A 272,500-nucleotide genomic window follows, 5' to 3' on the forward strand; every position below is an offset into this window, starting at 1 on the left:
TTGCCCAAGGACACAACGGCAGTGACTAGAATGGCGTAAGCGGGAATCGAACCTGGAACCCTCAAGCTGCTGGCACGGCCACTCTACCAACCGAGCTATACCGCCCCAATCATCCAATGACCCTCCCTAGTGTACCTCTGATTGGCTCGCCAGTGTCTAACCATGTCTATGACCGAGACTGCTCTGGCTGCAGTGCCCTCTGCTGGTTGTTCAGGGCAGTGTGTAGGTCACATTTATTTGTGCATCTGGTTTGTGGGAGGAATGTCTCATGGACACAAAAGCAAAAAAGCGACCCACATATGCAAAATCAATACAAATACAAATACAAAATCAATCATATTTATATCAAATCTCAAAAATATATTGACAAATACACGTTTATTCATACAAATTATTGATTTATTTGTATGTCACATTTTTATATTTATAAATTGTATTTGTATATATTTTAAAATTTCTAAAATATATTTACAAATACGCGTTTGTTTATACAAATTATGTATTTATTTGTATATCAAATTTGTATTTACAGTATTAATATATGCATATGTATTAATATCATATTGTTATATATAAGTTGATGTGAGACAATTCTACTTCCATATGGCTTCACCTTGGCAAGTGCCACTTTCATGTCATTTTCACAGCAAAGTCTGTTCCTTTTCTTCGTTTTCCCACCCAGACATACAATACTAGTACACAGTTCATGGAAAACAATATTTTTTTGTTATTGTCACTCTAAGTGGGCCAAAACACTTTTATTATAAAATTATCTCATGGAAATGACTGCTGTCATTTGATTATAATAATACAACATTGAACTTGTTATTTAGTCAGGTTTGGGACAGGTTTGTTTGGGGGGTATCCATAATACGCCGATAGGGAGAAGTTTTTATTTATACGATGAGTCGGGTGTGTCTTGACCTCCGCGCCGAACCCCTAGGGTTCGATCGAACCCAGGTTAAGAACCACTGCTCTAAAGATAATAATGCTCACAACTCGTTGTCACAGTCAGATATACAATATCCATTTAGTTTTTTTTATTGTGGTTGTTATTTGTCTAGATTTGTACTGAATCATGCTGAAATGTGTTAGTTAGAATTTGGTCAAAATCGGAAATAGAATGATTGTATTCTCTTGAACCTGTTGTGTGTACTTTGTGTTATAGATGCACTGGTGTGTGCTTGTTTGTATACACAAACTCTCTCTCTCTCTCTTTCTCTCTCTGTGTGTGTGTGTGTGTGTGTGTGTGTGTGTGTGTGTGTGTGTGTGTGTGTGTGTGTGTGTGTGTCTGGGACAAAATAAATGTTTATCAGTTTGAACATCAAATATGTTGTCTTTGTAGCATATTCAACTGAATATGGGTTGAAAATGATTTGCAAATCATTGTATTCCGTTTATATTTACATCTAACACAATTTCCCAACTCATATGGAAACGGGGTTTGTACATACAATATATATATATAAATAAATGAAGTGTGACCCAACCCAAATATGTGTATGGTGTGCGACTATGTGTGGGAATTAAATGTTGAGTGTTACCTGTAGTGTTGAGTGAGAAGCGGAAGTCCAAAGAGGGGCAAGGCTGGCTCAGAGGTCCATGAGCAGGCAAAAAGTCGGGGGCAATAGAGAGGCGTCAAAGTCGGTGTCCAGGCGGGAGGTCGAAATCCAAAAAGGGGCAGCCAGAGAACCAGAGGGGAACACAGGGAGACGAGACACACACTCGTAACGCGGGAAAGGAGGTAGGCTGCTGGAAGATGACAAAAGGGACACGGAGGGGGGGAAACACAGAGAGAGAGTATGCATATAGCTTGTAGAATTTCGGCTTACTGTACATGAACAGGTAGCTATGTTCTGGCACAGGATAGCAGGTTGCTCTGGCTTCAGAAGGCAGGTCCTCTCATCAGCGACAAGTGTGTTGATTGCTGATGATTGAATGCAGCTGCTTGCTGCACATAAAGCTCTCGGCGGCTAATAATTTGGACCATGTCACTTTTCGCCCAATGTTTCATAAGGACATTTTGAAAGTTCATTTTATATTTAAAAATGTACCAAAATGAGACCATGTCTTTTAAGAATGGCTTCCTAAAGACAATGTTATGAATCTTGCAAAAATTGGGCAGAATGTTTGAGAAATGCTCAAAAGTTCCTTGGGGGCTAATCATTTTGACTGTAACCGTAGATCGATTGATACTGTAGTTTGATTTGAAAACAAAACAAAAAACAACAGCAACATTTTTCTCTTCCCATTTTCCTCTCCGAAGAGTTGTCTCAAAATGTTCTCATTATAATTTATCAGTGCAAAGACATAAAACAAAACGTTGAGCACATCGGATCTCTCTTTCCCGCAGGCGTTTACATTAAAAACAGTGTTCATTCAAAGTAAAGTCAGTTCTCACCGTTGCAGTATTTTCTTTCCCAGCTAAGACGGTTTTAATTGATTGCAACCATACCGAAGTCTCTGCATGGGGATTACAACTGCTGACACCCTGCATTACAATACAAAAACAACTCAGTGGCTATTCTATTAACATGCATGTCTTAGTAGCCAACTAAACGTCTCTTCTGTCTGCGGTGTTGTGACTCTGTTAGTGTGCGAGTTCATTCGGTAGATTGTCAGCAGCGAGGAAATATTAAATGTCATATTTCTAAAAATCACACTGCAAAATCCTAAGTGCATGTCATGTTCTCTGTTTCATTTGTTGTGTTTTGAACCAGGGGGATTAAGAAGTATGGAAAAGGAAAGTTTGTACAGTTTCCCTTTTTTTCTTTTTTTAAATCAACAGTCTTTAGTCTCACTGACTGATTATTCCACTGTCAAACCTGTCATTTGTGTTCAAACAGACTCTCAAACAGCTCGATGCACGCTCCGTCTCCTGCACACGTACAAACACAAACAAGAGTGTTAGAATGTTACCATAGTTGAGCCTTGTAATTGACAAACCTCTGCTCCGCCACATTTACTTCTGCTTTGCTCATTTGCAAGGGCTCTGTTCATAACTCTCCGAAAAAACATGAACTTTGCTTGAACTCCCTTCTCAGGGATACACACCAAGCAAGGTTGGGACTTCTGCACTTAAACACGATGTTTAAACACAATGTCACTGCACCGCCACCACGGAACGGCTCCACAGTCCGGCAATCCCTACCGCTGTTTTGTTGCAGCTCGGCCAGCTAAATAGCGGAAACTTTTACGAAATGCATGGTTTGATGGATGGTTTATTGTCATTGCACTGGTACAAATAAAGTACATTTTCAGTACAAACTGCTCATCACCTGCCCGTGATGAGCGAGCTGCCTTCATAAGCCGGCACAACCTGCCATGCCGGGCCGGAATATAACCTTCTGTTGGCGTACCTTCCCTGTGTGCATCCCCGAGTCAAGCTGTGCGTCTTGTGCTCCTGGATCTTCCCTGCCTCCCTCCTGCTTCCTGGTTCTCGACTCCTCGCTTGCCCCCGGACTACGACGACTCGCTTCCGCCCCTGGACAACCCTGCCTGCCTTGCCCTTGTCGGACAGCTCCTCTAAACCTTGAGACCTCCGATTTCGGGAGGTGGGGGGTGGGTGGTGGGGGTGGGGGGCGTGTTCGGGGTGGGGCGGGGGCGTGGTTGGGGCGGGGCTAAGAGGCGAGGAGTATATTTACAGCTAGAATTCACCAAGTCAAGTATTTCATATATATATATATAAGAAATACTTGACTTTCAGTGAATTCTAGCTATATATATATTTATTTTATTATATGTATATATATATATATATATATATAAAATAAATACTTGAATTTCAGTGTTCATTTATTTACACATATACACACACACATAACACTCATCTACTCATTGTTGAGTTAAGGGTTGCATTGTCCATCCTTGTTCTATTCTCTGTCACTATTTTTCCAACCATGCTGAACACCCTTTCGCAGGTACCCAGAAAAGTTTCGAGTACCACCAAAAAAACTGAATCTCTGAAGACAGTATAAAAATCTGTGTTAAACGTGTACAAATACTGTTTGTATAATAAGCATGTTATTTTTTACAAATGAGGGTTAAGAGTTCAGTACTAAAAAAAAAGAAAAGAATGTGGCTTAAGTACAGTTTTTTAATTGAGCTGCTGAATTTTTGGTTGGGTTGTTTATTTATTTTGAGTAACTTCTATACATTTCTAAAAGGGGAGGAATGTAATAGTGATCTATGTTTGTCTGTTGCCATCTCCTGGTGAATGTTGGCTATAGGCACTGGGGTTACTTTTTGGTTGGCCAACGATTTACGTGGTGTTGCGCACCTGACGTCACTCAGGTCCACATGTAGCTGGAGGGGGCGTGGCTTCCAGCTCCGCCTGAATTTCGGGAGATTTTCGGTAGAACATTTGTCCCGGGAGGTTTTCGGGAGAGGCGCTGAATTTCGGGAGTCTCCCGGAAAATCCGGAAGGGTTGGCAAGTATGCTCTAAACACGCACCTCCAACATTTACGGTAAAACCCTCTAGTTAAATACTACACATAGTCTGTCACCCATTTCCTTTTGGATTTTGTCACACATTCCATTTTCCTTAGTATATTAGTATCGTGTTCATTATTATATATATGATATTGTGTGTATATATATGTATATATATATATATAATAAAATATATAGAACTATGCCGCCCTCTTGTGGAACTGTGTCGTCATCTCCCCTTAGAAAACACAACACAAACCCGTTCAAGATCATACAGGTTAGACACAACATGAAGACATAATTTTGTATTACATTATTGTTTCAATTGTTAATATCAGAGTCCGTTCTGCAAAAAGGTAATCCACAGCTTATGGACAAGGACCCACAGTTAAAATATACATCATCATATAATATACAAAATACAGTACAATACAATACATTTCGAAATCTACCCACCAAATACCCATTTACAATTTTGTTTATGAATTAAAAAAAAGGAATCTTTAAATCCACCAAATCAGTCTCAGAATCCTAATATTCAAATTTGATTAAAAAGTTGCATCTTGAAGATCTGCGATAATCTCATCATACATACAGAGGTCCAGGTAAAACATGGGTAAAACATGGGGTGAGGAGGAGGAGTGAAACAAGCAAGTCTCAAACTAACCTCCAGGAGAGGAAGGGGGCTCAGTTTGGAACCAAGAAAAAAAACAAAATATGGAGATATTAAGACGTAAAACTTGAGACTGGCAGAGATAATGGAGCAGGGACAGTGCTCCATTATCCTTCATACCACGGAGGATGAAACGACAAAAGCATGGGCTGTAGGGCGTCAGCTATGTGTGTGTGGCGTGTATTTTCTGAGGATGTATTTTGCGTGTGTATTAATCAATCATTCCATTAAAAATTTGTTATACATCCCTTAATCACAGGTGCTTTAAAGGGCTGAAAAAGTGTGTATAAACCTGAAGAATCGCTTTGTTCCTTGACCTCAGTGTTCGCCGGGAGTTACCGCAATAACACAGCCAGTCAGTCCCAACAAAAGTCAACAACCAACAAGTGTGTCCATGAAAGACAGGGGAATAATTTGTCCTCTTGTCTCGAATCAACGACCTTGCCACATCATATCAACCATGAAAAACAATCCAGATGAGAATGTATGTGTGCGAAAAGTAATTCAAACATTTCACCCCAGTTGTCTATTACTCATTCTCACATTCATCACACTTTGCAAAGCAGACAGCTTCTCCAAGATGTTATCCAGTTTGCAATTTCGTCCAAAATCACAAAAGTCAGAGTGCTCACAGCTCTGCACATCTTTCAATCATTTGTGGCTAGTTTTGGGTACCCTGAATGGCTCCCAGTCATTTTTCGTAACACAACCTGTTACTTCTATCGGCAGATGTCCCGTTACCATGATTCCGAAAAGGTAGATGTCTTCGATGTCCTCGACTGAAATAATCACCAGAGACGTGGTACTACCCCGAACTTCAGCTTCTCGTCGAAAAGATCTTGTCAATTTTATTGAGAGGCAAGTTGATCAATTCCATTGTTAAGATTTTGGAGTGCAGTGCAAAAAAGGCTCTAAGAAAGTTAAGACAAGTCAAGACAAAAGGAGCAAAAACCCGGGGAGGGCAAAGGTAAAGCGTCCACCTTCGTTGAGAGTCAGAGAGATCTTGCGAATCCGCATGTAGTCATGGGATAAGAGGGTTGTAGTAAAGCGAACCACAAAGAGTTTACTCGGTCCTTGCCGAGGAGCAGAAGCAAGTAGCTATATGAGCTACTCAACGGTAACACTGCGTAACATCTCTATCTTGGCGTCCATCAATACTCACTGGCACTGACTTGACTTGACTCGTGGACAAGAGAAGCTTCGCCAGAACGACAACTTTATTTTTATTTTTTGTAGCAAGCAACAGCACAACAGTAACATCATCCATGGCGAGCGTTCATTCAAATCCCGCTAACCACTCCCCTGCTTCCCCGGCCCCTGAATCAGCTGGTATTTGACTCAGGCCCACTTGTCCCTACATAGCTGCCCAGGGTATGCCTGTTATTTGACTATTTAATTTTGGACCTTCAGAATCAACATGTCCTCATCCATTTGTGTCAAAGAGGTGAAATTACGTCTTAAAACCTTTGACAAGTTGACTTTATGTCCGTCCCGTTCCATTAGGATGGTTCAAAGTGTAAAATATGATCTGCCTTCAAAACACTATTTTATTTTCAAACTTAACCCTATAATTTGTTTCATGTTTATGTATGTTTTCCTGTCCTACTTGTAGCACAAGTAGATTTTAGCTAAATTGATCCGCCGTGTTGTGGCTAGGGATGATGTTTGATAAGAAATTATCGAGTTCGAACCTATTATCGAATCCTATTATCGAATCCTCTTATCAAACCGATTCCTTATCGATTCTCTTATCGAGTCCAGATAGGTTGTTGTATATGGAAAAAAAAAACACAATATTTGGTTTACAAAAGCTCACTTTTATTATATGAGAAAAAAAATAACATTTAATAAATAAATAAATATTGACTGTTGTTACCCCCCTAAAAAAATAAAATAAAATAAATGAATATTGACTGTTGTTACCCAAAATATATTAAATGGGATTTTTCAGAAAAACAAATATATACAGTAACACAAAAACAACCTGTCTCTGTGATCACTATAGATGTATAAATAATAATACAGTGTTAAACAAAATCAGTCCCTTGGGCACAAAACTTAAAATAATACAGCTCTCCAAAAAGTGCACTTCTGCTGCTATTTGACATAACTGTTTGTTACGATGCTTTTACATTTTTGCACTTTATTTCTTTATTGAAAGAAAATTCAATGGAGAGAAAAGTTGTTTGCAAATGTGGTGACAATGCTAAAAAATGAAAAGTTAAAGCTAAAAAAGGAAATACACTTTATTGAGTTAACATTATTTCTTTATAGGGGGAAAGATGTGATGTTATGAGCTAGGGAATATAACAACTACACTACCCACCAGGCAACGGGAGTGACGAGCATGCGCGGTAGCCCCGAAAAGTGTTGTTGCATGTCGCCACGCCGGCAGCTAAGAATGAGGTTATGAGCACGCTGTGAAAGTAAACGTCAAGAACTCAGCCAACACGCCTCGTCGGCATTATTTATAATTAGACAGACAACACATATACAGTGTGATTTTGTTTTGTTTACAAGGAAAGAAAAACAAAAGTTAAAAAAGGGAAATCTTGTCATATATGTTGTATATATGTATGTTCTGCGGTTGCTTTAAGAACGTTGCGACAGCTGCCGTAAAGGAGGTGCGTTGCTAGCCTGGTTGCTATGTTTCCGGTTGGTCGTAAAAGTGTTCATCATGTGTTTGTACCCTGCTCAAATCTCTCAGTAAAGTTATTCATTGGATTATACCTTTTGTTTTGAACTTTATTACACCTTGGAGCGCTTTTTTCCGGTCCATTGTTTTTCCTGCTTTCCCTATCTGCGCCTAATGACTGAGCTATGTGATGTCATTTCTTGTGATGTCTCAAGGGGCATTTCTGGTTGGGACGGGATTAGTTCCCAGGGATTCGAATAAAGAACCCACTCTTTTTCTTTACTATAGTGGTCTCGATAACGGGTACCGGTTCTCAAAAAGGGATTCGAGTCCGAGGACTCGGTTCTTTTCTTATCGAACAACCGGGAAAACCGGTTTCGAGTATCATCCCTAGTTGCGGCGACTATGCTAAATATACGCAGAGCTTTTATATTTGCCAGAGATATGGAATGGTACTGTCATGGCGGTGCCGTTCGGCAGGCAGTGGAAACTGACACGTTGACTTGAAAAAAATCTAAAAGAGTCCGCCATAGTGGCGGTGCCGTTATGTTAAGGCCGAGACTCCCAAAGTCTTAGTGCATTTCCAAAAGTACAAAACAGTATGCTCTTGTACATCTATCCATCCATCCATTTTCTACCCATTGTCCTTCAATTTTGGTTGTGTGCATTACATTGCAAAAAGTCAGTGTTCAAAAACAAGAAAAAGAAATACAAAAATGAGGGGTATTTTATTTGAACTAAGCAAAATTATCTGCCAATAGAACAAGAAAATTTAGCTTGTCAAGACTTTCCAAAACAAGTAAAATTAGCTAACCTCAATGAACCCCAAAAAATACTTTAAAATAAGTATATTTTCACTAATAACAAGTGCACTTTTCTTGGTAGAAAAAAAAGAGACCTTTTTGCTCAATATGTTAAAAAATATTCTGAAATTAAGTAAATGCTAGTGCCATTATCTTGACATAATGATATGCGCTCGGCATCATGATTTTTTTTTTCATGCTTGAAGTAAGAAATTATTACTTTAAAAAAGTAGTTTTATACTTGTGAGTGTTGATGACACAGCTTTGCAACAGTTGATATTCTAGTTTCAAGCATGTTTTACTCTATATAGGTCATAAAATCTCAGCAACATGCTGTAATACCTTACTGAGATAATTTAGGACCAAAACCCTTAAAACAAGTAAAACACTCTAACATAAAATCTGCTTAGTGAGAAGAATTATCTTATCACACAGAAAATAAGCAAATATCACCTTTATTTGAGATATATAATCTTACTTAGATTTAAATTTTTGCAGTGTAGGTAGATGGCGCCATGGTATACATTGCTTTTTCAGCAACAATGAAGTTAATCTTATGAAAGTCTACAGTGGTCTACTGTTCATCCATCCATCCATTTTCTACCGCTTGTCCCTTTCAGGGTAACGGGGGGTGCTGGAGCCTATCTCAGCTGCATTCAGGTACACCCTGGACAAGTCGCTATTTCATCACAGGGCCAACACAAATAGACAGACAACATTCACACTCACGTTCACACATTAGGGCCAATTTAGTGGTTAAATGGGACCAATTATGCAAAACTGAATAGTAGACAGGGTTAGTGCGTGTGCCTCACAATACGAAGGTCCTGGGTTCAATCCTGGGCTCGGGATCTTTCTGTGTGGAGTTTGCATGTGCGTGGATCTTTCTGTGTGGAGTTTGCATGTGCGTGGGTTCCCTCCGGGTACTCCGGCTTCCTACCACCTCCAAAGACATGCACCTGGGGATAGGTTGATGGTTAAGGTGACATGGGCAAGATAGGTGATGATGTATAGGGACTCCAGTGACCTCAAGGTGGCCCAGGAAGGAGTTATGGTAAAAATCGGGAAAAGTGGGGAGCTGACAAAGCTGATACAAGCAGAGCCGGGGATCCTGGTTGGAGCAGTGATCCGAAATAGAGCGGATCCAGGGACCTTTGCAACGCCACAGTACGATGAGGCCAAAAGGAAGGAGCGATGCAGACTTGTCCAGGTGGAAGTGAGGGCAGAGGTGGAGGAGCGGAGGACCAGCAGAGCTGTCGGCCTAAGGAAGCAGGTTTCCTGGACAAGGTGGTAGCAGGCCATTGACCAGAAAGTCACATGAACTGATCCCTAAAACACAACACTCAAAGTTATTTGTTTTGTCGAGGCAATGTTTGACATTCTGCCCAAATAACCGTTTCAATCTGGGACAAAACAGAGTCTCCTAATTTCCCTCAATGCCCAGACCGGGCCACGCTGGGGCACATCTTGAGCTGCTGTCCAGGAGCTCTTAGGCATGGTCGATATAACCTGGCGACACAACCAGGTTCGTTTGAGGGATCATGTCTCGCATCTGGCCTGGGAAAGTCTCGCTGATCCCCAGAGTAACTGAGAGAGGGGGCTGAGACCAGGAAGTCGGTCTTTCCTACTGAGACTGCTACTACTGTGACCCATTAGTGGAAGAAAATATTTGGATATTTTGTTTTTTTTTCTTTCCAAACTCTTGGTTTTGTTTTTGTGTCTGCACGGCATTTTAGTTGTATGTTTACATGTACTGTAGTTTAGGAAGGACTAAAATAATAGTTACATTTAAAAAAAGCAGGCAGCACCGTAAATATGACAGAGTTACAGACTTATTGGAGCTTTATTTCTCATCTAATGCTCTTTTTGGAATTTACATTTTTCTACGAGGCATTAAGGCTGTCAAGACTTGGTCCTTGGGTTTGGTTTTTCCGGAAGGCAACGGAAAGTTGGCTCAGGCAAGACGGGAATGTAAGTACATAATTCTTTATTACTATCGAAAAAGTACAAACGAAAAGCGTGCACAGTGGCGGAGAACAAACTATGAAACCAAAAAGACTATAGCACAAAGGCAGAAACTGTGAACAATGAAACAAAAACTTACTTGGCATGGGACTGTGAACATGGCATTATGCAGAGTGACGATAAAGAGTGTGTCAGGGGTATGATGTCGCCAGGGAGACTTCCTGGCAACAATCGGTTTAAATAATAGTGACATGATTAAAGGCAGGTGCGTGAGTCGTGAGGGCAGGTGAAAACTAATGGGTTGCTATGGTGACAAACAAAAGTGCACAAAAAGTCCAAAAACAAAACTGAACATGACTAAAACAAAACATGATCACACAGACATGACAAAGGCAATCCAATATACATCTAACACCAGCTGACTGTGGGAATTAAGGTCAAAAGTCAAATCATTACATGCTCACCTCTCTACTAGTCACATTTTTCAACTGATCATGGACTATTAATTTTTGTCAGAACAAGAGCCCCCTTCGTTTGAATGAAATCTGATCCGAGACACTCCATGTAGCTGGTGTTGGAGCATGTCTTTTTGCAACCCTAGCGGTTGTTGTTTTTTAAAGGAATTTCCACACTTTACAGCAAGCCTATTCAACTGGCAGCTCAGGGGCCAAATCCAGTTCAGGAATGACACCATACCGGCCCCCGAGTTCAGTTTAAAACTTTGGAGACAAACATTCTTGCAGAAAATTTCTAGAAATAGTATTGTGTTCCTGTTGTACAGAGGAATTTGGACCACTGTATTGTACACATTGGCAGATCGTTGTGGCAAACATAAAACACTTTGGTCCAAACATGTACATTTTCATTTCCCCAACATCCCTTTAAGTCCTCTTCTATTGGGAAGTTACTTTTTTTCATAATGTGTTTTATGTTCAAGTTCTTTGGTTATACTCATCATCGGCGGTCACTCGAAGCGAGTATGACGATCCTCCTGGTAGGGGGGTATGCCTTTATAGAGGATGCCTGTGGGTGACTTTGTTTAACGTGGAGAGACTGGTGCACAGACAGTCACCACACGATCCTTGACAGATCCGGGACAGGGTCCAGTGGCATGGAGTCCAAGATGACTGGGGACCCTTTTCTGCTGCAGCCTTCATCCGCCATCCCAGCCGTTGTGACGCTCCATAGGGTTAGCAGTCATCCTCCGCCTGTTCCACCGTTGAGGTCTTGGGTTGTAATTTCCCCATAACTGGGCCCACATGGATGTGGGGGTGCCTTCTTCCGCCATTGCAGCCGTTGTGGTGGTTCATACATTTACCGTCTTCCGCCTGCTCCACCGTTGAGGTCTTCACCGTATCCCTGGCTAGGGAGCAGTCAGGTACTAGGCCTTTGCCAAGAGCCACCTGGGGTAACAGTAGTAAAGGGGCTAACCTCCTAGTGCCCCAAGACCCCTTAGAGGAGCCTCCACTGCCAGATGCACTTTAACGTCATGCCCAGGACTCAAATACTAGTGGAATTCCTCAATGTTCCATTTTAGATCCTCTCTTTTTCATCATTTGCGCTATTCAACTGGTTACCCGTGAGTTCAGTTTAAATACTTTGTGAGAGACTTACATTTTTGTCGAAGAGAGCTGTCATAGAAATTACTTTTTGACTAGCTTTATGCAGAAGGCCCTTAAAAAAAAGCAAAGCGTTCCTTTAACTCCGACTAAATAAATAGACCACTATCTAATGTATACTGTAGAGGGCGCTGGTTCTCCGTAATATACACAATAAGACTAATAATAAGAAGTCCGGTCTCCCGGTCCTTAGCTTTCTGGAAATGTGGCTCCCAAAACAATTTAGTTGTTGTTGAGTTTTCTGCTTTAAACTGCCTTTTTAAAAGCTTTACTACCAAGCACAAGACACACAAACAAAAACATAGGCTGTTACTTTGAGAAAGGCAGTGTATCCGAGCTTTTTCACAAAAATAAGCAGTATAAGTACACTCCATGTGTAAGTCACTCACTGCATCACTATTTACAATCAAACACAATGTTCACACTCTGTTTGAACAGGACTATAAACTGTATGTTCATGAATACTCTATGATCTAAACCAGGGGTCGGGAACCTTTTTGGCTGAGAGAGCCATGAAAGCCAAATATTTTCAAATGTATTTCCGTGTGAGCCATATAATATTTTTTTTAACACTGAATACAACTAAATGCGTGCATTTTTAAGTAAGACCAACATTTTTAGAGTATAATAAGTCTCTCATTCTTTTTAATAACATTGTTATTCTGAAGCTAACCAATAATAAATAAAATACTTCTTACCATTAATGCGACTTCTTGAACAGGTGCGGTAGAAAACGGATGGATGGATTAAAATGCATAAGAATGTTTTATATTTTGAACGTTATTTTTAACACTGTGATTACCAGCGGAATTATTCAGTACTTATTGTGTTAAGTAATGTCAGCTAAGATTTATCTGAGAGCCAGATGCAGTCATCAAAAGAGCCACATCTGGCTCTAGAGCCATAGGTTCCCTACCCCTGATCTAAACTGTTTACATGGCACTTGTCACCAGACTGTGAAAACTTAGCTTGGGAAATATGTCTCTTCGACAGGATAATTAGATTTCAATTGAACCAAGTTGTTTAAGTAGTCGTGGGACAACTCTTGTGTTTGTGTTTATTATTAAATTAAACGTTCAGTTTGTCCTTGCTTCACATACTGTAACAGACCGAGTGATAATATATGTTTTTAATGGCAACAGGACAAAAAATGGTAAAGCAAAGTCTTTCTGACCCAAAATACAAATTATGATAACAGATTATAACCTTTTATATCTCTAGACCAGTGTTTTTCAACTTTTTCGGAGCCAAGGCACATTTTTTTTCATTGAAAGCATTCTGAGTCACACCACCAGCAGAAAACATAAAAAAATTAAACTCAGTAGCCGATATTGACAATAAAAAGTCAATCTCGCAATTGTTGGATATGAAATTAAATCATAACCAAGCATGCATCACTATAGCTCTTGACTCAAAGTAGGTGTACTGTCACGACCTGTCCCATCACACCCTGACTTATTTTTATTTTTTTGGTGTTTTCCTGTGTGTCGTGTTTTAGTTTTTGTCTTGTGCTCCTATTTTGGTAACTTTTCCTCTTTTGTTGGTATTTTTCTGTAGCAGTTTCATGTCGTCCTTGAACACTATTCCACCTACCTGCTTTGTTTTTTGCAATCAAGACTATTTAAATTGTGCGGACGCTATCCTTCTTTGTGGGGACATTGTTGATTGTCGTGTCATGTACAGATGTACTTTGTGGACGCCGTCTGCTCTACACTGTGTAAGTCTTTGCTGTCGTCCAGCATTCTGTTTTTGTTCACTTTGCAGCCAGTTCAGTTTCAGTTTCGTTTTGCATAGCCATCCCTTAGCTTCAAAGCCTTTTCTTAGCGGCACTCGCCTTTTGTTTATTTTTGGTTTAAGTATTAGATACCTTTTTACCGACACACTGCCTCCCGCATATTGTAATCACGACAAACCATGTTCCCGACATCTACAAAGCCATTAGCTACCTGCTGCCACCTACTGATATGGAAGAGTTACTCTGTTACTCTGCCGAGCTCCAGACAACACTGACACTCAACAACGGCACATTTGCGGATTATAATTACTGGTTTGCAAAAAATATTTTTAACCTAATAAAGTGAAATTACATAATCTCCCACGGCACACCAAACTGCATCTCACGGCACACTAGTGTGCCGCGGCCCAGTGTTTGAAAAACACTGCTCTAGACATAGGAATACAACCCAGAAAAGTTAAACTGAGACTAACAGTTTTCCCACATTTGAATTAATGTATTGGATCAGTAACGAAATTAGCAGTACAGAATGAGAAGCAGTCAAACATAAGTGTATGCAAAACAAGAAAAGACTCAAAAAGAGTGTAAGGGACACATCTTGGCAACATACGTGAGTCCAGATGTGGAAGCTGATTTTATTAGGTCTACAACATGTGTAAAAAAAGGCTAATATCAGCTGGGACGTGCATGACTCAGTCAGGCCCAATCTAGAGGAAATTAGGCCCCAAAGAGACCATCCAAGATAAGTAAAAACATAACTTAATAAAAACAGAACACAACAGATTTCGTAATGCCTTCAAGCTTCATGGTTCAGGACTGCAAACAAGAAATTAAGAGTTGAATATGTTAGACGGAGCAACGAACTTATAATAATAATAATAATAATAGATTTTATTTGTAAAAAGCACTTTACATTGAGTAAACAACCTCAAAGTCCTACAGGGTATTAAAAAACATAAAATAAAAAGATAATAAAAAAATAAATAAAAATAAAAACTAGAACAGACAAATAGCTAAAACTAGTATACATATAAAAAAAATTTTTTTTTTTTAAAAGAAGGGTTTTTAAGCCTTTTTTAAAAGCATCCACAGTCTGCAGTGCCCTCAGGTGGTCAGGGAGATCGTTCTACAGACTGGGAGCAGAATTATGCAATAATACCTGAAGTATAGTCCTATAATGCTACAGCCACGCTTATTTGAGTTTGTAGACATTTCTGAAGAGATCCCCTTGACAACTTACTGAGGCTGAATCACTTTGTTGGACACTACCAACGTAGTACTTGGTGCAGGAGCATGGTACTGCAATGCCATGTAACACGTGTGTGTTTTGTTATTTGACAGTATGTCTATGAGAGGCTTTTCTTCTTGGGAAATCATTTTTTCAGGTCTATTTTAATTAAACAATTAATACTGTATGTGTACGTAGATCACTGTGGAAGTCGCTTCCTAGCGATCCCACTGTCAGACACGGCACCGGAGCCAAGCGGGCAGGTTTAACAAGGTTTTTAATGATAATGTTGTCAAAAGTTTTCTCTCCTAGAAGAACGTGATTTTTCAGTCACGTTCGTATCCTCTCCCCCTTCCTGCTCCCGGCCGCTTACTGTTAAAGACAACAGATGATTAGATTAACACGTACCACCTGTGAAATCTAATCACCTGCCAGCTGTGTCTCGCCGTCAGCACTGCCACGCCCCCGTCTGATGGTGCTCCGTCCTCAGCACCATGGACAGAGGCGGTGACCTTTGCTCCTGCAGACAGCGCTGGCCACATCTCCCCCCACAATCACCAAACGTAGGAAAAATCTATCACCACGTTTGAGAGAACGTCCTTCAAGCATGATAGTGATGTGTGGCGTGGTTTGATGACGGTAAAGCAAGTTTTTTTTTTTTTTTTTTACATTTTTTATTGGATTTTTGACATATACAGTCCAAAAATATAATTAAACACATGCCAAATGTTGTCCTTTTTTTGTTTTCTTTTTCGACATGGCCAGAACAGAGTAGTATTTGTACGTTCAACGTAGCGATGTGGAGCTTGTTGCGGACGTTCAAATCAAGTTGTCCAGGGGCTGACGTGTGGTCTGTCTGGTTTCTATTGTTTGGGGGTAAGCTGGAAGGGATGTCACCTTACAGCAAACCCCCTCATAATAGGGCAGGTTTAAGTGGAACTGCTCATTATTACAATCCTGGTGCCATAAACCCCTTGGGTTAAAGGCTGACAAGTAGTTTCAAATGTTTACGATTTAAAAGGCTTTTGGGGATTTCTAATCAGATATTCATTTTTAACAAAGGTTAGCTTAGAATTTATTTCAATGTTGCTTATATATTGATGATGGTTATTGAATCTTCATGCATAATAGGTTGAACATCCGTTCAGACGTTGCAGTTGTGGAAATTTAGACTAAACTTCAAGACAGACTGGGATTGTTGTTGTAAAACAATTAAAGAAGCTAAAGAGACTGATAGTATCTACTCGGCATCCATTGCACCGGTCACCCAGGGTTGGAGGTCCCCACATCTGTGCTCTCTCCCAAGGTTTTACATTGTTACCATTGAGTTTTTTCTTGCCTTGATGTGGGATCAGAGCTGAGGATGTCGTTGTGGTTCGTGCAGCCCTTTGAGACATTTGTGATTAAGGGCTATATAAATAAACTTTGATTGTTTGATTGTCATAGGAACCGTGTTGACGGATAAACACTTTGCTCACGGGAAACAGTAATAAACCAATAAAGAGGAAGATACTGACACACTAACTGACTGGACAGCAAAGCCTAAAGTTGTAGAACTCCCCCAACTTGCAAAAGGACTTGAGATAATTTGACTATCACGGTTCTTGTCTCTCACAAGATCCAACATGCGTGGTGATTGTTTTGACAACAACCCAGAGAGCCTCTGTAAGTATATGTCTTCGTGTTGATGCAAATAAATGGAACTGTTTGAATGTGGAAAATAGTTTCTGACAACTTTCTTCTCCCTCTCATCAAAAACCAACATGCGGCGAGTGGAAGGAGTCCAGGTTAAAGGAATCCATCGCCGAAAAGCTGCCACACCTCGACACGGTTACACAGTTCCCTTTTCCACGTGGAGTGTGGCCCAGAGGACATTAAAGGTCACAATCAATCACACAGAGGAAAACAACTACTTAACTGTGCCGCCTGCCCAAAGTTGTGAACAAATATGGGGCACACACAGAGCAATGTTTAAAGGGGAACATTATCACCAGACCTATGTAAGGGTCAATATATACCTTGATGTTGCAGAAAAAAGACCATATATTTTTTTAACTGATTTCCGAACTCTAAATGGGTGCATTTTGGCGAATTAAACGCCTTTCTATTATTCGCTCTTGGAGCGATGACGTCACAACATGACGTCACATGGGGAAGCAATCCGCCATTTTCTGACCTTCGTCGGTGTGTTGTCGGAGGGTATAACTACACGAACAGGGACGGATTCAAGTTGCACCAGTGGCCCAAATATGCGAAAGTGGCAAGAAATTGGACGAAATTTGTTCAAAATACGAGGGTGTGGGGAAAGCTGACGAAATGGTCAGTCGTTTGTTCCGCACACTTTACCGACAAAAGCTATGCTACGACAGAGATGGCAAGAATGTGTGGATATCCTGCGACACTCAAAGCAGATGCTGACATCAACTCCAAAACTGGACAGATCAGCTTTCTGGAAAAGAGAGCGGATGAGGGTATGTCTACAGAATATATTAATTGATGAAAACTTTATTCATTACTCGCGGTTTTACGTAAATTATTATACATAAACTGTGTTTACCAATAATTTAGCTTAAAAACATTTATTTTTTTCAATCATTCGAGTAGATTCGGGTAGTCTTGTGTAATGCAGTATTTTGTGTCTATTTAGGTATGGTTAACCTGAGTGCTGAAATCGTGGAAAAATATATGTTCTTAGCGTGCCTGAAATGGGCTGTCTGCACTCTCAAAGTGCATGTTGTTGTCAAATGTATTTCATATGCTGTTAACCTAGTTCATAGTTGTTAGTTTCCTTTAATGCCAAACAAACACATACCAATCGTTGGTCAGAAGGCGATCGCCGAATTTGTCCTCGCTTTCTCCCGTGTCGCTGGCTGTCGTGTTGTTTTCGTCGGTTTCGCTTGCATACGGTTCAAACCGATATGGCTCAATAGCTTCAGTTTCTTCTTCAATTTCGTTTTCGCTACCTGCCTCCACACTACAACCATCCGTTTCAATACATGCGTAATCTGTTGAATCGCTTAAGCCGCTGAAAGCCGAGTCTGAATCCGAGCTAATGTCGCTATACCTTGCTAATCTATCCTCCATGTTTGTTTGTATTGACATCACTGTGTGACGTCACAGGAAAATTGACGGGTGTATATAACGATGGTTAAAATCAGGCACTTTGAAGCTTTTTTTAGGGATATTGCGTGATGGGTAAAATTTTGAAAAAAACTTAGAAAAATAAAATAAGCCACTGGGAACTGATTTTTAATGGTTTTAACCCTTCTGAAATCAAAAGAAAAAAGGCAATAATGGATTTCCACCCTCAGTCAGAATTTGGATGGGGAAAATGTGGGTAATATTTGAATTTGCTTATCTCATTTTGTATCCAGTTTTGTCAATTATATTTTCACCTAGTTTTTATTTACTTTCGTTTGTTTCTCTGGTAAAGCAAAATTCAGTTTTTATATTTATATTAATAATTACAGATGTCAATCTTACAACAACTGTGATTCTTAAGGGTGGCGATTCAATTCGGAATCGAACCTCGATTCGAAACGATTCTAGATTAAAATTTCTCAGTGGCCTTGTGGTTAGAGTGTCCGCCCTGAGATCGGTAGGTCTTGAGTTCAAACCCCGACCGAGTCATACCAAAGACTATAAAAATGGGACCCATTACCTCCCTGCTTGGCACTCAGCATCAAGGGTTGGAATTGGGGGTTAAATCACCAACATGATTCCCGAGCGCGGCCACCGCTGCTGCTCCCTGCTCACCTCACGTCCCAGGGGTTGGAACAAGGGGATGGGTCAAATGCGGAGGCTAATTTCACCACACCTAGTGTGTGTGCGTGACTATCATTGGTACTTTAACTTTAACTTTAAACTCTTCCTTGCAATATATTATATAAATTATAACAAAAACTTTTCAAAACAGGTTGCATGTTCCAAAAACTTATCTTGGAAGCTGACCTATGATGTATACACACAGCGAATAAGTGCAGGGATGGCCTAAAAAACATTTTTAAATCGATTTTTTAAATATCATAAATATTTTATTCGGAATCGTAATAGATAAGAATCGCGATTCTAATGTGTGTATTAATAATAAAGGAATACTATTACTTTTTATTGAGCGTTAACATCTTTACCACCCTACATGACTGCTAACTAATAGTAACTGTTTGTGAATGTGTCTTGTATATTACATTAGTGCAGTGCTTTGCGATTAATTTCGGTTGCGCACCCCCTTGGGAAGAGCACAACTTTTTGTGCCCACCACAAATAAATAAAAACTATAAATATCATAATTTGTCTATTAAATAGCAGCACGGTGGAGAAGGGGTTAGTGCATGTGCCTCACAATACGAAGGTCCTGAGTCAATCCCAGGCTCGGGATCTTTCTGTGTTGACTTTGCATGTTCTCCCCGTGACTGTGTGGGTTCCCTCCGGGCACTACGGCTTCCTCCCACCGCCAAAAAACATGCACCTGGGGATAGGTTGATTGGCAACATTAAATTGGCCCTAGTGTGTGAATGTGAGTGTGAATGTTGTCTATCTGTGTTGGCCCGGCGATAAGGTGGCGACTTGTCCAGGGTGTACCCCGCCTTCCGCCCGAATGCAGCTGAGATAGACTCCAGCACACCCCGTGACCCCAAAAGGGACAAGCGGTGGAAAAATGGATGGATGGATGTCTATTAAATTGTTATAAGTACACCTCTGCTTAACATTGTATTCTTATTAATATTAAAGAAAACAACAAATAAATAAATACATATCAACTTACAACAAATAACACAATTACCATTTACATTTTTAGTCTGTAACATAAAAGATTAAATTAGATTAATTTGACTGAAATAATACAAAAAAACATTTTCATAACTTTAAACATTTGTGACCGAGCTCTACCATTTGAAACAAAAAATAAATTTCATAAACTCAATGAATAATAATAAATTGATCGGCAACATTAACTCAGGAGTGCAATTTATAAAACACTTTAAACTTCCAAACAACAATTAATAAAACAATTTTTTAATCAAAATTAGGAAATCAGGATGAATAGCTACAATGAGCATGTTTTGTAGTGCAGTGGTGCCCCGGTACCGGTCCGTGGATCGATTGGTATCAGGCCGCACAAGGAAAAAAAATAAAAAATAAAAAATAAAATATTGTTATTATTTATTTTTTTATTAAATCAACATAAAAAACACAAGATACACATATAATTAGTGCACCAACCCAAAAAACCTCCCTCCCCCATTTACACTCATTCACACTCATTCGCACAAAAGGGTTGTTTCTTTCTGTTATTAATATTTCTAGTTCCTACATTATATATCAATATAGATCAATACAGTCTGCAGGGATACAGTCCGTAAGCACACATGATTGTATTATTTTGTAACAAAACAACAAAAACAAAAAAATACCATCCCCGTTTGTCCGTGGGACAAATTTTCAAGCGTTGACCGGTCCGCAGTCACAAAAAGGTTGGGGACCACTGTTGTAGTGCACAGCTTTTCGAAGCCGGGTTTGAAGCATGATAATTGCTAAGAATTCTCTATGTTTATAAACGTTTTCCAGAGACTTTTATTTTGAATACTGATACTGAAAAAGTATGTTCGCCGGGGTCACACGCACCCCTGGAACCTACCGCACCCCCCTAGTGGTGCCCGCCCCCCTATTTCAGAGGAACTGCAATTAGCATTTGTTTTTTTCTCCTACATAACGCAGCTCTTTGGCGTCAAGTTGATCCTGCTGCTCCTCATTACTTCATGTTGTTATTACTGATATATGGTATCTTTTTATTTTGACAAGTGCTGAGTTGCAGTGTATTTTGTAAAAAAGTGGATAACGTGTACGATTGCGCTTCCTCGAACCATGCACTCGATCTGTCAGGGAAAGTTATGCAAAAGGGTGCACAAATACAAATGCTATCAATTACAACCCTGTGGCACATTGAACAATTGGACAGTTCAACATGTCTCTGTCTGTGTGTGCTGCACATGGGGAGTTTACCCTCTTACAAAGATGAGAACTGTCCGTAATTTAGGTTTACAGAAAGAATGTCAACAAAAAATACATCCATCCATTCATCCATTTTCTACCGCTTGTCCCTTTTGGGGTCGCGGGGGGTGCTGGAGCCTATCTCAGCTGCATTCGGGCGGAAGGCGGGGTACACCCTGGTCAAGTCGCCACCTCATCACAGGCCCAACACAGATAGACAGACAACATTCACACTCACATTCACACACTAGGGCCAATTTAGTGTTGCCAATCAACCTGTCCCCAGGTGCATGTCTTTGGAGGTGGGAGGAAGCCGGAGTGCCCGGAGGGAACCCACGCAGTCACGGGGAGAACATGCAAACTCCACACAGAAAGATCCCGAGCCCGGGATTGAACTCAGGACTACTCAGGACCAGTAAGATAAATATTAAATAAAGTGTCTGAAATTAATTAGTATTTGACTGAGTGAAATATTGCACTCTTCTGAGGAAATTGAGTCAATGGATACTTTATTGTTCACTTTGTCTTCGGCCCTGTTTACACTAAGCCGGATAAGGTTATCCAGGGTACATCACACCTAACCTTATCCGTGACCACACACAACAATGCCACCGTTTGAGACCACCGCCCCCTTCCTTCCGCCGGCGCAACGGGACCTAGTACGCATGCACGGAAAATGCGCACGTCATAGTCACCTCCAGTGTTGCTTTGTGTGCAAGTTCTTAAATGTAACTTATCTAAACAATATCCAGTGTTGTGGTATTTCAATTAGCCTAAATCCAGTGTGCTGTGTGGCCCTATTGTAGCGAATCACACCTGAGCCTTAATAAATTAATCAAATCTTTATTAGACACGTAAACAATGTGCTAAAGAACATTTTACATCAATCAGACTAGGGATCCAGATATCTGGTCAGGACACTCCTCACTCTTTTGCCTTCACCTTCATTGTCCATTCGTTCTTGGTGACTTTATATACTCTGGACCTAGACGTTGAGTCCGCGACATACATGGCGGACATTAACTGATACTGTCTGCTTTGCCAGTCCAAATGCATTTGCCGTTTTCCTCTACGGCCAAAGCACACGCTACCATTTTTATCACATCCACGGGAGCTTGCATTCTCTTTGACTCTCTTTTGACAAAGTAGAATCACAGCTGACCCGGCCGGACATTCGAAAGTTCTCTTGCCGTCTGAGAAGTGTTGTATCCCAAATAGCTGCAATCCAGTGACATGCAGTCATTGGATGGCAGGTGAGAACCCGCCTCACCTGCCATCAAGGAAAGAAAAAAAATGTAAAAAGAAAAAAAAACAATTTAATTGTTATATGTATCCAGTGATTATACTATAGAGTTATTTTCCATTTAACTTCACCAGTTTTAGATTGTTTTTATTCAAAATCGCTGAATTTTCACATTTGCCTTTCAAATACTGAGAAGAGACGGTGCGGTGAACAGCAGCCAGTTGAGGCACGTCACTCAGTGCCTCAACATGGATTCCGGACTCGGCTAACTGCTGGCCTGCTGTGCAGTGAGACCGTATTGCTATATGAATAATATTATACATTTCCATAGTTTAGTTAGCTGAGGTATATAATGTACAGTGTATTTTGTCAACAACTGTATGTGTGTAACGGATTTCTTGTGCTGAGCGATCATAAAACGGCTGCAAAAGACGCACTGGCTGAGGCTTCAGTAACCCCGCCTCCTGCACCTCCGCCGTAGAATTGTTATATCAACTAAAGCCCACACTTAAACTTTCCACATGCAAGATTGAATCTATTTAAAAAAGTTATTTAATAAGAAGCCAAAAAGTGCAAAAACAATAATGTACGTGTTGGAGGAGTTGTGAATGACTGCAGGGCCACAACATTAGGTACACCTGCAGACTGCAGGTGTACCTAATTCACAACTCCTCCAACACAAACATTATTGTTTTTGCACTTTTTGGCTTCTTATTAAATAACTTTTGTAACCAATTTTCATGGGCTCTTCTCTTTGTGATGTTAAGTTCCTGTTATGCGCTGTTATACAGTATATGCCTTGAGCTCTTATTTTGAAGGCGCTAAGAGCGGAAGTGATGACATGTTGTAGTGGAGCGGAGGTTTTTGAAAGAATATAAATAAAGTGGTCCTCGTGTAAACTGGAGCCTCCGTGTTTGTTATTTTGTAGTTTCATACAGTATAGGCGACATTTATAAACCCTCGGTTACACTTTTTTAAATAGATTCAATCTTGCACGTGGAAAAATTAAGTGAGGGCTTTAGTTGTGGACTTCATTTATAAGTAAAGGTAAGACCATAATAACGTTTTTTTTATTAAATGTGCTTTTTTGTGTGCTACAGTTTGTATGTGTAAAGTTAAAGTTAAGTTAAAGTACCAATGATTGTCACACACACACTAGGTGTAATGAAATTTGTCGTCTGCATTTGACCCATCCCCTTGTTCACCCCCTGGGAGGTGAGGGGAGCAGTGGGCAGCAGCGGCGCCGCGCCCGGGAATCATTTTTGGTGATTTAACCCCCAATTCCAACCCTTGATGCTGAGTGCCAAGCAGGGAAGAATGCTGGTATGAGCTTTTAAACATAACCCGTTAACTGCTGCCAATCAAATGGTGAATAAGATACTCTTTAGTGTTCATATGTTTGTAAATCTGACTGTGATGAAGTCAGTGCCTCACCAGCCATCAACCTCACCGCACGTCACTGCTGCAATCTCTTTCTCTTAAGGTATTCATGTGTGATTTCCACAAGCGTCTGTACATGAAGAACAAGGAGAAACACGGCATGTCTGGATGACTCGCCTCCATATTGTGGCGCGTTCTTTCTGACGTCACTTCCTCTGTGGGACGCGGTCTTTCTGGCGTCACTTCCTCTCCGAACTCACTTTGTAAACGATCAATGAGTCCATACAAAGCTAAGTGCCGGAGATTCAAGAATTACACGGCTGACTTACCCGTGTAAAAATTTGTCCGAGGAGGGTAACCTTAAAGGGGAACATTATCACCAGACCCATGTAAGCGTCAATATATACCTTGATGTTGCAGAAAAAAGACCATATATTTTTTTAACCGATTTCCGAACTCTAAATGGGTGAATTTTGGCGAATTAAACGCCTTTCTATTATTCGCTCTTGGAGCGATGACGTCACAACATGACGTCACATGGGGAAGCAATCCGCCATTTTCTGACTTTCGTCGGTGTGTTGTCGGAAGGTGTAACAACACGAACAGGGACGGATTCAAGTTGCACCAGTGGCCCAAAGATGCGAAAGTGGCAAGAAATTGGACGAAATTTGTTCAAAATACGAGGCTGTGGGGAAAGCCGACGAAATGGTCAGTCGTTTGTTCCGCACACTTTACCGACGAAAGCTATGCTACGACAGAGATGGCAAGAATGTGTGGATATCCTGTGACACTCAAAGCAGATGCTGACATCAACTCCAAAACTGGCCAGATCAGCTTTCAGGAAAAGAGAGCGGATGAGGGTATGTCTACAGAATATATTAATTGATGAAAACTTTATTCATTACTCGCGGTTTTACGTAAATTATTATACTTAAACTGTGTTTACCAATAATTTAGCTTAAAAACATTTATTTTTTTCAATCATTCGAGTACATTCGGGTAGTCTTGTGTAATGCAGTATTTTGTGTCTATTTAGGTATGGTTAACCTGAGTGCTGAAATCGTGGAAAAATATATGTTCTTAGCGCGCCTGATATGGGCTGTCTGCACTCTCAAAGTGCATGTTGTTGCCAAATGTATTTCATATGCTGTAAACCTAGTTCATAGTTGTTAGTTTCCTTTAATGCCAAACAAACACATACCAATCGTTGGTTAGAAGGCGATCGCCGAATTCGTCTTCGCTTTCTCCCGTGTCGCTGGCTGTCGTGTCGTTTTCGTCGGTTTCGCTTGCATACGGTTCAAACCGATATGGCTCAATAGCTTCAGTTTCTTCTTCAATTTCATTTTCGCTACCTGCCTCCACACTACAACCATCCGTTTCAATACATGCGTAATCTGTTGAATCGCTTAAGCCGCTGAAATCCGAGTCTGAATCCGAGCTAATGTCGCTATATCTTGCTGTTCTATCCGCCATGTTTGTTTGTATTGGCATCACTGTGTGACGTCACAGGAAAATGGACGGGGGTATATAACGATGGTTAAAATCAGGCACTTTGAAGCTTTTTTTAGGGATATTGCGTGATGGGTAAAATTTTGAAAAAATAAAATAAGCCACTGGGAACTGATTTTTAATGGTTTTAACCCTTCTGAAATTGTGATAATGTTCCCTTTTAAACGATGGTTTAGTGTGGCTGAAACGGGGCTTAGGCTAAATAATTATTCATTTAAGGGGTTACAGGAGTGTTTACGTGGCCTTGGAAGATGATTGGCTTCACATTCTGGCAGGCTTAATGAGTTCATGCTCATAGCCTTCGCCAAGTTGTGACATTGCTGTTAAATAAACGCACACACACAGAGCACTTACAAGGAGAAACAGCATGGTGATAGAAAAGGGAGAACGGACACATTTTGGTTAAAAAACGAAGAATAATGTTAAAGCTTCAAACACCGAAGCGCCGCTCTGCAAGAGGTGTTTCACTCTTGCTTTTGTTAGCCGTTATCTAGCTGGCGGCTATTGTCCATCCGCAGTCGGTAGTGTTTTAGCTACTTCTAACTCACTAATGCTCACTGCCATGGCGACAAATGAACTACGTGTTTGGCAAGTATCATCCTTGCAGGGTGAGGAGTAGCTAAACAGATACAATAGCTAACAGCAATATAGCGCACACTAATGTAAACAAATGATACGGGCAGGTCTACACAGTCACCGACTGTAACAATACCAAGTCCACTACAATGATTACGTTGATATTTGTACTATCACAGAATCTTTCGTCTTTTTTATGGTTTATTAACCAATGAAATACATCCCTGGAGACAGGAACACTTTAATTATGACCAATGTATGACCCTGTAACTATTTGGTATTGGATTGATACCAAAATGTGTAGTATCAGCCAAAACATACTTAAAGTATCAAACAACGGAAAAATAACTGCTTATTACATTTTACCAGACGTGCAGAGAGAACATGTTACAACAGAAAGTAAGCAGATATTAACAATAAGTGAAGAAGTAGATAATAATCAGTTTTCTACAGATTGTCCCTCATAATTTTCCGTTTGTTTACTTGCTTACGACTAAAAGAAACATACTTGCCAACCTTGAGACCTCCGATTTCGGGAGGGGGGGGGGGGGGGGGGGCGTGGTTGAGGGCGTGGTTAAGAAGGGAGGAGTATATTTACAGCTAGAATTCACCAAGACAGGTATTTCATATATATATATTTATATATATATATATATATATATACAGAGGTGGGTAGAGTAGCCAGAAATTGTACTCAAGTAAGAGTACTGTTACTTTAGAGATTTATTACTCAAGTAAAAGTAAGGAGTAGTCACCCAAATATTTACTTGAGTTAAAGTAAAAAGTATGTTGTAAAAAAACTACTCAAGTACTGAGTAACTGATGAGTAACATACACACACATATCATATATATATAAATAAATATATATATATATATATATATATATATATATATATATATATATATATATATATATATATATATATATATATATATATATATACACACACACACATATATACATATATATATATAAATACACACACATATATATATATATATATATATATATATATACATACATACATTGATATATACAGTATATACTTTATATATATTTTTTTTTGCCGTTTTTGTTTACATGTTAATAGTGTTTTAATGAATATACATGCATGTTTAACACATATAGATTCCTTTCTTTCATGAAGACAAGAATATAAATTGATGTATTACCTGATTCTGATGACTTGCATTGATTGGAATCAGACAGTAGTGATGACAAACGTCCACGTTTTCAAATGGAGGAGAAAAAAAGTTCCTCCTTTCTGTCTAATACCACATGAAAGTGGTTGGTTTTTGGCATCTTATATGTCCAGCTTCCATATTCGTTTTTATACACTTTACAAGAAATACATTGGCGGCAAATTCCGTAGCTTGCTAGCTTGTTTGCGCAGGCTTTCGGAGACTCTTATTTTGAAAGCGCAGGCGCGATGGAGCGGCACTTTTATTGTGAAGACAGGAACTGTGCAGTCAGTCTTTAGGCTTTTGACGGGGTGTACGGTTGAAATAAAAAATGGTCTTTTTTCCTTCACACTTTTGATTGATTGATTGCAACTTGTATTAGTAGATTGCACAGTACAGTACACATTCCGTACAATTGACCACTAAATGGTAACACCCCAATAAGTTTTTCAACTTGTTTAAGTCAGGTCATGTGACTCCTGGCTCTGTTTGATTGGTCCAACGTCACCAGTGACTGCATCTGATTGGTGGAACGAAGTGAAACGTCAACAGTAACGCAGGCACTTTGAAGGTCTGTCTGACAGACCAAAACAAACAAAGCGTGCATTAACAGATCGATAAAAATTAGTAGCGAGTAGCGAGCTGAATGTAGATAAAAGTAGCGGAGTAAAAGTAGCGTTTCTTCTCTATAAATATACTCAAGTAAAAATAAAAGTATGTTGCATTAAAACTACTCTTAGAAGTACAATTTATCCCAAAAGTTACTCAAGTAGATGTAACGGAGTAAATGTAGCGCGTTACTACCCACCTCTGTATATATATATATATATACATATATATATATATATATATATATATATATATATATATATATATATATATATATATATATATATATATATATACTGTATGTATATATATATATATATATATATATATATACATATATATATATATATATATATATATATATATATATATATATATATATATATATATATATATATACATATATATGTACTGGTCAATCTTTGCTTCCTGAGGAAGATCTTCACTGCCAAGCACTTGGTAGTCCATTACTTCCATTACTTCTTCCCGGAGGCTATCCAGGTCCAATTGCAGCTGCGGCTTGGAACTTACAAGCGTATTTCTTCGTCTAACTCGTCGTCTGCGTCGCCACGGCTGTATCTTCCTCGTTCTTCTGCTTCGTCTCCTTGTTGTGTGCGCAGTTGTGCACTGCACTCTCTAAAAGCCGTAGATGTTATTGTCACATATGCATGTACAGTAGATGGCAGTCTTGTCCTGTTTAAGAGTGTCACAACATTGCTGTTTACGATAGACGAACTGCTTTACGGTAGACGAAAACGTGACTGCTGTTGTTGTGTGTTGTTACCACGCTGGGAGGACGTTAATGAAACTGCCTAACAATAAACCCACATGAGAAACCAAGAACTCGCCCTCAATCATTCTACAGTTATAACGTGATTGGGCAGACACGCTGTTTAGATTGTGGGAAAGCGGACGTGAAAACAGGCTCAATCAGGTCCGCATGGAGCTGGAGGGGGCGTGGCCTCCAGTTCCGCCTGAATTTCGGGAGATTTTCGGGAGAAAACTTGTCCCGGGAGGTTTTTGGGAGAGGCGCTGAATTTCGGGAGTCTCCCGGAAAATCCGGAAGGGTTGGCAAGTATGAAAAGAGAAGACGTCTTGTAGGTTCACTATCTTATTTGATGCCAAAATTATTCTTTGATTGCAATAAGAAACGTATGTTTGATGTTTATTAGTTTCTTTGTTAGGATAATATCGAAATACATGTTGGTACTGGTACCAAAATATTGGTATCGGGACAACCCTAGTCTGTATAATGTTATCCGTGGTGTGTGAACGTAAGCTCCATTTGGCATCACAGCCTTGTGCCTCATTCTACAGAGTGACATCCTGATAGCATAGCTGGTTGCTATGGAGATGTCAGACACACTCCACTTCTCCCAAGAGTCTATTGTGTATCTAGCAACAAATGTTCCGTCAGGGCAGACACTTTGCACCAAACCTCAGCTTCGTGTCCAGAAGTACTTTTCAATTCCGTTGAGAGACCAGTAGATCAATTCCATTGTTTACATTTTGGAGATCACAAAAATTGAGACAATAGGAGACAAAGAAGCAAAATCAGGAGAGATAAGGGAACGGGGGGGAAATGTCCGCCTTCGTTCAGAGCCACAGAGGAAAATTATCTTATAAAACTGTCTCTTGGATTTTTATTTTTTAATTGTTCCATGATCAACATCATTCCCTTCTCTTGTATATATTTTATGTTTTTACGCTTCTTGTTACAATGGTTGGTTTTCATGCTGCCTTTTCCTCGATTTTGTTTGAGCACTTGCGGTGGACGATACTGTGAATTTTGGTATCAATCAGATACTAAGTAAATACTAGGCTAGTATCACCGTAACTGATGCTGATACTGACACTTATTGTCTTCAAAGGTCATAATCATTGAATAATTGTGATTTTGCCTCTAGTTAGTTGATTATGAGAACACATGGATAATCAACATTTTTGTAACGAAATACAATAAAAAAATTAAAAAAAAGTATATAAATGATCCCTTTTTAAATTATAATAAACTTAATTGTTTGAGAAGAAAGTCACTAATGCAAAAAAACTAAACAGTAACAATGTAACAAAAATGTCCAAAATGTAAACAAAACCATTGGAAAAACTAACGTGAGATGTAGATATTTGTGAAAAATGACAGTCGGACTAGAAGAGACGCTGCAGTTGCATTGGAATTGGGGGTTAAATCACCAAAATGATTCCCGAGCGTGGCCACCGCTGCTGCTCACTGCTCCCCTCACCTCCCAGGGAACAAGGAGACGGGTCAAATGCAGAGGGTTACTTCACCACACCTAGTAAACTAAGGAACTGAGTAATTTGCTGATCGCATAAAAGAGAAAGTACAACAGCTGTATTGATCTCACCTCGCGTGTAGCAATCCGATATCAATACCCAACTTTGGTATTGATAACTATATTTAGATCAATACGGCCACCTCTAGATCACGTTTGTTCACGTGAGATTTCAGGCCTGGAGGACTAGAATCTGGCATTGTGTAGGGACAGAATTGTCATGTGTGTGCTGTGTTGATTTTATTATAGCACACCACACACAAAGATCAAAATTACTCAACGCCTGATATTTTGTGGGGTCTGTAACAAAGAGAAATATCTTAAGATGTAGAACATCCTAATGCGTACCAGCCCTGAGGAGACACTTCACCCCCGATTCTGGTAGGCTTAATCAGTTCATGCCCATAGCCTTGGATTGGTTAGACCTCAGTTTATATGACTAATCCAATCTAACTCTAGTTGCAATCGATTGAATGCCAGTGACCTGGATAAATGAGAATATTAAAAACAAACAAAAAAACGATATATACTATATACACACACACACGCACACACGTACACGCACACATACTTGCACACACACACACACACACACACACACACACACACACACACACACACACACACACACACACACACACACACACCCACACACACATTCTTATATTTCTTATCTTCTTGAGACCTCCGGAAAATGCCTACCTCTTTATGACCACCCTTTCTAGATATGCAAACCCTGTTTCCATATGAGTTGGGAAATTGTGTTAGATGTAAATATAAACGGAATACAATGATTTGCAAATCATTTTCAACCCATATTCAGTTGAATATGCTGCAAAGACAACATATTTGATGTTCAAACTGATAAACATTTTTTTTTAAGCTGTATATCAAGCAAGAATGGGAAAGAATTCCACCTGAAAAGCTTAAAAAATGTGTCTCCTCATGCCCTTTCCCAACTACTTTGGCACGTGTTGCAGCCATGAAATTCTAAGTTAATTATTATTTGCAAAAAAAAAAAAAAGTTTATGAGTTTGATCATATATCTTGTCTTTGTAGTGCATTCAATTGATTATGGGTTGAAAAGGATTTTCAAATCATTGTATTCCGTTTATATTTACATCTAACACAATTTCCCAACTCATATGGAAATGGGGTTTGTATAAAGATTTGTATGTACAACAATAATAATACATACATATTATGCAAATATAACAAAGCTTGTTGTGAAAAATGAGTTGGAATTTCACAAAAAAAACGTTGTATTTTGGCAGTGTTATAATAAAAGTCATAATTTTACTAAAGACAAGTAAAAATTTTACGAGAAAAACTGAACATTTGTGCAATATTATGATAAAAGTTGGAATTTTACTCAACAACAGTCGCAATTGTACAAGAAAAGCTTAACATTTTGGCAATTATATGAAAAGAGTCGTGACGTTACTTGACAAAAGTCACAATTTTATAAGAAAACTTATGGCAATACTATAATAATAATCGGAATTTTACTTGGCAAAATTATGACAAAAGTCAAAATTTTAGGTTTTACAAGACCAACAAAAAAATTGGCAATATTGTGAGAAAAGTCGGAATTTTATATGACTAATGTTACCATTTTGCATTAAAACGTAAAACTTTTATATAGACAAGTAATAATTTTGCCAGAAAATATTGCAATATTACAGAAAATGGTTCCAAATTTTCTAAAAAAAAAAAGTCGACACATTGTGAGGAAAAGACAGCTTTTAGTAATTTTTTTTAATGTTTTTTAATTTTTTGTTTGTAATTGTTTTTTAATATAAATAAATAAATGATAAATGGGTTGTACTTGTATAGCGCTTTTCTACCTTCAAGGTACTCAAAGCGCTTTGACACTACTTCCACATTTACCCATTCACACACACATTCACACACTGATGGAGGGAGCTGCCATGCAAGGCGCTAACCAGCACCCATCAGGAGCAAGGGTGAAGTGTCTTGCTCAGGACACAACGGACATGACGAGGTTGGTACTAGGTGGGGATTGAACCAGGGACCCTCGGGTTGCGCACGGCCACTCTTCCACTGCGCCACGCATTATTTACTTCAAGTTATTACAGTATGTCCCTATATACATATTTATTTATTTTTTAATAATACATTTTGGCCAAAGGCGGAACATTTCAATTTCTTACAAAAATTTGTTATTTCATAAGTTGACCAGAGGGGGAGCACTTTTAAAACCGACACACAGTCAATTTGAAAAATCCCTCCTTTTTGGGACCACCCTCGTTTTGATAGATTTCACCACCAGTGGTGCAAATGAGACATTCTCTATTACAGTGTTTTTCAACCACTGTAATAACCAGGGGGATATTATGCAACTTCACCTAATTGGTCCCAAAAATATTTTTTTGCAAATCAATAATTATAATCTGCAAATATTGTGCCATTGCTTCGTGTCTGTGCTGTGTAAAACTCAGCAGGGTAACCATGTAATACTCCATGTCAGTAGGTGGCAGCATGTAGTTAATTGCTTTGTAAAGGTCGGAATGTGTCGGGTGAGACGGGGATGGTTTGTTGTGATCCCAATATGCAGACCACAGCGGGAGGCAGTGTGCAGGTAAAAAAGGTACGTAAGGCTTAAACCAAAAATTAACAAAAGGGAAAGGGAAAGGAAAAGGCAATGGCTAGGTAAAACAAAAGTAAAACTAAACTGGCTACAAAGTAAACAGAAACAGAATGCTGGACGACAGCAAAAACTTATGGCACCCACAAAGTACATCCGTACATGACATGACAATCAACAATGTCCACACAAAGAAGAGTAGCAACAGCGTAAATAGCCTTGCTTGCTAACACAAAGCATGTGCGCGGAATAGCGCTCAAAGGAAGACATGAAACTGCTACAGGAAAACACCAACAAAACAGGAAGGGCCACCAAAATAACAGCGCAAGTCAAGAACTAAAGAACTACACACCGGAAAACACCAACAAACTCAAAATAAGGCACGACGACCTAGTGGAGTTTCATTTTTTAACGTTTTTTGCTGGTGGTGTGCCCCCGGGATTTTTTTATGAAAAACATGTGCCTTTTCTCAAAAAAGGTTGAAAAACACTGCCGAGAGGGTTGTGGAAGACTGTAACTGAGTGTGCAGCCCCAAACGTTTCTCCTCATGAGCAAAATTCTTGTCTCGTTTAATTGATAGTTCGGTGTTTGAACCTGACATGCAAGAACGACTTTTTACTGTCAACTGAGTTTCGTTTTCCAAAGCAAAAATTGTGCCTAGGCTCAAAAAAGGTTGAAAAACACTGCTCTATTAGATGCAATGGTTTTCTGTATTGGGACCATGATTTCGGTCCTAACTTGTTCACCGGTCCTCATATGGCATACTTGCCAACCTTGAGAACTCCGATTTCAGGAGGTGGGGGGTGGGGGCGTGGTCGGGGGTGTGGCAGGGCGTGGTTGAGGGCGTGGTTAAGAGGGGAGGAGTATATTGTAAGCTAGAATTCACCAAATAAAGTATTTCATACACATATATATATATATATATATATATATATATATATATCCTGAAAATATGCAAATAAAACTGTGTTTAGATAATTGATACTTCAAACTTGCATAAATAAATCTTAAGGAATATAACATAACTTGGCTTCTGAGAGCTTCAAAATGTAATGAATAAAATGCTAAAGTTGTTGATAAACAAGCAATTATTTTAAAAATTAAATATGATCATTTTAAATGAATTATTATGATAATTTAAAATTAATTATTGCAAATATGTTTATTTTAATGTATAATTCTAATGGCTGGATGTAAAAAGGAGTCAGAAAAAATACAAATAAAAATACAATTCATTTTGATGTTTTTAGCAAAATATAGTGAAAATGTATTTCGTTTTTTTTTTTTAATTAATAAATATGTTTATTTTTAGGTAAGATAAACATAATAATACAATTTATCTCGTCTGGATGATTTAGTTCTTGTCACCCTGTTGTCGTCCCGTCGTGAAAAAAGGCTGTCCTCACTCAGGTCCGCATGGAGCTGGAGGGGGAGCGACCTCCAGCTCCGGCTGTAAATTGTGAGATTTTCGGCAGAATTGTCCCGGGAGGTTTTCGGGAGAGGCGCTGAAATTCGGGAGTCTCCCGAAAAATTCGGGAGGGTTGGCAAGTATGTCATATGGAAGGTACTTTTTGTTGATGTCTCAAGAAGGGTATAAATACAAGGACACACACACCTCTTGTCACCCTCTTGCTCCCACAAGTTCCCCCTAGGTCTTCTTGCTCCGGTCTGAAAGTTCGGGGACCCCTGCTATAATGCATAATTACATTGGTATGGAGACAAATCATTTTCCAGTGCATGTTGAGAGCAGAGTGATATGGTTCAAATTTAATGGTTGCTGGTTGGAATCTGTATGGTTTAGATTTGGATGGATGCAAAATATGTATACCATACTATCAATATTAAAAAGCAGCCTCCTTTCCTGAAGAGCAATTACAATAATTGGACACAACAATCTCTTTGCTAAATCCACTACATGGGGTGTTATTAAATACATCAGAGAGAACAATTTAATGTGTGATTATCAACCTAATTGTGTCTGAACAGAGAGTTGTGTATAGTGATTTACAACGATAGAAACAGCGTGCGGCAGCTTGTTTGCTTTGCTCCGCTCTCGGGGGTGAATCTACTTTATTTGTGGTTCCCAAATCGGTACTATAGACTTCTTACAAAATGCAGAGATGAGTGACATCATCTGGTCTCCATCAAACATGAAGCCTTTTTTGTTTTACTTTAAAGTAATTTAAATCAACAGATAAATTACAGAGTTTAGAAGCACACAAAACATTAGCTGGTAATAAATGTATGTGTACTGGAAGTGCCATAGAAGTAGTCAAACTAGCTTGACACCCGTTTTCCAGATACAAATGGGAATAGAATAGAATAAACTTGATTAAAACGTCTTTATTGTCATTTTGACAGGTACGAAAATATTGACATTGTGGAGCATTTTGAATAAAACCTACTTTGTAGAGTACCGTATATTTCAGACTATGAGGCACACTTAAAATCCTTTAATTTTCTCAAAAATTTACAGTGTGCCTTTTTTAATTTCATTTTTTTGATTTCATTTTTACTAAACATGTTCTGTCCAGCCAGTCATGCAAATTGTTGAAGTGGATGCTGTACAGGATTGCTTTATCAATCAATCAATCAATCAATGTTTATTTATATAGCCCTAAATCACAAGTGTCTCAAAGGGCTGCACAAGCCACAACGACATCCTCGGTACAGAGCCCACATAAGGGCAAGGAAAAACTCACCCCAGTGGGACGTCGATGTGAATGACTATGAGAAACCTTGGAGAGGACCGCATATGTGGGTAACCCCCCCCCCCCCCACCCCCCTGTAGGGGAGACCGAATGCAATGGATGTCGAGTGGGTCTGACATAATATTGTGAAAGTCCAGTCCATAGTGGATCCATCATAATAGTAAGAGTCCAGTCAATAGTGGGGCCACTTGACCAGAGAGGGACAAGACAGAGAGCAACAATAACAACAACAACAACAACAGAACAACATCAGCAAATACAACATATACAGATATGATACCAAAAATGTTAACAAAGAACCAGTTAATGAAGTAGATAGTAATAACACAGAAATTATAATGAATATTATTGCACTACAAATGGAGCAATACAAATGCCAATAGAAATAACACTATTGATAATAAATAATAATATTAATTACCTCTATTATTAACATTTCAGTTGCTTCAAATGCAACATTACATACATGTAATAAACACTTGAACTAAAAAAGAAAGCAGATGAAGAGGGGGGGAAGAAAGATGAGGGTACTATATTAACCTTATACATTGTTATTGTAGAAATATGTTAAAATTTAGCAGGGGACAACGGTAAAATACGTTCGATGAAACGTGATTGTATGTAGTATATTGTGAATGTATGTACAGTATATGCGCATGTATATGTATAGGATGTTTGTACAGTGAATGTACGTGTAGATCTATGTACCGTGTGTACGTGTAATAGTGCGTCTTATAGCCCGGTTCGCCTTGTGTATGTTTTAATTCTGGTTGTGCTTACTGACTGATTTTATGTAATACATGGCGTAATAAGTGTGACCAGTAGATAGATGGCAGTCACACATATTAACATACACATACACATACACATACACGTACACATACAAATACGTAAGGACCGCAGGTTGATGCTTGTTCAATAAATGACACCAGCAAGTACCGCTATGCAAGCAAGTACTGCTATGCAAGAAAACTAAAACTTTTATGTTTTATTGAGAATTTAGAACATTGCACACAGCACTCAAAAATCTTAAAAAATGTTTTAGTACAACTTCGGTAAGCTACAAAGCAGCATTGATTGATGGATTGTCAGAGCATTATGGCTACAATAGTCAGATGTACTGTACTTCAACATACTGGTATTATTATGGTGTGTGTATAAGAACTCCCAACATGGCACCTATTAGGAAACATTATCTGGCGTTTTTGTTTCGACCTATTATGTAAACCAACTTTTCTTACCTATTGGTACCAGTGACATGCGGTGCATCATGGAAAGAAAAAAAATGTAAAAAGAAAAAAAAATAATTAAATTGTTATATGTATCCAGTGATTAAACTATAAAGTTATTTTCCATTTAACTTCACCAGTTTTAGATTATTTGTATTCAGAATCGCTGAATTTTCACATTTTCCGTTCAAATACTGAGAAGAGACGGTGCGGTGATCAGCAGCCAGTTGAGGCACGTCACTCAATTGTGCCTCACTATGGATTGCGGACTCGGCTAACTGCTGGCCTGATGTGCAGTGAGACCATATTGCTACATGAATTATATTATACATTTCCATAGTTTAGTTAGCTGAGGTATATAATGTACAGTGTATTTTGTCAACAACTGTATGTGTAGAACGTATTTCTTGTGCTGAGCAATCATAAAACTGCTGCGAAGACGCACTGTGTGAGGCTCGCGTAATCCCGCCTCCTGGTGCCGGTTAACGCACCTCCGCCGCAGACTGCACCCCCCGACGAGAGCGCCACACCAACCAAAGCCCACACCCAAACCCTCCACGTGCAAGACCGAATCCACCCAAAAAAAGTCACTTAACAAGAAGCCAAAAAGTGCAAAAACAACATTGCTCGCGCTGGAGGAGCCGTGAACGACTGCAGGGACACAACATTAGGTACACCTGCAGACTGCAGCACGGATTTCATATTTCATTCATTCACAACTCCTCCAACACGAACACCACTGTTCCCGCACTTATAAGTAAAGGTAAGACCATAATAAGGTTTTTTTTTTTATTAAATGTTCTTTTTTGTGTGCTACAGTTTGTATTTTTAAAGTTAAAGTTAAGTTAAATTACCAATGATTGTCACACACACACACTATGTGTGGTGAAATTTGTCCTCTGCATTTGACCCATCCCCTTGCTCACCCCCTGGGATGTGAGGGGAGCAGTGGGCAGCAGCGGCGCTGCTATATTTGTTGGTGGTTTAACCCCCCAATTCCAACCCTTGATGCTAAGTGCCAAGCAGGGAAGAATGCTGGTATGAGCTTTTAAACATAACCCGTTAACTGCTGCCAATCAAATGGTGAATAAGATACTCTTTAGGGTTCAAATGTTTGTAAATCTGACTGTGATGAAGTCAGTGCCTCACCAGTCATGAACCTCACCGCACGTCACTGATTGGTACCCGCTGTTGTGTATTTGGGATTTGCATAAGTCCCGAAAGTTTGCATGCGTCCGCCATCGTAGTCTGTGACGTACTCAACAAGCACCTTCTTTTTCTCTTTCCTGTTGTTGTGGGGCATGATATGACCATTTCAATGCGCCTTATAATCCGGTGCGGCTTGTGTATGAAAATAGACCTGAATAGATCCATTCATCGATGGTGCGCCTTATATTTCTAAAAATACAGTATATCCTATTCACCGGGGTTAAATTACGAGACTAAGGCATAAATAGCAAATAAACATAAATGTTTGAGATGTAAATTCAAATGTCTATTGTAACACTCTAACAAAGCTTGGACTACGATGCTGTGTCAAGGGTCCACCATAGACTACTACGACTCACTCCTTTTGCCGCATACCCTTATACTAGCTTGACGTTAATGTCTCCTCCAATTTTGGATCAACATTTTCAGTTGAAGTAACTGTTGTAATCATTATATTAGATTCAGCTCCAAAAGTATCCTCTTCAAATGCAGCTGTTGGTCTGTGGCAAAGGAAGCTAATCCCTACCCCGTCTGCGTCCCTGCTCGGGGCTCGAACCTGGGTCCACCAAATGAGGATGCAAGAGAGCTGGGCATCAAGCTAAAATCTCAAGATATCATCTCAGCTGTCCAATGCCAACTTTTAAGGCTTTAGGGAGTGAGGTTTAACAACGTACACTTGCACAGCCAGAAAAATTGTTATTAAAAAAAAAGGGGGAACTCGTATAAATACAGATTCTAACCCTTTAATTTGTATTTTGCACCTAAAATAAATCAATCCAAAGTCGATCGAAGTAGAGTAAAATTTTCAAGCATGTGTATAGCATGTTCAAAATCAACTTAAAGGGGAACATTATCACAATTTCAGAGATGTTAAAACCATTAAAAATCAGTTCCCAGTGGCTTATTATATTTTTCGAAGTTTTTTTTCAAAATTTTACCCATCACGCAATATCCCTAAAAAAAGCTTCAAAGTGCCTGATTTTAACCACCCGTCCATTTTCCTGTGACCTCACATAGTGAAGCCAACACAAACAAACATGGCGGAAAGAACAGCAAGCTATAGCGACATTAGCTCGGATTCAGACTTGGATTTCAGCGGCTTAAGCGATTCAACAGATTACGCATGTATTGAAATGGATGGTTGTAGTGTGGAGGCAGGTAGCGAAAACGAAATTGAAGAAGAAACTGAAGCTATTGAGCCATATCGGTTTGAACCGTATGCAAGCGAAACCGACGAAAACGACACGACAGCCAGCGACACGGGAGAAAGCGAGGACGAATTCGGCGATCGCCTTCTAACCAACAAATGGTATGTGTTTGTTTGGCATTAAAGGAAACTACCAACTATGAACTAGGTTTACAGCATATGAAATACATTTGGCAACAACATGCACTTTGAGAGTGCAGACAGCCCAATTTTCATCAATTAATAAATTCTGTAGACATACCCTCATCCGCGCTCTTTTCCTGAAAGCTGATCTGTCCAGTTTTGGAGTTGATGTCAGCAGGCCAGGGAAGCTAGGGTCGATAGGGGGTTTAGCTCGCTCGTCTGCGGGAACAAACTGCCGCCATTGCTTGCCGTGCTACCGAGGTCCTTTGTCCCTGAATTGCTCACACACTACGGCAGATTCAATGGGGGTCTGGCGGCAGATTTCTTTGACTTTATTGTTGGAAATGCATCTGCTTTGAGTGTCGCAGGATATCCACACATTCTCGCCATCTCTGTCGTAGCATAGCTTTCGTCGGTAAAGTGTGCGGAACAAACGTCCAATTTCTTGCCACTTTCGCATCTTTGGGCCACTGGTGCAACTTGAATCCGTCCCTGTTCGTGTTGTTACACCCTCCAACAACACACCGACGAGGCATGATGTCTCCAAGGTACGGAAAACAGTCGAAAAAACGGAAAATAACAGAGCTAATTTGACTCGGTCTTTGAGAAAATGGCGGATTGCTTCCCGATGTGACGCCACGTTGTGACGTCATCGCTCCGAGAGCGAATATTAGAAAGACGTTTAATTCGCCAAAATTCACCCATTTAGAGTTCGGAAATCGGTTAAAAAAATATATGGTCTTTTTTTCTGCAACATCAAGGTATATATTGACGCTTACATAGGTCTGGTGATAATGTTCCCCTTTAAACTATAACCATAACCAAATAGACAAGTGTCACCGATCACTTTTCGTGTGCTAAGAGCTGTGCGTGCCCTTCCTCCTCCTCCATGCACAGAGGGGGGCGGGGCTGTAGTTCCTAGCTCACACACTCAGTCTTCAAACACGAAATAGGCAATTTCTTAGTTGGAGGAATAGATCAGTTAAAGACAAAAAATGTGTTCCACCACCTAAAACTTGACACAAACTCCACTATGAGAAGTGTGTGAAGCTGCACACTAAAATGACCCCAGCAAGCAATACCCACAAAACTCACTGCTAGCTTCGTTTTCCTGTTGAGTTTCACATGGAAGGAGAAACGGTGCGATATTACTAATGCGGTTTCCCATCACATTGCTAAGGATTTGTTCCCAGTTGCATCCGTAGAAAAAAGCAGTTGGAAATAATTGACCCATTATATGAGCTTCCCAGTCACAACTACTTTGCACAAGAAGCATTGACACAAGTATGTAGCTACAATGGTAATATTATCACTTGTCACACAGAATCATGAAGCAGTTGTCAGGTTGGTGTTCCTGGCTAAAGTCTTTGTGTGTATGTCCCATAATAATGCTTACCTATAAAAACACCATTGTTGAAGGTCAATTATTTTGAAGTTGGTGCTGACTTTTAAACATGTCCTCTGAAAACAGGCACTTTAATTCATAATTTGTTCTTTTGTGTTTTTGTTAGCTGAAGAATTGAGCATAGCTAAAAAAAAATGTTAAAAGCTGGAAAATTATATTTTACTTTTCTTATATTGTTCTCAAGGATTTTTCTTTTTTCTTATCTGAAAACACCTCTTAAGTTGGGGTCCTATTAAGCTTAACTTTTCTTTCCTGTTGGTTCTTGTTTTTGTGTCTTTGGGATACTGATCAGTACCGTTAATTTAACATCAAGGCATGGTGGAGATATTCAATTAGGTCAACGGATATATCCATTTATTGCAGAGATTTACCTGTAGAGCTTTGCGCAAATCCGCCATTGTAGTCAGAAGTTCCTTATTTTTCCTCCATCCTCTTGTTGTGGGGCAGACTGACTCGTACATGCACATGCATCCTCAGCTGTTGCCATTTGTAATACAAAGTAGCGTATAGTTGAACTTACAGTATATCTGTCACTGAATTCCATACGGAAGCGCTAAAACTACAACATGGCTGACGGAGAGAAGTGCAGGCACGTAAGTAGGACCGGCCAAAAAACTGCGCATCCTGAAGAGACTGTTAGAAAGCATTATTTGGACAAAAATGCAATTTTATTGTCAGAAATATCATACAGGAACATTTGTAAGGATTTTACTTGAATGCACCACATTTATTTGCTCAACAATTGCTCACAGTTTATATTACGTCCTGTCAGGGTGTACAGTACAAGTACGATTTATCCAAAAAGTTACAAAAAAATATATAACAGAGTAAATATAGCGCGTTACTAGCCACCTATGCCAGCAACCTTTACAGTACACATTTGATTTTGGTCTATTTATTATGTCAGAGTCATAAGAGTGTGAGGCTGTTTTTAATTTGACCTTCTGCAAAAAAGCTAGTCAAATATCATATATATGACAGCACTCTAGTATTTTTAAGAATCTGCTGCAAAAATGTGAGTCCCTCACAGGTTCTTTGAACCGAACTCGACAAAAATGTGTACTGTAGCTGCCAAAAAAGGAAGGACTTAAAGGGGTGCCTTGAGGAACGCCTAAGTTATGTCCGGAAGACACGACATCCACAGTTTCCAAAAACAATTAGACATGTGGACTCCCAGACCACAGAACACTTTTCCACTTTGCATCAGTCCATCTTAGATGGGCTCGGGCCCAGCAGAGCCAGCTGCGTTTCTGGGTGTTGTTGATAAATGGCTTTCGCTTTGCATAGTAGAGTTTTAACTTGCACTTACAGATGTAGTGACAAACTGTAGTTACTGACAGTGGTTTTCTGAAGTGTTACTGAGCCCATGTGGTGATATCCTTTACACATTGATGTCGGTTTTTGATGCAGTACCGCCTGAGGGATCGAAGGTCACAGGCATGCCGCTTACGTGCAGTGATTTCTCCAGATTCTCTGAACCTTTTGATGATATTACGGACCGCGTGGTGAAATCCCTAAATTCCTTGCAATAGCTCATTGAGAAACGTTGTTCTTAAACTGTTCGACTATTTGCTCACGCATTTGTTCACAAAGTGGTGACCCTCGCCCCATCCTTGTTTGTGAATGACTGAGCATTACATGGAAGCTGTGTTTATACCCAATCATGGCACCCACCTGTTCCCAATTAGCCCGTTCACCTGTGGGATGTTCCAAATAAAGTGTTTGATGAGCATTCCTCAACTTTCTCAGTCTTTATTGCCACTTGTGCCAGCTTTTTTGAAACATGTTGCAGGCATCAAATTCCAAATGAGCTACTATTTGCAAAAAATAACAAAAGTTCACTGAGTTCCAACGTTAAATATCTTGTGTTTGCACTATATTAATTTAAATATAGATTGAAAATTATTTGCAAATTATTGTATTCTGTTTTTATTTACGATTTACACATGTCAACTTCACACTGGTTTTGGGTTTTGTACTTTGCGAAATTAGTTATTTACACAGAAAGATTCTGTAAACGTTCATACACATAACTTAATTGTTTCCAAACAGTGCCTGTAACACGGCAGTAAAACGGCTGATCAAACAAAACAGAAGTGATCGTCATGGACTTACTACCTGCGGAAGCTAGCTCTCCAATCAGCTTAACATACTCAATAACTCCTCGGTGACGTCTTGGTGAGTTTACTGAGGAATTTCCGAAACAATACAAAAAGAATGCCCTTGTAAATGAATAATACGACAACAGACACCCGTAACATGTTAGCATATTAGCTCAGGCTAACGACGCTAGCTTCACTACATTACAATAGCACGTACAAATACGAATGAAAACACTTCTATAGACATTGTACATGGAATTGTTTAGTCAGTATACACTGTTTTAGTTACACTGTAAAACTTCAAAGTTGGAATGATGATTCAATATTCAATGAGGAGAAACACTACGGACGGCTAAAAGACTAAATGGCAATACCCTTAAATGGAATGACACCGCAGCACCTGCAGTGAGCGAACTCATCCAAAAGATGTCGCCATAGTACAAACAATAACATACCTTCTCATTGGATTTGCCTGTTTTTGTTTTTTGTTTTTTTACTTTTCATTATGACTGTTAACGAAGAAAAATCCATAAATTTTAAGCCGCAGGATTCAAAGTGTAGGAAAAAAGTAGTGGCTTGTATTCCGCAATTTATGGTAAATCAAGTTGGGTGAGAAGCGTTGTGTTTTTATCAAGGCTGTCTCTGTACATTGCTGCATTCATATTTCCCTCTATCTTGACAAGTCTTCCAGTGTCTGCTGATGAAAAACATCCCCACATCATGATGCTGCCTCCACCATGCTTTGCCGTAGGGATGGTATTGGCCTGGTGATAAGCGGTGCCTGGTTCCCTCCAAACATGACGCCTGGTATTCACGCCAAAGAGTTCAATCTTTGTCTCATCAGACCAGACCAGATAATTTTGTTTCTCATGGTTTGAGAGTCTTTCAGGTGCATTTTAGGCAAACTTTTTTTTACTAAGAAATGGCTTTTGTCGGGTTATTCATACATGCCTGATTGGTGGATTGCTGCAGAGATGGTTGTCCTTCCGGAAGGTTCTCCTTTCTCCCCAGAAGATTGCTGAAGCTCTGAGAGAGTGACAGGGCTTGCATCAGGGTCGGCAAACTAAGCAATTGCCTAGGGCCCCCAGCTGAAAGGGGGCCCACTGACAACAACTACACTGCAAAAAGTCAGTGTTCAAAAACAAGAAAAAAAAAAAAAAAAAATTAGGGGTATTTTATTTGAACTAAGCAAAATTATCTGCCAATAGAACAAGAAAATTCGGCTTGTCAAGACTTTCCAAAACATAAGATTAGCTAACCTCAAAGAACCCAAAACTAACTTAAAATAAGTATATTCTCACTAATAACAAGTGCACTTTTCTTGGTAGAAAAAAAGAGACCTTTTTGCTCAATATGTTGAAAAATATTCTTAAATTAAGTAATTGCTAGTGCCATTATCTTGACATAATTATATGTGCTCGGCATCATGATTTTTTTTTCCTGCTTGAAAAAAGAAATTCTTACTTTAAAAAAGTAGTTTTATACTTGTGAGTGTTAATGACGCAGCTTTGCATCAGTTGATATTCTAGTTTCAAGCATGTTTTACTCAATATAGATCCTAAAATCTCAGTTACAAGCTGTAATATCTTACTGAGATAATTTAGGACCAAAACCCTTAAAACAAGTAAAACACTTTAACATAAAATCTGCTTAGTGAGAAGAATTATCTTATCAGACAGAAAATAAGCAAATATCACCCTTATTTGAGATATTTAATCTTACTTAGATTTCAGTTTTTGCAGTGTCGTCATGTTTTCAAATTTAACAGCAACAACAATGTTGTGATTTAATTACCGGAAAATAAAATGACATAACAGATTAGCCAAAAGTCTCACATGGACAATAACAGTGACAATGAGGGATGATGTAAAGACAATGACATTATAAGTCGGAATCCCCCTCAAGGGGGCCCTTCTCAGCAGCCACCACACTCTTGGGAGAATCCGTGTGCGGCCACTTGTCATGACGTAAGCTGTACTTTTGCAGACTGCGCGTCGAGATACGGTTTAAAAAAATTAAACAAATTCACCCTTTAGGAAGCCAAAAGTGGAAAAGAAACAAGAGAGAGAATAAACAGCAATAGACCGGTAAGTCTGCCACTGTGTGGCTCTATGGCCACTGTGAAACTACTGCATGCAAGCCAACCTAGCTTAGTGCTCAAGTAAATAAACCAACCTAGCTTAATGCTCAAGTAAATATCCACCATGCACGCCAAAACAGGATTTTTGGGGTGGAATCTTCACAATCATTATGAAATACATCATGACGGATATATATATTTTTTTTAAATAATGCATTCTAACTCGTAAATAAACATACATAAAAGTCGGCTTACAACTGAGCCAAAGGGAAGTCCTCTATTCTGCCCATAAAACCTAATAAATAATCATCCAAAAACCGCAACAATACTCCATTTACATTCCGCGACTTGAATATTAACCATGTAATAGTGATATTGTTAATATAAACGCTCACACAGACTAACTATTTATAGCAGCGCCGTGAACACAAGCTTGTGTGCCAATGTTGACATCATTGAGTAGGAGTAATTTATTGTCTACAATAAACACCCGCGGAAGTTTATTGTAGATAGCAGTGACGTGCGGTCACTGGAGGCAGGTGAGGCAGGGCCTCACCTGCCATCATTGAAAGAAAAAAAATGTAAAAAGAAAAAAAAAAAATTAGATTGTTATATGTATTCAGTGATTATACTATAAAGTTATTTTCCATTTAACTTCACCAGTTTTAGATTATTTGTATTCAGAATCGCTGAATTTTCACATTTGCCGTTCAAATACTGAGAAGAGACGGTGCGGTGATCAGCAGCCAGTTGAGGCACGTCACTCAGTTGTGCCTCAACATGGATTGCGGACTCGGCTAACTGCTGGCCTGCTGTGCAGTGAGACTGTATTGCTATATGAATTATATTATACATTTCCATAGTTTAGTTAGCTGAGGTATATAATGTACAGTGTATTTTGTCAACAACTGTATGTGTGTAAAGTATTTATTGTGCTGAGCAATCATAAAACTGCTGCGAAGACGCACTGTGTGAGGCTCACAGTAATCCCGCCTCCTGGTGCCGGTTAATGCACCACCGCCGCAAAATGCACCCCCTTACGGGAGCGCCACACCAACCAAAGCCCACACCCAAACCCTCCACGTGCAAGACCGAATCCACCCAAAAAAAGTCACTTAACAAGAAGCCAAAAATTGCAAAAAAAACAATGCTCACGCCTGAGGGGCCGTGAACGACTGCAGGGACACAACATTAGGTACACCTGCAGACTGCAGCACGGATTTCATATTTAATTCATTCACAACTCCTCCAACACGAACACCACTGTTCCCGCACTTATAAGTAAAGGTAAGACCGTAATAACGTTTTTTTTAATTAAATGTGCTTTTTTGTGTGCTACAGTTTGTATGTGTAAAGTTAAAGTTTAGTTAAAGTACCAATGATTGTCACACACACACACTAGGTGTGGTGAAATATTGTCCAACTCTTTAATTACCGATACCGATATCAACCGATACCGATATCGACCTATATATGCAGTCGTGGAATTAACACATTATTATGCCTAATTTGGACAACCAGGTATGGTGAAGATAAGGTACTTTTTTTTTTTTTATTAATAAAATAAGATAAATAAATTAAAAACATTTTCTTGAATAAAAAAGAAAGTAAAACAATATAAAAACAGTTACATAGAAACTAGTAATTATGGAAATTTAGTAAAATTAACTGTTAAAGGTTAGTACTATTAGTGGACCAGCAGCACGCACAATCATGTGTGCTTACGGACTGTATCCCTTAAAGACTGTATTGATATATATTGATATATAATGTAAGAACCAGAATATTAATAACAGAAAGAAACAACCCTTTTGTGTGAATGAGTGTGAATGAGTGTAAATGGGGGAGGGAGGTTTTTTGGGTTAGTGCACTAATTGTAAGTATATCTTGTGTTTTTTATGTTGATTTAATAACAAAAAAAAAAAAACAAAGACCAAAAAAAAAACAAAAAAAAAACATACCGATAATAAAAAAAAAACGATACCGATAATTTCAGATATTACATTTTAACGCATTTATCGGCCGATAATATCGGCAGGCCGATATTATCGGACATCCCTAGTTATTATGTTATGGCTTACAGAGGGGAGATGACGACAACGACACCAGGGGGTAGTCTAGCTCTATGTATTTTATTATATATATTACAATATATGTATAATGATAAAAAAATAATAATAATAATAACCACAGAAATGGAGTGTGAATTAATATCCAGAAGGGGTGCCTGGTGGAAGACTATGTGTATGAATAATTAGCTGTCGAGTCATACCAAATGTTGAAACGAGGAGAAGGAACAAGGCAGGAAAGGAAGTCCATGGGGCAGGCAGATAATCCAGGGCGAGAGAGAGGCGTCAGAGTCCGTGTCCATTTTGAGGGCAAAAATGAGTTTATTAAATTTTGGACTGTACCATTATTGAAGCGCTTTAAATACTTTTTGTATGCAGTGTACATTTATTTGTGACATCTTTTAATATCTTTTAAATGACTCGCAAGTCGAGTCCGCAGCAGTTTACTCAAATTGCCATCACTTCCAACGCAAATTTCATGAAATCAATCAATTAAAAATACACTGTAACTGTCTCTTTGTTTCGCAAGCTTTCCAGTGATATTTACGGAGCCCCTAATGCATGGGTGTCAAACTCTGGCCCGCGGGCCAAGTGTAATTTCACTTTGCCCTTGAGGCGATATCAAATTAACACTAAAGCTTGCCCGCCAATCCTCCCGGGAGTCTTCCAAACGTCAACCAGCCAGCCAGCCAGCCAGCCAGCCAGCCAGCCAGCCAGCCAGCCAGCCAGCCAGCCAGCCAGCCAGCCAGCCAGCCAGCCAGCCAGCCAGCCAGCCAGCCAGCCAGCCAGCCAGCCACATAAAATGTGCGGCTTCTGCACGCACACACATTAGAATGCAATACATACTTCATCAACAGCGATACAGGTTACACTGAGGGTAGCCGAATAAAAAACTTTAACACTGTTAGAAATACACGCCACACTGTGAATCCACACCAAACCAGAACCCTTTGCAGCACTAACTCTTCCAGGGGGGGGGGGGGGGGGGGGTTTGGTGGTAGCGGGGGTTTATTTTGTAGCTTCCCGGAAGAGTTAGTGCTGCAAAGGATTCTGGGTATTTGTTCTGTTGTGTTTATGTTGTGTTACGGTGCGGATGTTCTCCCGAAATGTGTTTGTCATTCTTGTTTGGTGTGGATTCACAGTGTGGCGTATATTTCTGACAGTGTTAAAGTTTTTTATACTGGCACCCTCAGTGTAACCTGTATCGCTGTTGATGAAGTATGCGTTGCATTCGCTCGTGTGTGCGTACAGAAGCCGCACATATCTTGTGACTGGGTCTGAACGATGTTAGAATGGATGAAAAGCGGACGTGACGATAGCTCGTAGAGTAGGTTAAAGGTTAATTTGTTCAACCTTGGCCCGCGGCTTTGTTCAGTTTTAAATTTTGGCCCACTCTGTATTTGAGTTTGACACCCCTGCCCTAAAGGAACATGGGGGAATTTTATTTTTTAGATATGTATCTCGTGAGCACAAGAAACATATCTAAAAAATATATTTTCCCCATGTCCCTATATGTTTCTTGTGAAGTGAAGTGAATTATATTTATATAGCGCTTTTCTCAAGTGACTCAAAGCGCTTTACATAGTGAAACCCAATATTTAAGTTACATTTAAACCAGTGTGGGTGGCACTGGGAGCAGGTGGGTAAAGTGTCTTGCCCAAGGACACAACGGCAGTGACTAGGATGGTGGAAGCGGGAATCGAACCTGGAACCCTCAAGTTGCTGGCACGGCCACTCTACCAACCGAGCTATGCCGCCCCACGGGAAACTATCTCGAGCGCAAAATAAACTTTTGCGTGAGCACGAGATAGTTTCTCGTGCACAAGATACATATCTAAAAAAAAAAAGTTCCTCCATGTCCCTTTAGGGCAGTGTTTTTCAACCACTGTGCCGCGGCACACTAGTGTACCGTGAGATACAGTCTGGTGTGCCGTGTAAGATTATGTAATTTCACCTAATTGGGTTAAAAATATTTTATAAAAGTAATTATAATCCGCAAATGTGCCATTGTTGAGTGTCGGTGCAGTCTTAAGCTCAGCAGAGTAACTGTGTAATACTCTTCCATATCAGCAGGTGGCAGCAGGTAGCTAATTGCTTTGTAGATTTTGGGAACGACGACATGGTTTGCAGGTAAAAAAGTATCTAACGCTTAAACCAAAAATAACCAAAAGGCGAGTGACGCGAAGAAAAGGCATTGAAGCTTAGGGATGGCTATGCAAAACGAAGCTAAAAGTAAACAAAAACAGAATGCTGGACGACAGCAAAGACTTACAGCGGGTGGAGCAGACGGCGTCCACAAAGTGCATCCGTACATGCCATGACAATAAACACCAAAATAGGAGCACAAGACAAGAACTAAAACACTACACACAGGAAAACAGCAAAACACTCAAAATAAGTCGCGGCGTCATGTGACAGGTCGTGACAGTACACCTACTTTGAGACAAGAGCTATAGTAATGCATGGTTGGGTATGGGTTGAATTCATATCCAACGATTGCAAGAACGACTTTTATTATAATATCAACTTATATATTATATATAATATTATATCAGCTGCTGAGTTTCATTTTTTTATGTTTTCTGCTGGTGTTGTGCCTCGGGATTGTTTCGATGAAGAAAATGTGCCTTGGCTCAGAAAAGGTTGCAAAACACTGCCTTAGGGCTATGTAGATATTAGATATATATTTTAATGGGGTAAATATTCAGGAAATTATGACATTTTTAACAAAAAAAGGTCACAGCTAAAATCTTGAGCCCCATTGACTTTGTATTGAAGAAATGGACTAATGCATTCTCACAGGTTTAAAAGTCCAGTCCAGTTACCTTTATCTCCCTTATATGATTAACACACCGATAAATCTGTATGTATGCTAATGTTGGTTCTTAGACAAATTCCAACTTTTTTTTTATTTTTTTATTTTTTTAAATAAATATACGTTTATTCCACATCCTCATTTTAGCCCAGATGATGTCCTCTTACACGAGACGGTTTTGGTGTTGTTACTTGTTCCTTTCCCAAAAAGTATCTCAGTCCTTCTTGAAGAGACACTTGACCTCCATCGACGCTCCTCCGATCCCCGAGTGACAGTGAAAAAAAAGAGAAAAAAAGTGGGCTGGCGAAGCGCGAAGTGCAGCAGCAGTTTGGAGGACTGCTTCCATGTGGCGCACACTTGTACGCGCCTTTCTCAGTGCGTGCGTCTCTAGCTGTGGGATGTTACACCGATGACAACTCTTCGGACTCGAACATGCACACGGAGGAGTGCGGCAACAGAGACTTTTGCTCACACTTGTCCAAGAACACCTCTTGATGACTTTCTCACCGCTGGCTGTCACATCTGGACTCTTTTCTTTGACTTAACTTGTAGGTTGGAATATTGGACCAGCGATTCCTAACATCCTTCTCTAGTTAATTGTATTTATTCCGATTTTTTTTTTTTTTTTTTATAATTTTTTTTTTTTTTACTTTTAGTTTTTGGATTTGGACTTTTTTACTGGCACAAAACGGGAAAATGGAAAACTCAGTCAGAGTGACATGTATTTTGTTTTTTATCTGTCTCCTTGACAAAAGGTAAGTCACATTTTTTTTAATGTATTTATTATTCAAACTCAATGATGCTTGATTCATCGTGTGGCTTAAATATTCAAGCTACAACCACATACAAAGATAAATAAATCACAGGATGCAAGGGCCATTTTAATTTTTTCATTTATTTTCAAAACAAATACGATATATGGATTTTTTTTAAAGGAAATAAACAGCTTGCATGTCTGTTTAGTGTTTATTTATATATATATACATATATACATACATGCATACATATATATATATATATATATATATATATATATATATATATATATATATATATATGTATACATATATATATAAGTTTTAATAAAACTTCTGCCTTGTTTTTAATGAATACTTAGGCCTACTACGCTGGTGTATTTTAACATAGGTCTTTATTTTGGTACTTGGAGAGCAGGAGAGTAGGAAAATAAAACACTAATCCCTTAAGTGATTATTTTGCATACCACTGGATGCAGACCGTGTACCAGTACCACACTTTGAGAATCACTGGATTAGGGTTGTGAATCTTTGGGCACATAATTGATTGATTGATTGAGAAGTTTATTGACAGTTTAAAGAATTTAATCCATGTAATGCTTCAAATAGGCAAATGAATGGCACAAAAAGCCAAAATCTTTGTTTCCATTGTGGTCCATTAAATATTCATCACATTTGATACATTCAATAATAAAATATACATATAACCTGTGACATGTATATAAAAAATGACGTTAAAAAATGGATAAATTATGTACATATACACAGTATACATGTCAGGTGATTTGAAAAATAATATATACAAAAATGGGGGGGGGGGGGGGGGGGTGTTTATATACACTATGTGCATTACACTATGTACATGATTATGCACATGTTGACTCCAAACGTGTACAAAACAGAATGGATATATATATATATATATATATATATATATATATATATATATATATATATATATATATATATATATATATATATATATATATATATATATATATACATATACATGTATATATATATATATATATATATATATATATATATATATATATATATATATATATATATATATATATATATATATATATACATATATATATATATATATATATATACATATATATATATATATATATATATATATATATATATATATATATATATATATATATATACACTTTGATCCGATTCCTGGGGTGACAATTCGAATCAGAATCTATTTTCGATTCAACACGATCCTCTATTTCAAATTTTCGCAATGCATTATTTGGTGAAATAATTAAAACAACAATTTTTTAAAACAGATTGCAGGTTATAAACGCTCCTTCTGGTTGCATTAAGATGGCCTTAAGACATTCTTAGAAAATAGTAATAATAATAATCATAATAAAACATTTAAAAAATGTTTTCAATACATTTAAAAAAATTATTAATCAATTCAGCATAAGGATGCATACGAATGGCAATTCGGATGTGAGTCATTTTTTGCGCATCCCTAATGTTGATTTAATATTATTCATGCATTATTTTAAATAAAAACGTCTTCCAAGACAAACCAAAGAGTCCAGTTGTGATCGATTGAATGCCCTGAGATTACAATGACCTGGATGCATGAGACCATTTATAGACAGTATTTTAGAATGCCCTTAAATAATTAGCTGCGGCTCGCAAATAGCTGCACTTTGGACAACCCTGATTTAAACTCAAACAAGTATCACATGTGTGTGATTTGAAAGTATAAGGCACTCAAAATATATAAGTAAAAAAAAAAAGGAGCTAATCAGTGTCTTGTAAAAAAATGTTTTTGTTATCTTTGGCCAATTATCTGGCTGACCATGCCCCCCCTTTGCAAACAAAGTTTCTGTTAATTAGATGTTGCCCTTTGAAAAGAGCTGTTGAAACAGGCCTAATCTCTATGGAGGAAACACAACAGGTAGTAACAGAAGCCTAAAAGAAATCACAGCTAACACGCAATGCCACCATCAGGATGATCATCGCGGAACAAGCCATGGCCAACGCTCCTGTTCAACTCTTTTTCACTCCCGGAAAGAGCGCAGACGTGTTTGTTTCACAAATACCTGAAGAAACACACACACACACACACGGCCGTGGAACATTGAAAGAAAATGCATGCAAAACCTACAGCTGCGTGTCAGGTCACAGTCAAGCATGTGCAGAAATGTGTGCCTGCAGCCATGCTCCAGGCTGTGTGTGCGGAGGCTCTGCAACGCACAACCTGCTCGCTACACTTAATGACAGCGGAGAAAAGAAAAGACGGTCACCTTTCAGCTCGAGAGCTCTCTCGTCATGAGGGCCACGTCTGTTTTCCCAGTTACTGTTTTTTGCTGTTTGCCTCTGAGGGTAGGCTGGGCAGCACGGTGGAAGAGGGGTTAGTGCGTCTGCCTCACAATACAAAGGACCTGAGTAGTCTTGGGTTCAATCCCGGGCTCGGGATCTTTCTGTGTGGAGTTTGCATGTTCTCCCCGTGACTGCGTGGGTTCCCTCCGGGTACTCCGGCTTCCTCCCACCTCCAAAGACATGCACCTGGGGATAAGTTGATTGGCAACACTAAATTGGCCCTAGTGTGTGAATGTGAGTGTGAATGTTGTCTGTCTATCTGTGTTGGCCCTGCGATGAGGTGGCGACTTGTCCAGGGTGTACCCCGCCTTCCGCCCGATTGTAGCTGAGATAGGCTCCAGCGCCCCCCGCGACCCCAAAGGGAATAAGCGGTAGGAAATGGATGGATGGGCCTCTGAGGCGGAAAAAAGCTATCTGAATATGCTGTCAGCCGCACGCATCTGTAACACTGACAACTGGTGACTTGACTTCAAACAATTCTGAATTCACATGATAGCAGATTTACTTTCTTATTTTGACATGTAAAAGGTGCTGCAAGTTCAATAAAAAAAAAAAAGGACATTCTCAAATAACCGTACTTGCCAACCCTCCCGATTTTCCCGGGAGACTCCCGAATTTCAGTGCCCCTCCCGAAAATCTCCCGGGGCAACCATTCTCCCGATTTTCTCCCGATTTCCACCCGGACAACAATATTGAAGGTGTGCCTTAAAGGCACTGCCTTTAGCGTCCTCTCTCACCTGAAAAGGAGACTATTACATATGTCTCCGTTATCCATAGGTTTATCTATAACCCATAAAGTAGGCAGGCCCGGAGCTATTTCTCAGCGTGTGTTTATTCCAGCCGGCACGTTAATACACTGACACACAACATCCGGATTCCCATCATGCATTGCTTCAAAACTACGGCAAGTAGTAATGTCCAAAAAACATAACAGAGACGAAGCAGAAGAACGAAAAAGAGACATGGCGACGACGAGTAGAAAGAAGAAGTACGTTTGCAAGTTCCAAAATGATTGGAAAAAATAATTTCAGTTCATCCAGGACAGCTCGAAGGGGAAGGGGTATGCTGCCTGTAAATTTTGTAGATCCGACTTCTCCATTGAACACGGTGGCCGAACGGATATACTCATTCATGAACGTATTATATATGTACCGTATTTTTCGGAGTATAAGTCGCAGTTTTTTTCATAGTTTGGCTCCAGTGCGACTTATATATGTTTTTTTCCTTCTTTATTATGCATTTTCGGCAGGTGCGACTTATACTCCGGTGCGACTTATACTCCGAAAAATACGGTATATGTCACGATCCATGGTCGGATCATGTTTTGTGTTCTCGGTTTGTTTTGGACTCCTTTTAGTTCCTGGTTATGCACTTCCTGAGTTTAGTCACCATGGTTACTTATGGTTTTCACCTGCCTTTTCGCGCACCTGTTGCTCATCAGAGACTCTATTTAGTTCTGCCTTTTCCGGTCACTCATTGTAGCTTCGTTGTTTGCTCCATGCAACTGTTACGTTTGACCATACTTGCCAACCCTCCCGGATTTTCCGGGAGACTCCCGAAATTCAGCGCCTCTCCCGAAAAACTCCCGGGACACATTTTCTCACGAAAATCTCCCGAAATCCAGGCTTTCCCACAAAATAAACAGTGTACTTGCCCAATCACGTTATAACTGTAGAATGATAGAGGGCGAGTTCTTGGTTTCTTATGTGGGTTTATTTTTAGGCAGTTTCATTAACGTCCTCCCAGACCCAGCGCGGCAACAACACACAACAACAGCAGTCACGTCTACCGTAAAGCAGTTTGTCTGCCGTAAACAGCAATGTTGTGACACTCTTAAACAGGACAATACTGCCATCTAGTGCATTTGATGAAAGCACTTTTGTGCGTGCCACACAGCAATGCATCATCAGCATGGTTAGAAAAATAGTGACAGAGAATAGAACAAGGATGGACAATTCAACTCTTAACTCAACAATGAGTAGATGAGTGTTATCTGTGTGTATATGTGTAAATAAATGAACACTGAAATTCAAGTATTTATTTTATATATATATATATATATATATATATATATATATATATATATATATATATATATATATATATATCCATCCATCCATCTTCTTCCGCTTATCCGAGGTCGGGTCGCGGGGGCAGCAGCCTAAGCAGGGAAGCCCAGACTTCCCTCTCCCCAGCCACTTCGTCCAGCTCTTCCTGTGGGACCCCGAGGCGTTCCCAGGCCAGCCGGGAGACATATATATATATATATAATAAAATAAATATATATTTATAGCTAGAATTCACTGAAAGTCAAGTATTTATTGTATATATATATACATATATATATATATATATATATATATATAATATGAAATACTTGACTTAGTGAATTCTAGCTGTAAATATACTCCTCCCCTCTTAACCACGCCCCCAAACACGACCCCCCCCCCCCCCCCCCCCCCCACCTCCCAAAATCGGAGGTCTCAAGGTTGGCAAGTATGCGTTTGACTTTCCTGATTTCTTGCTTCTGTGTTTCCTGTGCTAAGTTTTGCCTTAGCTCCGCGTGCAATCGGCACGCATCCTTTTTGCTTGTTTTCGGTTGGTCTTTGATTTATGACAATAAATCATCTCCTACCTCACGCTGTCGTCCAGAATAGTCTGTGTAGCATTGGAGGAACGATCCCGCAGCAAGCTGCAACCCCAACCGTGACAATATATATATATATATATATATAAGAAATACTTGAAAATATATACACCCCCCCCCTCCCTCCCCCCAATCTCCCGAATTCGAAGGTCTCAAGGTTGGCAAGTATGCAAATAACACAAGTACAGTATTAGTGATCTAACCTTGGTCTTACTGTTATTATTCGACATGGAACAGGTTTGAACTCAAAATGTATACTATAACTTTTTGTATAATAGTATGATTATAATTTGCTGTAGGGCTGGGCGATATGGACGAAAAAGTATATCTCGATATATAGTTTTTACTAAAACTCGATATTCGATATATATCTCGATATATTTCCCGGTGAAAGTATACATGTAAAGATATACATTTTTGAGTGAGATTCACTGAAATTGAAGTGAATGACAACTGTACTGTAAACAGTCAGTGGCACTTTTATTAACTCACTTAGTCAAGATGGGTATCGACAGCACAGAAAATAAACTGTTTAAGTAGCACAGAATTACATAACATAAATAAAATAGAAAAATATTATTTCTACGTACTGTATAATAAATAACGTAGCTGTGCAAATAATACATTTTTGGCAACATTTCTCGTGCGAAATATGCCCGGCTTGGCAACTCGAGAACAGTTTGGATTTGGGTTTACATGGTAAACAACTGGAATTAATGTTTTATCCAGACGCATACATTGATTGATTGATTGAAACTTGTTTTAGCAGATTTCACAGTACAGTACATATTCCGTACAATTGACCACTAAATGGTAACACTCAAATAAGTTTTTCAACTTGTTTAAGTCGGGGTCCACGTTAATCACGTGGCTAAGTAGACGCATTGTGGGTTTCTTGGACCTGGTCAACATCGCAGAAAGAAAAATCTAAAAAAGAGAACCCATCTGCCATCTTCCACTAGTTTTTTTTAAAACTCTTCTACAACTCTCTCGTCGTCAATTGGGATGTCTGTTTTGATTTCCCTCCCTGGTTCGATGACCCGCCCTATCTTGCCTCTGATTGGCCTAATCTCAACCAATCGTGACTCATCATAGTAAACATCCAACCAATCATGGATGTTATTATACGTGCAAGCACGTCTTGGAAGGAGGACGGGGAGGGGTTTAGTAGCCCATGAGAGGGTGTTTTGATTGATTGATTGAAACTTTTATTAGTAGATTGCACAGTACAGTACCGTATTTTTCGGACTATAAGTCGCAGTTTTTTTCATAGTTTGGCCTGGAGTGTGACTTATACTCAGGAGCAACTTATGTGTGAAATTATTAACACATTACCGAAAAATATCAAATAATATTATTTAGCTCATTCACGTAAGAGACTAGACGTATAAGATTCCATGGGATTTAGCGATTAGGAGTGACAGATTGTTTGGTAAACGTATAGCATGTTCTATATGTTATAGTTATTTGAATGACTCTTACCATAATATGTTACGTTAACATACCAGGCACGTTCTCAGTTGGTTATTTATGCGTCATATAACGTACACTTATTCAGCCTGTTGTTCACTATTCTGTATTTATTTTAAATTGCCTTTCAAATATCTATTCTTGGTGTTGGGTTTTATCAAATACATTTCCCCCAAAAATGCGATTTATATTCCAGTGCGACTTATATATGTTTTTCCCCTTCTTTATTGTGCATTTTCGGCAGGTGCGACTTATACTCCGGTGCGACTTATACTCCGAAAAAAACGGTACATATTTCGTACAATTGACCACTAAATGGTAACACCCGAATACGTTTTTCAACTTGTTTAAGTCGGGGTCCACGTTAATCAATTCATGGTATTCATGGTGTGAGGAGCGGGGGAGAACAAGGAACATATCAAATAAGCGGCGTTTGGTCATTTTAACGTGAAATAAATAATATTGATATTTTCTTCATTCGTATCTTGTTTAAAAATATATCGATATATCTTACAAACTCGCCCAGCCCTAATTTGCTGCAATATGATAATGTCATTCGATCAATTAATTTCTTTACTGCTGGTCTTCGTTCAGGAAAATCCCAACTGATTTCGGGTGAGAGGCGGCGTACACCTTGGAGTGGTTGCCTGTCAATCACAGGGCACAGATAAACATCCAAGCACAATAATTCCCTCATTAGCCTGAAAATGCATGACCTGGGGATGTGAGAGGAAGCAGGAATACGCAAACATAGGCAACGCATGTACAGCAGGGGTATTCAACTGGCGGCCTGGGGGCCAAAGGAGGTCAGTTCAAAACTTGGAAGACAAGCATTTTTTTGCAGCAAATTCCTAACAACGCCAGAGTGCTCCTGTTGCGTCGAGGAACTTGGATCACTGTAAACAACCTTGCTATCAAACATTGAACACTGGGGTCCAAACTTGTGATTTACATAACTTAGGCATTCCTCAAGGCACCCCTTTAAGTCCTCTTCTTTTTGGCATGTTTTTTCGGAATGTGATTTATGTAACCAAGGTGTCGCTGTAGCTTGCTAAGTTCAGATGCAGTCATTATTCAACTTCTTCAGTTACGTATCTTAGTAGGCGTACCTCAAAGTTCCATTTTAGGTCCTCTTTTTCATCATTTGGGCTATTCAACTGGTGAACCAAGAGTTCAGTACAATAAACTTGACTCACATTATTGTAACGGATTCTTAAAAACACTAGAATGCTGTCATAGTGATGGATGCCCGTTGACATTTCTTTGCAGATGGATTTTAAAAACAACGGAGTGCTCTTGTAACTCAACAAAATAAACAGACCAATATCAAATCAGAATCAGAATCAGAAGTAGTGAGAAAAACCTGGGCTAAGTCTGGGCCCCTGGAGAGGGGGTCCAGACTGAGGCCAAGGGAAAAAAAACAACAACCTCATAGCCATAGCACACAAACATGTGTGTAAGAGGGAAACATCAAAGAACACAAAGGACATTAAAGACATTAAAAGAGCCGAGCTGATGCAACCAGCTACCACTCCAGCAGTGCCACTTCTACAGACAGCCACAAAAGTAAAAAAATAAATAAATAAAATCAACCAATAACATACATTGCGGACACACGATTGCACTATGCATAGACAAGCAACAAAACAAAAACATAATTTCAACACCACACACACTGTGGTGGATTCTGCGGTGTTCCACGCCATCGTCTGCTGGGGTGGGTGGAGCATGGCCAGAGACAGGAGCAGACCCAACAAAGCAATCAAGAGAGCCGACTCCACCCTTGGCCACCCACAAACTCTAGGCCAGTGTCCAGTCCGCACGGATGAGCGAGGATGCGCCCAAGGAGACCTAGGCGTCCGATACACGCTCATTCAGCCAAGACACCGTGAAGCCCGTCCGTCCCGGCCCCCAGCGCCAGCTCTGCAGCCCTGTCTCTTCAACCGCATCTCCTCTCCTCCAGTCTCTCCAAACGGACTCCGGTGTGGCAGAGACCTAGCAGCTGGTCCCCAAGGCCACAATGCTCCTGGGAGACAGATCCAGAAGACCACAAAAAACACTGCAGAAGTCACAAAAGTGCCACCCCTTGTCGCACAGCCCCAAAAAAATAAATAAAATACAATAAAATCACACAAAAACAAGAGGGAAACACCATGAACACAAAAGGATGACACAAGAGCACAGAGCTCCTGCCACCAGCAGCCACTACAGTCAGGGCCGGCCCGTGGCATAGGCCGTATAGGCAAATGCTAAGGGCGCCGTCCATCAGGGGGCGCCACGCCAGTGCCACAAATGTTGGAGAAAAAAAAAAAAAAAAAAGTTGGTACTATTATTTCTAAATACAAAAAATAATCCCACGTTAATTAAAATGCAAAGTAAAGCCTATTTAATAGAAATATTATTTGTTACAACATTCCACCCCCCCTCCCCCTCTCCCCCCCGCACGGTGCTCCCCCTCCCTTCCCGTATCATGACTCTTTTTGGACGTCACCACATCAAAAAATCAACACAAGATGTCAAAACGGCCAAAACTGTCAGGTGCCCAGGGAAGAAAAAAGAGAAAATAAGAGGAGGAGAAACGAGAAAAGACAGAGGTAGCAGGTAGGTAACGTTAGCCGACATGAAATTATTTGTCTGTTACAGAATGTGATAGTAGCTGGCTTTTTAGCATTAAGCTAATGTTACATGATTCGGCAATTGCTAATCAATAAATAGCTAGTTCTGTTTTAAAGTCGGGTTAATATTGTGGAGGGGGCTAAATTGTTATGGAAAATAATAATGTAACGTTAGGTAATTACAGTACTCCCACCTTACATTCCTCAGGGACATTTGTATTAGATCTTTTAAGCAGGTGTTTTTTGTTTACATTGTTATTGCCTTCTGGTTAGCTAATGTTTGCCCTGCAGGTAATAGTCACTTTTCCACCCCTTTATATATTAGGTATAGTTGTATTCGGTTTCTTGTGAGTATATACACTTCACTGCCGATGTGGGGGGGCGCCACCTAAAATCTTGCCTAGGGCGCCAGATTGGTTAGGGCCGGGCCTGACTACAGTGGTGCCATCTTGGAAAAAGTGTCTACTGTAGAGGACACTGGTTCTCCGGAATATATGAAATAAGGCTTATAGTGAAGGGACAAGTTCGACCCCCGGTCCTTAGCTTCTGGAAATGTCCCCCCCCAAAATTTTGTTTAGTGTTCCTGATGTACTGCTCAGTGCCATAGTGGTTAGAGTGTCTGCCCTGAGATCGGTAGGTCGTGAGTTCAAACCCTGACCGAGTCATACCAAAGACTATAAAAATGGGACCCATTACCTCCCTGATTGGCACTCAGCATCAAGGGTTGGAATTGGGGGTTAAATCACCAAAGTGATTCAGGGGCGCAGCCACCGCTGCTGCTCACTGCACCCCTCACCTCCCAGGGGGTAAGGGAGATGGGCCAAATGCAGAGGTAAAGCTCACCACACCTAGTGTGTGTGTGACAACCATTGGTACTTTAACTTTTAACTTTTTAACCAACACTGACGTGAACCCCAATTGCCACACATGCTAACCGCTAGGCCATTGTTCAACCCCATATTTCATTATACAGTATGTCAGTGTATTTTATTAAATAATGTCATGATATCCTTTCTTGATTGAGTGGCAGTCTATACCATACTTGCCAACCTTGAGACCTCCGATTTCGGGAAGTGGGGGGTGGGGGGTGGGGGGCGTGGTTAAGATATATATATATATAAGAAATACTTGACTTTCAGTGAATTCTAGCTATATATATTGTATTACATATATATATATATATATATATATATATATATATATATACATAAAAGAAATACTTGAATTTCAGTGTTCATTTATTTATACATATACACACACATAACACTCATCTACTCATTGTTGAGTTAAGGGTTGAATTGTCCATCCTTGTTCTATTCTCTGTCACTATTTCAGAACACACACATTATACAAATATACATTATAAAATCCATAAGAAAACGGGAGCTCTAATTTGGGAGTCTGAATTAGGTTAATATAGTTCCTATATAAACATTGCGCACTCACGTCTCCTTTTTGTATTCATTACTGCAGCTGTGCACTGGATTCATTCACAAATACAAACTACGACTCACAAACACTTTAGAGTTAGGCTCCACCATCAGAATGTGTACTTAAACTTATAAAGATCACATGGATATTATTCAGTGAGTTGATTCACCAAAACTAACCTGTTATACAGGAGGAAGAAGCACACAGGACGTTTCAGTTGTTCACAGACTGGTCGCGCTCATCAGAATGACAAGACACTTCCGGTCTGCAGGTGATAGCATTCAATTGGGAAGAAACGCCCTACTGCCCCCTACTGACCAATGCGAATACTGATAAATGTGTAATGACAGCTCCAAAAACAAATTCAAACCACAAAATAAAATAAATAAATCAACACAAAAATATGACACATTATGGGTGGGTCACATATGCATGTACAGTAGTAGTAGTACTGTTTAAAAGTGTCACAACATTGCTGTTTACGGCAGACAAACTGCTTTACGGTAGACGAAAACTTGACTGCTGTTGTTGTGTGTTGTTACCGTGCTGGGAGGACGTTAATGAAACTGCCTAACAATAAACCCACATAAGAAACCAAGAACTCGCCCTCGATCATTAGCTGTTTATATTGTGGGAAAGCGGACGTGTGAACAGGCTGTCAACACGTCACTCATGTCCGCATGGAGCTGGAGGGGGCGTGGCCTCCAGCTCCGCCTGAATTTCGGGAGAAAATTTGTTCCGGGAGGTTTTCGGGAGAGGCGCTGAATTTCGGGAGTCTCCCGGAAAATCCGGGAGGGTTGGCAAGTATGGTCTATACATGTAACCAAATAAGGTTTCTTGCCCAATAAAATGATCAAATATGTTCTTTGTTTAGTAAAAGTTGGATCTCCAATAATGTATTTTTTGGTGATGGTTTTCAGAATGGAGTTGACAATAATGTATTTTTTGTGCCGGTTTTCGGAATGGAGTTGAACGTGTGTTTTCTGTGCAGGGCAGACGCCAATGAAATCTTAGGCCTGAAGCTCCCCAACATCGACCCGATTCTGAACGCCAACACGGTGTGCCTGACGCTGCCAGGCTTGACTCGGCGCCAGCTGGAGGTGTGCATGCGCAACCCTGACGTGACGGCTTCAGCCATCCAGGGAATCCAGATTGCTATCCACGAGTGTCAGCACCAGTTCAGAGGGCACCGGTGGAACTGTTCCAGCCTGGAGACGAGGAACAAAATACCTTATGACAGCATCGTCTTCAAAAGAGGTCAGACTTGATGCAAGATGAAATATTCCTGAGACACAGAACGCTTGTTGGGTTGCATTGCTTCCAATATTCACAGGTAGTCCGAAGCATCATTTTGCATAAAAGGTTACATCTAACAGACATGCCCGTGAAATTAAACGCACAAGACACATTGTGAAAAAAAAGTATGCAGGCATCAAAGGTTTGAAGTTCAAACAGGTTGTGGTTTCACAATCAACCTCACATTGATGGAATACCTCAAAATGACAAGTTCATAGAACAGATAAGCTGCAACAATGATACGCGTGAAGGAACATTCAGTATGTTAGGGTAATCTAACTCTCCACAGACAAAAGGGATCATGTTTTCTCTTATTTTGGACAGAATCATGCACATGGTTACCTCCAGTGATTTCTGCCTATTTTTTTAAACACCCAGGCCACCACTGTCTTCTCAGTGGTTTGGACAAAAGATGAGTGGACTTCAAAAGTTACTCACCTGCAGATTACCAAACTTGGTGCAGATCAGTTTCCTCCGACTCTGTTTGAAGTGTTCAGAGCTTTACAAGTTAGCTACAAAAGGATGAAAGAAGATCTTCACGTAAATGGAACCCAAGTGACTGACTGGAGAGGGCATCTGGTTCTTTGGAGCAACAGGATTGATGAGCAGTGCTTGTTGTGTGTGTGATACATTGAGTGGAAGTGGCTGCCCTTTTTACCACTTTAAAGGGGAACATTATCACAATTTCAGAAGGGTTGAAACCATTAAAAATCAGTTCCCAGTGGCTTATTTTATTTTTCGAAGTTTTAAAAAAAAAATTTACCCATCACGCAATATCCCTAAAAAAGCTTCAAAGTGCCTGACTTTAACCATCGTTATATACACCCGTCCATTTTCCTGTGACGTCACACAGTGATGCCAATACAAACAAACATGGCGGATAGGTATAGCGACATTAGCTCGGATTCAGACTCGGATTTCAACGGCTTAAGCGATTCAACAGATTACGCATGTATTGAAACGGATGGTTGTAGTGTGGAGGCAGGTAGCGAAAACGAAATTGAAAAAGAAACTGAAGCTATTGAGCCATATCGGTTTGAACCGTATGCAAGCGAAACCGACGAAAACGACAGCCAGCGACACGGGAGAAAGCGAGGACGAATTTGGCGATCGCCTTCTAACCAACGATTGGTATGTGTTTGTTTGGCATTAAAGGAAACTAACTACTATGAACTAGGTTTACAGCATATGAAATACATTTGGCAACAACATGCACTTTGAGAGTGCAGACAGCCCATTTCAGGCGCGCTAAGAACATATATTTGTCCACGATTTCAGCACTCATACCTAAATAGACACAAAATACTGCATTACACAAGACTACCCGAATGTACTCGAATGATTGAAAAAAATAAATGTTTTTAAGCTAAATTATTGGTAAACACAGTTTATGTATAATAATTTACGTAAAACTGCGAGTAATGAATAAAGTTTTCATCAATTAATATATTCTGTAGACATACCCTCATCCGCTCTCTTTTCCTGGAAGCTGATCTGTCCAGTTTTGGAGTTGATGTCAGCATCTGCTTTGAGTGTCGCAGGATATCCACACATTCTTGCCATCTCTGTTGTAGCATAGCTTTTGTCGGTAAAGTGTGCGGAACAAACGACTGACATTTTGGTCGGCTTTCCCCACAGCCTCGTATTTTGAACAAATTTCTTCCAATTTCTGGCTACTTCGCATCTTTGGGCCACTGGTGCAACTTGAATCCGTCCCTGTTCGTGTTGTTACACCCTCCGACAACACACCGACGAAAGTGAGAAAATGGCGGATTGCTTCCCGATGTGACGTCACAACGTGACGTCATCGCTCCGAGAGCGAATAATAGAAAGGCGTTTAATTCGCCAAAATTCACCCATTCGGAAATCGGTTAAAAAAATATATGGTCTTTTTTTCTGCAACATCAAGGTATATATTGACGCTTACATAGGTCTGGTGATAATGTTTCCCTTTAAAAAGAAAACGGCGGTTTAGTGAGAATTTTAATCAAAAAGTGAGTACCAATCATTTTTTTCAAACTAATATCTATAGTAATACAAATTACACTATAATGCGATGATGCAAAAGAATAAAATAGCACCTTGTCATTGGACTTAAGTCAATACATAAGTTGTAATTATTTACATTAAAGGGGACTCATGATTAATTTTGTCTTTTCTGACTTATCGTTGCTACAATGTTGGATACTCGTGGTAAATCATTTCAAAGCATAAGGTTCAAGCATTTTGACGTGAGCTTGCATGCAGTTTTAGATGTCTGTTTTTGGGGTTTTGCAGTCTGGCTACGTCGTGTCCTAGGTTTTATGTGGACCAAAGCAAGATTTGCACATTTTGTAGATAGCTCTATATCTCTGATATATTAAAAAAACGTCCACATCGCAGACATGCTGCCTCCAGTGTAAAGGATTGCGTGAGTCTTGTTTACGTCATCACAACATCCCGTTTTGACAGGGCTGTTTCAGTGATCAAAGTCTTTATTTTTGTTGGTGAAACTTCGGCGCATCACTAGTCAATAATAAATAATACTTTACATAATATATATATATATATATATATATATATATACATATATATATATATATCAATTCATCCAATATATTACATTAGCTTGTTTTTACAAGAAAGTTATGGCGGCTTGGCAGTCTGATAGTTTATATATCAATGATAAAATCTTTACATTGCAACACATGCCATTACGGCCGAGTTAGTTTAATAAAGTGCAATTTTAAATTTTGCGCGAAATATCCTGCTGAAAACGTCTTGGTATGATGACGCCTGCGCGTGACATCATGGATTGTAGAGGACATTTTGGGACAGCATGGTGGCCAGCTATTAAGTCGTCTGTTTTCATCGCAAAATTCCACAGTATTCTAGACATCTGTGATGGTGAATCTTTTGCAATTTGTTCAATGAACAATGAAGACAGCAAAGAAGAAAGCTGTAGGTGGGAAGCGGTGTATTGCGGCAGGTGTTGTGCCGGATAACGCACCCCCGACGTAGAATGCACCCCTTGACTGTTGTGCCGGATAACACAGCCGGTGTTTCATTGTTTACATTCCCGGAAGATGACAGTCAAGCTTTACCATTGGCCTGTGGAGAACTGGGACAACAGAGACTCTTACCAGGAGGACTTTGAGTTGGATACGCAGACGAGGTACCGTGAGTACGCATGCAGCTGCATGTCACGTACGTAACTTTGGGGAAATATATGTACTGTATGAACTTTGGGGAGGTGAACGGTACTTTGGGCTGTGGGATTGAGTGTGTTGTGCAGGTGTTTGAGTTGTGAAATGATCAAGTATGACACAAAGAATGGACCTGCTATCCCCGTTTAAATAAGAAAATCGCATTTCAGTAGGCCTTTAACTAAAAGTTTTATGAAAATCAGCCCATAACTTTTGAGTACTTTTGCTAAATGACAGACAAACAAATGGCAACGGTTACATAACCCCCTTAAAGAAGGCACACTGTTAACTATTTCATTTTAAATCCACAGCAAATTACTGGCTAATAGTTGCATTACTGTTACAGTAACATGCACAGTAATTTACTGTGAACTATCTTAACAGTCATTTACCGTAACTGCAGAGCTCTGATTTAACGGTTAATTGTGATAAAGTTACAACTAAAAGCTGTAATTTCACAATTGTAATTTTATTCAACATTTACTGTATAAAAGTATATAATTACAGTTTTTTACTGTGAAACAACAGCTAATTCCTGTAAAATGTAAAATGTTTTACAGTCTTTTGTTGTAATCTTACAATAAATTTAGATTTTATTGTAGAAAAAAAAATACTGTTAAGTGCTGTGACATCCTGGTACATTTTTACAGTGCAAATTTGTAGCATACATTTTTTACATCGTCGATGCAGGCGGTTGTGCCTGCAGACAGATGCTCAAAGTAAAACAAAACAAAAAACAGTTAAAACCTAATATACAGTAGGGAAGGGATTCATATGGCCCCATTCCTGGGTGGATCTTGCATGAGAGGAAGAGAAGGGGTCGGGGGGGGGGGTTATTTATTATGTAATGTCTACTAAAAATTATGAAATAAGTTAGAAGATCCACAAAACACATTTTAAGATATTCAACACTTTACTGCCATCTGTTGGCTAAAGTGGATAGTGCAACTACCCAATTCGTCAGGTTTCATGTGTTTGGTAAACGGCGCCAAATGGGGCCATAGGAATCCTCTTCCTTTCTGTATTATGTACATGTTTGTATGACTTCCAACTAGAGATGTCCGATAATATCGGACTGCCAATATTATCGGCTGATAAATGCTTGGAAATGTGATATCGGAAATTATCGGTATCGGTTTAAAAAAGTAAAATGTATGACTTTTTATAACGCCGCTGTACGGAGTGATACACGGACATAGGGAGAAGTACAGAGCGCCAATAAACCTTAAAGGCACTACCTTTGCGTGCCGGCCCAATCACATAATATATACGGCTTTTCACACACACAAGTGAATGCAAGCATACTTGGTCAACAGCAATACAGGTCGCACTGAGAGGGGCCGTATAAACAACTTTAACACTGTTACAAATATGCGCCACACTGTGAACCCACACCAAACAAGAATGACAAACACATTTCGGGAGAACATCCGCACCGTAACACAACAGGACAAATACCCAGAACCCCTTGCAGCACTAACTCTTCCCGGACGCTACAATATACACCCCCCCACACCTCAACCCCACCCCGTCAACCCCGCCCACCTCAACCTCCTCATGCTCTCTCAGGGAGAGCATGTCCCAAATTCCAAGCTGCTGTTTTGAGGCATGTTAAAAAAAATAATGCACTTTGTGACTTCAATAATAAATATGGCAGTGCCATGTTGGCATTTTTTTTCATAACTTGAATTGATTTATTTTGGAAAACCTTGTTACATTGTTTAATGCATCCAGCGGGGGATCACAACAAAAATTAGGCATAATAATGTGTATCGGAATCGGTAATTAAGAGTTGGACAATATCTAAATATCGGATATCGGCAAAAAAGCCATTATCGGACATCTCTACTTCCAACTAAATTAATGTAGAAACTAACTTCAGATTATCTCATTTGAAGTTTACATAAGCACACACACTTCTTAAAAAAATGTATTGTGTAATTTCCAATAACCAAAAAAAGGTGAAGGTTAAACTACACAAACAACTTTGTTTTTTTTGTTCTTTTTTTTTTTTTTTTAATCAATGCCGCAAAGCCCCTGTAGCCCAACACAATATGTTGGCTCATCTTTAATCATACTTTCCCTCATCATTTATAGGCCGTTAGTCATTATTAGTATGGCGGCTGTTTGTTGTTAGACATCCCTGCCTCGCCTCAGGTGCGGAGACTCCAAACCGCTCACGTAAATAGCAGCCTTTGAATGTGAGGGTGCATGTTGATTTGGTCTTTTCCACGAAGGGCTATAAAGTGACTCAAGTTAACAAGCCACAACCAGTATCGCGTGCAGCTACCACAAAAGTGCAGTACTGTAAAAAAGATTTACAATCCTGACTCAAGATTTTTTTTTTTTTAGATTGGCTTCAGTCTAGGTGGGGTTCCTGCTAACTACGAAGCCAAGGTTTATGTGCTGGAAACAGGTATCCTAGGCTTTGACTCACCCACAGCCCAACTGACATCACCGATCCGTTTTTGTACCTGTGCCTCAGGCATACTTGCCAACCTTGAGACCTCCAATTCCGGGAGGTGGGGGGTGGGGGGGGCGTGGTAGGGGGCGTGGTTAAGAGGGGAGGAGTATATTTACAGCTAGAATTCACCAAGTATGTATAAGAACTACTTGACTTTCAGTGAATTCTAGCTATATATATATATATATATATATATATATATATATATATATATATATATATATATATATATATATATATATATATACATATATATATATAAGAGAAATACTTGAATTTCAGCGTTCATTTATTTACACGTATACACACACAACACTCATCTACTCATTGTTGAGTTAAGGGTTGATTTGTCCATCCTTGTTCTATTCTCTGTCACTATTTTTCTAACCATGCTGAACACCCTCTCTGATGATGCATTCTGCTTCGTCTCCTTGTTGTGTGCGCAGTTGTGCACTGCACTCTCTAAAAGCCGTAGATGTTATTGTCACATATGCATGTACAGCAGATGGCAGTATTGTCCTGTTTAAGAGTGTCACAACATTGCTGTTTACGGCAGACGAACTGCTTTATGGTAGACGAAAACGTGACTGCTGTTGTTGTGTGTTGTTACCGCGCTGGGAGGACGTTATGGTCCGCATGGAGCTGGAGGGGGCGTGGCCTCCAGCTGCGCCTGAATTTCGGGAGATTTTCGGGAGAAAATTTGTCCCGGGAGGTTTTCGGGAGAGACGCTGAATTTCGTGAATCTCCCGGAAAATCCAGGAGGGTTAGCAAGTATGGCCTCAGGTGAAAGCATGCGTGTCATTTTGCAACACATCCTCAGCCACGGATCATTCTCTTGATGGATATCATAAAATGCATGAGCCCATAGTCACGGGTGTTTAGCTTGTAGTGTTGTCCCGATACCAATATTTTAGTACCGGTACCAAAATGTATTTCGGTACTTTTCGGTACTTTTCTAAATAAGGGGGACCACAAAAAATTGCATTATTGGCTTAATTTTAACAAGAAATCTTAGGGTACATTAAACATATGTTTCTTATTGCAATCAAAGAACAATTTTGTCCTTAAATAAAATAGTGAACATACTAGACAACTTTAGTTTTAGTAGTAAGTAAACAATCAAAGACTCCTTATTTGTCTGCTGATATATGCAGTAACATATTGTGTCATTTCTCATTCTATTTTGTCAAAATTATGGAGGGACTAGCTGTAAAAATTGATTATTAATCCATTCTTCCATACTTTCTGTTTTAAAATGTTCTATCGGCACTTCTGTTAAAATGTAATCATCACTTATTCTTCTGTTGTTTTTATACTTTAAATTAGTTTTGGATGACACCACAAATTTAGATATCGATCCGATACCAAGTACCGTATTTTTCGGACTATAAGTCGCAGTTTTTTTCATAGTTTGGCCAGGCTCCAGTACGACTTATGCATGTTTTTTTTTCCTTTTTTATTATGCATTTTCGGCAGGTGCGACTTGTACTCTGATGCGACTTATACTCCGAAAAATACGGTAATTACAGGATCATACATTGGTCATATTCAAAGTCCTCATGTGTCCAGGGACGTATTTCCTGAGTTTATAAACATAATATACATTTTTAAAAAAGAAAAAAAAAATCAGTGACGATAAAAAATATTGATGCAATCATAGTAGTATTGATTAGATACACTCTTATACTTGGTATCATTACAGTGGATGTCAGGTGTAGATCCACTCATGGCCATACTTGCCAACCTTGACACCTCTGAAGATGGGGGGGGGGGGGGGGATTGTTGAGGTGGGGGTAAAGTATTTCATATATATATATATATATATATATATATATATATATATATATATATATATATATATATATAAATAATCCGTTCATGAATGAGTATATCCGTTCGGCCACCGTGTTCAACGGAGAAGTCTGATCTACAAAATTTGCAGGCAGCATACCCCTTCCCCTTCGAGCTGTCCTGGATGAACTGAAATTATTTTTTCCAATCATTTTGGAACTTGTAAGCGTACTTCTTCATCCTACTCGTCGTCGCCATGTCTCTTCTTCGTTCTTCTGCTTCGTCTCTGCTATGTTTTTTGGACATTACTACTTGCCGTAGTTTTGAAGCAATGCATGATGGGAATCCGGATGTTGTGTGTCAGTGTATTAACGTGCCGACTGGAATAAACACTCGCTGAGAAATAGCTCCGTGTCTGCCTACTTTATGGGTTATAGATAGACCTATGGATAACGGAGACATATATAATAGTCTCCTTTTCAGGTGAGAGAGGACGCTAAAGGCAGTGCCTTTAAGGCACGCCCCCAATATTGTTGTCCGGGTGTAAATCGGGAGAAATTCCGGAGAATGGTTGCCCCGGGAGATTTTCGGGAGGGGCACTGAAATTCGGGAGTCTCCCGGGAAAATCGGGAGGGTTGGCAAGTATGAGATACGCTCTTATACTTGGTATCATTACAGTGGATGTCAGGTGTAGATCCATCCATGGCGTTTGTTTGCATTCAGGGTGCTAGCTTGCTGTTAACGGTTAGCTATTGTATACTCCTACATGTTTAGCTATCCCTCTTCCTGCAGGGATGATACTTTTAAGAAACTTACTTTATTCGTCGCCATGGAGGCGAGGATTAGTGATTCAGAAGTAGCTAAAACACTGCCGACTGCAAATGGACGTTCGCCGCTAACTAGCTAGCCTTGTCTTAAAGCATACTTGCCAACCTTGAGACCTCCGATTTCGGGAGTTGGGGGGAGGGGGTTGGGGGTGGGCGTGGTCGGGGTCGGGGTGGGGCGGGGGCGTGGCTAAAAGGGGAGGAGTATATTTACAGCTAGAATTCACCAAGTCAAGTATTTCATATATATATATATATATATATATATATATATATATATATATATATATAAATATATATATAAAATAAATACTTGAATTTCAGTGTTCATTTATTTACACATATACACACACATAACACTCATCTACTCATTGTTGAGTTAAGGGTTGAATTGTCCATCCTTGTTCTATTCTCTGTCACTATTTTTCGAACCATGCTGAACACCCTCTCTGAAATTGCTGTGTGGCACGCACAAAAGTGCTTTCATCAAATGCACTAGATGGCAGTATTGTCCTGTTTAAGAGTGTCACAACATTGCTGTTTACGGCAGACGAACTGCTTTACTGTATACAAAAAAGTGACTGCTGTTGTTGTGTGTTGTTGCCACGCTGGGAGGACGTTAATGAAACTGCCTAACAATAAACCCACATTAGAAACCAAGAACTCGCCCTACATCATTCTATAGTTATAACGTGATTGGGCAGGTACGCTTTTTTATATTGTGGAGGACCTGAGTCCGCCTGAATTTCGGGAGATTTTCGGGAGAAAATTTGTCCCGGGAGGTTTTCGGGAGAGGCGCTGAATTTTGGGAGTCTCCCGGAAAATCCGGGAGGGTTGGCAAGTATGTCTTAAAGCACCTCTTCCTGAGGGTGTTTCAGTGTTATAACTTCACCTTTATCGTTAGTTTTTAGGCCAAAATGCGTCCGTTCTCCCTTTTCTGCCTACACACCTAGTTTGTTTGTAAGTACTCTGTGATTGTGCGCCGCCGAACATGCTCCTCTGATCATAACGTGACGACGCGCCGTCATGCCCGGGGACCGGCACTTTTCAAACAGAGTATATTACTGTTTTTTATGTATACGTCTGCCTCACAAAACGAAGGTCCTGAGTAGTCGTGAGTTCAATCCTGGCCTGGGGATCTTTTTGTGTGGAGTTTGCATGTTCTCCCCGTGACTGCGTGGGTTCCCTTCGGGTACTCCGGCTTCCTCCCACCTCCAAAGATATGCACCTGGGGATAGGTTGATTGGCAACACTAAATTTGCCCTAGTGTGTGAATGTGAGTATGAATGTTGTCTGTCTATCTGTGTTGGCCCTGGGATGAGATGGCGACTTGTCCAGGGTGTACAGCGCCTTCTGCCCGATTGTAGCTGAGATAGGCTCCAGCGCCCCCCGCGACCCCGAAGGGAATAAGCGGTAGAAAATGGATGGATAGTACCACGATACTATACCAGTACCGGTATACCAGTACAACCCTATTAGCTTGCATTAAGAGCAGCTTCAAAAGGACATGAATAGACCGAAATAAAGGGAATACCTCTCGTTCTGTCACTTTTCCCTGTTACCGTCTTCCCGCTGGCCGGGCTGCTTCTAATGCTTTCACTTCCCTCGCCAAGCGCTCGCGAATTTGCTCTCAGCACTTTCCCCAACTCTCGGCGGCAAAAGCGTAAAACCAGTTTCGGTGGTTTTTGTAACGCAAAGTGACAGTTTCCTTTCAATCTTTAATCCATTTTGCCACTTCCTCAGCCATCAGTTCAGCCGGGCATGCCGCAGCCAGTGAATTATTTGGTAGATTGATTTGTTCCCGGTCTTCTGGGGGCCTGCATCCCCGAGCCGGGCCCAGCGCTGGGAAAGACCTAAAACAGGCTTTCTATGTATGAGGCAGAGCCTAAGTGCTACTCCCTCTCTGTGTGTGCGTGTGTACTGTATGCGTGTGAGGGCGGGGTTAATGAAAATATTTAATTTAAACTTATATCATAAACAGAAATAAAAAGGCTCATGTTAAAAACATTATTTGAAATGAATAGTATGCAATTTTCTTTTTGTCGTCACATCTGTGTCGGTGGTTGCACGGTCCCTGGTCTCGCAGATGAAAAGGGTGGATAGACTCTGCCAAGAAAAACGACGGGCGGAGAAACATGAATGAATATGTCCGGTTAACTCAGCTGGGAAAACTCTACTGGCGTGTGCACCGGCAGTGCCGCCACAATGACTCACCGCTTATCTGGCATCGTCACCCGCATGGCACACGTTAAAAACTCCTCAATGGGGAAAGCGGGGTCACGGCTCGGGTTGACGGTCGTGTGTTGTGTTCGAATGTGAAATGAGTTGTGCGTATCTCTACTGCACATTGGCTGTACACTTAGATTAGTGCGAGAATCGAGCCTCGATCTTTCCCTAAGATTAGTTTGTCAACATTTTCAATACACGCCTGAATGGTCAAAAGACTTTGGAACCCATGAATTAGTACCATGTACCAAGTACCATGAATTAATTAACGTGGACCCCGACTTAAACAAGTTGAAAAACTTATTCGGGTGTTACCATTTAGTGGTCAATTGTACGGAATATGTACTGTACTGTGCAATCTACTAATAAAAAACAACAACGCTGGGGCCCTCATTTATTAAAGGGGAACATTATCACCAGACCTATGTAAGCGTCAATATATACCTTGATGTTGCAGAAAAAAGACCATATATTTTTTTTTACCGATTTCCGAACTCTAAATGGGTGAATTTTGGCGAATTAAACGCCTTTCTAATATTCCCTCTCGGAGCGATGACGTCACAACGTGACGTCGCATCCGGAAGCAATCCGCCATTTTCTCAAACACCGGGTCAAAACAGCTCTGTTATTTTCCGTTTTTTTGACTGTTTTCCGTACCTTGGAGACATCATGCCTCGTCGGTGTGTTGTCGGAGGGTGTAACAACACGACCAGGGACGGATTCAAGTTGCACCAGTGGCCCAAAGATGCGAAAGTGGCAAGAAATTGGACGTTTGTTCCGCACACTTTACCGACGAAAGCTATGCTACGACAGAGATGGCAAGAATGTGTGGATATCCTGCGACACTCAAAGCAGATGCATTTCCAACCATAAAGTCAAAGAAATCTGCCGCCAGACCCCCATTGAATCTGCCGGAGTGTGTGAGCAATTCAGGGACAAAGGACCTCGGTAGCACGGCAAGCAATGGCGGCAGTTTGTTCCCGCAGACGAGCGAGCTAAACCCTCTGGATGTCTTGGCTCACACCGTCCCAAGATGATCAAGAGAAGAATATCGACCTCAGCTTCCCTGGCCTGCTGACATGAGGGTATGTCTGCAGAATATATTAATTGATGAAAATTGGGCTGTCTGCACTCTCAAAGTGCATGTTGTTGCCAAATGTATTTCATATGCTGTAAACCTAGTTCATAGTTGTTAGTTAGCTTTAGTGGCCGTGCGCGACCCGAGGGTCCCTGGTTCAATCCCCACCTAGTACCAACCTCGTCATGTCCGTTGTGTTCTGAGCAAGACACTTCACCCTTGCTCCTGATGGGTGCTGGTTAGCGCCTTGCATGGCAGCTCCCTCCATCAGTGTGTGAATGTGTGTGTGAATGGGTAAATGTGGAAGTAGTGTCAAAGCGCTTTGAGTACCTTGAAGGTAGAAAAGCGCTATACAAGTACAACCCATTTATCATTTATTATTTATTTATTTAATGCCAAACAAACACATACCAATCGTTGGTTAGAAGGCGATCGCCGAATTCGTCCTCGCTTTCTCCCGTGTCGCTGGCTGTCGTGTCGTTTTCGTCGGTTTCGCTTGCATACGGTTCAAACCGATATGGCTCAATAGCTTCAGTTTCTTCTTCAATTTCGTTTTCGCTACCTGCCTCCACACTACAACCATCCGTTTCAATACATTCGTAATCTGTTGAATCGCTTAAGCCGCTGAAATCCGAGTCTGAATCCGAGCTAATGTCCCTATAGCTTGCTGTTCTTTCCGCCATGTTTGTTTGTGTTGGCTTCACTATGTGACGTCACAGGAAAATGGACGGGTGTTTAAAATCAGGCACTTTGAAGCTTTTTTTAGGGATATTGCGTGATGGGTAAAATTTTGAAAAAAACTTCGAAAAATATAATAATCCACTGGGAACTGATTTTTAATGGTTTTAACAATTCTGAAAATTGTGATAATGTTCCCCTTTAAGCCTGCTTAGGGACTGGAAATTGTAATTTCCCCTCTGGGATTAATAAAGTATTTCTGATTTCTGATTTCTGATCTGACAACAATCTGGCGTGTGCCCTTTTTCAAGGCAAAGTTGAGACGTGGAAATGCGCGGTGTTTCACCCCAACCTCATGCTGCGCGTACGCACATTTCTACATGCTGTGGATACTTTCCCACAAACTGAAGTAGTCGTTCGGGCTTTGCCAACGTTTTATTTCAATAATGTAAAAAAAGATCGATCGACAATGCACTTCATGATTCATATTTGTGAGGACGTCTGTTAATTTATCTATGCGATCATTTGGCCACCTATCGTTAAAGTTAAAGTCCCAACGATACATACACTCTAGCAGTGACGTGCAGGTGAGGCAGGGCCTCACCTGCCATCATGGAAATAGAAAAAAATGTAAAAAGAAAAAAAAAATAATTAAATTGTTATATGTTTCCAGTGATTATACTATAAAGTTATTTTCCATTTAACTTCACCAGTTTTAGATTATTTTTATTCAAAATCGCTGAATTTTCACATTTGCCATTCAAATACTGAAAAGAGACGGTGCGGTGAACAGCAGCCAGTTGAGGCACTTCACTGCGTTGTGCCTCACCATGGATTGCGGACTTGGCTAACTGCTGGCCTGCTGTGCAGTGAGACCGTATTGCTATATGAACTATATTATACATTTCCATAGTTTAGTTAGCTGAGTTATATAATGTACAGTGTATTTTGTCAACAACTGTATGTGTGTAACGTATTTCTTGTGCTGAGCGATCATAAAACGGCTGCAAAAGACGCACTGGCGGAGGCACGCAGTAATACCGCCTCCTGCACCCCCCCCCACCCCCCACCCCCCCGTAGAATGCACCCCCTCCCCTGACGGGAGTGTTATATCAACTAAAGCCCACACTTAAACTTTCCACGTGCAAGATTGAATATATTTAAAAAAGTTATTTCATAAGAAGCCAAAAAGTGCAAAAACAATAATGTTCGTGTTGGGGGAGTTGTGAATGACTGCAGGGCCACAACATTAGGTACACCTGCAGATTGCAGGTGTACCTAATTCACAACTCCTCCAACACGAACATTATTGTTTTTGCACTTTTTGGCTTCTTATTAAATAACTTTTGTAACCTATTTTTATGGGCTTTCCTCTTTGTGATGTTAAGTTCCTGTTATGCGCTGTTATACAGTATATGCCTTGAGCTCTTATTTTGAAGGCGCTAAGAGCGGACGTGATGACACGTTGGAGTGGAGCAGAGGTTTTTGAAAGAAGGTAAATAAAGTGGTCCTCGTGTAAACTGGAGCCTCCGTGTTTGTTATTTTGTAGTTTCATACAGTATAGGCGACATTTATAAACCCTCGGTTACACTTTTTTAAATAGATTCAATCTTGCACGTGGAAAGTTTAAGTGAGGGCTTTAGTTGATATAACACTCCCGTCGGCGGGGGTGCATTAATCCAGCACAACAGCGGCGCATGGACTTCATTTATAAGTAAAGGTAAGACCATAATAACGTTTTTTTTATTAAATGTGCTTTTTTGTGTGCTACAGTTTGTATGTGTAAAGTTAAAGTTAAGTTAAAGTAGCAATGATTATCACACACACACTAGGTGTAATGAAATTTGTCCTCTGCATTTGACCCATCCCCTTGACCACCCCCTGGGATGTGAGGGGAGCAGTGGGCAGCAGCGGCGCCGCGCCCGGGAATAATTTTTGGTGATTTAACCCCCAATTCCAACCCTTGATGCTGAGTGCCAAGCAGGGAAGAATGCTGGTATGAGCTTTAAAACATAACCCGTTAACTGCTGCCAATCAAATGGTGAATAAGATACTCTTTAGGGTTCATATGTTTGTAAATCTGACTGTGATGAAGTCAGTGCCTCACCAGCCATGAACCTCACCGCACGTCACTGCACTCTAGGTCAGTGTTTTTCAACCACTGTGCCGCGAGATACAGTTTGGTGTGCCGTGGGAGATTATGCAGTTTCACCTATTTGGGTTAGAAATAATTTTTCGCAAACCAGTAATTATAATTTGCAAATAATATGCAGTTGTTGAGTGTCGGTGCTGTCTAGAGCTCGGCAGAGTAACCATGGCATACCATACCATATCAGTAGGTGGCAGCCGGTAGCTAATTGCTTTGTAGATGTCGGGAACACGTCAATGGTTTGTCGTGATCACAATATACAGGCGACAGCGGGAGGCAGTGTGCAGGTAAAAATGTATCTAATGCTTAAACCAAAAACAAATAAAAGGTGAGTGCCCCTAAGAAAAGGCATTCAAGCTTAGGGATGGCTATGTAGAACAAAACTAAAACTGAACTGGCTCCAAATGCTGGATGACAGCAAAAACTTACAGCGTGTGGAACAGAGACGGCGTCCACAGAGTACATCCGTACATGACATGACAACAATGTCCACACAAAATAAGTTAGCAACAACTTGAATTTTCCTGATTGCTAAAACAAAGCAGGTGCGGGGAACAGCGATCAAAGAAAGACATGAATCTGCAACAGGAAAAGCCACCAAAATAGGAGCGCAAGACAAGAACTAATACACTACACACGGGAAAACAGCAAAAAACTCAAAATAAGTCAGGGCGTGATGTAACAGGTGGTGACAGTACACCTCCTTTGAGACAAGAGCTATATTTATGCATGCTTGGTTATGGTTTGAATTCAAATCCAATAATTGCGACAACGACCTTTTATTGTCTACTGAGTTTCATTTTTTAATGATTTCTGCTGGTGGTGTGCATCCAGGATTTTTTCAATGAAAAAAATGTGCCTTGGCTCAAAAAAGGTTGAGAAACACTGCTCTAAGTGTGGTGAAGGGAGCAGTGAGCAGCAGCGGTAGCCGCAATCGGTAATCATTTGGTGATTTAACCCCCAATTCCAACCCTTGATGCTGAGGGAGGCAATGGGTCTTTGGTATGACTCGGCCAGGGTTTGAACTCACGACTTTCCAGTCTCAGGACGAACACTCTAACCACAAGGCCACTGAGCAGGTTTGCTGTCACATCATGTCCCTGTGACTCCAGCACCAGCTTGGCCAGTTGAGTGGACAGCAGCAGGTGCTACCGCATGAAACTCTCCTGGGTTGTACTAATCAATTGAGTAATCAAACAAGGATCAAAGTCTTTCGTATCCTTTTTGATATCGCTAGCATGTTTACATTTTAAATATTTCGAACCATCTGGCTGTGAGCAGGCTACTGTATGAACTAGTGTTGTCCGGATACCAATATTTTGGTACCGGTACCGGTATGTACCGATACTTTTCGATACTTTTGTAGATAAAGGGGACCACAAAAAATTGCATTATTGGCTTTATTTTAACAAAACAATCTTGGGGCACATTAAAGGCCTACTGAAATGCGATTTTCTTATTTAAACGGGGATAGCAGGTCCATTCTATGTGTCATACTTGATCATTTCGCGATATTGCCATATTTTTGCTGAAAGGATTTAGTAGAGAACATCGACGATAAAGTTCGCAACTTTTGGTCGCTGATAAAAAAGCCTTGCCTGTACCGGAAGTAGCAGACGAGTAGCGTGACGTCACAGGTTGTGGAGCTCCTCACATCTGCACATTGTTTACAATCATGGCCGCCAGCAGTGAGAGCGATTCGGACTGAGAAAGCGACGATTTCCCCATTAATTTGAGCGAGGATGAAAGATTCGTGGATGAGGAAAGTGAGAGTGAAGGACTAGAGGGCAGTGGGAGCGATTCAGCTAGGGAAGATGCTGTGAGAGGCGGGTGGGACCTGATATTCAGCTGGGAATGACTAAAACAGTAAATAAACAAAAAGACATATTTATACTCTATTAGCCACAACACAACCAGGCTTATATTTAAAATGCCACAAATTAATCCCACATAACAAACACCTCCCCCATCCCGTCCATATAACCCGCCAATACAACTCAAAACACCTGCACAACACACTCAATCCCACAGCCCAAAGTACCGTTCACCTCCCCAAAGTTCATACAGCACATATATTTCCCCAAAGTTACATATGTGACATGCACATAGCGGAACGCACGTACGGGCAAGCGATCAAATGTTTGGAAGCCGCAGCTGCATGCGTACTCACGGTACCGCGTCTGCGCATCCAACTCAAAGTCCTCCTGGTAAGAGTCTCTGTTGTCCCAGTTCTCCACAGGCCTATGGTAAAGCTTGACTGTCATCTTCCGGGAATGTAAACAATGAAACACCGGCTGTGTTATCCGGCACAACTGTCAAGGGGTGCATTCTACGGCGGGGGTGCGTTATCCGGCACAACACCTGCCGCAGTACACCGCTTCCCACCTACAGCTTTCTTCTTTGCTGTCTCCATTGTTCATTGAACAAATGGCAAAAGATTCACCAACACAGATGTCCAGAATACTGTGGAATTTTGCGATGAAAACAGACGACTTAATAGCTGGCCACCATGCTGTCCCAAAATGTCCTCTACAATCCGTGACGTCACGCGCAGGCGTCATCATACCGAGACGTTTTCAGCAGGATATTTCGCGCAAAATTTAAAATTGCACTTTAGTAAGCTAACTCGGCCGTATTGGCATGTGTTGCAATGTTAAGATTTCATCATTGATATATAAACTATCAAACTGCGCGGTCGGTTGTAGTGGGTTTCAGTAGGGCTTTAAGCATATGTTTCTTATTGCAAGTTTGTCCTTAAATAAAATAGTGAACATACAAGACAACTTGTCTTTTATTAGTAGGTATGCAAACAAAGGCTCCTAATTTAGTCTGCTGACATATGCAGTAACATAACGTGTCATTTTCCATTCTAATATTGTGTCAACATTATTAAGGAAAAGTGGTAGAAAATGAATCATTAATCTACTTGTTCATTTACTGTTAATATCTGCTTACTTTCTCTTTTAACATGTTCTATCTACACTTCTGTTAAAATGTAATAATCACTTATTCTTCTGTTGTTTGGATGCTTTACATTAGTTTTTGATGATATCACAAATTTGGATATCAATCCCATACCAAGTCATACATTGGTCATATTCAAAGTCCTCATGTGTCCAAGGACATATTTCCTGAGTTTATAAACATAATATAAGTAAAAAACAAAACAAAAGAAGATGTTGAGATGCCAAAAAATATCAACGTAATCATAGAAGTATCGACTAGATACGCTACTGTACTTGGTATCATTACAGTGGGTGGCGGACTGGTACTTTTTTAGAGGCGGTATAGTACCGAATATGAGTGATTAGGATTGCGGTACTATACTAATACCGGTATACCGTACAACCCTAATATGATATTATATTATTTACACAAATAATATTTATAATTTGACCCACCGCTTCTAAAGTTTTACGTATCATTGCACAACTGTCTTTTCAAACACGGTGCAGCACATATGTGTGTTTTAGTCACACACATCTGTCTTCTTCTTTACTTTTTTTTTGACCAAGCCATTTTTTTATTTTATTTTAGCCTGTGTTCAGTTCTCTGAGACACGGCAATGACAGGCTCATTCACTGGAATCTCGAGAAAGAAGCATTTGTGATTGGGCATGGCGTGCAGCGCTCAGGCACATGGCCCCTTTATAAATTTGCCTATTTATAAAGGGGCGTGGCCTGGTGTGCCCAGCCACGCAGACGTCTGGGCTCAATTCCAGGTTGATTGCGACGTAATGTGCTTAGAACTGTGCGTGCACACACACTTTAATACATTTGGATTTTTTCTCGCGTGCAAAGTTTTCTGGATTTTAACGTACATCTATTTTTAGTTGGAAATCCAAGCAACTCTTAATACATGAGGCCCCTGGTCTGTAATAATGGTCTGGATGCCGTTCATGTTGTTTGCATTAGTGGCAGTGCTACAATCACTGTTTAGAGTTGTGTATTTAAGGACATGTGATGACAGATATGTTTTGTTATTTTTTGGCTTCGCTGCCCACTAACAAGTCATGCTTACCACAGTCTGTGACACATGTGCGGCTTGGCATTGTTGGCTTGACCCCAAGATACAGAGACAGCAAGCAACGTGCAGGATTTAAAAAAATATATATTTAAAATGGGACCTATTTTATGCAAAACCAACTTTTGATACACTATATTGCCAAAAGTATTTGGCCACCTGCCTTGACTCACATATGAACTTTAATTGCCATCCCATTCCTAACCCATAGGGTTCATAATTATGTCGGTCCACCTTTTGCAGCTATTACAGTTTCAACTCTTCTGGGAAGGCTGTCCACAAGGTTGCGGATATTTTTTATAGGAATTTTCGACCATTCTTCCAAAAGTGCATTGGTGAGGTCACACACTGATGTTGGTCGAGAAGGCCTGGCTCTCAGTCTTCGTTCTAATTCATCCCAAAGTTATTCTATCGGGTTCAGGTCAGGACTCTGTGCAGGCCAGTCAAGTTCATCCACACCAGATTTTGTCATCCATGTCTTTAAGGACCTTGCTTTGTGCACAGTCATGTTGGAAGAGGAAGGGGCATGCTCCAAACTGTTCCCACAAGGTTGGGAGCATGGAATTGTCCAAAATGTTTTGGTATCCTGGAGCATTCAAAGTTCCTTTCACTGGAACTAAGGGGCCAAGCCCAACTCCTGAAAAACCACTCCACACCATAATTCCTCCTCCACCTTCTCTGTCAGTTTACGTGGCCTACCACTTCGTGACTGAGTTGCTGTTGCTCCCAACTCTTCTATTTTCTTACAATAAAGCCGACAGTTGACTTTGGAATATTTAGGAGCGAGTAGCGTGTTACTTTGTAGCGCGTTACTGTAACGCCGTTAGTTTCGGCGGTAACTAGTAATCTAACGTGTTATTTTCTATATTCAGTAACTCAGTTACCGTTACTACATGATGCGTTACTGCGTTATTTTACGTTATTTTTCATGTAGTATCGGCTAGAAACAGAAGATCTGAGTGTGTTTTATTGCAGTGCTGCGGTGGAAAAGAAAAGGCGTGCTTTGTGTGGGTGGGGGCGGGGGGGACTCCCATACCGCAGTTGAGGGGCGCAGGGGAGACGTTCCTCCAGGGCCTATGTACGTCTTCGGGGCTAACAACCTTGACTTTACCCGGTAGTGGGTCTTTACAGCTGAGGGTGAATGACGAGACTGGCGGTTTGTTGCAACTTTGTGACTTTATTGGACGCAGCCATCCACCAAGCTAGAGCACCTGCACGCACTCACTGTCGCCGCTCGCTCACCTCTGTCGCCCACTCACTCACCGACGTCACTCACCTCACATGCTGTCATATCTTAAAGGGCCACACACACACACACATACGCTACTCTCATAACAACTTACAAGACATCATGGCGAAGCCAGAAGTCAAATTTTTTAACATGGAGACATTCTCAATACTTTTCTTTTGTCGAGCACAAAGAAAATAACACTTTAGTTAAATATAAGTTGTGTCTTGGATCAAAGATCCTATCTACTTAAAGTTAAAGTTAAAGTGCCATTATCGTGCAGCTATTTAAAATAGTTTTGTCAATTTGTTCTGGCCTGAAATAAATTGGCCCTTTGAAACATATCTTCGTCTTTGTGTGTTGTATGTAGACCACATTGCTTTTTGAGGTCAGTGATGCAAATGCATGTCAAGTTGATCAACACATTGTATTATTCTCCAGTGCAATAACAGTACTGAAATGAAGCATAAAAGAGCATTAATAGGAGCCTTAAAACAAAGGGGAAAAAAAGAAGTCGCAGTTTTTTTTCATAGTTTGGCCGGGCTCCAGTGCGATTTATATATGTTTTTTTCCTTCTTTATTATGCATTTTCGGCAGGTGCGACTTATATTCCGGTGCGACTTATACTCCGAAAAATACGGTAACTAAATAGTTACTTTTCACAGTAACGCATTACTTTTTGGTGTAAGTAACTGAGTTAGTAACTGAGTTACTTTTGAAACAAAGTAACTAGTAACTGTAACTAGTTACTGGTTTTCAGTAACTAACCCAACACTGCTCATGACACATTATCTGTCTGTAATATTGGCTGCATCTCTGATAGTGGGTTGTGTGCCATGTTGTTCCAGACCACAGCAAACGTTACCCAGCTTGCAAAGATTGAAATGAATCCATTAAAAGAAGACAGCCTGCCGTTTCCTTTAACTTGGACACACACATCTATACCTTTGGCCGTTCTGAGCCAGTAATTTTCAGACGTTATCTACTAATGATTTCCAATGTTGCAAAAATGTGTAGATTAAAAACACAAAATTCAGTCAACAAAGATTTGCGTCAGCCTTTGATAGTAGGCTAATATAGCTAATATAGACACTTTCATCATGCGTTGTCTTTATTATAAAACTTATATAAGGCTTTTAATTTTTTGCGGCTCCCGACAGATTTTTATTTTTTATTTTTGGTCCAATATGGCTCTTTCAACAATTTGGGTTGCCGACCCCTGCACTAAGGGCATTAACTTCTAAAGGTTTTATTGAAACGCATGCAAACTTGATAGCACATGCAAAGCTGATCCACGCAAAAGATTGCGTCGCTCAAGTGAGCAAAATAGGCAGCGGAATCCATTTAGCATGTTTTTCTTCATGAATATGCAGAATATATGCTGATCATCAGAACGCCCATAATATTGCGAAGAGAAGATGCAAATATAACTATTTAGCACACTGAGTGTGATCTATAAAAAGTAGACTGAATCTCAACTGTGAGTTATATTTTGCATTTTTTATATAGCACGTCTGAAATGAAACATTTAGAAGATCGTCTGGCCATACCCTCTCTGATTGGTCAAAAGCCCCTCACATGACTGCAGAATGCAATGTTTGGAACCCACTCTGAAACCGAGTTGGCCATACTCTCTAAACACAAGAAGACGGGAGCTAAAGTCGTAGATAAGTTTATTAAGCACAAAAAATATGACTAAAGTGGTGAAGCTGTATTTTCATTTGCACTTTAATATTAATGAGCGTTTAGTTGAGAAATATTAATTATTAATTTAGTTTATTTTGGCAGAGCATAATTGCATTTCAATAAATTTTTCATCAGTTATTCATGAGTGCCTTTTTATGCAGTATAGTTTGGTTGCAAACACGTGACCGAGAAGCACATTCAGGCATTTCTGGGTTTCAGGCGATGGTCTAGACCAGTGTTTTTCAACCACTGTGCCGCGGCACACTAGTGTGCCGTGAGATACAGTCTGGTGTGCCGTGGGAGATTATCTAATTTCACCTATTTGGGTTTAAAATATTTTTTTGCAAACCAGTAATTAGAGTCTGCAAATGATGTGTTGTTTTTGAGTGTCGGTGCTGTTCAGAGCTCGGCAGAGTAACCGTGTAATACTCTTCCATATCAGTAGGTGGCAGCAGGTAGCTAATTGCTTTGTATATGTTTGAAACAGCGGGAGGCAGCATGCAGGTAAAAAGGTGTCTAATGCTTAAACTAAAAATAAACAAAAGGGTGAATGCCCTTAAGAAAGAGCATTGAAGCTTAGGGAAGGCTATGCAGAACAAAACTAAAACTGAACTGGCTACAAAGTAAACAAAAACAGAATGCTGGACGACAGCAAAGACTTACTGTGGAGCAAAGACGGCGTCCACAAAGTACATCCGAACATGACATGACAATGAACAATGTCCCCACTAAGAAGGATAAAAACAACTGAAACATTCTTGATTGCTAAAACAAAGTAGATGCGGGAAATATCTGCGGGAAACTGCTACAGGAAAACACCAACAAAAGAGAAAAAGCCACCAAAATAGGAGCCCAAGACAAGAACTAAAACCCTACACACAGGAAAACAGCAAAAAACTCAAAGTAAGTCAGGGCGTGATGTGACAGGTTGTGACAGTACACCGACTTTGAGACAAGAGCTATAGTGATGCATGCTTGGTTATGCTTTAAATTCATATCCAACAATTGCGACAACGACTTTTTACTGTCAACTGAGTTTAATTTTTTAATGATTTCTGCTGGTGGTGTGCCTCCGCATTTTTTCAATGCAAAAAATGTGCCTTGGCTCAAAAAAGGTTGAAAAACACTGGTCTAGACTCCCATTAGGCTACTGTTTATTAACTGAGTCAGTGCAGATTTGGGCGTTGAAAGGTTAAGAAGCAAATATAAAAGCGATCATGAAAAAAAAATACTTAAAATGGGATGGAGTGGATTTATACAATCTTAAGAAACATATATTTTTTTAATGATTTAATTTTTTAATTTATCATTACCAAGACCTTACTGCTCGCTCAAACCTCACTTCATTTGACACACACGATATTTAAAGAAGAAAAGATTGGAGGCATATTATGTCTTTACATCTGGAGGATTCCACAAGTTAAGCATTCATCTGTAAAAGACAAAGTTGGATATATTCATGCGTCACTAAACAACGTATTTGATTGACATAACAAGTGACGTGACGCTAATGAGAAAAAAAGGATATGTCTGTTTGCAGTTGATTTCCTGCTACAAATATTAGCCTGTGTCTGCAGTTGTTTTTATGGTGTGAAGTTCATATTTTCTCTCATTATTTAGCTATGAATGTCCCTGCTGTTCAGCAATGTTTCCTAGTGATATCAAGATTCAGTATATGAGAGATGTATTCATCTAGTTTATTAATACAATTAAGGATATTTTCTTGATGCTAACAAATATCCCCAAATACGCTATAATGTGGTCGTTCATGTCGAATAAAGCACTTGGCCTTCCTGCACAACAGTAACAAAGCTTTTAGTTTCTGTTATTATAATGGACAATTAAAATATGGCGGATTGGGCCAACAATCACAATATCTATTAGTATAATTTAACATGATGTTAGTTTGTTTGCAAAACCAGGTCTTTGTAGTTATATTTAAAGGGGAACATTATCACAATTTCAGAAGGGTTAAAACCATTAAAAATCAGTTCCCAGTGGCTTATTTTATTTTTCGAAGTTTTTTCAAAATTTTACCCATCACGCAATATCCCTAAAAAAAAGCTTCAAAGTGCCTGATTTTAACCATCATTATATACACCCGTCCATTTTCCTGTGACGTCACACAGTGATGCCAGCAAGGTATAGCGACATTAGAGTGTGCAGGCAACCCATTTGAGGTGCGCTAAGAACATATATTTTTCTACGATTTCAGCACTCAGGTTAACCATACCTAAATAGACACAAAATACTGCATTACACAAGACTACCCGAATGTACTCGAATGATTGAAAAAAATAAATGTTTTTAAGCTAAATTATTGGTAAACACAGTTTATGTATAATAATTTACGTAAAACCGCAAGTAATGAATAAAGTTTTCATCACTTAATATATTCTGTAGACATACCCTCATCCGCTCTCTTTTCCTGAAAGCTGATCTGTCCAGTTTTGGAGTTGATGTCAGCAGGCCAGGGAAGCTAGGGTCGATATTCTTCTCTTGATCATCTTCGGTGGCATAAGGGACGGTGTGAGCCAAGACATCCAGGGGGTTTAGCTCGCTCGTCTGCGGGAACAAACTTCCGCCATTGCTTTCCGTGCTACCGAGGTCCTTTGTCCCTGAATAGCTCACACACTCCGGCAGATTCAATGGGGGTCTGGCGGCAGATTTCTTTGACTTTATCGTTGGAAATGCATCTGCTTTGAGTGTCGCAGGATATCCACACATTCTTGCCATCTCTGTTGTAGCATAGCTTTCGTCGGTAAAGTGTGCGGAACAAACGACTGACCATTTCGTCGGCTTTCCCCACACCCTCGTATTTTGAACAAATTTCGTCCAGTTTCTTGCCACTTTCGCATCTTTGGGCCACTGGTGCAACTTGAATCTGTCCCTGTTCGTGTTGTTACACCCTCCGACAACACACCGACGAAAGTGAGAAAATGGCGGATTGCTTCCCGATGTGATGTCACGTTGTGACGTCATCGCTCCGAGAGCGAATAATAGAAATGCGTTTAGTTCGCCAAAATTCACCCATTTAGAGTTCGGAAATCGGTTAAAAAAATATATGGTCTTTTTTCTGCAACATCAAGGTATATATTGACGCTAACATAGGTCTGGTGATAATGTTCCCCTTTAAGCATAGCGAGCACAAAAGAACATAAACTAATGGGGTCCCTTGTCATTGTCTTACATTTCATTCTGCTATCAAACAACATAGTAGAGAATAAACTCGATTGTATCACAGAAAGTTTCTCAAACAAATCAAATGTTCATACAAACATTTTACAAAGTGATCTATGCAGACACAAGCATGGTCCGATTGTATTCCACAAGATGATGAAAGTGATATTTTCAAGAGCCATTTTCTTGGACGCACTTTTGTTTCCCCCCTGACTTTATTACCTTTATGAACCATTTCTTTCAGGACTCTATGCAAGCTCTTTCCTATCTCTCTATTTGAACGATTGGAACACCAAAGAACATAACAGCAATTTGGCATTTTCTGCTCAAACTCTACACTCACTCTCACTTGTTTTAACGCCTCGCTCAAGCTGCTCGACCATCGAGTGAATTAAGCCGCCAAGAAGAAAAACGGATATGACGTCATAAACTTCAAATAAAGTGTGCCGTTCTTCCATCCATTTTCTACCGCTTATTCCCTTTGGGGTCGCGGGGGGCGCTGGAGCCTATCTCAGCTACAATCGGGCGGAAGGCGGGGTACACCCTGGACAAGTCGCCACCTCATCGCAGGGCCAACACAGATAGACAGACAACATTCACACTCACATCCACACACTAGGGCCAATTTAGTGTTGCCAATCAACTTATCCCCAGGTGCATGTCTTTGGAAGTGGGAGGAAGCCGGAGTACCCGGAGGGAACCCACGCAGTCACGGGGAGGACATGCAAACTCCACACAGAAAGATCCCGAGCCCGGGATTGAACCCAAGACTACTCAGGACCTTCGTATTGTGAGGCAGATGCACTAACCCCTCTGCCACCGTGAAGCCCTGTGCCGTTCTTAAAGGGGAATATTATCACAACTTCAGAATGATTAAAACCATTAAAAATCAGTTCCCAGTGGCTTATTATATTTTTCGAAGTTTTTTTCAAAATTTTACCCATCACGCAATATCCCTAAAAAAAGCTTCAAAGTGCCTGATTTTAACCATCGTTATAAACACCCGTCCATTTTCCTGTGACGTCACATAGTGGAGCCAACACAAACAAACATGGCGGAAAGAACAGCAAGCTATAGCGACATTAGCTCGGATTCAGACTCGGATTTCAGCGGCTTAAGCGATTCAACAGATTACGAATGTATTGAAACGGATGGTTGTAGTGTGGAGGCAGGTAGCGAAAACGAAATTGAAGAAGAAACTGAAGCTATTGAGCCATATCGGTTTGAACCGTATGCAAGCGAAACCGACGAAAATGACACGACAGCCAGCGACACGGGAGAAAGCGAGGACGAATTTGGCGATTGCCTTCTAACCAACGATTGGTATGTGTTTGTTTGGCATTAAAGGAAACTAACAACTATGAACTAGGTTTACAGCATATGAAATACATTTGGCAACAACATGCACTTTGAGAGTGCAGACAGCCCAATTTTCATCAATTAATATATTCTGTAGACATACTCTCATCCGCGCTCTTTTCCTGAAAGCTGATCTGTCCAGTTTTGGAGTTGATGTCAGCAGGCCAGGGAAGCTAGGGTCGATAGGGGGTTTAGCTCGCTCGTCTGCGGGAACAAACTGCCGCCATTGCTTGCCGTGCTAGCGAGGTCCTTTGTCCCTGAATTGCTCACACACTCCGGCAGATTCAATGGGGGTCTGGCGGCAGATTTCTTTGACTTTATGGTTGGAAATGCATCTGCTTTGAGTGTCGCAGGATATCCACACAATCTTGCCATCTCTGTCGTAGCATAGCTTTCGTCGGTAAAGTGTGCGGAACAAACGTCCAATTTCTTGCCACTTTCCCATCTTTGGGCCACTGGTGCAACTTGAATCCGTCCCTGTTCGTGTTGTTACACCCTCCGACAACACACCGACGAGGCATGATGTCTCCAAGGTACGGAAAACAGTCGAAAAAACGGAAAATAACAGAGCTGATTTGACTCGGTGTTTGAGAAAATGGCGGATTGCTTCCCGATGTGACGCCACGTTGTGACGTCATCGCTCCGAGAGCGAATATTAGAAAGGCGTTTAATTCGCCAAAAATTCACCCATTTAGAGTTCGGAAATCGGTTAAAAAAATATATGGTCTTTTTTTCTGCAACATCAAGGTATATATTGACGCTTACATAGGTCTGGTGATAATGTTCCCCTTTAAATGTTTTCTTTTTTCTATTATCAATAAAACTGATACATTGCCTTTTAAAACAATGTTGGATCCATACCTATCTTCCGGAAGGCCAACTTGTCGAACACATATCAAAGTAATTGAATCTTAGGAATATAAATCGTTACATAAGATTAATCGTTGCAATCCTATTATCATACATTGCTTTATAAAACTACTGTAGTTATTTGTGTTGTTATAGTTACATGTTGAAATTGTGGCGTTTTTAGGGGGCAATTCATTTCAATAGGGGACAGAGATTTGAGATGAGAGTATTTCAGGTTACAAGCTCTGTCACAGAACCAATTGAACTGATACGCCTAGGTATCACTGCATATGGATTGCAGAAGTTATGAATATATTAAGAAAGGTTTTGGGAACTCAGCAAAATCATTCCAAATCCGAACACGTTGACCGGGTTGTATTGGACCCTTCAGCTTCTACAGTATACTCACAACTTCATTTTGACCCTGCTGTCCAACCATAACCCATTGGCCCAATCTCTAGAGCAGTGTTTTTCAACCACTGTGCCGCAGTGGTGTGCCGTGAGAGATTATGTAATTTCACCTATTTGGGTTAAAAAAGAATTTGGCAAACCAGTAATTATAATCCGCAAATAATGTGCCATTGTTGTGTGTCAGTGCTGTCTAGAGCTCGGCAGAGTAACCATGTTATTCTCTTCCATATCAGTAGGTGGCAGCAGGTAGCGAATTGCTTTGTAGACGTTGGGAACATGGTTTGTCATGATCACAGTATGAAGATGACTGCGGGAGGCAGTGTGGAGGTAACAATGTATCTAATGCTTAAACCAAAAATAAACAAAAGGTGAGTGTCCCTAAAAAAATGCATTGAAACTACAACTGAACTGGCTACATAGTGAAGAAAAACAGAATGCTGGACGACAGCAAAGACTTACAGCATGTGGAGCAGAGATGGCGTCCACAAAGTACAAACCCCATTTCCATATGAGTTGGGAAATTGTGTTAGATGTAAATATAAATGGAATACAATGATTTGCAAATCCTTTTCAACCCATATTCAATTGAATGCACTACAAAGACAAGATATTTGATGTTCAAACTCATAAACTTTTTTTTTTTTTTTTGCAAATAATAATTAACTTAGAATTTCATGGCTGCAACACGTGCCAAAGTAGTTGGGAAAGGGCATGTTCACCACTGTGTTTCATGGCCTTTCCTTTTAACAACACTCAGTAAACGTTTGGGAACTGAGGAGACACATTTTTTAAGCTTCTCAGGTGGAATTCTTTCCCATTCTTGCTTGATGTACAGCTTAAGTTGTTCAACTGTCTGGGGTCTCCGTTGTGGTATTTTAGGCTTCATAATGCACCACACATTTTCAATGGGAGACAGGTCTGGACTACAGGCAGGCCAGTCTAGTACCCGCACTCTTTTACTATGAAGCCACGTTGATGTAACACGTGGCTTGGCATTGTCTTGCTGAAATAAGCAGGGGCGTCCATGGTAACGTTGCTTGGATGGCAACATATGTTGCTCCAAAACCTGTATGTACCTTTCAGCATTAATGGCGCCTTCACAGATGTGTAAGTTACCCATGTCTTGGGCACAAATACACCCCCATACCATCACAGATGCTGGCTTTTCAACTTTGCGCCTATAACAATCCGAATGGTTCTTTTCCTCTTTGGTCCGGAGGACACGACGTCCACAGTTTCCAAAAACAATTTGATATGTGGACTCGTCAGACCACAGAACACTTTTCCACTTTGTATCAGTCCATCTTCGATGAGCTCAGGCCCAGCGAAGCCGACGGCGTTTCTGGGTGTTGTTGATAAACGGTTTTCGCCTTGCATAGGAGAGTTTTAACTTGCACTTACAGATGTAGTGACCAACTGTAGTTACTGACAGTGGGTTTCTGAAGTGTTCTTGAGCCCATGTGGTGATATCCTTTACACACTGATGTTGCTTGTTGATGCAGTACCGCCTGAGGGATCGAAGGTCACGGGCTTAGCTTTTTACGTGCAGTAATTTCTCCAGATTCTCTGAACCCTTTGATGATATTACGGACCGTAGATGGTGAAATCCCTAAATTCCTTGCAATAGCTGGTTGAGAAAGGTTTTTCTTAAACCATCCAACAATTTGCTCACGCATTTGTTGACAAAGTGGTGACCCTCGCCCCATCCTTGTTTGTGAATGACTGAGCATTTCATGGAATCTACTTTTATACCCAATCATGGCACCCACCTGTTTCCCATTTGCCTGTTCACCTGTGGGATGTTCCAAATAAGTGTTTGATGAGCATTCCTCAACTTTATCAGTATTTATTGCCACCTTTCCCAACTTATTTGTCACGTGTTGCTGGCATCAAATTCTAAAGTTAATGATTATTTGCAAAAAAAAAAATGTTTATCAGTTTGAACATCAAATATGTTGTCTTTGTAGCATATTCAACTGAATATGGGTTGAAAATGATTTGCAAATCATTGTATTCCGTTTATATTTACATCTAATACAATTTCCCAACTCATATGGAAACGGGGTTTGTACATCCCTACATGACATGACAACAATGTCCACACAAAGAAGGATAGCAACAACTGAAATAGTCTTGATTGCTAAAACAAAGCAGGTGCGAGGAATAGCGCTCAAAGGAAGACATGGAACTGCAACAGGAAAATACCAACAAAACAGGAAACGCCACCAAAATAGGAGCGCAATACACTACACACAGGAAAACACCAACAAACTCAAAATAAGTCACGGCGTGATGTGACAGGTCTTGACAGTACTTTGAGACAAGTATAGTGATGCATGGTTGGTTATGGTTTAAATTCATATTCAACAATTGCGACGACAACTTTTTAATTGTCAGTATCGAGTTCAATTTTTTAATGATTTCTGCTGGTGGTGTGCTCTCTGATTTTTTCAATGAAAAAAATGTGCCTTGTCTCAAAAAGGTGCTTTGTCACATCATAACTCCTAAAGTCATTTTATGACTATGGCATTCACATTGTTTACAGAATGGCTTAAGAAATACTGGTTCTTTAATAAAGACTTTTAAGGAAAAAAATACTGTTCGAGACAATTATGACAGAGAGATTGTAGGAAGAATAACAAGCTATGGATGCAATAAGTGTTTGAAAGACCCACGAAGACATCTTCAGTGAAATGACCCAGTATGAACTTTGATGCAACCATGCTAAAATTGACTTAATCAGAGCACATGTTAACAGCTGGCTGGTGACTGAATATCCTCTTAATGATGGAAAAGGATACCCAGACAGAGTCACAGTTTGTCTTTGGAACAATGTGTATTTCTATTGCGTGTCCCCAGATAGGACTGCTGAAGATCTGTTTTAGCTCAGCTGCTCCACAGAGACAAAGCAACACTAAAATTGCCATTGTTCCAGATGTTATCCTGTTTTTTGTTGATTTTGGACTTCACCGGTGAATGACATTATTTGTTTCTGAACAAACAGAAGAAGGTTAATTTGCTCTGGCGACACATTATCCTACTGAGAACTCGCATTATGCATGTCAGATTTTTAGGTACATCCGTGATTTTAGAAGTATTCTATTTGACTTTTTAAAAATTGTTGTCAACATTCTTATTATAAATGATTTTTTAAAACCTGAGTAAGCACACTTTAAGTTTCCTCCTTGTTTGTAGGTACCGTATTTTCCGCACTATAAGGCGCACCGGATTATTAGCCGCACCTTCAATGAATGGCATATTTCATTACTTTGTCCACCAATAAGCCGCCCCGGACTATAAGCCGCGCCTACGCTGCGCTAAAGGGAATGTCAAAAAAACAGTCAGATAGGTCAGTCAAACTTTAATAATATATTGAAAACCAGCGTTCTAACAACTCTGTCCCAAAATGTACGCAAATGTGCAATCACAAACATAGTAAAATTCAAAATAGTGCAGAGCAATAGCAACATAATGTTGCTCGAACGTTAATGTCACAACACACAAAATAAACATAGCGCTCACTTTCTGAAGTTATTCTTCATTCGTAAATCCTTCGTCTTCGGTGTCCGAAGTGAAAAGTTGGGCAAATGTGAGATCCAAAATGGACGGTTCCGTCTCGTCGAAGTCATCGGAGTCAGTGTCACTGTTATCCAGCAGTTCTGTGAATCCTGCCTTCTGGAAAGCTCGGACCACAGTTGTGACCGAAATATCTGCCCAGGCATTTACGATCCACTGGCAGATGTTGGCGTCGTCTGGCGCTGCCGCCGTCTTAGTGAATGTGTGTTCGCCTTCTGTCATCCATTGTTCCCACGCAGTTAGCAGTCTAGCTTCGAATGCCCTGTTGACACCAATATCTAGTGGCTGGAGGTCTTTTGTCAATCCACCCGGAATGACGGCGAGTATTTAATTAAGCGCGTAAGCGTGTCTCTCAATGTGATGTTATGAGCTAGCAAATATAACAACTACACTACCCAGCATGCAACGATAGTTACGAGCATGCGCGGTAGCCCTGAGAAGCGTTGTTGTATGCTGGCAGTTAGAATGTGGTTATGAGCACGCTGTGAGTAAACGTTGAGAACTCAGTTAACACGCCTCGTCTGCATTATTTATAATTAGACAGACAACACACTTAATAGGAGCCATTTTGGGGTCTTTACATAAACACACAAATGGAAATGAAACGTCACATATCCCAGCATGCACCGCGCGCTTCTTCGTCATCCACTGTTCCCACGCAGTTAGCAGTCTAGCTTCGAATGCCCTGTTGACACCAATATCTAGCGGCTGGAGGTCTTTTGTCAATCCACCCGGAATGACGGCGAGTATTGAATTAAGCGCGTAAGCGTGTCTCTCAATGTGCTGTTATGAGCTAGCAAATATAACAACTACACTACCCAGCATGCAACGATAGTTACGAGCATGCGCGGTAGCCCTGAGAAGCGTTGTTGTATGCTGGGAGTTAGAATGTGGTTATGAGCACGCTGTGAGTAAACGTTGAGAACTCAGTTAACACGCCTCGTCTGCATTATTTATAATTAGACAGACAACACACTTAATAGGAGCCATTTTGGGGTCTTTACATAAACACACAAATGGAAATGAAACGTCACATATCCCAGCATGCACCGCGCACTTCTTCTTCTTCCGGGGGCGGGTGGTTGCTTACAGTACAAGAAGAAGCGCTTCCTGTTCTATGGGGGCGGGTGCTTACCTTGGCGGTTGCTTGCGTAGAAGAAGAAGCGCTTCCTGCTCTACCGGGAAAAAAGATGGCGGCTGTTTACCGAAGTTGCGAGAACGAAACTTTATGAAAATGAATCTTAATATTTATCCATATATAAAGCGCACCGGGTTAAAAGCCGCACTGTCAGCTTTTGAGTAAATTTGTGGTTTTTAGGTGCGGCTAATGGTGCGGAAAATACGGTATATTTGAGCTCATTTAATTCCCTTTACTTATGTCCTCTGTGTATTTAATTTACATTTGCATGTCTCATGACAAATTATCTGTATGTAATTGTGACTGCTTTACTGATAGTTGTTTGCGCGCCATGTTGTTCCAGACCACAGCAAACGTTACCCAGCTTGCAAAGATTGTAATAAATCCATTAGAAGAAGACAGCCTGCCTTTTCTCTAAACTTGGACACACACATGTATACCTTTGGGCATTTTGAGGCAGTAATTTCCAGACGTTATCTCATCCTGTGAGAAGCCTCCATTTTACTAATGATTTCCAATGTTGTGAGAAGCCTCCATTTTACTAATGATTTCCAATGTTGTAAAAATGTGTAGGATACAAATTAAAATATATTTCTGTCAACGAAGATTTGCGTCAACCTTTGATAGTAGGCTAATATAGCTAATATAGACACTTATATCCTGTGTTGCCTTCATTATAACACTTGTATAAGGGTTTTAATTGTTTTGCGGCTCCAGACAGATTGTTTTTATGTATTTTTGGTCCAATATGGCTGTTTCAACATTTTGGGTTGCCAACCCATGCTTTAAGTGCTTAAGCTAAAGGAGCATGTCCGATTAATCCACATTCATAAATGATGTCAGTGATCATTTTTATAATAAATCGAATGAGTACATGCGTTAATGTTATCACCCCTCATGACAGTGAGGCAAAAAATACAAGTAATCTATACAAAAACAAAATAATATAATGACAGCACAATGATGGAATGAGCATACCTCCGGTTGGCCCAGCAGTTTTATCAAATTCTGGGACAAAAAATACGAACAACTGTGGAATATGCTGGGGAGATATTGTGTTTTTCGCCTTTATAGCAGCTTGTCATATTTAGCAGCAGTTCTTGCAATATTGCCTGCTCTTTTCCAGGCAGTTTCTGCTGGCATTTTGTGTGACACAAACCACATGGCGTGTCAGTTAATGTTTTTTCTGTCAAAACTGTTCCTGGGCACAGTGGTTGAGTGACAAGCCCTGTTACCCAACAGCAAGGAGGTTTTTGTGTTTTAATCTGCGTTTATTCAAGCCTGTTTGGAGTTTCCGTGTTCTCCTTGCCCTTACATGACTTTACTTTGGGTACTTTGGGTTAACTCCCTCAGTCGGAAAAAACATGCATCTTTGAAATGTCGGTGTGAATGAGAGTGATTGATTTTTTTGTTTATTCTTAAATCGTGCCCAGGTTTTTTGTGGCCTTAAAAAAATAGTTTGTTTGTGGCCCCGTTTTGGTCTTTAATTTGGTCTTCCAGTGACCCCCTGCCACCCCAAAAGGGACAAGCGGTAGAAAATGGATGGATGGATATTACTCATGTAACACGTTAGGGCGGGGGTCGGCAACCTGCGGCTCTAGAGCCGGCCGCATGCGGCTCTTTAGCGCCGCCCTAGTGGCTCTCTGGAGCTTTTTCAAAAATGTATGAAAAATGGAAAAAGATGAGGGGTAAAAAAAATTTTTTTGTTTTAATATGGTTTCTGTAGGAGGACAAACATGACACAAACCTCCCTAATTGTTATAAATCACACTGTTTATATTAAACATGCTTCACTGATTCGAGTATTTGGCGAGTGCCGTTTTGTCCTACTAATTTTGGCGGTCCTTGAATCCACGTAGTTTGTTTACATGCATAACTTTCTACGACTTTCTAGGACGTGTTTTATGCCACTTCTTTTTCTGTCTTATTTTGTCCACCAAACTTTTAATGATGTGCATGAATGCGCAAAGGTGAGTTTTGTTGATGTTATTGACTTGTGTGGAGTGCTAATCAGACATATTTTGGTCACTGCATGACTGCAAGCTAATCGATGCTAACAAGCTATTTAGGCTAGCTATATGTACATATTGCATCATTATGCCTCATTTGTAGCTATATTTGAGCTCATTTAGTTTCCTTTAAGTCCTCTTAATTCAATGTATATCTCATAACACACTATCTGTATGTAATATGGCTTTTAATTTGTTGCGGCTCCAGACAGATTTGTTTTTGTATTTTTGGTCCAATATGGCTCTTTCAACATTTTGGGTTGCCGACCCCAGCGCTAGGGGCTAGGGCTGACTGCAGCTTAGTCGTCCCTTGCCACATCGAGCTTTGACGTTTGCGGCTTGTAAAGGTGACAATTTGGCTGTTATTTAATGTTTAGGGGGCTGTAAAAATAAAACACATTAAAAAAGTTGTAAACATGTTTTTAATCGTGAATTGACAAAACCCAAAACCAGTGAAGTTGGCACGTTTTGTAAATCGTAAATAAAAACAGACTACAATTATTTGCTAATCCTTTTCAACCTATATTCAATTGAATAGACAGCAAAGACAAGATACTTAACGTTCGAACTGGAAAATGTTGTTATTTTTTGCAAATATTAGCCCATTTGGAATTTGATAACTGCAACATGTTTCAAAAAAGCTGGCACATGTGGCAAAAAAGACTGAGAAAGTAGAGGAATGCCCACCAAACATTTATTTGGAGCATCCCACAGGTGAACAGGCTAATTGGGAACAGGTGGGTGCCATGATTGGGTATAAAACCAACTTCCATGAAATGCTCAGTCATTCACAAACAAGGATGGGGCGAGGGTCACCACTTTGTGAACAAATGCGTGAGCAAATTGTCGAACAGTTTAAGAACAACATTTCTCAACGAGCTATCGCAAGGAATTTAGGGATTTCACCATCAAAAGGTTCCGAGAATCTGGAGAAATCACTGCACGTAAGCGGCTAAGCCCGTGACCTTCGATCCCTCAGGCTGTACTGAATCAAAAATCGACATCAGTGTGTAATGGATATCACCACATGGGCTCAGAAACACTTCAGAAAACCACTGTCAGTAACTACAGTTTGTCGCGACATCTGTAAGTGCAAGTTAAAACTATACTATACAAAGCCAAAGCCATTTATCAACAACACCCAGAAACGCCGCCGGCTTTGCTGGGCCCGAGCTCGTCTAAAATGGACTGATACAAAGTGTAAAAGTGTTCTGTGGTCTGACGAGTCCACATATCAAATTGTTTTTGGAAACTGTGGACGTTGTATCCTCCATGAACAAAGAGGGAGAGAAAAAAAATCCGGATTGTTAAAGGTGCACAGTTCAAAAGCCAGCATCTGTGATGGTATGGGGATGTATTAGTGCCCAAGACATGGGTAACTTACACATCTGTGAAGGCACCATTAATGCTGAAAGGTACATACAGGTTTTGGAGCAACATAGTTTGCCATCCAAGCAACGTTATCATGGACGCCCCTGCTTATTTCAGCAAGACATTGCTAAGCCACATGTTACAACAGTGTGGCTTTGTAGTAAACGAGTGTGGGTACTAGGCTGGCCTTCCTGTAGTGCAGACCTGTCATTGAAAATGTGTGGCGCATTATGAAGCCTAAAATACCACAACAGAGACCCCAGACTGTTGAACAACGTAAGCTGTACATCAAGCAAGAATGGAAAATAATTCCACCTGAAAAGCTTAAAAAATTGGTTTCCTCAGTTCCCAAATGTTTACTGAGTCTTGTTAAAAGGTAGCACAGTGGTAAAAATGCCACTGTGGCAATATTTTTGCAATGTGTTGCTGTCATTCTAAGTTAATGATTATTTGCAAAACAAAATTATATTTCTCAGTTCGAACATTACATATCTTGTCTTTGCAGTCTATTCAATTGAATATAAGTTGAAAAGGATTTGCAAATCTTTGTATTCTGTTTTTATTTACAAATTACACAACGGGCCAACCTCACTGGTTTTGGGTTTTGTATATGAACCAGGCCTGGAACCAGTTAAAAACAATCAACAAGGGTTTACTGTGCAGTTGGGAAGGGATTCATATAGCCCCATTTCTGGGTGGATCTCGTGTGAGAGGAAGGGGTGTGGAGGTATTAATCATTTTGCAATGCAGCCTTCTAAAAATGATGGAAAGCCCCACTCTGACGCTGTGGTCAAAGTTGGAACTGCCACAAAACACATTTTAAGATATTCAACACTTAACTGCCATCTGGCGGCTAAAGTGGAGAGTGCACACTCCATGTTTGTCACGTTTCATGTGTCAGGTAAACCGTAAGGAATGGGGCTGTATAAATCCCCTTCCTGCTGTATTTCTCTTGGCGACCAGAAGTAGATTTGTCTATGCATGAAAGACACAACCAACAAAAATGGAGTTCAAGTACCGTATTTTTCGGAGTATAAGTTGCACCGGAGTATAAGACGCACCTGCTGAAAATGCATAATAAAGAAGGAAAAAAACATATATAAGTCGCACTGGAGTATAAGTCGCATTTTTGGGGGAAATTTATTTGATAAAACCCAACACCAAGAATAAACATTTGAAAGGCAATTTAAAATAAATAAAGAATAGTGAACAACAGGCTGAATAAGTGTACGTTATATGACGCATAAATAACCAACTGAGAACGTGCCTGGTATGTTAACGTAACATATTATGGTAAGAGTCATTCAAATAACTATAACATATAGAACATGCTACACTTTTACCCAACAATCTGTCACTCCTAATCGCTAAATCCCATGAAATCTTATACGTCTAGTCTCTTACGTGAATGAGCTAAATAATATTATTTGATATTTTACGGTAATGTGTTAATTATTTCACACATAAGTCGCTCCTGAGTATAAGTCGCAACCCGGCCAACTTATGAAAAAAACTGCGACTTATAGTGCGAAAAAAACGGTATGTTTATAATTTCATATTATTAAATAATGTATTTTATATATATGTTTAAGTTATGTAAAGATTTGTACAGTGTTTGTCGTAAAAAATCACGCATGGATGATAAACAAAAATGCTTTATTGACAATTAAAATTCAGTTAAATACAATAGTTTCAAAAGTCATGTGTTTATATTCCAGATGATGTCCAATAGTTCAGAACCACAAATTTATTAACTGATTATTTGAAAAGTAGGTGTGAATGAGAGTGAGTTCCTTTCTGAGCTGCCACCTGATCGTGGTAGAGGAGTTTGCGTGCCCCAATGATCCTAAGAACTATGCCCCCTGGTAGGGTCTCCCAATGCAAACGGGTCATAGGTGATGGACCAGACAAAGAGCAGCTTGAAAACATTCATGAAGAAGAGAAAATGATGACCCTGGACGTGGGTCAACTTGGCGCCCCCTTTAGAGCCAGGCCCGGAGGTGGGGCTCGATGGCGAGCACCTGGTGGCTGGCCCTGTCCCCATGAGGCCTAACCGGGCACAGCCCGAAGAGGCAGCGTGGAACCCCCTCCAATGGGTTCACCACTCATAGGAAGGGGCATAAAGGTCAGGTGCAGTGTGAGATAGGGCCCTTGGTGGTCCGATCCTCGGCTACAGAAGCTAGCTCTTGGGACGTGGAACGTCACCTCGCTGGAGGGGAATGAACCTGAGCTGATGTGTGAGGTGGAGAAGTTCCGACTGGTCTCACTTCAAAGCACAGCAAGGGCTCTGGAACCAGTCCTCTCAAAAGGGACAGGGGCAGTGTGGTTTTCATATTGGTCGTGGAAATGTGGACCAGCTCTATATTCTCGGTAGGGTCCTTGAGGGTGAGTTTGCCCAACCAGTGTGCTTTGTGGACTTGGAGAAGGCATTAGACCGTATGCAATGGGAAGTTCTGTGGGGAGTGCTCAGAGAGTATGGGGTATCGGACTGTCTGATTGTGGCGATGGGTTCCCTGTATGATCGGTGTCAGAGCTTTGTTTGCATTGCTGGCAGTAAGTTGGACCCGTTTTCAGTGATGGTTGGACTCCTCCAAGGCTGCCCGTTGTCTTTTCTAGGCGCTGTCAGGTCGTTGAGGGAAAATCTGGTTTGGTTGCTGCAGGATTAGATCTCTGCTTTTTGCAGATGATGTGGTGCTGATGGCTTCATGTGGCCAGGATCTTTAGCTCTCAATGGATCGGTTCGCAGTCGAGTGTGAAGCGACTGGGATTAAAATCAGCACTTCCAAATCCGAGTCCATGGTTCTCGCCCGTAAAAGTGTGGAGTGCCATCTTCGGGTTGGGGAAGAGAGCGCCTCGGAATCCCCCGGGAGAAGATGGACGAAGTGGCTGGGGAAAAAGAAGCCTGGGCTTCTCTGATTAGGCTGCTGCCCCCGCGACCCAGATAAACTGAAGAAGGTAATAATTGTTTATGACAACTTTTTATATTAGTATTTAGGTATTTAATAATGATTAGCTTACTCATCGGTCTATTTATGTATTTACTGATTTATTATTTTATTTATGTTTGTCTTACATAATTAGTAGTTAGTAACAAATAAGTTGCTACGATACGAAAAGGGGTAGGATTAAATACAATCTGCTTCTTTCTACTCCGCTGTAACGAGAAACTGTAATTATGTGGTGTATCATTTTGTAATTGAATGCAAAACCATAGCCATACTTAACCATAACCAAAGTGCATATGAAAAGGTAAAAAAAAAATAGGTTAATAGGTCCAAGAGGAAAGAAAAGTGTTGGATATCTCCTATGCTTCTTTGGCATTAATTGAACAAGTAACAAAACACAATAAATGGGCAACCCACCATCCCCCCACCCTCCAAATAAAGCAAAAACAATGTTCTTTAAACAGTATGGGCCTAATCTACTCAAGTTTGTGTGTATTAAAACACATACAAACTTGATAGTGCTTGCAAAGCTAATCTATTAGAGTGAATATGCAAAATATATGCTGATTATCAGAACGCCCACAATGCTGGGAGGGGAGATGCAAATCTAATCAAATCAGCACGCAGAATGTGATTTATCAAAGCTGAAACATTTCTGCAGTTGCTATTTAAAACTGACACAGCTACACACATTTGGCTGTGAGAAAGGAGGTCCGCCTGACAGGGAATCATTTGCCATATGTGTGCGTGTCAATATATTTGGACTGTCATAAATAAAAAAATATTAGATATAGCATCTATTAAGCAATATATAATATTATAGCTTCTGGATGATTTAAATGGCTGAATACAACACATTTAGTTGATGTGTTTTAGTGTCTATTTTTTTTTTTTTTTAATAGCATTCTTTTTTTATTACAGGAAATATAATTTCAAAATTGTAAAAAGTCTTGCAACATGCATTTTCCTGCGCTTGGATCATTCCAAACGCATGGATGTGCTGCAGTGTTGTGATGGTCCGACACTTCCCTGCAGAGTGCGCCATTCCATCGTAATCACAATAGTTTTGGTTTTCTCGATTCTATATTGCAGAAAATGGGTTACAGATTATATAGATGTGTGCTGCTTGTTCAACATTGCGTTCAGGTTGGAGAGCATAATAACAAATGTGGAGGGAATGTTGGAGGGGAATATCCGTTTCCATGGGCACAGAAGGCCAGTTGCACATGCAATTAGCTCGTTTTAATAAGACACCATTTTTGAACTTGTTGTCAATTGTACACACAGTCTTAGTAAATCACACACAACACGCCCACAAATAAAGTAAAATTTTTACAATTTGCACACGCTGTTTAGCACGTGTTATTTAGATCTTAATAGATCATGCCCTATATGTTTAAAGGGGAACATTATCACCAGACCTATGTAAGCGTCAATATATACCTTGATGTTGCAGAAAAAAGACCATATATTTTTTTAACCGATTTCCGAACTCTAAATGGGTGAATTTTGGCGAATTAAACGCCTTTCTATTATTCGCCCTTGGAGTGATGACGTCACAACGTGACGTCACATCGGGAAGCAATCCGCCATTTTCTCAAACACAGAGTCAAATCAGCTCTGTTATTTTCCGTTTTTTCGACTGTTTTCCGTACTTTGGAGACATCATGCCTCGTCGGTGTGTTGTCGGAGGGTGTAACAACACGAACAGGGACGGATTCAAGTTGCACAAGTAACCCAAAGATGCGAAAGTGGCAAGAAATTGGACGTTTGTTCAGCACACTTTACCGACGAAAGCTTTGCTACGACAGAGATGGCAAGAATGTGTGGATATCCTGCGACACTCAAAGCAGATGCATTTCCAACGATAAAGTCAAAGAAATCTGCCGCCAGACCCACAGGAAAAGAGAGGGGATGAGGGTATGTCTACAGAATGTATTAATTGATGAAAACTGGGCTGTCTGCACTCTCAAAGTGCATGTTGTTGCCAAATGTATTTAATATGCTGTAAACCTAGTTCATAGTTGTTAGTTTCCTTTAATGCCAAACAAACACATACCAATCGTTGGTTAGAAGACGATCGCCGAATTCGTCCTCGCTTTCTCCTGTGTCGCTGGCTGTCGTGTCGTTTTCGTCGGTTTCGCTTGCATACGGTTCAAACCGACATGGCTCAATAGCTTCAGTTTCTTCTTCAATTTCGTTTTCGCTACCTGCCTCCACACTACAACCATCCGTTTCAATAGATTCGTAATCTGTTGAATCGCTTAAGCCGCTGAAATCCGAGTCTGAATCCGAGCTAATATCGCTATAAACTTGCTGTTCTATCCGCCATGTTTGTTTGTATCGGCATCACTATGTGGCGTCACAGGAAAATGGACGGGTGTTTATAACGATGGTTAAAATCAGGCACTTTGAAGCTTTTTTTAGGCATATTGCGTGATGGGTAAAATTTTGAAAAAAACTTCGAAAAATAAAATAAGCCACTGGGAACTGATTTTTAATGGTTTCAACCCTTCTGAAATTGTGATAATGTTCCCCTTTAAGAAAATATTTGGCTACAACTTATTTCTCAAATAGTACCGTTGTTTTACAAATACAATTAAAACATTGCTCAATTAGCAGTTATCTCCATGGGCTTTTGAATGGACGCGGCCACGATGTTGGTGAACTGTACTAACTGTACTATCACAATTCAGTCCATCAAAGTAGAACAAGCAAACACCTGCGGAGGATGACGACCACGACCCTGAACAGAATACATGTTGTTGAAAATAAACATCATAGAGCGGGTCTGGATTAGTATTTGCCTCATCCCTCACTTAAAGCGTGAGTGAAGAATGTGAGAAGAATGCACTACCGACCCGATACGACCTGATAAGTCCGAAAGAGAAAGAGATGATACAGTATTATCGGCTCACTGATACTACCTGGTGATTGTTTGAGCACACTGCAGCTATTCCTGGATACTCCTTAGGAGGCTGCTAAACAAAATGTTTTACCTTTATTCTGGCTATGCTCTCCTCACAGGTTTTAGAGAGAGCGCCTTCGCATACGCCATAGCAGCAGCAGGTGTGGTGCACGCCGTGGCCAACGCCTGCTCCATGGGCAAACTGAAGGCCTGCAGCTGTGACGAGAAGCGCCGCGGCGACGAGGAAGCCTTCCGCATCAAACTTCACCGCTTGCAACTGGAGGCCATCAATCGAGGGAAGGGAATGGTACACGGCGTCATGGAGCACTTCCCTGCCGAGCTTCCCGGACCCCAGGACTCCTGGGAGTGGGGTGGCTGCAGTCCTGATGTGGAATTCGGAGAAAAATTCTCACGGGACTTTCTGGATGCCCGTGAGACCTACAGAGACATCCATGCTCGAATGAGGCTTCATAACAACCGAGTTGGCAGACAGGTGAGTCTAGTAATACTATCTTGTGATATTTCTAAATTTAAATGTACTAAGGTTGGCCAAATTTGTACTCAACCCAAATGTTATTTATTATAATTTTGTATTTTGGATGTATATATACAAACAATTTGGCAGCAAAACAGGCCCAGAGCATAATACTACCACCACCATGCTTGACGGTAGGTGTGGTGTTCATGGGATTAAAGGCCTCACTTTCCACTTCCAAATATATTACTAGGTATTGTGGCCAAACAGCTAAATTTTTGTTTTATTTTTGTTTGATCTGCCTAAATGGATGGCTAACTCAGGCTAGAATTAACGTTTTGGAATGGCCTTCCCAAAGTCCTGACTTCAACGTGTGGACAATGCTGAGGAAACAAGTCCGTGTCACAAAACCAACACATTTAGCTGAACTGCACCAATTTTGTCAAGAGGAGTGGTCAAAAATCCAACCAGAAGCTTGCCAGAAGTTTGTGGATGGCTACCAAAAGCGCCTTATTGCAGTGAAACTTGCCAAGGGACATGTAACCAAATATTAACATTGCTGTATGTATACTTTTGAGCCAGCAGATTTGGTCACATTTTCAGTAGACTCATAATCAATTCATAAATGTACCAAACTTCATGAATGTTTTTTGTGACCAACAAGTATGTGCTCCAATCACTCTATCACAAAAAAATAAGAGTTTATAAATATTGGAAACTCAAGACAGCCATGACTATATGTTCTTTATAAGTGTATGTAAACTATTGGTTAAGGGTTTATAAACCGGAGTGAACAAATCAATGGATGGATTAATAGATCTACTCCAGTGGTTCTAATCGAGTGGTTCTTAACCTGGGTTCGAGCGAACCCTAGGGATTCGGTGAGTCAGTCTCAGGGGTTCGACTGAGCCTCTGCCGTGGAGGTCAAGACACACCGGACTTATCGTGTAAATAAAAAATTCTCCCTATCGGCTTTATGGATACGGCAACAGCAGAAGTCAGACTGATTTGCATGTGTGTAATTTGTTGTGAGTTCATGCACTGTGTTGGTTTTGTTCTTTGAACAAGGTGATGTTGATGCACGGTTAATTGTGTGCACCAGGAAAAATACATAACTTTGTATTGAATTTGAAAAAAATACATTTTATTTTTCTCTAAAGAAGGGTTCGGTGAATCTCCAACAAGGTTAAGAACCACTGATCTAATCAAAGAGCTGTATCAAATATGCTGCCTTTACAAATAGGGTAATAGTCTGTTTTGATTGAACCTTAATTATTATTGCAATAGTTTACAATAGTTCTGGCACTGCATCATTGTAAAAATTGTTTCAGCTAAACTTAGTCAGTTGTTTGAGAGAGTCGCCCAAAATATTTGCTTATTTAGGTATAAGTTTTTACTTAATATTAGGTACAGTATATGTTTTTACCTAATATTACTTTTGTTTGTTTTGTACACACACATACAGTGTATTGTAGATCAGAGGTCTTCAAACTACAGCCTGCGGGCCAAGTGCCACAATGGGAGATCCATCCGTCCATTTCCTACCGCTTGTCCCTCTCGGGGTTCCCATATTAATGAAAGTTGAATGACTGCAAGTGTGCTGCCAGCGAATGGACAAATTAGTCAATGAACAAGAATATTATACCCCAATCTCACATACACTATATTGCCAAAAGTATTTGGCCACCTGTCTTGACTCACATATGAACTTGAAGTGCCATCCCATTCCTAACCCATAGGGTTCAATATGATGTTGGTCCACCTTTTGCAGCTATTACAGCTTCAACTCTTCTGGGAAGGCTGTCCACAAGGTTGCGGAGTGTGTTTATAGGAATCTTCGACCATTATTTTGGTCGAGAAGGCCTGGCTCTCAGTCTCCCTTCTGATTCATCCCAAAGGTGTTCCATCTGGTTCAGGTTAGGACTCTGTGCAGGCCAGTCAAGTTCATCCACACCAGACTCTGTCATCCATGTCTTTATGGACCTTACTTTGTTCACTGGTGCACAGTCATGTTGGAAGACGCTGGAAATCACTGAGCTCCTGAGAGCAGCCCATTTTTTCAAAAATGTTTGTAGAAACAGTCTCCATGCCTAAGTGCTTGATTTTATACACCTGTGGTGATAAGGACACGTGATTCTGATCATTTGGATGGGTGGCCAAATACTTTTGGCAATATAGTGTACGTAGAATCAATAAATAGGTACCATATAGACAACTTTTCCCAACCATAGTGGAAATTATTTTAAAATAAACACAGAAAGTTAACACATGTGCTAGACAGCACACAACCTGACCATTGAACTATTCTGGACATTATAAAAAAAAATATCTAAGCATTGTACACAATTCTAAACTACACCCATATAAATCCATTACAAAGCATGATGGGTAAAATGCAAAACACTCTTTCTCCACACTTGGACATGTTTGGTGCATTTTAGCTGTGTTTGATGTTACGGATTGATCACAATACTTTAAGGAGGTTGTCAGGGAGGTAAACAAGGTGGGAATGATTCACATACTCTTAATATTCAATGTTTTATCGTTTATACTTGGTAAAACCAGTTCAAGTTATGTGTTGTCGTTCAGCTTGTTAATTACTGCTATAACAAACTGTAGTGTTTCTGATCATTGCCTGATAATATTGTAAATCATACATCTCTTTTATTTGTACAAAATGATCGTTTTACATTAGAATCTGCCTGTGTTCCATATGACAGCGTCTTGGTGAGTTCCCCCAAAAATCAGCCTTTATCGCAGGGCGTACTGTATTTTTATATGTTTATCATGTTTGGCAAACTTCCCTCTTCAATTTGGTATTACATTTATATGCAAACTTAAACCATTGCAATCGCCGCTCCCGTGTGAAAACATCTGTTTCAACTTGATCAGCGCACGCACACACACACTCTCACAGTTGATCACAATGAGTTGGAATAAATAATGAGAAAGAAACAGACATTTTTCCTTAAAATTGTAACTACAAGTTATTGTAGCATTTTTTTATCCAGTTCTGAAGTTAGTGTGGTGATTTTCCGGACTATAGAGCACACCGGTATATTATTAGAGCGCTTGTGAGGGGGTAGCAGGGCTGCCACCGTATGCAGAAGCCAGTCAGGTCAACCAGTTTCCCCCAGAGATGTCAATCTTGTCCTGGGCCCTCAGCGTCCGGTCCAAGTTTACGGTAACACTTTAGTATAGGGAACATATGAACCATTAATTAGTTGCTTATTAACATAGGGTTAGGGTTAGGGCTAGGGTAAGAGTTAGGGTCAGGGTCAGGGATAGGGGTAGGGGTAGGGGTAGGGTTAGGGTTAGGATTAGGGTTGGGGTTGGGGTTAGTAGGGTTAGGGTTAGGTAAGACTCTTAGTTAATGGCTTACCGGTTGTATAATAAGGCCATGCAGAATAAGTACTTAATAATAACAAATTAACAGCCAATATGTTACTAATTTGCATGTTAATAAGCAACTAATTAATAGTTCATATGTTCCCCATACTAAAGTGTTACCAAGTTGACTCATGTCTCTCTGATTAATAAATACATGACTCTTATTTTTATGATACGCAGAGGTCCTATATAAACTAGGAGAGGCAATTCCTTAAAGGGGAACATTATCTTCAGACCTATGTAAGCGTCAATATATACCTTGATGTTGCAGAAAAAAGACCATATATTTTTTTAACTGATTTCCGAACTCTAAATGGGTGAATTTTGGCGAATTAAACGCCTTTCTAATATTCGCTCTCGGAGCGATGACGTCACAACGTGACGTCACATCGGGAAGCAATCCGCCATTTTCTCAAACACCGAGTCAAATCAGCTCTGTTATTTTCCGTTTTTTTGACTGTTTTCCGTACCTTGGAGACATCATGCCTCGTCGGTGTGTTGTCGAAAGGTGTAACAACACGAACAGGGACGGATTCATGTTGCACCAGTGGCCCAAAGATGCGAAAGTGGCAAGAAATTGGACGTTTGTTCCGCACACTTTACCGACGAAAGCTATGCTACGACAGAGATGGCAAGAATGTGTATATCCTGCGACACTCAAAGCAGATGCATTTCCAACGATAAAGTCAAAGAAATCTGCCGCCAGACCCCCATTGAATCTGCCGGAGTGTGTGAGCAATTCATGGACAAAGGACCTCGGTAGCACGGCAAGCAATGGCGGCAGTTTGTTCCCGCAGACGAGCGAGCTAAACCCCCAGGATGTCTTGGCTCACACCGTCCCTTATGCCACCGAAGATGATCAAGAGAAGAATATCGACCTTAGCTTCCCTGGCCTGCTGACATCAACTCCAAAACTGGACAGATCAGCTTTCAGGAAAAGAGAGCGGATGAGGGTATGTCTACAGAATATATTAATTGATGAAAATTGGGCTGTCTGCACTCTCAAAGTGCATGTTGTTGCCAAATGTATTTCATATGCTGTAAACCTGGTTCATAGTTGTTAGTTTCCTTTAATGCCAAACAAACACATACCAATTTTTGGTTAGAAGGCGAGCGCCGAATTCGTCCTCGCTTTCTCCCGTGTCGCTGGCTGTCGTGTCGTTTTCGTCGGTTTCGCTTGCATACGGTTCAAACCGATATGGCTCAATAGCTTCAGTTTCTTCTTCAATTTCGTTTTCGCTACCTGCCTCCACACTACAACCATCCGTTTCAATACATGCGTAATCTGTTGAATCGCTTAAGCCGCTGAAATCCGAGTCTGAATCCGAGCTAATGTCGCTATAGCTTGCTGTTCTATGCGCCATGTTTGTTTGTGTTGGCATCACTATGTGACGTCACAGGAAAATGGACTGGTGTATATAACGATGGTTAAAATCAGGCACTTTGAAGCTTTTTTTAGGGATATTGCGTGATGGGTAAAATTTTGAAAAAAACTTCGAAAAATAAAATAAGCCACTGGGAAATGATTTTTAATGGTTTTAACCCTTCTGAAATTGTGATAATGTTCCCCTTTAAGGAATTGCGTGTGAATGCTCCAATGCTGAAGATGAACTGAAATGCTGACAGAATGTAGTATGAATGTAAGACTTGTTTGAATGTTGGAATGGTTTGAATGTTGAAGAGTTTGAATTTCCAGGAAAAACGGAATTTGGTCTGGAACTTGGTTTGGAACTTGGGAAAGTCTTAATTTCAATGTCCAGGGTAAGAGGAATGTGTAAATGTTGGAATGGTTTGAATAGGTTGAAAAATGTGGGAATTGTGCAACTTGGAAACATGTCCCATTAATTTCAATGGGAGCTTCCTGGAAATTTGGGAATTTGGGGGAAAAGCGAGATTTCTTAAAAATGATTAAGAGCATAAATGTCCTGAATGAGCTGAATTGGTTGGTGTTGGAATTGTTTAAAACAGTCGAGAAAGGTTGAAGTAGTAACATTTTTCATTGAGAAATGGTTTTACGGAATTCCTGGAATTTCGGGAAAACCGGGAATTTCTCCAGTTAAAAAATCTACTTTTTTTTTTGTCATGATTAAGGGGACTAATTTGACGGTTGAACTGGGTTGAAAAATGTGGAAGGAGTAGTCGCCAAAAAAAAGGGTGAAAATAGGGCTTTGTAAAACCAGGAATTCTGGAAAGTCCTGGAATTTTTTTGAACTTGGATAAAGGGTAGTTTGAATTTTCTGTGAGGTGGAATGTGTTGAAGGTGGAATGGTTTGAATTGTTTGAAAACCGTGGAAATGGTGGAAGTTTGAAAAATGGTCTAATTCATTTTGAATGGGAAAAATGTCCCGGGAAACCTGGAATTCTGGGAAATCTGTCAAGGGAAACCCCGCGATTCCCAAATAGGCTGAACAGTTTGAAGTTGGAATAGGTTTGAATGGGGTAATAAAATGTGGAAGGTATAGAGCGCGCCAAAATCTGGAGAAGAATAATAATAATAAGTTCAATAAATATATTAAAATGTGTGAATGCTTTGGAGCATTCACACATATGAGATGCACACTGCAAAAACTGAAATCTAAGTAAGATTAAATACCTCAAATAAGGGTGATTTTTGCTTATTTTCTGTCTGATAAAATAATTCTTCTCACTAAGCAGATTTTATGTTAGAGTGTTTTACTTGTTTTAAGGGTTTTGGTCCTAAATGATCTCAGTAAGATATTACAGCTTGTTGCTGAGATTTTATGACCTATATTGAGTAAAACATGCTTGAAACTAGAATATCAAGTGTTGCAAAGCTGTGTCATCAACACTCACAAGTATAAAACTACTTTTTTAAAGTAATCATTTCTTATTTCAAGCATGAAAAAAACAATCATGACTTTGACACAATTGTGTCTCATAATTAAAACAGATTTTTTTTTTTAGACTTAGACTTCCTTTTCATTGTCATTCAAATTTGAACTTTACAGCACAGATAAGAACGAAATTTCGTTACATAAGCTCATGGTAGTGCAGGGTAAAAAAGCAATAAGGTGCATATATGAATAAATAAATATATATAAATAATATATAAATATATATATAAAATCAATAAATATATATAATTATATATAAATAAATAAATAGATTACTGTACAGATAAATATATTGCACTTTTTCACATGCGTCCACGTTTATCATACTTGCCAACCCTCCCGAATTTTCCGGGAGACTCCCGAAATTCAGCGCCTCTCCCGAAAACCTCCCGGGACAAATATTCTCCCGAAAATCTCCCGATTTTCAGCCGGAGCTGGAGGGGGCGTGGCCTGAGTGAGGACAGCCTTTTTTCACGACGGGAGGACAACTGGGTGACAAGTAATAAATCATCCAGACTAGAGTTAAATTGTATTATTATGTTTATCTTACCTACAAATAAATATATTTATTAATTAAAAAAAAAAAACTAAATACATTTTTACTATATTTTGTTAAAAACATCAAATCATTTGTATTTTTTCTGACTCCTTATTACATCCAGGCATTAGAATTATACATTAAAATAAACATATTTGAAATAATTAATTTTAAATTGTCATAATAATTCATTTAAAATGACCATATTTAATTATTACAATAATTGTTTATTCCTTAATATTTATTTGTGCAAGTTTGAAGTATCAATTATCTAAACAAAGTTTTGTTTGCATATTTTCAGGATGTATATATATATATATATATATATATATATATATATATATATATATATATATATATATGTATACATATATATGTATATACATATATATATATATATATATATATATATATATATATGTATATATATATATATATATATATATATATATATATATATATATATATATATATATATATATATATGTATGGAATACTTGACTTGGTGAATTCTAGCTGTCAATATACTCCTCCCCTCTTAACCACGCCCTCAACCACGCCCTGCCCCACCCCCGACCACGCCCCCACCCCCCACCTCCCGAAATCGGAGGTCTCAAGTTTGGCAAGTATGACGTTTATATTGTATGTTATATTGTCTTGATGACAGCCTAAAGGATTTTGCTGTTTTATTTTCAATGAAACAATAGAAAATACGTACTCATATAGTAGTACAGTTATTATTAGTGAGAATATACTTATTTTAAGGTATTTTTGGGTTCAATGAGGTTAGCTAATTTTACTTGTTTTGGAAAGTCTTGACAAGCCAAATTTTCTTGTTCTATTGGCAGATAATTTTGCTTAATTCAAATAAAATACCCCTAATTTTATTATTATTATTATTTTTTTTTTTTTTTTGAACACTGACTTTTTGCAGTGCAGGCTGAAAAAGGCCCCCGGTTGCACACTGCTTTAGAGGGAAGTGTTATGTGTTGAGGCTTGTGTGGCTGTATAATATCTGCCATACAATATCCTATACAGCGGCTGCACATTTTAACTGTTTGGTCAGGATGATGAATATAAGTGACAATTGCACATCCAAACTAAAGCTTTCCATGTGCTGTGCAGATCTTGTGAAAGGCCATCACTAGCTTCGTATTCGTAAGCCCGTGCAAACTTTTACTTAAAAACTATTATTAATCAGGATTTGCGTGACACATTATCATTATACCGCGCTGTGTTTGAAGAAAACATTTAAGCACATTTCACTACCTGGCACGACACCTGAAGGAGGAGTTCGACCGACAGGAAGCGTAAAGTCGTAACTCTTGAGTTTACGAGGGCTTTGATATCAGGAACCTTCTTGTGGTTTCATTTGATCCATTTACTTTTAGTTCCTTTTTTATACTATATGATTGTCTCAGGTGGATATTTGGAATCAACCAGTTGCTTAGTTATCTCAGCCGGCGGGTACTTTAGTCGTTTCGTCAACTTCAACAACTTTATGTACATCACCGTACACCCGAATGCTCAAAATAATTAATTAAAATAAGTTGTGTAAACTTAAAATGTTGTTAAAAGTTCTACTTACTTTAAAATGTTGAGTGTGAGTAACATGTTCCTTCTTTTTAAGTTGATTACACTTGTTATTTTTAATTCATATTAACTTGTTTGCAGATTATGTGACTTCTACTTAAAATAATCACGTCACAGTTACTAAAAACTCAGTGGGTTAAACATAATTTTGTTTTATTTTGAAAGAACAAATAATTTAAAAAAAAGTTAAAGTACCAATGATTGTCACACACACACTAGGTGTGGCGAAATTATTCTCTGCATTTGACCCATCACCCTTGATCACCCCCTGGGAGGTGAGGGGAGCAGTGAGCAGCCGCAGTGGCCGCGCCCGGGAATAATTTTTGGTGATTCAACCCCCAATTCCAACCCTTGATGTTGAGTGTCAAGCAGGGAGGTAATGGGTCCCATTTTTTATAGTCTTTGGTATGACTCGGGGTTTGAACTCACAACCTACCGATCTCAGGGCGGACACTCTAACCACTAGGCCATTGATTAAATCGAATCAAGAATAAATTAAGAAGGAATAAATGGCATTATAAATTTGTATTGTTATTATACTCTGTGTGTGTGTGTGTGTGTGTGTGTGTGTATATAAATTATTACATGTACATGCGTGTGCATGCACACACACACACACACACACACACACACACACACACATCGGAAGTGCTTTTATTTTGTAGCATTTTCGTGCACTTCCTCTTCAGGCAGCAGACACGAGGAGGAACATTTTTGAGTTGGCTTAATTGGTAAGTCTAATTCAATTATAATTTAAAAGTACATTTAGCATAAACTCCAAATATGTACGATCTGATATACAAACCCCGTTTCCATATGAGTTGGTAAATTGTGTTGGATGTAAATATAAACAGAATACAATGATTTGCAAATCCTTTCTGACCCATATTCAATTGAATGCACTACAAAGACAAGATATTTGATGTTCTAACGCATAAACTTTATTTTTTTTTTGCAAATAAATCCGGATGGTTCTTTTCCTCTTTGGTCCGGAGGACACGACATACACAGATTCCAAAGACAATTTGAAATGTGGACTCGTCAGACCACAGAACACTTTTCCACTTTGTATCAGTCCATCTTAGATGAGCTCAGGCCCAGCGAAGCCGATGGTGTTTGTGGGTGTTGTTGATAAACGGTTTTCGCCTTGCATAGGAGAGTTTTAACCTGCACTTACAAATGTAGCGACCAACTGTAGTTACTGACAGTGGGTTTCTGAAGTGTTCCTGAGCCCATGTGGTGATATCCTTTACACACTGATGTCGCTTGTTGATGCAGGACAGCCTGAGGGATTGAAGGTCACGGGTTTAACTGCTTACGTGCAGTGATTTCTCCAGATTCTCTGAACCCTTTGATGATATTACGGACCGTAAATAGTGAAATCCCTAAATTCCTTGCAATAGCTGGTTGAGAAAGATTTTTCTTAAACTGTTCAACAATTTGCTCACACATTTGTTAACAAAGTTGTGACCCTCGCCCCATCCTTGTTTGTGAATGACTGAGCATTTCATGGAATCTACTTTTATACCCAATCATGGCACCCACCTGTTCCCAATTTGCCTGTTCACCTGTGGGATGTTCCAAATAAGTGTTTGATGAACATTCCTCAACTTTATCAGTATTTATTGCCACCTTTCCCAACTTCTTTGTCACGTGTTGCTGGCATCAAATTCTAAAGTTAATGATTATTTGCAAAAAAAAAATGTTTATCAGTTTGAACATCAAATATGTTGTCTTTGTAGCATATTCAACTGAATATGGGTTGAAAATGATTTGCAAATCATTGTATTCCGTTTATATTTACATCTAACACAATTTCCCAACTCATATGGAAACGGGGTTTTTACTCAAATATTTGAGTTTATGAACTCAAACATGTGGTAACTGATTGCCTCACTTTTTTGGAGTTCTGCTTACTTATTCGGGTTTACAGTGCAGTATACAGTACATGTTTTAGTATATAAAGCTATTAACGATAGACTTTTTTGATACGCTGGAAGTTGTTCTTTGTCTTTTTCTTGTGGTTGTGCACTGATTGTGCGCATGTGTAATCAATTAATCGTTTAATCTGTGTTTAAACACAATTTAAAATAAAGTAGTGTGTAAGATTTGTATTGCTTTCACCAATTTTAAAGTACTTTCACAAGATAAGACACAAAATGATCGCTGTACTACAGTATCATAACTTACTGAAATGCACAGTAAAGCCTCTAGTAAACATACATTATGTTTGTTTATTATTAATTTTGGTAATCAATATCAAGTGGAATGTTTTTATTAGTGCACTTGCATTGTCACAATTCTTCTCCCCACTTCTCGACTTTACTATAAATAAAAAAATCGAAGTATTATCACTTTTTCCCGCTTTTGTTTATTCCTTTTTCCACGTATCTTTTTTTGTTAGTCCCACCCTTTCCGCTATATAGCCAAGATGGTGACTCTAAAGCAGGGCTATTCAACAATTCCGGACCGGGAATGACACCATACCGGCCCCCGATTTCAGTTCAAAACCTGGGAGACAAACATTTTTGAGGCAAAATCCTTAAAACACAAGAGTGCTCCTGATGTTTAGAGGAAGGTGGACCACTGTAAACACATTGGCAGATTATTGCATTGTCATGTTATTCTTGCCAGCAAACACAAACACCGGGGTCCAAAAGTGTGATGTACGTAACTGAGGTGTTCCTCAATGCACCCCTTTAATTCCTCTCCTTTTTGGCAGTTACCATGAATTGATTAACGTGGACCCCGACTTAAAAAAGTTGAAAAACTTATTCGGGTGTTACCATTTAGTGGTCAATTGTACGGAATATGTAATGTACTGTGCAATCTACTAATAAAAGTCTCAATCAATCAATAAAGTCAAATGTTTTATATAATGTGATTTATCGTATTCTTTGGACTATAAGCCATACGCTATATTTCCCTGCGCTTTGAACCCTGCAGCTTATAAAACGCTGAGACTAATTGAGGTATTTTTCTTTGCTAACGGCCATAATGTTTTGTATTCAACAAATAGTTTTTAACACTGACTGAGACACTGAAAAGGTACATTGTTGTTTAATAATAATAATAACTGGGATTTATATAGCGCTTTTCTAAGTACCCAAAGTCGCTTTACATGTAGAACCCATCAATCATTCACACCTGGTGGTGGTAAGCTACTTTCATAGCCACAGCTGCCCTGGGGTAGACTGACGGAAGCGTGGCTGCAATTTGCGCCAAATTCCCCTCCGACCACCACCTATCATTCATCATTCAATTCACCGGTGTGAGCAGCACAAAGGGTGAAGTGTCCCGCCCAAGGACACAACTGCAGCGATTTTTGGATGGTAAGAGGCGGGGAGCGAACCTGCAACCCTCAGGTTTCTGGCACGGTTGCTGTACCCACTACGCCATGCCGCCCCTGTTTGTAATATGGTTCCATCTTGTGGATGAGTTGGCTTACTGCAGGTGCTCAGGATTGAAAATGTGCTTCCTGTTTTGTGCCTTGAACCATAAGTATATCCCGTTTCGGCAATTATTTGTCCATAGCCTTTCTGCTCGAAAGGATTCTTCATTCATCACTCCAAGCAAAGTTTGTAAGTTTTACAATATAACTAAAACTATTCTTGCTTACTTAACCGTCCCATGTGTGACGTCTGTCGGAGTGTTTTCATGCATATTTGTGTGTGCTTTTGTAATGCTATCAAGCTAGCGTTGTTAGCATTTGCGAATATGATAATAGGTCTACAAGTGTCTGTGTTAGCATTACTAACTTACAATGGCAATATTTGTGTATTGTTTCAGTTTTGTAAATTCACTTAAACGTCACAGGGGAGTTATTGAGTCTGTTTAGCTGATTGGAGAGTTAGCTTACACAGCTAGTGGGTCCATGAGGATGACTTCTCTTTTGTTTGATCGTCCTGCTGTGTAACATGCACAGTTTAGAAACAATTAATGTATGTAAGTAAATATTCACAAAATATTTTGTACCTGTATTAATCTGCGGTCCAGTCCGGCTAATATATGTAAAAAAATAAATGTTTCTTGTAAAATTTGGTGGGTAAAATGTTTAAATACTGGTGCGCTTTATAGCCCGGAAAAGCCCGGTATGTAACCAAGGTGTTGCTGAAGCTTGTTTACTTCAGATGCAGTCAGTAGTCATTTGTTCAACTTCTTTAGTTATATTAGTAGATTTTCTCAAGGTTCCATTGTAGGTCCTCTCTTGTTCCTCTTTCGGGCTATTCAACTGGTTGCCTGCGAGTTCAGATCAACAAACCTGCGAGAGATTCACATTTTTGCAGTAGATTCTTAAGAACTCTAGAGTGCTGTCATGGAGATGCTCTTTGACTCGCTTCATTGCAGAAAGTCCCTAAAAAAACAGCAGAGCGCTATTGTAACAAAATAAATAGCCCAAATCAAATGTCTACTGGAGAGGACACTGGTTCTCCGTAATATACAAAATAGGAATAATAGTGAAAGCAGAAGCCTGGTCCTTAGCTTTATGGAAGTGTGGCCCCCAAAATATTTTTGTTGAATATCCCTGCTATTCATGGTGGTAAGTGTCCAGTATGGCACGGTGCACACTAACCAGCAAGTGCACTGCATATCTTTTACTTGCGAGTAAGCACACTTATGCAATCATAACAGTAAAGTGTAAGTACATAAGTGCGCACATTGAGACATTATATGACATATACAGTCGTATTTTTCAGACTATATGTTGCAGTTTTTTTCATAGTTTGGCCGGGAGTGCGACTTATACTCAGGAGCGACTTATGTGTGAAATTATTTACACATTACCGTAAAATATCAAATAATATTATTTAGCTCATTAACGTAAGAGACTAGACGTATAAGATTTCATGGGATTTAGCGATTAGGAGTGACAGACTGTTTGGTAAACGTATAACATGTTCTATATGTTATAGTTATTTGAATGACTCTTACCATAATATGTTACGTTGACATACCAGGCACGTTCTCAGTTGGTTATTTATGCGTCATATAACGTACACTTATTCAGCCTGTTGTTCACTATTCTTTGTTTATTTTAAATTGCCTTTCAAATGTCTATTCTTGGTGTTGGGTTTTATCAAATACATTTCCCCAAAAAATGCGACTTATACTCCAGTGCGACTTATATATATATATTTTTTCCTTCTTTATTATGCATTTTCGGCAGGTGCGACTTATACTCCGAAAAATACGGTACATACACTTGTAAAGACCATAATGTCATGGCTGTCTTGAGTTTCCAATAATTTCTACAACTCTTATTTTTTTGTGAAAGAGTGATTGGAGCACATACTTGTTGGTCACAAAAACATTTATGAAGTTTGGTTCTTTTATGAATTTATTATGGGTCACATGGACAAAGATAAGACCTTCTGGAGGAAAGTTCTGTGGTCAGATGAAACAAAAAAAAATGCTGTTTGGCCACAATACCCAGCAATATGTTTGGAGGAGAAAAGGTGAGGCCTTTAATCCCAGGAACACCATGCCTACCGCCAAGCATGGTGGTTGTAGTATTATGCTCTGGGCCTGTTTTGCTGCCAATGGAACTGGTGCTTTACAGAGAGTAAATGGGACAATGCAAAAAGAGTTTTACCTACAAATTCTTCAGGACGACCTAAAATCATCAGCCCGGAGGTTGGGTCTTGGGCGCTGTTGGGTGTTCCAACAGGACAATGACCCCAAACACACGTCAAATGGCTAAATCAGGCTAGAATTAAGGTTTCAGAATGGCATTCCCAAAGTCCTGACTTAAACGTGTGGACAATGCTGAAGAAACAAGTCCATGTCAGAAAACCAACACATTTAGCTGAACTGCACCAATTTTTTCAAGAGGAGTGGTCAAAAACTCAAGCAGAAGCTTGCCAGAAGCTTGTGGATGGCTACCAAAAGCGCCTTATTGCAGTGAAACTTACCAAGGGACATGTAACCAAATATTAACATTGCTGTATGTATACTCTGCTCAGTGGGCTTGTGGTTAGAGTTTCCGCCCTGAGATCGGTAGGTCGTGAGTTCAAACCCCGGCCGAGTCATACCAAAGACTATAAAAAATGGGACCCATTACCTCCCTGCTTGACACTCGGCATCAAGGGTTGGAATTGGGGGTTAAATCACCATAAATGATTCCCTGGCGCGGCCACCGCTGCTGCTCACTGCTCCCCTCACCTCCCAGGGGGTGATCAAGGGTGATGGGTCAAATGCAGAGAATAATTTCGCCACACATAGTGTGTGTGTGTGACAATCATTGGTACTTTAACTTTAACTTTTTAACTTTTGACCCAGCCGATTTGGTCACATTTTCAGTAGACCCATAATAAATTCATAAAAGAACCAAACAAGTATGTGCTCCAATAACTCTATCACAAATAAATAAGAGTTGTAGAAATCATTGGAAACTCAAGACAGCCATGACATTATGTCTTTTACAAGTGTATGTACCAAGACTGTATATATGCTTTTCAAGACCATTTAAAAGTATGCTCTATAACATTTTTGTAACTCAAACACTTTCAAATGCTTTCTTTTCAAATCCATACTAAATGTCAATCATATTTATTTTCATTATTACATTTTCAAAATGGTTGTCTTGACTTGGGCAATGCCTGATGCAGATGACAGAGACAAAAGCCTTGACGGTCCCCATGCAGCCACAACGTGGACAAGAAGTAGATTTCAATCGCACATTGTTCCCTATTTCCTCCCGTGTCATTTGGGCCTGGATCTTTCCATCAGTTGACATTTGGTCCCCTTGATTATGCAGACAAAACACAACATTGGAGAGCAACAACATTCGGCCTCCCTGTGGTGGCTGTAATAGTAGAAATAACCCTTGTTTCTTAAACGGTGACATCAGTTCTAAGCGGCCCTGTGGAATGGGAGTCAGTCTTAGGTGGAGGCTCATATGACATGTACTAATGTGCTCTTGAGCCAAGAAATGGAATACATTGTCTTTTGGGGCCTCTTTTAGATGTGTGGAGTAATGTTATGAAACTGTTAGGTCAGCGGGGGCTCGTACTTACCCTGTCTGCTGAGCCTCTGAAAGCAATTGCTTCTGAACATTTAAGTCCTCAGTGTGTTATTTTCTGGAGTGTGGACTCATGTGTGTGGATTTATAAACAATTCCAAAACATCCAAAAATGACCCTGACATAGCATGTACAGTGCAACCTCAGAAGTCAAACCCAATCCAAACACATTCAGCATCAATTTTCCTTGTATTAAAACAATATGTCAGACTTTCACAATCAATTTTTTTTTTTTAGAATAAACATGCTTACTATGGTATATTATTTATTTATTATTTATTTGTTCACTGTTCTGTTAGAGAGAACAAGGAAAATGGATAACAGTGATATGATATGAAAAGCGGTAGGATTAAATAAGCTCTGCTTCTTCCTACTCCTTTTTGGACGTGCTGTTATGAAACAACTGGAATCGTGTGATGCATTACATTGTATCGTATGCATTTCCGAAATAAACTGAAACTGAAACTGAAACTGAAAAAAACGAATCGTTTTAACTAGATATGTCCGATAATGGCTTTTTGCCCATATCCGATATTCCGATATTGTCCAACTCTTTAATTATCGATACCAATATCAACCGATACCGATATCAACCGATATATGCAGTCGTGGAATTAACACATTATTATGCCTAATTTGGACAACCAGGTATGGTGAAGATAAGGTACTTTTAAAAAAAAATTCATAAAATAAGATAAATAAATTAAAAACATTTTCTTGAATCAAAAAGAAAATAAAACAATATAAAAACAGTTACATAGAAACTAGTAATTAATGAAAATTTGTAAAATTAACTGTTAAAGGTTAGTACTATTAGTGGACCAGCAGCACGCACAATCATGTGTGCTTACGGACTGTATCCCTTGCAGACTGCATTGATATATATTGATATATAATGTAGGAACCAGAATATTAATAACAGAAGGAAACAACCCTTTTGTGTGAATGAGTGTGAATGAGTGTAAATGAGGGAGGGAGGTTTTTTGGGTTGGTGCACTAATTGTAAGTGTATCTTGTGTGTTTTATGTTGATTTAATAAAAAAAAACAAAAAAAAACGATACCGATAATAAAAAAAACAATACCGATAATTTACGATATTACATTTTAACGCATTTATCGGCCGATAATATTGGCAGGCCGATATTATCGGACATCTCTAGTTTTAACGGTTAGAACCATCATACAACTGTAAAAATAAGTTAACTGCTGTACTGTATGTTGAAAGTATTGATGTCAACAATAACAAGTTAGCTCATGTAATTACCATAAATTCTGGACTGCAAGCCGCCACTTTTTCCCTACACACTGGACCCTGCGGCTTATAAAACGGTGCGGGACATGTATGGATATTTCTTCGCTAACAACCATAACCTTTTCTGTTCAACAAATAGTTTTTCATGGAAAAATTGTGTTAATGTTTGTGCTACTTTTCACCGCAGGTACTTCTGTTTAGTTCTCTAAACCGGAAGTACATGTGCCATTCGGTCATCTAGTCGTCCGTAGCATATCTACTCGTATGGATTCTTCATTCATCATTCCAAGCAACGTTTGTAAGTATTACAAGATAACTAAATATATTCCTACTTACTAAAACCGTCCTGTGTGTGTTGTCTGTAGGAGTGTTTCCATGCATAATTGTACGTGCTATCGTAATGTAATGAAGCTAACGTCGTTAGCAATGAGCTAATTTGCTGACACGTTCAGTGTCTGTGTTAGGATTATTAACTTACAATGGCATTCTTTTTGTATTGTTTCAGTTTCACAAATTCCTCAGAAAAATCCCCAACTGTCACCGGGGAGTTATTGAGTCTGTTTAGTGGATTGGAGAGCTAGCTTCCACAGCTAGTTGGTCCATGACGATGACCTCTGTTTTGTTTGATCAGCCGTTTTACTGCTGTGTGTCATGACTTGGTCCGGGGTGTCTGCTTTTCCAGGATGCAACGGAAAGTTGGCTCGTGCGAGACGGGAATGAAGGTACATGATTTATTATTATCAAAAAAAGGAATAAATGAAAGCGCGCACAGTGGCGGAGAACAAACTATGAAACCAAAAAGACTATAAATATGGAACAAAAACTTACTTGGCTTGAGGAATTGACATGAAAAGAAGTATCAGGCATGAACAGAGCATAAATGTGTTGTGAGGTCGTCAGGCCGAACAACAGAAAATGAATCAACTTAAATACTATGGACATGATTAGTGAAAGCAGGTGCGTGACTCAAAACGTGAAACAGGTGCGTGACGTGACAGGTGAAAACTAATGGTTGCTATGGTGACTAGACAAGGGAGTGAAAAGACAGAAACTAAACAAAACATGACTTAAAACAAAACATGATAATACAGACATGACACTGTGTACAGGCACCATTCTAAAACAATTAAGGTATATAAATAAATATTTTGAAAAAAAATTGTGTAAATAACTAATTTCACAACAAATATATTTGCGACTTCTGATGCGGCTTATGTAAAGAAACATATTTTTTCATGTAAAATTTAGTGGGTGTGACTTATACAGTGTACATGTATGTAGTCCGTAAAATACGGTAGTCACAAAAAAAATTGCATTAATCAAGAAAATACGCGGTTTAATCACACCATTTATTTTGACAGTAGATACTTCTGTACCTTAACCGTGGATTGTTACCTGAAAGGTGGCAAAGGTTATTGTACGGTCAGTGGTCAGGTCAATGCATACCAAATATAAGTGAGGAGACTCGGACTGTTGTGTTTACTAGCAAATTTCACTTCAAAATACGCCCTGATAGGACTTTTTACCAAGTTTTGAGCAAATAAACGTAGTGCATTCAAGTAGCTTACACCTTTTAAACATGTTCCTGAATGTTATACAAATTATATTGCATTTTTCTTTACTTTTAGTTTTTTTAAGTTAATTCAACTATTTTAAGCAAGCAAGTATTAACCTGTGGTTAATCATGATTAATCTAAATTCAAAAGTATGATTACTCTGAATAAAATATATAATCATTTGAAAGCACTAATTAAAAGTCAAGTTTGTACTTATTTACTTTAATGACACATGATGACCAACATGCAAAGTGATATACAAACCCCGTTTCCATATGAGTTGGGAAATTGTGTTGGATGTAAATATAAACGAAATACAATGATTTGCAAATCCTTTTCAACCCATATTCAATTGAATGCACTACAAAGACAAGATATTTGATGTTCAAACTCATGAACTTTATTTTTTTTTTGCAAATAATAATTACCTTAGAATTTCATGGTTGCAACACGTGCCAAAGTAGTTGGGAAAGGGCATGTTCACCACTGTGTTACATGGCCTTTCCTTTTAACAACACTCAGTAAATGTTTGGGAACTGAGGAGACACATTTTTTAAGCTTCTCAGGTGAAATTATTTCCCATTCTTGCTTGATGTACAGCTTAAGTTGTTCAACAGTCCGGGGGTCTCCGTTGTGGTATTTTAGGCTTCAAAATGCGCCACACATTTTCAATGGGAGACAGGTCTGGACTACAGGCAGGCCCGTCTAGTACCCGCACTCTTTTACTATGAAGCCACGTTGATGTAACACGTGGCTTGGCATTGTCTTGCTGAAATAAGCAGGGGCGTCCATGGTAACGTTGCTTGGATGGCAACATATGTTGCTCCAAAACCTGTATGTACCTTTCAGCATTAATGGCGCCTTCACAGATGTGTAAGTTACCCATGTCTTGGGCACTAATACACCCCCATACCATCACAGATGCTGGCTTTTCAACTTTGCGCCTATAACAATCCGGATGGTTCTTTTCCTCTTTGGTCCGGAGGACACGACGTCCACAGTTTCCAAAAACAATTTGAAATGTGGACACGTCAGACCACAGAACACTTTTCCACTTTGTATTAGTCATCTTAGATGAGCTCAGGCTCAGCGAAGCCGACGGCGTTTCTGGGTGTTGTTGATAAACAGTTTTCGCCTTGCAGAGGAGAGTTTTAACTTGCACTTACAGATGTAGCTACCAACTGTAGTTACTGACAGTGGGTTTCTGAAGTGTTCCTGAGCCTATGTGGTGATATCCTTTACACACTGATGTCGCTTGTTGATCCAGTACAGCCTGAGGGATCGAAGGTCACGGGCTTAGCTGCTTACGTGCAGTGATTTCTCCAGATTCTCTGAACCCTTTGATGATATTACGGACCGTACATGGTGAAATCCCTAAATTCCTTGCAATAGCTGGTTTAGAAAGGTTTTTCTTAAACTGTTCAACAATTTGCTCACGCATTTGTTGACAAAGTGGTGATCCTCTCCCCATCCTTTTTTGTGAATGACTAGGCATTTCATGGAATCTACTTTTATATCCAATCATGGCACCCACCTGTTCCCAATTTACCTGTTCACCTGTGGGATGTTCCAAATAAGTGTTTGATGAGCATTCCTCAACTTTATCAGTATTTATTGCCACCTTTCCCAACTTCTTTGTCACGTGTTGCTGGCATCAAATTCTAAAGTTAATGATTATTTGCAAAAAAAAAATGTTTATCAGTTTGAACATCGAATATGTTGTCTTTGTAGCATATTCAACTGAATATGGGTTGAAAATGATTTGCAAATCATTGTATTCCGCTTATATATTTACATCTAACACAATTTCCCAACTCATATGGAAACGGGGTTTGTAGAATAGAATAGAATAGAAAGTACTTTATTGATCCCTGGGGGAAATTCATCAACTTATAGTTTACAAATTGTACGATTTTCAGGGTATTCAAATTTAAAAAGTCCCCCTGTATTGTCCAGAGAGGTAAAAAATACGGCAAAAAAATACCTGTGGTATTTGCACGTCACTTCTTTCCTCTAGCCGACCTTTGACTACCACCTTGCTCCCTCCGTGCACTGGCCCACTCCCCTTTCCAGAAAGGTGTTCTTCAACTAGAGGAATGTGGTGGGTTTTTTTTTAGCGGGGTGTACATGTCCCCTCATGCCCGTCACAGGGTTCTCACGGCGTCCCATCTTGTTTTTAGTTCTAATTAGTGGCTCCTGGCAGTTTGGAGACAGATGTTTAAAATCCTGCAAAATATCTTGACTTCAAACACCAGAGTGGAAAGTAGAAAGAGTTTCGCCCTTCCTTCCCTTTTTTTGTCTCACACTGCTCTCACTGTCACATTATTAACAGAGACATTTTTTTTTTTTTTTTACACAGAATGTCAGAATACCATTAATGTTACATACATTTTAAAATGCTCCTTACATTTGATAAATGCTACATTCACAGAGCACATTAGTTACAACTGCAATCTAACACCACCCACAAAATACTGCACTTATATAAATATTCTCAGGTAACAATGACGGAGATTTATATTAGCGATTGGCTTTCTTTGTTTTACTGATATCTGATATGTTGATACTGCCCGTAACATATTTAGTTGTATAGCACTTCATTTTTCATATTAAAAATAATATCATTTGCAGCAGTTCTTATATACAAATATTTGTAACAATAATAATAACAACAATGATGATAATTAGTGTCAAGACTTGGACTTTGGAGTGCTTGTTTTCCCGAGGTGCAAGTAAAGCTGGACTGGACATGGCGTGAAAGTAGATACATGTTTAATTTTACACTAACAAAAAGAACAAACGAAAAGCGCACACAAGGCGGAAGTACAAAAACTTGGCTAATGAAACAAAACTAGGACAAAGGCAAAACTATGGACATGAAACTAATAAACACTTACTGTGGCATGGCATGAAGCATGAATAACAAGGGTGGACATGAATATCAAGGGTAGCATGGATGGATGGATAGATATGTAGAGAGTGATGTCGCCAGGAAGACAGCCTGGCAACTGGGAGCTTAAATAATAGTGACATGATTAGTGACAGCAGGTGCGTGACGCAAAATGTGAAAACGTGAGACAGGTGCGTGACATGAGGATGTGAACCAGGTGAAACTAATGGTTGCTATGGTGACAAAACAAACAAAAGTGCACAAAAAGTCCAAAAACAAAACCGAACATGACTAAAACAAAACATGATCACACAGATATGACAATTAGGTAGGTAAGGAGGTCTTTATTGTCATTGCACAAGTACAACAAAACTTTGTTTTCAGCACAAACCCGTTCAAGATTAGACAAACAAACAGTGTACAGGGTTACAGAACAAGAACGCTGATGGGTCTCCACAAGGCGCCCCGTACAAGATGGGAAAAAAGTAAACGCTGGGGGAGGATGAGTAAATAAAATACAATCTAGACTGGGCTCTTAATCGGGCCCAGTCTGGAGCGGGAAAACAACCTCCAAAGCAAAGCACATATACATATTACAACATACATCTGGAGATATCTAGCAACAGAGGGCGGGGGTGTCGGGGCCACGGTGGAAGGCTGCAGCTCTTCAGGCACTGCCCAGCCATCCATCACCCCTAAGGGATTCGTGTCAAGAGCGTTGGATGGGGGGTGGGGTATGTGTGTGTGGCATATGTTTTTGTGGACGCATGTGTGTGTGTAAGCCTGTCGCGTGTCTCTATTCCGCGGCCTTGATTGTGTGCAGTCGCTAGTCCAAAGTCAACAACAACACGTGTGTGTCCATGAGAGACAAGAATTAGTTTTATTGTCTTCGGGGAGAAATGTGTCTTGGACATCAAGACACAGCATTTTACATACATACAGTGCACAGGTATATCAGTTAGTTATGAGATCACACATTACACTTCCCCCGTATCGCACTATCCCCATATTGCACTCTTTATTATTGCATCCAGTTGTTACAGTAATTTTCTGTTGTTAAGTGGTTTGATTGCCAGTGGGACAAAGGACAATCTATACCTGTTGAGTTTGTATGCTGCTGTTCTGTACCATTTACCATTTGGCATCAACACAATTTCACTATGAAGTATGTGGTGTGGGTCATGGGTGATTTTAAGACACTGCTTCCTCACGGTCTTGTTGAATATTTGTTGAATGGAACAAGGGGTCTGCATGCCAATTATTTTACCAGCCCTCTTGATAAAGTTTTGAAGTTTGGTTTTAAGTTTGACAGACACATTTCCAAACCATGTGGAGATGCCATAACGGATGACAGATTCAATGTTTGCCTTATGAATGTGATGCATTATGTGAAAAACCATCAAATTTGATGCCTGAATTAGAAAAACTATCAGAGCAATGCAAAACATTTGAAAATGTCACTCGCCTAATAGGTCTCCGTTGCCATGAAAGCAAGACTGAAGTATTCTCATCAGTTCCAAATTGCTGCCCTTTGTAATTTTCTGGGAACAGTATAAACCAAGTAACCGACTTCAAGTATCTTGGGTCTTACATAATGGATGTCGCAAAAGATATGAAGTCCTGCAAAGCCTCAGCATGGACAGCCTGCAATAAGCTGCAAAAGTTATGGCACGCGACCATCGGTCATGAAACAAAAATTGACATCTTTAGAACGCTGATAGAGCCTGTTCTCCTCTATGGCGCAGAAACGTGAACTCTCACCAAAGCGCCTGGACGGAGCTTACACCAACTTGTTTAGACGCGTCCAAAACATCCACTGGTCCGAGCATGCTACCTTAGAGCGTATATACGGATATATTATGCCACTATCTCTGAAGGACGCTAAGCAGCCAACGAACAAGATTTCTCTATAGAATCTCCTCTCTGGTCAACAAAAGCACCATGAGGGTTCTGGCGGGAACTCTCGTTCAACCCTTTTTCGATTACGCATGCACCTCCTGGTACCCTAGCACCTCCAAAACCTTCAAATCTAGACTCCAAACATTACAGAACAAGCTAGTCAGATTACTTCTAGACCTCCACCCCAGATCTCACCTCACTCCTACCCACTTCTCCAAAGTGGGCTGGCTCAGGGTGGAGGACAGAGTAAAACAACTTGCACTGAGCCTAGTCTATAAAATCCGCTACACCTCCCTGATACCGAAGTACATGTCAAACTACTTTCTTAACGTAAATGACTGCCATAATCACAACACCAGGGGGAGCTCTACTAACCACGTTAAACCCAGATTCCGATCTAACAAAGGTCTTAACTCATTCTCTTTCTATGCCACATCAATGTGGAATGCGCTCCCAACAGGTGTAAAAGAAAGGGCATCTCTATCCTCCTTCAAAACCGCAATAAAAGTACACCTCCAGGCAACTTCAACCTTAAACTAACACCCTCCCCGGATTGTTGTTAATAATCAAATGTAAACAATCAAATGCAGATATTTTTCTTATGCCTTCTGATCTCTCTCTCTCTCTCTATGTCCACTACTTGCTGTACATATCCTACCAAGTCAGACCTACACTGTTTCAATATCCATTTCTCTGTTCTCAATTGTTGATGACTGATGATAACAACCAAACCTAAACAACCCCCCCCCCCCCCCCCCCTCCACACCCTGATTTGTATATAATGTAAATAATTCCAAGTATACACCCTGATGATTATCTTGTGTGATGACTGTATTATGATGATAGTATATATGATAGTATACATCTGTATCATGAATCAATTTAAGTGGACCCCGACTTAAACAAGTTGAAAAACGTATTCGGGTGTTACCATTTAGTGGTCAATTGTACGGAATATGTACTTCACTGTGCAACCTACTAATAAAAGTTTCAATCAATCAATTAATCAGAGGCTGTGGTTGGCGGGGGACTTCTATCGTGCCACTGGGGGAATTCATTCAGCAACTACTGCTGTGGAAACCTGGTGGCCCAGTCGGCTATAGAGGCCTCACCTTCCCAGATGTACACTGTCACGACCAGAATTGGACTCTGAACACAGGTGCAGGATATCAAAAACGGTTATTTATTTTGACAAGGGAAGGGATCCAAAAAAGAGAGAAACAAAACAGGCTATAAAAATAGATCTAACCTGACCAGTAAATTTACTAAATTATTAAGAAACACAAAACGCTCCAGCTATGGAGGGAAAAAGGTTCTAAGATATGAAACTACTAAATACAACAAAAGGCTCTCCAACGGAGGCGATACTAGGAAGCTAATCTAACCTGAAAACGTTACAAACCAAAAACTCTCTCGAGGATCCAAAAGGTAACACGAAAAACGTGGCTATGGCTGTGGACAAGACAGTGGCAAAGAAACACTGGAGGTACGCACATGGAGATATGAAACACTCTGGCACAGGACAAAAAGAGGACGAGACATTTAAGCATGGGGGAACAGCTGAAATCAATCAGGACAAACGATGACACACGAGGAAGGGCAAATGATCTGAAACGAGAGGGAGAGTTAGCATTTCAAAATAAAACAGGAAGTGACAAGACAACCTGAAACCAGACAAAACCCAGACAGGACTATACACCCAGGTGTGACAGAACCCCTCTTCTAGGGCCGACTCCTGATGGCCCAGGGACCTCAAGATGGAGTCTATAGAAGTCCTGGATCAGGGAGAGGTCATCAATGTTCCGTTGGGGTACCCACTGTCTCTCTCCTCGGGACCGTACCCCTCCCAATCCACCGATAACTGTTTTCCCCGACCTCTGTTGCGTACCACTAATAGTTTCTCGACCCAGTGGGGGGTTGGTGGCTGGGACCATGGGGCTTTCCTTGGCAGGCTTGACTTGGCTGACGTGGAAAGTAGGGTGGACACGGAGCGACCTGGGTAGACGTAGGCGCACTGCTGCAGGACCCAAAACCTTGGCGATGGTGAACAGGTGAAATCAGTCAGGACAAACGATGACACACAAGGAAGGGCAAGTGATCTGAAACGAGACAGAGAGTTAGCATTTGGCCGCACCTGGGAATACATTTTGGTGATTTAACTCCCGATTTCAACCCTTGATGCTGAGTGCCAAGCTGGAAGGTAATGGGTCCCAATTTTATAGTCTTTGGTATGACTCGGCCGGGGTTTGAACTCACGACCTACCGATCTCAGGGCGGACACTCTAACCACAAGGCTACTGAGTCCCTTTGCTTTGTCATTTTTTCCTGATGATTGTAAGCTTTTACTAAACACAGAGCATATTATTCTGAAAATCAACCAGATGTATTTTGCTTCCGTGCGGTACTTCCAGTCCCACTTTACCCTAGCCCTGCGAAATGGCTGGGGCTTTGCTTTGGCATACAGTAAAAAATAGGAGCTCTGCGCATATGTTGCGGAGGGCTCTGGACACATAGACTACAATGGAAATGGAAACGTATCGGCTCATGAGCCATGCCAGGGCGTAGCCATAGTCATAACGAATGAGGCGCTGTACAGTTATTGCACATTTGAAATTCGAAGGCGTAGCTTGGAGATAGCTCCAGACCGCAGACATGTACCCTGAGATAGCGATCTTGTTGCTTTGTGGAGCACAGTGTAGTTTGATGAGGTCATCACTTTAGTGAAGGTTATTGTTAAATGACCACACGTACCAAGCAGTATCCTTTCATTTGGGCCAAAACCAAGCATTACAATGCCTATCCAATATCACTATCAGCAGGAAAAAAATGAACCGATAGGATTCGATATACCATTTTCCTACCAATATTAGCTGATATTAAACCGTATTTATATCTGTAAGACACTACTTTGTTCCCAAACTCTGAACCCTGCGGCTTATACAAAGGTGTGGCTAATCTATTGATTTCGATTTGCTAAAGGCTAAATTGTGGAATGGATTAAGCAAGTGGCCTTGTGGTTAGAGTGTCCGCCCTGAGATCGGTAGGTCGTGAGTTCAAACCCCGGCCCAGTCATACCAAAGACTATAACAATGGGACCCATTACCTCCCTGCTTGGCACTCAGCATCAAGGGTTGGAATTGGGGGTTAAATCACCAAAATGATTCCCGGGCGTGACCACCGGTGCTGCTCACTGCTCCCCTCACCTCCCAGGGGGTGATCAAGGGGATGGGTCAAATGCAGAGGACATATTTCAACACACCTAGTGTGTGTGTGTGACTATCATTGGTACTCTAACTTTAACTTAACTTAAATAAATCAAACAATGTACTAAAATGATCCACTTTAAGAAACTGTTCACACTCAAAGCTCAAATAAGAAGAATATCCCATTCATCTCATAAAGGATGAATAAGGACATCAATTATTTTTTTCCGTTTTGTTTGATCAGCCGTTTTACCTGTTACAAGCCCCGTTTTGTATGTAAATAAACATTTACAAAATCGCTCTATGTAATTATCTCCTTTCTCAACGTAGCGGTAAATATCCGCGGCTTATTGCACGTTGCAGCTAATTTATAAAAAAAACAACCTTTATTTTCTAAAATGTTGTGTATTTTCCAGCTTAAAATCCGAAAAATACGATAGGAAGGCCATTATTGTTGGACATGTAATTTTTTAAAATAATTTCTGACCTAGTTTAAATATTAATAGGTGTTAGTATTATATACCATTTCACGGACTAAACATCAAAAACAAAGGGAAACCATATGTATGTCATGTGATTGACTGGTAGCCAGTCCAGGATGTACCCTGCTTCTTGCCCCACCACACACTTCTAAATACTTGATACTAATAATTGCAATATAATATTTAGTTGTACAGCTTTTCAACACCATGTACACTACAGTATATACATTTATATTTGTAATGTCTCCTGACTACCGGTGAGTGCCTGTGCCAGCAAAGTGCTGCATGTTTGCTGTCAATTTGCAGTGAACCAAAACACTTTAGTTCAGTAGTCAGAAATGGTAGCTCTATAACCTGATTATAAGTGTTTGCTTAAGGCAAGGAAACACTTCTGTGGGGCTATAAATTTCACGACCAACTTTTTTCTTCATGTTTTTTTTTTATTTCAAGGAGTCTCCTCAATCATTAAGGCGACACACCTTCAAGCCAACACTCAGCAAATTTCCCTGTGTGCAAGTAGGAGAGCTTTTTGAACTGTGCCACACGTTCTGTTCAATCCTGCCTGTTCATTAAGCAGGTGGTGACAGTGCAACAGTGTGTTGTGTTCCTGGCAAACGCCTTGTGGTAATTATGATTTACCATCAACGCCTGACTGGAGGCGAAAAGGGCGAGATGTTTTGGCTTTTTGCGAAAGGGAATCATCCTTTTTCCATGCAACATGCCTTCTTTTGAATATACATGTATATAATTATAGAGGGCCTGATCTACTAAGATCCAAATATTACGCACTAAAAAAAAAAAATGTGTGTATTATTAGTGGGTGTGTTGCATGTGATCTATTAAAACGGTGTGTGCAATTGAAAAGTGGTGAAGGCTGCCTTATTTAAATGAGGTTCTTGCATCTAATTTGCGGCTTTCACCACAGAGATACTTGATTATTTACTGCACATTCATGTTATCATGCGCCTACCTGTGGCGTTTTGCTGTGTTTTCAAGCAAGCAGCAGACCTGTGCCACCTTTATTGGCATTTTCGAAGCAGTCCTGTGCTACAGCTATAATGAAAACCTCTTTTTTATTGCTCAAAATGCATATTGTGAGAATTGTTTTCACATAGAAATGTGTTAAGAACTGGTCAAGGGGGTGACCCCGGGATGCAGAGACGGGAGGCAAGTTTGAATAACAAAAAGGAATATATTTAATAAGTCCAAAAAATGTAACAAAAAGCGATGGGGCAGAAATGCACACCATGAATACTAACTAACACAGGTTCCTCTGTGGTCGACAGAGGAAAAAGCTAGGGAGCACTCAGCACAGCATAATGTCTTTGCTGCCTCAAGGAGGCTAGGAAACAAACACAACAAAGTTAGAAATAACAGGACTAAGGAAAAGCAACGTACCAGGACTGACAAGGCGAAGCAGGCGCATGCACGTGGGAGGTGCAGGATAAAATAACCGGCAAGACCCAGCTGTGGGTGACGAGCTTAAATGCTCCTCTGAAGAAATAGGTTGCAGGTGTGCCTTAGTATCCGCCCCTCGCTGGAGACTAATGAGCTGAGGAAACACATCACAAAAAAAGAGAAGGCAGGGAAATAAAAACACAACAGAAATGATGCCATTTAAGTGTATTTTATATAAAAAAAAAAAAACATAATTATAAAAAAACCCACCAGCAGACACCAAAATGCATCAATTGAATTTGTCTTAATAGGCCCCTTAAAGGGGTCATGTTATGATTATTTTTTCTACATTTAAAACACTTCCTTGTGGTCAAAATGTTGCATGGATTCTGTTTTGTAGACCACCTTCCAGCTGCTTTCTGACCGTCTTTTCAGGATGTGTCGTTTTGTGGGCAGTTCTATTTACGTGCCTCCACTTTGACTGTGTCTTCTCCCCGTCAGCCACGTTGAGGTTTTTAGCGCTTACATATGCAGTCCACTGACAGATACAAGTTAGAACTATGCGCTACTTTGTATTAGAAAATGGCAACGGAGGAGAATGCATGTGCATGTACGAGTCAGTCTGCCCCATAACAAGGGAACACCAATGGTAACATTTTTACAAAATGGGACAATTTCCAAATGGCTCATTTCATTATTATTTTTTTTTTTTCATTCGGTTATTTATTTACTTCATTTAAAAACAAATGCATCTACATAATTTCACATGAATGAAAAAGAGCAGACATAAGTAACTTAGAATATCTGCAAGTCATATGCAGTTCCAGTTCATTTGAGCTGTCTGATGCAGCCGTCTTATCAATTTTAGGACATCAAACACACACATTCATTAATGTTAGTGTCATATTTTTGTAACATTGATCATTTCAAATTCTTCTTAAACAAAAAAATTGACTTAGAAGTTTAGCTTTTACAATCAAGACTGTTCCACAGACTAACTCCTTTAATGGAGATACATCTTTCCTTTACACCAGATTGAAATATGAGTTTTGTAAAAACCTCAGTACCTTTTAGTTCATATTTACTTTTTCTCTTGGTAAATCTGTTTTGCCAAATTTTTGGTAAACCTTCCATTTGAGCTTTTTTTTAGGGTGTTTAGAAGGTTGGAGGAAGAATAATGGAAGGCAATATTGTTTTATAAATATCTCCGCCAGGCCGTCATGGTTTGATTTCAAATTTCCGGGACTTAAGAAGATTCCAAATACACAAAAACAGGTACCATTAGGTAGGAAAAGTTGCTTTGGCATAATAGGTCTCCTTTTAGACAGCCAGCATCTTCAAACCCTGTTTCCATATGAGTTGGGGAATTGTGTTAGATGTAAATATAAACAGAATACAATGATTTGCAAATCCTTTTCAACCCATATTCAATTGAATGCACTACGAAGACAAGATATTTGATGTTCAAACTCATAATTTTTGCAAAAAATAATTAACTTAGAATTTCATGGCTGCAACACGTGTAGTTGGGAAAGGGCATGTTCACCACTGTGTTACATGGCCTTTCCTTTTAACTACACTGAGGAGACAAATTTGTTAAGCTTCTCAGGTGAAATTATTTCCCATTCTTGCTTGATGTACAGCTTAAGTTGTTCAACAGTCCGGGGGTCTCCGTTGTGGTATTTTAGGCTTCATAATGCGCCACACATTTTCAATGGTAGACAGGTCTGGACTACAGGTAGGCCAGTCTAGTACCCGCACTCTTTTACTATGAAGCCACGTTGATGTAACACGTGGCTTGGCATTGTCTTGCTGAAATAAGCAGGGGCATCCATGGTAACGTTGGTTGGATGGCAACATATGTTGCTCCAAAACCTGTATGTACCATTCAGCATTAATGGCGCCTTCACAGATGTGTAAGTTACCCATGTCTTGGGCACTAATACACCCCCGGACCATCACAGATGCTGGCTTTTCAACTTTGCGCCTATAACAATCCGGATGGTTCTTTTCCTCTTTGTTCCGGAGGACACAACGTCCACAGTTTCCAAAAACAATTTGAAATGTGTTGACATATCAGACCACAGAACACTTTTCCACTTTGTTTCAGTCCATCTTAAATGAGCTCAGGCCCAGCGAAGCCGACGGCGTTTCTGGGTGTTGTTGATAAACGGTTTTCGCCTTGCATAGGAGAGTTTTAACTTGCACTTACAGATGTAGCGACCAACTGTAGTTACTGACAGTGGGTTTCTGAAGTGTTCCTGAGCCCATGTGGTGATATCCTTTACACACTGATGTCGCTTGATGATGCAGTACAGCCTGAGCGATCGAAGGTCACGGGCTTAGCTGCTTACGTGCAGTGATTTCTCCAGATTCTCTGAACCCTTTGATGATATTACGGACCGTAGATGGTGAAATCCCTAAATTCCTTGCAATAGCTGGTTGAGAAAGATTTATTTTTTTACTGTTCAACAATTTACTCACACATTTGTTGACAAAGTGGTGACCCTCGCCCCATCCTTGTTTGAGAATGACTGAGCATTTCATGGAATCTACTTTTATACCCAATCATGACACCCACCTGTTCGCAATTAGCCTGTTCACCTGTGGGATGTTCCAAATAAGTGTTTGATGAGCATTCCTCAACTTTTTCAGTATTTATTGCCACCTTTCCCAACTTCTTTGTCACGTATTGCTGGCATCAAATTCTAAAGTTAATGATTATTTGCAAAAAAAAAAAAAAAAAATTATCAGTTTGAACATCAAATATGTTGTCTTTGTAGCATATTCAACTGAATATGGGTTGAAAATGATTTGCAAATCATTGTATTTCGTTTATATTTACATTTAACACAATTTCCCCACTCATAACATTTTAAAATTATATTGTAAATAGACATGACAATTTTTTTTTTTTTTTTTGACAAAATAGCGCTCGCAGTTGAGTTACAGTCTTGATAGATCAAGCATCTTCTCCTCCCAGTGTTGTGATGATCAGCATACATTCTGCATATTCCTGAAAACAGACACTGCGCTTCTTATTCTGCTCACTAAAGGGATGCAATCCTCTGCACACAAGTTTAGTAGATTGGCTCTCCGTGTGCACATGTTTCATTTAGTTCACGCAAACCATAATATTTTTCTCTACTGTATGTGAGGAGGAGAACATAATTTCACCAAAGTAACTTTACAAGGTTGGCAAGTTATTTGTGTCAGCTTTTAAGATGAGAATAGCAGAATGATACATTGGGGACTAGGGTTGTCCCGTTGCCAATATAATATAATACTTTTCAAAATAAAGGGTACCACAACAATGTCATTATTGGCTTATTTTTACATAACATCTAATGATACATTAAACATACATTTCTTATTGCAAATTAAATAACTTCTCTTTTAGTAGTAAGTAAGCAAAAAAAGTATCCTAATTTGGTATACTTTTCCATTCTATTATGTTATCAAATTTATGAGGGACAAGCAGTAAAAATTGGATTATTAATCTACCTGTTCATGTACTGCTTACTTTCCGTTTTAGCAAGTAGTTACATGTTCATGCGTTGCTCATAATCAAAGTTATCCTGTATCCACCAACATATTTTGTGACTTTATAAAAAGACAAAAGTTGTAATATTTACTCTGTACGATTATTGCACTTGGTATCGTTACAGTCGATGTCTGTGTAGCCCATACTTGCCAACCTTGAGACCTCCGAATTCGGGAGATGGGGAGGCGGCGGGGGAGGTGTTGGGGGAATGGTTGGCGGGCGGGGTTGAGGTGCAGGCAGCATACCCCTTCCCCTTCGAGCTGTCCTGGATGAAATGACATTATTTTTTCCAATCATTTTGGAACTTGCAAGCGTATTTCTTCGTCTTACTCGTCGTCGCCATGTCTTTTCTTCGTTCTTCTGCTTCGTCTCCTTCTTGTTGTGTGTGCAGTTGTGCACTGAGCTCCAAAAGCCGTAGATGTTATTGTAGCGTCCCGGAAGAGTTAGTGCTGCAAGGGGTTCTGGGTATTTGTTCTGTTGTGTCTATGTTGTGTTACGGTGCAGATGTTCTCCCGAAATGTGTTTGTCATTCTTGTTTGGTGTGGGTTCGCAGTATGGCGCATATTTGTAACAGTGTTAAAGTTGTTTATACGGCCACCCTCAGTGTGGCCTGTATGGCTGTTGATCAAGTATGCATTGCATTCATGTGTGTGTGTGTGTGTGTGTGTGTGTGTGTGTGTGTGTGTGTGTGTGTGTGTGTGTGTGTTTCAAATTAACGTTAACATTAAACCAGATAACAGATCATACAACGTGTCTGTTATATATGTCTCCATTATCTGTAGGTTTGTCTACGACCCATAAAGTAGACGGCACGGAGCTATTTTTTAGCGTGCCTTTATTTCAGCAGGCACTTCAATACAACGACACAACATCCGGATTCCCATCATGCATTGCTTACAACTACGGCAAGTTGCGATGTCCAAAAACATAACAGTGTCAGCATTATCACATTATTATGTGACTGGGCCGGCACGCTGTTTATATGGAGGAAAAGCGGGCGCCTGCACACCATGCGGCTGTTAAGGGGTGAAGGTCTCAGTTGAGAGTGGACGCTAAAGGCAGTGCCTTTAAGGCACGCTCCCAATATTGTTGTCCGGGTGGAAATCGGTAGAAATTCGGGAGAATGGTTGCCCCGGGAGATTTTCGGGAGGGGCACTGAAATTCGGGAGGGTTGGCAAGTATGGTGTAGCCTTACCTACGGCATTTGTTTACATTCGGGAGCGCGAGCTTGCCGTTAGCAGTTAGCAAATGTATCTTCCAACAGTGTGTCGCGAAGCATGTTTAGCTATTCCTCGTCCTGCAGGGAGGATACTTGTAAGAAACATAGTTTATTTGTCGCCATGGCAGCGAAGATTAGTGATTTAGAAGTAGCTAAAACCCTTCCGACTGCTAACGGCTAACAACAGCAAGAGCTCAGCGGCGCTTCAGTGTTTATAGCTTCCACTTTATCGTTAGTTTTTAAGCCAAAATGCATCCATTCTCCCTTTTCTATCTCAACACTGTTTCTGCTTGTAGGTACTGCTGTTCATTGCCTAACATGCGCCTCTTTGATTGATTGATTTAAACTTGTATTAGTAGATTGCACAGTGAAGTACATATTCCGTACAATTGACCACTAAATGGTAACACCCGAATACGTTTTTCAACTTGTTTAAGTCGGGGTCCTACTCAGTGGCCTAGTGGTTAGAGTGTCCGCCCTGAGATCGGTAGGTTGTGAGTTCAAACCCCGGCCGAGTCATACCAAAGACTATAAAAATGGGACCCATTACCTCCCTGCTTGGCACTCAGCATCAAGGGTTGGAATTGGGGGTTAAATCACCAAAATGATTCCCGGGCGCGGCCACCGCTGCTGCCCACTGCTCCCCTCACCTCTCAGGGGGTGATCAAGGGTGATGGGTCAAATGCAGAGAATAATCTCGCCACACCTAGTGTGTGTGTGACAATCATTGGTACTTTAACTTTAACTTAACTTTAATCAATTCATGGTACAAATATATACCGTATTTTTCGGAGTATAAGTCGCACCGGAGTATAAGTCGCACTGTTACGAACTGGTCAAGGGGGTGACCCCGGGATGCAGAGACGGGAGGCAAGTTTGATTAACAAAAAATGAATACATTTAATAAGTCCAAAAAGAGTAACAAAAAGCGATGGGGCAAAAATGCACACCATGAAATACTAACTAAAACAGGTTCCTCAGTGGTCGACAAGGGAAAAAACCAGGGAGCACTCAGCACAGCATAACATCCTTGCTGCCTCAAGGAGGCTGGGAAACAAACACAACAAGGTTAGAAATAACAGGACTAAGGAGAAATAACGTACCAGGACTGACGAGGCGAAGTAGGCGCATGCACGTGGGAGGTGCAGGATAAAATAACCGGCAAGACCCAGCTGTGGGTGACGAGCTTAAATACTCCTCTGACGAAATAGGTTGCAGGTGTGCCTTAGTGTCCGCCCCTCGCTGGAGACTAATGAGCTGAGGAAACATCACAATAAAAGAGAAGGCAGGGAAATAAAAACACAACACGCACCTGCCGAAAATGCATAATAAAGAAGGAAAACAAACACATATAAGTCGCACTGGAGCCCGGCCAAACTATGAAAAAAACTGTGACTTATAGTCCGAAAAATACAGTACTATCAGCATAATACAGTCATCACACAAGTTAATCATCAGAGTATATACATTGAATTATTTACATTATTTACAATCCGGAGGGTGGGATGTGGAGGGGGGTTTGGTTTGGTTGATATCAGCACTTCAGTCATCAACAATTATATCATCTGAGAAATGGACATTGAAATAGTGTAGGTCTGACTTGATAGGATATGTACAGCGAGCAGTGAACATAGTGAGCTCAGAAAGCATAACAACAAGTATATACATTTGATTAATTACAATCCGGGGAGGTGGGATGTGGTGGGGGGAGGGTGTTAGTCTAGGGTTGTAGTTGCCTGGAGGTGTTCTTTTAGTGCGGTTTTGAAGGAGGATAGAGATGCACTTTCTTTTACACCTGTTGGGAGTGCATTCCATATTGATGTGGCATAGAAGGAGAATGAGTTAAGACCTTTGTTAGATCAGAATCTGGGTTTAACGTGGTTTGTGGAGCTCCCCCTGGTGTTGTGGTTATGGCAATCATTTACGTTATGGAAGTAGTTTGACATGTACTTCAGTATCAGGGAGGTGTAGCAATTTTTATAGACTAGGCTCAGTGCAAGTTGTTTTACTCTGTCCTCCACCCTGAGCCAGCCCACTTTGGAGAAGTGGGTAGGAGTGAGGTGTGATCTGGGGTGGAGGTCTAGAAGTAACCTGACTAGCTTGTTCTGGGATGTTTGGAGTCTAGATTTGAGGGTTTTGGAGGTGCTGGGGTATCTGCTTTATTAGTACCGGTATACCGTACAACCCTATTGGATTGGATGATACTGTGTACTGCCCTTCATTAATTGAGTCTGAACTGTGTCAGAAACACAGTCAAAAGTATAAGAGACCAAAGTTTGCAGAGCATTTACTGTGCCTCACCGCATATGCACACACTTTGCTTTTATTACTGCACCTTCTTTCTGCACCCTTGTGCATCGACACGAATGCTCAGGTGTAAGTGCTTATTTTATCATAGACTGTGGACACTTGAATGTGATGTGCTGTCTTAAGTGGGAGAAAGTATGATCTGCATGCGTGCGTGCTCTTGTGTTCTCAGGAGAGAGTGTGTGTGTGTGTGTGTGTGTGTGTCTTGTGCATAATGAATTGTTCTTTTGAAGCAAAGCGTTGTTTAAAGTGACGCCTTACGCGTATCTGTGGGATTTGTTTGCGTGCTTTGATATGGCCGTGGCTTTCAGTTTAACTTTAAAAAGTAATCTGCTTCGAACCAACAAACAGCAGGCAGTGTTGTTCATCAGGGATAACGAATGGACAGCAGACATGTTTCCCCCCCCCCCCCCCCTACGTGCTTAATCACGACGTCAAAGAGATTGACTGGAGATTACATTCCAAACACATTACTGTGTATTAAACATAAGCGTGGCTATGATAGTCAACTGCTACGCTTCCATGCCCCGTTTACACTAAGTCGGATAAGGTTATCTAGGGTAAAGCCCACCCATACTTGCCAACCTTGAGACCTCCGAATTCGGGGGGAGGGTTGCGGGGTGGGGTTGAGGTGCAGGCAGCATACCCCTTCCCCTTCGAGCTTTTGTGGATGAAATGAAATTATTTTTTCCATTCATTTACGAACTTGCAAGCGTATTTCTTCTTCTTACTCGTTGTCGCCATGTCTCTTCTCCGTTCTTCTGCTTCGTCTCCTTCTTGTTGTGTGTGCAGTTGTGCACTGAGCTCCAAGAGCCGTAGATGTTATTGTAGCGTCCCGGAAGAGTTAGTGCTGCACGGGATTCTGGGTATTTGTTCTGTTGTGTTTATGTTGTGTTACGGTGCGGATGTTCTCCCGAAATGTGTTTGTCATTCTTGTTTGGTGTGGGTTCACAGTGTGGCGCATATTAGTAACAGTGTTAAAGTTGTTTATACAGCCACCCTCAGTGTGACATGTATGGCTGTTGACCAAGTATACGATGCGTTATCGTTAAGCCAGTTTAAAGATCATACAACGTGTCAGCATTTCTTGACATCTTTGAGTAAAGACCATTGTTAAACCCGTCCAACGCTACATTACTATGTGACTGGGCCGGCACGCTGTTTATATGGAGGAAAAGCGGACGCCTGGACAGCATTCGGCTGTTAAGGGGTGAAGGTTTCAGGTGAGAGAGGACGCTAAAGGCAGTGCCTTTAAGGCACGCCCCCAATATTGTTGTTTGGGTGGAAATCGGGAGAAATTCGGGAGAATGGTTGCCCCGGGAGATTTTTGGGAGGGGCACTGAAATTCGGGAGTCTCCCGGGAAAATCGAGAGAGCCCACCTAACCTTATCCGTGTCCACACTCAACAAAGTTTAAGACCCCCTCCCCCCTCCGTCCGCCGGCACAACGTGACATAGTACGCATGCGTGGAAAATGTGCATGTCATAGTCACAGTGTTGCTTTGTGTGCAAGTTCTTAAATTGAACTTATCTGAACGATATCCAGTGTTGTGGTTTTTCAATTAACTGGAATCCAGTGTGCTGTGGGGCCCTTTTGTAGTGAATCCCATCATAAATCAATCAAATCTTTATTGGACACGTAAACAATGTGATAAAGAACATTTTACATCAATCAAACTAAGGATCTAGATATCTGGTCAGGACACTCCTCACTCTATTGTCTTCACCTTCATTGTCCATTCCTTTTTGGTGACTTTATATTCTCTGGACCTAGACGCTCTCATTCTCGTTGTCTCTCCTTAGACAAATGGACAACGTTTTTCGCTAAGTAGAATCACAGCTGACTTCGACATTGGAAAGTTCTCTTGTCGTCTGAGAAGTGTTGTATCCGAAATAGCTGCAATCGCTTGCTGTTGAGGTATTCATGTGTGATTTCCACAAGCCTCTGTACATGTAGAAGAAGGAGAAACACGGGCATGTCTGGATGACTCGCCTTCTTATTTCCAGTGGTTAGCTCCGAGTTACAAAACCTCTGTGGCGTGTTCTTTCTGATGTCACTTCCTGTGTGATGCGCGGTCTTTCTGGCGTCACTTCCTCTCCGAACTCAGTTTGTACACGATCAATGAGTCCATACAAAGCTAAGAGCCGGAGATTCAAGAAATACATGGCGCACTTAGCCGGGTAAAAGTTTGTCCGATGAGGGGGACCTTAAACGATGGTTTAGTGTGGCTGACACGGTGCTTAGGCTAAATAGTTATTCATTTAAGGCGTTAAAAGACTTAGTGTAGACATGGCCTGAATTAGTCTTATTTCACAAATAGTTTTTTGTATTTTCACACCTACGTGTAAAGCCCAAGTGTCCATGCACTTTCTTTAATGCCACCACTATCTTTGCAAAAATGGCCATTATTCTTAAACGTCGTATTTTTGTAATATGTATCCAGAGGGCAGCACGGTGGAGGAGTGGTTAGTGCGTCTGCCTCACAATACGAAGGTGCTGAGTAGTCTGGGGTTCAATCCCAGGCTCGGGATCTTTCTGTGTGGAGTTTGCATGTTCTCCCCGTGACTGCGTGGGTTCCCTCCGGGTACTCCGGCTTCCTCCCACCTCCAAAGACATGCACCTGGGGATAGGTTGAATGGCAACACTAAATTGGCCCTAGTGTGTGAATGCAAGTGTGAATGTTGTCTGTCTATCTGTGTTGGCCCTGCGATGAGGTAGCGACTTGTCCAGGGTGTACCCCGCCTTCCGCCCGATTGTAGCTGAGATAGGCTCCAGCGCCCCCCGCGACCCCGAAGGGAATAAGCGGTAGAAAATGGATGGATGGATGGATATGTATCCAGTGATTATACTATAAAGTTATTTTCCATTTAACTTCACCAGTTTTAGATTATGTTTATTCAAAATCGCTGAATTTTCACATTTGCCGTTCAAATACTGAGAAGAGACGGCGCGGTGAACAGCAGCCAGTTGAGGCACGTCACTCAGTGCCGCAACATGGATTGCGCAATGACTCAGCTAACTGCTGGCCTGCTGTGCAGTGAGACTGTATTGCTATATGAACTATATTATACATTTCCATAGTTTAGTTAGCTGAGGTATATAATGTACAGTGTATTTTGTCAACAACTATATGTGTGTAAAGTATTTCTTGTGCTGCAAAAGACGCACTGGCTGAGGCTCGCCTCCTGCACCCCCGCCGTAGAATTGTTGTATCAACTAAAGCCCACACTTAAACTTTCCACGTGCAAGATTGAATCTATTTTAAAAAATGATTTCATAAGAAGCCAAAAAGTGCAAAAACAATAATGTTGGTGTTGGAGGAGTTGTGAATGACTGCAGGGACACAACATTAGATACACCTGCAGACTGCAGGTGTACCTAATTCACAACTCCTCCAACACGAACATTATTGTTTTTGCACTTTTTGGCTTCTTATTAAATAACTTTTGTAACCTATTTTTATGGGCTTTCCTCTTTGTGATGTTAAGTTCCTGTTAATCGCTGTTATACAGTATATGCCTTGAGCTTTTATTTTGAAGGCACTAAGAGCGGAAGTGATCTCACGTTGCGGAGGTTTTTGAAATAACGTAAATAAAGTGGTCCTCGTGTAAACTGGAGCCTCCGTGTTTGTTATTTTGTAGTTTCATACAGTATAGGCGACATTTATAAACCCTCGGTTACACTTTTTTAAATAGATTCAATCTTGCACATGGAAAGTTTAAGTGAGGGCTTTAGTTGCGGCGCATGGACTTAATTTTTATGTAAAGGTAAGACCATAATAACATTTTTTTTATTAAATGTGCTTTTTTGTGTGCTACAGTTTGTATGTGTAAAGTTAAAGTTAAGTTAAAGTACCAATGATTGTCACACACACACTAGGTGTAATGGAATTTGTCCTCTGCATTTGACCCATCCCCTTGATCACCCCCTGGGGGGTGAGGGGAGTAGTGGGCAGCAGCGGCAAGCAGGGAAGAATGCTGGTATGAGCTTTTAAACATAACCCGTTAACTGCTGCCAATCAAATGGTGAATAAGATACTCTTTAGGGTTCATATGTTTGTAAATCTGACTGTGATGAAGTCAGTGCCTCACCAGCCATCAACCTCACCGCACGTCACTGGTAGGGGCACATGATCGGAAAGGATGTGACCACTATCAAGCAGTGGCGGGCCGTGCGTTTCCCACCTAGACCTTCAACGATGTCCTGTGTCCAATGATTACCTCTCAAAATACCATAATTGATGTCACCACATGACCACTGCTGGAGAAATACTATACAGGAACACATTTACACACTATTTTCTGGCGCATTTAAAAATCAATAAACCCGCATCAGCAATTAAAACATATCTTATTTGGTACTGTCAAAATTAAAACTGCAAATATCTGAACTCACACTTTGCAGAACCCATTCGAGCTTTCGCGATTGGCCGACATCATCTCACAAGATGTAGTTTCTCTTTAAATGTCCTTCTTGAAAATGGCCTTGCAAATATATGTGTTGTCTTTTCTAATCATAAAAGATGCAGACGAGGCGTGTTGGCTGAGTTCTTAAAGTTTACTCCACAGCGTGCTCATCAAAAACATCCAGCTGCCGGTATGTCTACATTCGACAACCTAAACGGGGCTACTGCGCATGCTCTTCACTACAGTGGCATGCTGGGTAATGGAGTTCTGATGTTACCTAGCTCATAATATCATAAGATCACAATATCAATCAATCAATCAATCAATGTTTATTTATATAGCCCTAAATCACAAGTGTCTGATTAGGCCAGCTAGAAGGCCTTACTGACAACAACTCGTGATCTGATTGGCTATCGCAACTGTCTGTCAAATGTTTGTGCCCGTTCACGTAAAGTGCATGCATTGTTGATTCTGAAGGCCTCGGGCAGATTTGGTACAGCATGGTAACATAAGCTAGCTGAATTCTGATTGGATAAAAACTCTATAACTTAAAAACAACAGGGCTGGAAGGAGCATAATATGACATAAAGAGAATATGAATACTTTTTGATATTTAGGGAAAGTAAATAAAAAAATACTTGTATCTTTAATTATGATCATGATTTCTGGTTATGTTAGGCCAGCAGAGAAGGCCTTGCTGGCTCTGAGGGCACACCACTGCTATCAAGTAGATTTAAATTGGGACGATTCAACATGGGGCCCAAATCCGGCCCTTTAGTTCAGTTCAAAACTTGGGAAACAAACATTTTTGCAGCAAATTCCTAAAAACACTAGAGTGCTCCTGTTGTACGGAACTTGAACCACTCAATACGTTTTCATGCACTAAATTAGTCTGATTTCTCAAATAGTTTGTTTTCTGTATTTTCACACCTACAGGTAAAGTCCAAGTGTCCATGCACTCTCTCTAATGCGACTATTGGCCATATTCCGTGTGCCTCCCGCACACCGGGGGGCGCTTATATATTTGAACATGACGCTACTACCAAGAATGTATCGGAGCCGATGCAGATCCGTAGCAAAGAAAGACCGGCAGCAGAGAGTTTTTTAAAGGAATTTTCGGACGACGAATAATAACACACCCGACTTTTGAATGTCTATGAGTTCATCTATAAGGCTATGTGGTGATGGAAGGAGTTTCAAACCCGAAGGGAAAAGACCGTTCATGCCACGGCCCATACTGTTCCAGATGTATGTTGCTATTGTTCTGGACTATCTTGCCTATCTTGAAGTACACAAATGCAGAGGTTTGGTTACGCTTTACTATTTGCTTTTAATATACCTGCTTCAGTCTCTTTCATTTCATTTGTATTTCGTTCGGGAGTCCAAATGAAGCCAGCATTCTACATTTCCTCCGCTACCTTCTTAAATAAATCTGTTTATTTTTTCTCCAATCGATGAACTTTAAAATGTTACGTTCTTTTCATTTGTGAAGCAAATAAACAATCTCCTCTTCATTACAATTTTTGCTACGTTTTTATTGAATGATATCTGCTTCCCGGTTAAGACTGGCGTACTGCGCGATACGAAGCGTTCACTCTGGCGGTTGAGAGATCTGGTTTTCAAACGTATAATCCAGGTGTGTTATTCTCACTTTTCAAAGACCGAACAAAATCGGATTAAGGTGTTTCCATGAGTTGCAGGATGCTTATTTAGAGCCGAACTATTCGAGAAATGGGACTAATTTAGTGCATGGACACTTACTGACTGTACACACTTTGGCAGATCCTTGCATTGACATTTTAACCTTGCTAGCCAACATAGAACACTGTGGTCCAAGTTTGTATATAACTGAGGCGCTCCTCAAGACACCCGGTTAAGTTCATATTGTGATCTATATAACTAAGGTGTTGCTGTAGCTTGTTTACTTCAGATGCAGTCAGTAGCGGTTTGTTCTACTCTATTTATACCAGTAGTGTTCCTCAAGGTTTCAGTTTAGGTCCCCCCTTTTTTTTCTTTGTGTGCTATTCAACTTGTGGCCCGCGACTTCAGTTCAAAAAACTTGTTTGCAGCAGATTCTTAAAAACACTAGAGTGCTGCAATAGAGATACTCTTTGACTAGCTTTTTTGCAGAAGATCCCTATAAACAGCAGAGCATTGCAAAATAGTTAGACCAAAATCAAATGTCTACTGTAAAGAACACTGGTTCTCCAGATTATACAAAATAATACTAATAGTGAAGGGAAAAGTCTAGCCCTCCATAACCTTAACTTTACGGAAATGTGTCACTCAAAACAAGATTGAATATCCCTCATTTAGATGGACACTGTTTCTATTTTCAATAACTTGTGTCATATGGAGCTTTAAAGGCCTACTGAAATGATTTTTTTTATTTTAAACGGGGATAGCAGATCCATTCTATGTGTCATACTCGATCATTTCGCGAAATTGCCATATTTTTGCGGAAAGGATTTAGTATAGAACAACGACGATAAAGTTCGCAACTTTTGGTCGCTGATAAAAAAAGCTTTGCCTGTACCGGAAGTAGCGTGACGTCACAAGTGGAAAGTCTCCTCACATTTCCCCATTGTTTACACCAGCAGCGAGAGCGATTGGGACTGAGAAAGCGACAATTAATCCATTAATTTGAGCCAGGATGAAAGATTTGTGGATGAGGAACGTGAGAGTGAAGGACTAGAGCGCAGTGCAGGACGCATCTTTTTTTCACTCTGACCGTAACTTAGGTACAAGGGCTCATTGGATTCCACACTCTCTCCTTTTTCTATTGTGGATCACGGATTTGTATTTTAAACCACCTGGGATACTATATCCTCTTGAAAATGAGAGTCGAGAACGCGAAATTGACATTCACAGTGACTTTTATCTCCACGACAATACATCGGTGAAGCACTTTAGCTACGGCGCTAACGTGATAGCATCGGGCTTAACTGCAGATAGAAACAAAAGAAATAAACCCCTGACTGGAAGGATAGACAGAAAATCAACAATACTATTAAACCATGGACCTGTAACTACACGGTTAATGCTTTCCAGCCTGGCGAAGCTTAACAATGCTGTTGCTAACGACGCCATTGAATCTAACTTAGCTACGGACCTCGACAGAGCTATGATAAAAACATTAGTTCTCCACCTACGCCAACCCTCATCTGCTCATCAACACCGAAGCTCACCTGCGTTCCAGCAATCGACGGCGCGACGAAGGACTTCACCCGATCATCGATGCGGTCGGCGGCTAGCGTCGGATAGCGCGTCTGCTATCCAAGTCAAAGTCCTCCTGGTTGTGTTGCTGTAGCCAGACGCTAATACACCGATCGCATCTACAGCTTTCTTCTTTGCAGTCTCCATTGTTCATTAAACAAATTGCAAAGGATTCACCAACACAGATGTCCAGAATACTGTGGAATTTTGTGATGAAAACTGAGCTTTTTGTATTGGATACAATGTCGTCCCAATACTTCCGTTTCAACCATCGATGTCACGCGCATACGTCATCATACCTAGACGTTTTCAACCGGAAGTTTCGCAGGAAATTTAGAATTGCACTTTATAAGTTAATTGATATATAAACTATCAGACTGCGTGGTCGGTAGTAGTGGGTTTCAGTAGGCCTTTAAAAGGTTACACTTAGTAGGCAACATATAATCAAACCCCAGTTAGTTAAAGACCATTTAAAGACCAAAGTAGGGCCACAAACAAAATCAAGTTTAGGGCTCAAAAAGCCTGGAGCCAGCACTGGTCCGTAGTCATTACCCCAACAGCAGCCTCCACCCCAAAGAAGGTGAAGTTGATTTTATCCTATTCAGCACCAGATCACTACAGAATTGAATTATACCTATTCATTTTATTAGCACGACAGCATGTCATTTCTGTTCTGTAGTTTCTATGTGTGGTTGCACGTTGACAATTGGTCCTGGCATCGATTAAATGACATGTCTTGATTTTGACTTTGTGCACTCATTTCACCACAAATGCAGCTGTCAATTACCATACAGTCTGCTAAGTTGTGCATGTGTTGATGCCCCCCAAAGCTGTAAAACTAGGGGAAACACCGATCCACCAGTAAGATAAAATATAATAAATACAAGAGATATATCAAAAATAATAATGTTATGGCATCAAAACCCTAAGAGATGAATGAACAGTACATATGAAAGGGTTCAGCACTAAAACCCAGATTAAACTTTGCCAGTAAACATGGAAAAAAAAGAAAACCGCCAATGATCTGGAATCAGTTTCTTTGGCCAGATATAACACAAGTCAACTTGAGTCAGAATGATGGGAAGATAAACATATGGCGAAGGAAAGTAAACCACATCGTATGTCAAACATGGTGGAGGCTGTGTCATGGCATAAGCATGTTTGACTGCTAATTGAACGGTGCCTCAAGTGTTTAGAATTGCTGCTGTAACATTAGTAACAAGTAGGTTTGTCTTCGACTAAGGATTTTACAGCAGAATCTAATTTGTTAGAGTTTGTCCAGAGTCGAGGATCAGTGGAATGTTTTTTTTAAAGGTTATAATAAACAGATTGCGATGATATGTATGTAGTAGTGTATAGTGACTGGTCACGAGGTATTAGTAACATCATATCGATGTGCTCCAAATAGCACTTAAAGCAATGGTTCTTAACCTGGGTTCAATCGAACCCTAGGGTTTCGGTGAGTCGGCCTCAGGGGTTCGGCGGAGGTCAAGACACACCTGACTCATCGTGTAAATAAAAACTTCTCCCTAGCGACGTATTATGGATACCCCCAAACAATGTTCCCTCAAATTTTCCATATGCGTTAGCAAACGTGAAAACTCCTTGAGCATTCAGTGGAGCACATGTGAGCGACGTCAGACGTGCACATGCACTGTGGTCACACCAGCAGCACACCTGTCCCAAACCTGACTAAATAACAAGTTAAATGTTTTATTATTGTAATCAAATGACAGCAGTCATTTCCATGGGATTATTTTCTAATATAAGTGTTTTGGCCCACTTAAAATGACAATTACAAAAAATATTGTTTTTCATGAGCTTTGTACTAGTATTGTATGTCGGGGTGGGGTCCCTGCTTCGGAAATAATTTGTACCCCTTTCAGATATCGCATTTAGTTCCCACTAAAACATTCACATGTTGCACAATGAGATGTAAACATGGGATCATGCGTACATTCCTGTAACTTTCTGTTTGCAAAATATATATTTATTAGTATTTCTTTAAAATAATAACATCATTTCATGATTAATATTTATAAATTAAGATTAGATTAAAGAAAAAAACATTTTATTTTTCACTAAAGAAGGGTTCGCTGAATGTGCATATGAAACTGGTGGGGTTCGGTACCTCCAACAAGGTTAAGAACCACTGACTTAAACCGTGATTATTTTAAAGTTAATTAAACATACTCATTAAAGGAATACAGTCTTTCATTAAAGTGAACTAAACAAAAATCGTCACGGGCTTCACGGTGGCAGAGGGGTTATTGCCTCTGCCTCACAATACGAAGGTCCTGAGTAGTCTTGGGTTCAATCCCGGGCTCGAGATCTTTCTGTGTGGAGTTTGCATGTCCTCCCCGTGACTGCGTGGGTTCCCTCCCACTTCCAAAGACATGCACCTGGGGATAAGTTGATTGGCAACACTAAATTGGCCCTCGTGTGTGGATGTGAGTGTGAATGTTGTCTGTCTATCTGTGCTGGCCCTGAGATGAGGTGGTGACTTGTCCAGGGTGTACCCCGCCTTCCGCCCGATTGTAGCTGAGATAGGCTCCAGCGCCCCCCGCGATCCCAAAGGGAATAAGCGGTAGAAAATGGATGGATGGATGGATAAACAAAAATCTCATTTGCGACTTTTTTCACCTCGAAAAAAGGCAAAATCACAGTTTGTGAGGTTATTAATGCCTTATTCTGCATGGCCTTATTATACAACCAGTAAACCATTAACTAAGAGTCTTCCCTCAATAACCTCAGAATTATTGCTTCCTAGTAACCCTAACCCTTATATGTTCCCCTAGTGTACAAATAACTCTAAATTAAGTCTGTGTTACTTTAATAAGCAACTAATTAATGGTGAATATGTTCCCCATACCTAAGTGTTACCTTGCTTTTAAATTGCTTATAAATGCCAATTCTTGGGCCTTTTATGAACTAAAGGTTTTCCATAAAGTCACCAAAGCCTGCATAGTCACAGCGCTTAATCCACCAGTGCATTTATTTTATTATTTTTTTTCAACAAAACCCACACGTATAGGTGGGGCAGTCGCGGTGTGGCAACACTTCACCTTCTGCACACTGCCATTATGTACAGTGTGCATTCGAACTTACAACTCTAACAGGCACGTGCATGCTGAAAACCGCCTCCCGTGTTTGCGTTTGCCACAAAATATTCACTGCAATTACTCTTATTGACTTTGCAATTACACAACACAAATACTTTGCTGTCACAAAAAACAAACACACAAAAAAAATTAGTACAGTAATCTAAGTCAACAAGCTTTCTTTTTGGAATCTTGACCGGGAAATCGCACGTATGTCTATCTTTTTGTACTGTCTGCTGGGAATACACTTTGAAAAGTTCAGACGAGAGCAACAGTAGATAAGACACTACCTCTAACGTTGAGGTAACTGCATCCACTTACTGCTGCACAGTAGTTGCGGTAGGGTGTGCTGAGAGCCCCCCATCCCGGATGCATCCTGCAGCCTGAATCTGCTCCCAGCATGTCGTGTTTGATCTCCGTCTGGGGTTGTTTTATTGACGCCTCTGTCTCACTCTAGCCAATTAAAAACTTGCCAGATGTTAGTCTTGAACTGCGGTCCAATCTGTGTAGCGGACATGCAATGTAAAGAAGCAGTGTTCATTTTGACAGCAGTTTGTAATTTAGTTTTAGCCAAAGTATTTTAACGAAAAAATGTGTTTTAGTTTTAGTCATCTCAATTAATTTAGTTTTAGTTAACTAAAATGACAGTACATGTTGTCGACTAAAATATAAAGTATAACGGACAGCGCATCTTTAAAACTGTCTTGAAAGCCTAAATTCACAACAAGACCTACACTTCATGAACACATGAGTACATTTTACAGTAACTTTATTCTGTGTTATTATTTGAGCTGAAATTAAGCTTTTTTTTTTTCAAATGTTCAATAATATTTAACTAAAAGTCCATATGACGAAATATACTAGTTTTTTTCTAGATTGTGTATAATAACTACACTGAGTGTATATATATATATATATATATATATATATATATATATATATATATATATATATATATATATATATATATATATATGTATATATATATATATATATAGTCATATACATACAGTCGTAGTCAAAAGTTTACATACACTTGTAAAGAACATAATGTCATGACTGTCTTGAGTTTCCAATAATTTCTACAACTCTTATTTTTGGAGCACATACTTGTTCGTCACAAAAAACATTCATGAAGTTTGGTTCTTTTATGAATTTATTATGAGTCTACTGAAAATGTGACCACATCTGCTTGGTCAAAAGTATACATACAGCAATGTTAATATTTGGTTACATGTCCCTTGGCAAGTTTCACTGCAATAAGGCGTTTCTGGCAAGCTTCTGGTTGAATTTTTGACCACTCTTCTTAACAAAATTGGTGCAGTTCTGCTAAATGGGTTGGTTTTCTGATATGGACTTGTTTCTTCAGCAATGTCTACACGTTTAAGTCAGGACTTTGGGAAGGCCATTCTTTAAAACTTTAATTCTAGCCTGATTTAGCCATTCCTTTACCACTTGTAACGTGTGTTTGGGGTCATTGTCCTGTTGGAACACCCAATTGCGCCCAAGACCCAACCTCTGGGCTGATGATTTTAGGTTGTCCTGAAGAATTTGGAAGTAATCCTCCTTTTTCATTGTCCCATTTACTCTCTGTAAAGCACCAGTTCCATTGGCAGCAAAACAGGCCCAGAGCATAATACTACCACCACCGTGCTTGACAGTAGGTATGGTGTTCCTGGGATTAAAAGCCTCACCTTTTCTCCTCCAAACATATTACTGAGTATTGTGGCCAAATTTTTTATTTCATCTGACTTCACATGGACAAACATAAGACCTTCTGGAGGAAAGTTCTTTGGTCAGATGAAACAAAAATGGAGCTGTTTAGCTATATTTTTTAGTACTGTGGACCAATAAAAAAAGCAAGCGGTGGGCCGCACTTTAGCTACCCCTGTTATTACGATACAATAATTGATGGCACACGGAGGCCAGTGGGGCATGATGTAGGAATAATGGGTATTGTTAAACAGATAGTGTCAAAGATAGGGTAGAATGACCTGTGATTTACACACTCACCCACTTACACACCCGCATACACAATACGAGCAGTAAAGAAAAACCAAAGAGAGCTAATCACCTCCTCCTCCTGTCATTGTGTCTTCCTCTCTCATTTCCTCTCCCCACCCCCTTTTTAAAGCACACCCCATTCAGCGACACCACCCACTCAATTCATCCATCTTGATTCCTTCCTTCTTCTTTTTTTTCCAGTCGACAAGTCATGTGACAGAAACTTTGACGTCTTCACTTAGTATTAATTTTGTTAATTTTTGTTTTAGTCAGAGACCAAAATGTGTTCTAGATTTATTCAAACTTTAGTCATCTTGATGGATTTAGTTTAAGTGTAGTTTTAGTCGACTAGATTTCACAACATTTTAGTCAGCTAAAATTACAGTTAATTTAGTCGACTAAAGCAGGTAGCCTCAAACTATGGGCTCCATTTAGTGGTATGTCAAATAATCACTTAATTAAATATTTTCATGTAACGTAATTCATTATTTAAGTACAGTGTTTTATTTTCCTATACTCAAACACAGTGTTACTGTTCAAAACTGTGTGTAATGTTACAGTGGCCAACTTAACAATACAACCTCAGTCTTGTTTTTAAAGATTACTTAGGCCTACCACTAGAGATGTCCGATAATATCGGGCTGCCGATATTATCGGCAGATAAATGCTTTAAAATGTAATATCGGAAATTATCGGTATCAGTTTCAAAAAGTAAAATGTATGACTTTTTAAAACGCCATTGTACGCAGTGGTACACGAACGTAGGGAGAAGTACAGAGCGCCAAATAACTTTGTGCCGGCCCAATCACATAATATCTACGGCTTTTCACACACACAAGTGAATGCAAAGCATAATTGGTCAACAGCCATACAGGTCATACTGAGGGTGGCTGTATAAACAACTTGAACACTGATACAAATATGCGCCACACTGTGAACCCACACCAACAAGAATGACAAACACATTTCGGGAGAACATCCGCACCGTAACACAACAGGACAAATACCCAGAATCCAGAAAGTTAATTCTATTATTTTAGCTTTATAAAGTATGTCTATAAGATTCTGTCTGTTGCACAGTCTATGCATTGTTTCACTTAAATAAAGTTGTTATCATTAATCATTGTTAAAGGTAATCAATAGTAGTCATACTGTCATGGTTTGCTGTCGAGTCACAGAGTTGACATATCAAATAGTAGTTGAAGATTTAGGGCCTGATCCAAATAACAGGTGCTAAATAGTGCAGTGTTTTTCAACCACTGTGCCGCGGCACACTAGTGTGCCGTGAGATACAGTCTGGTGTGTCGTGGGAGATTATCTAATTTCACCTATTTGGGTTACAAATATTTTTTGCAAACCAGTAATTATAGTCTGCAAATGATGTGTTGTTGTTGTTGAGTGGTTGGTGCTGTCTAGAGCTCGGCAGAGTAACCGTGTTATACTCTTCCATATCAGTAGGTGGTAGCCGGTAGCTATTTGCTTTGTAGATGTCGGAAACAGTGGGAGGCAGTGTGCAGGTAAAAAGGTGTATAATGCTTAAACCAAAAATAAACGAAAGGTGAGTGCCCCTAAGAAAAGGCATTGAAGCTTAGGGAAGGCTATGCATAACAAAACTAAAACTGAACTGGTTTCAAAGTAAACAAAAACAGAATGCTGGACGACAGCAAATACTTACTGTGGAGCAAAGACAATGTACAGCCGAACATGACATGACAATCAAAAATGTCCCCACAAAGAAGGATAAAAACAACTAAAATAGTCTTGATTGCTAAACCAAAGTAGATGCGGTAAATATCGCTCAAAGGAAGACATGAAACTGCTACAGGAAAATACCAAAAAAAGAGAAAAAGCCACCAAAATAGGAGTGCAAGACAAGAACTAAAACACTACACACAGGAAAACAGCAAAAAACTCCAAATAAGTCACGGTGTGATGTGGCAGGTGGTGACAGTACACGTACTTTGAGACAAGAGCTATAGTGATGCATGCATGGTTATGGTTTAAAGTCATATCCAACAATTGCGACAAAAACTTTTTACTGAGTTTCGTTTTTCAATGATTTCTGCTGGTGGTGTGACTCCGGATTTTCTAAACGCAAAAAATGTGCCTTGGCTCAAAAAAGGTTGGAAAACACTGAAATAGTGTGCGCACACTTCAAACATGTGTGTATTATTGGTCGCCGTGTTGCATGTGATCTACTACAGGGCGGCGTGGTTCAATTGGTAGAGCGGGGTCGATAGACTGGCCCTACCTGCAACTTGCGGTTCCGGGTTCGATCTCTGCTTCTGCACATCTAAGTCACTGCGGTTGTGTCTTTGGGCAAAAGTGTGAATGTGGACTGAAGGAATGATGGGTTCTCACCTCTCTGTGAAGCGCTTTGAGTGTCTAGAAAAGTGCGATATAAATCAAATCCATTTTTATTGTTATTATTAAGATCCAAGTACCACGCGCTAAAGAGCATGAGAAAACGATAACATTGCATGTACTATTAGTGGACGTGATGCGTGTGATTTACCGTACTAAGACTGCGTGTACAATTCAAAATTAGACTGGCTTTTTAAATGAGCTTTTTGTGTGTACACTAGATCATTTACTGCACAGTCATGTTATTATGTTCCTACGTGTGGCATTTTTTTAATATGTTTTCAAACATTGGGATGCACCAATTTTTTATGGGCATTTTAGAAGCAGTCACATTAGTATATTTTTTTTAGCATTTTAAAGGTGCGCTAACGGGAGAGAGGCTGCACTTATGTGCTCAAGACGCAAAAAATGCATGCTTCAAGAAGTTTTTTTGTGATATGTTAATATATATATATATATACAGTACTTTGTGAGAAAAAATTAAGGACACCTGTTAGTGTATGTTTTGGTAACAATTGGTTGATTTGAATTTCATTTTAAAACACAAAAATTAAAATACAAAAACAGAGTGCTTTTCTTTTTTGGTGTTGAAAAGCAATAACAAAATATAAAAAAAACAGTTATACTAACCATTTGTGCGTGACTGTGCCAGTGCACAAGTACTTTCTAGGTCCGTGTACCTTCCGTTCATTCTATTTCCAATTCTGAAACGCAAATCAAAAAATCTAATTAGAGCCGTTTTTCGATTTTTATTATACCGTATTTTTCGGACTATAAGTCTGAGTTTTTTTTCATAGTTTGGCCGGGCTCCAGTGCGACTTATATATGTTTTTTTCCTTTTTTATTATGCATTTTCGGCAGGTGCGACTTATACTCCGGTGCGACTTATACTCCGAAAAATACGGTATATGGCATATTTTAAAACAAACAAACAAACAAAAAAAATCCCATTCAAGTATTGCCATAAAATGGGATTTGGTGCTGTTTTCCTTTTATGGATTTTAATTTTTCCAGATAAACACAAAAATCCAATATACGTTCATCCAAAATGCAAAAATGCGTGTGATGACAAATTGAACCGGAAGTAGTATTTTAGCTTATCCCTTGCATTTAGCGTGTTTTTTTTAGCATAACGGTAACATCTTTCTTCAGCAGGAGTCCTGTAGTTGTTTTAAAAAAGTGTCATTAAATAGTTGTCCAACTTTTGTTTCAGAAATGAAAGAAGAAAAATTGGTCCGAATTTAGATTTTTGATTCGCATTTAAGAATTGGAAATAGGATGAACGGACCTAAAATACTGCTTCCGGTTCAATTTGTCATCACAAAGATAAACACGCATTTTTGCATTTTGGATGAACATATATCCGATTTTTGTGTTTATCTGGAAAAATAAAAATCCATAAAAGGAAAACAGCACAAAATCACATTTTATGGCATTTAATGAATATCAACCCTTTTTTTGTATTAAAATCTGCCATATATAATCAAAATTAAAAAAGTTTTTTAATTTGCGTTTCAAAATTGGAAATAGAATGAACGGAAGATACACAGACCTTTCTGGACGGGCTGAATTTAGATTACAAACTGTGGATGCAGAAGAGTTTTATGTTTAATAAATCCCATTGTGAGTGCAAAATTATTATATTTGCATTATCTTTGCATATGCGCATATGTTTGCATATTTGCAGTTGATAGTCGTCGCGATAATTCGCCTGGTGATGTCGTGGTAGCGTCACAAGTGAAATGTATATTCTCTTTCACACAGATGCACACACATTTACAATGTGGAAACTGTTAAATGCATACAGTATTGTGTTGGCGGTGAGATATCAAACTTCCCTATCTCACAAAGAAAATCATCTGATTGCATCTCCTTTGAAACCATCCCTGTTTTCATAGACTGCTGAAGAGCTGTAATTTGATATAATCCAAGCTTGTTCACCCAAGACGATTTCGTTTCTGTCAATAGTTCCAGGCTGTTGGCAATAACTAAAACAAAAATCATTTGTCCATGGTATTAACACTTTGAGAACGGTTTGCAGATACACTATATTGCAAAAAGTATTTGGCCACCCATCCAAATGATCAGAATAAGTTTCAAGTTTATTCACAATACCATATTACAAGTTACAACAGTAGTGAATATCCATTTAAGGATGGTGGTAAGTGAAAGGGTCCCCAAAATAAGCTAGAATAAGCTTTTGGCAGGGGTCCAGAGGTTAGTATATGCATGCAATGCTTATAGCACAAGAACGCGATATGACAAACACAAAATAGGAGCACAAAAGCAAGCATACACATACATACATACATTCAACCAGAGGTGGGTAGAGTAGCCAGAAATTGTACTCAAGTAAGAGTACTGTTACTTTAGAGATTTATTACTCAAGTAAAAGTAAGGAGTAGTCACCCAAATATTTACTTGAGTAAAAGTAAAAAGTATGTTGTAAAAAAACTACTCAAGTAATGAGTAACTGATGAGTAACATACACACACATATATATATATATATATATATACACACACACACATATATACATATATATATATATATATATATATATATATATATATATATATATATATATATATATATATATATATATACACACACACACACATATATATATATATATACACACACATATATATATATATATATATATATATATATATATATATATATATATATATATATATATATATATATATATATACATTGATATATACAGTATATAATTTATATTTATTTTTTTTGCCGTTTTTGTTTACATGTTAATAGTGTTTTAATGAATATACATGCATGTTTAACACATATAGATTCCTTTCTTTCATGAAGACAAGAATATAAGTTGGTGTATTACCTGATTCTGATGACTTGCATTGATTGGAATCAGACAGTAGTGATGACAAACGTCCACGTTTTCAAATGGAGGAGAAAAAAAGTTCCTCCTTTCTGTCTAATACCACATCAATCAATCAATCAATGTTTATTTATATAGCCCTAAATCACAAGTGTCTCAAAGGGCTGCACAAGCCACAACGACATCCTCGGTATAGCCCACATAAGGGCAAGGAAAAACTCACCCCAGTGGGACGTCGATGTGAATGACTATGAGAAACCTTGGAGAGGACCGCATATGTGGGTAACCCCCCCCCTCTAGGGAGACCGAATGCAATGGATGTCGAGTGGGTCTAACATAATATTGTGAGAGTCCAGTCCATAGTGGATCCAGCATAACAGTAAGAGTCCAGTCCACAGTGGGGTCAGCAGGAAACCATCCCGAGCGGAGACGGGTCAGCAGCGCAGAGATGTTCCCAACCAATATACAGGCGAGCGGTCCACCCCGGGTCCCGACCCCGGACAGCCAGCACCCCATCCATGGCCACCGGATCTGTGTGTCTTCCCCTCCACAAGGGATAGGGGGCAGCAGAGGAGAAAAGAAAAGAAACGGCAGATCAACTGGTCTAAAAAAAAGGGGGGCTATTCAAAGGCTAGAGTATACAAATGAGTTTTAAGATGGGACTTAAATGTTTCTACTGAGGTAGCATCTCTAATTGTTACCGGGAGGGCATTCCATAGTGCTGGAGCCCGAATAGAAAACGCTCTACAGCCCGCAGACTTTTTTTGGGCTCTGGGAATCACTAATAAGCCGGAGTTCTTTGAACGCAGATTTCTTGCCGGGACATATGGTACAATACAATCGGTAAGATAGGCTGGAGCTAGACCGTGTAGTATTTTATACGTAAGTAGTAAAACCTTAAAGTCGCATCTTAAGTGCACAGGAAGCCAGTGCAGGTGAGCCAGTATAGGCGTAATATGATCAAACTTTCTTGTTCTTGTCAAAAGTCTAGCAGCCGCATTTTGTACCAACTGTAATTTTTTAATGCTAGACATAGGGAGACCCGAAAATAATACGTTACAGTAATCGAGACGAGACGTAACGAACGCATGAATAATGATCTCAGCGTCGCTAGTGGACAAAACATGAAAGTGGTTGGTTTTTAGCATCTTATATGTCCAGCTTCCATATTCGTTTTTATACACTTTACAAGAAATACATTGGCGGCAAACTCTGTAGCTTGCTAGCTTGTTTGTGCAGGCTTTCGGAGACTCTTATTTTGAAAGCGCAGGCGCGATGGAGCGGCACTTTTATTGTGAAGACAGGAACTGTGCAGTCAGTCTTTAGGCTTTTGACGGGGTGTACGGTTGAAATAAAAAATGGTCTTTTTTCCTTCACACTTTTGATTGATTGATTGGAACTTGTATTAGTAGATTGCACAGTACAGTACATATTCCGTACAATTGACCACTAAATGGTAACACCCCAATACGTTTTTCAACTTGTTTAAGTCAGGTCATGTGACCCCTGGCTCTGTTTGATTGGTCCAACGTCACCAGTGACTGCATCTGATTGGTGGAACGGAGTGAACGTCACCAGTGACTGTATTTGTTGAAACGCAGGCACTATGAAGGTCTGTCTGACAGACCAAAACAAACAAAGCGTGCATTAACAGATCGATAAAAATTAGTAGCGAGTAGCGAGCTGAATGTAGATAAAAGTAGCGGAGTAAAAGTAGCGTTTCTTCTCTATAAATATACTCAAGTAAAAGTAAAAGTATGTTGCATTAAAACTACTCTTAGAAGTACAATTTATCCCAAAAGTTACTCAAGTAGATGTAACGGAGTAAATGTAGCGCGTTACTACCCACCTCTGCATTCAACCACACACAACCCAACAGTAATCTACCCCGAAGCCACATGTGACAATGCTAATCCTCTAAAGGAGCACGAGCCATTCACATGAGGCATTAGAGATAGGTGGTTAATAGGTATGATTTCAGTTTCTTTTTGAAGTTGGAGAATGAATACAGCATCCTGAGGCTCTCATCAAGCCGGTTCCAGATCTGTGATCCCCTGCTTACAACACTTCGAGCAGTACAAGCCAGTAGACAATGTTTACCTGATATTATGTCAGTTATGAATGTTGTGGGCATGCTTGGGGACGATAGATAGGAACCAAGCTACAGAGCCTGAGATTCAGCCTGTGGATGACTTGATAGGTTAGACAAGCTTTGTGATAAATCATTATAATTATCATCTTAAGAGATGATAAGTATGGAATAGATGTCGAGTGGGGGCATTAAAATTGGACCATGACAGGGCCCGTATGATTTTCTTTTGCATGGATTCTAATTTGTGAAGGTAGGTAGGGAAGGTGTTACACCAAATGTCATTACAATAGTTTAGATGTAGTTCAAATAGAGTTTTGAATAGAGTGAGTAGAGCATGAAGAGGAAGATAATGACGAAGGTGAAAGAACATCCATCCACCCATGCATCCATCTTCTTCCGCTTATCCGAGGTCGGGTCGTGGGTGCAGCAGCCTAAGTAGGAAAGCCCAGACTTCCCTCTCCCCAGCCACTTGGTCCAGCTCCTCCCGGGTGATCCCGAGGCGTTCCCAGGCCAGCCGGGAGACATAGTCTTCCCAACGAGTCCTGGGTCTTCCCCGTGGCCTCCTATTGGTCGGACGTGCCCGAAACACCTCCCTAGGGAGGCGTTCGGGTGGCATCCTGACCAGATGCCTGAACCACCTCATCTGGCTCTTCTCGATGTGGAGGAGCAGCGGCTTTAGTTTGAGCTCCTCCCGGATGGCAGAGCTTCTCACCCTATCGCTAAGGGATAGCCCCGGTTAGATGTAAATATTAACGGAATTACAGTGAAATCTCGATTCACGAACTGTTCTAGAACAGTGTTCGTCAATCAAAAAAATGTGTATAGTGAAGCACATTTTTCCATTATAAATATTGTAAAATATGAATAATGGGTTCCGGCATGGAAAAAAGTCCCTATTTTAGTTAAGGTTTGTACAGTGCTATAAAGTACTGGATAGAAAACAAACATAATAAGGGAGTGATGGATCAACTTTCTATTTATAAAAAAGCTGTGCCGCATGCGCTGCTCTGTCAACACGCGCACACACACTACAGTGCCCTCACAAACCATCAGAAATCAGCCCAAAAAATGTACTTTAACAACTAAATTGCGCAATAATAAACGTTTAAAAAAGTAAAATTCACCCACATTAACATCGACAAGGACCTGAGTAGAAATCAGTAGACAGGTAGATACAATGAAAGGGGATGGAGTGCTGTGTGCATGTGTGTGCTCATCACAATTAAAACTTGCTGTGGTATAAAGCCTGCTTTGTCCATTCTTCCATACTAACAGCATGGCAACATAAGCTTGCTGAATTCTGATTGGATAAAAACTAGAGATGTCCGATAATATCAGCAGTCGAATAAATGCTTTAAACTGTAATATCGGAAATTATCGGTATCTGTTTCAAAAAGTAAAATTTATATGACTTTTTAAAACGCCGCTGTGTACATGGATGTAGGGAGAAGTACAGAGCGCCAATAAACCTTAAAGGCACTGCCTTTGCGTGCCGGACCAATCACATAATATCTACGGCTTTTCACACACACAAGTGAATGCCAGGCATACTTGGTCAACAGCCATACAGGTCACACTGAGGGTGGCCGTATAAACAACTTTAACACTGTTACAAATACGCGCCACACTGTGAACCCACACCAAACAAGAATGACAAACACATTTCGGGAGAACATCCGCACCGTAACACAACATAAACACAACAGAACAAATACCCAGAACCCCTTGCAGCACTAATTCTTCTGAGACGCTACACTATACACCCCCCGCTACCCATTAGCCCCCCACCTCAACCTCCTCATGCTCTCTCAGGGAGAGCATGTCCCAAATTCCAAGCTGCTGTTTTGAGGCATGTTAAAAAAAATAATACACTTTGTGACTTCAATAATAAATATGGCAGCGCCATGTTGGCATTTTTTTCCATAACTTGAGTTGATTTATTTTGGAAAACCTTGTTACGTTGTTTAATGCATCACAACAAAATTAAGCATAATAATGTGTTAATTCCACGACTGTATATATCGGTATCGGTTGATATCGGAATCTGTAATTAAGAGTTGGACAATATCGGAATATCGGATATCGGCAAAAAAGCCATTATCGGACATCTTAAAAAACTCTATAACCCTAAAAACAACAATGCTGGACGGAGCAAAATATGACATGAAGAGAATGTGAATACTTTTTGATATTTAGGGAAAGTAAATAAAAAATTACTTTCGTCTTTAATTATGATCATGATTTCTGGTTATGTTGGGCCAGCAGAGAAGGCCTTGCTGGCCCTGACTATCTGGTACCAGATAGTTTGAATGAGAAGACGTTATTCTGTCAAAGGAATAGCATATATTTTGAGCAGGTTACAATCTCGTCAGGTTTGGTGTAACCCTGCCATGAAAACAATGTTTTAGCTGTTTTTGTCGGCCGACAGGGCCGCTAATCCGCCATCCTGCTGCGAGTACGCCATCAAACGGTAGCAATGTGGATGCAATTATAACTCTTACAGTAGGTCAGTCGGACTCTTTAAAGTTGAAGTGGGTTGGAGAGTTTCATGATTATAGACTTTGCCATGTGTTTAAGTCCGGCATGTTTGTGATTCTGGGATTGAATCTGTCCCTAAGAACTCCACCAAATACTGCAATTTGAACGCAGTGCGAGTACTGTAGGGCCCATTATACCGGTGTTTACAAAAAGGCTTCCGGGATCTCGTATGCACCGATCGCAGCTTCTTTTCAACACCCCCATGAAGAGTAGACCCATGTTTATTCAAAAGGCACTACTGGTTACTCTCTGTTATCGTGACACACATTATGGGCAGACAGGGACGCAGAAGAGGAGCATATTTTGCAATCTTTTGTTTATTTGCCGAAGCCAAAGTGTTCCTAACATTTCATTTTCTCGGATTGCCCTACATTTCTGGCCAGTTTGATGAGTGATAGCAGCAGAAATACATCTGGACACAGACACATTGGTACAAGGGGCAACGTAGAAAATGTGAAAAATAAAATGTGCAGAATCAAACCTTTAATAACTACAAACCCCTTTTCCATATGAGTTGGGAAATTGTGTTAGATGTAAATATAAACGGAATACAATGATTTGCAAATCATTTTCAACCCATATCCAATTGAATGCACTACTAAGACAAGATATTTGATGTTCAAACTCATACATTTTTTTTTTTTTTGCAAATAATAATTAACTTAGAATTTCATGGCTGCAACACGCCCCAAAGTAGTTGGGAAAGGGCATGTTCACCACTGTGTTACATGGCCTTTCCTTTTAACAACACTCAGTAAACGTTTGGGAACTGAGGAGACACATTTTTTTAAGCTTCTCAGGTGGAATTCTTTCCCATTCTTGCTTGATGTACAGCTTAAGTTGTTCAACAGTCCGGGGTCTCGGTTGTGGTGTTTTAGGCTTCATAATGCACCACACATTTTCAATGGGAGACAGGTCTGGATTACACTCTTTTCCTATGAAGCCACGTTGATGTAACACGTGGTTTGGCATTGTCTTGCTGAAATAAGCAGGGGCGTCCATGGTAACGTTGCTTGGATGGCAACATATGGTGCTCCAAAACCTGTATGTACCTTTCAGCATTAATGGCGCCTTTACAGATGTGTAAGTTACCCATGTTTTGGGCACTAATACACCCCCATACCATCACACATGCTGGCTTTTTAACTTTGCGCCGATAACAATCCAGATGGTTCTTTTCCTCTTTGGTCTGGAGGACACGACGTCCATAGTTTCCAAAAACTATTTGAAATGTGGACTCATCAGACCACAGAACACTTTTCCACTTTGTATCAGTCCATCTTAGATGAGCTCAGGCCCAGCGAAGCCGACGGCGTTTCTGGGTGTTGTTGATAAACTGTTTTCGCCTTGCATAGGAGAGTTTTAATTTGCACTTACAGATGTAGCGACCAACTGTAGTTACTGACAGTGGGTTTCTGAAGTGTTCCTGAGCCCATGTGGTGATATCCTTTATACACTGATGTCGCTTGTTGATGCAGTACAGCCTGAGGGATCGAAGGTCACGGGCATAGCTGCTTACGTGCAGTGATTTCTCCAGATTCTCTGAACCCTTTGATGATATTACGGACCATAGATGGTGAAATCTCTAAATTCCTTGCAATAGCTGGTTGAGAAAGGTTTTTCTTAAACTGTTCAACAATTTGCTCACGCATTTGTTGACAAAGTGGTGACCCTCGCCCCATCCTTGTTTGTGAATGACTGAGCATTTCATGGAATCTACTTTTATACCCAATCATGGCACCCACATGTTCCCAATTTGCCTGTTCACCTGTGGGATGTTCCAAATAAGTGTTTGATGAGCATTCCTCAACTTTATCAGTATTAATTGCCACATTTCCCAACTTCTTTGTCACGTGTTGCTGGCATCAAATTCTAAAGTTAATGATTATTTGCAAAAAAAAAAAAAGTTTATCAGTTTGAACATCAAATATGTTGTCTTTGTAGCATATTCAACTGAATATGGGTTGAAAGTTATTTGCAAATCATTGTATTCCGTTAATATTTACATCTAACACAATTTCCCAACTCATATGGAAACGGGGTTTGTATTCGAAATATGTCTTGAACACATTTTTCTCTGGTCTGGTCTCTCTATCCTGACTTTGCCTTCTCTACCGGTGGTCTGATGACTTTTTATTCTTTGACTGATGCAACTAAACATTATTGACTTTGGCTGTGACTCAGAGTGTTTTCATTGCTCTTCATTCTTTGACATGCCAATTCCAAACAGATGAGTCCATTCTATTTATCACCGTCAATTTCAATCTTGCACTCCCTTCTGGAGGGCCAGTTATTCTCAAAGTAATATTTTATATTCAATAATAATGTCATAAACCAGAGGTGTCCAAAGTGCGGCCCGTCGCAATTTTTTTTTTACGCTGCCCGGCACATCAGGAAAACACTATAAAAAACAAACAAACACATGAAACAGTGACTTAAAAGAGGACACAGGGGAAACGTAACGTGAAAAAGTTGCAATGTTGACAAAAGTAACACATTTGTTTAAAATAGTCATTGCTCAAATAATAATAATTAATCAAAATCAATGATCATTTTGCAATGCAGTCTGCTGGAAATGATGGAAAGTACTACATAGCAACTGACGCTGTGGTCAAAGTTGGAATTGCCACAAAACACATGTTCTACAGCTATCTGGCGGCTAAAGTGGATAGTGAACCTTTCCCAATTTTGTCACGTTCCATGTGTCAGGTAAACCGTGACGAATGGGTCTATTTGATTCCCCTTCCTACTGTGTTGGAATTGGGGGTTAAATCACCAACATGATTTTCCGAGCGCGGCCACCGCTGCTGCCCACTGCTCCCCTCCCTTCCCCTTTCCTCCCAAGGGATGGAACAAGGGGATAGGTCAAATGCAGGGGGTAATTTCACCACAACTAGTGTGTGTGGTGAAATAACTTTAACATTATACTATAATGGTTTTGAAAATGAAAAATACCAAAATAGCCCCCGCATGCCTTCTTTTTTCAGTGTGCGGCCCTCAGTGGAAAAGTTTGGACACCCCTGTCATAAACAAAAACCTAAAAAAAAAATTAAAAAAAACATGTTTCCACTTGGTCAATGTATTGTTACCGGAATAAACATGGACTTTAAATTTCATGGCAATGTCTAAGGGCCTCACAAGAAATACAAAAAATGATAAAGGATTATGATAACTCTAATAATAGTCTTCTTCAATAAGAAGTTGCCACAACGAGTCACTCGTAGAATTTGTTTGCCTTCATTTCCCCTCACTCTTAGTATTTTGCTAAGGCATAGTGTTTATGTAGTACTACATAAAGACTATGCCAGTGGTACTCACACTTTTTTCACCAAGTACCACGGCAAAAAAAACTTGGCTCTCCACACTGCAAAAACTGAAATCTAAGTAAGATTAAATATCTCAAATAAGGGTGATATTTGCTTATATTCTGTCTGGTAAGATAATTCTTCTCACTAAGCAGATTTTATGTTAGAGTGTTTTACTTGTTTTAAGGGTTTCGGTCCTAAATTATCTCATTAAGATATTTCAGCTTGTAGCTGAGATTTTATGACCTATATGGAGTAAAACATGCTTGAAACTAGAATATCAACTGATGCAAAGCTGTGTCATTAACACTCACAAGTATAAATCTATTTTTTGAAAGTAATAATTTCTTTCTTCAAGCATGAAAAAAAAAAACATGATGCCGAGCGCATATCATTATGTCAAGATAATGGCACTAGCATTTACTTAATTTAAGAATATTTTTCAACATATTGAGCAAAAGGGTCTTATGTTTTTTTTCTACCAAGAAAAGTGCACTTGTTATTAGTGAGAATATACTTATTTTAAGGTATTTTTGGGTTCATTGAGATTAGCTAATTTGACTTGTTTTGGAAAGTCTTGACAAGCCGAATTTTCTTGTTCTATTGGCAGATAATTTTGCTTAGTTCAAATAAAATACCCCTAATTTTTGTATTTCTTTTTCTTGTTTTTGAACACTGACTTTTTGCAGTGCAATTACCACTATATTGACCAACACAAAAATACAGGTTTTTTTTTGGATTGATTGAAACTTTTATTACCGGTAGTGAGGGATGATGTTTGATAAGAAATTATCGAGTTCAAGCCTATTATAGAATCCTCCTATCGAACCGATTTCTTATCGATTCTCTTATCGAGTCCAGATAGGTTGTTGTATATGGAAAAAAACACACAATATTTGGTTTAACAAAAGCTCACTTTTATTATATAAGAAAAAAATAAAATCTAATAAATAAATAATTATTGACTGTTACCCCCCTAAAAAAATATTGACTGTTCTTACCCAAAGTACCGTATTTTTCGGACTATACGTCGCAGTTTTTTTTCATAGTTTGGTCCAGTGCGATTTATATGTTTTTTTCCTTCTTTATTATGCATTTTCGGCAGGTGCGACTTATACTCCGAAAAATACGGTATATTAAGTGGGATTTTTCAGAAAAACAAATATATACAGTAACACAAAAACAACCTGTCTCTGTGATCACTATAGGTGTATAAATAATAATATAGTGTTAAATAAAATCAGTCCCTTGGGCACAAAACTGAAAATAATACAGCTCTCCAAAAAGTGCACTTCTGCTGCTATTTGACATAACTGTTTGTTATGATGCTTTGACATTTTTGCACTTTATTTCTTTATTGAAAGAAAATTCTATGAAGAGAAAAGTTGTTTGCAAATGTGGTTACAATGCTAAAAAATTAAAAGTTAAAGCTAAAAAAAGAAATACACTTTCTTGAGTTAACATTATTTCTTTATAGGGGGAAAGATGTGATGTTATGAGCTAGGGAATATAACAACTACACTACCCAGCATGCAACGGGAGTAACGAGCATGCGCGGTAGCCCCGAAAAGTGTTGTTGCATGTCGCCACGCCGGCAGCTAAGAATGAAGTTATGAGCACGCTGTGAAAGTAAACGTCAAGAACTCAGCCAACACGCCTCGTCTGCATTATTTATAATTAGACAGACAACACATATACAGTGTGATTTTGTTTTGTTTACAATGAAAGAAAAACAAAAGTTAAAAAAGGGATATGTGTTGTTTATATATGTATGTGCCGCGGTTGCTTTAAGAACGTTGCGACAGCTGCCGTAAAGAAGGTGCGTTGCTAGCCTGGTTGCAATGTTTCCGGTTGGTCGTAAAAGTGTTCGTCATGTGTTTATACCCTGCTCAAATCTCTCAGTAAAGTTATTCATTGGATTATACCTTTTGTTTTGAACTTTATTACACCTTGGAGCGCTTTTTTCCGGTCCATTGTTTTTCCTGCTTTCCCTATCTGCGCCTAATGACTGAGCTACGTGACGTCATTTCTTGTGATGTTCCGAGGGATTCGAATAAAGAACCAACTCTTTTTCTTTACTATAGTGGTCTCGATAACGGGTACCGGTTCTCAAAAAGGGATTCGAGTCCGAGGACTCGGTTCTTTTCTTATCGAACAACCGGGAAAACCGGTGTCGAGTATCATCCCTACCGGTAGTAGATTGCACAGTACAGTACATATTCCGTGCAATTGACCACTAAATAACACCCGAATAAGTTTTTCAGCTTGTTTAAAGGGGAACATTATCACAATTTCAGAAGGGTTAAAACCATTAAAAATCAGTTCCCAGTGGCTTATTTTATTTTTCGAAGTTTTTTTCAAAATTTTACCCATCACGCAATATCCCTAAAAAAAGCTTCAAAGTGCCTGATTTTACCCATCGTTAAAATCCAGCGTCCATTTTCCTGTGACGTCACATAGTGATGCCAACACAAACAAACATGGCGCATAGAACAGCAAGCTATAGCGACATTAGCTCGGATTTCAGCGGCTTAAGCGATTCAACAGATTACCCATGTATTGAAACGGATGGTTGTAGTGTGGAGGCAGGTAGCGAAAACGAAATTGAAGAAGAAACTGAAGCTATTGAGCCATATCGGTTTGAACCGTATGCAAGCGAGGCCGACGAAAACGACACGACAGCCAGCGACACGGGAGAAAGCGAGGACGAATTCGGCGATTGCCTTCTAACCAACGATTGGTATGTGTTTGTTTGGCATTAAAGGAAACTAACAACTATGAACTAGGTTTACAGCATATGAAATACATTTGGCAACAACATGCACTTTGAGAGTGCAGACAGCCCAATTTTCATCAATTAATATATTCTATAGACATACCCTCATGTCAGCAGGCCAGGGAAGCTAGGGTCGATATTCTTCTCTTGATCATCTTCGGTGGCATAAGGGACGGTGTGAGCCAAGACATCCAGGGGGTTTAGCTCGCTCGTCTGCGGGAACAAACTGCCGCCATTGCTTGCCGTGCTACCGAGGTCCTTTGTCCCTGAATTGCTCACACACTCCGGCAGATTCAATGGGGGTCTGGCGGCAGATTTCTTTGACTTTATCGTTGGAAATGCATCTGCTTTGAGTGCCGCAGGATATCCACACATTCTTGCCATCTCTGTCGTAGCATAGCTTTCGTCGGTAAAGTGTGCGGAACAAACGTCCAATTTCTTGCCACTTTCGCATCTTTGGGCCACTGGTGCTACTTGAATCCGTCCCTGTTCGTGTTGTTACACCCTCCGACAACACACCGACGAGGCATGATGTCTCCAAGGTACGGAAAACAGTCGAAAAAACGGAAAATAACAGAGCTGATTTGACTCAGTGTTTGAGAAAATGGCGGATTGCTTCCCGATATGACGTCACGTTGTGACGTCATCGCTCTGAGAGCGAATACTAGAAAGGCGTTTAATTCGCCAAAATTCACCCGTTTAGAGTTCGGAAATCGGTTAAAAAAAAGATGGTCTTTTTTCTGCAACATCAAGGTATATATTGACGCTTACATAGGTCTGGTGATAATGTTCCCCTTTAAGTCGGGGTCCACGTAAATCAATTCATGGTACAGCATAGTAGGCCTAAATATTCATTAAAAACAATATTTATTATGAATATGAATCTCCTTCCTACAGTAAAAGTATTTGACCTTGCATCGTCAGGAAAATGTTGTGATTGCACAACTGATTAGTAGAAGTAGTAGTTCTTGTTTTTTCCCATTAATGAGGAAGAGGTCATTAATCACTCTCGTGTTCTTTTTCTCCATCTGTCATGGCCAGGTGGTGCTTGACCACATGAGGAGAAAATGCAAGTGTCACGGGACATCGGGAAGCTGTCAGCTAAAGACTTGCTGGCAGGTCACGCCCGAATTCCGCGTGGTCGGCTCCATCCTCAAAGAGCGCTTCCACATCGCCACACTTATCAAGGCCCACAACCGCAACACCGGGCAGCTGGATCACTCCCACCACAACAACAACAACAACAACTACCACAGCAACCACCACCACCACCACCATCACCACCACCACCACCACCATCACGCGCACCGCCGGAGGCCGAGCATCAACGACCTGGTCTACTTTGAAAAGTCGCCGGATTTCTGCGAGCGGGACCTGGGTTCGGACTCGGCGGGAACGCAGGGCCGGATTTGCAACAAGACCAGTCCGGGCATGGACAACTGTGAGACTCTGTGCTGCGGGAGAGGCCACAACATCCTGCAGCAGACGCGCAGCGAACGCTGCAACTGCAAGTTCCACTGGTGTTGCTACGTGGTGTGCGAAGAGTGCAGGATCACAGAGTGGGTCAGCGTGTGCAAATGAAGAAGCACTGGAAAAGTCCAAACAAGGGAAATACAAACTCAACATCAAGATTATTGACCGGGAAAAAAAGGGGTCTGTGACTGGGACATGTGTGCCCCGGCTCCATTTTTACCGCGGAGCTCCATGTTCTGTTTGGCTTTGCGGGACAGAGAGGCGGAAATGTGCCAAGTCGGCAGAAATGTGCATGTTGAAAAGTGTGTGCACATGCAGTGCAAGCCCAAAGCTGTCACAACTCTGCAAGCATGGATGTTTTGCATTGCTTTTGATACAAAGAAGCACACTTTCTATCAAGCAATAAAAGGAAAACCGCGGCACTGCACATAGGGACTGCTCTACGAAACCCTTTCTTCACAAACAATAACAGCATAAACAACATAGTACATAACATTTTCATGGTATTCTATTGACATATTGTACATTAGCAAACAGACTGTTTCAGCATGAGCATGCCTGGAGCACGGAGATGTCAGGCCAAATTTAAGGGCACTTAAGAAATATAATGTTTGTGGTTTTTATGTTGTTGTTTTTAATGTATTTGCCTTGGACAGTCCATACTTGTATCAGTAAATATTATCATGACGTACACACCATCTATAAACGTTTCTATAAATCAGGCATTTGGGTTAGGTCAGAATTTACAACATTTGATCCCCCGGGTGTTGCGTTCCCAGACCAACTGTGAATAGTGGACAAAAAAGTAAGTACCCGTATTTTTCGGACTATAAGTCGCAGTTTTTTTCATAGTTTGGCCGGGCTCCAGTGCGACTTACACATGTTTTTTTCCTTCTTTATTATGCATTTTCGGCAGGTGCGACTTATACTCCGAAAAAATAAAAATATCTATTTTTCACACACGGCTCGCTGCTCCCCCTCCAAACTCTCCTAGGTAGGTAGGTAGGTCTTTATTGTCATTGCACAAGTACAACAAAACTTTGTTTTCAGCACAAACTCGTTCAAGATTAGACAAACAAACAGTGTACAGGGCAGTGGTTCTTAACCTCGTTGGAGGTACCGAACCCCACCAGTTTCATTTGCGCATTCACCGAACCCTTCTTTAGTGAAAAATAAAATGTTTTTTTTTTCAAATTCAAGACAAAGTTATATGTTTTTGGTAACACTTTAGTATGGGGAACATATTCTAAGTAACAGAGACTTAATTTAGAGTTATTTGGTTAGGGTTAGGGTCAGGGTTAGAGGGTTAGGGTTATAATAAGGCCATGGCGAATAAGGCATTAATAAGTACTTAATAATGACTAGTTAAGAGCCAATATGTTACTAATTTGCATGTTAATAAGCAACTAATTAATGGTGAATAAGTTCCCCATACTAAAGTGTTACCATGTTTTTTTACAGGTGCACAGAATGAACCGTGCATGAACATCACCTTGTTCAAACAACAAAACCAACACAGTGCATAAACTCACAACAAATTACACACCTGCAAACCAGTCAGCTGTTGCCGTATCCGTAATACGCCGATAGGGAGAAGTTTGTATTTACACGATAAGTTGGGTGTGTTTTGACCTCCGCCGAACCCCTGAGGCCGACTCACCGAACTCCTAGGGTTCGATCGAACCCAGGTTAAGAACCACTGGTACAGGGTTACAGAACAGGAACGCTGATGGGTCGCCACAAGGCGCCCTGTAAAAGATGGGAAAAAGGTCAACGCTGGGGGAGGATGAGTAAAAAAATACAATCTAGACTGGGCTGGAGTGGGAATAAAACCTCCATAGCAAAGCACATATACATATTACAACATTTTGAGACTTGCAACAGAGGGGAGGGAGTTGGGGGCCACGGTGGCAGGCTGCAGCTCTTCAGGTACAGCCCAGCCGTCCATCACCCCTAAGGGATTCGTGGCAAGGGCGTTGGATGGGGGGGGTGGGTTATCAATCAATCAATCAATCAATGTTTATTTATATAGCCCTAAATCACAAGTGTCTCAAAGGGCTGCACAAGCCACAACGACATCCTCGGTACAAAGCAATGTGTGTGTGGCGTATATTTTTGTGGATGCATTTGTGTGTGTAAGCCTGCTGCGTGTCTCTATTCCCCGGCCTTGATGTCGTGCAGACGCTAGTCCAAAAGTCAAAAACAGCAGGTGTGTGTCCATGAGAGACAAAAAGGGAGTTTGTTGTGTCTTTGCCGCATTGTCCTTCGGGAGAGTCTCGAAGCCAGGGAAAAAATCCAAGTTAGAATGTTTCGTATGCGAGTGGAAATTAAATGAGCTTTTCACTCTAAATTGTCTATGACTGATCCTAAACATTCAAAATTCATCCTGCAGGGCAGGCAGTCCAATGTTATCCAAATCACAAGAGTGTCCACTCGAGATGTCCGATAATATCGGACTGCCGATATTATCGACCGATAAATGCTTTAAAATGTAATATCGGAAATTATCGGTATCGGTTTCAAAAAGTAAAATGTATGACTTTTTAAAACGCCGCTGTGTACACGGACATAGAGAGAAGTACAGAGCGCCAATAAACCTTAAAGGCACTGCCTTTGCGTGCCGGCCCAATCACATAATATCTACGGCTTTTCACACGCACACAAGTTGGTCTACTTGGTCAACAGCCATACAGGTCACACTGAGGGTGGCCGTATAAACAACTTTAACACTGTTACAAATATGCGCCACACTGTGAACCCACACCAAAGAAGAATGACAAACACATTTCGGGAGAACATCCGCACCGTAACACAATATAAACACAACCGAACAAACACCCAGAATCCCTTGCAGCACTAACTCTTCCGGGACGCTACAATATACACCCCCCGCTACCCCCTACCCCCCAAACCCCGCCCACCTCAACCTCCTCTTATGTCCCAGATTCCAAGCTGCTGTTTTGAGGCATGTTAAAAAACATAATGCACTTTGTGACTTCAATAATAAATATGGCAGTGCCATGTTGGCATTTTTTTCCATAACTTGAGTTGATTTATTTTGGAAAACCTTGTTACATTGTTTAATGCATCCAGCGGGGCATCACAACAAAATTAGGCATACTAATGTGTTAATTCCACGACTGTATAAATCGGTATTGGTTGATATCGGAATCGGTAATTAAGAGTTGGACAATATCGGAATATCGGATATCGGCAAAAAAAGCCATTATCAGACATCTCTAGTGTCCACAGTTCTTCCCGCATCCTCCAATCATTTGTGGCAGCTTTGGGGTACTTTGAAGACTGGCAGCAACTTCCAATTTGTCGACAAACCAGAGCAACGCTTAGTCCAATAAGCAGACGTCCTGTTGTCATAATTCCGAATTGGTGGATATCTTCACGTCCTCCTTCTTCTCCCAAGAGTCCGTCGTGTGTCCAGCAACAACCGCTCGGTCAGGACAGGCAGGTTCACCCAAACCCAAGATCCTGTCAATTTCGTTGAGGCCAGTTAAATAGTTCCAATGTTTTAGATTTGGAGAGCAGTGCAAAAAGAGGCAACAAGAAAGTTTAGACAAGACAAGACAAAGAAGCAGGCAGGAGAGATAAGGGAGAGGAAAGGGAAGCGTCCGCCCTCGTTGAGTGCCAGTGAGAAAACCCTACTGGCCTGATCAATATTTGTCATATAAGTGACTGTTGTAATCACTAGATTACTTTCGCCATCTCTCTTCAATTGCCATTTTTTTTTACCTGCCGAGAAGGAAGCTAACGAGCACAATCCAGTTTTAAACCCCAAATATGCCTCACACAGTTACAGTACGGAAGGGATTCATATGGCCCGATTCCTGGGTGAATCTTGCGTGAGAGGAAGAGGGGAGGGTTAATCGTCTTGCAATGCTATGATGGAAAGCGCCACTCTACATAGTAACCGACTTTGTGGTCAAAGTTGGAATTTCCACAAAAGACATTTTAGGATATTCAACACAACAAAAGGTACAGTGCACCCCCTAATTTGTCACGTTTCATGTGTCAGGTAAACCACGACGAATGACGAATGAAAAGCGTACTTTTAAATGATGGATTGTATAGGTACTCGCCACTAATGAATAATAACGGAAGATGATGAATAGAACGGATTGAAATTGCGGTGGTATGCGGCTCCTCAGGTTCCTACTCACCCGTGCTCGCGGTTAGTGAACATACTAAACATCATCCACAATGTTGTGATTTCAGTAACGACTTACAATCAAATTAAACTTGTGTTCTGCTCTCTGCACAATTCAAGGCTGAATTGTAACTGAAGGTAGGAGCTAGCTAGATGGAGTTACATCTTGGAGTTACACCTCCAAGATGTAACTCCATCTTGCACTGGAGTTACATCGCTACGTCACACTGCGCATTTGATGCTTTATTATCATGTATTTATAAGTTATTACTGACTGAGGGTGAAATGTGTTTTATGTGGGCCTCTTGTTGAAGAACAAAATAAGACATTTTTTTTTTTTTTTTTTTTACTGAAAACATCAACTAATTTACGAGGTCCCGCATGCGGAATGGCGAATATTTGGGATCCACTGTCGGATCTTGAGAAATATTGGATGGCCTAACTGGTCTAAATTAAATTAAATTTCCCCAAACTTTTTGACTGCAGGGCCACATTGGGTTCAATGAATTTGCTTGGCGGCTATCTATTTGTCTAAGATATATATATATATATATATATATATATATATATATATATATATATATATATATATATATACACACATATAAATATGTATATATATACACACATATAAATATGTATATATATATATTATATATACATATTTATATGTATCTATACATTATATATAAAGGCAGAGGGAGAAAATAAAAACATATTTTTTTTTGCAATTAAAAAAATATATATACAAAAAAATAAAAAAATAAATATACATATATATATATATATATATATATATATACATATATATATATATATATATATATATATATATATAAATATATATATATATATATATATATATATATATATATATATATATATATATATATATAATTTATTTTTTTGTTGTTGTTTTGTTTTGTTTTTGTTTTTTTATTTCTCCCTTCTGCCTTCATTTTACGTCTTTCTATCCCGTCCTTTCTTGGTCCGGCTGCACCAAAAACTAATTATATCCAAACATTTAATAAAGTCAATTACAAATAAGGGAACAAGAGAAAAATCCCACATTTCTCTTTTATAAAGTAAATCTGTACAGCAGATGTTGGCATCTACATCGACAATATGATTTGCCTGAACAGCTGGACAAACAGATATAAAAATAATTGTATATATATATATATATATATATATATATATATATATATATATATATGTATATATATATATATATATATATATATATATATATATATATATATATATATATATACATATATATATATATATATATATATATATATATATATATATATATATATATGTATATATATATATATATATATATATATATATACATATATATATATACATACATATATATATATATATATATATATATATGTATGTATATATATATATATATATATATGTATCTATATATGTACTACATTATATATTTATGTACATATACATATATACACACACACAAATATATAATATATATATATATATATATATATATATATATATATATATATATATATATATATATATATATATATATATATATATTTTACAACATGGGATGTCCTGCGGGCCAGATTGTGGATGCTGGCGGGCCTGATCCGTAGTTTGGGGACCCCTGGCCTAAATCTAAAAATGACATCTATTGACGGTTGAGAGAGCGATCTGATAATCTGATTGCTGATGTTGCTTCCTGGGATTTTTCCTATCAGACCTAAGCAACTGGAACCATTTCCTTCCTTCTAATAGAGGATGTTGAAATAAAGGCCACACTAATTAGCTCTGGATAAAAAAAGCACTATTACACACTAACTTAGTTTAAAGATTGTCAGTGTACAGTAGATCCAAAAGGTTGATAGTTCTAGCATTTTCTGTCCACCACTGTAAATATGTATAAATATAGTAATGCTCTATAAATAGAATAAGCACATGAACACAGTGTTTTTGTTTCATCATGCAATGTGCTGTGTGCAACACTGTGTGTGGCCTTTGTGTAACATATGCACAGTACCTATACACACTCTCTGTATGTACTGTACACCATTGTGATGACAACCTCCAGTAGGGAAGGGATTCATATAGCCCCATTCCTGGGTGGATCTTCCGTGAGAGGAAGAGGTTCGTCAGTTTGCAATGCAGTCTGTTGAAAACGATGGAAAGTGCCACCCTACATAGCAACTGGCGCTGTTTTGCAAGTTGGAATTGCCACAAAGCACATTTTAGAATATTCAACACCCCATTTGGTAACTGAAGTGGACACCCTCAGTTTGTGACGTTTCATGTGTCAGGTAAACCGCCCCGAACGGGGCCATAAACATCCCCTTTTTACTGTATATCAGTAGGAAAACTGACATGGTTCATGCAACTTGCACAATTTTGTAATTTATTTCAACTACATATGTGCTAAAAGTAAATAAAACAGGAATCTTGTTTCGGGTGTTTCACTGATTTTAAGTCAATCATAGTCATCCAGAAAAACTCGTAAAGCGTAAAAGTTTTTTTTTTTTTCTCTCTTTAATTATTGAATAGTTTGTATTTTTTTATGTTTCATACCTAAGTTATTTTATGTTTGTGAATAACTTAATATTTGTAAAACAATAAAGAATGAGCGTCATTGTAAAATGGAAAAGATAAGAAAAAAACATTGAAATGTAATAAGTTTAGCTACTGCCTGCAAATGATCCTAAACGAGGGTAAATGTAATGTGGGATTACTTCAGTGCTCAGAAAAAAACTATATTTTGCATTAATCCCAACTATCTAATCGTTTTTTTTTTTTTCAGATGCACTAATGTGAAGATTGTTTTTTCACATTCCACACAAACTTTACAGTTGTATTCAGTCTTTGCTCATTTGTTTGTTACCACTATTACTTGTCCTGCTGTGACAAAACTATGCGAATATCCTTTCTCTGTATGCTATGTAAAGTTTTGTCCATGAAGTATTTAAGATATAAATATTTTTATTTTCCTACTTTTAAGTCCAGTATGTACTGTACATACAAATATGAAATGTTTAAACCGTCAATTTGTTATTGGTTGTTGCCATTCTGACATGGGAACACACTGTCTGTATTTATGTGTATAGTGCCTCTCTGAAAGCTGAGTTAATAAATGTCAAATCTGCTGGTAAGAAAAGGTGCTGACGATTTTATTTATTTTGTCTTGTAAGCCAAATGTTGAGGTGTCTCTTTAATCCCCTACAATGTTAATGTGTGAGCGGTCAGTTTCCATAGGAAGATAAAAAACAGTTCCAGAATTGTTGTCTTCAATGTGAGGAACACGTTCTTAAAACAGGGCCAGACAAACAAAGAGAGTGCGGGAAGAGGTGAGAGTTGTGGCAGGACAACACCTGGTTGTTTCTTCGTGACAATGCGCATCATACCTTGAGTGTCCAACAGATTATTTCAATATATTATTGGCACAATAAATGTTGTTTTTTTTACAGTTGTTTCTCCTATAAAACTATTTGAGTAGTAATAATGATTAGAGATGTCCGATAATATCGGACTGCCGATATTATCGGCCGATAAATGCTTTAAAATGTAACATCAGAAATTATCGGTATAGGTTTCAAAAAGTAAAATATATGACTTTTTAAAACGCCGCTGTACGGAGTGGTACACGGACGTAGGGAGAAGTATAGAGCGCCAATAAACTCTAAAAGCACTGCCTTTGCGTGCCGGCCCAACACACATAAGTGAATGCATGCATACTTGGTCAACAGCCATACAGGTCACACTGAGGGTGGCCGTATAAACAACTTTAACACTGTTACAAATATGCGCCACACTGTGAACCCACACCAAACAAGAATGACAAACACATTTCGGGAGAACATCCGCACCGTAACACAACATAAACACAACAGAACAAATACCCAGAACCCCTTGCAGCACTAACTCTTCCGGGACGCTACAATATACACCCCCCCCCGCTACCCCCCACCTCAACCCCGCCCACTTAAACCTCCTCATGCTCTCTCAGGGAGAACATGTCTCAAATTCCAAGCTGCTGTTTTGAGGCATGTTAAAAAAAATAATAGCACTTTGCGACTTCAATAATGAATATGGCAGTGCCATGTTGGCACTTTTTTCCATAACTTGAGTTGATTTATTTTGGAAAACCTTGTTACATTGTTTAATGCATCCAGCGGGGCATCACAACAAAATTAAGCATAATAATGTGTTAATCCACGACTGTATATATCGGTATCGGTTGATATCAGTATCGGTAATTAAGAGTTGGACAATATCGGATATCGACAAAAAAGCCATTATCGGACATCTCTAATAATGATAATACTATTCTTGATATACGCGGCATGAGATCCGAACATGCGCACTGTTATACACTCTCAAAGTCTAAATATATTGAAAAAAGTTAATTGTAATCATTTCTTAAATTCTCAACATTATTTTATCTAATGAAATATTTTGCTGCAATCGCTGTTTGTTGGTCTTTAGTCCTAGAAAATACTTTTCACTGTGCGGCCACACACAAAATCAAGAACACACCTCCTGACAGTGGTATGCCATTCAATTAAAAATTAGTAAAACAAACACTACTTTAAAGTGACATCAAATCAAGTCAAACCGTATTTGTATCGCACTTTTCATACATAAAATGTAGCACAAAGTGCTTTATATTTAAATAAATGAAAAGACAATACCTGCTGTTGTGTATTTGGGATCTGCATAAGTCCCAAAAGTTTGAAATCAAACTGCGGACGTATTGCGAAGATGTTTATAAGACAACGCCGCCTTTCTTCACGCTTCCGGTAAATGAGTTAATTGGAATTTGCCCCATTAGCAGTGACGTTTGTGTCATTGATGATGTCAGGGGATTATAAATATATATTGGAGATTTACCCTAAGTGCTTTGCATGAGTCCGCCATTGTAGCCAATAAGCCCCTCCTTTTTCTCTATGTGCTTGTTTTTGGGGCAGACTGGCTCATACGTGCACATGAATCCTTTCTAATACAAAGTAGCGTATAGTTGGAACTTAATCTTTTAGTCGACTCGCTATGAAAGCATTGAAAACTACCAATATTACTGGCGGGGAAAAGACATGGAGGCATGTAAGTAAGATCGCCCCAAAAATTGAGCATCCTGAAGAGAGCGACTTGAAAACGGTCTGTAAAACATAATCAGTGCAAAATGTTGACCAAAAAACACCATTAGAAGCGTTTTAAATGTAAGAAAAAAAAGACATAATGTGACCCTTTTTACCCAGAAATGGAACTCTGCTTGGTGAATATTTTCACAACAATGCCACAACACAGTTATTAGAAAATAATACATATTATATACACAAATGAAACTTAATTGAGGCTAAAATATGTGGAATTTACTGAAAAAAAGTAAAAAAACACTTTTTATTTAAAAAAAAAAATCTGTGATGTGGTGAAGGCGCGAGATTTGATATGTGATACAGCCAGGGATGACTGCATGTACGAAAACTGGGGAAAACATTTGGGAACATTCTTTTGTCAAAAGCCGAATCATACAAAAAGTGGGGCGTACCTAGTGACGGGTGAGATACTTGAAAAATGTAGCAAGGTAACCTACAAGTTACTGTCAATTAAATGGAGCTAAACTACAGGGGAATCTATACCCAGTGAATTGTACCAAGCACATGGCAAAAGTAGCTTGCTACATCAAAGCTACATATACACATAAATATATAAATATATATATATACAAATAAATAAATAAATATATATATATATATATATATATATATATATATATATATATATATATATATATATATATATATATATATATATATATATATATATATATATATATATATATATATATATATATACGTTAGGTCAGGAAAAAACACAAGAGGTTATATCATCCCTACAAGTCTGTTTCGCAGGTTTTCCCTGGGAAACAGGCTTGTAGGGATGATATAGTCTCTTGAATATTTTCCTGACCTAACGTATATTCCGATATATATATATATATATATATATATATATATATATATATATATATATATATATATATATATATATATATATATATATATATATATATATATATATATGTGTATGATCCCCAGTATTACATGCAATAAACAACAAAACCCCCATGTAAAGACATTATATCTATGGGCCCACATGTATAATATCAATGTTAATGTAACTGAGAGTGTAAAAAATGGCCCCAACAAGGGTCCATTACTAATAACTATACGTCATTTACCTGGGACACCCTACAAATATCCCTAGGGGTCCCCGCCTCCCTAGAAATACAAATGCATTTACAAACCCTGTTTCCATGTGAGTTGGGAAATTGTGTTAGATGTAAATATAAACGGAATACAATGATTTGCAAATCCTTTTCAACCCATTTTCAATTGAATGCACTACAAAGACAAGATATTTGATGTTCAAACTCATAAACTTTATTTTTTTTTTGCAAATAATAATTAACTTAGAATTTCATGGCTGCAACACGTGCCAAAGTAGTTGGGAAAGGGCATGTTCACCACTGTGTTACATCACCTTTTCTTTTTAACAACACTCAATAAACGATTGGGAACTGAGGAAACTAATTGTTGAAGCTTTGAAAGTGGAATTCTTTCCCATTCTTGTTTTATGTAGAGCTTCAGTCGTTCAACAGTCCGGGGTCTCCGCTGTCGTATTTTATGCTTCATAATGCGCCACAGATTTTCGATGGGAGACAGGTCTGGACTGCAGACGGGCCAGGAAAATACCCGCACTCTTTTTTTACGAAGCCACGCTGTTGTAACACGTGTTGAATGTGGCTTGGCATTGTCTTGCTGAAATAAGCAGGGGCGTCCATGAAAAAGACGGTGCTGAGGTGGCAGCATATGTTGTTCCAAAACCTGTATGTACCTTTCAGCATTAATGGTGCTTTCACAGATGTGTAAGTTACCCATGCCTTGGGCACTAATGCACCCCCATACCATCACAGATGCTGGCTCTTAAACAGTCTAGATGGTTCGCTTCCCCTTTGGTCCGGATGACTCGATATCGAATATTTCCAAAAACAATTTGAAATGTGGACTCGTCAGACCACAGAACACTTTTCCACTTTGCATGAGTCCATCTTAGATGATCTCGGGCCCAGAGAAGCCGGCGGCGTGTCTGGATGTTGTTGATGAATGGCTTTCGCTTTGCACAGTAGAGCTTTAACTTGCACTTACAGATGTAGCCACCAACTGTATTTAGTGACAGTGGTTTTCTGAAGTGTTCCTGAGCCCATGTGGTGATATCCTAAGAGATTGATGTCGGTTTTTTTTATACAGTGCCGTCTGAGGGATCGAAGGTCACGGTCATTCAATGTTAGTTTCTGGCCATGCCGCTTACGTGGAGGGATTTATCCAGATTCTCTGAACCTTTTGATGTTATTATGGACCGTAGATGTTGAAATCCCTACATTTCTTGCAATTGCACTGTTCCCAATTAGCCTGCACAACTGTGGGATGTTCCAAATAAGTGTTTGATGAGCATTCCTCAACTTTATCAGTATTTATTGCCACCTTTTTCAACTTCTTTGTCACGTGTTGCTGGCATCAAATTCTAAAGTTAATGATTATTTGCAAAAAAAAAAAAAAGTTTATCAGTTTAAACATCAAATAAGTTGTCTTTGGAGCATATTCAACTGAATATGGGTTGAAAATGATTCGCAAATCATTGTATTCCGTTTATATTTACATCTAACACAATTTCCCAACTCATATGGAAACGGGGTTTGTATTTTAGTTTGCCTTTTCTTTGGCACACCCTTATAATGTTATTAATTTTCTCTGCCTACAATAAAAAAAACAGCATCTATCTATATCTTGACAAAAAACAATGACTTGTGTGTTGTTTGGGAGCAGTTGCTAATGGATATGTGCAGAAAAACTTTTCAATAATTTCATTCAATTTGTGTTGGACGTCTATGATTTTGGTTTAAAGAGTAAACAACTAAAAACTAAGGTTCGGGGCATTTCCTCTAAAAGTATACATTTGTCTAAATGTCAGGCGTCTTTCAGAGGGAAAACTGACAAATAATATATAAAAAGAGAAATATATATTCAATATGATATGTAACATGATGTATGAAGTAATAGCTTAATTAGATATAATATAAACAAGGAAATAAATAATACACAAGGATTACACAAAAAAAAGGCAAATTAATAGTCAGAAACATTGTAAATTTATAAATAAACAAATATTTATTTTCTAAAACAAAGTTTCTCCCATTCCATCCATACATTTTCTACCGCTTGTCCCTTTCGGGGTCGCGGGGGGTAAAACATTGGAAAACAAGTCCCCTCAATTTAGTTTGGTCCATCCCACTTCAGGTATGCTACACCTACAGATACAGATACACATACACATACAGATATTCTAAATGTTAAGATATATTTATCTTTTACAGACCCCTCACATCAAGACAAAATACTGTGTGCTAAGATGTATGCATGTTGGAAATAATTTTAAACCATAATCATTTCAACATAGCACAGCACACACATGATGATCCTGTCCTACCATGGAGCCTGACTGGTCCTCCAAGCCCAAAATCAAACAAATGTGATATAAAGGTGGGCGTATCAAGCTAAATATAGTTAGTATCGATACCAAGGTGGGTATTGGTTTTGGATACTTTTGATTTAGGCATACTTGCCAACCCTCCCGGATTTTCCGGGAGACTCCCGAATTTCAGCGCCTTTCCCGAAAACCTCCCGGGACAAATTTTCTCCCGAAAATCTCCCGAAATTCAGGCGGACCTGAGTGACGTGTCGACAGCCTGTTTTCACGTCCGCTTTCCCACAATATAAACAGCATGCCTGCCCAATCACGTTATAACTGTAGAATGATCGAGGGCGAGTTCTTGGTTTGTTATGTGGGTTTATTGTTAGGCAGTTTCATTAACGTCCTCCCAGCGCGGCAACAACACACAACAACAGCAGTCACGTTTTCGTCTACCGTAAAGCAGTCTGTCTGCCGTAAACAGCAATGTTGTGACACTCTTAAACAGGACAATACTGCCATCTACTGTACATGCATATGTGACAATAACATCAAGGGCTTTTAGAGAGTGCAGTGCACAACTGCGCACACAACAAGGAGACGAAGCAGAATGCATCATCAGAGAGGGTGTTCAGCAGGGTTAGAAAAAAAGTGACAGAGAATAGAACAAGGATGGACAATTCAACCCTTAACTCAACAATGAGTAGATGAGTGTTATGTGTGCGTATATGTGTAAATAAATGAACACTGAAATTCAAGTATTTCTCTTATTTATATATATATATATATATATATATATATATATATATATATATATATATATATATATATATATATATATATATATATATATATATATATGAAATACTTGACTTGGTGAATTCTAGCTGTAAATATATTCCTCCCCTCTTAACCACGCCCCCGACCACGCCCCCCCCCACCCCCACTTCCCAAAATCGGAGGTCTCAAGGTTGGCAAGTATGCATTTAGGTTCTATTTTATACGTCCAGAAAATTATATTTTCCTTTATGCGACTGCAGTATCAGTGCAAATAGTGGTATTTTTCACAAATATGGGCGTGTCATCTTTAGTTATTTTAGTGGTTTTGTTTACATTTTAAAGTTAATATTTTTGTTAGATTTCTGAAAGGGACAAGAGGTAGAAAATGGATGGATGAATGGATGTTACTTTGTTCGCTGTTTTGCTATAAATAGTGACATTTCCTCAAACATGTGTGTGTAATATAACTGAAAAGGGATATTATATTGTTTTTAAAATGTTATATTTAGTCATAAAATATTTTTATTTGCAGAAGGTATTTTGTTGTGTTCTCATAGTCATAACCAACTAACTTGAGGGGAAATTTGCAAAATGATTCAATGATCATGACGTTTAAAGCCAAAAAGCGTCGGTATATCTGAAAGGTAGATTATTGATGAGCCTTTTGTCTGCTTTTGTGTATTGCTGCACCGTGTTGGGGACATACAGGAATTAAGGTGTCTGTGGCTTTATTTCAATATTTGCCTGTACTTATTTGACGGATACATACTTTTTGTTTTGTTTTCATTTATTTATTTGTAATTATTTATTTTTTTAATTTTACTTTATATATCATTTTTGTGGTTTACTTGTTTGGGTGGAGAAAACCAACATTTGGCATGTGTTTAATTGCATTTCTGGACCGTATGTGTCAAAAATCCAATAAACAAATGTTTAAAAAAAAAAGGTGTCTGTGGAAGTCGCTTCCTCGGAGTCCCAATGTCAGACATGGCACAGGAGTCCAGCGTGCAGGTTTAACAAGGTTTTTAATGATCATATGTTTTTATGCAAAATTTTCTCTCTCAGAACGTAACTTTTCAGTCACTCTCCAAACTTCCTCCTTCTACTGCACCCGGCCGCTCACTCTTAAAGACAACAGATGATTAGATTAACACGTACCACCTGTGAAATCTAATCACCTGCCAGCTGTGTCTCGCCGTCAGCACATGCCCCACCCCTGTCCAATTGGCGCTCGTCCTCAGCACCACGGACAGCGGCGGTGACTTTTACTCCTACAGACAGCGCTGGCTACACCTCCCCCCACTGTGTCTGTTTATCGTTATCAGTTACTAGCTTTGTATTTACTTGGTGTCCTATCAATAACAACATTCACAGTATCGCCCAACACTAGTAATCTAACAAAATCAAAGAAGAAGAAAAACAGGCAACATAAAGGAGGAGGGAATTATGGTGATCCTGGCAAACATTTTTAATCCTCAACTAAAACAAACCCAGAAAAAGTCATGGAGATGATGTGAACACAGACTTTTTAATCTACCGAACGAGCGAGAGGTGAGTACATTCTTAATAAAGTATCAATGCTTTTTCAGCCTCCTGATTGGCTACTTTCCGTACTGCGTCACAATTTACAAAAGGAGGACTCTTGAGGCGTTGGCGTTGGTCGTAATATTGAACACTATTATTAAGATTCTCGTCCACCTCGTTTTGAAGTCAATTATCAGGAACAAATCCCTCTTAAATACACCACAGACTACGAGACAATATTATTACCCCGGATTTGCACTGGATCCATAACAGCAGCAGAACAGTGGTGGACTCTTCTCAATTTTGATCAAGTCAATGTGTCAGTTTCCACCACTGTGGAACGGCACAGACATGGCGGTGTCGTTACGCATCCATCAGTCCATCCATTTTCTACCGCTTGTCCCTTTTGGGGTCGCGGGTGGTGCTGGAGCCTATCTCAGCTGCATTTGCATTCCTGCTCTAAATATACGCAGATCTATATTTGCCAGTCGCCAAAACACATCCACTTGTGTAAGACAGGATGTCAGAATAATTGTATCTAAGTTATCACAAAACTTTGTGTTTCAATGAGTTCCCGGCGAGCAGACATAAGCTGTCTTTAATCCTACCAAGCAGAAGGCTTGTAAAACTCCACTGTGTAGGATGGGAAGCAACATGAAGGTGTTCTGTTTCATTAATGTAATGTAATCAACAGAAACATATTGTCTTGAACCAAGAACTACAAAGCGGAGAGGAAGCAGGGCCTGACTCCCCTCCAGGCACCGCTTCTTGGAACTCTTTTACGACCTTTTCTGTGAACTGTTTACGACCTTTTCTTTGAACTGTTCTTTAACCAAAGGTGATGGCTGTTTACGACCCCCACCCCTTAGAAACAGCTGTTGCCATGTAATCAGGGAAAGTCCAAATAAAAGAGGTGGCGTACAATCTTTCGCCAGAGCGTGATGGAGACTGTACAAGAGTACAGCCCAGACGCGCTCTCCTCAATTGAGCCAACATTTAATTATGTCTCAGTCTAATTCCTTGCTTTTTGTTTTGTTTAATAGTTTTCATCAGTGTTTGAACCTGACACAGGAAGTTATGTATAAACACACAAAAAAAAATCCCATTTACTTTCAAAATAAAATACTCCTTTTTTAAGGCCGATCGTATTTTACACTTTGGAATGTCCAAATGGGAAGCGATGGACATGAAGTCAACTTGTCAAAGATTTTCAGACGTAATTTACCCTCGTAGACACAAATGGATGAGGACATGCTGATTTTGGAGGTCCAAAATGAAAGAAAAACATATGCAGGCATATCCCGGGCAGCTATATGGGTAAGTGGTGGCCTGTGTCAAATATGGGGTGTGGTTTGTGTGTGTGTGTCTGTGCAACACAAAAAACTGTTTGTGGTTTGCTTTACTACAAGTCCCCTTAATCACGTGGTTACGCAAGGGGTCGCCAGATCTTGTAAAAGTCGGCGCTATTTTGCTTCACGACGAAGCCACAACAGTGAGGATTGCAGAACGGCGGCCCTGTTCCTTGGCGGCGGCGTTCAGCTGCCGTTACGCATTCAGTGGAAATCCAGGGTAAAACATAAAAAAATCAAGCGTCTGTGGTCTTTTTATTTGTTAATTTCTACTAATATTGTTATTATAGCTTTCATAGCATGTGTTCTCCCTTAAAAAGAACGCTGTAGTGTCAGTAGTTCTTTTAAGTCCCCCATGGTGTCATCTATACCCTTAAAGAAGAAATCACACCTTTTTGCAATTTTGCTTATCATTCCCAATCCTTATGTAAGACAAGAACACACATGTTTTTCTATCTTTTGTGCATTCTAACTCGCAAATAAACTTTAGCAAACGTCAGGTCACATTGGAGGTAATGGGAGTCTCTCTATTCCACCTATAAAGCGTGCTAAAAACATCTCAAAACCTCCATCAATGTTTTACGGCAGCTCCAGTGCAGCAGTTCCTAATCTGCAGTCAACACACCTGACGCTGATGAGGCGGCACACTTCTTAAGCCAGCGCAACCTGCGTTCCAGCGCCAGAACGTAGCTACCTATTCCTGTACAGTAAGCCTACACGTCTCTAGCTCTATGTGATGTGCATTTACTCGTTCTCTGTGTTTCTCCTCCTCTGTGCTCATTGTCTTATGTCCTGTGTCGCCATCCAGTAGCAATCCTCCGTTTTCTGGTTTCGAGCTGTGTGTCTCGTCTCCCCGAATTCCCTCTGGTTCTCTTGCTGCCTGCCTGTATCTCGACCTCTTGCCTGGACACGGACCTTGAAGCCTTGCTCCTGCCCCTGACCTCCTGTCCCTGGACCTCCGAGCTTGCCTTGCCCTCCCTGAACTTCTGCACCTGTTTCAACAACTCCTGGTAACACTCCTCAGATAATCACTACACATAGTCACACCATACATATTTTGGTTTAAATACACACGTCACACACTTATATTAATAAATATGCACAGAGCTAACGACGTCCCTGCCTCTGTGCCATCTCCTTCCCCCACTGGACCGTAACAACAACAACACTGACTCTTACTCATGCAGCCTTCATGAGGGACATCAAACATAATAAAACATTCACTTACCGTACTATGTCTGCTCTCATTGGAAAGACGACTGATAGGATGTTCATGTCTTCTTGTTTAGATGAAGAATTAATCATAATTCTTGCAAGGAGTTAAAAAAAAGTTGGGTGCACACGTCTTTTCGTGTCTCTCTCACCATCTCCCAGTCTAAGTTCAATGTCAAAGTTGACAAACTTCTGGGTTTATGACCACATCCCTCTACTATCCAGGTGAGAGGCATGATTTATCATCTTGAAAGAACTTTTACCCACTTGGTGGTGATGCAGCAGCTCATCGGCTCAATGTAGCGACATAAGCTAGTTAGTAGTTACTTTTCTGTGATCACGGCGCCAGTAGAAGTTACTTTGTCTGCGTTAGCGCTAATTATAACAATATTGCTATCAATTGGTTACTAGTCCAGTCACAAAATGTAAATAAAGTCTTGTTGGCGTTTTTTGGATGTTTTTTAGAGGGCTTTATGGGCTGAATAGAGTACTCCCATTAGCTGCATTGTTAGCCACCTTGTATTTGCAATATTTTGCGACTTCAAATGCATAAATAAATAAAAACATATATTCACGGTGGCAGAGGGGTTAGTGCATCTGCCTCACAATACGAAGGTCCTGAGTAGTCTTGGGTTCAATCCCGGGCTCGGGATCTTTCTGTGTGGAGTTTGCATGTTCTCCCCGTGACTGCGTGGGTTCCCTCCGAGTACTCCGGCTTCCTCCCACCTCCAAAGACATGCACCTAGGGATAAGTTGATTGGCAACACTAAATTGGCCCTAGTGTGTGGATGTGAGTGTGAATGTTGTCTGTCTATCTGTGTTGGCCCTGCGATGAGGTGGCGACTTGTCCAGGGTGTACCCCGCCTTCCGCCCGATTGTAGCTGAGATAGGCTCCAGCGCCCCCCGCGACCCCAAAGGGAATAAGCGGTAGAAAATGGATGGATGGATGGATGTTTTTTTATTACAAAACCCAAAACCAGTAAAGTTGGCACGTTGTGTAAATCATAAATAAAAACAGAATACAATGATTTGCTAATCCTTTTCAACCTATATTCAATTGAATAGACTGCAAAGACAAGATACTTAACGTTCGAACTGGAAAACTTTGTCATTTTTTGCAAATATTAGCTCATTTGGAATTTGATACCTGCAACAGGTTTCAAAAAGCTGGCACAAGTGGCACAAAAGACTGAGAAAGTGGAGGAATGCTCATCAAACACTTATTTGGAACATCCCACAATGGGAACAGGTTGGAGCCATGATTGGGTATAAAAGTAGATTCCATGAAATGCTCAGTCATTCACAAACAAGGATGGGGCGAGGGTCACCACTTTGTGAACAAATGCGTGAGCAAATTGTCGAGCAGTTTAAGAACAACATTTCTCAACGAGCTATCGCGCGGAATTTAGGGATTTCACCATCTTGGTCCTGTAATATCATCAAAAGGTTCAGAGAATCTGGAGAAATCACTGCACATAAGCAATGATATTACGGACCTTTGATCACTCAGGCCGTACTGCATCAAAAAGCGACATCAGTGTGTAAAGGATATCACTACATGGGCTCAGGAACACTTCAGAAAACCACTGTCAGTAACTACAGTTGGTCGCTACATCTGTAAGTGCCAGTTAAAACACTAGACTTAGACTTAGACTAGACTTAGACTTCCTTTTTATTGTCATTCAAATTTGAACTTTACAGCACAGATAACAATGACATTTCGTTACATAAGCTCATGGTAGTTCAGGATAAAAAAGCAATAAGGTGCCTATATAAATAAATAAATATATATAATAAAGAAATATATTACTGTACAGATAAATATATTGCACTTTTTCACATGCGTCCACGTTTATGTATGTATGTTATATTGTCTTTTTTATTCCAGCGAGTTAATCCATTTTGGGGGGAGTTGAGGGGATAATTTAATTATGATGCGTTCAAGAGTCTTACGGCTTGAGGGAAGAAGCTGTTACAGAACCTAGAGGTTCTGCTTTGGAGGCTGCGGAACCTCTTTCTAGAGTCCAGCAGTGAAAACAGTCCTTGGTGGGGGTGGGAGGAGTCTTTGCAGATTTTCTGAGCCCTGGTCAGGCAGCGGCTTTTTGCGATCTCCTGGATAGGAAGAAGAGGAGTCCTGATGATCTTTTCCGCCGTCCTCACCACTTTCTGGAGAGACTTCCAGTACTACTATGCAAAGCGAAAGCCATTTATCAACAACACCCAGAAACGCCGTTGGCTTCGCTGGGCCCGAGCTTATCTAAGATGGACTGATGCAAAGTGGAAAAGTATTCTGTTGTCTGACGAGTCCACATTTCAAATTGTTTTTGGAAACTGTGGACGTTGTGTCCTCCAGGAACAAAGAGGAAAAGAACCATCTGCATTGTTATAGGCGCACAGTTCAAAAGCCAGCATCTGTGATGGTATGGGGGTGTATTAGTGCCCAAGGCATGGGTAACTTACACATCTGTGAAGGCACCATTAATGCTGAAAGGTACATACAGGTTTTGGAGAAGCATATGTTGCCATCCAAGCAAAGTTATCATATTTTATTTCAGTAAGACAATGCCAAGCCACGTGTTACAACAGTGTAGCTTCATAGTAAAAGAGTGCGGGTACTAGACTGGCCTGCCTGTAGTCCAGACCTGTCTCCCATCCAAAATGTGTGGCGCAATATGAAGCCTAAAATACCACAACAAAGACTCCGGACTGTTTAACAACTTAATCTGTGCATCAAGCAAGAATGGGAAAGAATTGCACCTGAAAAGCTTCAAAAATTGGTCTCCTCGGTTCCCAAACGTTTACTGAGTGTTGTTAAAAGGAAAGGCCATGTAACACAGTGGCCAGTGCCAACTTTTTTGCAATGTGTTGCTTCCATTAAATTCTAAGTCATTGATTATTTGCAAAAAAAAATTAAGTTTCTCAGTTCGAACATTAAATATCTTGTCTTTGCAGTCTATTCAATTGACTGGAAGTTGAAAAGGATTTGCAAATCATTGTATTCTGTTTTTATTAACGAATTACACAACGTGCCAACTTCACTGGTTTTGGGTTTTGTATATCAAATAATAATGTATATTTTCTCCGACATAACATTAAATACATCATAACAATCGCTTCCTTTTTGTTTGGTTTTCAGTGACCACTCTCTCACTGGACTGTATGTTCCTTATCCTCCTTCACACAACAATTCCAATAGAAAAAGGTATTCACAATCATGGCAACGCACAAATTCCTAAATCCTTATCCGAGGACAAACTGTGATTCAATGTGATCAAGTCGATTTTATGAGAGTTGACGGGTCCAAAAACAACACAACTGAAAATAGGATGGTGCTCGTGCTATTTCACAGGGGTTTTTCAGTTCATGTTTGTTTGCGTGCAGTTAAATTAAATCACCTAACTTTAACTGTGGCCCAACTAGCGCATTGTGTAACTTTGACAGCCGCCTCTGAAAACCGTGCCTCACATTGCCCGACTTTTTAGTTCGGAGGCAAAATATATGCAGCCGAGACAGCATGACTTTGTGGTCAAGTATCAACCCTCTTGTACTAGTTGCTACTTGCGTGCAGAGAGGAATCCTGTTGAGCGTCCCTGACTCATTTATATCTCCTGCGCCCTGGGGGAAGTGATGAAGTCACCAAATCAAGTGTAAGAATGCTGGAGATACACTTTCAAAGTAAACAGATGTGCAGTAAAAAAAACAAAAAAAAAAACGAACTGTTTTGGAGTCAGGCGATTCTATTCTTATCCAAACATACCGTTCACAGTCGGGGAGGGAAAAGCTTCCATTTTTTTCCGCACCTCCCGCTCTCCTCTCGGCTGCACCATCTGTACGTTGAGTGTAGCATGCATCGTGCATCTTTCAGTGTAATGAAAGTTTGATATAAGTGGACATGTTCCTCATCTCACTAAATAGTTTATGCGAGTTGTTTGAACAAGCGCGGGTCCTTCTAAATACGCTTCTAAATGATTCGCTGTCGGATGGCAGCCTCGCATGATACGCTGCAAACGAACTGATGCGGCCAAAGTCGGAGCCGAGTTAGCAAAGTCATTTAGCCTAAGTTAGAGTAGCTTCTCTTCCACGCAGTTAAATAAGTAATAATGATACATTTCGGAATTACCTCCCCTTTTTTAAAACCTTCCAAGTCAGATGGAACACGATGTCAAATGATTATGTTCACGGTATTAGTATAGTACCGCGATACTAATGAATCATTTTCGGTACCCTACCGCCTCTGAAACGTACCGGTTCCGCACGCGTCGTCGTCACGTCATTACATTGCTGGTTTTACGAGCGTAGGAGCATGTTCGGCGGCACAAAATCACAGAGTACTTACAAGCAGCCAAGGTGTGTGGACAGAAAAGGGAGAACGGACACATTTTGGCTTAAAAACTAAAGATAAAGGTGAATTTATAACACTGAAACGCCCTCAGGAAGAAGTGCTTTAAGACCATACTTGCCAACCTTGAGACCTCCGAATTCTGGAGATGGGGGGGCGTGGTTGGGGGGGCGGGGTTGAGGTGCAGGCAGTATACCCCTTCCCCTTTGAGTTTTTCTGGATGAAATTAATTTTTTTTTCCCAATCATTTTGGAACTTGCAAGCGTATTTCTTCTTCTTACTCGTCTTCGCCATGTCTCTTCTTCGTTCTTCTGCTTCGTCTCCTTCTTGTTGTGTGTGCAGTTGTGCACTGAGCTACAAAAGCCGTAGATGTTATTGTAGCGTCCGGGAATAATTAGTGCTGCAAGGGATTCTGGGTATTTGTTCTGCCGGTGCGGATGTTCTCCCGAAATGTGTTTGTCATTCTTGTTTGGTTTGGGTTCACAGTGTGGCGCATATTAGTAACAGTGTTAAAGTTGTTTATACGGCCACCCTCAGTGTGACATGTATGGCTGTTGACCAAGTATGCATTGCGTTATCATTAAACCAGTTTAAAAATCTTACAACGTGTCAGCATTTCTTGACGTTTTCGAGTAAAGACCATTGTTAAACCCGTCCAACGCTACATTATTATGTGACTGGGCCAGTACGCTGTTTAGCCCCTTAACAGCATGCGGCTGTTAAGGGGTGAAAGTTTCAGGTGAGAGAGGACATTTAAGGCAGTGTCTTTAAGGCACGCCCCCAATATTGTTGTCCGGGTGGAAATTGGGAGAAATCCGGGAGAATGGTAGCCCCGGGAGATTTTCGGGAGGGGCACTGAAATTCGGGAGTCTCCCGGGAAAATCGGGAGGGTTGGCAAGTATGTTTAAGACATGGCAAGCTAGCTAGCGGCTAACATCCATCCGCCGTCGGCAGTGTTTTAGCGACTTCTAAATCACTAATCCTGGTCTCCATGGCGACAAATAAAGTAAGTTTCTTATAAGTATCATCCCTGCAAGACGAGGAATACATAAATATGTTTCACTACACACCGTAGCTCACCGGCATCAAAATGTAAACAAACACCATTGGTGGATCTACACCTGACATCCATTGTAATGATATCAAGTACAGGCACGTATCTAGTCAATACTACTATGATTGAGTCGATATCTTCTTTAATTAAATTTTTTTTTAAATTATGTTTATAAACTCAGGAAACATGTCCCTGGACACATGAGGACTTTGAATATGACCAATGTATGATCCTGTAACGACTTGGTATCAGATTGATACCCAAATTTGTGGTATCATCCAAAACTAATGTAAAGTATCAAACAACAGAAGAATAAGTGATTATTACATTTTAACAGAAGTGTAGACAGAACATGTTAAAAGAGAAAGTAAGCAGATATTAACTGTAAATGAACAAGTAGATTGATAATTAATTTTCTACCACTTGTCCTTAATAATGTTGACAAAATAATAGAATGATGAATGATACAATATGTTACTGCATATGTCAACAGACTAAATTAGGAGCCGTTGTTTGTTTACTTACTACTAAAAGACAAGTTTTCTTGTGTGTTCACTATTTTATTTAAGGACTTGACTGCAATAAGAAACATATGTTTAATGTACCCTAAGATTTTTTGTTAAAATAAAGCCAATAATACCATTTTTTTGTGGTCCCATTTATTTAGAAAAGTACCGAAAAGTATCAAAATAATTTTAGTACCGGTACCAAAATATTGGTATTGTTACGACACTTATTCACATCCTCAATGGATGATGATAAACACTTAAAGTTTTCCTTATTAAAAAAATAAAAAATAAATGTTGATCTAATGAGAAGAACTCTTGCCTGTGACTGATACAGCAGACTGAACACCGGGCCTGGGCTTGCGTGTTGCGTTTATTTGAGCAGTGGCTCCCAAAGTGACTGCTGACTTGAGCTGAAACAACATTATGCTGGTGAATGAGATTTATTATGTTGTGATCTCTTGGCATGAACTAGCAAGCCTGCATCACCTAAAAAAAAAAAAAGAAGTGAAAGCTCTGTCTTCTCGCTCTACCAACAACATGAGGATTTGTAAATCCTTTACCTCAGAATACAAGATGAAAAACACATCAGTTGTTTTTTTTTAACTAAAAAAAACCCCCCCAAAAAACAATGGTTTGGGCTATTAACGCAACGTACCAAACCTTGGAGCGGGTACATGGACGAACTGAAACCCCAATCCAGTGTTGGTTTTATATATAGACGACATTGGCAGTTACCCTGGGCGGCATTCTTGCCGCAAAGGTGAAGGGGAAAAGTCATATTTATATTACAATATTTTTCGGACTATAAGGCGCACTTAAAATCCTTAAACATTCTCAAAACGTATAACCCGGTGCGTCTAATGTACAAAATAATGTTGGTTGTGCTTACCGACCCCGAAGCTATTTTATTTGGTACATGGTGAAATGATAAGTGTGACAAGTAGATGGCAGTCACACATAAGAGATACATGTAGACTGCAATATGACTCAAGTAAACAACACCAACATTTTATATGTTCCATTGAAAATATAGAACATTACACGCGGTGCTCAAAAATCTATCAAAATGTTTTAGCACAACTTTGATAAGCTATGAAGCCACATCGCTTGATGGATTGTACTGTACTTCAATATACGAGTATTATTATGGTGTGTGTATAAGGTAAGACATATTATCTGGCGTTTTGTTACGCAACATTATGCAACAGCAACTTTTCTTACCTTCTGGTATTTGCTGATCTGTATTTGGGATCTGCATACGTCCTGAAAATGTTTGTGCATCCGTCTTTGTAGTCCGCCATAGTCGATAAGCGTATTATTTTTCTCTATCTTCTTGCTATGGGACATTTAGCCTCTGCTGTTGCCATTTCTAATATAAAGTAGTCTAAAGTTCTTACTTATATCTGTCAGTAAACTCGCTACAAAGGCGCTAAAACATACTGGTATAGTGAGTTTACATTATTCACCCAAGGAACTTTAGTTGTTAGAGACTTCCGGTTGGACGGTTTTTCAGGAGACACATTTCCGGCGTTGTTATTGCACTAGTGAGCTACGGATGTTATTGATTTAAGTAAAGTCTGAATGTCATTAAAACAGTTAGCTCCATCTTTTAACACTTCTTCCACACCCGTCCTTGCACGCTACACCAGTACAACAAAGATGACGGAGAAAAGACGCTGCCGAAGGTGAGCCACGTAAATAAGACCGCCCACAAAACAGCGCATTCTGAAGCGACTGTCAGAAAGCGGCCTGAAGATGATCTGTAAAACATAATCTATGCAACATTTTGACCAAAGAACCAATATTACATGTTATGTAGACCACAAGGAAGTGTTTTACATTTAGAAAAAAAAATACATATATATATATATATGACCCATTTAATGCGCCCTATAATCCGTTGCACCTTTAGTATGAAAATAGACCTGACTAGACCCGCTCGTCGGCAGTGAGCCTTATAATCTGGTGCACCCTATGGTCCAGAAAATACTGCAATTTGTGTTTGTGTTCACCTTGTTGGTACCTGTGTCTCAGACCAAATGACATGTGATGTTCCTTAGGGGCCAATTTCGAGACTCATATTCAATATCAATTTACCCATATCAATTTGTACATGCTTCTATAGGGGCGGCATGACTCAGTGGGTCGAGTGGCCGTATTGTAACCGGAGGGTTGCTGCTTCTTCAGCTAAACTCAGACAAAACCGAAATCAAGGAAAAACTAACTTTGAGACCCTCTTTCTGAAAATGAATAATCAGATGAAAAATCCAGGGGTGATCATGGACTCAGACTCAAACATGAACTTAAAAGCCACGTCAAATCAACAACATCAGAAACGCTGCTGCCAGGTCCTGAGGCCCTGACAGGCATAGACCATCTTCTTCACAATACCATCCCAAACTCCAGGCTAAAAAAAACAATGCCTTCCATCCTGTTTACTTTTCCCATCATGCTATCAAACTAATCGACTCCAATTTCAACACCTTGGACTCTTGTAAAATGTAATGGCAGGAGATCAATGCAGCTAAACAATTCCCATGCCTTCGTCAAACCAAGCAACCACCAGAAGGGGATCTTTCACGCAGCTTTTGGGTCACTCTAAACCTGGTGAAAAATGGTGTCAGCTGAGAGCGCTGCTCGCATCTGGAGCATTTATCTGTGGAAAGACGAACCAGACTGTAGAACATGTGCTATATGAATGCCCCACACCGTGTCCATCTGAAAACATTATCCTTGACTTGGCGTTATTTATTCCTTAAAAGGTGAGCTGCGAAGTCTGGAGCAGACCACATAGCTTTCTCATACGTAAGAAAAAGACCAGCTAAGAAACATTTCTGAAATCGAAAGTATAGTGTCTAAACCAGACTTAGAGAGACTTACCAATGTCTTTGTCTCCAACAGGCTGGATTATCTAAATGAGCTGTAAATCAGCTACAATACACCCAGAGTGCTGCTGCTCGAGTCCTGACTGGAACGAGGAAACGTGACTATATAAGTCCGGGGCTTGGGCACTGCACTGGTTTCCTGTCGCTCAGAGAATAGACTTTAAAACAGCTCTGCCTGTGTACAAGTGTTTTCATGGTCTCGTGTCAAGTATATCCCTGAATTTTTAGAGCCGTATGAACCATTTCGAGCTATGACAACCTCAGGGAGTAGTATCCTCAAGACAAAATATGCTAAGGCTGCGTTTAAGCTCTATGCTCCTAAAATCTGGAACAGTTTTCCAGGAGATATGAGACAGGCCTCAACTTCGGCAATGTTCAAATGCTGGCTGAAAATATGATACAGGGACACATTAGAAATGAGAGAGATCATAAAATCCTGGAGGCAGTGGCGGCGTTATGTACAAGTGCACAGGGCAGCATTCAATAAGGGGTGGCATGAGCCCCCGCCCGAAAAAATTAAACTCAAATTGCCCAGGGAAGTATTTTTAGGTCCTTTCAATAAATGGTGGAAATGTCTCCTTTTTGGCAAAAGTTTAGGTGTGTGTGTTCAAGATAAAGATCACGGCAGTTTGTCACCTATTTGGAGGATTATTTAAGCTGTGGTCTTTACACAGTCACAAAAAGTATCAACCCTATTTGGAAACACCGATGAGGTGAAAGAAGAAAAGGAAAAATATACGTTTATTTGTGGCAGTGTCGGAGAAAGTTATCCATAGGTTTCACTTTGTTTCACAGCACATACCTAATGTGCATTCAAGGAAAATCTAACAAAGTGTGAAGTCTTAACACTTGATGAAAACATTACAGATGTAAAAAAGACTACATGTAGTTGGCTTTCTAAGAGTAGTACATGGTACCTCAATCGTTTGTCTTCTCTCTACTATTATGCTTTAAGTTGCAAGCATAAATTGAGTTACAAGCTTCCCACGCAGCTGTGGATGAAGTAGTTACTTTCTACAGATCGACCTAATTCTTCCCTCAACCACCAGAACTGAGAAAGTTAGTGTAAAAGAGAAGAAGCGGATGACCGAATCAGAGAAACAAACCATTAAACACGTATCTAACCAGAAAGCCAACACAGTGAGTCAGCTCGACCGCATCACAGGAAACCACAGACAGCCTCTGCGGCATACAGGCATAAACGTCCAAAAGGACGAACAATCATCCATAAAAATATTAAGAAGCTGCTGATACTGTACTTGAGGTGCTTACATTTGTTCTGTCTCCTGACTCTACAATATGGACGGCACAGCTTTACCTGTTTTGACAGCCCCTCCTCACTACTAATTAGTGCTGAGTACCAACTGCAGGTGACTACAAGCTGGAGCCAATCTGCAAGCCTGCCCGGCACATCTAAAGAGGCTGGCACTACTCATTGAGGGAAGCAACAATTAAAAGAGATTCATGTCGTATCTACCTGTGTGCAAGAGAAACTTTTACAATCTGTAAACAGCCGGTAAGAGCACATCTTTCTTGTTTTTGCCAAAGCAGTGTTGTGTGTTTATGGACTGGATAAAAATAGACTCTCAACTAAGTTTTTTCTTTCGATGGACTTGTATTGTAATGTTTGTGGAATGTGATATGTGCTGTTACTTTGATGGAATAAGTGTCATTGTTTGTTATGGTATTGAGCTAAAACCTAATCTAAAGTGATAAAAGCACAATAAAAAAAGTGATAAAAACAACAATCATTTTTCTCCTTGTATGAGCTGCGACCTTATTGTGGTAGGTGATTTTGCTTGTCCCAATGATCCTAGGAGCTATGTTGTCTGGGTTTTGTATCCCGCTGGTAGTGTCTCCCAGGACAAACCGGTCCTTGGTGAGGGACAAAGAGTAGCTTGAAGACCACTATAATGAGACACAAACAAAGACACATAATTCCCTCACCCGGGTGCGGGTCACCGAGGCTCTCCTCTGGAGCCAGGCCTGGAGGTGGGGCTCGATGGAAAGTGCCTGTCCCCATGGGCACACCCCGAAGCAATGAGCTCACCACTCACAGAAGGGGCCATACAAGTCAGGTGCATTGTGAGCTGGGCAGTAGCCAAAGGCACGGCCCTTGGCAGTTCAATCCTCAGCTATAGAAGCTAGCTCTTAGGATGTGGAATGCCAGGGGAAGGAAGAAATTATGGATGTGTCTAACCGGGCTCACTTCGACGCACAGCAAGGGCTCTCTTCTCTAGAGGGGCTAGACTCTCTATCACTCCGGCGTTGCAAGTCGTTAGTGGCAACGGGTGGGGTGACAATATTTGTCGCCCCGCGGCTCAGAGCCCGCACGTTGGAGTTTAACCCAGTCGGCGAGAGGACAGCTTCCCTATGCCTACGGATGGATTGGCAGATGGATTGGGATTCCCCCTCTTAAAAGGAGGGTGTGTTCCAACTATCGCAAGATCACATTCCTCAGCCTTACTGATAAGCTCTATTTAGGTGTACTGGAGAGGAGACCACACTGAATAGTTTAACTTTGGATTCAGTAGGAGCAGTGTACTTCTAGTCCTGGTAGTGGGACTGTGGACCAGCTCTATACTCTTGGCAGGGTCCTATGGGTGCATGGGAGTTTTCCCAACCAGTTTACATGTGCTTTGTGAACTTGGAGAAGGCATTCGACAGTGTCCCTTGTGAAGTCCTATGGGAGTAGTCAGAGATTATGAGGTATCGGACCGCTTGATCTGCACACTTTAATACATCTGTTTTTTTTCTATCCTACGCCGTTTTCTGGATTTGAACGTATGCCACTTTTTTGCAAGAAATCCATACAAGTCTTAATACGTGAGGCCCTTGGTGAGGAGAGTTAGAGCAACTTCACCCTGTACAGGCCCCAGAACCAGACGGCATAAATCCCCGTGTCCTGAAGGCCAGGGCAAGCAAGCTGTGTGCAGTCCTACACCATCTTTTCACTATGAGCCTACATCACCAGAGAGTCCCAGTTCTGTGGAAAACATAATTCCTTGTCCCAGTGCCAAAGAAAATACATCATGTGGCACCAAACGACTACAGGTCAAGAGCTCTGACCTCCCACTCAATGAAGGTAATGGTTGGTACAACTAAAAACACAGGTGAGTGCTACACAAGACTGGCTGCAATTTGCATACCAGCCCCATGTGGGTTCAGACGACGCGAATATATACTAATGCCATCCAGCCTTGACTGCTAAATGGATGTGGATGTCCGCATCATCACCTGGATTGTCAACTACCTGACAGGCAGACTGTAGTATGTCAGGCTGCAGAGCTGTGTGTCTGACCGTGTAATAAGCAACATCTTGGGACCCCCGGGGAACAATACTTTATCCCTTCCTATTGACTACATATACTGCAGATTTTAAGTACTGTTCCGAGTTGTGTCACTTACAAAAATACTCAAATTGCACGGCCATAGTGTGTTGTGTTGAGAGAGGATGAGAGGAGGAGTACAGAGGTGTGGGGAGAATCATCTGCACCTGAATTTGGAAAAACAAAGATGGTCACCAACTTCAGCCGTATCAAGATCATGCATCTGCCAATCTCTATTGCTGGCAGAGATATTACCTAGGTGTTAAATTAAACTGCAAGCTTGGTCTACAAATAATGAAGTACTTTACAAAAAGGGCCTCAGTTGACTGTATTTCCTCAGTAGGCTGAGGTCATTTACTGCCTGCCCCAAAATGCTCAACAACAGCTACCGGTCAATTGTGGCCAGCACCGTCTTCTTTGCTGCTGTGTGTTAGGGGAACTGTAGTGAAAGTGAAAGACAAAAACAAACTACGAAAGATTATCAAAAATGCAGACTCAGTTGTGGGCCTCAAGCTGGCTACACTAAAGGAGGTGATTAAAGACAAAACTCTGAGTAAGAGCAAAGCAATTATGAGCAATGCCTCTCACACCCTTTACAGCAGCGTTTCTTAACCATAGGGCAGCCAGGGTCCCCTAGAGGGCCGCCAAAAAAATGTTATTTGTTGTGGTCCGTACAGGCCGCAGCAGTACTCAGTTGTAACACACTATTCCACCACTTGTGGCAGTAATGGAAATCTCAAACAAACAGAAAACATCCAGCACTTTAGTCAGAGAAGTTTCTTAAACGAAAAATTATGACAAAAGTGATGAAACTTTATTTTCATTTGCACTTAAATTCTTATGATAATAAGTGTATATTCTGTAAATACATTTTTCATAATTTTTTTGAGTATCTTCTTTTGCAGTGTATTTGATATTTTTGTAATCAGCCTGACCTAAGCCTTGAAAATAATGTGTCATTAACACATTGTTTTATATAAATTGACAAGGTTTATCCTCTTAAACTGTAAGTAGGTTGGATATAAAGTAAAGAGTAAGTAATATTTGAGTGGGCATCGGGCCTCTCTGTAGAGGAAAAGTTGGGCGGTGAAGTCAAAAAGGTTAAGAACCCCTGCTCTACAGCACTCTGGACTGTCTGGAGAGCAGCTGCAGTAACTGACTCTTTCAACTCCATTGTCAGAAGTAGCGCTACAGCAAGTCCTTTCAGACTTTATATGTAGTTTCTAGAAACAAGGCAATTTTATATATAGAACACAATTCGTACACAAGGCAATTCAAAGTGCTTGGCAGAAAATCAAAAGAAAGCAAAAAAATATATATAAAATCGTAATTCATATTAAATCAGAAAACAAAATAATACAACTGTCAATCAAATACTGTAGATACAATACTTTCAGTTGTCACATGCACTATTAAAAGCTAAATGTTTTCAGACTGGATTTGAACGCTGCCAACGTTGAGGCCCGTCTCACATCTTTAGGAAGATTATTCCAGATTCTAAGAGCATGAAACTGAAACGCAGTTTCACCATGATTGGTCCTGACTCTAGGCACCAGTAGGAGACCACTTCCTGAGGTTCTCAGAGCTCGAGATGGTACATATGGCTCTAACATGTCAGAGAAAAGACTTGTACACAAAGAGAGCTGTTTTAGAGTATATTCTATGAGCAACAGGAAGCCAGTGCAGTAACCTAAGCACTGGACTAATATGGTCATATTTCCTGGTTCTAGTCAGAACTCGAGCTGCAGCATTTTGGATGTACTGCTGTTGCTTTACAGCTCGTTTAGAGAGGCCAGTGAGAAGGCCATTACAGTAGTCTAACCTGCTGGAAACAAAAGCATGAATTAGTTTTTCTAAGTCTGATTTAAACATTACTCCTCTGATTTTGGCAATGTTTTTCAGGTGGTAAAAAGCTAATGTGTCTGTTAAAGTTCAAGTCCAAGTTCATTATTACCCCTAGATTTCTAACCTGATTATTAGGTTTCAGGGAGAAGGTCTCAAAGTGACTAATGATAGTTTCTCTTTGATTCTGTGGGCCAAAAACAATGATTTATGTTTTGTTTAGCTGAAGAAAACCGTTTTGCATCCACACACTGATCTGTTCCATGCAGTGACAAAGTAAATTTACAGGCCGATGTTTACCTACCGTCAGTGATACATAGACCCGAGTGTCATCGGCATAATTGTGGTAGGACACATTGAAACTGCGTATTAGCTGACCTAGTGCAGCATGTACAAATTGAACAATGAGGGTCCCAAAATGGAGCCCTGAGCAACCCCACAGGTCATAGACATTTGGTCAGAGACACAGTAATTTCAACAAAAATATCCTGTGATCAAGGTATGCCTTGAACCAGTTAAGAGCAGAAGCAGATATTCCCGCCTAGTTTTCTAACCTCTGTACTAAGATGGTATGATCAACTGTGTCAAGCAGCGCTCAGGTCCAGCAAAACCAAGACTGAGACTTTTCCTGCATCTGTGTTCAGGCAGATATCATTTGTCACCTTGATCAGCGCTGTTTCAACGCTGTGGTGGGGCCCAGAGCCTGATTGGAAAATATCAAACACATTGTTAAACAGGAGAAAGTAATCAAGCTGTTGGCATACCACTTTTTGAAGGACGTTGCCCGAAAATGCCAGGTTTGATACGGGCCAATAGTTGTTCAGTACTGTGGCATTATTTGTTTTACAGGAATTATTTAATTTTTCGTGCACTGAATTTATTTATTTTAACTACTTTTTAGAAGTCTTTTTATATGTGTGTGCATGTTTTATGTTTTTACACTAAGGCAAATAAACAGCCTCCCTAATTACATTACTGACACCTAGTGACCAGAGTCAGCATACAGTACTACAGCATCTACATCCATCCATCCGTCCATTTTCTACCGCTTGTCCCTTACGGGGGCGAGGGGGGTGCTGGAATATTTCTCTTAAAATACGTCATTTATGTGACTAATTGTCGAAGATGGGCAAAATTAAAATCCTTAGTCGAATCCTTAGTCGAAGACAGCCCTTGTTGTTACAGAAGATGTACTTTGATAGTTACCGAAAGTGTATCATGGTATGCTAGACTCACATAACAATAATGACATGCAATTATTTTTAACAGTTGACATGCCAAGAAAATCTCAGTTGGTTTACTGACTTTATTTTAAATTGTGCATATTCCCCACAGGCAATGAATGTACTATCCCTGGTTTTAAAGATAGAATTTAAAGCAGAGTGGTTGCTTGTAGAAACTTGGATTTAAGACTGTCTAAAGATAGGCTGTGTGTGTTGATAACTAATTCATTGCTGTTATACCTTGTAGAGTTGCTTCATTCCTTATTAAAATTCTATGTGACAGGAACAGGGAACATGCAGAGCACACCCACATTATCTCATAGGGCCTCTCTTGTATCGCAGCTAGTGCTTTCAGCTTCTTTACAAATACTTGATCTGCGCTAACTCTACAGTTTGATCTGTATTACTAATTCATGGCATCTCCCACCAGGGAGGGATCGAAGAGGAAATGGGGATCATTTTTTGTGCAAGTTCCCCTATTAATAATTGACGCCTGAGGCCAACAAGTACATGCTTTTAACACCATTTGCAACATGTTCTGCTTGACCTAAAACGACATTTGCTCCACCGGATTTTAGTTCCACATTTCTGGGGACTGACAGATGATGTAGAGAAAATGCTTTCTTAAAATATTGATCAAAACAGGTCAAACATTTCCTCACAAGAGCAGCTATAAATGGAAGAAGGCTAAAACCTCTTTGGCCCAGTCCGCTCTGTCCAAGATGAATTGTTGATGCAGCTAAAGAAAGTAGTGAATTTTGATTGGGCGCTGATAAAGATATAACATATAACACATTTATGAATTTATTAAGCCCCAGTGTGGCTGGTAAATTAGTCTGAATTATCAACTTCACAGTCGAATTGTTGTTGAGTACCAGAAGCCCACCCAACAATGTAGGACGCCGGGCCTGTCAGGACATGCTTTCAAAAAGATTTGAGCCACCCGTTCCACTGTGCGCCTTGGACAGGTTAAATTTGGTGCTTCTAATCTAGAAAACTAAGTTTGTCCATTGCCAGACAGAGGACCTGACCTCTCTTTAAATATCAAATCTCCATCTATCCATCCTTTTTTACCGCTTATGCCTTTCTGGTTTGCGGAGGGTCCTGGAGCCTATCTCTGCCATGTGTATTTGTTTATCTGAAGGTGTTAGCCTTTTTGAGGTGGAAAAGGGTTAATATTTGTAGCTTTGCATCCTCCAACGACTTGTTTGCCCGACAGGCAAACTGCAGGTGGTTCAACTAGGGACCTGTGATGTCTTTCAGGTGGCTCAACACCAATTTTTCAAATGACTTCATGGCCATAGACATCAGGGCGACAGAGTCTATAGTAATCGAGTCCTGGGATGGCAGGTTTCTTTAGGACTGGGATGATTGCAGAGCTTTTGAAGCAACAGGACACTTCACACTCCTCCTGTGATGAGCTGAAATGTCAGCACAGACTCTCAGGCAGGAGGGGGACTGGTCCTGGAGCCTTTCTGGTCTTTCGTTTCTGGAAGAGCTGTCACACATCCTTTCCACAGATCGTCAGTGCAGGTGGGGGGTCAGAGGGAAAGGGGAAGGGGTTGCGTGGTGAGCAGGTAGGGTGGAGTCTGAGTGTTGTATATTTGTAGCATACAAAAATATTCTGCCCAGAGTCTCCATCACAGCTTTTGTAATCACACCATTTTCTTTTTGTATATTCACAATTTTACTTGTATGAGACCATAGGTCGACACAATGAGCTTTTCTGCAGTCATGATTGCCCGTTCCAGTCTGTGGCTGTTCAGCTTGGTTGCAGATCCGAACCAGACAGTAATGGAGGTGTACAGAACAGACTGAATGATCGAGGTGTAAATCATGATCAGCAGGAACCTGAAAGAGTCCACAATAGACACTGTGCTGATCAGAATAATGAGGGGACGGTTTCTCCTGAAGTCCACTGTCATCTCCACAGTTTTAAGCGGGTTTAGCTCCAGATTGTTCTGACTGCACCAGAAAGCCAGCTGTTCAACCTCCCATCTGTAGGCAAAGGGAGAAGAGCAGTGGGGAGAGAACACACTCCTGGGAAGCTCCGGTGTTGATTGTCCGGGTGCTGAATGTGATGCTCCCCAGCCCTACCTGCTGCCTCCTGTCAGTCAGGAGCTGGGTGAGTACACCGTGCAGGATATCAGGGATGATGTTGTTACATGCAGAGCTGAAGTCCACTAACCGGATCCTAGCGGGGGAAGTGGAGGTGATGCAGGATGTGGTTCAATCCCATATTGGCTGCATCCTCCAACGACTTGTTTGTCCAATAGGCAAATTGCAGGTGATTCAGCTAGGAACCTGTGATGTCTTTCAGGTGGCTCAACACCAGTTTTTCAAAGGACTTCATGGCCATAGACATCAGGGCGACAGGGTCTATAGTAATTGAGTCCTGTGATGACAGGTTTCTTTAGGACTGGGATGATTGCAGAGCTTTTGAAGCAACAGGACACTTCACACTCCTCCTGTGATGAGCTGAAGGTCAGCACAGACTCTCAGGCAGGAGGGCGACTGGTCTTAGAGCCTTTCTGGTCTTTCGTTTCTGGAAGAGCTGTCACACATCCTTTCCACAGATTGTCAGTGCAGGGGGGGTCAGAGGTAAGGGGGAAGGGGTTGTGTGGGGAGCAGGTAGGGCGGAGTCAGAGTGTTGGGGTGTTCAGGTCCTCAGCCAGTCTCTTGTTACCTGCAGGGTGGGTTGTGGGTTTTCTGTAGTTAGTGACTTCTTTGCAGGCCTTTCCAAACTGCTGTGTAGTTGCTAGCTGATTAGCTTTGTTTAGCTTCTCAGTTGAACTCCTCTCAGCTACCCTGATTGCCTTCATCAGTTTGTTTCTGGCATGCTTGAACCGAACCCAGTCCCCACCCTTGTAGGTATTTTCCTTGGTCTGAGTCAGCTTCCTAAGTTGAAGTGTATACCACGGTTTGTTGTTGTATGTGCAGAAGGTCCGAGTCTGCACAGATATATCCTCACAGAAGCTAATGTATGATGACACAGTGTCAATGTATTTGTCAAGATTTTCTGATGTAACCTTAAAGACACTCCAATCAGTACAATCGAAGCTGGCCAGTAACTGTTGCTTTAATTTCTTTGACCATCTATTTACAGTCCTAACTACAGGCTTGGCAGTTTTTGTCTTCTGCCTGTAGGTCGGGATGAGGTGAATTAGACCGCGATCAGAGAGTCCTAAAGCTGCACGGGGAACAGAGTGATAAGCGTCCTTTGTTACTGTGTAGCAGTGGTCTAGTGTGCTAGACCCCTTGGTCGAGCACTTAATATGCAGTCTGTTTTTAGGAAGTTTGTGAATTTAATTTGATCCGGTGATACCCCTCAGATTGATGAGCTGGGAGTCAGGATGTATTTTCTCCATGTTTGCAATATGGTCAGCCATATATAATGCCTCTGTTACACAGGCCTGAGGTAGGATGCCAACATCCACCACAAGAAACGAGGCGAACTGCTGTGGTAATAAACCAGTTTACAGTTTAAAAAATAACTCTCCAGATGTGGGCTACACGTCTGCTTCCACACTGTGACATATGTATATTTACTTCGTTTATGTAGAAGCATATTCCATCCTCCCCTAGTCTTCTCAGAGAGCTCCTTTACGCGGTCGGCTCTGAGGAGCTGAAAGTTTGGTGTAGTGAGCTATCCAGGATGTTTTCACTGAGCCAGGTTTTAAAAAAACACAGGGCAGCAGAGCTGCGAAAATTCATGTTTCTGGTGTTTAGGAGCAGCAGTTGGTCCATTTTATTAGCCAGGTAGCCAACATAGGCCAGATGAATGGAAGCGCAGTGCTTAATCCCTACTTTCTGAGTTTAACGAGTGCGCCTGCTCCTTTTCCTGTTCTCCGGCGTCTCCAAGAAAATCTATAGAGAGCTGCTGCTACTCTATCAAGAATTTCCTCAAAATTTTCTGGTTCAATGATAACCGGTGAAAAATATTTGGCAGAGGACTGTCCAATATTTAATAGCTCTTCTCTGGTGAAGAGACCAGAGAAGGGAAGCAAAATTAAAGAAAAACGCAACAACTACGAAAGAGCGCGATACCGTGACGACCAGCCGCGGCGCCATCAACATGAAGGGACCTTGTTGGAACACCACTGTACTGTAGCCCTCGGCTTTTTGTGGGCCCAAACATGATTTTGTATTTGGCACCATTTTGATCTGTAATATTATTCATGTAACACGCGAGGGGCTGACTGTAGCCTAGTGAGTCATCACTCACTTCATCGTGCTTCTAAGATTGCAGCTTGTAAAGGTGACGATGTGGGTATCCTTTCGTTTAATTAAAAAAAGGAATTGAGAAAGTCTTAAACAGGTTGTATATGCTCTAGCAATGAAAATATTCAATTTACAACAAGTATTTCCTACTTCACCGAAATGAATTCATCACAGCCAGGCCTGTAACAAATTAACAGCGATTAGGGTTGTACGGTATACCGGTATTAGTAAAGTATCGTGATACTAATGAATCAAATTCGGTACTATACCGCCTCCGAAAAGTACCGGTCCGCAACTGCCCCGCGCCTCCGTCGTCGTCACGTCGTGTCATTGCTGGTTTACGAGCAGACGAGCAAGTTCGGTAGCGCAAAATCACAGAGTACTTACAAGCAGACACAGTGTGTAGACAGAAAAGGGAGAACGGACGCATTTTGGCTTAAAAACTAACAATATAGGTGAAGTTATAACACTAAAACGCCCACAGGAAGAGGTGCTTTAAGACACGGCTAGCGAGCTAGCGGCTAAAGTCCAGACTCATTCTGCAGTGTTTTAGCTACTTCTAAATCACTAATCCTCGCCTCCATGGCAACCAATAAGGTACATTTCTTACAAGTATCATCACTGCAGGACGTGGAATAGCTAAACATGCTTCACTACAAACCATAGCTCACCGGCGTCAAAATGTAAAACGCCATTGGTGGATCTACACCTAGCATTCATTGTAATGATACCAAGTAAAGGACCGTATCTAGTTGGCACTACTATGATTACGTCGATACTTTTTGGCATCACAACATCTTCTTTCGTTTTTGTTTAATTCATATTATGTTTATAAACTCAGGAAATATGTCCCTGGACACATGAGGACTTTGCATATGACCAATGTATGATCCTGTAACGACTTGGTATCGGATTGATACCCAAATTTGTGGTATCATCCAAAACTAATGTAAAGCATCCAAACAACAGAAGAATACATGATTGTTACATTTTAACAGAAATGTAGATAGAACATATTAAAATAGAAAGTAAGCAGATATTAACAAGTAGATGAATAATTAATTTTCTACCGCTTGTCCTTAATAATTTTGACAAAAATAATAGAATGGAAACTGACACAATATGTTACTGCATATGTCAACAGACTAAATAGGAGTCTTTGTTTACTTACTTACTTACTAATAAAAGACAAGTTGTCTTGTATGTTCACTATTTTATTTAAGGCCAAACTTGCAATAAGAAACATATGTTTAATGTACCGTAAGATTTTTTGTTAAAATAAAGCCAATAATGCAATTTTTTGTAGTCCCCTTTATTTAGAAAAGTATCGAAATAAGTTCCGTACCGGTACCAAAACATTGGTATCGGGACAACACTAAACTAGGGATTACTGTATTACTCTTGATGACCAGAAGTACTGTAGATTTGACTATGAGGGCCGGAGTGTGTGCTTAAGAGACACAACCAACAAAAAAGCAATTCATATACATTTATAATCAGATACTTTACAAGCTATGTAAAGATTTGTAATAAATAATCACATATCAACAATAAACAAAAAGACTATGTTGACAACTACAATTCTGTTCAATCCAATATGTTCGATGGTCATGTGCTTATATTCCAGATAATGTCTAAAGATTATTTGAAAAGGAACAAAAAATGGTGGATAGGTCCAATGGGAAATAGATGTTCGATATCTACTATTGCAGTAAAGCCAATTCAAAAGGCTTATGTTGCTTTCAGCACTGATTAAAACAAGTAAAGAAAGAACAATAAATGGTCAAAAAGTAAGAAAAAAAACCCAAACATGTTATTTAGACACATCTTCAAGGAAAAGGTTTGGCTACAATTTAAACTGAACTAGTACGGTCGTACAGCCATGAATCTGTAAGATTGATAGTGTTTGTTGTAGGAGTGTCAAAAAAAACAAGTTTCGAATGAATCGCAATTCTTATTTTTAACTATTCTTAATCAATTTAAAAAAATCTAAAATATATTTTCTTTTTTTTAAATCTGTTCTGTACAGCCGCTCGGGCAAATCATTTTGTGGATGTAGATGCCCAAATCTGTTGTACACATTTACTTTACAAAAGAGAAGTGTGGGATACTTCTCGTGTTGCCTTATTTTATTTGACTCTATTAAAGGTTTGGGTAGAATTTTACTCAACAAAAACAGTTTACTTTTAAGTAATATAAAATTGTTTACTTCTGTTTATCTTTTTTATGCAGGAATGTAGTTAATCATAGAACCCATTGTTGGGCTGCAGGTACCCCCTAGAGGGCCGACAAAAATATGTTTCTCAGCTGTGATTTGTATGGACCGCATTGGTACTCAGTTGTAATACACTCTAACACCACTTGTGGCAGTAATGACAATATAAAACAAACGGAAGAAGTCTGGGGCTAAAGTCATCTACGTTTCTTAAGCGCAAAAATTATGACTAAAGTGAATAATCTGTTTTTATTTTTATTGACCACCCCATCTCCCTTTAGACATATGGTGAGAAGCTCTGTCATTCGGGAGGAGCTCAGAGTAAAGCAGCTGCTCCTCCACATCGATAGGAGCCAGATGAGGTGCATGGTTCCGGCATATCGTCAGAATGCCCCCAGAACGCCTCGCTGGGAAAGTGTTTAGGTCGCGTCCGACTTGTAGGAGACCACGGGGAAGACTCAGGACACTGTGGAGAGACTATGTCTCCCAACTGGCCTGGGAACGCCGTTGGATCCCCCGGGAAGAGCTGGACAATAATAACTGGGGAGAGGGAAGACTGGGGTTCTCTGTTTAGGGTGCGACCCGACTTCGGATAAGCGCATGAAGATGGATGGATGCATAGTTAAAATTGATTTATTTTAGCAATGTTATTGTATGTAACTTATTTTTCATTATTTTTTATGACTGCCTTCTTTTGCAGTATAGTTGATTAGTATTTATTTTGTAATCAGCCTGACCTAAGACTTAATCACATGGTTTCATATCATTTGACAAAGTTGATCCTGATAAACTGTAAGTAGATTAGATGTAATTACTGAATGCCATTAAATTCAAGAGTAAGATGACTAATTCATTGTTAGTATTTGAGTGGGCCACTGACCACTCTGTAGTGGAAACGTTGGGGCCCAAGGTCAAGAAGGTTAAGAATCCCTGTTCTATACCAATCTAACTACTATTCACAAATATGCAAAACGTATCCATTGCAAATAGTATTAGCAAAACAGGAGGAGCTAAGTGTAGAGCCACTGCTCCTTCGCATCGCATCGAGCATCTAGTATAGATGCATCCTGGACGCCTCCATGGTGATTTGAAATCAATTTTTTTTGGCCGCGGTCCGTGAACCTTTCTGACCTTCCTCGTTTTGTCTTGTCTTTAATTGTTTTGATTCCTGGATGGACTGTCCAACAAGTGACAAGCACTTTAGATTTTTACCTAAAACGAGAGGCTTAGACCAATGAATCCCAACCACCAGTCTGTGATGCATTTTCTACCGGACCGCACAGAGACATCAAATGATTTATAACCAACCGCATTTTCTCCAGACACACCAATTAGCTTGTTCATAGATGTATTATAAAACTTCTGATAGGAAGTCACCATTTTCTATATTTTTTACAACTTTGTTACATGGGACAATGCACCTGAATAAAGATATAAAATGCAAAGGTGCCAAATCGTAGCTAAAAGCTTGGTTCCATCTGTAGTCCACGGCAGGTTGATGACCTAAGCTCAGGGATGCATAAGGCAGATGGAGAAGTGCTAAGTTGTTGCATATAATAATTGTGTTGAAGGAAGAAAATACACATCTCCTTTGGCCTAGTAAGTTCAAGTGCTGGTATTATTGCACATAGTCCTATTACACAAGTAGTTAGCAATAAAAGATGTATTTACGCATAGAAAATTGGACCAAAAAAAGCTAACATTAGTGTACCTAAGTATGAAATATCAGACAAAGTATGAATAACTTTTAAAATGGAAATATACATCCATAGAAATATATTGGAATTGATGGCAAGTATTTCTAGCTTTATCATATATCCATGCTCTTGTCTTTGGATATGATGTATCACCTATAACCCATCAGATACTAAAGCCAAAAAACAGCCTATGGAGAGCTGGTTTGCAAAGACTTTTTTTCATTTATTAAATTTTCATGCACTTATTTACTATATTTATCATCCACACGTGGAAGACCGGTCCGTGAAAATAACGCCTACATTAAACCCAGTGTTGGGTTAGTTACTGAAAACCAGTAACTAGTTACAGTTACTAGTTACTTTATTTCAAAAGTAACTCAGTTACTAACTCAGTTACTTACACCAAAAAGTAATGCGTTACTGTGAAAAGTAACTATTTAGTTACTTCTTTTTTTCTTCTTTTTTTTTTAAAGCTCCCATTAATGCCCTTTTTGTCTTCATTTCAGTACTGTTATTGCACTGGAGAATAATACAATCTGTTGATCAACTTGACATGCATTTTTATTTTCCTTTTAACATAATTAATGAAAAACAGTGCAACATAAAAAGGCATTCCTCCTTTCTTTAAACTTGGACCAATGACCATTAATAAAAAACAAGTTTAAGTGCAACATAAGAAGAAACATCATCTTCCTTGAAACATAGGTAGTGAAATAAAACCTGACATCTAGAGTGATGCTGCTGTCTTCCACACTTGGAGCCATGGATTGTAGAATACTTGTTTTCAGTGGCAGGATCATTGACACAGATGGTGAAGTTTCAGTGCTTAGTAGAGATGGAACACTTTTGAGGGATTTAAGCACCTGGAGGACCTCATCTGCCACTCTCACATCATCATCAGACAGGGTGACATTTGTCTTCAGGGTGTTGTGGGTCAATGCAGAGTATATAGCTGCCTGCTGCTCCAACATATCATAAGTGGAGTTCCACCTCGTTGGGACATCATGTATGAGCAGGCAGATTTAGCATTTCTTGCTTTGTCTTAAGCACATGAGCAGCTGTTGTGCTTGGGTGGAAGTAAGAAACCTTCCTGATCCTCCCAAAGAGGCGCTCCATCCTATTGACTGAGATTCCCTTCTGTGATGCCAAATTCACTACATGTGCAAAGCACCTATCTGTGGTCCCAGTCCTGCCTCATTCTCTGTAATTATTTGATTTTTGGCATTATCACGTGTGACTGGGATATCTTTATCTTCCAGTCCTCCACTGCTTGTGTCAGTACCTGCGCAAGGTGACTCTCGTAGAGGGGGCGTGTCTTCTCATCTCCCAGTCTGCTGTGATGAAGTGAGCGCTTATAGTTCCGCTGGACGTCCACCCGTCTGTCATGAGCGCAACAGCTGATGCTCGGGATAGTTCATCCACAACTTTATTCTTCTCCTGCTCATAAAGATATGGCACAATCTTATTGCTGAAGTGGGTGCGCGACGGGATGTCGTAACGTGGTTCAAGCACGTTCAGCATGTGTTTAAAACCCTCGTTTTGCACAACCGAGTCTGCACTTATAAACACACCGATTCAATGGCGGGGGCGTTCAAGCTCCTCCGTTATTGCGCTCGCCATGACCACGCTGTGTGTGGACTGAACGTGCCAACAACATGTGTGCCTCTCCCCCCCCCCCCCCCCACACACACACACACACACACCCACACACACATAGACCGTGCCTCTTTTCTTCTCTCCGGCTTGTGACAGAGGAAGATTCAGAAGAACGACACCGTAGCGCTTCTGTTTCTAGCCGATACTACATCAAAAGTAACGTAAAATAACGCAGTAACGCATCATGTAGTAACGGTAACTAAATTACTGAATAAAAAAAAATAACGCGTTAGATTACTAGTTACCGCCGAAACTAACGGCGTTACAGTAACGCGTTACTTTGTAACGCGTTAGTCCCAACACTGATTAAACCGGTCCCTGGTGTAAAAATGGTTGGGGTCCCCTGGTTTACAGTCCATAACAAGTTTAGCAAGGACTGCACAGTCAAAATCAGCTTGTGCACTTGCGAGACGAATCAAGAAACCACCACCGAAAATCCCTGCAGGTGTTTTATTACCAACAAAGTGGGCCAAAACAGCAAACAAGTTCTCATTAGTACACAAACAGCCTTCACCAGGGGAGGTAATGATTAATGGTGACTAATATAAATAATGACATTAACAAAACAGTTGTGGGTGCGTAACTGAAATGCTGCAACTGGCAAGAAGGATTGAAATACTATTGAACTCCGGCTTATTAGTGATTCCCAGAGCCCCAAAAAAGTCTGCGGGCTATAGAGTGTTTTCTATTCGGGCTCCAGTACTCTGGAATGCCCTCCCGGTAACAGTTAGAGATGCTACCTCAGTAGAAGCATTTAAGTCCCATCTTAAAACTCCAGCCTTTAAATATGGCCCCCTCTTTTAGACCAGTTGATCTGCCGTGTCTTTTCTGAGCAGAACATCTGCGGTCCCCTCCAAGGTTTCTCATTGTCATCCCATTGGGTTGAGTTTTTTCTTGATGCCCAGATGTGGGATCTGAGCCGAGGATGTTGTTGTGGCTTGTGCAGCCCTTTGAGACACTTTTGATTTAGGGCTAAATAAGTACACTTTGATTGATTGATTGATATTGGAGGGAAAAACGTTTGACAAATGGCATATCGATGAGGTGTTAAAGTGATGGCCATCAATGGTTGTACTTTTAAACTGTGCACTTGATAACTTCATTGAAACACAAACAATATCACGTGAATATCAATACAGGTTATATGTCATAAATCTACCACAATGGTAGTATTAGATAAAAATTGCTAAACAAATATTTAGAGAATAGGTCAAGTTAAATCATTAACAATGTAAGCTTCTGAGGGATACATTTGGGGTCCCACAAGATTCAATGCTTGGTCCAAAGTTATTTATTTCATACATGGATGATATATGTAATGTGCAGAGGTGGGACCAAGTCATTGCTTTGCAAGTCACAAGTAAGTCCCAAGTCTTTACCCTCAAGTCTCGAGTCAAGTCCCGAGTCAAGACAGGGCAAGTCCGAGTCAAGTCCAAAGTCAAGACTGGAAAGTCTCAAGTCAAGTCCCAAGTCCTGCATTTTGAGTTTCGAGTCCTTTCAAGTCATTTAACCACAGACTAATATATTTACACAGATTGTGTATGCTTTTAAAACGCTGTATTTATTTATTAAAACAAGTGCATTTGAAATTGCAGGGAAAAAGATAGTGCTGACATTGCACTTCAAAATAGCACTATTAACCAGTCATTTTAAACATGTAACTCATTCCTTTACAGAATAAACACATTTGAAAAAAAACAAGTGCAACTGTACTTATTTGCACAAAAGGGTTAACATTGTATTTCCATGGCATATTGCATTGTAACTAGTTCCACAGCAGTTTCTATCCTGTTCTTACCTTATCTCATTGATCTCATCTCATACTGTATGTGTGTTTATGTGTGCGTACACATGAAAAACATAACAAATATATGAACATAACAATGAACAGAGTTGTACTTTTTAGATGTCAGGACCCTATGCAATATGTACACATATTCTTAATATAGTATACATTTTAACTGACCTTTATTTGACTATGTTTGTCTTTTTGTAGGTGGCTAAAGTACGCGGTGCTGCTGACTGCCGTCTAACGTTACGTTACTGTGTGTGATACATTGACTAACGTTACGTTACTGTGTGTGATACATTGACTAACGTAATGTTACTGTGTGTGATACATTGACGAACGTTACGTTACTGTGTGTGATACATTGACTAACGTAACGTTATGTATAGGTACCTCATGAAACCCTGCTTAAAAAAAATCACTTGACAAAAAGTATGAATAAGGTAGCAAACTGCAGTGGACGCAACATATTGCCGTGTTTGCAATGACGTTATAACCATAGACATCTTATAAGTAGACGCAGCATTGGTTGCTGTGACGTGAGCAATTTGGCCGCCATCTTGAAGTGCTGATGAGGAGCCGGCGAGCAGCCGAAACTGACAGTTGACAGGTAGAAAACAAAGATGGTGGGGTTCAGCGTTTTCCTGCTCAAATGAGCAGACTGTTGAAAATAGGAATCGGGGGATTACTTTTCACAAGTGAGATTTAACATTAACGTACTATTGGTTGTATCTTATGAAAATAATATTACCACAGAGTTGAGAAGGATCAAAGATCTTCAATATTTGTATGTGAAAATCACAAAGAAATATTCTGGGGGAGGATGACGCCCCTACAGGGGTTTGGTTTACAAACTTTCAGCCCCACCTAAAACAAAATTCACCAGCCACTACTGATTATGATGCATTCTCATTTTAGGCAAAGTATAAGACAATACTTTCTTAACAGTATAATTGTAACCAGGAATCAGTCTTCAAGTAACAATATTCAAATACTAACATTGTTGGGTTAAACAGAATTTGGTTTTATTCTGAATCCAGTGAAACAGATTGGTGGTTTTAGCTGATATGAAGACTTTCAGGTGTTTATATATGTTTAAGTATTTGGCAGACGCTTTTATCCAAAGCGACTTACATAAAATAATACATATAAAACAATCACTGCAAACATTATCATTTAAGGGAAGAATGTAATAGAAAATATCAATACAAAGTGTCAAGACAGAATAAACTCTCTGCTGCTGAAGCAACAGAGATACAGTCTATAGGTCCCTAAGATATATAGATATCTAATGTATTCATACATTGTTTATGTAGGATACACGCATATGTATATATAACCTAATCATATTGTTTCTTCAACTTAAAAATAGTTTACCGTTTTTTTCCCCCTTCTCTGGAATTATATTCCCAGTTTTGATCTCGGACGTCTGGTCACTTATAGCGTATAAGAATATTATATTACTGTTAAGCAAACTATGAATAATAAAACACGCCAAAACATGTGTCTGTTATCATAGCTACACGTATGACAAAAAAGGGGGTGAAAATCAGTGGTATTCGGTGAGGTAAAATGAATTAAATGCGCTGACAGTTCATTGCTCCTGCCAAATTAATTGCACTGAGTGGAGCGGATCACCACTCCAAGATGGCGGCCACGCGCCTCGTCTGCGCCAGTATGCTGCGTCTACTTATAAGATGTCTATGGTTATAACGTTAGCAGTGAGTTTGCAGCCTCACTGATTTAACTACACAGCAAATAAAAGTCACGTTACTTAGCCAATAAACGTTATCTTACATTCAAAACTTACCCTTCTTTGTGCAACTTCAAATGTCGAACGAAGTTGGAAGTTGTTGCGTCTCCGTCTGTAATATTCGAACTGCGTGATTTGCATACGGCAATTTGTTTTTTGTTGACCAAGTCGTAGTTTTTATACCCGAACGAAACCAACTTTAACATAATTGTTTCTCACTGGCACGTTGTTGGATAACTCTTGTTCATTGGTTGTCCTGCAATTTGATTGGATGAATGCTGCGTGATGAAAACAACGTAAATCTAATTTGATTGGCTGTTGTACTGACAACACACCATCTGACAGGAATAACACGCTGATAGACAGACGAAGAAAATGAAAAATACGGAGCGCTCCCAAATAACTTTTTAAGCTTTGGATTTTGGGGAAAGTGGCAAGTCATGTCAAGTCATGTCAAGTCAAAAGGCTCAAGTCCAAGTGAAGTCACAAGTCATTGATGTTAAAGTCTAAGTCGAGTTGCAAGTCTCTTTACATTTTGTCAAGTCGAGTCTAAAGTCATCAAATTCATGACTCGAGTCTGACTCGAGTCCAAGTCATGTGACTCGAGTCCACACCTCTGGTAATGTGTCCAAGCTATTGTATTTTGTTTTGACACAAATGTAATTTTCTGAGGTAGAGATTGACGCATCTTCTGGATGCGGTAGAGAGAGAACTTGGCACCAAAAAAATATAGCTGCACATACATGAACTGTCACTAAACTTAAACCAAGCAAAATATATCCGTACAAATACTGTATAGTTGGATATTGTAAAGAGTTAAACACACACCATAAAGGATAATATTGAATTAGAAACAGCCAAGGTAAGTGCATTTTTAGAAGTCATTGTCGATGAAAAACTAATCCGGTGTACCTTTACCACACACACACACACACACACACACACACACACACACACACACACACACACACACACACACACACACACACACACACACACACACACACACACACACACACACACACAACAAATCCCAACAAATTCAATATAAAATGGCCAGAATATAGTTTGAAATAAACATAAAACATGTCATTATTCACAAACTATTTACTTTTTACCATAGATCTGCCAAGTTTCCCTTTAACTCTGAAAATGATCTTATTCACATAGGATTATCATCAATAGGTACTACGAATTTAAATAATACATCATTAATATTATGCTTTTAATAATATTAGTGCATTGTCTCGAGCTTAGGCCCCCCGCGCACCTGTTCCCTGTCTTTAAAAACTTGTGACACCTCTGTTTCTAACTTTACTCCAGTTTCCTTGAACGCGCCACAGTTATAGGCAATGAGATGCAAGAGTGATACTTACACATAACTTCTTTCCCAGCAGGCACAAGACATTAAAGGGGAACATTATCACAATTTCAGAAGGGTTAAAACCATTAAAAATCAGTTCCCAGTAGCTTATTTTATTTTTCGAAGTTTTTTTCAAAATTTTACCCATCACCCAATATCCCTAAAAAAAGCTTCAAAGTGCCTGATTTTAACCATCGTTATATAAACCCGTCCATGTTCCTGTGACGTCACACAGTGATGCCAACACAAACAAACATGGCGGAAAGAACAGCAAGGTATAGCGACGTTAGCTCGGATTCAGACTCGGATTTCAGCGGCTTAAGTGATTCAACAGATTACGCATGTATTGAAACGGATGGTTGTAGTGTGGAGGCAGGTAGCGAAAACGAAACTGAAGAAGAAACTGAAGCTATTGAGCCATATCGGTTTGAACCGTATGCAAGCGAAACCGACGAAAACGACACGACAGCCAGCGACACGGGAGAAAGCGAGGACGAATTCGGCGATCGCCTTCCAACCAACGATTGGTATGTGTTTGTTTGGCATTAAAGGAAACTAACAACTATGAACTAGGTTTACAGCATATGAAATACATTTGGCAACAACATGCACTTTGAGAGTGCAGACAGCCCAATTTTCATCAATTAATATATTCTGTAGACATACCCTCATTCGCTGTCTTTTCCCTAAAGCTGATCCGTCCAGTTTTGGAGTTGATGTCAGCAGGCCAGGGAAGCTAGGGTCGATATTCTTCTCTTGATCATCTTCGGTAGCATAAGGGACGGTGTGAGCCAAGATATCCAGGGGGTTTAGCTCGCTCGTCTGCGGGAACAAACTGCCGCCATTGCTTGCCGTGCTACCGAGGTCTTTTGTCCCTGAATTGCTCACACACTCCGGCAGATTCAATGGGGGTCTGGCGGCAGATTTCTTTGACTTTATCGTTGAGTGTCGCAGGATATCCACACATTCTTGCCATCTCTGTCGTAGCATAGCTTTCGTCGGTAAAGTGTGCAGAACAAACGTCCGATTTCTTGCCACTTTCGCATCTTTGGGCCACTGGTGCAACTTGAATCTGTCCCTGTTCGTGTTGTTACACCCTCCGACAACACACCGACGAGGCATGATGTCTCCAAGGTACGGAAAACAGTCGAAAAAACGGAAAATAACAGAGCTGATTTGACTCGGTGTTTGAGAAAATGGCGGATTGCTTCCCGATGTGACGTCACGTTGTGACGTCATCGCTCCGAGAGCGAATAATAGAAAGGCGTTTAATTCGCCAAAATTCACCCATTTAGAGTTCGGAAATCGGTTAAAAAAATATATGGTCTTTTTTCTGCAACATCAAGGTATATATTGATGCTTACATAGGTCTGGTGATAATGTTCCCCTTTAAAACAGCGTTGAGAACTTGTTGAATTAGCTCGCGACGTTGAGCAACTCAAACGTAACGTTGAAACAACATGCTTTTTTTACGACGTTTAATCAATGTCGGGTTCTGTCATTGATTTGACCATTGAATTTTGGTCGTTTCCAAACCAATACTCTACAAAACAAATACAACGTTGAAACAACATGCTTTTTGACTACGTTTATTCACTGTGATGTTGTGACGTTGGTTTGAACTTTAAAATTTGGTCATCTCCCAACCAACAACAGGGATCCAATGTTGGACACCAACGTCGTCTTGGTTTACAAATACAACTATTTTGCACATTGTTTCAAAGTCAGTTTTAAAAAAAACATGTATGTATAATCAATGTTGTATCAATGTCTTGTGCCTGCTGGGTTTTTATGGTTTTACCCTTTGTCACACCTGGGTGAAGTCTTGTCTGGGTTTCGTCTGGTTTCATGTTGTCTTGTCATTTCCTGTTTTATTTTGAAAGGTTAACTCTCCCTCTCGTTTCAGGTAACTTGCTTTTCCTCCCGTTTCACTGGTCTGATGTCTCTCCTGATTGCCTGATTGTGCCCACCTGTGTCACCCTCCCTCATGTGTATAAATGTCTCTTCCTCCTCTTGTCTTGTGCCAGAGTATATCGTCTCATCACGTACCTCCAGCCTTCGTCCACAGTCTCGAACCAAGTTGCTAAGTATTGCCTCGCCTTATTTATTGATTTCTTTGTTTCCTCTGAGAAAGAGTGATTTTCGTTTGCTAAAGTTTTTGGTCAAGTTTTTTTTGTGTGTTATTTCATAGTGCCTTGCCTTCCTTTTTTCCTCCTCTTGGAGCGCTTTAGTTTGTAGTAGTGATGGGTTGATGAGGCGTCATGAAGCGTTTCGACACATTGCAAAACTGTATTGATACTGTGTCGATACTGTGTCACTAAATACTGACATCTGCTGGACATTAAAAATCCCTACAGGCAACCTATGGACCGACTCAACTGACACTGATTTTATGCCCTAGTACAGGGGTCACCAACCTTTTTGAAACCAAAAACTACTTCTTGGGTACTGATTAATGCGAAGGGCTACCAGTTTGATACACACTTAAATAAATAAATATATTGTCATTTGTAAGTTACACGTAAGTGTGATTTAAACAAGAATAGCTAAATAAATAAATTTATATATATAAAAAAATGGGTATTTCTGTCTGTCATTCCGTCATACATTTTTTTTTCCTTTTACGGAAGGTTTTTTGTAGAGAATAAATGATGAAAAAAACACTTAATTGAATGGTTTAAAAGAGGAGAAAACATGAAAAAAATTAAAATAAAATTTTGAAACATAGTTTATCTTCAATTTCGACTCTTTAAAATTCAAAATTCAACCGACAAAAGGAAGAGAAAAACTAGCTAATTTGAATCTTTTTGAAAAGATAAAAAAAATAATTTATGGAACATCATTAGTAATTTGTCCTGTTTAAGATACATTTTAGAATTTTGATGACATGTTTTGAATTGGTTAAAATCCAATCTGCACTTTGTTAGAATATTTAACAAATTGGACCAAGCTATATTTCTAACAAAGACAAATCAGTATTTCTTCTAGATTTTCCAGAACAACAATTTTAAAAGAAATTCAAAATACTTTGAAATAAGATTTAAATTTGATTCTACAGATTTTCTAGATTTGCCAGAATAATTTTTTTGAATTTTAATCATAGTAAGTTTGAAGAAATATTTCACAAATATTATTCGTTGAAAAACCAGAAGCTAAAATATTTATTATTCTTTACAATAATAAAACAAAAAATTACTTGAACATTGATTTAAATTGTCAGGAAAGATAAGGAATAAATTTAAAAGGTAAAAAGGTGTATTTGTTTAAAAATCCTAAAATCATTTTTAAGGTTGTATTTTTTCTCTAAAATTGTATTTCTAAAAGTAATAAGAAGCAAAGTAAAAAATAAATTAATTTATTTAAACAAGTGAAGACCCATCCATCCATCCATCCATTTCTACCGCTTATTCCAAGTGAAGACCAAGTCTTTAAAATATTTTCTTGGATTTTCAAATTCTATTTGAGTTTTGTCTCTTTTAGATTTAAAAATGTCGAGCAAAGCGAGACCAGCTTGCCAGTAAATAAATACAATTTAAAAAATAGAGGCAGCTCACTGGTAAGTGCTGCTATTTGAGCTATTTTTAGAACAGGCAAGCGGGCAACTCCTCTGGTCCTTACGGGCTACCTGGTGCCCGCGGGCACCGCGTTGGTGACCCCTGCCCTAGTATATACAATAATATAAACCAAGTCATTGTATTTCATTTAGGATTATTGCATATCTTCATTTAAATAAAAATATATTGTTATCTTTTTTAGATACAGTCAATAAATAATGTGAACATGTATCATAACATGGAAATCTAAGAGAACGTGTTGTGGATGATTGTGGACTGGGAATTTTTTTAATTTTATTTTTTTTATACATTTTTATAAAAAAAAAAAAAAGAAAAGTTTTTCCGACGTATTACATTTTAGACGATTTCTCTTAGTTATTATTACTCCGGCTGTAGAAAAGACACGCTCACAGGGCACAGAGGAGGCGTCAGTGCGACACAGTTCGCGTATCGGTCACGTGACCAAAACAGCTCATGATCGGTCACGTGACTTTCCAAAAGCGGTACGCGCACCGACACAGGGTTTTGCTCTATGAGCTCGACGCATGCGCCGATGCATCGGTGTTGCCGGACCCATCACTAGCTTGTAGTTATCTCAGCTCTTTATAGCGTACTTTCTGTTTATAGTTTCTTGTCTCCTCTGCATGATTTATTTACCTTTTTGTAGCTAATCATAGATTGTTGTTTTTTTTTGTTATTAGATCCGTGTGTAATTTTGCTATTGCCTTTTTCCTCCCTATGGAGTGATTTTCCGTTTATGGCCTTATGCCTATATGTCTTTTGTTACTCTATTGTATCAAAGCTAGATTCTGTAGCCGCTTTGTTTTAATCACTCTGTTCAAAGAGATTTCAAAGAAAACTGTTTAAATAAAGCCTGTGTCAATTGTCCCCCTTCTGCACCTTAGTCCTCATTCTCGCCAAGGCATAACACCCTTCTTCTATCACCTCATCCCATACTTGCCAACCCTCCTGAATTTTCGAGGAGACTCCCGAAATTCAGCGCCTCTCCCGAAAACCTCCCGGGACAAATATTCTCCCGAAAATCTCCCGATTTTCAGGCGGAGCTGGAGGCCACGCCCCCTCCAGCTCCATGCGGACCTGAGTGAGGACAGCCTTTTCTGTATGACAGACGGACAACAGGGTGACAAGAACTAAATCATCCAGACGAGAGATAAATTGTATTATTATGTTTATCTTACCTAAAAATAAATATATGTATTAATTAAAAAAAATAAATAAATAAATAAATACATTTTTACTATATTTTGCTAAAAACATCAAAATTAATTGTATTTTTATTTGTATTTTTTCTGACTCCTTATTACATCCAGCCATAGAATTATACATTAAAATAAACATATTTTAAATAATTAATTTTAAATTATCATAATAATTCATTTAAAATGACCATATTTAATTATTACAATAATTGCTTGTTTATCAACAACTTTAGCATTTTATTCATTACATTTTGAAGCTCTCAGAAGCCAAGTTATGTTATATTCCTTAAAATGTATTTATGCAAGTTTGAAGTATCAATTATCCAAACACAGTTTTGTTTGCATATTTTCAGGATGTAGATATATATATATATATATATATATATATATATATATATATATATATATATATATATATATATATATGTATATGTATGTATATATATATATATGTATGAAATACTTGACTTGGTGAATTCTAGCTGTCAATATACTCCTCCCCTCTTAACCACGCCCCCGCCCTCAACCACGCCCCTGTTCCACCCCTGACCACGCCCCCACCTACCGAAATCGGAGGTCTCAAGGTTGGCAAGTATGCCTCATCTTTCTTCCAAAATGTTGGTGCTGTGTGTGAATGCTTCAATGTGAGCTTTGATGACGTTATGACGTCTGTGTCGAGTGAAGTTAGTTTTGCCCTATCCAGGTGGAAGGAACCATTTTTCCACTTTTGGTAGGGGGTGTAAGTAGTTAGACGTTCTTATTTTAATTCAGGCTACCTTATTGAGCTTTCAAGGCTGTATTTATTTTATATTGACATTGTATTACGAAATGTGTATAACTTTAAATTACTGAAAAATGTTTTTAAACTTTACAAAAACCTACGGCCCCCCCCTGTGCTTGGGGCCTCGGTACAGCGTCCCCACTTTCAACGCCCCTGCAGACAGACACACAGCACTGATGCCTTCGTCAGAAGTAATGGTAATGGTGCACTCCCTTTCTCTACCTGTCAGTACATTCAACCGCTCATAAATCCATTTGTCAGATGAAACTTGACAGTTCATTAACTCTCCATAACAGTCGTGCAATTGACTGAATGGCCGAAATGTATACTGTTATCTTTCCCCCTGTCTCTCTCTATCTCGTCTACCTGTTGCTCCCTGCAAGTATTTGTTTGCCTGCGGTGTTGTTGTCAGAGTCTGGATAACTGATTGCAACACCCATCCACACCTACAATTAGTATAATAATAATAATTATCGCCATTATGTATTTTGACTTTTGCAATGCTCGCCATTGCTCTTTCTCAATCCCAACTAGCAAAATGTTATTTTTTTGGCTTTTCACCATTTATCATGGTGTTATACTTTAAAGACAGATGAGTCAATAACGGTATATTTGTAGTCACCCCCTGAATGAGTGCCTTGCCGTAGATGAACTCAAAATACTTTAATGTTGCAGGTATTTGGAAAGACTCATTGTCAATGGCTGGGTCAGGTTAAGTCAAGTCAGCTTTATTAAGTGGCAAATCATCAAAGTTTTTTTTCAAGGCATGCCAAGTATTTAATCAGTCGCCAGTTTTCTGTGTGGATGCAGAGACAAAGATGTGTCCCCAGGCTGTTTCTGCTACCTCACCTGCAGTTCATTGCGCATGCTGTGTCTGCACAGACCTGCCAGCCTGATCTTACTCTTCATTCCTTTCATACTTCGCTCTGTCTTTCCCTCCTGTTTTATCTTTCTCCCTCGCCTACGTACGCACACTGGAACACATTGGATCACCTGACATTATATGACGGATGCACACAAATGCATAGCTTGGATTTTTTTGTTTTTGACATTTTTCCGAAAGTCAACCCATTGTTACCGTAAGTCCCCAAATACTGACTTTGTGGAAATCAAAATTTTGTGAACACACCACCAAAGTGCACCTGAAGTCGGGAGTTATTTCAATCAATCAAGTTCATTCAATCTTGCATCACAAATGTTAGTAATTACATTTTAGATTTGAAGCCTTCAAAGTCACTTTTTTTAATTCAAAAATTAAATGTTTATAGAAAATCAGCATTAAGCAAATTATTAAAAAGTGTACTTCGCCTACTATAGTAGGCTCATTTATTATTATTCTGACTGGGTAAAAGGTTAAAAATATCATGGAAGAAATGCATTTTTTCTACTGTATGTGTGCAGACTTTAGTGACACTCAGTACAAGGTTTTGATGTTGATATTTTGGGAAGTATTTTTTTTAATTATTTGAACAAGAAGCAATGTGGCTCAGACAATCAATATTATACTGTAAGTGACTTGGAGTCAAACACATCTTCTAACATGGCCAATTGAACTTTGTCTCTGGAAATACGTGTGGCTATAGCATACTGTATATAGTTATTTTTACACAGATATGTTGATACTTTATAACACCTGTACATTTACGACACACACATACATACACAGGGGCATAGCACCAAATTATGTGCCCCATACACAAGACTCTTGAAAGGCCCACTTGCACTAAAAAATAACTATTGAATGACAAAGGTTGAAGCCTTAACTAGGTTTTTGAATTTAAAAAGGACATAATATGCAAAGGCATAATTTCTTACCTTTTGCTACCTGTTTTTGTGTACTTGGGATCTGCAGAAGTTCCAAAAATGTGAAATCAAACCATGGAGGCATGGCAGAGATGTTTTTAAAACAATCTTGCCTTCCTTAATACTTCATCCAAACAAGCCGTCGGGAATTTCACCATCCTGTGACGTTTTTTTTCTCTCCAATTGGTGATGTCAGTGCATATCTCCATATATTGTAAAGTTTTACCCGAAGAGCTTTGCGCGAGTCCGCCATTGTAATCGGACGCTATAGTCCGGGGGTCCCCAAACTACGGGTATTACTGGGTAAAAGGTTAAAAATATCATGGAAGAAATGCATTTTGCCTTTGTGAAGACTTTAGGGCAGGGGTCGGCAACCCAAAATGTTGAAAGAGCCTTATTGGACCAAAAATACAAAAACAAATCTGCCTGGAGCCGCAAAAAATGAAAAGCCATATTACATACAGATAGTGTGTCATGAGATATAAATTGAATTAATATGACTTAAAGGAAACTAAATGACCTCAAATATAGCAACAAATGAGGCATAATGATGCAATATGTACATATAGCTAGCCTAAATAGCATGTTAGCATTTAGGCTAGTCGTTCTCAGATCTTGCAGTCATGCAGTGACCAAATATGTCTGATTAGCACTCCACACAAGTCAATAACATCAACAAAACTCCAAAACTCACCTTTGTGGATTCATGTACAACGTTAAAAGTTTGGTGGACAACATGAGACAGAAAAAGAAGCGGCATAAAACACGTCCTAGAAAGTCGCAGAAAGATATATATGTAAACAAACTAAGGTGAGTTCAAGGACTGCCAAAATTAGTAGGACAAAACGGCGCTCGCCAAATACTCGAATCAGTGAAGCATGTTTAATATAAACAGTGTGCTTTATAACAATTAGGGAGGTTTGTGTCATGTTTGTCCCGGTAGAAGCTCGACAAAGTGGCTGGAGAGAGGGAAGTCTGGGCTTCCCTGCTTAGGCTGCTGCTCCCGCGACCCGACCTCGGATAAGCGGAAGAAGATGGATGGATGAATGGATGGATGGTTCAGTGCAAGTTGTTTTACTCTGTCCTCCACCCTGAGCCAGCCCACTTTGGAGAAGTGGGTAGGAGTGAGGTGTGATCGGGGGTGGAGGTCTAGAAGTAACCTGACTAGCTTGTTCTGGGATGTTTGGAATCGAAAAAAGGTTGAATGAGAGTTCCCGCTAGAATTTTCATGGTGCTTTTGTTGACCAGAGAGGAGATACTGTAGAGAGGCTCTGCGTCTGTGGGCGGGACAAAGCCGAGCATTTATCCAACTACTGACTCTTCCAAAGGTGGAAAATGTGACAGAAATTAATAGCAGAATTTGATATGCAAGATCAGTATTTCAAAACATGTCTAAAATCTTAACACCAAGAAACATTAACATTAGTTTGAGACAATGCATTATTAAACGAACATAAATGAACCATGCAACGTTTTAGCACCTAGTTAGTAAATAAATGTGAACACAAAAGTACATTTTTTACCACTTATTTGCTTACATTTTAGGGGAATCTGAGCTTCCCTTGCAGTCTTGGAGCAATTGCCACTGATGTTGACCTAATATCAAATTAGGTATATACATTTCTGGCACTCCTCTAATGTTGATGATTTGACCAAAACAGGTAATAATGTGTAGCCCTGTAGATAAAAACAAATTTAAACATGTTGCTTTGGGAGTGTCAGCGCTGCACTGCTGCCACAGTGTTCAAACATGTCCCGTACAGAAAGCATTTATTTGTACCATGCTGGAATCGAATGCTGGCCAAACCTGTAAAACTCTAAAGGCTAATATTAAAATGTAGTTACAAAATGAATACTGTATTTACAGTACAGGCCAAACAGTTTGGAAACACCTTCTCATTCAATGTGTTTTCTTTATTTTCTTGACTATTTACATTGTAGATTGTCACTGAAGGCATCAAAACTATGAATGAACACATGTGGAGTTATGTACGTAACAGAAAAAAGGTGAAACAACTGAAAACATGTTTTGTATTCCAATTTCTTCAAAATAGCCACCCTTTGCTCTGATTACTGTTTTGCACACTCTTGGCATTCTCTCGATGAGCTTCAATAGTCACCTGAAATGGTTTTCACTTCACAGGTGTGCTTGAAGCTCATCAAAATATATTATTATATAGAAATATGTTCTAATAACCTCTTAGTGCTGAAATCAACTGCATATAAAACCAATTGTGAAAGTAACGATGTTGTTATGATCCGCTGCCCGGATCATATTTTTGTTTACGTTTTCAAGGTACTTGTGTTTTTTGTTAGTTTTGGACTCCTTGAGTGCCTGTTTTGTACACCTGAGTTTGTTGCCATGGCTGCTTATTATTTTCACCTGTCGTGTGTGTTCCCGACGCGCACCTGTTTGTCATCACTGACATTATTATTTAAGCCTGCCTTCCCTGTCATTCTGTCTTGCTTCCTAGTTTGCTTTTTGCAACAGTAGACGACTTTTGTTCTTGCTCTGTACCTGCTAGCTTCCACGCTAGGCTCTGTTACTCGCTAGCTCCCACGCTAGCCATCCTTAGTTTTTACCTTATGTGCTATGAGCACCCTTTTCTTTGTTCCTTCTGATTTATTCCGTAAATAAATATTTTCTTTTACCTTCACGCTGTGTCCGAAGTCCGTTGCATCCTGGGAGGACGAAACCCCGCACCACCATGCGCCCCGGTCGTCACAGATGTTGACCAGAGTGCTTTACAAAGTAGTCAAAGAGTAATAAAGTAGGTCACTGTATCGTGTTTACAAATACAAGATTTATTCTCTGAGCAGGAGATGAATCTGCCGACAGCAACACATACAGGCCTACTCACGATAAATGTAAAACCTACTTTTGCTTCATCATTTCATATGTTGAAGCTTTTATTTACTTAGTTTAGACGCCCTCGGTCCTCCTTTTGTTCTTCTACGGTGTTTTACTTGCATGCCCAAGTCCAGTAAAACTGCTTTCGGGTAAACTTATTTAAAGCACCACCCACAGGTGCCTTTAAAACACACAAAAACTATACAAGTGTACAAAAATGTTAATATTGGCATCGAAAACATCCAGCAAAAATATTGTATTTTTTCAACGTTTGTATTTAATTTGTTGCCAAAAACTTGTTTCGGTGCCAATACAACTTTTTTTACAGTGTCATTTTTTTTCCAATACCCAATCTTACTGGCAGTGTTCTGGTTCCATATTTTTGTAGTATCATTACATAAATACTGATTCCAGGTGATGTTGTAATGTAAAGGTTTGGTGTTTTTTTTAAGGGTTAACTGGGTTTCTTGCTTTCCGAATAATGGTTTCCATCCCAAGTATGCAAAATACTGTACCTCTCCCTCCGTTCTGCCACGCCTTGCGTTTTTTTGGTATATTATTGATAGTTTGTATAATTGCGACATGAAAGTGGTGGTACTGAAGGCCCAGGCACCAAATGAACCGCATGCCACTGCTCCACACATTAATATGATTTATATGTGTCTTTGCATAGTCTCTTACATGTTGTTGCAGTTCCTCTGACAGAGGCTATAAACTAAAATTGCAGGTGTTTAGAACAGTACAGGGTTATTCAAAAAGAATGAATCGATTTCATAATGCAATATTTTAATAGGGAAAAGCAATTGAAAAATCCAAGTATTCGCCCATAAAATCCAATAAATAACCATTCAAAAATCGCCAACAATACTCCATTTACATTTCCTTATTTAAATATTAACCAAGTATTAGTGATAATGTTATCATCAGCGCTAACGCAGACAAACTGTGATCCCAAGGCTGTGTACAATTTCGGTGTGATCGACTGGTGAGGTGTTTCCTTGCTTCCTTGCTCCCTGAAAGTTTATTGTAGTTCATAAATAATGCATCTCACCTGGACAGAATAAGTCTGAGGACATATTCCGACGAGTTGGCACACTACTGACAGCCACTTAGGACCCGGAAATGGCGAGAACGAGACAAAAAGATGCCTGGTCCACCACCCCGTTTTTTTGTGAGGATTACGGTCATCCTTTATCTAAATGGGAATATGTGAACATCCAAGCAGTCGGCATCCTAATGCTGGCAGACCTTGTACAGTAAGTGATGTTTTATTATGTTTGTTGGCTCTCATAAAGTCTGCAGTGAGTAATAATCAGTGATGAAAGGGAAAAAAAAAAGCAAACCTTGTGATGCGTGTTTGAAATTAATGGGCCGCGTATGCTTAAAATGGTCAAAATACGTAAATATTAAATCTTATTATAAATGTGTTTGTTACTACATTGCATATATACTTATACTTAATTTTATTGTCATTCAAATGTGGACTTTACAGTACAGATAAGAACACAATTTTGTTGCGTTAGCTCGTTGTAGTGCAGGATAAAAGAGCAATAAGGTGCAGATATAAATAAATAGATTACTGTACAGATAAATATATTGCACTTTTTCATATGCATCCACGTTTATGGATGTATGTTATATTGTCTTTATAGTCCAGCGAGTTAATCCGTTTTTTGGGGAGGAACTGAGTGAAATATTTTGATGCATTCAAGAGTCTTATGGAATGAGGGAAGAAGCTGTTACAGAACCTGGAGGTTCTGCTACGGAGGCTGCGGAACCTCTTTCTAGAGTCCAGCAGTGAAAACAGTCCTTGGTGTGGGTGGGAGGAGTCTCTACAGATTTTCTGAGCCCTGGTCAGGCAGCGACTTTTTGCGATTTCCCGGATAGGAGGAAGAGGAGTCCTGATGATCTTTACATCATGTATATAAAACCTCAATGGAGGTGTTTGGATATTTTTTTTAAGCTGACTTTTGATCAAATATATTTCATATTTACAATTCAAAAAATATAATTAACATCTATCGTCATGTCTCTCATAAGGATTGTGAACGATAGGCAAAATTTCAAAAAGAAAAAAAGTGCAGTTCCCCTTTAACTCATTCTTTTGAATAACCCTTTATTTTGACTTCTAAATACAGTACAGTAAGAATAGTACAACCAAGAGATACTGCACTTGGATCCTACATAATTAAATCGTGTCGTCTTAGAAGCCATATAGCCATTGGCATTTTTTGTGAAAAATAAAATGTTTCTGTAGTGCATTTGAAAAATGATTGTTCGTCACTGACATACAGTGGTTTTCTCATCATGGAAACATATTTTACTTGAGTTAAAACCTCTTCCTTATAATCCTTTAGACTGTCACAGAGCTTGTGGTTTTTGGTCATTAAAGTGGCTCTTGACGGTTGCTTGTACAGTGCAAACACGCAAGCCCAACCAATGCGTTCTTAGCGTTGACATGGTAGTTACGGCTTGGGTGAAACGCAAACTCCTTTTTGTAAATCAAGCAAAGTGTTTGTCAGTTGTTCCATTATTGGTCTTTTGGCCATAAATTACATCCATATCCATCGTTCTTGTTCCGTTCCGCAGTCTTAATAGAGAAGTGTGGCTTGTCATGATGCACATCTGTTTAAAACGCAATGCATTATAGAAATGAGTTACCACTATTACCTGTCATTATCTAGACCAGGGGTGCCCACACTTTTTTCTGCAGGCAAGCTACTTTTCAATTGACCAAGTCAAGGGGATCTACCTCATTCATATATTTAATTTATATTAATTTATTTATGAAAGAGACGTTTTTGTCAACAAGTTAAAGGTGTTTAATGATAATACAAGCATGTTTAACACATATAAATTCCTTCCTTTCATGAAGATAAGAATATAAGTTGGTGTATTACCTGATTCTGATAACTTGCATTGATTGGAATCAGACAGTAGCATTGATAACGTCCGCATTTTCAAATGGAGGAGAAAAAAAGTCCTCCTTTCTGTCCAATACCACATGAAAGTGATTGGTTTTTGGCATCTTATTTGTCCAGCTTCCATACTCGTTTTTATACACTTTGCAAGAAATACATTGGCGGCAAACTCCGTTGCTTGCTAGCTTGTGTGCGCTAGATTTCTGAGACTCTTATTTTGTTAGTGCAGCCAGGATGCAACAGGGCTTTTATTGTGAAGACAGGAACTGTGCAGTTGTTCTTTAGAGTTTTGACGGCAGGTATGGTGCGAGAGTCTGTTGAAGTAAAAAGTGTTTCTCGCATTCCTGTCGGTCATTTAAAAAAAAAAAAATGTTTATGAATTTATTAATCAATCAACAAAACAATACACAAAAATACTACAATAATGAAATCCAATTCCAAAACCAAACCCGTCCCAGCAACATTAAGAACAACAATAAACAGAGCAATTGAGGACACACAAACATGACACGGAACAATCCAAATGTCCATCCATCCATCCATCCATTTTCTACCGCTTATTCCCTTCGGGGTCGCGGAGCCTATCTCAGCTACAATCGGGGGGAAGGCGGGGTACACCCTGGACAAGTCGCCACCTCATCACAGACAATCCAAATGTAGTGAAACAAAAATGAACATTATCGACGGCATAGATTTGCCGTGCGCAGAGGACGCTTGAGCAGTGCGCAATTGCACAGGCGCGCACCTTAGAGGGAACATTGGTTACGGCTCTAGAAATGTTGGAAAAAAACACATTGAGAATGTCATAAACTTTTTCTTAATGATCCAACTGTGAAAATATTTGCTTTAATAATAAAAGTCCTAGTTTGTGGAAACTAGTTTATTACAGTCAGACCTGGAACCAATTGGCTGTGATAAAGTAGACCAAAATAAAACAGTTTGCTAGAGTGACTAAGGCCAGGGCTGAGTTGCAAGACGTGCAAACAGATATGAAATACCTGGCGGCACAGGGAAAGGCCATTAATACGTTACATGATAAAAAAGGAAGATACTGAGTGGCATAGAAGCTCCACTGCTGACTGGCATCCAGCTGTACCAGAGAAGGTCAAGTAGGAATTAATTAGACACAGTTGTGGCACGTCTCACAATTCCGCTTATAACAGGTAAGCCGGAAACAAGACGACACAAAACGAGGCAGTAAATGTAATAAAACGGGATAAAGACAGGAATATATAGCCAGATAAATAACACCCCAAACTAGTATTGTCCCGATACCAATATTTTGGTACCGGTACCAAAATTATTTCGATACTTTTCGGTACCTTTCTAAATAAAGGGCACCACAAAATAAATTCCGTTATTGGCTTTATTTTAACAAAAAATCTTAGGCTACATTAAACATATGTTTCTTACTGCAATTTAGTCCTTAAATAAAATAGTGAACATACAAGACAACTTGTCTTTTAGTAGTAAGTAAACAAACAAAGCCTCCTAATTTGTCTGCTGACATATGCAGTAACATATTGTGTCATTTATCATTCTATTATTGTGTCAACATTATTAAGGACAAGTGGTAGAAAATTAATTAGTAATCTACTTGTTCATTTAAAGTTAATATCTGCTTACTTTCTCTTTTAACATGTTGTATCTACACTTTTGTTAAAATGTAATAATCACTTATTTTTCTGTTGTTTGATACTTTACATTAGTTTTGGATGATACCACAAATTTGGGTTTCGATCCAATACTAAGTCATTACAGGATCATACATTGGTCATATTCAAAGTCCTCATGTGTCCAGGGACATATTTCCTGAGTTTATAAACATAATATGAATTTAAACAAAAACGAAAGAAGATGTTGTGATGTCAAAAAAAATTGACGTAATCATAGTAGTATCAACTAGATACATGCCTCTACTTGATATCAGAACAGTAGATGTCAGGTTTAGATATGGCGTTTGTTTACATTTTGATGCCAGTGAGCTACGGTGTGTAGTGAAGCATGTTTAGCTATTTCTCGCCCTGCAGGGATGATACTTTATTGTTTTATTACTTTATTTGTCTCCATGGAGGCGAGGATTAGTGATTTAGAAGTAGCTAAAACACTGCCGACGGCAGATGGACGATAGCAACTAGCTAGCTAGCCATGTTTTGAAGCACCTCTTCCGGTGGGTGTTTCAGTTTTATAACTTCACCTTTATCTTTAGTTTTTAAGCCAAAATGCGTCCGTTCTCCCTTTTCTGTCTACACACTGTGTTTGCTTGTAAGTACACTGTAAAAAAAAATTCTGTAAAAAAACCGTCATCTACTGGCAGCTACGGCTGCCAAACGAAAACCATAAAATTAAAGTAAAACATTGTAAACCAAATAATGATCAAAAACATTATATTTACAGAAATTTTCATGAAACGTTTTGCGGAAAAATATTGTAATTTTACAGATTTTTACTAAATTATTAAGATCAACCACCTTTAATAAAGTGACGATGCAAGCAGTTCAGCAGAAAAATACCTTTATTCTACAGAGTATTTCCAAATTATTACGATCAAACACCTGGTGACAATGCTGGAAGTTCCACAGAAAAATAACATTATTTTACAGATTTTTTCTGAAATTGTTGTGTTTACCGAGGGGAGGTGACGGCAACAGACACCAGGGGTTATATATATACAATATTTATTATATATAATAAATATATATATGATAATAATAACAACAAACAATCCAACTAAACTAAGGAAATGGAGTGTGGACTAGAATACAAGAGTGTGTAGTGTAAGACTATGTGTGTAATTTAACTGAAGTGAGTGTTACCAAAATGTTGAACGGGATACGAGGAAGTCCAGGGGGCAGGCAGATGATCCGGGGCAAGAGCGAGGCGTCAGAATCCAGGGGCGAGAGAAAGGTCGAGGAACGAAGGAGGCAGTCAGAGTCCAGAGGGAGATCCAGGGGAAAGTGAGACGCACAGCTCACTTTCCAGGCGACGGAAGGTACTGCGGGGACACGGGAGAAGACAAGGGACAAATCAAGGCACGGAGAGGAAACACGAATCGAGCATAAAGCTTGTTGCTTACGGTACACCATGAGAAAACTAAGTTCCCGCCTCGATCCTTGGTTCACTGGTCCTTTATACATCTCGCCCTCATCAGTCCCAGGTGTGGAGGCTTGTCGCTGCGTGGGCGTGCTGCGTGGGCGTGCTGCGCTCAACGCGAGCAGGGGCGTGTCCGAGCGCGCTGTCAACGGCTCCTCCAAGTGCTCCCGCAGAGGAGGGAGAAGTAGACTGCGCGTGCGCCGTAACAGTATTCCCCCCGTATGGACAGATTCCAGATGTCCAAAGACAGACAAATGAACATCATACTCACGAAACAAGGGAGGGTGGAGGGGAGAACTGGTGGTGGGTCGCCGGCCCAAGTGTCTCAGAAGCCATCGGGGACAAGTCTGGTGGCGGCGGCGAGTAGACCGCCGCTGCGGCCGGCGAGGTGGATGACCAAGGAACGGTCGACTTCTTGGCCGTCGGTAAGGCGGACGTGAATGGCGCCGTGGTGCGTCCCGCTGTAACCGAAGAGGAGGGCGGCGCCGTGGTGCGTGCCGCCAGCAACGAAGAGGAGGGCGGCGCCGTGGTACGGCCCGCCAGACACGAGGAGGAGGGCACGTTGTCGTCTGAGGCGAAGAGGAAGACGCCGTCGTGGAAGCCGTCGTCTGAGGCGTGGAAGCAGCGGACGTCTGAGGCGAGGCAGGCGTGGAGGAAGACGCCATCGGCAAGGTAGGCATGGAAGCAGCAGACGTCATCGGCGGCGTGGAAGCGGCAGACGTCATCGGCGGCGTGGGGGCGGCAGACGTCATCGGCGGCGTGGAAGCGGCAGACGTCATCGGCGCCGAGGAGGGTAGCTGAGTTGTTGGCCGAGGTGCTGAAGCCGGTGCTGCCGGCCGAGGGGCAGAGGTCGGCGCTGCCAGCCTGGGAGCTGGCGGAGACGAGGGGGCCAGCCTGGGAGCTGGTGGAGACGTGGGGGCCAGCCAAGGGGCTGGTGCTAGCTCGGAGGCTAGCCGAGGAGCTGGTGCTAGCTCTGACGCTAGCCGAGGGGCTGGTGCTAGCTCTGACGCTAGGCGAGGGGCTGGTGCTAACTCTGACGCTAGCCGAGGGGCTGATGCTAGCTCGGAGGTTAGCCGAGGGGCTGGTGATAGGTCGGAGGCTAGCCGAGAGGCTGGTGCTAGCTCGGAGGCTAGCCGAGGGACTGGTGCTAGCTCGGACGCTAGCCGGGGGACTGGTGCTAGCTCGGACGCTAGCCGAGGGACTGGTGCTAGCTCGGACGCTAGCCGAGGGACTGGTGCTAGCTCGGACGCTAGCCGAGGGACTGGTGCTAGCTCGGACGCTAGCCGAGGGACTGGTGCTAGCTCGGAAGCTAGCCAGGGGACTGGTGGTTGCGGCTGGGAAAAGCCAGGTGGAATAAGTCTGGCAGGAGGTAGCCTGTCTTGGTGCAGCTGCGCCACCCCATCAGCACAGCCACCAGTACTACCCCTCCCCCCTCCGAAAGCGGATGCCAGACGCTTCTTGCTGGCTGAGGAACAGTCACTAAGGGTGGGAGGAGGGTGTCCAGGCGACGAGAAAATTCCTCCTTGCTCATATTGCTACTGAACATGCCCTTCCATGACAACTCGGCAGGACAAGAAATCTCCTACGGTGTGGAGCAAAAAAAAGAAAAAGACATGGTGAATGGGGCAAGAGGCAGAAAAAAAAAAAAATTGTCACAGGGGGCGGAACGAAAGTCACTAGGGGCGGGGCTAAGGAACTGTGCCGTCAGGTCCTTAATAATTTTGGCGGGAACTTACTGTTGTGTTTACTGAGGGGAGGTGACGGCGACAGACACCAGGGAGCAGTATGTACAATATTTATTATATATAATAAATATATATAATAATAATAACAACAAACAATCCAACTAAACTAAGGAAATGGAGTGTGAACTAGAATACAAGAGTGTGTAGTGTAAGACTATGTGTATAATTTAACTGAAGTGAGTGTTACCAAAGTGTTGAACGGGATACAAGGAAGTCCAGGGGGCAGGCAGATGATCCGGGGCGAGAGCGAGGCGTCAGAATCCAGGGGCGAGAGAAAGGTCGAGGAACGAAGGAGGCAGTCAGAGTCCAGAGGGAGATCCAGGGGAAAGTGAGACGCACAGCTCACTTTCCAGGCGTCGGAGGGTACTGCGGGGACACGGGAGAAGACAAGGGACAAATCAAGGCACGGAGAGGAAACACGAATCGAGCATGAAGCTTGTTGCTTACGGTACACCATGAGAAAACTAAGTTCCCGCCTCGATCCTTGGTTCACTGGTCCTTTATACATCTCGCCCTCATCAGTCCCAGGTGTGCAGGCTTGTCGCTGCGTGGGCGTGCTGCGTGGGCGTGCTGCGTGGGCGTGCTGCGCTCAACGCGAGCAGGGGCATGTCCGAGCGCGCTGTCAACGGCTCCTCCAAGTGCTCCCGCAGAGGAGGGAGAAGTCGAGTGTGCGTGCGCCGTAACAGAAATGTTAAGATCAACCACCTTTAATAAAGTGACGATGCAAGCAGTTCAGCAGAAAAATACCTTTATTCTACAGAGTTTTTCCAAATTATTACGATCAAACACCTGGTGACAATGCTGGCAGTTCCACAGAAAAATAACATTATTTTACAGATTTTTTCTGAAATGTTAAGATCAACCACCTTTAATAAAGTGACGATGCAAACAGTTCTGCAGAAAAATACCTTTATTCTACAGTTTTTCCAAATTATTACGATCAAACACCTTTAATGAATTGACAATGCTGGCAGTTCCACAGAAAAATAACATTATTTTACAGATTTTTTCTGAAATGTTAAGATCAACCACCTTTAATAAAGTGACGATGTAAACAGTTCTGCAGAAAAATACCTTTTGATTGTTAGTATGGACATAGACTTTTATATAACAAGCTACATATTTAATGAAAGATAATCACTGTAATTTTACATGAATTTGAAAGTAATTTAAGAAAACAGAAAATGCTATGTATAATTAATTTGGAATTTTTCTGTAAAAAAAATAGAAATATACATAGTTTGTCATTACTGGCATATTACTTAAAATAACAGGCGGATTGTTTATTTACAGATAATGACTTCAATTCTACAGTTTTAGAAACTATTTTATATATTTAAAATTTTTTTTTAAATTACAGTAGAAATTTAGAGTAAATTAACCATAAAAATAGGATTTTTTTTTTACAGTGTACTCTGTGATTGTGTGCTACCGGACATGATCGTCTGCTCGTAAAACCAGCAATGACTCAACATGACGACGAAGCGGGGGGGGGGGGGGGAGGGGGGCAGGGGGGGTGCGGGACCGGTACGTTTCAGAGGCGGTATCGTACCGAAAATGATTCATTAGTATCGCGGTACTATACTAATATCGGTATACCGTACAACCCTATCCCAAACCAAGAGTTATAGCAGAGCGTGACAATTTAGACCTCATTGTTGTATTATATTGCTATCAGATAGAGGTACCCCATCTGTTTCCATGCACTGAAGCTCTTTGATTCTAATTTGAGACCCTATGCCTCTACCAATTCCTAGGTAATCACAAATTACAAATATTGCTCTTCTTTTAACCTCATCTTGCCAAATAGAGAAAAGTAGACGCAGACATCAGAGACTCATGGACTGAGGTGGATTATAGTTCTAGAGGCAGAAGCCACAGAGAAAGCATCTGTGGGTATGGCATCCATCATCCTCACGTTACTGCAAGGGGGAAAGAGCAGATGTGTTTTGCTTCTTAACTTGCTGGTCATTTAGCTAATATACAAGACTGAATATTAATTGTTCAGATTAGATAAGATACAACTTGATACAAACTGCTCCCCTGAGCGTTGAATTTTATTAAATGTCATAAATTAATTGATCATTAAATGATCATTAATTAGTAAATAAATAAATAAATAAATACAATTAATTAATTGTATTTGAATTTAAAGGGGAACATTATCACCAGACCTATGTAAGGTCAACGTGACGTCACATCGGGAAGCAATCCGCCATTTTCTCAAACACATTACAAACACCCAGTCAAATCAGCTCTGTTATTTTCCGTTTTTTCTATTGTTTTCCATACCTTGGAGACATCATGCCTCGTCGGTGTGTTGTCAGAGGGTGTAACAACACGAACAGGGACGGATTCAAGTTGCACCAGTGGCCCAAAGATGCGAAAGTGGCAAGAAATTGGACGTTTGTTCCGCACACTTTACCGACGAAAGCTATGCTACGACAGAGATGGCAAGAATGTGTGGATATCCTGCGACACTCAAAGCAGATGCATTTCCAACGATAAAGTCAAAGAAATCTGCGAGCGGATGAGGGTATGTCTACAGAATATATTAATTGATGAAAACTGGGCTGTCTGCACTCTCAAAGTGCATGTTGTTGCCAAATGTATTTCTTATGCTGTAAACCTAGTTCATAGTTGTTGGTTTCCTTTAATGCCAAACAACATACCAATCGTTAGTTAGAAGGCGATCGCCGAATTCGTACTCGCTTTCTCCCGTGTCGCTGGCTGTCGTGTCGTTTTCGTCGGTTTCGCTTGCATACGGTTCAAACCGATATGGCTCAATAGGTTCAGTTTCTTCTTCAATTTCATTTTCGCTACCTGCCTCCCCACTACAACCATCCGTTTCAATACATGCGTAATCTGTTGAATTGCTTAAGCCGCTGAAATCCAAGTCTGAATCCGAGCTAATGTCGCTATACCTAGCTGTTCTATCCGCCATGTTTGTTTGTATCGGCATCACTATGTGACTTCACAGGAAAATGGACGGGTGTATATAACGATGGTTAAAATCAGGCACTTTAAAGCTTTTTTTAGGGATATTGCGTGATGGGTAAAATTTTGAAAAAAACTTCGAAAAACAAAATAAGCCACTGGGAACTGATTTTTAATGGTTTTAACCCTTCTGAAATTGTGATAATGTTCCCCTTTAAATTCATTGTGTGTCCTGCTAGTAATTAAGACGTTAATTTTGTTGTTGCCTTCATAGCTTTTGTCAACTTTTTTCCCTGACTACAAATGAGACGTGAGATAACCAAAACAAATGTACGTTGACAAGACCTATGAGGACATTTTTGAATACAGTACAGTATGCATTGTGTAATACGTAACATATCCCTGGAAGAAAGTAGAGTAGACATAAGGACACATTTTTACATTTGACACTACGTGACCAAAACATTGTGTAAACCTTGCGCAATGGTTTGCGTTGCTAAAACACAACTCGCTTGAAGCGACATCTGCTGGCAAATCGTTTTAACTTCCATGTGATGGTAAGTAGGACAAAGCCAGTACCTCTACAGAGGTACCTCAACTTACGAGTGCCCCGGTTTATGAGTAGTAGCGAATACCAAAGGGTACCCCCTAAGATCTGTCTAAAAACATCTGGATGAATGGAATTAGCTAGAGATCAAACTAACTTGGTTTTCCAACCATTGGAAACCATTAGCAGCTTCCTCAGCTTCCCACCCACGGCTCGGCTTCCTCTGCTTGCCAAAAGCTGCACTGAGATGCGGACTGTTGCCCCAATCCTTCGCTTCAATCTGGCAGTATCCTCCTCTCAGGTCCTGCAGCTGCCCAGCCTAGAACGATACTGACTTCCCCAGCCCATCTCCTGAAAAACGTCCACTCTTCTCCCCCACTACTCTGATTGTGGGAGATAGCATAACTATGGAATATCCACTTTTTAATGCCATTACTTGCTGCTATCTCAGCCTTATTGACCAGCCTTCTCTTGGCGGTAATTTGGCTCATCGTCAATGTTGAATCTAATGCAAGGGTGTCAAACTCAAATACAGAGTGGGCCAAAATTTTGAACTGAACAAAGCCGTGGGCCAAGGTTGAACAAATTAACCTTTTAATAGGGACCCAAACAAGTTTTGCATTGAATATTGAACAAGCAAGGCTTATATAACTTTATAGTGACATGCAAAATTCGAGTTTCAAATAATAATAATTATAATTCAAAAATATCAATGGCATATTAAATACAATTTAAATAAAAATTGAATGCCTCTTTTCTATTTGCAGCCTTCTGAGGCAAATATCAAAATTAACTTTTTCCACAGGCTAATAATACATTTGAAAATAAAATAACAAAAATGAATGAATCAAACATTCAAGCCTTGAAGTAGCAAGAGAAAGTGCATAAATAAAACTGCTCAGTTTGCTACACTGAATGTGGAACAAGCAACGCTTGTATAACTTAATAGTACAAAATCAACTTTCAAAAAACAAATGAAAAAACATCAATGGTATATTAAATAAAATTAAAATAAAAAATGGAATGCCTCTTTTCTATTTGCAGTCTTCTGAGGTAAATATCAACAATAACTTTTTCCAAAGGCTAATACATTTTAAAACAAAATAACAATGACTAAATCAACCATTCAGGCCTTTTTACTGCTCAGTTTGCAACACACTGATCTAATCTGATGTGCCCAAGCCAGATACCTGGCATCTTTTCTGGGATGCTAGTTCATTAATGTCGGCGCTCAGGTGGGCGGGGTTGGAGGGGCGGGGTTTGGTGGTAGCGGGGGATATATATTGTAGCGTCCTGGAAGAGTTAGTGCTGCAAGGGGTTCTGGGTATTTGTTCTGTTGTGTTTATGTTGTGTTACGGTGCGGATGTTCTCCCGAAATGTGTTTGTCATTCTTGTTTGGTGTGGTTTCACAGTGTGGCGCATATTTGTAACAATGTTGAAGTTGTTTATGCGGCCACCCTCAGTGTGACCTGTATGGCTGTTGATCAAGTATGCCAAATTTGGCTCGCGGGCCAGAGTTTGACACCCATGATCTAACGAGACGCCAATCAGAACAGACTAAAAAAGATTGTGAAGTCCTTTAAATTATTATTTCATTAAATGTGTTATTTATTTATTCGGGATAGTGCACATTAATTATAGCAACCTATCCTATCCCCCCACACCCCAACCCCCTCCACATACCATCCCCCGGATTGTAAATAATTCAATGTATATACTCTGATGATTAACTTGTATGATGACTGTATTATGCTGATAGTATATATTTGTACCATGAATTGATTAACGTGGACCCCGACTTAAACAAGTTGAAAAACGTATTCGGGTGTTACCATTTAGTGGTCAATTGTACAATATATGTGCTGTACTGTGCAATTTACCAATACAAGTTTCAATCAATCAATCAATCAATCAATCAATGAACAACTGGAACAATCTGACTGTGAGTGAGCCAGGTTATAGCATACTTTCTTGTTTAAAGTTAAGTTAAAGTTAAAGTCCAAATGATAGTCACACACACACCTGGTGTGGTGAAATTATCCTCTGCATTAGACCCATCCCCTTGTTCCACCCACTGGGAGGTGAGGGGAGCAGTGGGCAGCAGCGGTGGCCGCTTGCAGGAATCATTTTTGTTGATTTAACTCCCAATTCCAATTATTGATGCTGAGTGCCAAGCAGGGAGGCAATGGGTCCCATTTTTATAGTCTTTTGGTATCACTCGGCTGGGATTTGAACTCACGAACTTCCAGTCTCAGGGCGGACACTCTAACTGGTGTCTTGCCCAAGAACAACGGCCGTGACTCAGATGGAAGAAGCTCGATTCGTACAGAAACTCAAGTTTCTGGATGACCACTCTACCATCTAAGCCAGTGATTTTCAAACTTTTTTGAGCGAAGGCACATTTTTTGTGTTGACAAAATCCGGAGGCACACCACCAGCAAAAGTTATTAAACAACGAAACTCAGTTGACAGTAAAAAGTCGTTGTCGCAATTGTTGGATATGAATTTAAACCATAACCAACCATGCATCAATATAGCTCTTGTCTCAAAGTAGGTGTACTGTCACCACCTGTCACATCACGCCGTGACTTATTTGGAGTTTTTTTGCTGTTTTCCTGTGTGTAGTGTTTTAGTTCTTGTCTTGCGCTCCAATTTTGGTGGCTTTTTCTCTTTTTATGGTATTTTCCTGGAGCAGTTTCAAGTCTTCGTTTGAGCGATATTTCCCGCATCTACTTTGTTTTTATCTTTCTTCGTGGGGACATTGTCGATTGTCATGTCATGTTCGGATGTACATTGTGGACGCCATCTTTGCTCCACAGTAAGTCTTTGCTGTCGTCCAGCATTCTGTTTTTGTTTACTTTGTAGGCAGTTCAGTTTGAGTTTCGTTCTGCATAGCCTTCCCTAAGCTTCAATGCCTTTTCTTAGGGGCACTCACCTTTTGTTTATTTTTGGTTTAAGCATTAGACACCTTTTTACCTGCAATCTGCCTCCCGCTGTTTCCGACATCTACAAAGCAATTAGCTACCTGCTTCCACCTACTGATATGGAAGAGTATTACACGGTTACTCTGCCGAGCTCTAGACAGCACCAACACTCAACAACAACACATCATTTACAGACTATAATTACTGGTTTGCAAATAATATTTTTTACCCCAAATCGGTGAAATTAGATAATCTCCCACGGCACACCAGACTGTATCTCACGGCACACTAGTGTGCCGCGGCACAGTGGTTGAAAAACACTGATCTAAGCTACGCGAGACTTTGCAAAACTATTTTGTATAGAGCTTTATGTTGTATTGTTTTTCAAACTATATTTCTTATATGGAAGTTTGATTTTCTTCTTAAAAGGCATGCTACATTATAAAATGTTGTTTTTTGGGAGGTTAAGCTAGGATTAAATTGATTTAATTTTTTTTTAATGGGTGAAGTTGATTTTAGATTCAATTGAATTACTTATGTTACTGTTACTAAGTCACCTAGTGGTATGCTTATGTAAGTTTAGAAATGTTTGCTGTGACAATTAGGTGATGTAATCAATCAATCAAACAATCAATCAATCAATCAATGTGTATTTATATAGCCCTAAATCACAAGTGTCTCAAAGGGCTGCACAAGCCACAACGACATCCTCGGTACAGAGCCCACATAACGGCAAGGAAAACTCACCCCAGCGGGACGTCGATGTGAATGACTATTAATGTAAAAATGGCATGTTCAATAAAAGTTGTTTGTGGAAGTTGCTTCCTAGCAGTTCCACTGTAGACATGGCACAAGAGCCAAGCGTGCAGTTTTTAACAAAGGTTTTATTGTACATAGGTTCTATCAAAAGTCTTTCTCCCCCAGAACGTGACTTTTTTTTAGTCACGTCCGTATCCTCTCCCCTCTCCTGCTCCCGGCCGCTTACTGTTAAAGACAACAGATGATTAGATTAACACGTACCACCTGTGAAATCTAATCACCTGCCAGCTGTGTCTCGCCATCAGCACTGCCACGCCCCCATCTGATTGTGCTCTGTCCTCAGCACCATGGACAGAGGCGGTGACCTTTGCTCCTGCAGGCAGCGCTGGCCACATCTCCCTCCACATTGTTAAATGGTAGTTATTCATGTCAGAGTTGCAGAAGAACTCAGATGACAACAATGCCAGAAAAAAAAATGTGCAACTCAATAGTCTAATGATTAAAATGCCTTTTTTAGTACTTGGCTAGTCTGATAAAACACGCCTATACGTTTCAGCCCGAAAGGCCTTCGTCGGGACAAGGGCAAAGTGTTTGTCAGTTGACGCTGCTCATTGATAACTTGGTGGGTAATTAGGGACAGCTGTTCAATGATAGCAGGTGGGTGGTCACATGATTAGCATGACCTGTTAATGAAAGAAAAAAATCACAACTGTGTAAAAGCAAAGGAACATCTGCACAACACAATCCAACATCATCCACTTAACAAACAATAAAACATACATATTATATAAATGTATATATTCAGTATTGGTAACAATGGCGTTAGAGTATAACAACGTTACTAACAGTGTTATTTCTTTTTTTTTAGTAAAGCGTAATCTGATTAATTACTGTTCCCGACGTTGAAACGCTGTTGCCGTTATTGAAAATGTGAAGTTGCTCGTTACTCCAGTTTAGTTGAATGAAGCGCCGTATTAAAAGCGCTGATGATGATTGGTTGGTGGGCGGATCACACCCTGCTCACCTGTTTCACTGCCTGCTCTGATTAACACACCACAACACCGTGATAATTGCAACGATTCGCAGCCAGGGAAATTCAAAGGTAGCCTTCTCAAACTGCAAGTACCGGCACTATGTTTCGCTCATTAAAATTAAAGGCAAGAATATTTTTGTAACATGCATGCTATGTGCAGGAAAAAAAATAATGTTTATCCATGTCTTCCTCAAGCAACTTGAAAATGACCTCACATTAACACATGCCAACATGACACTTGTTGCTGCTGCTAACCCAATCCCAAACCTAATTGCAGCCCTATTTTTTTTATGAGAGTCTTCATATTTTGGGATTTGGATTAATCATTATTAATCACAGGTGATTACTCATTTGCATTATTGAAATTAACTTGAGAAAAGACCCCAATATTTGTAGACAAATGAAATGTTATTGTTAGAATGTCATTCAGGAACGTTTTTTTAAACGTTTTACTTGGACGCATGTCATTTATTTGCCCAAAACGTGGTAAGAGTTTAATCTAAAGTTATTTCAGGCTGTATTTTGGCATACAGGTGCAGAGAATTGCACTACTTAAAGGCCAAATCCTTTAAGTCTTTTTACCCAAATCACATTTTTGATACCATATTGGGTTTTGTACTTTACGGCGGTGTTTTTCAACCATTGTGCCGCGGCACACTAGTGTGCCGTGAGATACAGTCTGGTGTGCCGTGGGAGATGATCTAATTTCACCTATTTGGGTTAAAAATATTTTTTGCAAACCAGTAATTATAGTCTGCAAATGATGTGTTGTTGTTGAGTGTTGGTGCTGTCTAGAGCTCGGCAGAGTAACCGTGTAATACTCTTCCATATCAGTAGGTGGCAGCCGGTGCTAATTGCTTTGTAGATGTCGGGAACGGCGGGAGGCAGTGTGCAGGTAAAAAGGTGTCTAATGCTTAAACCAAAAATAAACGAAAAGTGAGTGCCCCCAAGAAAAGGCATTGAAGCTTAGGGAAGGCTACGCAGAACAAAACTAAAACTGAACTGGCTACAAAGGGGAAAAAAACAGAATGCTGGACGACAGCAAAGACTTACCGTGAAGCAAAGACGCCGTCCACAAAGTACATCCGAACATGACATGACGATCAACAATGTCCCCACAAAGAAGGTTAAAAACCACTGAAATATTCTTGATTGCTAAAACAAAGTAGATGCAGGAAATATCGCTCAAAGGAAGACAAGAAGCTGCTGCAGGAAAATACCAAAAACAAGAGAAAAATACACCAAAATAGGAGCGCAAGACAAGAACTAAAACACTACACACAGCGTGATGTGACAGGTGGTGACAGGTCACCTACTTTGAGACAAGAGCTATATTGATGCATGCTTGTTTATGGTTTAAAGTCATATCCAACAATTGCGACAACGACTTTTTACTGTCAACTGAGTTTAGTTTTTTAATGATTTCTGCTGGTGGTGTGCCTCTGGATTTTTTCAACGCAAAACATGTGCCTTGGCTCAAAAAAGGTTGAAAAACACTGCTTTACGGAATATTTATTTTTGTATACATTTTTATTTAAATGCTTATCATTTTGCACACTCTATTGAGTTCAGATAAATGCTACATGTTCTAAAATACTGTATATAGTGTTTTTGTTTTTCTTCAATCCGTTAATATAAACGTTTTTGACATCAAAGATGTTATCGGACATAATAGCATATAAAATAACGAAATGAAAAATAACACCACAGTTACTTTGCTGAGTAACTAACTCAGCAAAGCTCTTACAATTAGGTAACGGAGTTACTAACTAAATTACTTTTTTGGAGAAGTAATGACTTTTTAAGCTAAGATGTCCAACACTGCATATAATAAGTATTAAGTCTCTAAGATCCTGTTTGAGAGACAACAGAATGCGAGAGTATATATACCAGGCTTTATGCTCAGCTAATCATACCTTCAACTTGTGCTTTGTTACCCCCAAACTATACATGACCTCATGGACATTCAAGTCTAAAAACAATATATGAGGTAATGCAATTGATAAATTAATTTATTTTAAACTTACAACCAGATATAATGTCAGTGAAGTGGTTAGTATGTATTGTATTACTGCAGTGATTTCACCTTTTCTGGTGGAGAGCCATGTCTTTCGTGGTATAGAGGGCGATGACATTTAACAAACTTATCATTTAGATTTAGAGCACTTCTAAAGCTGAAGGTTGGGGCATCTGGGAGAGCTTCTCTGACTGTGCTATTACGTTTCAATACATCCCAATTTTATTTGACATTTTGTTTGATTGTATTTGCTTGATTACTACGGCAAAGGCCATGGCAAAATGAATAATATTGCTCTGTCACTGTGAAATGTAAGGACTTTACTTACATTTTGTTTAGAAGCATTGCATAGAAAGAAGACTGTCCCCAAGCAAACTAAAATACACAATCTTTATGAAGCTAAAATACAAAAAATGTACTGCCCGAAAGATATCAGCATTCAATGTTTCAATCAATGTTTATTTATATAGCCCTAAATCACAAGTGTCTCAAAGGGCTGCACAAGCCACAACGACATCCGCGGTACAGAGCCCACATAAGGGCAAGGAAAACTCACCCCAGTGGGACGTCGGTATGAATGACTATGAGAAACCTTGGAGAGGACCGCATATGTGGGTAACCCCCCCTTCTAGGGGAGACCGAAAGCAATGGATGTCGAGTGGGTCTGACATAATATTGTGAAATTCCAGTCCATAGTGGATCTAACATATTAGTGAAAGTCCAGTCCATAGTGGATCTAACATAATAGTAAGAGTCCAGTCCATAATGGGGCCAGCAGGAAACCATCCCGAGCGGAGACGGGTCAGCAGCGCAGAGATGTCCCCAACCGATGCACAGGCAAACGGTCCACCCCGGGTCCCGACTCTGGACAGCCAGCACTTCATCCATGGCCACCGGACCTGTGTCCCCCCAACCCCCTCCACAAGCGAGAGGGGGGCAGAAGAGAAAAGAAAAGAAACGGCAGATCAACTGGTCTAAAAAGGGGGTCTATTTAAAGGCTAGAGTATACAAATGAGTTTTAAGATGGGACTCAAATACTTCTACTGAGGTAGCATCTCTAACTGTTACCGGGAGGGCATTGACATGTCAAGCACTAACTGCTCCATATCTGACAAAATAAACACTACAAATTATTTGCATTGGAACAAGTAGCTGACGCACGCACTGCTCAGTCAATCAAATCATGTATAGATAAAAAAACGTAAAATTTTTTTAACTTCAGGTAATATTTTATTAACACCTAGGTTAGTGTGAATTTACTGATTTATTAATTTGTTCTTGGGGATCAGGTCTACTGTCAATATTTAAAAAGATAATAATAATAAATAAATACAACTATATTTTAGGATAATGTCAAGGTCCTTTATCCTTTATACTTCATATTTTAGTCGACTAAATGTACTGAAAATTCAGTTGACTGAAACTAAATCACTGCGATGAGGTGGCGACTTGTCCAGCGTGTACCCCGCCTTCCGCCCGATTGTAGCTGAGATAGGCTCCAGCGCCCCCCGCGACCCCAAAGGGAATAAGTGGTAGAAAATGGATGGATGGATGGATGAAACTAAATCAATCAAGATGACTAAAGTATGACTAAAAATAAAAAATACATTGGCTTTAAAAAAAAAATCTATGATTCAAGATGCTGTTTATTGTCCATTCTATTACATGTACAAGACATATAAGAACTGAAATTACATTTTCGGCACAATCCCACTAAGAGCAGACATACATTACAGGGAGACAAGAACAGGACCGCCAACGGATCAGCCACTTACGGCGCTCCTTAAAAAAGGTGGGAAAAAGGTGATATTGGGGAAGGGGGGGAAGAGTATGACTATGACTCTTAACTACATTCAAAACTGATACTTATGGAGTATATTGTGAATAAATTGTGAACAGGAAGTGAACAAAAGTGTTAGCAACTGCTATGAAAAGTAAAAGGGGTAGGATTAAATAGGCTCGGCTTCTTCCAACTCTTTTTCGAACATGTTGAATTGAGAAACTGGAAATTGTGATGTATCATGTTAGAAAAAAACCTCAAACTCAAGAATGAACACACTTCTGCAGACAAGTGGTTGGGAACCACCAATCTAAGGGATCATTTATTCCATATTTGTTTATCAATCAAACACGTACTGTATTTTGTCTTCATTAAGATCAACTTGTTGTCATTTAGGGCAACATCACACAATATATATATATATATATATATATATATATATATATATATATATATATATATATATATATATATATATATATATATATATATATATGATTTTATATAATCTATAAAAAGTCTGTAGATTTTACAGTAAAAACTGGCAACACAATCACTTGAATTTTACTGTAAAACTTACAGTGTTGTACATAACATGTTACAATTTATGGGAAACAGTACAACCATTTTTTTTTTTTTATTTTGGCAACTGAGCTGCCAGTTTTTTTTTTACCGTAAAAAAAATGTGGTACTGTATTATTACACTGAAAAAAAACAGTTGTAAATTTTACTTTAAAAATACTAGCAGCTCAGTCAACAGAATTTTACCTTACAAACAGTGGTGGAGTTGTTTCAATTTAAAGTACCGGTAATATGATTTCAAAACCACTGTTAATGTTACCATAAAATCTATTGTCATTTTTACAGTAAACAATTTGATGGATCACAAGTCAAGCAGACATGTAAGTATTCATTTTTATTTTGACATTTCAAATTGTTTGGAAAGTGTCATGATCCGTGGTCCGAATCATGTTTTTGTTATGCTCTGTTAGTTTTGGACTCTTTTAGTTCCTGTTTGACACCTGAGTTTGTTTTAGTTTCCATGGCTACTTATGATTTTCACCTGCCTCTGGTGTTTGGGACGCGCACCTGCTTCTAATCAGAGGACTATTTAAGCCTGCCTTTGCCAGTCAATCGTCATTATTGATTTCATGCCACAGTTTTGTGTTTGTTCTATGCCGTAGTTGTTAATGCTATTGGTTTCATGCCACAGTTTTGTGTTTGTTCTATGCCATAGTTAATGCTATTGGTTTCATGCCACAGTTTTGTGTTTGTTCTATGCCATAGTTAATGCTATTGGTTTCATGCCACAGTTTTGTGTTTGTTCTATGCCATAGTTAATGCTATTGGTTTCATGCCACAGTTTCGTGTTTGTTCTATGCCATATTTAATGCTATTGGTTTCATGCCACAGTTTCGTGTTTGTTCTATGCCATAGTTAATGCTATTGGTTTCATGCCACAGTTTCGTGTTTGTTCAATGCCATAGTTAATGCTATTGGTTTCATGCCACAGTTTCGTGTTTGTTCTATGCCATAGTTATTGCTAGTTGTTTCATACCGCAGTTTTGTGTTTGTTTCATGCCACAGTTTCGTGAGGTTCATGTCTATAGTTTCATGTCCTAAGTTTTTGCCTTAGCTTCTGCGTGCGATAGGCACGCTTGCCTTCGGGTTGTTTTTTGTTTCGTATCTCGTTGATTGTTTCTTAAAATTAAATCATGTTCCTACCTGCAAATCCTGTCCGGAGTTGTCCGTTTGCCTTCCTGGGAGAACGACCCCGCAATAAGCGAAAACCACGTTGTGACAGAAAGTATGATATAATATTTGTTGCAATATTGGATACAATTAAAGTTCAAAAGGTATGCAATTTATGCAGTGCATATGTTTTTCTGTCAAAATGGAATATACAAATTCATTTACAGTAGTAAGAAAAGATAAGGCACTTTATTGACACATTTTATTCGCAGGCACATATTTGCCGCCCGGGGGCCTTGAATGTGAAGCACACATATAAATGGACTTCTAAAAAATAGTTAAAAGAAAATTTTGTCAACTTCAAACAGTACAAGGCAGAGCTCATGCAGCTGATTTTTATGATGATCTACCATAAACTAAGCGTCGACAAAAGTGGAAAACCTAACCAATTTTGGGTGCCCACTAAACCAAACCAAACTTGGTGGAAACATGGCTGTAGTAAAGGTAGGAACCATCTGTTACTTTTTTTTTTTCTGAGGTAAAAACAGGAGGCATCTATTTTGGACTTTCCAGTGGTCGATGCACCATGTGACTAAATTGTGGCGAGGCATCTGCTAAAGCGGAGGCCAACGTTTGAGAAAATATGACAATTATGTTGAGTGTGTTTTGAAACATGACTAAATCAACAGTGTTGTGACCAACTGAAACACTTGTTTAGCTTAAGCACACAGGGACCGACACCATCACCTGCCAACATACTTAGCTTAGTGTCCGTGATTATTTTCTATGCAGTAATATATAATTCAACCTCAAAAAGCATGAATTAACATATACAAACCCCGTTTCCGTATGAGTTGGGAAATTGTGTTAGATGTAAATATAAACGGAATACAATGATTTGCAAATCCTTTTCAACCCATATTCAATTGAATGCACTACAAAGACAAGATAATTGATGTTCAAACTCATAAACTTTATATTTTTTTTGCAAATAATAATTAACTTAGAATTTCATGGCTGCAACACGTGCCAAAGTAGTTGGGAAAGGGCATGTTCACCACTGTGTTACATCACCTTTTCTTTTAACAACACTCAGTAAACATTTGGGAACTGAGGAGACACATTTTTTAAGCTTCTCAAGTGGAATTATTTCCCATTCTTGCTTGATGTACAGCTTAAGTTGTTCAACAGTCCGGGGGTCTCCGTTGTGGTATTTTAGGCTTCATAATGCGCCACACATTTTCAATGGGAGACAGGTCTGGACTACAGGCAGGCCAGTCTAGTACCCACACTCTTTTACTATGAAGCCACGTTGATGTAACACGTGGCTTGGCATTGTCTTGCTGAAATAAGCAGGGGCGTCCATGGTAACGTTGCTTGGATGGCAACATATGTTGCTCCAAAACCTCTATGTACCTTTCAGCATTAATGGCGCCTTCACAGATGTGTAAGTTACCCATGTCTTGGGCACTAATACACCCCCATACCATCACAGATGCTGGCTTTTCAAATTTGCGCCTATAACAATCCGGATGGTTCTTTTCCTCTTTGGTCCGGAGGACACGACGTCCACAGTTTCCAAAAACAATTTGAAATGTGGACTCGTCAGACCACAGAACACTTTTCCACTTTGTATCAGTCCATCTTAGATGAGCTCAGGCGCCGCGAAGCCGACGGCGTTTCTGGGTGTTGTTGATAAACGGTTTTCGCCTTGCATAGGAGAGTTTTAACTTACACTTACAGATGTAGCGACCAACAGTAGTTACTGACAGTGGGTTTCTGAAGTGTTCCTGAGCCCATGTGGTGATATCCTTACACACTGATGTTGCTTGTTGATGCAGTACAGCCTGAGGGATCGAAGATCACGGGCTTAGCTGCTTACGTGCAGTGATTTATCCAGATTCTCTGAACCCTTTGATGATATTACGGACCGTAGATGGTGAAATCCCTAAATTCCTTGCAATAGCTGGTTGAGAAAGGTTTTTCTTAAACTGTTCAACAATTTGCTCACGCATTTGTTGACAAAGTGGTGACCCTCACCCCATCCTTGTTTCTGAATGACTGAGCATATCATGGAATCTACTTTTAAACCCAATCATGGCACCCACCTGTTCCCAATTTGCCTGTTCACCTGTGGGATGTTCCAAATAAGTGTTTGATGAGCATTCCTCAACTTTATCAGTATTTATTGCCACCTTTCCCAACTTCTTTGTGACGTGTTGCTGGCATCAAATTCTAAAGTTAGAGATGCTACCTCAGTAGAAGCATTTAAGTCCCATCTTAAAACTCATTTGTATACTCTAGCCTTTAAATAGCCCCCCTGTTAGACCAGTTGATCTGCCGTTTCTTTTCTTTTCTCCTCTGCTCCCCTTTTCCTTGAGGGGGGGGGGCACAGGTCCGGTGGCCATGGATGAAGTGCTGGCTGTCCAGAGTCGGGACCCGGGGTGGACCGCTCGCCTGTGCATCGGCTGGGAACATCTCTACGCTGCTGACCCGTCTCCGCTCGGGATGGTGTCCTGCTGGCCCCACTATGGACTGGACTCTTACTATTATGTTGGATCCACTATGGACTGGACTCTCACAATATTATGTCAGACCCACTCGACATCCATTGCTTTCGGTCTCCCCTAGAGGGGAGGGGTTACCCACATATGCGGTCCTCTCCAAGGTTTCTCATAGTCATTCACATCGACGTCCCACTGGGGTGAGTTTTTCCTTGCCCGTATGTGGGCTTTGTACCGAGGATGTCGTTGTGGCTTGTGCAGCCCTTTGAGACACTTGTGATTTAGGGCTATATAAATAAACATTGATTGATTGATTGATAAAGTTAATGATTATTTGCAAAAAAAAAAAATGTTTATCAGTTTGAACATCAAATATGTTGTCTTTGTAGCATATTCAACTGAATATGGGTTGAAAATGTTTTGCAAATCATTGTATTCCGTTTTACATCTAACACAATTTCCCAACTCAAATGGAAACGGGGTTTGTATAATAAGGTTAAAAAATTTAAAAAAAAATAGGAGATACACATTCAAGGAATGGATATATCAGCACTTTATTGTCAGTGCCCAAGTACAACACAATAACAATAACAAGAGCAGACATACATTATACAGAAACGCTGATTGGTCACCACTAGGGCGGCGCTCCGTAAAAAGTGGGAAAAGGTAGACGCGTTAAAGAAAAAGTCTATTAGGCTCCGAGGAGAGGTGTGGGGGTTGCTCAGTCTGGGGCCAGGAAAAAAAAATGATAGCCACGATAAGTACATATACACATGTTTTGACACAGAAACCACAAGACTTGCAACAGCAGGTGAGGGGAGTGGGGGAATCCGGTGTCGAAGCTGCAGCCCTTCTGGCGCTGCTCCAGCCATCCGTCACATCTTAAGGGGTTTAACGATGGCAAAGGCGTGGGGTGGAGTGGGGGGTTGTGTACGTGCGCATATGTGGCAATCCTTGGTCCTTTCCTTGACTCTCATTCTATTTCTGCTCCTTTTTTTTTTCCTATACATGATTCCTTGGCCTGCCTCGTCCACTATCACTACCGTCTGTATCTCTCACAGCTCTTTCTCACGCCTACACTGGAAAGTCCCCAGAGTGAAGGAGCTGCACCAGGAGTTTCTGCAGTGTTTGGGTCACACTGGTGAGGGGAAGGCACGCTACTGGCAGCTGGCCTACCACATGAGAGGACCTTTTTCAGTGTGTGTGTACACTGGTGTGTGAGGGGTGTGTGCGCGCTTCTGTATACATGTGTGGACAATAATAAGAGCCCTGCTGCCTGTAAGCCGCAACGCAGCAGCTGCACAGGCGTGCAGATTAGAGGCTTGTGCTGCACTGGATGTCCTAACTGAGTGGTTAGTTGGATGGATGAATCAACACACGGATGGACGGATAAATCGGGGCAAGAGGTTGGAAACTAGGGGTTCATTAGGCAATAGCTCCTAAACATTGTTTCAATACAACTGTCATGAGTTGCACTACATTTGTCTTGTGTTCCCCGCGGTTGTCAACTCCTCTGAGTGAAGGACTTATTATTAAAGACTCCCTTTGACTCACCACTTGTGACTCTGCATCCTGGGATCCAATTTAGCTGTTTGACAAAGCACCTCACTTAAATATTACTGATACATATGTTTAAAATGATGCTGAGATGTATCTCTACAGAAAGGAAAACTTATTTTATTATTTTCAAACAGGGCCCTATTTTCTGGTTTGTGCTTTAACCTCTTAAGCTGTTTGTTTACATGATTTTTTGTTATTTCTCTTTGTTATTTGGGCTTATTGGACCCTAATTAGAATAAAAACTAAAAATCATCTTTTTATATGATGTACTTAGTCCATAAGTAACAAACGTGTACTTCATGTGTAGTGACATGCTAATTTTTATTTGTACACTTTTTTTTTCCAATTTCCATTGTATGTTATACTCTTCTGACACCACCAGATGGCAGTATAAGTGTCAACATAAGCGGCCATAAGACCCCAATTCAGTAGAGTACACAACTTTGGAAATAAGAGCTAAAAGGTGCTGTCCACGCATGTGGCCACTAAGGCCTTTAGAGGTTAAGGCAAGGGTGGGCAATTCATTTTTACCGGGGGCCGCATGAGCAACCCGAGCACTGCTGGAGGGCCACATCGACAATATTTCAATTAAATTTTGCTCAATATTATTTTTGATTTATCGTAAGATAAATAATAATAATAATAATAATTAATAATAATACTAATACTTTCATTTAACCTAACTTAACTTTATACAAAAGCAGATTGCTTTTGATGGTTTTATTTTCAACACTGTCTTATACTACACTTCCTGATGTATAATACCATGCAAAAATGTCAATTTCTGCACAGGGTTAATTTAAAGTTTATCCTGCATCCTCTTTAAAAGTCCAACATTTTTCCCCGTCAGATTTGGACAACCATCTGTTGTCACACCTGCCAGCCTGTCCCATTTCAGTCCTAACATGTCCAAACACGCATTTACCTATGTGAACAAGTCATTACCTGTGGTTGTCCCTTTTAATTGGCTGCCAGCTCCTCCGTGATTTGAAAGTCAGCAGCTATCCCACGTAAGAAGATGAGCAGCTGAGCGGTGTCACGTACATCACAGCCTCATCGAAAGCCAGCGAAAAACAGTCAAAGTCGGCCGTTCTGTTCTTCAGCTGAAGCTCCAAGTTTCCAGGCATATCAGTGCAACAGAGTCCAATAAGCACTCCTTAATAAACTCCGTCAGATAACGCCTTACTTTTTCTTTACCTTAGAGGGAACGTTGCTTGGCAGTCCATGTCTTGCTGAAAACACGGCATTCGTCATCAACTTTTCTCTTTTTAGCGTCTCGGGTGTAAACCGTGCATCACTTGTCGCTGTGCACCTTCACTCACAGGTTACACACGGACATACGTCCAAAAATAACAATTTTCAAAATAAAAGCAGCACAGTTGTATTGCACGCACGACATAGATGTTTTTTTAAACTTTATTTTGTAATTTGTGATTGCCGCTGTTCACATTCACTCACGCGCATACGTCCACACGGAAGTAGCACCGTTGTATTGCACACTCGACATAGATACTTTTTTAAATGTATTTTGTAATTTATGATTGGCCTCACGCGGGCCGGACAGGGACGCACAAAGGGCCGGATATATAGAATGCCCAGGTCTGGGTTAAGGCGAACTTTTTGGATATTGCCTATTGTTCACAATCCTTATGAAAGACAAGATGAACAAATGTTTTGGGTTTTTTGGCGTTCTATTTTGTAATAATCAGCTCGTTCTCTGTGGCTAGCAATGCAGCTAGTGGGATCAATCCATTCTGCCTCTATTTCACTTTGAAAATGCATCCAAAAACCGCCAACAACACTGCATTTACGTTCCATAACCTGTAATATTAACTAAGCTGTAGCGACATTGTTATTGTAAGAGCGAACACTGAGGAACTTAGCATTATCCGTAAGCTAGCTTCTTGCGTCAGCAAAATAATTGCTTTTGAGTTTGTAATGCACGACAAAATGCGATAAGACACCAATATGTACTGACTGTAAAACATGAACAATCATATAACAGTACCTGTAACATATTAGCCCACATTTTATGTTTTGTTTGTACACAGCTAGCTTGACAGAGTATGTAGTTGTAATTATAATCCTGATCAATACCATCGTGACTTACTCTTTTGTTTGGTCCAGCTGGCCGAGGATTTTTTTTTCTGTTGATTTTGGGTAAGCACGCCATTTATGTCGGAATAGTTTGGCTCCAATTTCCACATTTGCAGCATCAAGTCACGCCGACCTCACTCTCTCGGCTTCTGTCTGCTCCAATGTTTCACTCTCTCTTCAAGCTCGCTTCTATAAACAGCAGTTCATCCTCCGTGTATTAAAGTTAAAAAAAGATAAGGTTGTGAATCCTCACTTGTCCAAAAAAAGTCGTCTTCATTGTCTGTTACCAAGTCTGCCATGCTTAGAACACACACTCGCGTTTGTTCTCGAAAGTACAAACACACATTTGTTGCTGGAAGTCGTAGTTGCGCTAAATAGAAGCGCTAAGGAAAGATGTTTCGGCAATGCTTAAAATGACCAATATATGATAAATGTTAGAGATGTCCGATAATGGCTTCTTTGCCGATATCTGATATTCCAATATTGTCCAACTCTTAATTACAGATTCCGATATCAACCGATACCGATATATACAGTCGTGGAATTAACACATTATTATGCCTCATTTTGTTGTGATGCCCCGCTGGATGCATTAAACAATGTAACAAGGTTTTCCAAAATAAATCAACTCAAGTTATGGAAAAAAAATGCCAACATGGCACTGCCATATTTATTATTGAAGTCACAGAGTGCATTATTTTTTTAACATGCTTCAAAACAGCAGCTTGGAATTTGGGACATGAGGAGGTTGAGGTGGGCGGGATTGGGGGGGTGGTTAGCGGGGGGTGTATATTGTAGCGTCCCAGAAGAGTTAGTGCTGCAAGGGGTTCTGGGTATTTGTTCTGTTGTGTTTATGTTGTGTGACGGCGCGGATGTTCTCCCGAAATGTGTTTGTCATTCTTGTTTGGTGTGGGTTCACAGTGTGGCGCATATTTTTAACAGTGTTAAAGTTGTTTATACTGCCACCCTCAGTGTGGCCTGTATGGCTTTTGACCAAGTATGGCTGGCATTCACTTGTGTCTGTGAAAAGCCGTAGATATTATGTGACTGGGTCGGCACGCAAAGGAAGTGCCTTAAAGGTTTATTGGCGCTCTGTACTTCTCCCTAAATCCGTGTACACAGCGGCGTTTTAAAAAGTCATAAATACCGATACCGATAATTCCCAATATTACATTTTAAAGCATTTATCGGCCGATAATATCGGCAGTCTGATATTATCGGACATCCCTAATAAATGTTGTACATTTTACATAATGATATGAACGCATCTGCTACTACATTGTATATATACTTGCAGTTTGTAGATAACAGGTTGATGGAGGGTTATGAAGTTGTTTTAGAGGGCTTTGAAGGCGACAATGGTGACCTCCATTAGCTGCATTTTTCAAGCGTGTTGTATCATCTTTAAAACTCTGAAGAAAATAGGCTGTGACTGATAGACAAAATTAAAAACAAAAAATGCTAGGCAAAAGTGCCTAAAGTCGTGGATGAAGGCAGGTTGTGTGGAAATTATGGATCATGGAGTTTTACTAACACTGTGAATGTCATTAAAATAAAGATAACACTTTAAATATGAAAAGGCCATATCAATCCTGGCAGTGTTTGTCTAACCCAGGGGTCGGCAACCCGCGGCTCTAGATGCGGCTCTTTAGCGCCGTCCTAGTGGCTCTCTGGAGCTTTTTCAGAAATGTATGAAAAATGGAAAAAGATGAGGGAAAAACAATCTATTTTTTGTTTTAATATGGTTTCTGTAGGAGGACAAACATGACACAAATCTCCCTAATTGTTATAAAGCACACTGTTTATATTAAACATGCTTCACTGATTCGAGTATTTGGCGAGCGCCGTTTTGTCCTACTAATTTTGGTGGTCCTTGAACTCACCGTAGTTTGTTTACATGTATAACTTTCTAGGACGTGTTTTATGCCACTTCTTTTTCTGTCTCATTTTGTCCACCAAACTTTTAAGGTTGCGCATGAAAGGTGAGTTTTGTTGATGTTATTGACTTGTTGGAGTGCTAATCAGACATATTTAGTCACTGCATGACTGCAAGCTAATCGATGCTAACATGCTATTTAGAATAGCTATATGTACATATTGCATCATAATGCCTCATTTGTTGCTATATTTGAGGTCATTTAGTTTCCTTTAAGTCCTCTTAATTCAATTTATATCTCATGACACACTATCTGTATGTAATATGGCTTTTAATTTTTTTGCCGCTCCAGACACATTTTTTTTTGTATTTTTGGTCCAATATGGCTCTTTCAACATTTTGGGTTGCCGACCTCTGGTCTAACCACTAATGGTAACAAAAGCTATCCAATGGTGTTGTAAAAATGGAACTGTGAGCAAGTCGCAAACAGCCCCTTTAAGGGGATTAGAATAGATATAAAAGCTTTCTTGAAGTTATTAAAAATTATTTTGTAAATGCGTTGTACGCTGCATCCAAACTTCAAGCGCGATATAATATTTCACCTTCCAGGGGCGTTGAACTTATTACGTCCTCAGAAGCGCATGTACTTAAGTCAATAGGGGAAAACGCGAAAGGCCATATTTGACTGGGAACGCCCGCAATTAAAGGGGAACATTATTACAATTTCAGAAGGGTTAAAACCATTAAAAATCAGTTCCCAGAGGCTTATTTTATTTTTCGAAGTTTTTTTCAAAATTTTACCCATCACGCAATATCCCTAGAAAAAGCTTCAAAGTGCCTGATTTTAACCATCGTTATATACACACCCGTCCATTTTCTTGTGACGTCACATAGTGATGCCAACACAAACAAACATGGCGCATAGAACAGCAAGCTATAGCGACGTTAGCTCGGATTCAGACTCGGATTTCAGTGGCTTAAGCGATTCAACAGATTACGCATCTATTGAAACGGATGGTTGTAGTGTGGAGGCAGGTAACGAAAACGAAATTGAAGAAGAAACTGAAGCTATTGAGCCATATCGGTTTGAACCGCATGCAAGCAAAACCGACGAAAACGACACGACAGCCAGCGACACGGGAGAAAGCGAGGACGAATTTGGCGATCGCCTTCTAACCAACGATTGGTATGTGTTTGTTTGGCATTAAAGGAAACTAACAACTATGAACTAGGTTTACAGCATATGAAATACATTTGGCAACAACATGCACTTTGAGAGTGCAGACAGCCCAATTTTCATCAATTAATATATTCTGTAGACATACCCTCATCCGCTCTCTTTTCCTGAAAGCTGATCTGTCCAGTTTTGGAGTTGATGTCAGCAGGCCAGGGAAGCTCGGGTCGATATTCTTCTCTTGATCATCTTAGGTGGCATAAGGGACGGTGTGAGCCAAGACATCCAGGGGTTTAGCTCGCTCGTCTGCGGGAACAAACTGCCGCCATTGCTTGCCGTGCTACCGAGGCCCTTTGTCCCTGAATTGCTCACACACTCCGGCAGATTCAATGGGGGTCTGGCGGCAGATTTCTTTGACTTTATCGTTGGAAATGCATCTGCTTTGAGTGTCGCAGGATATCCACACATTCTTGCCATCTCTGTCGTAGCATAGCTTTCGTCGGTAAAGTGTGCGGAACAAACGTCCAATTTCTTGCCACTTTTGCATTTTTGGGCCACTGGTGCAACTTGAATCCGTCCCTGTTCGTGTTGTTACATCCTCCGACAACACACCGACGAGGCATAATGTCTCCAAGGTACGGAAAACAGTCGAAAAAACGGAAAATAACAGAGCTGATTTGACTCGGTGTTTGTAATGTGTTTGAGAAAATGGCGGATTGCTTCCCGATGTGACGTCACGTTGTGATGTCATCGCTCCGAGAGCGAATAATAGAAAGGCGTTTAATTCGCCAAAATTCACCCATTTAGAGTTCGGAAATCGGTTAAAAAAATATATGGTCTTTTTTCTGCAACATCAAGGTATATATTGACGCTCACATAGGTCTGGTGATAATGTTCCCCTTTAAAGATTGTGCCACCTGGTGTGCGCATCTTGGATGAAGGCGCGCAGTGACAGACTTAAGTCCAGGGGGAGATTGCTGCTCAGTTGTGCAACTTTTTCCAGCACATTGGCTATAGTACCTTCAAAGCGCAAGTAAAACAGGCCAACGGGATGGGTAGCCATACATACTTTTGTCTGAGGTCAAAGGATATGTTGAGATCAAAAGCCAGGACTGCACGTGCACACACGTTACTAATAGAGACAGGAGATCTAAAGAAAAAAAAACATGTGATTATCACATGGTGGTTGTAGTGTGCAACCTTACAGGAAGAGTCTCTACGAATCAGAAAAAATAACCACTTTCCTGATTCCCATATAAGGAGTTATTATCCAGTGCAAGAAGACTGATTTTAAATCATACTCAAGCATTAACAACAAAATATTAAGTTGCATATTTTTTATCTTAGACTACCGTATTTTTCGGACTATAAGTCGCAGTTTTTTTCGTAGTTTGGCCGGGGGTGCGACTTATACTCAGGAGCGACTTATGTGTGAAATTATTAACACATTACCGTAAAATATCAAATAATATTATTTAGCTCATTCACGTAAGAGACTAGACTTATAAGATTTCATGGGATTTAGCGATTAGGAGTGACAGATTGTTTGGTAAACGTATAGCATGTTCTATATGTTATAGTTATTTGAATGACTCTTACCATAATATGTTACGTTAACATACCAGGCACGTTCTCAGTTGGTTATTTATGCCTCATATAACGTACACTTATTCAGCCTGTTGTTCACTATTCTTTATTTATTTCAAATTGCCTTTCAAATGTCTATTCTAGGTGTTGGGTTTTATCAAATACATTTCCCAAAAACAGGCGACTTATACTCCAGTGCGACTTATATATGTTTTTTTCCTTCTTTATTATGCATTTTCCGCCGGTGCGATTTATACTCCGCAGCGACTTATAGTCCGAAAAATACGATAATGTTTTTTGCTGAGGCGGGTCTACGTGTCCAGGGCCACTGGGTCCTGCCGCCCACTCTTCCAAATGCCCGGCCTGGTAAGGGGCCTGCTGGGTCTAGTCTCTCTATGTGGTCTGTCATGGCGCCTCGGTGAGTCGTGTGACGTGCTGCGGAAGTGGCCTTGTGTGTCAGCATGTCTGTGATCTCCTCCTATCTTTCTTTTTGTTTTGTTTTTCCCTCAGGGGGAGGCTTCGCAGTTGCTGGATGTTCCAATCTCAATTGTTGGGGTCCCTGCAAGGGTGGGGCTGGCGGTTTCTGTGGCCCCGCGCTGGGCTGTCCAGCTTCGGTCAAACATACATGCACTTATTTTCACATTTGCTTCTCCCAATATTGTGGCTGTTTTGATGATCAGCATATACTCTGCATAATAAAGAAGACGGCAACGCAAGTGGATTGCATGCCTTATTCTGCTCACTTCACCAACACAATCCACTTTGCACATAGTCAGTGATCAGCTTTGCGTGTGCTATCAAGTTTGCACATGCAAACTTTTTGTGAATCAGGCCTTTAAGGACCACAATAATTCCTTAATTGTAGGTCATAATGTAGTACATTGAATTATGTGGGCACATTTGTTACTGGATTCTTTCTAATGCACTTCTGCGTTGGATACTTTGTATTTATACAAAACATGCAACTTTAAATATCTGATACCGTATTTTCCGCACTATAAGGCGCACCTAAAAACCACAAATTTTCTCAAAAGCTAACAGTGCGCCTTATAACCCGGTGCGCTTTATTACGATTCATTTTCATAAAGTTTCGATCTCGCAACTTCGGTAAACAGCCGCCATCTTTTTTCCCGGTAGAACAGGAAGCGCTTCTTCTTCTACGCAAGCAACCGCCAAGGTAAGCACCCGCCCCCATAGAACAGGAAGCGCTTCTTCTTCTACTGTAAGCTACCGCCCGCCCCCGGAAGAAGAAGAAAAAACGCGCGGATATCACCGTACGTTTCATTTCCCGTTTACATCTGTAAAGACCACAAAATGGCTCCTACTAAGCGAAAAGGATCCGGTTCATAAAAAGACGCAATCTCTCCATCCGCACACGGATTACTACCGTATTTCACAGCAACTGATATTCCTGTGAACCGCACTGTGGAACGGGAGCACGTACGGTGAATATTCGCACCACAGGGAATGAGAAGTCATCCTTCACTGTGGTTCTAGCTTGCCATGCTAACTTCCACCCATGGTGATATTCAAAAGGAAGACCTTGCCAAAAGAGACCTTTCCAGCCGGCGTCATCATAAAAGCTAACTCGAAGGGATGGATGGATGAAGAAAAGATGAGCGAGTGGTTAAGGGAAGTTTACGCGAAGAGGCCGGGTGGCTTTTTTCACACAGCTCCGAAGGCGAACACACCTTCACTAAGACGGGCAGACAGCGCCGGACGACATACGCCAACATTTGCCAGTGGATCGTAAATGCCTGGGCAGATATTTCGGTCACAACTGTGGTCCGAGCTTTCCGGAAGGCAGGATTCACAGAACAACAGCGACACTGACTCCGATGACTTCGACGAGACGGAACCGGCCATTTTGGATACCACGCTTGCGCAACTTTTCAATTCGGACACCGAAGACGAAGAATTCGAAGGATTTACGAATGAAGAATAACTTCAGAAGGTGAGCGCTATGTTTATTTTGTGTGTTGTGACATTAACGTTCGAGCAACATTATGTTACTATTGCTCTACACCATTTTGAATTTTACTATGTTTGTGATTGCACATTTGCGTACATTTTGGGACAGAGTTGTTAGAACGCTGGTTTTCAATATATTATTAAAGTTTGACTGAACTATCTGACTGTTTTTTTGACATTCCCTTTAGCGCAGCGTAGGCGCGGCTTATAATCCGGGGCGGCTTATTGGTGGACAAAGTTATGAAATATGTAATTCATTGAAGGTGCGGCTAATAATCCGGTGCGCCTTATAGTGCGGAAAATACGGTACATGTTTATTTTGACAAATGTGCTGTTTTAGACTGAAGTTGTCATGATCCGTTACCCGGATCATGGCATGATTTATGTTGGTTATGTTTCTGCTTTAGTCTGTTTCCTGGGTGCACACTCTTTCCCTGTTTATTCTTGGTTTCCATGGGCACTGATTCTCCTCACCTGTCTTAGTTTTGCAATTAGTGTTTCCACCAGGTGTTTTGGCTAATCACTCCCCTTTATAGTTTCCTGTCACCCAGCAGTAAGTGCTGGGTCAATGTTTGCTCTACGCAACATTTACGTTTCCCCTGGTTTTCTCCTCATAGTAAGTTTGTGCACGCTAGCATTCCTTGTTTATCACCATTGGTGACATTTTGGTTTTTTTGTTTAGCTCCACGCTTGCTAGCGTCCTCTGTTTTTGTATTTTTGTCCTGCCTTTTATTTATTAAATATACTTAAAATCTTACCTGCACTCCGCTCCTACTTGTCTCTTGCCTTGGAAGGAACACGACAACCACAACCATGCGTCCAAGACGTAACAGAAGTATTGTTCAAATAAAGACACTTGATTCGTATGTCTTGCCTGTGTAATTAGCTGGTGCGTAGCTACTAGCTTAGTATCCTATCCTAGTATCCGTGTTTACCTTTTGTGAAAGACTTCACTAAAATAGAAAAGATCAACTTTGTGCGCTTATTTAAGAACATTTAAATGTTAACTGACTGTCAAGCTGTTCTCATGTAAGAGTGCTGCAGGACTGCTTGTATCGGAACGCTTTTAAAAGATATTTTATATGTATACCGATATAAACCCATATATGATTTTGCTAGTATCTGAACAATATCCAATAGAGGATAGCCCTAGTACGGGTGTCGCCAGCCAAAAACAAAAATGGAAAAAGACAGGGGGAAAAATATTATTTTGTTGTTTCTATAGAAACATGACACAAACCTTCCTAATTGTTAGAAAGACCAATGTTTAAAAGCCTACTGAAATGTGATTTTCTTATTTAAACGGGGATAGCAGGTCCATTCTATGTGTTATACTTGATCATTTCGCGATATTGCCATATTTTTGCTGAAAGGATTTAGTAGAGAACATCGACGATAAAGTTTGCAACTTTTGGTCGCTGATAAAAAAGCTTTGCCTGTACCGGAAGTAGCAGACGAGTAGCGTGACGTCACAGGTTGTGGAGCTCCTCACATCTGCACATTGTTTACAATCATGGCCACCAGCAGCGAGAGCGATTCGGACCGAGAAAGCGATGATTTCCCCATTAATTTGAGCGAGGATGAAAGATTTGTCGATGAGGAAAGGGAGAGTGAAGGACTAGAGGGCAGTGGGAGCGATTCAGATACGGAAGATGCTGTGAGAGGCGGGTGGGACCTGATATTCAGCTGGGAATGACTAAAACAGTAAATAAACACAAGACATACAGTATATATACTCTATTAGCCACAACACAACCAGGCTTATATTTAATATGCCACAAATTAATCCCGCATAACAAACACCTCCCCCCTCCCATCCATATAACCCGCCAATACAACTCAAACACCTGCACAACACACTCAATCCCACAGCCCAAAGTACCGTTCACCTCCCCAAAGTTCATACAGCACATACTGTATATTTCCCCAAAGTTACGTACGTGACATGCACATAGCGGCACACACATACGGGCAAGCGATCAAATGTTTGGAAGCCGCAGCTGCATGCGTACTCACGGTACCGCGTCTGCGCATCCAACTCAAAGTCCTCCTGGTAAGAGTCTCTGTTGTCCCAGTTCTCCACAGGTCAATGGTAAAGCTTGACTGTCATCTTTCGGGAATGTAAACAATGACAAGCTGGATAGTGTGTACCACGGGGCACTGAGATTCATCACCAACTGCGCTCCCCTTACTCACCATTGTGTGTTATACTCAATGGTTAACTGGACATCTTTATGTGCTCGACGCCTCAATCATTGGTATGTTTTCATCTACAAAACCATTCTGGGTATCACTCCATCTTATCTGTCTTGTATTTTAACAAAGAAACAAGGAAGTCACCATCTTCGTTCAATGAATGTTCTGCAATTTGTCGTCCCCAAAGTAAGAACTGAACTGGGCAAGAAAGCATTTAGGTTTTCAGCACCGAAGGCTTGGAATAACCTGCAATCGAATATTAAACTTCAAACCCTAGTTACGTTGAATGAGTTTAAAGCTTCTGTGAAAGGACTGCAGTCTACCTTGTCTGTATGCACATGTGTCATGTGAGCAAGTTTTAATGTTGTAAATGTGATGTTTTATGTATTTGTTTACTGTTTTTAATGTAACCTTGCTGCTGCCCTTTTGGCCAGGTCTCCCTTGGAAAAGAGATCTTTGATCTCAATGGGATTTTACCTTGTTAAATAAAGGCTAATAATAATAATGAAACACCGGCTGTGTTTGTGTTGCTGCAGCCACCCGCAATACACCGCTTCCCACCTACAGCTTTCTTCTTTGCCGTCTCCATTGTTCATTGAACAAATTGCAAAAGATTCACCAACACAGATGTCCAGAATACTGTGGAATTTTGCGATGAAAACAGACGACTTAATAGCTGGCCACCATGCTGTCCCAAAATGTCCTCTACAATCCGTGACGTCACGCGCAGACGTCATTATACCGAGACGTTTTCAGCAGGATATTTCGCGCAAAATTTAAAATTGCACTTTAGTAAGCTAACCCGGCCGTATTGGCATGTGTTGCAATGTTAAGATTTCATCATTGATATATAAACTATCAGACTGCGTGGTCGGTAGTAGTGGGTTTCAGTAAGCCTTTAATAGGTTTGTGTTTATGCTTCACAGATGAGTGTATTTGGCGAGCGCCATTTTGTCCTACTAATTTTGGCGGTTGTTGAACTCACCGTAGTTGTGTGGAGTGTGACGCAACAGTTTGTTTACACGTATAACTTTCTCCGACGCTGCCACAGAAGGGCATGTTTTGTGCCACTTCTTCTGTGTCTCATTTTGTCCACCAAACGTTTTATGCTGTGCGTGAATGCGCAAAGGTGAGCTTTGTTGACGTTATTGGCTTGTGTGGAGTGATAATCAGGCATATATGGTCAGTGCATGACGGAAAGCTAATCGATGCTAACATGCTATGTAGGCTAGGAGTATGTACATATTTAATATGTTTTTTACAAATTATATTTTGACAGTACCATGTATGATATGTTTTAATTGCTGATGAGTTTTAATTGATTTTTAAAAGCGCCAGAAAATAACCTGTTTTGTATACTGTTGATGTGGCCGTGGCGCGGTTGAGAGAGCAACATGAGGGTTCCTGGTTTGATCCCCAGCTTCTACCAACCTAGTCACGTCCGTTGTGTCCTTGAGCAAAACACTTCACCCTTGCTCCTGATGGGTCGTGGTTAGCGCCTTGCATGGCAGCTCCCGCCATCAGTGTGTGAATGTGTGTGTGAATGGGTGAATGTGGAAATAGTGTCAAAGCGCTTTGAGTACCTTGAAGGTAGAAAAGCGCTATTCAAGTATAATCCATTTACCATTTACCATTGCATCATTATGCCTCGTTTGTAGGTATATTTCAGCTCATTTAATTCCCTTTACTTATGTCCTCTGTGTATTTAATTTATATTTGCATGACACATGACACATTATCTGTACATAATTTTGGCTGCATTTCTAATAGTTGTGTGCCATGTTGTTCCAGACCACAGCAAACGTTCCCCAGTTTGCCAAAGATTGTAATAAATCCATTAGAAGAAGACAGCCTGCCGTTTCCTTTAACTTGGACACACACATTTATACCTTTGGCCATTCTAAGCCAGTCATTTCCAGGAGTTATCGCTCCCTCTGAGAAGCCTCCGTTATACTAATGTTTTCCAATGGTGTAAATGTGCAGAATAAATATTACATTTCGACATTCCTGTCAACGCTAATGTAGACACTTACATCATGTGTTGCCTTCATTATAAGACTTATATCAGGCTTTAAATTTTTTGAGTCTCCAGACAGATTTGTTTCTTTTATTTTTGGTCCAATATGGCTCTTTCAACATTTTGGATTGCTGACCCCCGGACTAGTAGTATGTACTGCGTCTAATACAGCATGTGTAAGTACATGTTTTCTTTCTCTCACGTGTTTGAACAAAGTTCCACACTAACTTACTCTACCTAACAGGCTTGACTAGATTATGGTGTATTTTACCGTATTAAATATGTGCCACGACAGTATAGTTTATGGCCTTGAACATGTTCAAAATGGCCAAAATGCGCACTCTGTGCACCATCTTTGATGTGGGGTGGGGATTAAGTACCTGTGATGCGGTCTGAGGCTTAATGATAGGGTGAGGCCTATTCCCATCAGCGGAATGGATGGTTGTCACTTTTGAAGATTGAGATCAAATTATTAGCTAAATGGCCAACGCACTCCCTCATGCTCACACTTGCATGTTTGTTGATATCATGGATATAAATCTGTCTTTTCTAACACACTAACATACCCTATATTCAGTGACGTGCAGTCAGGGGAGGCAGGTGAGGCGGGGCCTCACGTGCCATCATGGAGAGAAAAAAAAGTAAAAAGAAAAAAAAAATAATGAAATTGTTATATGTATCCAGTGATTAGACTATAAAGTTAATTTCCATTTAACTTCACCCGTTTTAGATTATTTTTATTCAAAATCGCTGAATTTTCACATTTGCCGTTCAAATACTGAGAAGAGACTTGGGGTGATCAGCAGCCAGTTGAGGCACGTCACTGAGTTGAGCCTCACCATGGATTGCGCAATGACTCTGCTAACTGCTGGCCTGCTGTGCAGTGAGACCGTATTGCTATATGAATTATATTATACATTTCCATAGTTTAGTTAGCTGAGGTATATAATGTACAGTGTATTTTGTCAACAACTGTATGTGTGTAACGTATTTCTTGTGCTGAGCAATCGTAAAACGGCTGCAAAAGACGCACTGGGTGAGGCTCGCAGTAATCCCGCCTCCTGGTGGTAGAGGGCGGTAGTGATCCCAGAGATCATTCTTGCGACTACTCAGCTGCAGAATAAGTGACAACAAGCAGCCACAGTTAGCAGCGATCGTTTATTTTTTCCTCTCGCCTGGACTATTAACATGGAGGAATTTTATATCTAAAATAAAACAGTTTTCTAAACTGGACTTTCAATAGAAGCAGGAGGTAATACTTAAAGGAAGATCTCCATCGAGACAGAGAGACTTTTAAAACCGAAGAAAGATAAGGAAGACTTCTATAAACAAGTTATCGATGCTTTTGTTCAAAAGGAGCGGTGCATGGACTTCATTTATAAGTAAAGGTAAGACCATAATAACGTTTTTTTTAATAAATGTGCTTTTTTGTGTGCTACAGTTTGTATGTGTGAAGTTAAAGTTAAGTTAAAGTACCAATGATTGTCACACACACACTAGGTGTGGTGAAATGTGTCCTCTGCATTTGACCCATCCCCTTGATCACCCCCTGGGAGGTGAGGGGAACAGTGGGCAGCAGCGGCGCCCGGGAATCATTTTTGGTTATTTAACCCCCAATTCCAACCCTTGATGCTGAGTGCCAAGCAGGGAAGAATGCTGGTATGAGCTTTTAAACATAACCCGCTAACTGCTGCCAATCAAATGGTGAATAAGATACTCTTTAGGGTTCATATGTTTGTAAATCTGACTGCGATGAAGTCAGTGCCTCACCAGCCATGAATCTCACCGCACGTCACTGCCTATATTGCCAAAAATATTTGGCCCCCTGCCTTTACTCAACTGAACTTGAAGTGCCATCCCATGGAATTGTCCAAAATGTTTTGGTATCCCGCAGCATTCAAAGTTCCTTTCACTGGAACGAAGGGGCCAAGCCCAACTCCTGAAAAACCAACCCCACACCATAATTCCTCCTCTACCAAATTTCACACTCGGCACAATGCAGTCCGAAATGTAGCGTTCTCCTGGCAACTTCCAAACCCAGACTCGTCCATCAGATTGCCAGATGGAAAAGCGTGATTCATCAGTCCAGAGAAGGCGTCCAACTAAACAAGTTGACTCAAACAAGTTGAAAAACTTATTCGGGCGTTACCATTTAGTGGTCAATTGTACGGAATATGTACTTCACTGTGCAAGCTACTAATAAAAGTCTCAATCAAAACTGCTCTAGAGTCCTGTGGCGACGTGCTTTACACCACTACATCCCACGCTTTGCATTGGACTTGGCAATGTATGGCTTAGATGCAGCTGCTCGGCCATAGAAACCCATTCCATGAAGCTCTCTGCGTACCGTACGTGGGCTAATTGGAAGGTCACATGCAGTTTGGAGCTCTGTAGCAACTGACTGTGCAGAAAGTCTTTGCACTATGCGTTTCAGCATCCGCTGGCTGACTTGCTGTTGTTCCCAAACTCTTCACTTTTCTTATAATAAAGTTGACATTGGAATATTTAGGAGCGAGGAAATTTCACGACTGGATTTGTTGCACTGGTGGCATCATATGACAGTTCCACGCTGGAAATAACTGAGAACGGCCCATTCTTTCAAAAATGTTTGTAGAAACAGTCTCCATGCCTAAGTGCTTGATTTTATACACCGGGCCAAGTGATTAGGACACCTGATTGTCATCATTTGAATGGGTGGCCAAATACTTTTGGCAATATAGTGTATGTAGGTTTCTTAGAAAGATCCACACAGTTGTTCTGATAAAGCTTTTCTGCATTAAACTTACGCAAACATATTTTATCCTGGGAAAATTAATAAGGACAAGGCCGTAACCCAGTGATGCGCTCAAGGGATTACGCTGCTGCACTTTGTTTGACATCCCAATGTGTTATTATGAAGAGTTATTTATAATTCATTCCAGGTTGTTTTGTGCAAGCCAAATCACATTTTTGTTAGTCTTCCCCCATGGCTGTTGACATTTGCAAACCCTTTCTCCTGATATTAAATGTTACTGGAACAAGAACCTAGACTTACCGTAAAGGGTCTTTGTGTGTTTGTGTTGCGTCACTATTGTTGGGATGTAGTCACAAAGTGAGGTCAAAGGTCAAATGAGGTCCCACTCGCCTTGACAGGGGTGACCTTATTTCCTGTAGTTACAAGCTTCATGTGTGGCTGCCGCGTTTAGGAGCGAAGTAAAGAGAGGGAGACGAGCTTCATGGATGGAGAAAGGTTCATATGGGGTATTTAATGGGCAGGACGTAATGACACAATTGTATCCAGATGATGCAGTTGGGAGTGGGATCTTTTCTCACAGGCCAGTTGTACACACAGTCGTAGATTGTCTTATTATATAGATTGACTCATAATTGCTTTCATCATTTTTAAACAAACTTGTAACTTTTGGTGCACGACAGGTTTAAAGCGTAAGGACTACGTCTGTTTAAACCAAATTTGGCTTAGCAGCAAGATTTGACCAAATGTTGCATCAACAAGTAAATGTTGTTTAAAACAGTAAATAATAAATTTGACATTTTTAATCATTTTAGTTAGGGATGTCCGATAATGGCTTTTTGCCGATATCCGATATTCTGATATTGTCCAACTCTTTAATTACCGATACCGATATCAACCGATACTGATGTATACAGTCGTGGATTTAACACATTATTATGCCTAATTTGGACAACCAGGTATGGTGAAGATAAGGTCCTTTTTTTTAAAAATAATAAAATAAAATAAGATAGATAAATTAAAAACATTTTCTTGAATAAAAAAGAAAGTAAAACAATATAAAAACAGTTACATAGAAACTAGTAATTAATGAAAATGAGTAAAATTAACTGTTAAAGGTTAGTACTATTAGTGGACCAGCAGCACGCACAATCATGTGTGCTTACGGACTGTATCCCTTGCAGACTGTATTGATATATATTGATATATAATGTAGGAACCAGAATATTAATAACAGAAAGAAACAACCCTTTTGTGTGAATGAGTGTGAATGAGTGTAAATGGGGGAGGAAGGTTTTTTGGGTTGGTGCACTAATTGTAAGTGTATCTTGTGTTTTTTATGTTGATTTAATAAAAAATAAAAAAAATAAAAACCCGATACCGATAATAAAAAAAAACGATACCGATCATTTCCGATATTACATTTTAAATCATTTATCGGCCGATAATATCGGCAGGCCGATATTATCGGACATCTCTAATTTTAGTACATTTGTATTTCAATTGGAATTCTTACTGCATATTCTTGATACATTATACTATATAAAAAAAACTTAAAACTATAGCTTTATTATTATTATATTGGTAACACTTTATTATGGGGTACATATTCACCATTTATTAGTTGCTTATTAACATGCAAATTAGTAACATATTGGCTCTCCTTATTAAGTACTTATTAATGCCTTCTTCTGCATGGCCCTATTATACAACCAGTAAGCCATTAACTAAGAGTCTTCCCTCAATAACCTCAGAATTATTGCTTATTAGTATACCTAACTCCGAACCCTTATATGTTCCCCTAGTGTCCAAATAACTCTAAACTAAGTCTTTGTTACTTAGAATATGTTACCCATACTAAAGTGTTACCATTATATTTTATGACTTAATGCAAGTATTTTAGTTTTTTTACCCTGACCCCCATGCTGTTTGGTAGATAATGCACTGGTCACCACCTGGGTGTTATTGGTCACATAAAAGCCACAATTAACACCCCGTCACCGTCATTAAGTAATTTACTGCTTAAATTACAGAGAGAAAGAATACCAGAAAAAAAATGCACAACCCTAAAATGGGAAGGATCCCTGCAGGTTAAACTGTGTCATTAACACTCTTAGGGAAATTAGTTCAGCGTATCTAAAGTGGCTTTGAGTTTAGGGAGTTTAGAACCCTTCCACAAAGTCAGAGATGCTCCAGATCTACAGTATCATATGTTTACATTGAAATTTTAAGAGCACAATACAACATTTTTGAAATTGTTTAAGTCGTTTTAGGATGGAGATTTTTATGTTTGACTTTCCGTATTTTCCGGACGATAGGGCGCATTATAAGGCCTATTTTTCATCTTTTTTTATATATTAGACGGATTATAGTGCGCATTAAAGGAGTCATATTAGTATAATTGTTTTCTAAATTGAAAACACTTCCTTGTGGTCTACATCAGTGTTTTTCACCCACTGTGCCGCGGCACACTAGTGTGCCGTGAGATATTGTCTGTTGTGCCGTGGGAAATTATGAAACTTCACCTAATTGGTCCCAAAAATATTTTTTTCAAATCAATAGTTATAATCTGCAAATTATGTGCCGTTGCTTAGTATCTGTGCTGTGTAAAGCTCGGCAGGGTAACCACATAATACTCCATGTCAGTAGGTGGCAGCAGGTAGTTAATTGCTTTGCAAAAGTCGGAATGTGTCGGGTGAGACGAGGATGGTTTGTTGTGATCCCAATATGCAGGTAAAAACGTTTATAATGCTTAAATCAAAAATGAACATAAGGAAAAGGCAATGAAGCATAGGAATGGCTATACAAAACACACAAGTAAAACTGAACTGGCTACCAAGTAAACAGAAACAAAATTCTGGACGACAGCAAAGACTTACGACGTCCACAAAGTACATCTGTAGATGACGTGACAATCAACAATGTCCACACAAAGAAGGATAGCAACAACTTAAATAGCCTTACTTGCTAACACAAAGCAGGTGCGGGGAATAGCGCTCAAAGGAAGACATGAAACTGCTACAGGAAAACACCAACAAAACACGAAGGGCCACCAAAATAACAGCGCAAGACATAAACTAAAGCACTACACAGGAAAACACCAACAAACTCAAAAAAAGGCACGACGACCTAGTGGAGTTTCATTTTTTAATGTTTTCTGCTGATGGTGTGCCCCCGGAATTTTTAATGAAAAAAACGTGCCTTGCCTCAAAAAAGGTTGAAAAACACTGGTCTACATAACATGTAATGGTGGTTCTTTGGTCAAAATGTTGCAAAGATGATGTTTTACAGAACATCTTCAAGTTGCTTTCTGACAGTTGCTTCCTGACGTCGCCGTTTTGTGGGCGGTCTTATTTACGTGGCTCACCTTCTGCAGCGTCTTCTCCCCGTCATCGTTGTTGTAGCGGTGTAGCGTGCAAGGACGGGGGAAGTGTCAAAAGATGGAGCTAGCTTTTTTAATGACAATCAGACTTTACTTCAATCAATAACGGAGCAGCATCCCCTCATCCGGACACAACCACACCGGAATGTGTCCTGTGAAAAACCGTCCGACCGGAACTCTCTAATAACTAAAGTTCCTTGGGTGAGTAATGTAAACTCACTACACCGGTATGTTTTAGCGCTTTCGTGCCAGAACGTAACAGAAGACCTGATAATATGTATTTATGTATGTATCAAGCTAGTTGTTCATTAGCCCATATGTATACTCGTTACCAACCGCATTCATAACATACCCAAGGAGTATGCAACATGAATGTTGTTACGTACGGCGGGGGAATGAGACGACACCACGGCAGGGATCAGTTCAATAGGTTTATTGATACTGATGAATAGTTGGGGTGTGTATGCTACTCTATGTGAATGGTGCAAGACGAGCTGTAGAATTAACAATGTAAATTTTACCAAAGTTTGTTGTATGTGTGTGTTGGATGAATTTGTCAGACCAAAGGGGTAGGGATGATGATTGATAAGAAATTATCGAGTTTGAGCCCATTATCGAATCCTCTTTTCAAACCGATTCCTTACCGATTCTCTTATCGAATCCAGATAGGTTGTTGTATATGGAAAAAAACATATAATATTTGGTTTAACAAAAGCTCACTTTTATTTTATAAGAAAAAACTAAAATAAAATAAATAAATAAATATTGACTGTTACCCCCCTAAAAAAATTAAATAAATAAATATTGACTGTTGTTACCCAAAGTATATTAAGTGGGATTTTTCAGAAAAACAAATATATACAATAACACAAAAACAACCTGTCTCTGTGATCACTATAGGTGTATAAATAATAATAAAGTGTTAAATAAAATCAGTCCCTTGGGCACAAAACTGAAAATAATACAGCTCTCCAAAAAGTGCACTTCTGCTGCTATTGGAACATACTAACTACACACACAGGCAGACAGCTACAGTAACAAACAATCCAAGACGTCTAATAAAGTTCCAAAGCAGATTAATCCATGTAGGCTCTTTATTGTTGTTGATCTTGCTTTGTCTTTTCCTATCTTTACTTGTGTCTTGCACTGGACTGTTATTTATTTATTTTTTTTAAACTGAAATACACACAATGACAAATGTATAAGCTATGTGATTCAATTAACATACTGAAATGTAATACACAATATGTAAATATTAGCTTCACAGAAATATACAGTACTATCATCAAACGAATACTTCTGAGTGTTGAAACTATTTCGATGGTAGAAATACACGACTGGCAGCAATGTTAAGTCCTCAAAACATCCATTGAAACAGTGCACAAAAATTGTTTTTCAATAAACATCTTACTATCAAATTTAACCAATTTCCACCTTAATATTGAGTTACAAGTTAAACAGTTTAC

General features: G+C 40.0%; 1 protein-coding gene across 1 annotated transcript; it reads left to right on the forward strand.

Annotated features, from left to right (window-relative positions):
- The first annotated feature begins 49,907 nt into the window (after positions 1-49,907).
- Positions 49,908-170,031, forward strand: wnt10a (wingless-type MMTV integration site family, member 10a). The gene is made up of 4 exons (XM_061926494.2): positions 49,908-50,189; positions 61,705-61,970; positions 103,207-103,580; positions 168,417-170,031. Exons 1-4 carry the CDS (start codon positions 50,131-50,133, stop codon positions 168,954-168,956), a joined length of 1,239 nt encoding a protein of 412 aa, XP_061782478.1. The 5' UTR covers positions 49,908-50,130; the 3' UTR covers positions 168,957-170,031.
- Positions 170,032-272,500: the final 102,469 nt, after the last annotated feature.

This window comes from Nerophis lumbriciformis, linkage group LG31 (assembly GCF_033978685.3).
Source record: "Nerophis lumbriciformis linkage group LG31, RoL_Nlum_v2.1, whole genome shotgun sequence".
NCBI lineage: Eukaryota > Metazoa > Chordata > Actinopteri > Syngnathiformes > Syngnathidae > Nerophis > Nerophis lumbriciformis.

What these genes read in the sequence shown, in the direction of transcription:
- wnt10a (XM_061926494.2), top strand. Translation starts at nt 50,131, where the DNA reads ATGGAAAACTCAGTCAGAGTGACATGTATTTTGTTTTTTATCTGTCTC. An exon ending in ATCTGTCTCCTTGACAAAAG is followed by an intron (nt 50,190 to 61,704) that starts GTAAGTCACATT and finishes TTTTCTGTGCAG; the next exon opens with GGCAGACGCCAATGAAATCT. An exon ending in ACAACCGAGTTGGCAGACAG is followed by an intron (nt 103,581 to 168,416) that starts GTGAGTCTAGTA and finishes TGTCATGGCCAG; the next exon opens with GTGGTGCTTGACCACATGAG.